The sequence below is a fragment of the Amborella trichopoda genome, chromosome 2, assembly GCF_054954075.1.
Source record: "Amborella trichopoda isolate Santa Cruz 75 chromosome 2, AtrichopodaSantaCruz75HAP2 v2.0, whole genome shotgun sequence".
Taxonomy (NCBI): domain Eukaryota; kingdom Viridiplantae; phylum Streptophyta; class Magnoliopsida; order Amborellales; family Amborellaceae; genus Amborella; species Amborella trichopoda.
In genome coordinates, this window is record NC_142337.1 from 67719744 (window position 1) to 67960292 (window position 240549).

At 35.8% G+C, this 240549-nt stretch overlaps 15 protein-coding genes and 1 long non-coding RNA gene across 52 annotated transcripts in view; 11 read left to right on the plus strand and 5 right to left on the minus strand.

The window, feature by feature from the left end:
• LOC18430122 (HAD-superfamily hydrolase, subfamily IG, 5'-nucleotidase) overlaps positions 1-9608 on the plus strand; it is a 10485-nt gene extending 877 nt beyond the window's left edge. The window contains exons 2-17 of one of the 10 annotated variants that reach the window (XR_016050295.1): positions 138-235; positions 610-729; positions 2196-2285; positions 2546-2661; positions 2829-2928; positions 3185-3256; positions 3399-3446; positions 3546-3742; positions 3860-3979; positions 4079-4184; positions 4729-4892; positions 6533-6667; positions 7389-7519; positions 8768-8830; positions 8914-8992; positions 9267-9608. Coding sequence is in view for 9 of the 10 variants with exons in the window: in XM_088859684.1 (XP_088715810.1) it covers positions 138-235; positions 610-729; positions 2196-2285; positions 2546-2661; positions 2829-2928; positions 3185-3256; positions 3399-3446; positions 3546-3623; positions 3860-3979; positions 4079-4184; positions 4729-4892; positions 6533-6667; positions 7389-7519; positions 8768-8830; positions 8914-8992; positions 9190-9336 (1667 nt within the window). In the remaining variant the exon portion in view is untranslated. Of the gene's footprint in view, positions 1-137; positions 236-609; positions 730-1851; positions 2035-2131; positions 2286-2545; positions 2662-2828; positions 2929-3184; positions 3257-3398; positions 3447-3545; positions 3743-3859; positions 3980-4078; positions 4185-4728; positions 4893-6301; positions 6496-6532; positions 6668-7388; positions 7520-8767; positions 8831-8913; positions 8993-9189 lie in introns of those variants that run through there. The other 9 variants (XM_088859684.1, XM_006840284.4, XM_088859685.1 and 6 more) reach the window with 9 other exon arrangements.
• A 4934-nt stretch (positions 9609-14542) lies between these two features.
• On the minus strand, positions 14543-21799 carry LOC18430121 (acyl transferase 5). Its single transcript, XM_006840283.4, has 3 exons — positions 21164-21799; positions 16925-17222; positions 14543-15392 (listed from the first exon to the last, which is right to left on the minus strand). Exons 1-3 carry the CDS (start codon positions 21635-21637, stop codon positions 14827-14829), a joined length of 1338 nt encoding a protein of 445 aa, XP_006840346.2. The 5' UTR covers positions 21638-21799; the 3' UTR covers positions 14543-14826.
• An 11065-nt stretch (positions 21800-32864) lies between these two features.
• On the minus strand, positions 32865-42582 carry LOC18430120 (acyl transferase 4). Its single transcript, XM_088859699.1, has 3 exons — positions 42480-42582; positions 36978-37416; positions 32865-34205 (listed from the first exon to the last, which is right to left on the minus strand). Exons 2-3 carry the CDS (start codon positions 37386-37388, stop codon positions 33306-33308), a joined length of 1311 nt encoding a protein of 436 aa, XP_088715825.1. The 5' UTR covers positions 37389-37416; positions 42480-42582; the 3' UTR covers positions 32865-33305.
• A 5738-nt stretch (positions 42583-48320) lies between these two features.
• Positions 48321-56673, plus strand: PDE320 (pigment defective 320). Of its 4 annotated transcripts, XR_016050297.1 has the most exons (6): positions 48321-49174; positions 50579-50825; positions 51778-52132; positions 52725-53320; positions 53647-53987; positions 56373-56673. XR_016050297.1 is itself a non-coding variant. In XM_088859701.1 (5 exons), exons 1-5 carry the CDS (start codon positions 49281-49283, stop codon positions 56562-56564), a joined length of 1167 nt encoding a protein of 388 aa, XP_088715827.1. In that variant the 5' UTR covers positions 48321-49280; the 3' UTR covers positions 56565-56673. The 4 variants fall into 4 exon arrangements, 3 of the variants coding, with proteins under 3 accessions (XP_088715827.1, XP_088715826.1, XP_006840343.1); XM_088859701.1 differs by lacking the exon at positions 52725-53320 and having other exon boundaries at positions 48321-49312; XM_088859700.1 differs by lacking the exon at positions 52725-53320 and having other exon boundaries at positions 56362-56673.
• Positions 56674-63121: 6448 nt separating this feature from the next.
• Positions 63122-75731, plus strand: LOC18430117 (two-pore potassium channel 3). 4 transcript variants are annotated; one of them, XR_016050298.1, is made up of 3 exons: positions 63175-64959; positions 73805-74360; positions 74458-74734. XR_016050298.1 is itself a non-coding variant. In XM_006840279.4 (2 exons), the coding sequence occupies exons 1-2, from the start codon at positions 63908-63910 to the stop codon at positions 75470-75472; spliced, it is 1200 nt and encodes a 399-aa protein (XP_006840342.1). In that variant the 5' UTR covers positions 63122-63907; the 3' UTR covers positions 75473-75731. The 4 variants fall into 4 exon arrangements, 3 of the variants coding, with proteins under 3 accessions (XP_006840342.1, XP_088715828.1, XP_020520532.1); XM_006840279.4 differs by lacking the exons at positions 73805-74360; positions 74458-74734 and adding an exon at positions 75325-75731 and having other exon boundaries at positions 63122-64959; XM_088859702.1 differs by lacking the exon at positions 73805-74360 and having other exon boundaries at positions 74458-74802.
• Positions 75732-80001: 4270 nt separating this feature from the next.
• LOC18430116 (calcium/calcium/calmodulin-dependent Serine/Threonine-kinase) lies at positions 80002-85616 on the plus strand. Of its 4 annotated transcripts, none has more exons than XM_006840278.4 (5): positions 80002-80721; positions 81366-81949; positions 82832-83347; positions 85039-85138; positions 85396-85616. In XM_006840278.4, the coding sequence occupies exons 1-5, from the start codon at positions 80451-80453 to the stop codon at positions 85452-85454; spliced, it is 1530 nt and encodes a 509-aa protein (XP_006840341.2). In that variant the 5' UTR covers positions 80002-80450; the 3' UTR covers positions 85455-85616. The 4 variants fall into 4 exon arrangements, with proteins under 4 accessions (XP_006840341.2, XP_088715829.1, XP_088715830.1 ...); XM_088859704.1 differs by having other exon boundaries at positions 80137-80749; XM_088859703.1 differs by having other exon boundaries at positions 80011-80721; positions 82832-83407; positions 85039-85616.
• LOC18430115 (Pseudouridine synthase family protein) lies at positions 84336-91621 on the minus strand. Of its 8 annotated transcripts, none has more exons than XM_088859708.1 (7): positions 91428-91621; positions 91233-91332; positions 89412-89551; positions 88286-88603; positions 87471-87533; positions 86000-86216; positions 84336-84625 (listed from the first exon to the last, which is right to left on the minus strand). In XM_088859708.1, exons 1-7 carry the CDS (start codon positions 91494-91496, stop codon positions 84477-84479), a joined length of 1056 nt encoding a protein of 351 aa, XP_088715834.1. In that variant the 5' UTR covers positions 91497-91621; the 3' UTR covers positions 84336-84476. The 8 variants fall into 8 exon arrangements, 6 of the variants coding, with proteins under 6 accessions (XP_088715834.1, XP_088715833.1, XP_020520543.2 ...); XM_088859707.1 differs by having other exon boundaries at positions 88241-88603; positions 91428-91620; XM_020664884.2 differs by having other exon boundaries at positions 88241-88603; positions 91437-91619.
• A 4899-nt stretch (positions 91622-96520) lies between these two features.
• Positions 96521-132107, plus strand: LOC18426284 (syntaxin-52). 4 transcript variants are annotated; one of them, XM_088859714.1, is made up of 10 exons: positions 96521-96731; positions 97542-97652; positions 98376-98604; positions 112180-112276; positions 130056-130088; positions 130252-130268; positions 130614-130669; positions 130852-130952; positions 131083-131127; positions 131722-132107. In XM_088859714.1, exons 3-10 carry the CDS (start codon positions 98378-98380, stop codon positions 131851-131853), a joined length of 708 nt encoding a protein of 235 aa, XP_088715840.1. In that variant the 5' UTR covers positions 96521-96731; positions 97542-97652; positions 98376-98377; the 3' UTR covers positions 131854-132107. The 4 variants fall into 4 exon arrangements, with proteins under 4 accessions (XP_088715840.1, XP_088715838.1, XP_088715839.1 ...); XM_088859712.1 differs by lacking the exons at positions 98376-98604; positions 130056-130088; positions 130252-130268; ... (2 more) ...; positions 131083-131127; positions 131722-132107 and adding exons at positions 112382-112448; positions 119686-119983; positions 121569-122422 and having other exon boundaries at positions 112180-112272; XM_088859713.1 differs by lacking the exons at positions 96521-96731; positions 97542-97652; positions 98376-98604; ... (4 more) ...; positions 131083-131127; positions 131722-132107 and adding exons at positions 102487-102615; positions 112382-112448; positions 119686-119983; positions 121569-122422 and having other exon boundaries at positions 112180-112272.
• Positions 132108-151615: 19508 nt separating this feature from the next.
• LOC148783447 (acyl transferase 5-like) lies at positions 151616-160503 on the plus strand. 2 transcript variants are annotated; one of them, XM_088859715.1, is made up of 3 exons: positions 151617-152138; positions 157755-158052; positions 159653-160503. In XM_088859715.1, the coding sequence occupies exons 1-3, from the start codon at positions 151665-151667 to the stop codon at positions 160216-160218; spliced, it is 1338 nt and encodes a 445-aa protein (XP_088715841.1). In that variant the 5' UTR covers positions 151617-151664; the 3' UTR covers positions 160219-160503. The 2 variants fall into 2 exon arrangements, with proteins under 2 accessions (XP_088715842.1, XP_088715841.1); XM_088859716.1 differs by lacking the exons at positions 157755-158052; positions 159653-160503 and adding an exon at positions 154242-154567 and having other exon boundaries at positions 151616-152138.
• A 6534-nt stretch (positions 160504-167037) lies between these two features.
• Positions 167038-168553, plus strand: LOC148783448 (uncharacterized). The gene is made up of 2 exons (XM_088859884.1): positions 167038-167623; positions 168408-168553. The coding sequence occupies exons 1-2, from the start codon at positions 167038-167040 to the stop codon at positions 168551-168553; spliced, it is 732 nt and encodes a 243-aa protein (XP_088716010.1).
• LOC148783449 (syntaxin-52-like) lies at positions 167830-171419 on the plus strand. Its single transcript, XM_088859718.1, has 5 exons — positions 167830-169732; positions 169954-170057; positions 170240-170340; positions 170472-170516; positions 171110-171419. Exons 1-5 carry the CDS (start codon positions 169593-169595, stop codon positions 171239-171241), a joined length of 522 nt encoding a protein of 173 aa, XP_088715844.1. The 5' UTR covers positions 167830-169592; the 3' UTR covers positions 171242-171419.
• Positions 171420-184230: 12811 nt separating this feature from the next.
• Positions 184231-189388, plus strand: CIPK1 (CBL-interacting protein kinase 1). Of its 2 annotated transcripts, none has more exons than XM_006840276.4 (13): positions 184231-184541; positions 185129-185191; positions 185703-185774; positions 185927-186034; positions 186483-186563; positions 186648-186701; positions 187047-187172; positions 187569-187775; positions 187874-187978; positions 188114-188230; positions 188410-188469; positions 188602-188676; positions 189142-189388. In XM_006840276.4, the coding sequence occupies exons 1-13, from the start codon at positions 184392-184394 to the stop codon at positions 189208-189210; spliced, it is 1287 nt and encodes a 428-aa protein (XP_006840339.1). In that variant the 5' UTR covers positions 184231-184391; the 3' UTR covers positions 189211-189388. The 2 variants fall into 2 exon arrangements, with proteins under 2 accessions (XP_006840339.1, XP_088715845.1); XM_088859719.1 differs by having other exon boundaries at positions 184426-184541; positions 185104-185191.
• Positions 189389-195240: 5852 nt separating this feature from the next.
• On the plus strand, positions 195241-196605 carry LOC105420326 (uncharacterized). The gene is made up of 2 exons (XR_966531.3): positions 195241-195442; positions 195618-196605. It is a non-coding gene; the product is annotated as an uncharacterized LOC105420326 (long non-coding RNA).
• Positions 196606-202795: 6190 nt separating this feature from the next.
• On the minus strand, positions 202796-205163 carry LOC18430113 (protein RADIALIS-like 3). Of its 2 annotated transcripts, none has more exons than XM_088859720.1 (2): positions 204185-205163; positions 202796-203443 (listed from the first exon to the last, which is right to left on the minus strand). In XM_088859720.1, exons 1-2 carry the CDS (start codon positions 204219-204221, stop codon positions 203139-203141), a joined length of 342 nt encoding a protein of 113 aa, XP_088715846.1. In that variant the 5' UTR covers positions 204222-205163; the 3' UTR covers positions 202796-203138. The 2 variants fall into 2 exon arrangements, 1 of the variants encoding a protein (XP_088715846.1); XR_016050301.1 differs by lacking the exon at positions 204185-205163 and adding an exon at positions 203889-204166 and having other exon boundaries at positions 203249-203443.
• Positions 205164-213849: 8686 nt separating this feature from the next.
• LOC18430112 (putative GTP diphosphokinase CRSH, chloroplastic) lies at positions 213850-220392 on the minus strand. 5 transcript variants are annotated; one of them, XM_088859721.1, is made up of 5 exons: positions 219727-220392; positions 217378-218310; positions 215849-216136; positions 214935-215069; positions 213850-214078 (listed from the first exon to the last, which is right to left on the minus strand). In XM_088859721.1, exons 1-4 carry the CDS (start codon positions 220126-220128, stop codon positions 214971-214973), a joined length of 1722 nt encoding a protein of 573 aa, XP_088715847.1. In that variant the 5' UTR covers positions 220129-220392; the 3' UTR covers positions 213850-214078; positions 214935-214970. The 5 variants fall into 5 exon arrangements, 4 of the variants coding, with proteins under 4 accessions (XP_088715847.1, XP_088715848.1, XP_088715850.1 ...); XM_088859722.1 differs by lacking the exon at positions 214935-215069; XM_088859724.1 differs by lacking the exon at positions 217378-218310 and having other exon boundaries at positions 219727-220343.
• Positions 220393-222527: 2135 nt separating this feature from the next.
• Positions 222528-232827, plus strand: RPL3P (ribosomal protein L3 plastid). Of its 2 annotated transcripts, none has more exons than XM_006840273.4 (5): positions 222528-223277; positions 223721-223930; positions 225561-225665; positions 232101-232214; positions 232369-232827. In XM_006840273.4, exons 1-5 carry the CDS (start codon positions 222945-222947, stop codon positions 232540-232542), a joined length of 936 nt encoding a protein of 311 aa, XP_006840336.1. In that variant the 5' UTR covers positions 222528-222944; the 3' UTR covers positions 232543-232827. The 2 variants fall into 2 exon arrangements, with proteins under 2 accessions (XP_006840336.1, XP_088715852.1); XM_088859726.1 differs by having other exon boundaries at positions 223132-223277; positions 223717-223930.
• Positions 232828-240549: the final 7722 nt, after the last annotated feature.

The window sequence follows — 240549 nt, forward strand, 5'->3', positions numbered from 1 at the left end:
TTGGGCCCTGCTACAAATGGATGTTATTTTGAGAAAATGAGTTACATATGTCACTGTTATAGAGAGTTAACTTAGAATAAATGGGTGTCTTTAATTAACGATGACTGAAGCCATATCCATGTTATGTCATGTTGTAGGCTACAAGAACCTTGCACCGTTTGAAGGTCCAATTGAAGAGATTGCAAGACTTGAGGCTCAAGAGGCTGAAACATTGCTTAATGAGCTGGGGATTCAGGTATCCTTTATGAATCATAAAAGAAATAAAAAAAATTTGTGTGCTTTATGTATGAACTGCTTGAAATTTCCAGTGTCTAGAAACCATCCCAAGTCAGTGGTGTCTTTCAAGGGGATGCCGAAATGCCAAATGCAACCTTTGAGTTGAGTGTTTTGGAGCATCTAAGAAATTCAAACTTACATGCCCAGGGCTGTCTATGGTACTAGAGGAATTGCTTGCTTTATTCCTCGATGACTACTAGATAACTAGAAAATAGAAATCATGCAGTTGCCTTTACCTTTTGACTCAAAGCTAAGTTTAAGAATGCATGTTGAGGTACAGGCTAACAACTGAAGGATAATATCATATGCTTGCACTAATTATTTAACCTGCAGGATCCTTTTTCAACTAGACATTCCCCACGTGGCATCTTCTGTAGTAGAACGTTGAATCTGAGGTCAATCAGTGCTGTTGGCTATGACATGGATTATACCTTAATTCAGTACAACGTAATGGTAATGATCAGTGCTCTGTGTCACTTACACTAGCTGTTCAGGCTACATGATCTGGTTTTTTTGACAATACAAAAATAACTGTATCCAGTTGTTTTAATTTTTTGTTGATGGAGAGTCAAAATTAGCTTAGGAACTTATTGAAAGACAAGATTTTGTACTGATGTCTTCATCGTGTTTAAATAAGGGTGCGGTTTCTATAAGGTTACAACCTTAAACAATCCAATTAAGACGCACCTCTAAAATTTTATTATAAAATGTAATTTTGGTAAAAAGTTCTTTAGATTATCTCAAAATCTATTTTCATATCTAATTATAAAATTTTAAGCTCCAAAAATGGTTAAAATCAAGTAGATCTATAAATATGTGAAAATCTTGAAAATGGATGGTCTAGATAATGTATTGCAAGATGCATTATTTCTGGGACTCAAAATCTTTTTCTTTTCATATTCGTACACTCAATGTCGAAATGATCAATTAAAGGTCTTTTCAACATTAAAACAACCTTTTTTGATGGATTTTAAGGTGCATCTATAATTCTACATTTTGAGGTTGCAACCTTATATAAACTTTCTCCTTTAAATAATTGTTAATTTTGGGTTTCATAGAAAAATATTTTATTTATTTGCTTTTTTGGTGGTGATGGGTCTGTTCTTAGATTTAGTTTCTTTTGCTGAACTTGTTGTATAGGTCTCTGCTGCACACCAAGTTCTTTCACTGACTTCCTGAGTAACATCGAGTCATTGTGGTTCAAAACCAAGTAATGGTCCTCTTTGTATTTTTAAGAGCAACAATATTTTTGCATGGAAATAGTTGGGGTTGTGAGGATTGGAATTTGTTTTCCCCTCTCCCATCAGGAAGGTTTGAGAGAGATTATTTGGTTTAAGGCCAATGGCTTTAAAATTTGACTTTTTGGAATATTTTTTCGTGATTTTAAATGATATGCTAAAGATAATTTCATTTGGCGATGGAATACTGTTGACTCTAATCTCTTAGTAGGGGGCTAATTTCATTGGGGATGGAATACTGTTGACGCTTGGCTTTTTGTGTGTGTGTGGGTGGTGTTGGGGGGGGGGGGGGGTGGTGTGGTTGTTCTGGTGGTTGATTTGTATGTTTTTATCCTAGCTTCAGATGAATAGGAGGCTTGTAAGGTGCTGCTTAGCTGGATTCAAGACGTGACTCTGTCAATGTTGGAATCTAGGATCTTCACACAAGAGCGAACCTTCCACTTTGGAACATAGTTTCCACAGTAGGTAGAGGGAGAATGTGCACGTAATGAATTTAGCAGTGAACCATTCTAGGAGTGAAGTACGTTCATTGGACCATAGTTAGCTTTTGTTTCCACTAATATTCATATTCGTTTAGATAAATTATGACCGTTTAAGTGTGATGTGAACTGTAACAGGAATGAAGATTTTACTCATATAATTTCCCATGAGAGCTTTCTCTAAGAGCTGCTAATATTGCAGGCTTGGGAAGGTCGGGCTTATGACTATGGTATGGCCAATCTCAGGGGCATGGGTTTTCCAGTTGATGGGCTTCAATTTGACCCTGATTTGGTAATCCTTTTATCTGTGAACATCTTGAAGAAGTTATAACCTTCAGCATCAAATAAAAATTTTCTAAAGATTCAGCTTTATTCTGCTTTTCGTTTCTTCTCTCAAATATATCCGACCAAACAATAGAAAGTCTGTTGCAAGTTAATGCCTTCTAATCGTCTCAGATTTCAAAGAAACCCTTCTATGCCTATAAAGTTTGAGGAATAGTAATTAATATTGGATTACCCTCACCTATGAGATGTGAATGGTTCTTTGTTTAGGTTATTAGAGGCCTTATTATGGATAAAGAGAAGGGGAATTTGGTTAAGGCTGATCGATTTGGTTATGTGAAAAGGGCCATGCATGGGACCAAAATGCTTTCTACCAGAGCTGTAAGGTGTGCCTTAACCTTTTGTAATATTTTTTTTTGATAAGTTTATTTTTTTTATTTTATATTTTTAGATAAGTTTACTTTTTTTTTAGATCTTACTTTGTGCGTGAATATTTACAGCTATCTCTAAAGGGTCAACATTTTTCTCATTTTGGCTGTTCTGTGTATGGCAGTGAGATGTATGGGAGGGAACTTGTCGATTTACGAAAGGAGAGTAGATGGGAGTTCCTCAATACATTATTTTCTGTTTCAGAAGCCGTAATGTATATGCAGGTTGTAGAAATCTTTATTTTTTCCATGGATTCATTTCTATGATGTCTATTTTCTTGTTTTGCTTGCCAGTGCCATTTTCTGTTTATATTTCGCTCCATGTTGTTGAAATAATGCTGGTCTGTTTGTTTATCTAATTTTTTGCATTTTCTTATTTAGATATGTTAATCAAAAGTATATCAGATTGTATCCATTGTAATATAGTATGTGTCGTTCCTTATTCTTTTGGTAATTGACTGTGATGATTCTCTCTTTATAGATGGTGGATCGACTGGATGACGGAGTGATACCTTTAGAACTGGGACCTCTTGACTACAAAGGACTTTATAAGGCATGATCTTCTTCTTTTCTTGAACTTATGATGAATACATTGGTCTTATTTGATGCCTTATGGTCTTAAAAGTTGGTTATCTTCTTCTTTTCTTGAACTTATGATGAATACATATGGTCTTAAAAGTTGGTTATTTCTTCAGGCTGTTGCCAAAGCCCTTTTCCGAGCGCATGTAGAAGGTCAACTTAAGGTGTCTCCTTTTTCTTTGAGTGAATCAGCTTCCTGTCATGGTTGAAGTTTATTTTAGTGTTATCTCTTCTTATACCAGCCATTGAATTGGTTCATGTAGAGTGAAATAATGGCTGAACCTGAGCGCTTTGTAATCCCAGACCCAGAGCTTCCTTTAGCTCTTCTGGACCAAAAGGAGGTATCATCTATCATTGAATTTCAACTTAATCTTCTTCTTTTTTACGGAAAGAGCACGTTACATGACCTCAACTGTGGGTACCCTTCTTTCACCGTCACCATCCATCAGTTCATTTGATGGTAATGAGAAAAATTGATTAGGGTTCTCCATAGTCCATTGAATTATAGTATACTTTCCCTTTATCTGTTGTTTATTATTTTGTATTTTTAATGGCTTGATGGCTGCTTTGACTCTAGGCTGGGAAACAGTTGCTGTTGATTACCAACTCAGATTATCATTACACAAATAAAATGATGCAACATGCCTTCAATAGATTTCTTCCAAATGGCATGGATTGGACAGATCTTTTTGAAATGGTGAAGTTGGTCTAACTTAGTCCATTTCTAAACTAAGGGCTAGCACAAAAGGATACATTGGTGGATCAATAGTTTTCATTCTTTTTTGGTACAATCCAGGTTATAGTATCTGCAAGAAAGCCAGAATTCTTTCAAATGTCACACCCAATGTATGAGGTCGTGACAAATGATGGATTGATGCGTCCTTGCTTTAAGGCACATCCTGGTAAGCCTATAATTTATTTTATTTCTTATAGGAATTGGAGGATATTATGTTACTTGTCAATAAAATTGAATATGTTAATGGGTTTCTTTTATGCTTAGTTCATAATTAAATTAATGGATTGGGTTGTCAATTTATTCTATTTCTAATTTTTCGCACTTCACTAGAAAAAGAATTGCACCTCTCATATGCCTTTGTTCTATTTATTCATCAATATCATAGATGATCATTATCTTTCTGTATGTGTACTATATGGTTACCTATTTTTGTACTTGCTTCCTTTATTTAGGAAGGAACTTTTTCTATTAATGGAAAATATGATTAAATGGATCGAGAAGTTAGAAAAGAAAAAAATAGAAAAAAGTAATATTTGAAAAATAATAAGCAAGGAGATAATACTAAAGGAAGGCATGGCATCTTTAGTATTAAGCAATAATGATTTAGGTATGTAATACAACTAACATGTTTGAAGTTCAAAGTATTGGAATTTCTTGTTCTCCAAAATGTGTTCTAGTTTCTCAATCTCATTTTTAACCTTTTTGCTTAGGGGGTTTATATTCTGGAGGGAGTGCTCAATTTGTGGAGAAATCCCTGAATATTCATGGAGATGAGATATTGTATGTTGGTGATCATATTTACACAGATGTTAGTCAATCCAAAGTTCATTTGAGATGGAGAACAGCACTGATTTGTCCTGAATTGGAACAGGAGGTGGGTTTATTTCTTTTGATTTCAGCCGTTATTATCTATCGAAAAGGAAAAAATAACTGTATCCTTTCTATGATTCATTCTGGATGCTCAAGTTTTTCCTCAAAATATTAAAAAAAGGGGGAAAAAAGAAGAAGATGCAGAGTCCTTTCATAAGTGGAACCATGGAACAATTATAATATTGTATGTGTTTGCTCTGCTTCTAATTATGTCACATGAATTCTTCTGTTTGGACATGCATGACATACATATAGATACCAGTTCTTCTTCTTGTTTACTAAAGATCGATTACATCACCTTAAGAGACTTGATCTTCTTGTTTGTTTTGACCTGACATGTGACCTTTTGAAAATATCAATGGAACTTTGAAAATTTTTCTTGCTACTCATTATGAAATGGAATTTTAGTAAAACATTGTTGGATTTTGTTTTCTTTCATAATATGGCCAAGTCGCTGAGTCCTCTTCTTCAATGCAAGAAGAAGTCAACACTCTATACCTGTGGCAAACACTGACATACGTACCTGTGTCCATGCAAAGGCTTCTATTGAGCAGTCAACTTGCACTATACTTTTAACCATTGCGACGTTACATATTCTTAAGTTCTGTTCAAGTCTTTCTAATCATTTAACTCTAAGTTTGTCTTTGATATAATGGATTCCATTATGTTTTGTAATCTGCGTTTGGCAAGTTTTTTACTTTATGCAAGACATGTATGGGTTCTACTGCGGTCATGGGGGAGGCATTTGGCAACATGTTTTTACTCAAATGGAACTTTAAAACTCTGCATGATTCCCTGTTAACACGGTAGAAATGCAGAAGCTTCTTTGATTCTTTTCATCTCTGTTGTGCTACTTGATGCCATGCACATTGCGTTTTTGAAAACTATTGTCAGATGCTGGCAGACTCATCCTAAGTATTATTAATAATATTTTGACTACTGGCAATGATACAAAAATTGAAGAATTTAAAAATGCTCAAAGCATTATGGAAGTCATGTGCTCAATTATGTGAAGTCCTCATTTATGGAATTTCAACTAAAATTTTCTAGCATTAATTCAGGTGCTTGAAACATTCCTATTGCTTGCAGTTTCAAGTTCATTTTATCCTTGTGACTGAAATCTGTATAAGAATGATTGTGGCAACCAGTAAAAAGATAAAAAGAAGGATTATTTCAGGTCAAGGGATAAAAAGAATATATGTCAATGGTAATGGGTCGACCCAACCCATTTACACCCCTGAACTCCGATTAGTACAACAATGATTATGGCCTCAGTAATCTTTGGCGTCTTCATGAATAAAGGCTAAACATTCAGTAGTAATGATTATCTTATAAAAAAAAGTTACTTAATTATTGTCTACTTGTGGAAATTCAGGTAATTTGTTCACTTGCTGACAAAAATTGGAATTGCAGTTTAGGGCTTTGATCTACAGTGGAGGATGGGTTGACCCAAACCAATTTGCACCCCTGAACTCCGTTTAGTGCAATAATGATTATTGCCATCAGTAGTCTATGGCATCTTCATGAATAAAGGCTAAACATTCAGTAGTAAAGATTCTCTTATAAAAAGAAATTATTTAGTTGTGTGTCTACGTCTTGAAATTCAGGTAATTGTTCAATTACTGACAAAATTTGGAATTGCAGTTTAGGGCTTTGATCCACAGTCGACATCACAGAACAGCACTGATAGAGCTCATGAACCAAAAGGAAGTTGTGGGCGATCTTTTCAATCAATTGCGGCTTGCACTTCAAAGGCGTACCAAAGGACGCCCTGCACAGGTGTCTTTATGTACTTCTATTATTTGAACTTTGATTTCTTGGAATTTCTTTCTCATTTTTGGGTTCCATTTTCATTCTTTCATTGGAAGTATGGTTTCCTATGTGTGCAGCTTTGTGACCTTGACTTGATCATTATTACCTCCTTCGTGACATAACTATCCATTTATTATTCTACTACATTAATTCACATTAAGATGAAATAGTAATTCTCAAATGATGAACAATATTGTCATCATCATCATAGCTTTTTTCCCAATTAATTGATAGGCTACACGAGTCCCGGTCCGCTAATCTGAACAATATCATTGAATAAAATGGAGGCATGAACAAATATGAAGCAAAGGAGAGAAAGAAATTGGCATAATAAAAGTGTTAATCTGTTATTATATGGGGGCATAATAAAAGTGTTGATGTGCTATATTATATGTGGTATTCACATACTCTGAATTTGTGCACTTACTCTAGTAGGAATGTGACGAACTTGAGGAAGAGAACTGTGAGCCGCTTCAGTCATGTTTTAAAAGATTGAGTCTTTGGGCTATATCAAGGACGATTAAGGAGATTTAAAGCCCTGCGCCTGGAATTTTCTTTGCATATTGTCTCTTGCTTGGAAATGGCTTCTATTTAGTGAGGCTGTTGCCAACTTAGAGAGTAAAGTGATAATATTTTGCTGGCTTATTCTAGATTGATGTATAACGTGCATCTGGACTCTCTTTTTCAGACTCTTGCTGCCACTAACATGGATGATCAAGAACTTGCAGAGAGCATGCAAAAGCTACTAATTGTTATGCAAAGATTAGACGAAAAAATTGCTCCTATGTTGGAAGCAGATGGAGAGCTTTTCAATAAAAGGTAAGAGGAGAATATGTTTTCCAATGTTATGCTTATGGCCTTATGAGGATGCGATTTTCAAAAAACATCGTCAGGAAATGCTTCTAACATCTCTCACTTTGTAAGTAGCTTCTCCTGAAATGAGATAAACAGATGTTCAAGTATCAAGAGTATATATTATATAACCCTTTCATTATTATTTTTATTTGTTCACTTCTTAGTTATTGCTGCATACTGGTGATTCAATGATTGTGTACTAATTTTTGAATGTTCTAACCAAACCCGATTAGGTGATCTTTTTTTGAAATGAACCTAATTAAGTGATCTTGATATTGATATCTTAATTTTGGAGAAATTCATATTTCCTGATGAGTTATCCAGGCTATTAAAGAAAAGATTTGGATTTGCCTCTGCTTATTAGCTTATAGATATTATTTAAATAGATGTGTATTAGTTCTCTTAGTGTGTACGTATCTTGGGTATGGTATACCATGCAACAATGGCATATGGAAGGTAACCTGGGTTGGCATCCACTGTCCATTCTCGGTGATGGACACTAGCAAGCAACTGTAGTTCCTGTTGACTGACATTCACCAGCGTACATACCATATACCAGTTATGTAGAGCTCCCCAACATCTTTTGACTTATGCATATTTCTAAGCATAATTATGGATTTTTTGTATTTACAAATTAATGTGGAAGGATGTTTTCATGGCGATGGTGTTTGATGTTCATTGGGGTTTACATTTAAGAACTTTATTGTGAAACTGAAGGTCATTCAATCCTTAATAGATCCTGAGAGTAGTGGGCAAACATATTGACTGCTCTGTGGGTCTTAACATCCAAATCATTCTACTTAGTAGCTTGTTGTTTATGGTCAGTGAAGAATCATTAGCTGGAAACTGTACTAGAATATACCAAGGACTACGGGAAAACCATAGCCCTTAGGGACATCACCTTCTGTTAATGTGTGATGGATGATAATGGTGAGACAGTGAGACTCCAGTTTTGGGATCATGCCCTGTTCATATAAGTCCACGGGCTTACCATTACCGTCCATCATTTCATTGGATGATGATGACTTAATTCACTATTATCTTTGCATAGATGATTAAATTATATTACTGTTTCATAATTCATTTGAATGAAGGTTACAAAAAAAGTTATAGTAAAGGTTGTACTTAACTTCTATTGTATATGTTTTTTATTTCCAATAATTATTTGAAAAATATGATTTCTCCATTATTTTCTGGAATTATTTTTGTCAGGTGGGGTTACCTGTCACGCGCTGGTCTGTGGGATAAAAGCCACTTGACAAAACAAATAGAGAAGTTTGTGCTTGCCCATGAATTCACACCATCACTCTTTCTTGAAAGGTTTTTGCTTAAATACACACTGAACTTTCTATTTGCAGATATGCCGACATATATACATCTAGGGTTTCAAACTTCCTACACTATACGCCATTCATGTATTTCCGGGCAGGGGAGCAGGTACTTTCATTACTTTTTAAGCCTTCACTAGTATTACATGTATTACTTCAGCGAAAGAAAAAGGTATTGCATGACTTCTACATCTTTTTGGAAAAATTCTTGCAAAATTTATTGTAGCTTGTCATATTATAATTTATAGAACAATTTTCATTTCTCATGCTTTCTTACCGTCATCTAACCGTTTATGGGAAGTCTAGTATAGTCCGATGGACTATGAAGAGGGTTATCATGGTCCATACTCGACCTACCCATTTTATTTTTCCCCATGTTGCAGACGCTCGCGCATGACTTCGATTCCTATTGTCCACCCTATATCAACAATCATTTTGAAGCCGACAAGATAATGGTGCCACCTTCATGAGCTACAAACTATGATCTATGGTAGGTTGTTCTGAGGCGGAATAGTAAACCATGATGGCTTCCCAATTCATGCAGGATCATATCACCGGGTTCCATGCCATGGGTACTTGTTATATGTATTTCTTGGTGCTTTCAATTGTATAGCTCAAATGTTAGGGACATTTAAGATAATGTATCGTATGATAGCAGAATGTCACCTGATTTATTAGAGAATTCGACAATACCATTGAATGGATATGCAGAATTTATTGTTGAATACCGACTATTTTTCTTTGTTTCTTTCTGATAGTTCTGACCACTGTGACATGCTCAGCCAGATTTAGTTCAGCAACAGGGCTAAATTAATTCTCCAAAGAACCAGAATCACTTTAAAAACTTTAAATGATGGGAAAGTATAGGATGAGACCATTTACCTTTGGGAAAAGTTTATATAAGGTTGCAACCTTAAAATGTAGAACTACGGATGCACCTAAAAAATCCATCAAAAAAGGTTGTTTTAATATTGAAAAATTTTCTAATTGATCATCTTGATGTTGAGATGTATGATTATGAAAAAAGAACGGATTTTGAGTTCAAAAAATGAAGCATCTTACAAAACATTATCTAGATCGTCAATTTTTAAGATTTTCATATGTTTATAGATCTACTTGATTTTAATCATTTTTGGAGTTTAAAATTTTATAATTAGATATAAAAATAGATTTTGAGATAATTATACGATATGATAAAATTTCAATGTGCGCTTTAAATGGATTGTTTAAGGTTGCAACCTTATGGAAACTACACCTTTTACCTTTTATATAAGGTGGGCACAATAATCTTGACCATTAGATGTAAAGTTGGGTGGCTGTAATTATTCCGTTGACCAAGTTCAAATTTCAAAAGAAATTTTTTCAAACTTTGTGACACATCCAAGTTATCAAATTTCAAATCAAATGGTTGTAAGGAATTGTGACTACCTTACATAAAAGATAAATGGTCTCATTATATGCAATCCCTTAAATAATTAAATTCTTTTTTAGTTCATGCAACAGGGCTAAATTAATTCTCCAAAGAACCAGAATCCTAAGATTTATGAAACTCTCTCTCTCATGTGTGGAGGCCGACTGGTGAAACCTTGGCATGGGAATATGTTATTGCTCCTAAATGAACTTGGCAACTTGTGGTATGCCTCCTAGGGGTGCAAATGGGTGACCCCTACTCGTTCCACATGGTGGGGTCCGGACTTGACTTGGACCCGGACCTGGACAGTTACATGTCTGACCCACATGTAATATGTGTGTGCTGATACGCTACCTACTCGCCGTGTCTATCCTTAGAATTCAAACCTAGACTTTGGTCTGCCCGACTCTGAGACCCACCTGGTCCATAACTGGATCAGATTGGGCCGATGAGGGACTCATCGGGTCCAACCCATGCAGATTGCTAGAGATATACGAGGCTCGGCTTTCTCTGTTAAGATGTTCGCATTGAGATGGCTATGACGGCTCTTGTAGCTTTGGTAACCTGCAAGCAAACGAGAATGTTCATCCCTCATTTGGGAATGATTTCAAACGTCGCTTTTGTTGAAGATTTAATCCGGCAGAGTAATTTAAAAATCGTCGAGCCAACTCGGAATACTAGACTTGTACATAGTATTGAGAATCACGCCATATTGTCTGATGTATTCAATTTCCCCCCCCTTTTTTTTTATCTCTAAACAAAGATGCTCTGGAGATCCATTTGTAAAAAAGTCCAGAGTTTGTATAGGCTTAGACTTTTCTATGCTATTGATATGCTATGTTACATAGACATATAGGTGCATGCTAGTATGTAACATAGATATAAGTGTCAAAAACCTCAAATATGAAAATTGACCTTTTAAACATAACACATAAAAACATTATTTAGAAAAAATAGGAGGTTGGGTTTTAGGTGGCATTTAAGTAATTTTCATAATGAGATTTCAGCAAGGAAATGGTAAGTATTTAGGTTACACACAAATTATCACAACTGCATGTATCCATGTTACATTGATGGTATGTTGTGGGTGCAGTTTATAAAAGGTGTTAACTTTAGAAAATTAAAATAAGGTACACATTCAAACCTTGTACAAAGATGTAATTCTAATGCATAAAACTTTAAACAATTAAAATAGGGTGTGGTTTATATAGAGTCGAGGCTCTAAACAATCAAAATAAAATGCACTTTCAAATAGTATCGAGAAATGTGGTTTGAATATTGGAACTGTTTGTGATAGCTTTAAAATATATTTTCATTTTTAATTATAAAATTTAAAATCAAAACAACCTCTTCTAGTGAAATTTTTGAGGTGGGCTATAATGTGTTCGTTTAGAGCCTTGGCTCCATATAAACTTTTCCCATTAAAATAAGTTACACATTCAAAATCTTGATCTTGTTCCAAAGATGCAGTTCTGGTGCTGAAAACTCCAACTATGAGGTGAAAACTATTTCCACCACAAATTATAAAAAGTAAAGTTTAAAAAATAGTATAACACATCTATAAACCAAGGTTTAAAAAAAGCACCGATCCAGATCAGAATCGGCCCATCTCAAGACCAACTTGACCAAGAATCGTTGGGAGCAAAAACAATTGCCTCAAAATACTTGGAACCACCCAGTGAACCAGATGGGACTCCTACCAGCATTTCTTGTGGCTTTTTTATACATGCTTCCTCCTCCTGTAATCTCTCACCGTTTCCCTGTTTTGGGATTTTGTATAGGGACCTAGCTTGCCTTTCCATGAGAACAGATTATTGGCGTGTAGCCATGTTTTGCTCTTTTCTCTAACTTCTCTCTCCCATTTGAAATTCAAATAATAGAGTTCTTAACTTTTCATCCCAATTCAAAAATTAGAGCACCATTTCCTCCCGTAGTCTGTCCATGCTAATTACTATACCTTAATCTATTTATTTGCTAAATACTTTTTGCCATAGCTTTTTTCCCTCTATTAAATCAAGGGTGGCATACGGATGCATCCGTAGCTGTAGAGGTACGGTGCACCTTCAAATTTTATCACGGTATATAATTGTAATGTAAAATGTTTTTAGGATTATCTCAAAATCTATTTTTATATCTAATTATAAAATTTTAAATTTAAAAAATGGTTAAAATTAAGTAGATCTATAAACATATGAAAATCTTGAACATAAATGGTGTAGATAATATGTTGTAAAATGCACTATTTTTTAGACTTAAAATCTTTTTATTTTTCATGGTCATACATCTCGATGTCGAGATGATCAATCAAAGGGGTTTTGCAACATTAAAACTACCTTTTCTGATGGATTTTTGAGGTGCATCCGTAGTTCTACATATAAGGTTGCAACCTTATATGTACTTTTTCCTTAAATCAAAGATCCAAGACTATAACATGCTTTATTCTTTTCATTATAAAAATTTGAGTTAGAGATATCTATTATATTTCAATGTATCTATTATATTTCAATGAGTTATACTTTGAATTTTATTTTGACTATAAATTGCATACAATAGATAACAAACACTCACACATGAGAGATGTTCTCAGTATGTATGTATTTTCAGTAAAATAATGAAAACTATAATGCAATACGACTAGTTTTTATGGAAACATAAAAAAAACTATATTCTTAAGAAAATTAAATGATTTTTTGAGATTTTTTAAAGTCCCGATATGCCTGACTCTCTAATGCGAATTGCAAATCCACCGATCCAAATTGGTTTTCCAGAAAGATGATTTGCGTCACCGATCAGTTTTTTAAACACTTGCTATAAACATTTGAAAATCTTGAAAATGGATGGTCTAGATAATATGTTACAAGAAGCACTATTTTTATGACTTGAAATCCTTTTTTTATTCCTATACTCATACATCTTCGTGGTGAGATGATGACTTCGAGGGTTCTCCAATATTAAAATAACGTTCTCTAGTGAGTTTTTGTGGTGCACTTTACTTTTATAATATAAAATTCAAGCCTCGTAAAAACTCTTTCCTGTCTTTGTATCTCAATATCAGTGAGGATATATATTGTAATGGCATCAAGCCTAGTAAAGCTTAAACCGAATTTTGCATTAGGGCACGACATTGATATCGTTGATTAGCGTTTATTTTCTATAAGACATCTTGTCATATCGAAGGAAAAATCTAACATTTTGTGGAGATGAGAATTGAGCATCTACTTATCGTGGTTTCAGAAAGCCGTGCCTTTTGAGTTTGGAAATCCAAAATTCATTCTTATCTTGGTTATCTTGTCCATATTTGGAGCTCCAAACAAAGCTTAATATTTAAATGAATAATTTCGATGTCAATAAGACCATTTACCTTTAGTATAAGGTAGTCATAATTAATCTAGACCATTAGAAGTGTGGATTATTGCATTTATTCTATTGACCAAACTCAAATTTTAAAAGAAATTTTCTCGAACTTTATAACACACCAAACTATTATATTTCATATTGGATGGTCATAAATAATTGTAACCTCCTTGTATCAAAGGTAAATGGTTTCATTGTATACAATCCTTTGACTATTTGAAAATAAATAAATGTTTGGTTGGAAAAGTTCCAAAATTTTCTTTTAGTTGGAGGAGAGCTTTCTCATTGGCATCATTGATAAGATATCAATTTTGGACCTTTCATTTTCATAGAAATCAGAGACTTATCATGAAAATGTCATCTCCTAGCCCCTATAGAGCAACACTTTTTAAGGAAGCATGGAAGTTAGTCATGAATGGAAGATAACCAAACAAGACATATTTTTAACGTAATTTAGTGGGGAGGATGAGCTCCTACCCATTTTTTGAAATACTTAGTGGTTTTTTAATGCATTAAGTGAGAATGAAAGCCTAGACCATCGCTGGGGCACATGTTGTGCTACCACCATGACCCCAACCCTAAACAAGACATATTAGATTAGTCTATATGCACAAAACAAAAAGAATATGAGCCCCTATTTTCCTAGTGGTGCATGGGAGCATCATCGCCATCATCCAAATCTTATCCGAATTAATTAGAGTCGGCTTGGTGCATATAAACATCAAACTATTAAAAAAAAAGAAAATATTCTATTGCTTATTATGAAATTTAAATCTTGTCATTATATAAAGCAACTATACTTGGAGTTTCTTAGTTTTCATAGATGGGCTATCAACATGAACTTTCGTCCTCCATAAGATTTCTTTTAAGAAAAATAGTAAACAATAGAAATCCTTAAGAAAAACCAATTTAGAACCATCCAATGTAGAACAACAATATTAACAACGAAGTCATACAATGGGAAAAAGAAAATACACAAATACGGGATAGTATATAATAAGAACTTTCTTGTAGAGAAAGCCACAACTACCCTAAAAAAATGAATTCTAAAGATGATTTTATCAAATTTTGAAAGTAATTATTGGTACACCCCAAGCCGTCCAATTTCATATCTGATAGTTAGAGATGATTAAAGTAACTTTCTTGCAGCATACTTTCCTTAATTACACAGAGATTACTTAAGCTGAAGTCAAGCTTTTCATCTCTTCAAGAAAGGCCTCTCCGTGTGCCCTAGTCACACACCAAATCCCCAACCGTGTTCCTTTTTTGGGCTCAGGCGGGGCCACAACCACACCAGCCGGGATCACGTAGGACGCTGGGATGGGCAACACGTGTACAGCTGTGCCCCACCCGAAGTCCACGTGTCTAAATCCAAGCCTATTCCACTCAGTCAAAAACAAATTATTATAAGAAAAAGATAATTGGAAGGGGTCTTCCACGTCTTCACCATTTGTGGGCCCCTCGAGCCACGCCCTAAACTCTCTAGGGAGCCTCTCTTTTGCCTCTTGAATCCACGTCACCACGTCCACGTCAGAGGCTTCAAGCATTTGCTCTCCCGATGCTTTTGCCCTCACCGGAAAGAAACAATTCCCAAAATACCCCTTGGGCAATGGTGGGTCCATGAGGTGGCGGCAGCCGGCTATGAAGACAAGGGTTGTCTCTTGATCAGGTTCTAAGTCGATGGCTTGGCTACGTAACCGCCAAGCCTCGGCTGCTAGGGCCTCAAAGGAAGAGCAAGGCTTGCCTACAAGGTTCAAAAAACAGTAATGACTGGGTAGTAAGTATTTGATGGATGTTTTATGCATGTAGCTTTATTGATTAACATAGTAAATCAAAATTATCTATAACACATGGAACAGACATTTTGTTAAAGAAATGGAAATGGTAAGAATTATATTGGATATGACAGCCATTATTTTGTAGACTTTTAAACCTGACATGATGGTTGTTACATTAAACTTGAGAACTTGAGAGTAAGTATACTTAATAAGGAATTTACATGTTACAAGACTGTTTACATTTGAGATAAGAGAGAATCATCACTGGCAATGAAATGTAAAACATTATTGCATGGATATCTCACAAAATCGAGATTTTTCTTTTGGGGCTTTGAACTCAATCAATATAGTACATACCTATGCGTGATTTCAAATCTAATGACTAGAACGATTGTGACTTCCTTGTATCAAAGATATATGGTTTTATCCTACACTTTATCATTTAATAAACACCATTCGAACATGCTAGGTGGAAGAAATAACTCATTAGACCAAGCCAACTCAAATATTTTTTTTTGTAGATTTGCCCTTTTCCTAGAGGATGCGATTTGTATATGTCCTAGGTTCATATGTAGAAATGAGTTCCATTGTAAAAATCTATTTTTGAGATGGATTTTGGACCTACTTTTTTTAGGAAATGTGAGTGCCCTTTTAAAAATCCATTTTCGGGTGGATTTTGGCTCAACTTTTTAAGAATTATATAATCTTTAAATTGGAGATCATAAATATGTAAAAAACTAACAAAGTTCAAAAACTGAAAATGAAAATTTTACCAATGGAAATTTTTAGACCATTGGTTTTTTACTTTTTTTGGAGGGACCACCAATTTACATCTATCTTTGAGATGGATGCTTTATGTGTGCGTGAGATTACATGTACAAATACATTCCCAAGGATACATATACAACAAATTTCCTTTTCTTTAAAGGATGAAGTTTTTATAGGGCCTAGGCTTTTTGAAAACAAAATAAAGCCGCACCTCAAATCCATCCAAAAAAGCACTTTTGGCAACATAAATCTCTATTACGGCTCTAAAATCAATTTTCAATACCGACAATAAAATTTGAAACTTAATAAATGATACACATCTTGCATATTTATAAACACATACTTCTTACGGCAAAATGGCCTGTGTAGATAATTCATTGCAATATATATTATTTTTAGAGTTCGAAATCCTCATTTGTTCAACAACCATAATGTTCAAACCAAGATGACCGATTTAAAAATTTTTCAATATTTAAATTACTTTTGATGAGTTATGAAATGAGGCTTTACTTATTTTGATGAGGGTGCAGCCCTATAAATCCAGTTTCCTCCCTAAAACCAACGATTATTGTATGTGGGGCCAGCCAATATGCTGTAGTTATAGGGCCCCACACCAAATGCCCCACTATGTAGGCATTGTGCTATCATTGATGCATACACCACCCAAAAACGTCCTTATTTGCCATTTCTTGAACGTTTAATGCGGACAATGGCCCTTCAATAACCATACCTGTTTTTTCAAAGCAAGCTTGTTTTATGCGGCTTATGGCTTGAGCCGAGATGTCAAAGGATACTGGCTCGAGCCGATAGTCAGGGAAAACTAGGGGTGGTCGGCTTGGGTCGATGGGCTCTGCTGGTGGAGCTGAGCCAAGTAAGTGGCGGCTCCAAACTGGCTCTACAGAGGGGGAGTCGGCTCCTTTAACCATTTCGGCTAGAGCCGAGAGGAATTGGACGCCGCCAATTCCATCGACAAGGCAGTGGCTCAGTTGCAGACCGATCACAAAGCCTCCGCATTGGAAATCAGTGACCTGGATAATAAAAGGAAAAAATGTCACTAAGATAGACACAATAATATTTTGGTAATTATTCTCATCTCGAATCCTCCTCTGGAAGATAGAGACAATAATATTTTGGGTATCAAGAATCTCTAATATCTCTAAAATCAACTTTTAATACCCACTATGAAATTTGAAGTTCAAAAATTAAATTTAACTCCTTTCCCATATTTACTTTGGATTTTTTTCCCTTCTTTTTTTTAGGTAAACAAACGCGTTGGGACTCCCACTACAATTTCATTGCCATGTATGCTGAGCCAAGTGCTTTCCCTCTCTTGCTTCATTTCTGGAGTTTTTTAAAATCTGGATCAATGGGCCCAACTAGTCACCTATATATGTTCTTAATGAGTTGGGAGCTGCCCAAGCCAGCTCTAGGGATGGAAACAGGTTGGGTCGGGTTCGAGAGTCCAGCTAAAAATTACAATATCTATATATTTAAATATATTTTATATATGAAAAAATTGTTTTATGTGGGCTGGACCCCATTTTTACATATATTGTCCAGAAAATGTAAAGAAGTTGGTGTTCCATCTACAAACAATGGAAACTAACAGTCCAAATGTTGTCTTATTAGAATTATTATTTTTAGTTTTTAAACTTTATTCAATTTTTCATATTCATAATCTCCATGTTAAAGATTACATGTGCTTAAAAATTAAGTCTTAAAATCCATCTCAAAAATAGATTTATTAAGAAGGTTGCATTTCTACATATACGGGCTTGGCCGCATAGAAACCGGGTCTTTTTATATTGGGATCCCAAAAATATTACTAGACCCGAACTAGGACCCGACCAGAGCTGAACCCAAACCCCAACCTGAACAGTATTTGGGTCCAAGATTTGAACCAAGAACCAACCCGCCAGGTCTAATTTTTGGACTCAGATTCATATCTGAGTCCATTGCCACCCCTAGCTAGCTCACCAATTTTATGAGGTTTTTTTCATTTGAAAGTACAAAGAAAATAAAGGATGAAAGCGAGAACCGGTGAAAACCAAAAGGTCTTAGACCCAGACATATAGCCTACCGGTTTCAAGCCGTTTTGGCTAATTTCTAAGACACTAGCAGTCCGATTACGAAATCAGCGTCAACTTTTCAAACATAATTTAGCCTATGCAAGAACATAAAATCGCTCTCTCAAACCCATCATTCAAGGACTAAAGAAAACTCTCTCTCTGCCGTCCTGTATCTCCGGTTTCTTTAGGGAGTTCAATTTTCTCTTTTGCATAATCATCCCTGAATAAAATATAGCCTTCTCAAATCTTATTTGAACACAAGTATAACCTTCTCTAATTGGAAGAAAACTTTAGTCTTCTTCTTTTCACCATCATCTTTGGTTAAATAATTCTTTCTCCCAACATCATCTCTCTCTGTCTTTTTCTTTTCACCATCATCTGTGGTTAAATAATTCTTTCTCTCTCTCTCTCATGTTTTACTCGTCACGCAACTCCACTACAAGGCATGGTTCTTTTTTTTTTTTATTAATGATCATTACAAATCATACTCTTGCTCGTAAGTAGCAATCGATCTCTCTCTCTCTCTCTGTGTACATATGTGGGACATGCTTGCAAGGGGCCAGGAGTAGGAGATGCCGGCCGGCCATTCAGGCCAAACCCTGGACCAGCTCTTCTACATGTGGTTGGGACATGGAATTCCCGGTCCAAGCCCAACATCATGGACCACATGCATTGGTAAAAGAATGGCCGTTTATGGCCCTGGCTGGCTCATGGGCTTGCAGCCAGGGGCTGGTTTTGGACCCAGTTCGGCCCTTGTGTTAAGGCTTGATGCTGGCCCATCTTACTTGGTAGGCCCGAAATATTTTCAAGCCGAGCAAGACCAGCATTGCTCTACCCGAGCACGTCCCCTAAATCTTTTAAACATATATATTTTTTGGTTTTTTTATAAGAGTTGACCGATTGTGTGGCACCCGAGCACGGCTCGGCCTGGGCCAGACCCAAAGCTAAACTTTGAAACGTTTGCCAAATCTAGCCCATGACTAGACCGGTAACTGCCCTGAGTAAAATTCATAAGCCCGAGGCTGACAGGCCCACCACAAGGCTAATGTATGTACCCCTGTATAATGGTGGGGACTGGCCCGGCCCACTCTTGCCTTTGCTGAGCCCTAGTCCTTACGAGTTGAAGAGGTCATTTTCAGGTCGTCCTTGGTTAGGCCTGAGCCTAACACACTCAAAAGTAAAAAGAAAAAGAAAAAAAAAGCCGAAAAAACAAAAAAAAGGCCACCCTTTGCCTATGGTGGTCGCTAATTTCATCCCATCCCACGCGCATAGGGGACCATATCCTTATGGCTCCCCATGTGCATGGAGGACCACATCCTTATGGCTCATCGATTTCATATTTGTAGATTTAAAAAGAGAAATATATCATACTTTCTTTTACACTCATTCATTTCACATTTATAAATGTAGAGAGAGATAGGAACGATGAACAGGACCATATGCTTATGCTCATCGATTACACATTTTTAGATTTAGAGAGAGAAAGATATCATACTTTCTTTTACATTCATTCGTTTCATATTTATAAATGTAGAGAGAGATAGGAACGAACAAAAGCGTGGAATAATGGAGAGAGAGAGAGAGAGATTAGTTGACTTTAGAGATATATAAGTTAGTAGGAGTGAGGCTAATGGATAACTACCACATGCTCCATATACCGAAAGAAAGGGACTCCACTGCTATGAGGTTCAATCCTATGGAAATATGTAACTTTACTTGGCCAACTACAAGTAACCTGCTTTTTTTATATTAAGTTTTGTAAATTCTCCTGCCGGACCATCTTCTCTCTTAACTCCCTCGGTGAAATCTTATGTTTGATATTTATTATTTTAGCCATGTAACATCCTCGACTGACAACCCACCTCCCAAAAGGTAAATTTTATTCACATTTTTTTGCCCTTAGATTGGACAAAAACAGTTCAATTTTCATTTTTTGTCTCTCATATCTAAGTATTTAGAAACTCAATTTTTCATTTTTTAACTCATAACAATTCTAAAGTGGGTCTCAAAATCATTAAAAAAGAAGAAGGAAATAGTACTTGAATCAATCTTTTACTCAACGGAACAAGTATACAATATGCTCCAGCGGGTTATTTTTTTTTTAAGATTCGATGCGACATTTCGATCTGTATTTCTCTTTTTCTATGGGGCAGATAAGCGGGTCATTGTACAATAAACCTAATGGGATGATGTTGTACTCTAAAAAAAGTCCCTTTTTCTTCTTTTTCTTTTTTTTTTCTTTTTTTACATCATCAATGAAGAACACACAACCCTTTTCTTTTCCATTGCTCTGTCTTTTATTTGCAGTAAAGCAAAAGTTGGTCAACTACTTAAGATTTTAGATTCCTCATTTAGGGAATGAGTACCTCTCTTACTGGCTTGACTACACTCTCTTTCTCTCTATGTACACATTAGGTCCTTTTTCCATGAAAAAATCTCTCTCTCTCTCTCTCTCTCTCTCTCTCTCTCTCACACACACACACACACATTCACACACAAAATGGCTTGTGTTCTTGTTCACTTTCCTGTAATGTAAGAAACATGGCTAGTTTTACCTTTTTATTGGTGTTCTATACCAATATAAACTAGATGGCCCTTTTTCTAATATTACACATTAATATGATAGTTATATCAATGGAAAAAACTCATTAGCTTGAAGAAAAGAAAAAAGAAAACTCATGTATCTTCATTTTGCGTTTATCCATCATATAAAAACCAAAACTTTAAATAGTTTCTTGAAGTTTCAATTTTACCATAGTTATTAAATGATAATTACTAACAGTATATTTATTAACAACTTGAGAAATTTACACTCTTCTTCTACTTTTCTTAAAGAGAATAATGTGTTTAATGAAACCACAAAATTGTAAGAGCCAACTAATATCTATAACAGTGATTACCTGAATGAGAGCAACAGGAGTCATGTCAATTTCCTTTGGGTCACCATAAATGAGATGATATAGCTCATCAGATGCCAATTTATCAAGATAATCGATATCCTCAAGCCGGAAATTTGCAACACCCTCAACAAAACCGGCGCCCTCTCCAGTGCAAAGCAATCTAAGGCGTCCGTCTTCACCGCTCGTGGTCAATCTCCCGGAGAACTGGTAGTACGGCACTAGGAGCTCAGCTAAGGCCTCCCTGATCTTCTTTGCTGCCTCTTCACCATACTTATAAACATGTATGGTTTTCACCAAGAATCGGAAAGCGGGTTGGCTATCAATTCTCGAGAACTCAAGCACACCGGAGGGCGTATCTCGAGCTGGCCGGACCCAAACCGGGTCCGATTTGGTCACTGAGAAGGTGGCCATGGTGGGGGGAAGGCTTGAGCTAGAGAGTTGAGGCATTGTGTTTGATGGTGATATGTTTCCCATGCATTGCAATTACAGGGTCTTATATAGAGATATTTTTAAGTATATAATATTGCATTATGAAACCTAGACAACTTGCCCTCAATTTAATGTGATATTTTTAAGTATATAATATTGCATTACGAAACCTAGACAACTTGCCCTCAATTTAATGTGATATGTTTTGCTTGCCTGATTCAGCTTGAGTTGTTTTATAATACTTGACAAGTTTTTTCTATCTTTCCTCAATTATTTATTTTAAAGGAAGGAGAGATAAGCACTAGACCTTCACAAAGCTATGAAAACAACCCATTACTATTAAAGGTATATCATGAATGTCCTAATGAATGGGTTAAAATTGGATGAGCTAGTAGGTAATGCAATATTTTTTGCCATGAGTTATTGTTTAAAAAAAAATATTTATTGGCATGAGTTCCCAAGCGGTGGCGTAGAACTTGGTGCATTAGAGATGTGGTCCAAACAGGGTCTTCTTGTCTACTTTCTAAATGACATTCCTTTTGTTGGGACATCATTTGTAAAAAAAAGATGGTTGCTAATGGAAGTAATGCTGGAGCCCTCTAGTTTTGGAGCCTCCTTTTCCCCACTCTTCTTAATATTGTCCTCTTCAAAAGGCTTTCTATTAGATATTAGGGATAGTATTATTTAAGGACAAATTTTATTATGAGGTGGTTCGAAAAGATCTCAATTAATTTTTCATTTTTATTTTACTTAGGCACATTGTCAAAAATTATATTTAAAAATACAAAAATTGTCTCTATTCAAGGTGAATCTTGAGCTACTACGGACAATTCAGTAATTTGACCTAATCAAGCAAGGGTGCTCTCATCATTTGAATAGGGCCTCTTCAAATTACTAAATAAAATGCCTTTGCTTGTTCAATGTTCCTAACTATGAAGAATGACTATTTGTTATTTTTTAAGATACTTTTTGAGATGGTACTCGAGTTAAACGAAAATTTAAAAATAACGCATATAGTATTAACGGGGATGTTTAACTCTCAAATGATTTTATAAGGGGTTTCACCACAAAATAGTGACACTAAGTTACACATTTTAGTGTTTAAACCAGTGTTTTAAAAGACCGTGAGTCAAAACGGATTCGCCGAGTCGACACGGGAATCGATCATCCCGTGTCGATTCCACTGTGCGCAGAGTCACCCGGTTCTAGAGAAGAACTGCTGAGTCACTATAGTGAACCACCGAGTCGCTACATTGAATCGTCAAGTTGTAGTCACGGGTCGCCTGACGTCACAGAACGATCTTCCGTAATATTTTGAATGTCAATATAATTAGTTTTATATACATTAAAATTATTTTAAATTATATGGAAGTGTTTTCTAATATTTTTTAATTATTTTGATGTAATATTACAATTCTATATTATAATTAATAGCATACAGATGTCACATCTAAATATTCGCATATTCATCCAAAAAAATGAAAGTTCTTAATGGAGCCTCATCATTTCTTATTGGATTCCTAATAAGAATTTTAATATTTTTTTTGGATTTTTTAAGACTGAATCTGACCGATTCTGTCGATTCCCGATTCGAATCACCGATTCACCGATCAGGATGGGTTTTTGGGGTGCCCGATCCAGGGCACCAATCTGGTTTTTTAACCAATGGTTTAAGCCCTTGATTTTAACATGTGGTCCTTCATCCAAAACATCATGTTTCAAGGATTTATTTAACACAACCATTTGATCTTCTTTATTCCCCTCTAAGATCAGACTAAAGAAGTTGATTTGGAGCTCAAAAAACGCCACATGTCGATTCTAACTCTATGATTGGATTATTGATGAGACAATGAGATCTACAAAAACAAGCTTATGGCAAAAGTAATCAGGGTGGCAGACATAGCATCTTGAGTTCTATTTTTATCACGTCCTGATTTAAAATATTTTTTTTTTTTTTAAAATAATAATATGAGATCTAAGGCTTTCATATCTTAATCTTTCGTTTTTTTTTCTATTTTAGAAGTTGACTGCAAAGTAAATCAAAGATGTTTTCTAAAACTTTTGATCACAACACAAAAATCAAAGATCTTCTCTGAAACTTTCAAGTCATAAAATTCCCCAAACTACATGTTTTGCACTTAAAACCTTATGCACTAGGAGTACCGAATACACGCCCTCTGAAAGAGTATGTTAATTTAGAATGTTTTATTGTTTCTCTTCAAAGTAAAGCCATCTTTCAATAATGATAATATTGATAGTACTAATAATATGGAATAGCCCCTAGGCTTCCCGATCAAGGTAAGAGGAGCCATAACATGATATTGACATCTAGAGATTCATTTCATCAAGCTGGTAAACTGACGATAAAAAATAAAATAATGGAAATTTTTTTTAAAAAAAGGTTAGGTTTGTATGAGGTGTCAACCGTATACTATTGAAGTAAGATATGTCTAAAATTATGTCAAAAATGTAGTTTCGGTACCGCAAAGCTTTGGAATGATATAAAAATCTATTGTTTCCCCCAATTATTAAATTTAAAGTTTTAAAAATGGTGACAATCAAGCCGATCTATAAACACTTGAAAATCTTGATAATGGACAGTCTCGATAATGTCTTAATAGTGAACTATTTTTAGGAGTAGAAATCCCCCTTTTTTCCATATCTATGAATCTCGAGGTCGAGATGACTAAGTTGGGGGTTTTCCAGTATAGAAGCAACCTGGTTCGGTGGGTTTTTTAGGTACATCTTACTTGTACTAAGGTTAACACCTTATATAAATTTTTTGCAATAAAAAAAAGTCCTTCTATAAATAAAAGAAAAGTGAAAAGTGAAAAAGAAAGGCAAGTAAATGGACAAGGACATTTATAGATATTTAGGTGAGAAGGTGGAGGTACTCACATGAATGCGGAGGAGCCACTGCATTGTTTTTTTAGCCTTTTGACAAACTCATTGTTCATTATTGAGCCTTTGATATATAAAACATTAGAGAGGGTTAGGTGATAGGCCCAAACGTGAGACGTGCGGGTGAACCAGTCACAAGATTCAAAAATTCTATGTATCCTCACAATTTTTAAATGCCAGACAGAGTCAACGCCCTAACCAACCCCAGTTGGTGACAGAGTATATCCACCGATATAAATTTTATCCTAAATTTTAAATTACGTGGTATAGGTTTTACGAAAACAAAATTATGGAAAGCACTTTCAGCAATGGAAATATGCATGATGGCTCTAAAATCAAATTTTAACACCGGCAATGAAATTCGAAACTAAAAAATGGGTACTGATCTTGTGGATCTATGAACACTTAAGTTTAAAGTGAAATAGACGGGCTAGAAAATTTGTTTCAATATACACATTTTTAGAGTTTAAAATCAAGCCAAGATGAACAATATAAATGTTTTTCTATGCTTGACTTATAATTTTTGATGGATTATGAGGTGAGACTTTACTGATTTTGATAGGGCTATAGCCATATCAAACCATTTTCCAATTTTAAATACTCTCTCCAAATAATTCTCTCTTGTAAATTCTCTCTCTACCGTCATTCAATCTAATTTGGATTGGAAGGAGTCATTATGTGGATCAGTCTAATTCATTTATGGTTCTAAGGGGCAATGTTATTGCATTGGATATACAACGATGAGGGTTTGGGGTTTGGTTCAGTCAAAATCAGTCTGTTGTTCGTTGAATTGATTCTACTAAATTTTTAAAAATAAAAAAATAAATATAATGACATAAAAATATAAAAATATTAAATATATAGTTGTCAAAATTAAGAGCAAAACTGGTCTTTGCTTTAGATTGGCCAAGTCACTGATCCAATCCGATCTTGGGAGTATATAAAAATGGGAAATTGTTAATAATATTCATTAAATTTTAAAAAATGAAAACCTTTTTTTTTTTCCTTCAAATTTATGTGTACGCCCAATTTTTCCACTTATTTTTAATCTCTTAAACAATATTCACAGGCCTAATAGATCTGCACAAACTTTTTTTTTTCTATCTCCTTTACGGATCTGGTAGGCCCATAACGGTCTTCACAAACCTAATAGGGCTGTAAATACCCCAGCAAGTGTCTACTACAGTTGGGGCCTTTACGGGCTTAGGTAAAAGCCGGGCCTTTGCAGCCCTACTAAGCCCATAAATTTCCTATGTAGAGACCAGAATCAATGTAGTTCTATTGGACTTTGTGCCATGTGCAATCTCGCTTATGACCAAAATATTGGAGGTTGTGCATTATACAACCTCTTCGGTTGTTCAATAAACATTTTAAAGTAGTTAAAATATATTTTTATGAAAAGTAGAAGTTAAAAGAGCAAATATCTACCTTAAAAAGATATTTTTTTTATGAAAAGTAGAAGTTAAAAGAGCAAATATCTACTTTAAAAAGATAATTTTTTTATGAAAGGCAGAAGTTAAAAGAGCAAATAAGAATTGATGAGTAGAAAATGGTCATGCAGAACGGATCATGAAAAATAGAAAGAGGACCTATAAGAAATATCAGGTGCTTTGGGACCTTTATGGACCTAATAAGTTGGTAAGCATTTTAAAGTATGGACACTCAATAAACATTTTAAAGTATAAGAAATGATATATGTTTTCTCTTAGAGCACTCGAAAAACATTTTAAAGTAGTTAAAAGACATCTTTATTAAAAATAGATGTTAAAGGCTTTAAGAAAGCAAATAAGATCTGAAGAGTAGAAAATGGTCTTGCAAAAGACAAAGAACAAACCATGACGAATAGGAATCGGGCTTGGGTCGGGTCGAGGCGGTACATTTGTTTTTTGAAAAACAGGATTTTAGAATCGACGTTTTCCAAAGAAGTGGATATTGTCCACTTTAACGTATCCGTTCTTGTATAGCACTTCCCCATTATCGAACAGGGAAGTGCTACCATTATGGAGGACGAGGTTTTCCAAAACAACAAATGGGTTTTTAGGATTTTTCATTTTAAGAGAGTTGAGTTTTGAAATCTTATTTCTAGTTTAACCTGTGCATGGCCATTTGAGCCTGACTTATACACTTTCTCTTTAATTTTCCAACCATTAGGTTATTTGATTTTCTTCTATGTCAGATCCTTTCCCCTGTCAACCAATCTCTCGATTTATTTATAAATTTTTATTTTTTCTTATTAAAACTATCTGAACCGACTCAAACTCGGTCGAGCCAGAAGAGGGTTACTCAGATTGAGTTCCATGGGAGCCTTAGTCACATTTCTCAGGTTCCTTGAAATGTAAAACATTGGTAGCCACTCTTCTTTCTATATATTTTTTTTTTTTTTTTGTTTTGGGTGAATCAATGGGGATATCAGGCTCTTATCAATTTTATTAAAAAAAAACAATAATATGTTACATGAACAATTCTCATACAACCCTTAGCAAGAGAACACTAGCAACATCATATACAATGAGTGGCGTTACAATAATATTTTATGGGAAAGGTTTCTATACTTCCCCTACAGCATAGAAGATCTATGCTTTCCCTACCATCCAGTCATCCAATTTTGATCAAGAGAGCCACTTACCGTTTGATGACATCTCAAAGTATTTTTTTTTTTTATACAAATGGTAAGAATATGAAATTTGCTACGTGCCATCTTCTCATTGGGGCACACCTATAAAAATTATTAAAAATAATTTTTCGATAAAATATAATGATCAAAATACCCATTAAAACTTTCAGGGATATTTTAATCATTTTATATTATTGAAAATATGTTTTTTATATTTTTCGCTAGTGCGAGTTTAATAAAGGATTGGACGTACAAATTTTTTTGTTAAAATAGTTTGTAGAAAAACAAAAATAAAATAAAATAGCGTAGAGATGTGATATTGTGATTGGGACAATCTTAGCCTTCCGTTCAGAATGGACGGTTGGATAAGAGGAAGTATATAAGTTTTATGTTGTAGTTAGTTGATTAGGTCTTCTTAACCCACCTTACTAATGGAATACTCAGTCAACTCTCTCTCTCTCTTTCTCTTGCAAATGCCCATCACTAAGAGTTATTTTCTATTATTTCTTTTGGTAATCTTCTCTCTCTTGTTCAGCCATGAAAAAATAACCTCTTGCTTTCTCTAATTATGCCCTACTATAATCATTCATTTCCCTACAAAAGCATTTTTTTTATCCAAGTAATTAAAACAATCTCCATGTGGACTTGCTCCAATTTCTTGTCTCGTTTGATTTCCTGTCCCGTGACAAATCAATCTCTATTTTTCCATATCAGCAACTGACTTTAGTTAGTATTTTGCTTATGGGCCAAAATTTAAGGAAGCTACCTATCCATATTCTTGAAATAATATATTTTTTAGCAGTTGGTAAGGTTCTTCGAATGAAACTACACTAGCTCACTAGCCAAATTCTTGAAACAATATATTTTTTAGAAGTTGGTAAGGTTCTTCTTCTTGTAGTAGGAATGGAACTTAAACGTCACAGTGTAACGCTCTGTCACCTTGACTACATAGCCTTGGGCCTATTTCTATTCTTGAAATAATATTAGGGGAAGTCTTCGTGTGTATTTTTAATAATAAAAAAGTAATATTTCAAAAGTTATAAATATTAGGTTAGTTTTAATTTTTCTAATACAATGGGGATTATTTTCCAATTTATAGAATTTTTAACATTTTAATGTACTTATACCAAGTTTTGCATACACCCAACTTTTTCAGTTCTTTTTTGTTTTTAGACATGGGATTAATTCTCCTTGCTTCAGTCCAAGGTGTGAAGCTCAAGAATTCAACACACTTCAACTGAAGCAAAGCGAATCTGATAATATTGATCGAAGCCCTAGTGTAACATCATTCGCTCAAATCATGTGGCTTACAATATTCAATATATTCAACATGAATATCTTGTTCAATACGAATAAATTTGATTGTTTATTAGGGACTTTGGCTCTTACAAGCAAACCAAGGTATCTTGCTAGTTTATTATAACGGAAATTATACCATAAAACTATCACATAAAAATGTCTATTTCACTCTTAATTGTCAAATGTGAATTTAGGTTGTTGGGGCATATACTATTGACCACGCTCAAAGTCTAAAAAAAAATTCATGAGATTTTGTCGGGAAACAATAGAATACGACTATCAACCTTTTCATCTGACGGTTTAAGATAAGTATGACATCATTCTACAAAAAATAACAGTCTCACTGCATAGAATTCAAGTTCAATAATGGATGGGAGCCTTGTTAACGTTTTGGTTGTCGTTTGAAAACAAATAATGATTTAATAAGATTTGGAAGGTATACATATCAATTAATAGAGTTTTTTTTGGTCCTTCCTTGCAAAAACAAAAGCATTAACAATAATAATTGACCTTTGAAGGTTGGATGTTTTAGGCAATATAAAAGTCCAAGCATTTCCATTTTTTTTAATCCATTCAAATATCACAATGGGTTCATACCAAATTTCTCAATTTTCTGTACATTTATTTACTCATTCAATCAACTTCTTAATTATTATCGAGTATGCCTACTATAAGAAAATGAAGTTGGTCCTGCTTTGCAATGCTGGACAATTGCATTCATTGGTAGGTGCGGTAACCTTATTTTATTTGTGTTATTCTATATTATTATCGCTTACGGTGCAAATTTGAGAGATTTTGAGCAAAAATCCCCCAACAAACTAGTCAATTAAAATCGGTATAAAAGTCGTGGAGGCCATTCAAATTATGAGTTAGGGGTTGATCCAGTCTGGATGGGCGGATCTTCCTTTAGATCATCAGCAGAGTCAGCATAGATAATTGTCAAAATAACAGGAAATGCAAATAATTATGCTTAACTAAATAATCAAAAGTAGAGCAAAAGATGGAGAGTTACTTGCCTGGGCCAGTTGCCCAAAACACCTGAAACCCGGAGCTTTGCCCATATCAGGACTGCGGTTGTGTTTACACCACCGTACCTTTTTCTTCTACTCAAGATTAACCAAGACTTAGCACTGGTTGAAATGGTTTTCCTAGATTGTTAAGTTAAGGTTTAGGCTTTTCTTAATTCTATGTCTCTTTTTGTCAACAACCCTCAAGAGGTCGGACTTCGGCCCTTTTATAAAGCTTAAAATGGTTCAACAATGGTTTAGGAAGGTTATCCAGTCAGTTGAAATCAGAATTTAAAATTCTGGTTGTCTACGTAATAGACAACACAAGACAGGTCGCCAGGGTCATCCGAGCCCAAATGGCAAATTACATGTCGTCCAAGCTTATTGCCGCTTAGGCATGCAAGTGTGGCATTAGATAACCTAGACGACACGAGTTATGTCATTTGGATCGGTTTGGACCAAACAACATGTATGGTGTCGTCCAACCCTTGTATTACCAGACACATTGTTTTGCCGGTTTAGACAACACGATTGGTGTCATCTGAGTCATTTTGGCCCCAACAACATGATTCGTGTCATATATGCCTTGTATGATCCATACACTATATTCTTGTGATGGGTGGTCAAGACAACACATATCGTGTCGTTTTGGTCGAATCCACCCAAACGACACGAATTGTGTTGCTTGTGTAAAACAACCAAAATTTCAGGATTTCAATTCTCATGATATTGCACAAGTTTTTGGATGATTCTTATCCCATTTTTAATATAAATGTGATATCTATTCTATATTTCGATCAATTTAAAATTTAAATGAGGTTTTAATGGGATAAAGGACCATGACTTGGGGACTATGGACCATGTTGTTTGCAATTTAAGGTGTGTTAGAATAAGTGTTTCAAGGTCAAGAAAAATAAAGGGAAATTGCCCAATTGAAAAATGAGGGTCTACAATTATATAGGCAAGTAATTTTCTTTGTGTTATTTTATATTATTTATTTTAGTTCAACATTGTAGATTTGATATGTATTTTAATAGAATTTATCTTATTTGTGCAAGTAGGTTGTCGCCATAGTTTTCAGGACGGGAGTGGCCACTGAACTGTTGGGGATCTAGTCCAAGCAGATTTAACAGCCAGTCGAACTGGTTGGACCATATTATTACATAGGGTAGTAACCATATTTTCTTTGTGTTATTCTATATTATATATTTTTATTAGATATTGCAGATTTGATATACATTTTAAGATAATTTGTCTTATTTCTTCAACTAGGTTGTCGCCATAGTTATCAATATGTGACTGGCCATCAAACTAGTGAGCGCTATGTTCCAATTAGGTTTGACCGTCAGGTGAACAGAGTGGACTATATTCTATAAAAATATAAAATAAATAAATAATTTAAGTATATGAAGCATAGTTGAGAACATAAATTCTCAACTTTGTTTAGTTGTTCAAACTAGTCAAAACTAGATCGTCCAACCGGCCAAAGCCGATCAAACACTAACTTTGATCAGTTTTCTATCAAGTCAGATTTTTGCTTTGGACCAAACTAACCAAGGAATCGGTTAATGATCCAACCTATCGGATTGGTTAATGCATTCTAGTCTTGATAACATGGATTGCTACCTCTCACACACACACACACACACACACATATATATATATATATATATATATATATATATATATATATATATATATATATATATATATATATATATATATATATATATATATATATATATAAAAGTATACAAAGAGACTATTTACTTTTGGCATAAGAAGGTCGCAAAGAATGTTATCCTTCATATTTCAATTTGGTGGTTGTAAGAGTGTCATGGTCTAGATTTAAAGTTTAAAAAAGAAGTAACTTTGGGACTAGAAGGCACATCTCTAAGTTATTTTTAAAAGAGCTTTTTTGGTGCCGGAAACTTTGCAATGGCCTAAAAATTTGCTTTCATCCCAACTCATTAAATTTAAAGCTCTAGAGATGATGAAGATCGAGTATTTCTATTAACACTTGAAAACCTTAAAAATGGATAGGTCAGATAATGCGCTACAAGATCACTATTTTCAAGACTTAAATCTTTTTTTTTTTTTTCTTCATATTCATGCATATCAAAGTAAAGATGATCAATTATATTGTTTTACACTATCAAAACAATATGTTTTGGTGGATTTTTGGCTTGCGGTGTTTCATTTCTTTGCCTAACTGATAAGCATTTTTTATAACTTTAAATGCTTAAACATTACCCAGAAAAGGTTTTTGCACCTTGTCTTGAAAATTTGGTAACATATATTGTAATTCACAAGGTTTTAATATTGGATAAATTTTTCATGCGGGCTGGACTGCATTTTTACATATGCGGTCCAAAAAGTGTAAAGCATCCATCTTAAAGATGGATGCAAGTAGGTGTTCCATCTAAAAACAATAGAAACTAACGGTCCAAATGTTTTCTTAGTAGAATTATTATTTCTAGTTTTAAAAATTTATTTATTTATTCATATTCATGATCTCCATGTTAGAGATTAAATGTCCTTAAAAATTAAGTCGTAAAATCCATCTCAAAAATAGATTTATTAAGAGGCCCTCATTTCTACATATACGGGCTTGGCCGCATAGAAACCGGGTCCTTTAACATTAGGAAAATCCCTTCGGCCATTATTGTCTACTGAAATAGTGGACTGGCGACAGGGTGAGGGCATGGCCCACTAAAATAGGACATGACTCCTTTCCTTCTCCATCACTGTCCATCATTGCATCAAACGGTGATGATCAAAAGAAATAAATATGCACATTATGATCCCATGGACCCCTTGCTCAGTTGTACACACAGCAATATCCCAGAGGTGGGTTTGTCATATAACAACATAACAATCGAGCTTTGTTGCTTGTAATGAACGAGGAATTTAGTAATCAATTTATCTATTTTTAAAGGGAAATATTAAATATAGATTTTTTTTTTTTTTTTTTTGTTAAAAAAGAGGCTTTTTTTTCATGATAACGGCTACTTTTTCCACCATGTTGAAAACATGGTCATTTTCATCTTCTTAGATATCGGTTAACTTAATTGAAAACCAATATGGAGGGGGTTTAGCTTTGAAAAAACAGTTGTTGTTTACCATATATCACCGCCTAATGAGGCCAAATAATGTTATGATGCCCCCTTTATATAAAAAGAAAGTATATAATGAGACTATTTACTTTTAGTACAAGGCTGTCAAAATTAATCTTGACCATTAGATGTGAAATTAGGTGGCTGTATTTATTTTATTGACTAAGCTCAAGGATCAAAGAAATTTTCTCGAACTTTGTAATACACCCAAGCTACTAGATTTTACATCGAATGGTTGTATAGAATTGTGATCCCTCTATACCAAAGGTAAATAGTCTCATTGTATACAATCTCTTTTACAAATTGTTGAAAAAAAGTATGTATTACGCAGCATATTTACTTGTCAAAAATTGTTTTAACGATGTGTCAAGTCTACACTTTCATAATAAAACGAATGGTGTCAAAGATCATAGCCTTTACTTCTACAAAGGTTGTCGTAAGACTTAGAAAACACAAATCTTCTTCCATATAACATCCTCTAATTTATAAGTCAAACGGTGGATATGAAAACACAAAAAATATATAGGAATTGTCTACAACATAGGTCATTTATCTTTTATACATGGATATCACAATCATTATCACTCATTAGATATTAAATTAGAGGCCTTGGGTGATTCAGGCGGTCAGAGTTTTTTTTTTTTTGAAATTTTATGTCTATTCAATGACACTCTTATATATATTTATTTAAAAATTTAAAAAACAAAAATAATTGCGAGTACATAAGATAAATGAATCCAATCTCAAACATTGGTTGATTTATTTGCCATTCTCTCTCAATCATTGGCTAAGCTCCTCATCAACTTGGCAAAGGCCTCGTGGTGGTCCCCTCTAACGCACCATGTCATCAACCGTACACCCTTATTGGGGACACGTGGAAAAGCGAAGATGCACGCTGGGATGACATGGGAGTAAGGAACAGGTGCCACGTGGACGGGCGGGCCCCAGCCGAAGTCAATGTTTTCGAACCCCAGCCGGCTCCACTCAACCACAAACAACGTCTGATAAGTAAGATCCTTCGGTATAAGTGCATCCACGTGGCCCTCCATCCACCGTGCCACGTCATCAGGCAGCCTCGCCTTCCCTCCTTTGATCCAGTTCACGGCATCGTCTAGTCCCGCACGTGCGAGTGTCGCCCCATTTACCGACATGTCCACAGGAAAAAAGCAATTTCCATAGAAGCCCTCAGGCAAGGGTGGCTTTATAAAGGGGCGAATGTTGGCAAGGAACACAAGCTCAGCAACTTCATTTTCTTTCATGCCTATCGCACGTGCTCTGTATCTCCACACTTGTGCTGCTATGGCTTCGAACGTGGTGCACGGTACTCCGGTGCTCTGTATGTATTTTTGCTTTAGCCTTTCTATAGTTTCTATCGGAATATCGACACAGACCTCGCGGAGGCCGGAGTCTTGGGGGGGGAGGGGGAGGGGGAGGGGGAGGGGGAGGGGGGGGTCGGGGGGCGGCGGGGGAACGGCTTGTGGGCCTAGGTTGTTGCTTGATGGCCTTTGTTTGGGCCTTAGGGATTCACGGGCCCATACTGGCAGGATACTTGGATGGGGCACACCACGTGCTAGCTCTGCGACTGTGCTTGTGAAGCGTGCCGAGCTGAAGCCATCGCAGATGGTATGGCAGAAATCAAGGCCCATCACGAAGCCACCGCATGTGAACTTGGTCACCTATAAACTCAATTTCTGCATTTAAGCATATATTTTGAAAGAAAATGGAAATTTGGTGATATTAAATAAAGCATGCTGTTATCTCATGACCTTTTATTTAAAAGAAAATTTTTTATATAGAGCCGAGGCTCTAAACAATCAAATTAGAGCCCACCTCAAAAATATCATTAGAAGATGTTGTTTTGATGCCCAAATATCCTCAAATTGATCATCTCGACACCAAGAATCATGGAAATGAGAAAAAAAAAATGGATTTCAAGTTTTGAAAATAATGCATCTTGTAACGCATTTTTAGACCATCAATTTTCTAGATTTTCATGGATTTGCTCGATCTACACTATTTTTTAAGCTTTAAATTTTATAATTAAAGACGAAAAAATATTTTAAGACTATCACAAAGATTTCCAATATCTAAACCATATTTCTCAACACTATTTGAAGGTACCCTTTATTTTGATTGTTTAGAGCCTCAGTTCTATACCAACCGCAACCTTATTTAAATTCTCACTCTACTTTTTTTTTTTCTGATTTTTTTTCAGAGAGTGAAAAATAAATAAGTCTATCTGCAAATCATATTAGGAACAATATCAATGTTAGACAACATAATTCATGTGATATTTTTAAAACATAACAGCCTTTGTCTTCTCTCGAGTGAATCAAATGGTGCCCCTGCAAAGATCTTAACCAGTGCATTTAAAATTTACGTTGGGTGCTTGTCTCAACAGATACTTTGTAGTCTCTATGATTAACAAACCCTAAATCATATCTTTGCTTAGCTCCTGCTTAATTCCAAATAAGGCTGGCAATGGGCTGCCCTGGAATGGAAAAGTGGGGTTTCAGCCCCAAATCTTTGGCCATAGGGCTAGGCAAGGCGGGCTGGGGCCAGAGGCCATGGCTAGCCCAACCATGTTTCTATTTAGTTTCCATTATTAGGCCCGACCATAGATGTCCCAGCCCAAACTAGGCCACCTAGCCAAGGGGCCCAGCCCAAGCTAGGGCCCTTTTGGCTCAAGCCTGGGTCGGGACTCTATGGACCTAGGTCGGCCCCCTGCCCTAGCTCAAAATTATATCGCTAAGAAATCCCTTATCAACACTGGGGAAAGAAAAATAAGCAAGCAATAGAGTAAGTGGCATTTTATCCCTCGAGTAGAATCATTGTTTATGATATGCTCGTTACTATCTAGGGAGCACATCCTAGCATGTTCCCTATGGGCCCATTTGGAACCATAGTAAAAGTCAATCCTCGAATTGAAAGTTTTTAGAATTGAAATCGCGTGGAAATGTCAATTCCATGTTTGGATCGCATCCGGTAGAAATAAAAAAAATGTAAATTCTCTGTTTGGATTGTCTGGAATATCTTTTTTTTAGAAATGTAAATTCTTTCTCTCTCTCTCTCTCTAACTAAATTTTTGAGATGGTTTTTATCTCTAAAATTTTAATACACTCGTTTTCAAAAACTTAAAATTTGAAATAATTTCTCTCTTTAAAAATTTTGAGATAGTTTTTATCTATAAAAACTCTATATATTTTCTCTCTCTAAGCTAACCAAACACGATTGGCCCAACTTTTCTAGGAAAAGTGACTCCTAAAAATTTGAATCCAATGAACCAAATGGGCCCTATGGGAATTTACTATCCACACAATAGTGGAGAATAGAGATCAAATCAGATGTATGCTCATACTAGGGTTTAAAAAAATGTTGATATGGATTAGAATCAACCGATTTCGATCAAAAACTGGATGGGCAAGCCTGCAAAATATCGAGATTCCCTCTAGGAACCAACAAATTGATTCCGCTAGAGAACCAGCCATAACCGGCCCTCCCTTTTATTTTTAGAACTTTTTCAATTTTTTTTTTTTCCTTTTTTTGTTCTCTATTTTTTTTTGTTAATATTTTATTGGCCAAATTATGGATCCAGATTGCCGAAGTAGACTAATTTTCCAGTTGGGTGATCTAGGTCACTAAAAAACCTTGATTCATACTAATGTTATCAATATCAAACTGGCTACCGAATTAGTGAGAAGTTTAGTCCAGTTTAAAGCAGTCTAACCGTTGATCAAATCTGTTTGACCCGATTTTGAAAATATTAACAAGAAATATGAGTAATAGTTTAAAAATATATAATTTAGTATAAAAAGTTGACTACTTTGTTTGGACAGTTGAAGCAGTCGAAATGGGCCGATTCGATCACTTAAAACTAGTCAAACAATTGTTTTGACTAATGTTTTTTACCAAATTTGGCTTTTATTTCATACCAGACTAACCAAAACACCGATTGGTGATTTGACCGGTCGAACAACTAGTCCCGTCCGGCCTTGATAACTATGGTTCATGGTTCATACTCTCTTGAGTCAATCTCTATGATCCATCTAGGGTTCAATGGTAGAAGCTCCAGGTGGACATATTGTATAATGTGCACCCTGAACTCGCGTAGGGTTCATGCAATGGCAGAGTAACTCAGACAAGTCCACTCATGTGCAAAGGCTAAAATTAAATAATAATAATAAAAAATACAACAAAATTGTTAAAAAACAGGAAAAAGCAAACTAAGTTATGGTAAACCATTAAAATTTAAATTGCTAACCACTAAAGCCCAAGCCTAAGGGTGGCGCCTCACCCATTTTGATATTTTTTATATGTCCAAGTTTTTAACCAAGTGCCAAGTCCCACTTTAAAATTTTCAAAATTTTCCTAAAATTAGCTCACCATATATTGCATAAGAAAGCTAGCTCACTATCCTACTATGTGTAAGGCTATGGCTTCTCACTTGCCTGTATCACCAGCAAGGGGTCCTCTTCTCCTACCCGATTCTTAGATCCATACAGCAACTGTTCTTTCGGGATTGCTTGATCGCCGTCGAAGAAATTCAGGTCCTCGAGCCTGCACTCCGCCTCCGCTTCTATAAAACCGATGCCTTCTCCGCTGCAATCAACTAAAAGCTTTCCATCACTAGAATCCTTCAATCTTCCAGCCAGAGGATAATAGTACACAAGGGCCTCCGATAAGGCTTCTTTTATGATCTTGGCGGCCATTTCGCCTCCTTTTTCGTACACATGAATAGTTTTCACCATGTTTCTCAGAGCAGGGCTAGTATCAAGCACTGAGAGCTCAAGAAGACTAAGAGGAGTAGGCTGAGAAGGCCTCACATATGTGACCTCAGACTTGGTGAGAGAGAAACCCATTTCTAAGAGAGAGAAAGAGCTTTGATTCCTGCACTAAAGAGCTTGTGTTATGTCTTTATAGGGTGGTGATGATGTTTCTTTGATATATATTAAGGCCTGTGGCTAATTGATGGATGGCTGAGATAGTATTTCAACATGTTGAGGGGGGTTATGAGCCGTCCAATATGGTGGGGCAATTCTTTGCTTTTGAAAGAGCATGTGTCAGGTAACTCCGCGTATGGTGCACCTCACGTGTGGCCTACCAACTATTTATGGATAATATGGTGTAAGTGTGTGTGTGAGAAAGTGGCAAAAGCCATCAGGGATTTATAAGCCCGTGATATGCATTTGTTTCAAGTTCTTCTTATTTATTATATGATTCATTTACTTTTCATGGTGTTGGATAATTGTAGGGTTGTAAAATAGTGCCTTGTAATATGTTCTATCTCCATTAATGGAAAATGGTTAGGCGGCTTTTTCCCCACTGATTTACCCCCAAAAAAAAAAAAAAACTCATTTTTATAGGAGCACATTGTAAACTTATTCTCTTGAACACACTTACTTCTTCTCATTTTAAGGCTTCCGGATCATACTTTAGAATGACCATTAGAGAACTTACAGAAAAGGAAGAATGGATCTTGAGTTCCTAAGCACTTAGATCTACCCGTTCAATTTTAGGGCTTCTTTTTTTTTTTATTCCTTTTCTGTTTAGGTGCACATAATTTTTTACAATTCCTTCTTCTTCTTCTTCTTCTTTGAGGTTTTTTACATTCAGGAGGTGAAATTTGAGTCCTAAGAGTACTCCTAGATAATAAATATACCATGTGCTCCTACGAGATCGTATAATTTTATGGCTTTGGTTGCTTTTGGTAAGGGATTGTACATTTACCCTATTTTATAAAGAGCTCACAATTTTTTACAATTATCTGATATGAAATTTGATAGTTTGAGCGAGTTACAAAGTTCAAAAAAATCTCTTTTAAATTTTGTGTTTGGTCAATAGAATAAATTGCAACCACCTAATTTCACATCCAAATTTCAAGATTAATGATGACTACTTTGTACAAAAAATAAATGGTTTCACTGTATCCTTTTCTTTTTAGTAATATGTGCAGGGCACTTGAAGAATCACAAGTATATTAGCTTTATGCCCAAATGTGGATTTATTATTAAAATTTATTTATCGTAATTGTCTTTTGCTTTGCTTGAAAGATGAGGAACTCTTAGTCTTCCTTAGAAGTCCGTAATGGCTTTTTTATTTGGTCCCCCCACCTACAATTATAATTGGCTTTCTTTTATTTATTTTATTCATTTTTTTCATGGTGCTCTCTGCCATTGTGAGAATGAAATGAGTGCATGTTAGAAGGATATGGATGAGTGGATAAGTATCTCAGATAATGGGAGTCCATGTCTTTATGTTGGAAAAGGTTCACCTTAAAAATTCACAAAAGAATTACAAAGAAATACCATAACTATTACAAAGAAAAGACTAGGGAACTGGGGTGGGGTTTGTATAAGGCTGAGGCCCTAAACAATCAAATTACGGTTCACTTAAAAAAATTCACTAAAAAAGGTTGTTTCAATGTTGAAAGAATCTAAAATTCAATCATCTTGACCTTAAGATGTATGGACATGAGAATAAACAAATTTCAAGTCTTGAAAATAATACATCTTGTAATGTATTATCTGGACTGTCAGTTTTAAAGATTTTCAAGTATTGATAGATCTACACTATTTTTTTAACTTTAATTTTTTTTAATTAGAAATGAAAATAAATTTTCAGGTCATAATAAAGATTTCTAATACCGAAACAATATATTGCGGTACTATTTGAATGTGCACCTTACTTTAATTGTTGAGGGCGTCAGCCTTATACAAAACCCACCCCCGTTCCCTAGTCTTTTCTTTGTAATAGTTATGGTATTTCGAAAGGTATTATCCATCATTTAGGAGAGAAGCAATTGATTAGAGTCAATAACTTACTTTGGGAAAATGCTAGTCATCTCTCTCTCTCTCACTTAAATAAAACTTTTTGATTGGAGTCAAGAACGTTTTCAGTGCCAATTTTCAACGAACAAGAAGAAAAAAACAAAACAAAACACTTAGCTATGTTTGCCAACAAGAACTTTGGTAGCAAGGCATCCTAAATTTCAACCCATACCCTAAGTTCGAAGTTTAATTAAATTGTTTTTTAAAACGTGGGAAGTACGTCATTCTAAAAAATTAAGATGACGGCCCTTCACCCCACCCCACCCCACCCCACCCCATGGAGAGCGATGCTCTGGAAGCGCAAATAACACGCTGCGGGCAAAAAGGCCTTAATCCTCTTTTTCTCTGTCTTTTATGTCAATAATTTTCTTTCTCCTACGTTCTTTCTCAACTTTGCCCTTTTGGTTCGTGTGAAAACGTTTTTTAAAACATATTTTCACATGAAAATTTTTTCTAAATGTGAAAATATTTTTACATCAATTATTTGTTAATCGGTGTGAAAAGATGCGTTAAGACCAAGTGGTATGAAAATATTCCTACACGTGACCACATGAAAAAAAAATTTCATGTAAAAATAGAAAATATTTTCAAGAGCACCAAACGTGCCATAAACAAGCCACCCTCTATTCGCCCCTCTTATCTCACATAGTGACAAGCCGTGATTGATGATCTTGCATAGTGACAACCAGTCCTTTGAGGTCTGAATCCAAAAGCTAGAGATAGAAAGAGAAAGGGCCTGGTTCTTTCCAATCTCTCTATAGAGAGAGAGTATTTGGATATTCAAGAAAGCAGTTGGGTATACGAAAGCAAGCAAGCCCTAATCTCTTTAGAGAAAGAAAGAAAGTATTTGGATGTTTTAGGAAAGCAGGTAGGTAGAAGGAACCAAGGTCTAGGCCCTCTTTTTATTGACGCCTCTATCTTACCTAACTCTCTAGAGGGAGAGAATGGTCATTTGGATTTCCAAGAAAGCAGCTAGGGATATGGAAGGTTGATGTCTGGTCATTTTCAATTTGTTCTCTCATGATATATGATTGGGGAATTTTTATTGTGTTTTACATGTTAAAATTTCAATGGGTTTTTTTCAATTTTATGACACTGATGAATGAATTATGGTAAATTTTATGATAATGAAATTGAATTTATGGGAAAGCATGACGTTACAGTTGAGTACAATTTGGGTGGCGGTAGTATTAATTTATTGAATGAAAAACTATTTAAATCATTCAGTAAATTAATACTGCCTCCAATACAAATCCTTTATGGATTAAACCAGTTAATTACCTAGTCTCCAAGTTGATAACTTCTAGGTGCTACCAAATACAGGTTTCCCAGCTCCCTAAAAATTCTAAAAAAGTTACCAAATAAGGATTTTCTACTACATGGAGAATGATCATATAGCTTCTCTGGGAGAAGGAACGTCCAGCCAACTTTCACTTGTAAAATATGTCCTCAAGGATCGATCATTTGGTTCATGTGTAAGTTCTCTCCTAAAAAGAAATTACCTAGTGGATTACTACCCTGGTGTGTGGTTCATGGAAAAATGAGTCCACTCATGTGAAAGTGGGTTCTCAACCTTTTTGTGAGAAAGTTCATTGCATGCCTAGAGACTTGTGAACCTATTTTCCCATGGTGGACCATCCAGTTGTGAGAGTTCTCTAGGGGTATGTTTGATAACAGGAATATATATGTTCCTTAGAAATTGGAAGTTCTTCTTTTGCTGTGAAAAAATAAAATCCCCAACGGTAAGTTCTAAGTGTGTGTTTGATAACTTGTTGGAATGTTAAAGAAGTTCTAGGTATCTATGTTTGACAACCTATTGGAATATTAAAAAGTTCTAGGTATCTTTGTTTGATTACCTGTTGGAATGTGGAAGAAATTCTAAGTAGTTGTACTTGATTAACTAGAGAAACCGATAGCAATGCTAATCGTTTTAATAATTTTTAATATTTTCCTTTTTTGGGATAAACTATGAATTGAAACTTAACTTCTTTGCATTCAAATATGCATAGGTAATATCTACATAAGTTTTGATGAAAGAAATTGATGTGCATACAAAAAGCCGATTGTATTTTTTGTGTGAAATTTGATGAATGAACTTCTCCCTCACCCTTTCTCTATTCTCCCTCTTTTCCCAATAAATTCAAGAAGAGAGAATTCTATTGAGAGAGAAATATTTCATGTACGAGAGAAATTATCATAATAAAAAAACAACACCCATATATATAAGAAAAAAAATTAATATGTCATAATTCTGAAACCGTACTAATAAAACAACATTAAAATATAAAAACTAAAAAAAAAAAAAAAAAGAGACCGAGTATAGATGCATTAGAAGCCATGAAATAGAACTAAACTCAGAGAAATGAGTCACTCCAATATTCAATACCAAAAATAAGAGGTTTCAGATATTCATGGACAACACTATAACTATGATTCCTACTAAAACTATGATAAGAGAGTTATGGCGATAGAAAGATATATTTAATAGAGAGAAAGATTTATATACTTTCCCTACAGCACAGAAAAACTATCCTTCCCCTACCATCCAGCCATCCAATTTTGATCAAGAGGGCCACTTACCATTTGATTTTAGATCCGACGTCTCAAAGTATTTTATTTTTAGTTTTTTTTATACAAATTGTATAAATATGAAATTTGGTACGAGCCATCTTCTCATTGTGGCGCACCTATAAAAAATATTAAAAATAATTTTTGATACAATATAATAACCAAAATATCCCTTGAATCTTTTAAGAGTATTTTGGTTATTTTATTTTGCGAGTTTAATAGAAAATTGGACGTCCAAAATTTGATATCAAAATAATTTATATAAAAAAAATAAAAATAAAATAGTGTAGAGACGTGACATTGTGATTGAGGCAATCTTAGCCCCCCATTCAGAATGGACGGTTGGATAAGGGGAAGTACATAAGTTTTATGCTGCAGGGAAAACATAAAAAGCTTATCTTTTATAGGTAGAGAAAGAGAGACTAGAATTGGGATTTTTGTCGGGGTTTTGGACTATAGAGGCATAGTAAGAAAGATAAATATGAAAAAGAGGGGGATGTAGAGAGAGATACTGGAGTTTTGAAGGATATAGGTTTTAGGGAGAGAGAAACTCACCTTGAAGAGGCTTTGGGAAAATGCACAAGGATTGGGGTAGGGTTTTGCGGTGGAAAGATGTAAAAACAAGGTTTTGTTGTAAAGAGAGAATATCGATTTGGGAGAAGCAATGGAGCAGGGGAGAGATATATATATAAAGTAGCTACGAGAGATGAGTGGTGTCTTTGCTATAAAGTACGGATTTGAGGAAGAAGTCATCTTCAAGGGCCAAGTTCCTTGTTTTTTAAGCGTGAGGGCACAAGAAAACCCCCCCCCTACCATAACTTTTTTTTATTGTATAAGTTCCGTACATGAAGCACAAGGGTTATAGAGTAATGAGGAAGTTCCTCTTCCTCCTCCATGCTGCATGTTTTCAAATACGCCTTAAAACAAAGAACTTAAACACTAATCGAACGACCCTTAAGTTCCAGCCTTTTTGGAAAATGTTTGCCCCCTCTCTCTCATTCAATTGATTATGGTGAAAAAATCTCTCTCATTTGATCATTAATTTGATTAGAGTCTATATATATATATATATATATATAACACTCCAAAACACCTATAAGTGAAGTTTTATGGTACTTCACCTATGGTTTTATCACCGTTCAAAGTTTATCACATGATCCAAGATGTCTTATAGTGTTTGAATTTTAATATTTTTTTTTTACAAATCATAATGATCTGAAATTTTGTAGGTATGTACGCCTTAGTTAGATGCACTTGAATAAAATATAAAACAAATATTTTGAATGATAAAAATTATGTAAAATACCCCTATAGAATTTCAGGGGTAGTTTCATCATTTTATTTTATAACTATTATTTTTTTAATATTTTATTTTGGTACGACTTGGTCATATGTACACATGCCCCAAATTGTAGATAAATATGATTAGTAAAAAAATTATAAAAACTCAAATACTATCGAAATTTGTGACCGTGTGATGAACTTTGGACGATGATAAGGTGTAGGTGAAGTATTGTAGAACTTGATCTATAGGCATTTTGATATATATATATATATATATATATATATATGGAAAAAGTTGGGATTAACCCACTAGTTCATATGAACATATGAGCCCAACGGCTCAGATTGAATTTGAGCCAATCTGATGATCACAGATGTCTGGTAGTGTTGAATTTTATTTATTTTTCTAAAAATATAAATCGCTTGAAATTTTAGTTGTATATTCTTCTCATCAAGGCGTACTTAATAAAAATATAAACAAAATTTATTTGTGAAAAATAGAATAACCAAAATACCCCCGAAATATTTCGAGAGTATTTTGGTCAATTTATTTCATGTAAAATATTTTTTTGATATTTTTCAAAGATTCATCGATTTTTTATAAACACACACCTAAAATTTCAAGTAATTTGGATTTTAAAAAAAAAAATTAAAATTCAAATATTACCAAACATCTGTGATCGTCAAATCGACCCAGATTTAATCTGGGCCGTTGGGCTCATATGTTCATATGAGCTAGTGGGTTAATCCCAGATTTTTTCTATATATATATATAAGAAAAGTCTTCCCAACACGTATAGACGTAAATGAACAGTGATTTCGTCTACACTCATCATCGTCCAAATTTCAGCACGTAGTCACGATTGTTTGGTAGTTTTTTATTTTTCATTTTTTATATACAAATCTGAATAATCTAAAATTTGGAACGTATGTACATCTTATCGAGGCGCACCTAATAAAAATATAAAAGAACTTATTTGTGAAAAAACTTGACCAGAATACCCCAGAAAAATTATAGGGGTATTTTGGTCAATTATTTTCATGTAAATTTTTTATATATATTTTTCATAGATTCCCCTATTTTTGATGAACAAATGCTCCAAATTTCGAATCATTCCGATTTATAAAAAAATAAAAAATAAAACAGTATCAGATAATCATGACAGTACGATGAACTTTAGACAATGATAAAGGTAGGAGAAATCAATGTTCATTTTCACCTATAGGCATTGTGTAATATCTTATATATATATATATATATATAGAGAGAGAGAGAGAGACAGAGAGAGAAGTCTTCCCATCGTTTATAGGTGAAAATGAACAGTGATTTCACCAATGTTCATCACGGTCCAAAATTCATCGTATGGTCATGATTGTTCGGTAGTGTTTTATTTTTCAATTTTTTTTATATATTGGAATGATCTAAAATTTGGAGCATGTGTATATCCAAGTGATGCGCATCTAATAAAAATATGAAAAAAATATTTTGTAAAATATAAATTGACCAAAACACCCTTGAAAATTGAGTATTTTGATCAATTTATATTTTACGAATTATTATTTTTTATATTTTTATTAGATTATCCTGTTTTTTATGAACACACGCTCCAAATTTCAGATCATTTTGATTTGTAAATAAAAAATAAAAAATAAAACACTACTAGACAACTGTAACTGTGAGATGAACTTTAGGCGGTGATGAACATAAACAAAACCATTGTTCATTTTCACCGATAAGCATTATATATATATATATATATATATATATATATATATATATATATAGAAACACACATTTTGATTGTAGTGAACTTTCTAAATCCCACCCGATTCAAGAAAACTCTGGCCATCTCCCTCTCTCTCTACCAAATTGGTTGGGCTCTATCTCTCTCAACCAAATTTGTTAGCCTATCTCATCCATTCCCGCTTGTCTCTCAAAAAATCGATACTAATACTATGTGTAGATATCACAATGGAAGTTTCATTGATGTCAAAGGCACGAACGAAAGGCTCGTGTGGAAGGCGTGGAGCAGGGGTCGCAATGGACCCGACCTGACTCGAAACCGAGGCGTATGTCTGATCTGGGTCCGGGTAAGGGTCCAAAAATTAGACCCGAAAGGTTGGGTACGGGTCTAAATCTTGGACCCAAACACTATTTAGGTTCAGGTCTGGTAATATTTTTCAGGTCCCAACATATTTCATATACTTAAATACAATTAAGGAAATTTGATTCATGAGGGCTGGACAGCATGGCTACATATGCGGTCCAAAAAGCATAAAAAAGCATCCATCTTAAAGATGGATGCAGGTAGGTGTTCCATCTAGAAACAATGGAAACTAATGGTCCAAATGTTTTCTTACTAGAATTATTATTTCTAGTTTTTAAGATTTATTTATTTTTAAAATTAAATCTAAAAACCCATCTAAAAAATACATTTATTAATAGGCCCGCATTTCTACATATGCGGTCTTGGCCGTATAGATACCGGGTCATATAGTTAAATACATAGATATTTTTATATGTTTTGGTCGGGTCCAATCGGGTCAGGATATTGTTCAGGATTAATAATGAGGAACAACTAGGGTTATTTTTATTATTTGATACACGTCAACCATTTGGGTGCCAATGATAAAAATACCTCTAGGTATTCCTCATAACTAATCCTGAATAGTATATTTCTTATTTGTTGACATAACAAGCAGAGTAATTTCATTATTAATTAAGACCTCTTCAAGATCAAATTATTGGAATTCGCCTTATTGTTTCTCCATCCCAATTACGAACAAGAAAATTTGTAAATTTTTTATTTTTTGGAGGAACCTAAATGAAATGAAAAAAAAAAAGTAATCCACCAAATATTAATTGAGATTATTTGACCCCTTCAATTATTATAAAGAATTTCAAACCTTAAATTATATCTTCACTAATTTTTTAATATATTTATGATTTTTAATTAACATAAGAATATAAATGGAGTCACTTTTCTTTTTATATTATTTTATTTTATTTTTCTGTAGAGGTAAGTGACGTCCTAACAATCGCATAGGGGCTCAAATTTCAACTGACATCACATGTTGCATAAACATCTTTGGTCCCTCCTTGCTCAAATAATCAATCATTTTATATAGGAATTGTATACTGTAACATCTTTCACTTGTCACAATCAACTCTAGCTTTTAAATGTAAAATCGGATGATTAAAGGTTTATCATTTTTCACAAAAGTTTTGAAAACAAATTTCTGAAATTCCAAGTGTGGTTAACAGCACACTTTCAACTGCATAATATCATATGATGGTGACTGCATGTGATTGTGCCTTTGGATTTTTTTCTTTTTTCTTTGTTTTTTCTTTTGAGGGATAACTTGTCATATTTCATCATAAATTTACAAAGTAGCCATAGCTAAACAAAACCTCAAAACTTGTAGGGATGGGTGAGAGACCCCTTGCTTTGCCAAAGCCAATGTGTTAGCAGCATTACTTTCACAGCAGCAATGAAGAACTTGGAAGTTCCCTGATTTGGTCAAAAATGGGGAGCAATCTCCAATGATAAGTTAAATGTCATCAACATCCAATAACAAAAGGTCTTGCAACAAGGTGAGCTTCACTTGTGCTTCATCAGCTGAGCTGGATAGTGTAAAATTGAACTGTCTATATTTTTTGGGTAATTCGGTGGGGAAGATAGGGATGTGGTAACTGGACATGGGGATGCTTACCACCACGACCCCAGCCTCTTTTATAGAATGAATGGTTTACATTTATTTTACTAAAATTGCTCATCAGACACGTACTTCACAGGATTTCCCCCCTTTTCTCGCAAGTTATCTATGGTCAAAATCTCACAAGCCAAAGTAAGGCCTGAATTACATATAGAATAGGTAGTGTCCAGACCTTGATTGCAGGATGATTGTGACCTTATTGTAAGACAAAACAATCTTATAGCATATATTTGCAATCGTTGTTGGGCTGTTCACAATTGAAATGCAACATCCTAGGTTATAACTCTCCTACACAAAAAAGAATATCAAAATGATATTCAGAAAACAAAGAATATCAAAATATTTCATTGCTACAAAAAATGACAATAATACCACAAATGATACTTTTTATAAGAAATGTTTAAGGGGAATTCACCATCGTCATCGTCAAAGTCTTTTATCATTTAATTGGAGTCGGCTTATATAAAATCAATATTATCAAAACCGAATTAGTCAACATACTAGAAAGGATTCGAGATGGTTCAATTAGTAATTTGACTACTCATTAAACTATTTGAACTTTATGAAAACCATAAAAAACCATAACATATATTAAAAGAATTTGCCAATAGCATTAGAAATCTAATTTTTCAAGATCAAATTTTTGAATGAATTGATCGAGTTTTGGGTCTAACTACTGGTCGAACGAGTCCAAACCAGCTGGTTAAGCTACAGATAACACCCTAAGACCATCCGAGGTACCAGCCAAACATTGTTAGATTGATGCATGCAAGGTGAAGTATGAGACCCACCAAAACCTCATACGACCTAAGTGCATGATATGTCCCAAGTGGTAGATATCACTTCAACCATACATTAGTAGGACATGGTGTTTGAGGGGGAATATATCCTGTGATTGTAAACATACATTCTAATCCCGTGGGTGCATAGTATCTTGGGATAAACCTAAAGCTTAAAGTTTTATTAAAGGAAAAAGTTGATATAAGGTTGCAACCTTAAATGCATAATTGCATGTGCACCTCAAAATTCCATTATAAAGGGTTGTTTTGAGGTTGAAAACTCACGATTTGATAATCTCGACTTCAAGACGTATGAATATGGGAAAAAAAAAAGATTTCAAGTCTGTGAAATAATGTATCTTGTAACACATTATCTGGACCATCCATTTTCAAGATTGTCATGTGTTTATAGATCTACTTGATTTGGACTCTTTTCAGAATTTAAAGTTTTATAATTAAAGATGAAAATAGATTCTCAAACCATCCCAAGAAATTTTGATACCAAAATTACATTTATAATAAAATTTAGAGGTGCGCCTTAATTGGATTGTTTAAGGTTGCAACCTCATTGAAACCACACCCTTTATTAATCTTGTTTGAAATTCGAACTTCAAGGCTGAGAAAGGAAGATGCCTGTCCGTATGGATATGGCGCTCTAGGGTTTGAAGTTGACTCATCAAAATTAAGAGTGTTCGACGGTTAAAAGCTCTGAAGATTCGATATACTTATTGAAAGGGAGGTTTGGGGATCTTTCATTGCTCAAATGCGAGAGTAGTAGGGTTTTATTCCTCATTGATATAGGGTTTCACATGTTTCTTAATCACTGAATCGAGTCGCAGGAGTGAAATGAGCAGGCCTTCATCATCAAGAATGATATTCCAGGGTTCGATTGATCTTCATGAATGCATGGATTTTGGGGTGTGAAGACTCAGAAGGAAAATCGAATGGGGATTCTCTAGTTTCTGGAAACTCTCAGAAATGCGTGGGTTTTAGAGTTTAAAGCATCTAAGTGTACGGTTAGATGATGTGGGTTTTAATTCTCTGTTATTAAGATTTTTATCTCCTTGTTTAAGCTGTACGAGAAGAATCTGGAAGCGTAGATAATGCAGTCTTTTGAACTGAATTCATCATTCAAAGCTTAAAAATACACAACATAAAGATACAGAGCAGAGTGATATATTTGTATATTTAGAGGGAAATGAGGAAGCTTAGATGGGCAATGGATGGTGAATTTTGGGACCTGGACTTGTCTACTCCAGTCACTCTTGATGGAGTGGCAAGAACAGTTCCTGGTGACCCTCTTCCTCTGAGCCTCTCAAGAGGGATTAGGCTTTCTAGACCCAAGCAATTGGATTTCTTTCATCGTTTCATGTCGCTTCCTTTGGTTCCTTCTTATGCTGGAGATCCAAAGGAGGGTGGTGATGGGTTCAATTTGCAGCGCGTTCTCGCCATTTCAATTGGTGAGAGATGGTAAGTGCATTACTTTTTTCTTTTTACTATTAACATTGTTATTGCTGATAAGAAAATGTAAAATTTGGATATCAGGTTCCTACCATTTCTATTTTGTTCAATTGCCATGGTTAGGATCAGTTCAATTGGTGAGAGATGGTAAACACATTGCTTTCTTGTTATTAACATTGTTATTGTGATGAGGAATTCAAATTTGGATAAGCATGTTCTTGCCAATTCTTTTGGTTCAATTTGCATTGTGTTCTTGCCAATTCTTTTGGTTCAATTTGCAATGTGTTCTAGCCATTTATATTGGTAATAAATGGTATGTGCATTAAAAATGAAAATTTTAACATGGTAATTACTTATAAGGAATTGCAAATTTGCATAAGGGTCAAAATATGTACTTATCTTCTCTTAATTGTTGTGACCCATTTATGGACACTTGGGTAGTTGTTCAGGCTGGGATCTGTGTACAGAGCTTTATTCTTGGCCTTCTTGACCCGGTTACTTTTACATGACTTCAGAACTGGAATTCAAGATCCTTTTTTCTTTCTCTGTTATTGTAGATTCATTACTTCTACATGTTCTATCTCTTGGGTGTGTTGTCAATTTTGTTCAGACATTAGTTATAGGAGCATTTGGAAAAATAATATTATTCACAACTTATCAAAAAAAGAAGTAAGAATAGATTGAAGATAGAAATTAGACCAGTCGAAGATTTTACCTGGGCGGGATTTGATGCCCAATACCAAGCATTCATAGCATAGAGGGGTATGACACTTCAGCAGCTACCTTGAGTTCCTCGGTTTATTTTTATTGTTTCAGTACTTTAACTCCTTGAATTGATGTTTCCATGGAGTTAAGTTTATTATCTCACATGAGCCGTTCAAAGTGAATCATTTCAAATGCTCCCGCTTTTTTTTTTTGCACCTCGTGGGTTCTCCCATTTCAGAGGAATAGAAATTCATGTGTTATTTCTTATTGTGTGTATGTGTGATTGTTATAGCCTTTTACTGCATGCGATCTGAAAAGAAATTCGTGTGTTTTCTCTGCTGCTTTTCATTCCTGTATCATTTTATTGTTTTTTATTAAAAACATATTTTTTCACTTGGAGAGAGGAACTGTATGCATATAGTTGTGCCATAGGGTGCAGATAAATGGAGACGCATACAGGGCATTAAAAATAGATTAAAACAGCGAAGAGCGTGCACACACACAAAAACTAACACTAACACTAGCTTCTAGTTAGAATATTCAAGCTCAACAAGTGGGTCAAGAGTCTCCAACAAGGTGATTAATTGCCTCACTACCTTTTAGTTAGATGATCCTTGACATCTCCTTGCTTTAAAAATAATTATTTCTTTAATTCTTTATGACGGTTAATGTTTTATTTACTAGATCTGAGGTGAGAAATATGTGCAGCATGGCTACTATTCTTGGGCAATTCCATCTTCAGAAACTATTGTCTGCCATAAAGGATGGTAAAAGAAAGAGTCCAATTGGTGATTCAGGGATTCAAAAAGTTTGGAGAAACCTCTGTGATAAATCTCTCTATGCTCTTGGTTTCTGCTCTGACTTCATGATCACCTCAAACTCTTCTCTGCTTCTTAGTTCAGAAGTGTATGGTGATGGTCAGAAACGGCGAAATAAAGCAATTTTCCATCACAAGGCAAGTTGTCTCATGTTTGATCCTTTGTTACGATAATATGGTACTTAATACAGGCCATACTCTAATACTTTAGTGTATCTTTTGTTGTTAGTCTGTTACTTGTGTTATGTTCAATTAACTAGGTGTGCGTGCAAATAAATTCTAGAAGCACATCTGTGTTCGAGCAGCATTGGAGAATTTGAAATTCATTAAGTTTTCAGCTAACTGTTTACAAAAGGCCTGCAAAAGGTCCTCTTAAATTGTATGCTGGAAGAATTACTCTGGAGTTAATCCACCTTTTCATACTTGTAATTGATTCCCAGAAATGGTATCTGGTTCTCTTAATTGTCGCTGAGCACCCACATTTGATGCATTTGTAGTTGCTAGGGCATTGTGAATGCGAACTATTTATAGATGGTTTACCACACACTGTAAATTGCTTATACATCTCAACTGTGTTTCTCCCCTGAAACAATGAAATGATAGAGGTTTTCTCTGGGATTCAGACAGAACTGGGAAATATTATATTGAATTGAGAAAATCTAATCCTTTTATTGGCTCCTATATTTTCTTGATTTGTAGCCATTTTATTTGAAGACTGTTTTGAGCAACTTTTATCAATAGTAGAAATGTATGCAATCCACCATGATGTACTATTGATGTTACTGCTAAAGAGTACGTGTGTAGAATAGGGATTACAGTAGTAGGAAATTGTTCCTAGAGTTTCCCACTATCTCTCAGATACTGGATTGATAAAGCTAGGTTTAAGAGGTGTCAAAAGTCATAACTTGTTTGTTAGATTTTCTGATAGGCCTATGCTTTTTTAATTTGATGTTGATGATATTATGTGACAGTAATCTTGAAGGAATTACAATGTAGAATGTAATTTATTTGCTATCGTTACCTTTATTAGCAGAACATTGGTGAATGAACTGTTAAGTCTTCAACAGACCTTTTTCTTTGTAACGTGCAGCTTCCCGAGCACAACTTAACTTTGGAGGCAGCAGCGCCTGGACTTTTTGTTGACAAGAAGGGAAATTACTGGGATGTGCCGCTATCACTAGCAATTGACTTAGCTTCACTCCCTTCTACTTCTGGTTTAGGTTATCATCTTTGCGTTCATCATAACATGGGCGAGCCTAAAAAATTTGGCAGTGGTCATATCATTGGAATTCCTTCAACTCTTTTGCCTGGAACATCTGCTAAAGCAGCCCTGTCCTTTCAGAAGAGTGTTGATATTTGGAGAAGTAAGGAGGGCAAGGTGAAGAATGTTCAACCATATGACATGTTTCTGTCTGATCCTCATGTTTCGGCATCAGGACTTATTGGTAATTTGCGTCACTCGGTGTAGAATCCATCTATTATTGCTTGCACCTTCCGAATTAGTCAGCGGAATTCCATGTATAACCTTTCCTTGCACTTGAGGTTCCATTGCGTCCACATGATATTGTTTTTCCCTATTTTCATGATATCCAAATCCTTTGGTATTTTTACTTCATTTTAAATGTTATATCCGATTTTATGATGACCATGCTTTGTATAGGATCCAGCTTGTTTAGTAATTATAGGATCATTTATCTCTTTGGACAATGTTATGTAATCCATTTGATCATTTAGAGATTGTAGATCTGTCGGGATTATTGTCATGTTCTCTCCGTTTTTATGATGACCATGCTTTGTATAGGATCCAGCTTGTTTAATAATTATAGGATCATTTCTCTCTTTTGACAAAATTAAGTAATCTGTTTGATCATTTAGATATTGTTGATTTGTCGGGATTATTGTCTTGTTCTTCATTGGTCTTTCCACATCTTTTTTTTTTTTCCCTGTGAACTTTGAACTCCTTCTGTCCTTGTGAACATTAAATAGGATGAAGCCATAATGACATGTATTTTTCTTGATTTAATGACACGCATGCAGATGCGCACACACACACACACGGGGAGTAATGCACACAAGTGAGGTGTGTTTAAGAAAGAGAGAAGCAATGTCAGAAGCACCCTTCCAAAATAAACAAACGACAGGACTATCATTTATCAATGATAAAAGAAATGATATTTTCTAAAGTGAAATATGCATGGCTACTCTGCTTTACAAACTGAGGTACTCGTTTATGCAAGAAAAGCTCATAATTGTCGAGCTCAAGAAGGATGCTTGGCAGAACTGCCAATCAATGGTCATTAGAAAGAGCATAATGATGGGGTTTGTTTGGGTGGCACTTCCCCTATAAATGTTTGACAGAATGTGCGTGGTCTGTGTTGCCGCCTGGTTCTGCTCTTCTTTTTTCTTTCTTCTGCTCTTCTTGTTTCTTTCTTTCTTTTCTGTTTTTGACTTTTCCTGTTGAGAGGAATGTTTGCACTTTTATTGTCACAGTAAATGAAAGCTGAAATGGCTCCCTAAAGTCCAGGTTATGGAATTTTGAAGATTATAGAAATAGCCATAGCAATGGTTGTTAGTGATGCTGGTGATTAAAGGATAATCAGCTTTGGGGCTGGATTGATGATGTTGTGCTTTTCGTAAGTAATATGAATTGGAACAAGCTACTTTTTCTTGTTTCCTAGTTGTTAATTATGTAACTTTATGTCATGGAAAACAAAAATCTGGTATAATGCCATTGGTAAGATACCTCCTTTCTTTTTTTTATCTTTTCTCAGGTACTTCAGGCATTATCATTTTCTACTTGGTGTAAACTAAGATCTGTTACTTTGGCTCTTGATCATTTGAAATTTCTTGGAAACTATACGTGCATTCTACACATTTCCTTGAGGGAGACTAGGAAGAATTTATATTTTCTCATTTTCTCTTGTGTATACTCATAGTGTTCTCTTGTGTATATTCATAGGTAGTGCCCTGTGTGCAAGATTTGGAGGAAATTCTGGAGCTGCACCAGCTGAATCCGAATCATCATCAATAGTGAGATCATTGTACTCACAAGCCATTAGGAAGAGGCCTGAGTTTTCATCGGATTTGTTTGCATCTCTTTGTTGTACTGCTCAGTACGGAAACTTTCAGAGACTCTTCTTTGACCTTACCAGGGTGAATGTTCGATTGGATATACCTTCAGCTACAGCATTTGTCACCGGTGCTACTCATTTGACAAATGCAATATACAAATCAAAAAGAGTAGATTTGGAGGCAATCCATGCTGTTTGTCCTGATATCACTCTGTCACTTCAACAACAGGTACTTGGTTTTTTTTTTCCTTCCATGAAAGAATGCATATTTTTATTTTCTCTTTGTTGTTTATTTTCTAGTTCAACTATATATTGCCAAAGAAATAATTATCAAAGAACCTTTCCATATATATATATATATATAGTAATGATCCTATAGGACCCTCCCCCACCCATGTGTGAAGGACCCCAAATGATCACCATTAAAGTTGACACGGATATCTAGAAAAGTTATCACATGGGTATGGGACTTGATTTTTCTATAGATCCGTGCCAAATTTAATGGTGATCCCTTGGGGTCCTACACACATGGGTGGGGGAGGGTCCTATAGGATCATTTCTCATATATATATATATATATAGTTTTAAGACAACTTTCTTAAATGACGAATAATTGAAGAAATTTGACCTAGAACCTACAAAATTTTAGTCTGTAAATAAGTATTGTTTATGTGGGTTGTGACAAATTTTTGTCATGTTGTTTTTGAGCAAATCGTTTTCGACTTCAGAATATTATCAGTATGATACCCCCAGAGGCTAGAACTCACACTATGTACATTGGTTTACAATTCTTAGAAATTTGGTATTTGGTTGGTTACAATGGCCATATTTGATACTTTTGTGGTCTGTTTGACATTATGAATTGCTGGGCTTGTTTGGTCATGGCTCTTATAGGTGGGTAGCTTTTTTGGGGAGAGGTTCTAATGCATTCCTATTGAAATGCGATCCCCTGGCCTTCCAGAAATCTGCCTCACAGATGGGTTTTGGATCTAAGATTTTGTAGGTCCATAATCTCGATCCACACGATCATGATTCATGAATCTATAGAAAATGGAATTTATTTTTTAAAAAAAAAAAAGTATTTTAAAAGAATTAATATGAGCGTCCAAAAAGGGTCTAAAAGCAAAGTTTTATAATTAAGATTTAAAATCATTGTTTCTTTTCAGATTCATGATCATAGTGGTAGAGATTGTCAACCTTTTAAAAATTTGATCCAAAAATCTATTTCTAAGATGGATTGTTTGGAAGGAGATTGCACTTGAATAAGTGCATCGGCTAACGCATAAAACCCCATCCTTCTTCTCTGGTGATTTTTTCAACTATAATCTAATTAGCCTTTTTGACTATGGTTTAGTGGCTAACTTTCTGATTTCCTGCTTGACTAGAGGTTTGCTTCTATTTAGTGCCATATACCATATCCCCAAGTTTGACCTTGGTTTACATCTAAAACATGATTTCCATGGTTATCTTTTTTTAAACTTAAATCAAAATATTGCAAGCCCTTTGTGAATAAATTTAAATGACTAAGCAAATAAGTACTGATAAGATTATATGCTCTGTGGAGCAAAATGTACATTTTCTTCCCTCAGGCAAAGAGTCCTAGCTAGGAAAATTTTTAGGACTTCAAATTTTGGGGATGGGATGTGTCCTGCTCAATCAAGTGACCAACCTTAAAAAAAAATTGAATACACACCTTAGATCTGCTGTAGAAAAATAATGCCCTAGGATTGCATGCTGACCATCCAATTTTTGGATGGTAAGATTGAGGTGTTTAGCTATTCGAAATCCTTTCTCTTTCTTTCTGAAAATATTAAAAAATGGATATTAAAATTTTAGATAAAAATTTCCTCCTAAGGGTATTGTATACAACGAAACCATTTACCATTAATACAAGGATGTCACAATTAGTAGTAACCATCCAATGTGAAATATAATAGATTGGGTGTGTCACACCATTTAATAAAATTTCTTTTGAAGTTTGAGCTTGGGTAATGGAATAAATGTAGCCACCCAATTTCACATTCAGTAGTCAAGATTAATTGTGACCACCTTTGTAAATGGTCTCATTGGATACTCTTCCTAAATATGTTATTTGGAAAATTCATGCTTTCTATGAACTATCAGGTCATGGCTAATTTTGTATTTCACATGACGGTCTAAAAATGTCATCCATGAATTCATCAATCAATTTTGCAGATGTAGTTTCCTTGGTGTAAAACGTTAATTAATCTTCTTTCTCAGTTTTCCATATCGCTGATTTGCCACTTGCTGATCCTCTCTCTCTCTCTCTCTCTCTCTCTTATTATATTAATAATTTTATGTTGGGCCAGTCTCTTTCTGTTCCTATCTGGTCTTCCCCGTCTAATTAAATGTTACATCTCTCTCTCGTACTATATTACTATAATTATATGATGGGCGTTTGTCTCCAGAATGATGTACCTAGTTGTATGTTTGATCTCTCTCTCTAGAATTATATTCTTATTTTTTTGAAATTTCTCTAAAATTATAACGTTAATTATATGTTGGGTTGCAGAATGATGTACCTAGTTATATGTTTGATATCTCTCTCTCTCTCTAGAATTGTAGTGTTAATTATATGTTAGGTTGTATTCAGATTGCTGGGCCTTTCAGTTTCCGAACTGACTTGAAAATCAACCCTGGAAATGGAGAGCAATTGGCTCGTGTGGACGAGGCCATATTCGCAGTTGATTATGCGTTGCAAGTGTTGGGCTCAGCCAGGGCCGTTGCTTGGTACTCAACAAAGCAGAGAGAATGCATACTGGAATTGCGCTTCTTTGAGCACTGAGAACCAACCCTCTCTCTCTCTCTCTCTCTCTCTCTCTCTCATAAATTCTGGATGAAATTTGAATGAAAACTCGAGCTTTTTTATTATCTAAAACTGGGTTACACTTTCAGAATGTCTGAAACAGGGATCCTGACCCACTTATTGCTTGAGGGGTACACGCAACTTCTCATTACAATTCAAATATAGAGAGAGTATTGGGGAGTGCCTTGAAAAGAAGGCATGTATTGAGTTAAAAAGGTCATGAAAACTAAAACGTGAGGTAAGCAGAAGCCCTAAACAAAAGGAGGGTTCCTTATCTCCATGAAAGATGTAGGGCTTTTATTGAGGGAAAAAACTCAGATGTGAGAGAAGCCCTAAAGGGTAAATTGGTTCAGTGTGTATCTAAAAGAAGTCAAGTGATCGTGGAAGGCCAATGTCAAAAATCCAACTTTAAAAGGCGTATTTTGTATAAGGTGTCAGCCATAAACTATCAAAGTAATGTGCACTTTATAAATCTCGCTGAAATATACAATTACAGTGCTAGACACCCTCATTTTCATCATTGAAATTTAAAGCTCGAAAAAGTATGTAGTACGAGTAGATCTTTAAATGTTTGAAAAGTTACTGAAAATCAATAGTCCAGATAAAGCATTGCAAGATGAATGTTATTTAAATTTTGATTATTTCTTTTTGTTCATATTGAGGTTATTAATGGCAAAAATTTTTAAAATTAGATTATTATTTTTATCTTTTTTGCCCTTTTTTAGGAAAAGGGCTGGGTTGCAGTGATAGTATCCCGTTGTTTAGTTATCACTACCTACTGACATCTTAAAAAAAAAAAAAAAACTAACTCCCTGAGTCATGCCTTTTTATTGAATTACCAAAAAAAAAAAAAAATCGACCAGATCAAATTTTGATGTGCATCTTACTTATATAATATTTGACTATGTTTGACACCATTTACAAACGTTTTCCAAACTGCAGGGTTTTATGCAGTCACCGCGATGCGGTGCATGTGAATCATTAGCCAATGTCTTGTTTTTTATTCACGTGTTTGGAAGCTTGTGCATGCACCTGTATATAGTGCACTTAAAACAAGGCGGCCGTCTGAATTGTATTTAATTCTTTGTTGATTGATTCTCTTAGAGACTTATTCATTAATTTCTTCATATAAATTATTTAATTATTTATTAAATTTGTGTTATTGTTTGGTTCTGCACTTTGAACTAGTCACATGAACCTAATTCGTTTATATAAAATTTTGTTCCTCGATTTTGAATCATCTTTATCATTCGAGTCTTGTTTCAATAAATCGGAATCGGTTCTATAAATAATATTCATTCATTTTTCTTTATTAATTGTTATACCTTCAATAAGGTTATAGGTTAAGGATTCATGATAAGATGTGGTAAAATTTTATGTTGGTTACCAACTTAATGCGATTCACCTTCTATATCCACACTTAAAACGGGTTAACGAAAAGATTAAAGTCTTCACTCTTCTTAGACTAAAAATAGTAAAAAACTGCTAGATCTATGAATTATTGAAAGTAAATTATCCAAATAATATATTACAAGATGTACTAAAATTAGGATTGGAAATCTTTTGCTATTTTTCTTTTTTTCTTATCTATGATTGTCAAAATCCAAATCATAAACTTGATTGATCGTTAGCTTACGCCAAAACTACAATTCTTGATGGAGTTTTAAGATGCGACTTTATTTCTTAAAAAATAAAAAATTACACGTGTCAGTCTTACACCTATAATTGTGCATGTTTTGATATCTTAAGCCTCTGATAGAAGTCATCAGTGTTTTAAAACCTAATGATTCCCAATCTTTGTCGCCAATCTAGATGATAATTCATAGAGGCCTTTCCAGTTTCAAGACGGTATGGGTCTCAGCTTAATTCCCCCTAAAAATCCCTTTTTTTTCTTCTTCTTAGCTTATCTAATATTTATATAGAACCCTTATAAATCCCCATCTTATAAACTCTTATTTTAATTTTATTTTTAATACATTTCCATATCACCAATTCATACCAATTGAGTCCAATCCATATCATCAACCCAACAATCTGACATAGATCTTTGGCTGAATAATCTGCTATCTGAGTTTCAAAACACTGGATCTACACCCTCCAATGGAAAGCATGAGACCGCATCCCTTTTGTGTATCTCCTGGCCAATATGAATTCTTCCACTAAGAAAATGAAAAAGTTTATATAATGTGATACTTGACCCTTTAAAATGTAAAATTAAAGTCTACCTCAAAACTCCAATCGAAAAATGCTATTTTGATATTGAAAACCATACAATTAATCATTTCGATAAGAGATATATGGATATATAAAAAAAAAAATTTAAATTTTAAAAATAGTATATCTTGAAACACATTATCTGGACTTTTTATTTTCAAGATTTTATATTTTTATAGATTTGTTTGATTTGAACCATATTTAAGGACATATTGGAGATATAGCAGGAGTGATTGAGGTTGCGACCTTATGCAAACCTCAGCCTTAAGAAAAGCTAATATCTCAATATAATATTGGACATGTTTTTGTCAACAAAAAAAATAAAAAATTGGGCATGTTTCAGTCACGGTCATACCGAAATTGGTTACCCTTGAGAAAAACTATTTTCTCTATATAGTACTGGACATGTTTCAGTCACAGTTAAACCGAAATTCATTGAAGTATGCGCAATTTCCGAGATCTTACCGAAAATCATCGAAAATTTACCAGAGTACCGCCGCAATTCCGTGCAATAATTTATGTGCCCCATGTCCTAGAGTATTACTTGGTCACCGTCTACAGAATGATCAAGTGCCCCTCATTCTATCCTTTTGGAATTTTGCCTAATTGGGGACGTTTAGCCCAAAACTAGAAAGGAAAATGATTCATAGGGCTGCAGCCCTATCAAAAAAATGTAAAGTTTCACCTCATAACTCATTAAAAATTGTAATATAAGTATAGAAAATTTTTATATGAAGTTGTAATTTTAAAATGTAGAATTATGGATGCACCTCAAAAATCCATGGGAAAATGTTGTTTTAATGTTCAAAAACCCTCTAGTTGATCATCTAGACATCAAGATGTATGAACATGAAAGAAAAAAAAATTTTGAGTCCCTAAAATAGTGCATCTTGCAACATATGATCTAGACAGTCTATTTTCAAGATTTTCATATGTTTATAGGTCTATTTGATTTATAATGAGATATGAAAATAGAATTTAAGATAATCTTAATAATTTTTTATACCAAAATTACATGTTGTGATAAATTTTAGAGGTGCACCTTAATTTGATTGCTTAAGGCTGCAACCTTATAGAAACCACACCCTTTAAATATTGAAAAACTTTTAAATCGATCATCAACTAGGAGTGGCAACGGGTCGGGTCCAAAAGTTAGACCCATACCCTTACCCATAGGATATTGGGTCTATCCCATTGAGTCTCAAGTCTGGTCGGGTCTATTTCCAACCTCACTATGATTTTTTTTTTTTTACCATCATATACCTATATTATTGGCAACAAATTCACATTCACCCGCTGTTAGATTTCAAACCGTCTAATTTGTCATTTAATAGTTAAATATAATTATGAGTTCTTCTGGTATACGATCTTTAATACATCCAACTACCAAAGCAAATAGAATGAAGTATTTTATCTCCAACACTTTCCAATCGGACCCAGACCCAAACCCGAATAGTGTTGGGGTCTAGGTTTTGGACCCGGACCCAACCCGTCGGGTCTAACTATTGGACCCATATCTGGACTCGTTTCGGGTATACCCAATGCATCCCAAGTCGGGCCAGGGTTCATTGTCACCCGTAGCTTGAATATTATGATTGTGTAAAAAAGTTAGAATTTAAAAATTTAAAAATAGTGCATATTTCAACAAATCATCTAGATATTCGTAGATCCACAAGATTTGAAGTATTTCTTGAGCTTTAAAAATTATTGACAGTGTTGAAAATTAATTTTAGAGCCATCATCGAGATGTCCGATGCCGAAATGCCTTTGGGATGAGTATTTGAGATTAGGTTTTGTTTTATTTTAATAAGGCCTAGGCCGTATAAAAACTTCATCCAAAGTAGGATGTGACAAATCAAATCAATAATGACTTTATTCTTCACACTTAATTTCAAACACGCTCTCGAATTGCTCCAAGAGGAAATTGGTTCGAACATGAGTCATCAGAGGTGAGAAATCTTGGTTGTCAATTCTATATTTTGGGAGATATGTATCCATGCTTTTGGGTATTTTGGGGATTTGGGTCTCTCTACAGATAACTCTTTGGAGAGATGAAATAGAAGGGGTGGGACCCTGATCATTGCACTTTATGAAGGCCTAAGTCCTAAAAATCAAATCTTACAGGTTTTTTTTCTTAAAAACCATAGGGTTTTTCTTTCTTAAAAAGCCCTAACTTTTTAAAAGGAAAATGTTTATACAAGGCATTAACCTTGTATTGTAAATTGATATTATAAAAAACCTTATATCACGGACTTATATTATGAAAGTATGATGCACGTAAAAAGTTTCAACAAAATTAAATATTGGAAATCGTTCCAATTTATTATTTTAATATCGAGATGTATAGATAAAAGAAAAAAGATTTTAAATCTTAAAAATAATGCATCTTGCAATACATGACATATAAATCATCCACTTTTGGGATTTTTCAAGCGTTTATTGATATGCTTTATCTTCTATTTATTTTGACTTTAAATTTGGTGATTAGGATTGAAATAGATTTTCAAGGCGCACCTCCAAGTTATGTGGGAATATGTTGTGGGAATATGTAGTTCAGATATGATAAAGCCATGAGATGCTCTAAATGTCTATTACACTTTTTTGTATTTTTTTTTTTGGGTAATTCAATGGATAACGCATGTTCTTACCCATTTTTTTCATTTAGAACAGGAGCTAGCTTTTTAAAAGGTATTAATGAGGTGGCGTTAATGGTGAGAATGGAAACATGAGCTAGGTATTAGTGGGGTGGTGTTAATGGTGGGAATAAAGCTATTAGACATGTTCTTGCCTGTTTTTTCAATTAGAACAGGAGCTAGGTATTAGTGGAGTGGTGTTAATAGTGGGAATACAAGTATTAGTGGGGTGGTGTTAATGGTAGGAATGGAAACATGAGCTAGCTTTTTAAAAAGTATTTTAGTAGGGTGGTATTAATAGTGAGAATGGAAACCACAACGTGATAACTAGAGTGTAAGGTACTAGCACTACCACCCAAACCCTTTGTTCATATTTATTCTACCCCTACCAATGAAATTTAGAGCTTTAAAAATGATGTGGATTGAACATATCAATAAACACTTAAAAAAATCTTGAAAATAGACCATCCAAATGGCATATTACTATATTACAAGATGAGCAATTCTAGAATTTGACTATTTAAATTTTCAACCTTGGTGGTGCTTTTAAAAAGCCTATCATCTGGATAAACTAAAAGACAAAAGTTGAAAGAATCGCAATGTTTCAATTTTTTATTTTTTGTGGACATTTAGTGATTTTAAAGAAAACTACTTGTGTGTGGTATTAATATTTTTGGATGTATACGTATTTGTCTAAACACCTTATGAGACATTGTAATAAAAAATAAATATCTTACAAATGATTGGATGCAATGTCAATACTTGACTTGGAATGGAGTGTTTGGCGGTTGAGATCAACAATTCTACATCTCAAGTTAGAGGAAAAAAACAATAGGGTGCAATTTGTATAGAGCCAAGGCTCAATCAAAGTAGAGCACACTTTCAAATAGTATCGAGAAATGTGATTTTAACATTAGAAATTTTTGTGATAGTCTTAAAGTATATTTCCATCTTTAATTAAAAAACAACGTAAATCCAGTAGATCTATAAAAACTTGAAAATCTTAAAAATTGATGATAAAAAAATATGTTACAAGATACACTATTTACAAAACTTGAAATTCATTTTTTTATTATCTACCTGCATCGTGATGTTGAGTGCACTATTTTCAAAACTTGAAATCCATTTTTTTTTCTTATATACCTACATCTTGATGTTGAGATGATCAATTTGAGGATATTTGGACATCAAAACAACTTGTTCTACTTAAATTTTTGAGATAGAATCTAATTTGATTGTTTAGAGCTTGAGACTTTATATGAACTTTTTCCAAAACAATATCACACGGCAAGAGGTATTGTCATTTCGAAATACATAATTACAACGCAAGATGCTATATTGGAAAACAATTATATCTCACATCGTCGTATCTCACTTTTAAACTATGAGGTTGACATTTTATATAAACTCTTTTTTGATTTTTTTTCAAATAGGTAAAATAATAAATAACTAAAACTTTGAGTATATTTTGATAAATACCTTGAGGGGATTTTCTAAAAATAGGTAAACAATAAATGGTTGAAATTTAATCGTTTTTGGATAAATATCTCTAAATATTTATAATTTTAATAAATTTTATTAAATTACCTATGAGAGATGAGAGTTCAACACCTTATCCATAATCTTTGATTTAATTACATAAAAAAAATAAAAAACAAAATAAATTATCCCATTGACAACCCAAGTTCCAGGAATTGTAGAAAGAAAATGGAGTTTTCCACGTCAGACGACGCTTCGTTCAAGCATCATTACACAGAAAGTAGGGGGTAATTTAGTCATTTATTGGGGAGCTATAGGCTGTCTTGTCACTGTCGCCGAGTACAAGATTCAGCACGCAAAAGGCCACGACTAGTGCCCGAATTCCGGCCATATCGTCCCAAATCCCGACGATAATCGCCGGGATTTGGCCTGAAAATTACACAGACATCAATTCCTCGCAATAAATGTGGGCACAGATTCCGTTTCGCAGTTTCCTCTCTCTCAATTTTGCAGCTCTCTCTCTCTCTCTCTAGAATTGGGCCTGCACATCTTCAAGGAGATCACTGGCTGGTAAACCAGGTTCACCCTGAGTCCTCTCTCTCTCTTCTCTCTCTCCCTCTCTCTCTCTCTCTCTCTCTTTCTTAACGTCTTTACGTCTTTTGCACTCTTTCACAATTCTATCTCCTTCTAATCTCTGTATTCCTAAATCTGTGAACGCTAGCATCTTTCTCTCTAAACCTCTCTCCGTGTTTCTAACTATGTGAACCTTATTAGTCGCCTTTCTCTCTCTAACGCTGTCTCTAGCTCTGTGAGCGTTGTTAGCCATCTTTCTCTCCCTAGGCCAATCTCTAAACTCTCTCTGTAAACGCCTTTGGTCTTTCTCTCTCTACAGGCCTTTCTCTCTCTCTTAACCTTTTCAACCATCTCTCTTTGGGGCTTTTATGCATATTTTTTATTCTATCATCTCTCTCCTTGATCAATAACAGTCTGGTTGTGATGGATAATCACCCATTTCTACCTAAAAAACACACCCCTGAAATACAAATAAGAAACCACCTCTCTTCCCTTCCTGAACATGAAGAAATTGGCATCCCTCTCTCTCCTGCTCTCAAAGAAATCTTAATCTTTGGAGATAGAAATAACCCACCTCCTGACTTTTGCTCTGAAGCTTCAGAAGAAGCAGAGGACCTTCTGCATCCTCTCATTGACCACCCTACTGATAAGGCGAACCTCAGCAAGAAACACACTCTTCATCGCTCTAAAACGGCTCCAGCCATGGCAGTAATGAGAGACGGAAAACCCGAAATTCAAAAACCCCATTTTGGGTCCTTTTCTATTGTCAAACAAGCAGTTGTTCTTCTATTCCTCTATCTCTCTCTAGGTGTTCTCATCTATGCTTTTAATAGAGACCATTTTTCAGGTAATGAAACACACCCTGTTATCGATGCTCTCTACTTCTGTATAGTGACTATGTGCACAATTGGTTATGGTGATATAACACCCCAAACCGACTTGACAAAATTGTTTGCTTGCCTTTTTGTTTTGGTGGGTTTTGGGTTTATTGATATTTTGTTGAGTGGAATGGTGAGCTATGTGCTTGATTTGCAAGAGAATTTGCTTCTCAGTAATGTTAGGGGAAGAAGAGAAACTGGGGTAGCTAGAAGTTATATTGTGGATGTAGAGAAAGGAAGAATGAGGATAAGAATGAAGGTTGCTTTGGCGTTGGGTGTGGTGGTTCTGTGTATTGGTGTTGGGACTGGGGTCCTTCACTTAATTGAGCAATTGGGGTGGCTTGATTCCTTCTATCTCTCGGTTATGTCGGTCACGACGGTTGGTTATGGAGATAGGGCTTTCACGACATTGCCTGGTCGACTCTTTGCTTCGGTTTGGCTCTTGGTTTCAACCCTTGCTGTTGCAAGGGCTTTCCTTTATTTGGCGGAGTGGAGGATTGATAAGAGACATCGAAGGGTGGCCAATTGGGTCTTGCATAGGGACATGACAGTAGATGATTTGCTTGCTGCCGATGTTAACCAGCATGGGTTTGTCAGGTTGGACTCTCATGCCCCTTGTTCCTTACTATATTTAAAACCTTGGTTTGCCTTTGTGATTTCTTCTAGTTCTATGAAGCTATGATTTCTTCCCTTGCTAAAGATTATTTGTGTTTTGCTTAGTTTCTTACTAAATATCGAGGCATTTTTTTCATCAAGGTTTTTTTTCTCTCCCTAAAGATTATTGTCATTGGGTTTTGAGTTTTTCTTTTTAATCAAGGTTGTTGCATTCATTGTAGCTTCTTGATCCTTCTTATACAAAGATCTAGTGCCAATCTAATTGAATTGTTGTTTTCAAGTGTATATGTGTCAAGAAAAAGATTATATAGAATGAGTCCTTTTGGTGCTTGCGCCTGGTCAAAGAAATAATATGTAGGAACATTTAAATTGGATAAATGTGAAGATGTTGCTTGATTTGTAGATGTTAACACATGATATCAACTTCTCAAGCTGAACGCATGAATATCTAGTTGTACTCGTGTAAATCAGCTCAAAGATTAGAAAAATGCAACAGTGAGTAGCATCATTTCCTTTAGTGGATGGATCACAAGAACTTAAAATGTCGCATTGAATTGCATCATAGTGCAGTTAAGGAACTCAGACAGAACCTAAAAGGGGATAGGAAAAAGGGAAAAAGAAGGTTTTACCTCTAATATAGAGTAGATAGCAACTTCCTTCGATCCAGGCAACTGCCTGGCAATTAGTTTCTTTAATTTTGATGAGATTGCGGCCTGATTAGGCTTGTTGGGGGCCACATGCTCTGAATTGAAGACTGTTGCTTTGAGTAGAGCGCTCTTTGTATTTTATTTATTGCATTTTATGAAATTTCTATTACTGGTATCTTCTTCTTTGTAGTCCTCAACTTCCTTTTACTACAGTGTTGATTTGACTTCTCTAGATAAAACAGCACAAGGCCACAAAAGTTGTAGGATTCATTTTATGTTTATTTGAGGAAATTGTTTCTTGTGCGAAGGAAATTGGAGTTTCCCATATAAAGAGAAATGATCTACTTATCCAAAACAGAGAAGAGAAATGAACCGCCCATACATATCCCTATGTTTCCCTTTTTTAGTGGATTGCTTCTTACTTGCCTCTACAAGAGGTCACCTATTCAACTTGGAACCCTTGTACATGGATCTTGGCACATGTCAACACGCCAAGTAGATTACAGCACTTAGAAACTCCTCTGTGTCCCATTCTTTTTGCAGTGCGACTATTTTGGTTTTTTACAATGTTGATAATAATAAAGTACTTAAAGTGGCATAAACTTGCTTGTTCCCCCCTCTCTCAATGATTTATGTCAAGTCTGAAAGGCCATTCTTGGGTGTGGTGTTTTTGACGTGTCTTGTTAGACACCAATACCTGTATTGGTGGCTTTATGACATAGTAGAGCATGCATCCTTCATATCTTTCGCAGTAACCATGTAGTCTTGAACCATCGGTCATGTCACCTGCACTTATGGTTGAGTTTGGTGGCAAGAGTCAACCATTGTGGCTTGTAGAGTGCCTAATTACCTTACAAGTTGTCTATACACTCTTCCTATTGTCCTTCCCAATTAGTTTGGTAATTTTCCCAGCTAATGACCATGCTATTTACCTCATCTAAAAGTGACCAGCTAATTCGTGACTAACTGGTCTTTTTTTTTTTAAATTCTAAAAATGTTTGGCAATTGGATAAAGCATTACTCATTTGAGTTTTTAGGTGGAATTTATCAGAATTAGATTCTCCTTCCCGTGTATGACTGTGAACTACTGCTTTTGATCCTTCTCAAGGATCAGAAATCATTGATTGCAGATTGCTTAGCTAAACAAGAATTATATTTACTAGAGTTGTGAGTCCTGGGAGACTGGCTTAAGTAATTTTTGGAAGTGTGTGAAATCACTGACGTATAAACAGTAGAAGCATGGCTATTTTACGGAAGATCGTCTTGGACATTTTTCTTACTTTTTGATCTGTTAAGGGGCCTTTTATTCCACTGCTCTGTTATCTCTTTATGTGCCTATTACATGTCTACTTGTGCGTGCAGAAAGATAGGTAGATCAGAACAGTGGAATAAAAGGCCTCTTAATAGATCAAAAAGTAAGAAACCTTCAGTGTTTGATTTGCTCTTCTCTTTCTTCGAGAGGTAATGAAAGAGATGTAGGGTTTGAACTTTGATGGGTAGGTAGGATCTCCTGCCCTAGGTGTGCTCTAAATGGTGGTCTTTTTTTGTGTGTTGCATATCGAACATGCAATGCTGGGATTTTGCTTTTGACTCACTCTTTGCATCCATGGTGCGAGTGACCATCTTGTATGGTTAAAATCTTCAGCGAGTGAGCTCTTCTTATTTATAAGATTGAATTTCTAATTTTTATGCAAGCCTATCTATTTTAGAGAAAGGTCAAACATGCTTTCTTGTGATGTGTTTTCAGTTGTCGTTGGGTGTTACTTTGTATGAACTCAGTGATGCAATCCAGGAAGAGAGAGGAGCAGAACAGAAGGAATAACATAACCTGTGGGTTTTGGACTTTTTCTAATTCTAAATGCAGATGCTTTTAAAGACTCCAAACTTTGGATCCCATACATTGGAAAAATGAAAATCACCTAGAAACCAGTCAAAGCTTCCACTGAACATAGAATACCGATCTTAAGAACCATAGTTGTTGGGAGCTGGAGCAGGTGTGGGAGTTAGAACTTGGGATTCACCCATGGCTGAGGATCCCTACCAAGGAGCGCCCCTGCTATTTACACTTTATCTATAGGAGCACTTGTGGAAAGCCCTTTATATATATATATGTATATATAATATATAATTATATATGGATAGATAGATATAGGGGGAGTGATTTTATGCAACGATTCTATGGTAATATAATGAAACAATCTTAAAAAACCGTGTTAGGGCCATTAGTTTGACCGCAATTTTGAATCGTAGAGTCTTTTCATTCTAATGAACAATTATAAAAACAAAAAACAAAATTTGAAAACACACCCTAGAATGTGTTTCTTTAGCCCAATTAATATTGGTCATCCATTTTGGTGAAACTCATAGATCTAGGACTTACGAAGTATTTTTTCCCTTTCCAAATTTTTTAGATGGCATTATTATTATTGGATGACGAATGTTAAGAGAAAAAATAATAATTTTGTGTTTGTAAAGGGGTAAATCTTGAAATTCACCAAATGGATGGTCTAGATTTATTGTTAAGAGTGAGATTCATTTTGACCATATCTAGGGTGTAAATTGAATTTTATTTTTTAATAATTGATCATTGGGATAAAGAGAGGGTGTGTACAATTTTTGGGGTCATACAAATTCCACAAACATGGGTTTCTAGAAATGTGGTTTCATTATATTGTAATGACATGGTGACATGAAATCACTTCCCTATGCCTGGGTTAAACTTTCCCTTAACCCGTCCCATACCCGGATAAAGGGGTTGGATTGTGATGGGTAGGCAGCCTACATAAAGTTTTACCAAAATTTACCATGAATCTTGAACCTACAATATTTGCTTATGCTAGGGCGTTCCCTAAAAGCAATGCATCGTAGTGCCGCCCGGTTGCGGTGAAAAATAGGCAAGGGTTCTCGCGACATTCTGGACGAGCGTGGGCAAAGAAGCTAGTCAAAGCGGATAGCATTCGTTTAGCCACATGGAATGTAGGAACGTTTACAAATAATAGTATGGAGTTAGTGGATACAGTGAGACGAAGGAGAATAAACATAGCCTGTTTACAGGAAACCAAATGGAAAGAAGAAAAAGCTAAAGAAATAAATGGGTATAAACTTTGGTATATAGGAAAGAACAATAATAAAAATGACCAAGGCATAATAGTTGATAAAGAATTAAAAGATAAAGTAGTTAATGTTAAAAGAATAGGTGATAGGCTCCTATTAATTAGGCTTGTGTTAGGGGAAGAGATAATTAATGTAACAAGTGCTTATGCCCCATAAGTAGGATTAGAGGATAAAATTAAGAGGTAATTTTGGGAGGACATGGATGGCATAGTCCATGTCATATCAAATGGAGAGAGGACCGTTTTAGGAGGGGACTTAAATGGTTATATAAGGAAGGATTATAGAGGATATGAAGGGTATATGGGGGATATGAGTTTGGGGAAAGAAATGAGATGGGTGAGGCTATTCTAGATGGCCTACGACCTATCAATAGCAAGCACTTACATTAAAAAGTGAGATGAACATTTATTAACCTGTAAAAGTGGATCACATGAAAGCCAGATTGACTTCTTCCTAATTAAGAAGGTAGATCAACCATCTTGTAAAGTCTGCAAGGTTATCCTATAATAGAGTTTGACTACCCATCATAGGCTCGTGGTTATGGACGTTTGCATAAAGACATGGAAGAGAAGGAGTGAACGTAATGGGTGTCTAAGAACTAGGTGGTGGATTTTAAAAAACAAGAAAATAGGCTTATTTAAAGATAAATTAGTTAAAGAAGGAAAATATAACTCTGAACATGAGGTTAATGTTACGTGGAATGAGATGGTTGACTGTATTAAGAAATTAGCAAAAGAAGTTTTTGGAGAATCTAGAGGGAAAAGAAATTCCGATGAGAAAACTTGGTGGTAGAGTGATGATGTTCAGAAGGCCATTAGCGAAAACAATCATATTATAAAACTTGGTGATGTAATAGAAATTATCAAAACTTTAAAGAATAAAAAAATGCTAAGAAAAATGCTAAACAAATAGTAACGCTAAATTTAAGGCATATGATAATTTATACATTAAATTGGGAACAAGAAATGGTGAAAAAGATGGCTTCATATTAGCAAAAATGAGAGAGGAAAAGTGTAGTGATTTAGACCATGTTAAATACATTAAGAGTGAAGATCAAAGGATCTTAGTGAAGGATGAAGAGGTCAACGAAAGGTGGAGAGTTTATTTTCAAAAATTATTAAATGACGAACACAATGGGAATGTAGTAGTAGAAGGAACCGTTGGTATAAATGAGGGCAGAGGTATAGATACATTCGTAGGATTAAGATATCGGAAGTGAAAGTAGCTTTGAAAAGGATGAAGATAGGATTGGCTTTAGGATCAGATGTTATCCCGGTAGAGGTTTGGAAGTGCATGGGGGAGATTTGTATTGACTGACTGACGAAGCTGTTCAACAAGGTGTTGAGAGTAAAGAAAATGTTAGACGAATGGAGGAAAAGTATTGTGGTACCTATTTATAAGAGCAAAAGAGACATACAAAATTGTGCAAACTATCGTAGGATCAAGCTTATGAGCCATACTATGAAGCTCTTGAGAGACTGATTGAGCAATGACTAAGGCATGAAACGAGTGTATCAAAAAACCAAGGCTATTTTCTTACTTAGACAACTGGTTGAGAAAGTTTAGGGCGAAGGGAAAAGGCCTCCACATGGTCTTTATTGATCTAGAGAAAGCTTATGATAGAGTACCTCAAGATTTGATTTGGTGGGTGTTGAATAAGAAAGGAGTCTCCAAACACTATATCGACTTGGTGAGAAATATGTATAATGGAGTGCTAACTAGTGTACGAACAATTAGTAGAGAGACGGATGAGTTTTCAATGACAATAGGTGTACATCAGTGGTTAGCATTAAGCCCATGCCTCTTTGTCTTAGTTAGGAACGACTTAACTAAGCACCTATAGGATGAGGTACCGTGGTGCATGTTGTTCGCAATGACATGGTTTTGATTGATGAGACCCAAAACAACATCAACACAAGGTTAGAACTTTGGAGGGATGCTCTAGAATCTAGAGGTTTTAGAATTAGCCGGACAAAGATGGAGTATATGGAATGCAATTATAGTAATAATAGGAGTAGAGATGATGAATTAGTTCAGATTGAAAGTCAGGAAATACTAAAAAGACCGCACTTTTGATATCTTGAGTCGATAATGTCGAAAAATGGAGAGATTGAGGAAGATGTCGCAGACAAAATTAGTGCTGGGTGGGCGAAGAGGAGATGTGCAACCGGAATTTTATGTGATCGCCGTATATCAATGAAGCTGAAGGGCAAGTTCTATAGGACAATTGACTAACTTTGCTCTATGGGGCAAAATGTTGGGCGGTCAAAAAACAATACACTCATAGAATGAGCGTAATGGAGATGAGGATGTTGAGATAGATGAGTGGCAAGACAAGAAAAGATAGAATTTGAAATGAATCCATTTGAAAAAATTTAGGTGTGGCACCAATAGGCGATAAGATGAGAGAGAGTAGACTTAGGTTGGCTGCCCATGCGTGGCGCAGGTCCAATACAACTCATGTTCGGAGGTGCGAGTTATTTCAAATGGAAGGCTCAAAAAGGGCAAGGGGTGGGCCCAAAAGGACATGGTTGGAAGTAGTTTGAAAAGATATGTGGACTTATGACCTCACACAGGATATGACTCTTAATAGAGCAGAATGACGGGCCAGGATTCATGTAGCCGACCCTAATTAATTGGAAAAAGACTATGATGATGTTGATGATATATATATATATATATATATATATATATATATATATATATATATATATAATGGAAAATGATCTTGTGAGCTAGTGGGCTCACAAGAAAAAATGAACCCAATGGCCCAAATTGAATCTGGGACGATCTGACAACTACGGATGTCCGGTAGTGTTTGAATTTTAATTTTTCATCTACAAATCCAAATCACTTGAAATTTTATGTGTGTGTTCTTCTCATCAAGCCGCACCTAAAAAAAATATCAAAAAAATAATCTGCAAAAAACAATTGGCCAAAATACCCTTGAAATTTACGGGGTTATTTTGGTCAATTTTTTCATGTAAAATAATTTTTTTGATATTTTCAAAGATTCACCTATTTTTTATGAACACACGCCTAAAATTTCAAGTGATTTGGATTTGTAGAAAAAAAAATTAAAATTCAAACACTACCGGGCATCCGTGATTGTCAGATCGGCCCAAATTCAATCTGGGCCATTGGGCTCATTTTTACTTGTGAGCCCACTAGCTCACAGGATCATTTTCTGTATATATATATATATATATATATATATATATATATATATATATATACATACGTGCATAATGAGAACTCTATAACCCGAAAGTCCCTTAAAAATTTGAGAAAAATGGGATTGTAGGATCAAGATAAGAGCCAAACTTAGGAATCACTTGAGTCTGTAAGATGAACTGTGCAAGACAGTGTGATTCACTACAGCAAGAATCGCCTGGTTCTGACAACCTGGGCGACTGAGGACCCCCCAACCCTCCCCCCTCAAACAAAATAAATAAATAAATAAATTTAGCGGCTTAGGTGGTCCCTAATCGACATCAGTTTTCAACCATTGATGCAATCCATGATCGTGGAAACAGAAAATAAAAATTGTCAATAGGTGCTCCTTTGCTAGAAACTTGCAAGAAAAGCAAATAATCAACACAATCAAGACTTCATATTTAAATTCCAAAAACTTTTAGAACTTCCCCTGGGATGGATATCCCTTCAAACCTTGATTGGGCTCCCATTTTCAGTGGGGTATGATTCCGGAACATAGGAATCCCTTTTAGTCAGGGATTGAGAACCCTTGATAGGGGGGAAGTGAGCTCTGCTCGGGCTCTAGCTTAAGGATTCCAGAGCAAGATTCCAAGGGCGGATCATAACCCTGAACCTAGCTCCCTGCATCTATGTTCAGAACACATGGGAACTGAACAATGATAACTGAACCAAAACAAACTGCTACTCTCTTCCTTAGTCATCGTCACTTATATTTTGACAACTTTGCCCACGAAATATCTAGCAAAAAAGGACCTAGACATTAAATTTAAACTCTATAATTCCCCCTGGTTGAAAAGAACTTTTCATGTTTTCGTCCATAACTTCTTGTGGCATCTCTTTCATCAAGATTTCTTAAATCACTTTCCAAAACCCTTGTGTCCTCTCTATTGCTTGCTTTCGTTTACATGAGTGGAGTCCTTTGCTGTAAAATTGTCGCAAGATAAATGGAGGTAAATTACTTGGTCTTTATTGTTTTCTTGTGTGTCAGTTATGCTTTGATTAATTCTAATATGTTCTTCAATAGATATTCTATATTTAAAAGATGCTTTGAGGGGTTCTAGGTAATTTGTGTCTTTCCAATGTATGGGTACTTGGCCAGGGTAACTAGAACAGCAAGATTTAGTGAGATAAATTATGAGGTCTTGTACGTGGGCTGAAAATATAGTGATGAACATTGGAATTTTATCAACAAAGAAGTCTCTCTGTTTGTTGCTTCTTCTTTGCGTTGTTGTCCCCTCTTCTTGGTTCTCGTCACCAAGCCACCTTGCCTGAAGCGCCTAGCGCTTCTAAATAACCTTAGGCCTCTTGTTAACTATATTGGAAAAGCTCACTGTCTGCTAGTTCGTTTTGAAGCCTGCGCTTTAGAGATTATATATCTAAGTTTATATACAATCCCATTTTCTTCGTGAAGATTTTTCTTGTTGATGGTTGTTTCTCCTCTTAATCTTTTGAGCCCTATAATTTGCTAGCTTCACTTTCTCAAAAAAAAAAAAATTTGCTAGCTTCCATTGCAAAATTCGGTGTGCTCTCAAAGATCCTCATCTGGTATTTGATAATAGTAAGATGCATAACCTCATTCTGGTTTACATTGCCTTTGCTATGATTACAATAATGGTAGTTTTCCTGTAATGGCAAACATGGATCTAAAACTCGCCCTGCTCACTAATGACATGTGCAGGTGATTTTCACATACGTTGATCATTCATTAAGGAATACGTTATTATCATTTTCATTTAAATCCATGTTATTTGTGGTGCTTCTTGTATTTAAGATTACCAATCTGTTTAACTTCAACCATATGGGACCAAGCAATTCTCTTAAGACCTTTTATGCATTTGATTTTGCAACAGGAAAAAGATTTCATGAGCCAATGGCCGTATACTATAGCATAAGCCTGTTGGAGCTAGAGGGGTTTTTAGATCCCAAATTTTGCACACATGTTTATCTCAAAAAAAAGAAGGAAAATCCACCATAAAAGTGTTCCAAATTGATTCAGCCTCTAACAGGGAATATAAGCTGTTCATTCGATCTAGGCAGTTAAGAAATTAAAGTCAAACTTTCCCTCTCCCCTTGAAATTGTCCATTTGTCGAGCCAAAGATGCACAGGGTTTCTACCCAAAAGAAAAATGCCTCCAGCTATGTTTTTTGGTCAATGGGCTTATGCCCTATAAATATGAGAGGCTTCTTTTGCTCCTTCGTTTGTTGGCAGGAATGAACTTTAACATCATGTTGTGGCAGCTTTGTCAATTAGTTGGAAAAAGGCTTTGAGGATGATGATATTGTAGCAGCTTGTCACCCTAACCACCTAGGATTAGAGGTCATTCCTAAAAAGTAGGTTTGTCACAATAAGCCCCCAAGTTTGGAACCCATGACTTCTTGACAAGGCTTGGGGAAGTCTACCACTGCGTGAGTAAAAAAGAGGTCTTTTGTTTTATTACTAATTATTTTCTAGTGTATGCTACAGGCAATTAATCTAATGTTCTCACATGGGTTCGGTGTGCAGTGACGCCCCACTTGGAGGATTGTGATTATTATGGATGAGATTGCAGATCTTTGTGAACTCTCTCACAATTCTTTGAGAAACCAATGCTAAGGCTGATTCCCTTGCTTTTACAGTGGGGAGTCAGTAAGAAGGCCTTGATTAGGGGCCTCTCTTTTTTGTCTTATTAATCATATGCTCTTTCATTGGTTGCTTCATAAGCAACTTGATGTATGCATTATTTTAAAGTTTTTACACTATTCACTTATCAAAAGCAAAAATGTCATAGACATTTTGTGTAGTTAGTGGGGGGCTTTATGAATTTTTTAACCTTAGATGTATATGTTTATCTTATAGATAATGTTTAGTAAAGCAAACTGTAAGCAACAAGTTGTATGGGACTCAGAGAGACAATGATGTCCCTAGTTGTATATAGTAATACTTGTACTCTATGTGATGATGCAGGGTTTGACTAAGAGGCCCCGGACTATTATTGATTCATTACCCAAACAAATTCAAAATTAGAATCACGTAGATAGAACAGAAAGTTCTGTGAATGAATGAACGCTGATTATCTTTTGTTGGGAATTTCAACTTAGAAGATAAGATCCTATCAGAGTTGACGTGTTTGTTTAAGGCTATGGGCATAAACCTGTACCATGTATTTTCAGGAGGTCATGGGCTATGAGTTAAGAGACCCATGAATATAATAGGATATTTGCTCTTAGATTGATAGCTAAGCGTTAGCCGGCATCCACTTATGATATTCTGTAAAATGTCAAATCTCTCTCTCTCTCTCTCTCTCTCTCTCTCTCTCCCCCATAGAATCGTTCAATCACCCTCTGCTTTTCAAGTATTTTATGGTTAGTTAGTCTTTCCTATTTTTCGCAGCAAAGCTGAGTATGTAATTTACAAGCTGAAAGAGATGGGGAAAGTTGCAGAGAAGGATATCTTGCAGATATGCAACCAGTTCGACAGGCTCGACACTGAAAATTCAGGGAAGATAACTCTCAATGCTCTCTTGAGAGGTCGGGATTGAGCACCCAAAAGAACCAAATGGTTCAGGCCTCTCATGCTGCTGATGAAGTTATACAATTCGGTTGTACTTGCATCAACCAAGATAAATTAGCAAGATATCTGGCATTGAAAAGAGGGCTTCAAAATTCAAATTTCCGCGAGATGTACATAAAATCTTGATAAAATTTTTGTATACTAGGAAACCATTATGGAGCAAATTTGCTTTGTAAAGCTAGCCCATTGGTTTCAAAGATGAATGAAAAACTTGTTTTTATTTTTAATCATTATATCATGATCATGAAGGTAATTATTTATTGTAGAACAGTAGACTAAAGAAGGTTGAGAAAGAGGGAAATATTTCTCTCTTTTGTTCTGTGTAATCTCTCTCTTTGGCGATCATTATGCCATTGATCTTCTGGAGTCGAAGCGATTATGACCCAGAGTTTTATCATATCATGAAAGTAAGGTGGTCCCTATGTTCATCAAAATTGTATGGTACTATTTTTGGTTCTATACTTTTTAAAGCATTAAAACAAAGTTGAAAATAAAAAGGTGGAGAAATAAATATATGAAGTGGTACATGGAGCTTACAAAGACATGTGAAGGCCTACAATGTTACCTGGCACCAAACATATAATGAAGGCTTGCCATTTTTCCAACATATTTTTTCTTTTAGGTATGAGGGTAATTGGAACATGCAACTAATGGCTCTATATGGGACAGGTTTATTTGAGCTAATTGTCGTACGGGCTTCGAGTCAATGAGAGAGAGAGAGAACCCCTTTCTTATTTCCTATAGAGAGAGAACTAACCCTTTCTTTTTTCTCGTTGGCTTTTGTTTCAATGAGAGAGAGACAGAGAGCAGTGCTGGAAACCACTACTCAGGTGACCACTCAGCCCATGCCCGATCTGAGTACTCGGACCTCCGAGTAACTCAGCTTGAGTGGTACTATAGCAACAAAAAAAAAAAAAAGATTAAACAAACTATAAAAAATACAAGAAATCTAAAAAATAGGAAATGTATGTTTAAAGTAAGATGAAGTAATAGTCAAGGTTAAATAATAGTAAAAAATAGATATTAAAAAATCGACTTGTGGTTGGGGGTATTTTTGAAATAAATCCAAAAAATTGGAAAAATGTAAAAATAAGTATTTATGGCCAAAATATTTTCTAAATTTTTGTTAAAATGGTAGAAAATGAAAATAAATAAATAAATAAACATATCTCAAATAAATTTCTTATCTTTTAGGATTTTTATTTAATTTTTTGAATTTTTTTTAATATCCCCGAGTTGGACACCCAACTCAAAATAACTCGGGCTCAACAAGGCCCCGAGCCCGAGTAACATTGCTGAGTGGTTTACTCGGGAACTTTGCGAACACTGAGTGAGAGAGGGGGTTTGATTTCCAGGAGAGAGAGAGAGAGATAGAGATAGAGAGGGGTAGGTCCAAGAGGAGTAGTTCTTGACTTTAGGGGAGTGGGTATATGAGGAGGGGGCGGGGTTTATGGGGAAGAGAGAGAGAGGTCCAAGAGGAGTGGTTCGTAAGGGGAGTGGGTATATGAGAGAGAGAGAGAGAGAGAGAAGGGGGTTCTTTGTGGGGAAGTTGATGCCAAGGGAGTGGGTATTTGAATTTGTAGAGCATTTAGGTTTGACATCTCATTGTCATTGTCGTAGTTGGTTAGATAGCAATGAACATTATTTACATAAATATTCAGCAGCATGTACTTTGCTGAATCCCTCCAAAATTTGAAGTCAATTTATAGATTGAAGTTGCATATGCTTTAGGCAGTGTTGACAACTCAAATGATCTACGCTCCATTACTAAACAATTGCTCATCTGTTGATCATGCAAACATTAGGTTATGTACATACTAGAGAGAGAGAGAGAGATTGTTTTTCTCCAAAGTTTTAGTAAGAAGGCAAATTTCAATTAGAAAGAGAGAGAACCACTACTATGAAAATAGAGAGCATTTGTTTTTATCCAAAGTTGAATGAGTAGAAAAATTTTGGTTAAAAAGGGTAATATAAATTTGGGTGGCAAAGATGAAACTTGAAGCTAAAGATAGAGAGAGAGAAGCTTGCTTCTTTCTTACTCATACTAACTACTTTTCCAAACATCCCAACAGGAGAAATCATAACCTCAGCACAACTCTACCCCTCCAATGATCGTTACTTGGAAGCCATGAATGGTTTTTGAAAGGCCGAAATTTAGTGAACTGTTGAAATTTTTATGGATGAGGTTTATATAAAGCCTAGGCTTTATAAAAACAAAATAAATCCTCACTTCAAATCCTCTTCTAGAAAGTACTTTCTGCAACGAAAATTTCTATGATGGCTGTAAAATCAATTACCAATGCTGACAATAATGTTGAAACTCAAAAAATAGTATGGATCATGCAAATTTGTGAACACTTATTTTTAAAGCAAAATAGACGCACTAGATAATTTGTTATAATATACACTATTTTTAGAGTTTGAAATCCTAATTTATTTTCACAATCATAATGTTCAAGTCGAGATGATCAATGTTAAGTATTTCCAATGCTTGATTTGCAATTTTTTGCGAGTTATGAGGTGAGAATTTACTCTCTTTTTTTTTTCTTTTTTTTTTTTATAGAGATCAGCCCAATCAAACCATTTTCCAATTTTTTTACTGCTCATACATGCAAACAATAGCTGTCCTAATAAGTGTTAAATCACCATTCTAATAAGTAAAAATATCCTTGCCGTGATTATAACAAGAATAAGTCAAGCTCTTGTGCGGCCAACCCCCCCCCCCCCAATAAGAACCATCGTAATCCTCACATTGGTTTGGTTGGCTAAACTTTCCATATCCTTTCACTTTGCTAGTTGGTTAATGGTGACTTGCCAAACTTTGGTCACATGCGATGCATGCCATTACAAATTCTCTTTTGTTTGTTTTCATTTATTCTTTTTTGTTTTTGGTGTATTTTTGTTTTTCCTTTTTCCATGTTTTTTTTCCTTTCCTTTTCTTCTTCTTCTCTTTTCTTTTCTTTTTCTTTTTCTTTTTCCTTTTTTTTTTTTTTTTTAAGGAAAAAGGGGGGGTAGATAAATGAAATTGCTGGAGTTTCTTTAGGCAAAATTAGTGTCTTAAAACGTGGAACCGAATTTTGGATCGCCCACCCATTATACCAACCAGGTTGGCCGGATTGGAGATTCGAGTAAGTTAGAAAAATTAATTCTCAGTGAATAAATGATAAGGAAAATGTAAATTTGGGGGATTTTTTTTTTTTTGGGGATGTTGAGGGACCCAGATTGCCCACTCACCAAATTCAATCTTGATCGGTGATCCTTGACCTTGATCGCTGGGTTTCTAAACTCTGGGCAAAACAAAAGGGGGAAACCTTTTTACATTCTCAAGATGATTGTATCTTGATCAGAAGGCTATCAATGAGCTAACTACATTGTATCTTGATCAGAAGGCTATCAATGAGCTAACTACAACACCACGTGCAAATGCGGTCTCCATACAATAATGTGTATGGAAATCGAGAGTGAGCTGACGATAATATTACTGACTTGTATTACATATTTTTATCAAAATATAATGAATGTGTTAACCATTCATGAATGCTAGAGAGGTAAATAACCTATCAGATTCGGGGAGGACTAAATAAGTGACTAGCATCAAACCTATACATCACCTCCTCATTTCTTTAAAAAATAAATTAGAAAAGCCCAAACACTCCTCATTTCTTGAATAATAAATAAATGATATCATTTTTTATAAAGCAGAAGGCTTTAAGCTAGGATATCTAGTGAGAAAAGATATCAGTGGACTATAAAATACCTCTTTTCTAATTTACAAAATGGCCCCCAAAAGCATTTCTAGTGAACCATGATTATCGGAAATCTTCAACCGTAGATCACGCCGCAAGGTTTGCCACCGTTTGATGTTACATGTGTCAATCGCACGCGCAAACAACTTGTACCTTTACTCTCTCTTTTTCTTGCTATGGCGTTAATAGTTACGGACATCACGTTGTAATAATGAGATCCACATTTCATTAAATGGAAAAAAAAAAAAAAGGGATAGAAAATTGAAATCTTAAAATTCATTTAAAATTTTAGGCTTTTTTGTGAGATCTGGGCTTCTCAAAAGCTGGAATCCACTTAATAAAAAAGTTAGAAATTTGAGTTAGGGTTTTAAAACTCGGCCAAATTGACTCTGACTCTGTTGAGGAACTCAGCCTCGTAACCCTATCGCGTATAAAATTCGGCAAAAAAAAATATAAAATTATATAGTTTTTACTAAATTACTGGTGAATAATTTATAAGCATGTTTATGAACAATTTTAATGTTTTATATGGTGATTTTTTATTTATTTATCTTGTCATATGCTCTTTTTTTACCTTTTATAAATTGTTTGAAGCTATATATCAAAATTTTCATATTCTATTTTTCTATTATTTTTCTATCATGTATATAATAAATGACTGCAGGCATACAATTGATTATCTTTAGTATTTATTATTATTTTAAATAAATTTTTGTATTTATTATTTAAGGTTCTTTTTGAGGTTCCACATGAATCGGGCAAAGTCCACTCAAACTCGCCCGCCCGCCCGCCCGCCCCAATTACTCGGCGGGAACCGAGCTGCGAGCCTGAGCCAAGTTTTATTACATTGTTTCAGACGAAATAAAGACTTTTAACATGCAAACCAACTTAGCAACAGAGATACTTATCTTGTGAGAGAGGCCATTAAATGTTATTCTTGGATTAAAAAAATTATTATTATTTTTAAAAATCTTTATTTTTCTCTTTTTTGGTTCCACTCATTGAAACATTCATAGCAGGAGAAGATAAATCCCCAGCTCTGTTTCTCTGAATTTAAGTTTAGCTCATTTTTTATACTGATTTCTTCCAAATTAACTACCCTGAAAAAAGCCTACTACCCACCCTCAAAATTCCATTTATATATATCCCCAAAACATCCACTTTCTCTCCCTCAAAAAAACAGAGCTTCAAGACCCAGCCATGAAAAGTTGTGTCATTTTAGTTTTCCTTGTCTTCAAGATAGTGGTTTCTCACTCTAGATGTGATACAGAAACAGCTGTTTTAGGAGGAGAGAGAAAATTGGGTAAGGGTTATGTTTCAGCAGTTGGGGACCCTGGCATGACAAGAGATGGGCTGAGATTGGGTCTTGAGGCATGGAACTTTTGCAATGAAGTGGGTGAAGAAGCACCCAAAATGGGTAGCCCAAGAGCAGCTGATTGCTTTGATATCTCAGCCTCTTCTCTCTCTAAAAGTGAGTCTTACCTCTTCTCTCTCTAAAAGTAAGCCTCACATCTTTTCTCTGTAGCACTATGCTTATTGAAAGATAACAGAAGAGATCACCATTTGCTCTTGGACTTGTTTTTTGCAGGAAATGGACAGAGAGAGAATTGGTTTTTTTGTTTCATTATTTTTATTGTTTTTGCATGATTTTCTACACATTGAATCAGCATTCTTGCTTTTATTTTACATTTATTTGTTAACTAATAAACCCAAATAGAGAAGACACCCAAGCTGCATTTTCTCTGTTCATTTTCGTCTTTCTCTCTCTATCCTTATATTTGAGCTCTGCTACAAAGTTGGTATTTTTGTTCCATTTTCCCATACTACTTTCCCTTGTCATTTCTTACACACCATTGCATACAAATCACAGAAAATACAGAAGAAGCTTGGTTTTTTATTGCCTAACCTCCTTTTGATTTTGGTTTGTTATCTGTTCCTTGGTCCTTTCTCAAGGACAATGAGCAATAATCAAAAGATAAACATTAATATGTTCTGTAAGAGAAAAGCAACATTAATTGAAGGAAAGATATATATAGTTCCCCTTTTTTTCTAAATTTAATTGGTCCCCTGTTTTCTGTCTTTAACTGGTTCATCCCCTATTTCACACAAACCCAGGACCTTCATTGCTTCATAAGGTGACAGAAGCTGATAATAAACTAAGCGTTGGAGGCCCATTTGAGGGCGCAAGTAACAAGGCCATGAACAATACTGACCTCTATGCAGTAGAGAAAGAGCTCTATTTGGGCTCAAAATGTGAAGTTGCAGACACCCCAAATCCATGGCAGTTTTGGATGGTGATGCTAAAAAATGGAAACTTTGACACTAAATCAGGTTTATGCCCGCAAAATGGCAAAAAAGTTGGGCCTTTTGATCAACCAGGAAGGTTCCCCTGCTTTGGCCATGGATGCATGAACCAGCCATTACTGAACCATGAATACACCAGTTTATCAGAGGATATGAGCTTAAGGGGGAGTTTTAATGGGAGTTATGATTTAGATGCAAATCTTGGAGATGGGTTTAAAGGTATTTCATTTTTTGAGGTAATTTGGGAGAAGAAGATTGGAGTTGGGAGTTGGGCTTTTAAGCACAGATTGAAGACTTCAAAGAAATATCCATGGCTGATGCTTTATCTCAGAGCTGATGCTACTAAAGGATTCTCTGGTGGCTACCATTATGAAACCAGAGGGATGCTTAAGACTGTAAGTGTGAGAAACTTCATTTTCTCTCTCATGGTTAGTTATGGACCATGGACAATAATATTGCAGCTGGTTCTTTTGTTTATGTGTAAATGGGCGAGCTTCGCTCAAAACTAGTTTTAGTAAACACTAAACGCAAATGATATTTTATGGTCATGTCCTCAATTCTTAAATACCATTCCAATTATAGGAGTCTCTCTCTCTCTCTCTCATTAGCATATTCTAATTCTAGGACTCTCTCTCTCTCATCACCATAATCTAATTCTAGGACTCTATCTCTCTCTCTCATGACCATATTCTAATTCTAGAACTCTCTTTCTCTCTCATACAGATGCGCCCACATGCACATTCCAGTTGTAGGAGTCTCTCTCTTCCCTTCAAAAATACCATTTGAATTTGACTCTCTCTCCTCCGGAGTTAGTTGCATAATGTGTTTTTTTTTTTTTTTAAAGATTGAAGAAAGTCTAACATGATTGATGTCTGACTTGATAGAATAAAACGGCGACTTTACTTTGAAATCCACCTCTCTCTCTCTCTCTCTCTCTTAGTGGGTTTTTTGGATTCTACTTTTTATTGAATCATTATTGTTAGTGAGACATGATCCTGGATTTTTCTTTTGCAAGAGTATCTCTCTCTCTCTCTCGTGAGACATTGATCCTGGATTTTTCTTTTGGAATCTCTCTCTCTAGTGAAACATGATCGTCGATTTTTCTTTGGAATCTCTCTCTCTCTCTCTCTAGTGAAACATGATCCTCGATTTTTCTATTGGAATCTCTTTCTCTCTCTGAGTTAGTTGGACAATGGTTTTTCTCTACTCATTAATGGAATCAGAGCATTCTCTCTCTCTCTCTCTAGCCAATTCAGATTCGTTCCTTGGTTTTGCAGATACCTGAATCACCCAACTTCAAAGTAAGGCTCACCCTCGACGTGAAGCAAGGGGGTGGCCCAAAGAGCCAATTCTACCTACTCGACATGGGCAGTTGCTGGAAAAACAATGGAGCACCATGTGATGGCGACCCCACGACCGACGTAACTCGGTACTCCGAAATGATACTCAACCCTGAAACACCAGCATGGTGTAGTCCAACTAACCTCGGTGCATGCCCACCATTTCACATACTCCCCAACAACGCCAAAATATTTAGGAATGATACACAACATTTTCCATACTCCGCCTACCACTATTACTGTTCACCGGGAAATGCAGAGCATCTCGAACAACCTTCGAGTACCTGTGATCCTTACAGTAATCCACAGGCTCAAGAGCTTGTTCAAATACTTCCTCACCCTGTTTGGGCAGAGTATGGTTATCCATCAAAGCGAGGAGAAGGGTGGGTTGGTGATTCAAGGACATGGGTGCTTGACGTTGGCGGGCTTTCAAGTAGGCTGTATTTCTATCAGGTTGGTTTTCTCTCTCTAAGAAAATTGTTTGGGCTTTCAAGTAGGCTGTATTTCTATCAGGTTGGTTTTCTCTCTCTAAGAAAATTGTTTGGTTTCCATCTGGTTGGTTCTCTCATAAAAATTTTGATTGGTTTCTGTCTTGGTTCCATCTGGTTGGTTTTTTCTCTCCGTTTCTCTCTCTGTCCGTCTGGTTGGTTTTCTCTCTCCAAAATTTTGATTGCTCTCTCTTTTGGTCCTGTCATTTCTCTCTGTTCTGTGGTTGGGTTTCTCTCCTAGAACTGTTGATTTTTTTTGTTCTCTCTCTAGGTGAGGTTGGCATTTTACATACTGCAAAAAGAGCAGTGGGTCTCCTTTAGTTTCTAAGATTTAGCCTCAGGTTTTACTTTGGGGAAAGTATAACAAACGACTGTTACTTGTGGTAGAGAAAAGGTCAGAGTCACTTCCATACGTAAGATTGTAAGAGTATTGGGCTCAAAATGTATTATTTAATGCGCTCAAAATAAAAAAAACAAGTCAATCTCAAACTGTGTTAAAAGTCCCCTGCCGTATGCTTTCGACTTCGACAAGATGATTGTGACCTTATACACTATTTATGGAGAATATTGAGTACTGGGTTTTCTTGCCTTAAAGATTAAATAAAGAACATTCAATTCTGTACCTTCTAATCTAAACATTCAAGAGTTCAAAATTCAATTATTCTTTCATGTGAGATTCTAGTTGGATCCCAAAACTTCATGTTTTAAGGAAGTACTAGTGGGAACTTTACGAAATACGCCAAACTTTCCAACAATTTAACAGTTTACCCTTTATCATCTGTTCCAAGGTCATATGTATTTTGAGGGGTATTTTGAAATTAAATCAAAAAATATAATAAAATATTACATAATTTATCTCTTATTGTGCATTTTGATAAAATTTCCTGCTCTTATTAGGCCTTTAGTCCAAGGGGGTAAGTGCATATTTGGTTCCCATATGAGCATGTCATAAATTCACCTTTTAAAATTTATTCTTTACTATTTATGTGCAAATTTTGGTCAAAGCAACGTGAGGCTGCAGATCTTGTTCCTGCGAGAGATTTCAATCTGTGCATGACAGCGCCTCTATCTACAATATATAAGTAGCAGCACCCCTACCAATGTAGAGGGGGAGGAGAGAGAGAGAGAGAGCGCTGTACAGAGATTATAAAGTATGGGACTCTGCCATTGCCAGCAGTCTGAGAGGTTGTGAGAGGAGTATTTAGCAATGCCATTAGTTGGGTCAGAGGGGGAATGAGTGTCCCTGTGTGAACCGTACGGTTAACTCTCTGCAGTACCAAAATTAAATGCAAACATGAAAACAGAAGAAAATTCAACTCAAACATATCAGAACATTACAAGGTTGTCAAAGAAGACTAAAAATAAAAACATTGTGCAAAATAAAGCATGGGTAACTTGGGTTTTCTTATGTTGAATCCAATTCTGAGAAAATAAAACAGAGTTTGTTATTTCAGAATGATTATCAAGGTTATAATCATCTTATTTAAAACAAAAATGCATACTCAGATAAATAATGAGTGGATGTTAGATGTATCAGGACTGACACACTCACTTCTTGGTGTTTTTATCATTTGATCCTGGGTTAAGAAACTCTTGCTTTTTTATTCTCCTTTTCCCAATTTTTTTGATAAAATATATTCCTTTTCTTTGTTTCAGGATCCTGGTACTCCACCTGCAAAACGTGAATGGCCATCCATTGATGTAGGAACAGAAATGTTCATTACGGACAATGAACAAGTTGCAGAGTGGACACTAAGTGATTTTGATATATTTATTCCCTCTGATTAATATCTGATTCTTTTTCTTTCATTTCTATCTTCTCTAATTCTCCTTGCAGCTTAAATTTATGTAATTTTTAGCAGAGAATCTGCTAAATTTATAGGATGCCCTGCACCTGGGTTACAGTAACAAGAAGCTGCTAAAGCAGCACTTTGATGAGTCTCTATTATCCTTGATTTGCCAAAATTTTAGCAGAGATATGCTAAATTTAGAAGCAATGTGCTTGTGTAACAGTTAACAAGAAGCCATTGAGGTTCTTCAGGCCAGAAAAGTTTTCTCAACCACATTGGTAGTGTTACAAGAAGAGAAGCTGAATGTATACACATATCATGTATCTGCCATGTTGCTAAACTCAGGGAGCATGCAAAAGTAAGCAAAGCGTTGTTATTTCTGTTACTTTATACCACCTAGCATGGTTGGTTTCATTTAAAAGAATCAAGGTTTTGGTTTGGTAATTTCTTAAGGTGGGAAACAAATGCAAATTTTATTGATCAGAGTAAAAAAGAATAAAGGAAGAGGTATGTGCCCTGTCGACTAGTAACTCCTCAGAGAAAACAAGATGACCCAATGAAACATCTGAAAGATGTGCTTAAATACGATATGAAACATAAGACTTTACAATATCGAAAACTTTGAAATGCAGGATCTGAATAAAAACAAGCCAAGAAGGAATTGCACCCAAAGCATGCACGGGTTCTTATATATGAATCTCAGATTTCGTTAAAGAAGCAGCTACTAATTTGTCATAAAAAAATTTCCATAATAATATTACAGGAAGCCAAAATTTCGTACACATGCAGTACATTATGTCTCTACCCTCAATAGAATGGAAGCTTACATTTACTCACTTGACGAAGCCGACCAAAACTAGTAGGAGGGGCACCTAGTGGAGGTTGGAGAAGTTCTTTATTGTACTTGATAAACATGAGACAGAGTCCATGGGGTGGGGTAATTAAAGTTACTTTTGCAAGTGCTTTACGATCCCTACAGGCTAATATCGCAGGCACAATATCAGCAGGAAGTGCTTCCTTTCCAATTTGAAGCAGCAGTGCGACCTGCAAAAGAACCAGAATACGAGCTTGTTAGTTAATACTAGGAACTAAAGCATTTAGCACAGAAAAACTAGAAGCTCGGCAAAAATAAAATGGAAACCAGCGCTAAAACACCAGCTCACTATGATTTGTAACTCATAGAGTTAGTCAGATCACTTAAACGACTTTGTCACTAAGTTGAGATCTATAAATTTATCATTTTAAAAAAAGTCTCTTATCAATCATATTCAAAAAATTTCTTCTTTTGAAATTTTATTAACATATGTATATTCAATAGTTGATTTGATAGCTTTCTTTAATTGTGTCACAGTTCAGAGCCTAATGCTTATGGGTGCGGTTTGTATAAAGCCGAGGCTATAAACAATCAAAGTAAAAAATAGTGTCGAGAAATGCGGTTTCAATACCGAAAATCTTTGCAATAGCCTTAAAATATATTTTCATCTTTAATTATAAAATTTAAAGCTTCAAAATTAGTGTAGATCGAGCAGATCTGTGAAAACTTGAAAATCTTGAAAATTAACGGTCCAAAATGCATTACAAGATACTATTTCCAAAACTTGAAATCCAATTTTTTCTCATGTCCATGCATCTTGAGATCGAGATGACCAATTTGAGGATATTTGGGCATCAAAACAACCTCTTCTAATAAATTTTGACGTGGGCCCTAAATTGATTGTCTAGAGCCTCGCACTGGCATTAACGTTTTCCAATGCTTATTATCAGTTATGACAGCTTGATCATTTTTCTTTTTCCTATCCATTTCTACATACATGGATATCTTGGTCACGTTATCCCTTGTACGCTCACGAATATTCTAGAGGACATGTATTTATATAGGAGTCAATCTCAATAGTCAGATAAAACATTCATAATTCATATATGGTATTACATGCCAACTCACACTACATACAGATCATATATGAAGAAGGAACATGAAATATGAAGAGTATATGCTGAACTATTTCTTAACTGCTTCTAAGTATGACGTGGAATGGGGCATTTGTTCACTCTGTATGTTTGGATGGTGTATTGTCATGCAAGATTTACAGATCTAGATTAGCATTGTATTCTGTTGAACATCACATAGTTTTCTTTCTTTTTTGGGCCAGTAGACATCCCATAATTTTGCTCTTTTTACCATTGTTTCTGTGTTTTGTATTCGCCTATTGTTTAGTGTGCATATTAAAAAGTAGAAAAATTAATTAACAATAATAATAATGATATAACAGTAATAATAATCATCAGTAAATGCTTTACCATGTTCCTGACTTGTCTGTATAAGAACCCTGAACCCTCAACCTCAAGTTGCAAAAGAGCACCCTGGACAAGTATAACAATAAGTTAACAAACTTTGTCAATGAACCTATATTTTTTATTAGTAAAGCAGTACCGATACTTCCATACATATTCTAGGTTAATCCATCTCTGGAATGGTTTTCCTGGACTTTGGTGGTGGTCTCTTTATGCAATAGTCATGTTGCATTAGAAAACAATTTACTCATTGGTATTGCATTTGCAATGATTTTTAAAATTTATCCTTTTGTGAGTTACGAGGACGAAAATTAGAACTAAATAAATCCCATGCTTCAGCTCATAGACTTGCTAGTATCCTGGATCATCTTTTTTATGAAAAAAAATATTATAAATCACAAATCTCTCTGATTTTATGTGTAAATGAAGCTAACCATGTAAAATTTATGTTATGCAAATGATCTAAAACAATCATTATCTACCACTACGATAGCAACCCTTTATCTGCATTTTTCTCTGTACCTGTGATAATTTTGACAAATTGTTTATCAGGATTTTACTTGTCCAACTTTCTTGATTTTTGAGACATATAACTGCCATTGCTGGTATAGAAAGATTGGTCATCCAAAAGACCCAAAAATGCTAACAACAATAAGTCATTTAAGATGTAGCTACAAAAATAAGCCAAAAACAAGAGCAATGAAGTTCAAGAGAAAGTTACTAACATCAGGGTTTCATCAAATTCAGAAAGAAAAGGTTCAAAACTTCATTCTAACCATCTCTATGACTTTAAATTGGAAAATTTCTTTCACAGGATTCACCACTCTATCACCACGTGAATGATTTGAGAAAGAAGTGAAGTCGTGCTTCCCAACAAAATTCTTTGCAGCTTCTCTCATGACTGTAACATTGAGCCTGTGAGGGACATGGTATGCATAGAGACTCTGGAAAGGGTCCATGACTGGATTGTTGTATATCTTGTAGCAATAAACCTTGCTCTCTGAGGAGAAACGAGCATGAAATTCAGGCCTTGCCGCACTGATCTCCCTCACCCTGATTTCTGATGGAAGCAGACCATTTACTGCTGCATGTAGATTTTCAAGGTTATCATAGGAGAAAGGTGTTACAAACTGTGCCACCTGAAAATACCAAACGGAAAGAAAAGACTCCCATAACCGGTTGCAAAAGGATGTCATCGAAAATCACGTCCCTATATCCATAAGAAGCATAATTTAAAAATGGCACATTAAAATGAATAAATCTTACTAAAAAAGAGCCATACGCAAACAGATAACCTATATGCTTAAGCTTTAACTGGTTTTACAAATTTCCAGCACAAATTCCAGCAATCATGAGAAGTTATTTCGATATTTAAAACCAATTCAACACAAACATTTAATAATATATTTTGCATCTTCTCCATCACATTCTTCTATACATTATATACAAGAACACCAATTTCTTTTCGTATTGTTTTCAAACAAGAGATTGAGATCAAGATGGCTCACAAAATCAAGAATATAGACAAACTTGAAAATAAGAACACGAATGGAGCAGGTAGCGACACTTTTCTAAGTCAATCAAAACAAAGGTATTCTAGGAATAGTGGAGAATTCGTTACAAAAAAACAGCAAATGTGACCCTTGGATTAAGGGATGAAGGACATATAATTCCAACCGAAAACTAAGAAAACCCTTAAAATTTGGAGTTATATAAATTTGCGTGATGGATAGAAGGGTTGGTTTAAAAATAGTATTTCCAGGGATTTCCAAAAGATATCAGAATAAAAGGCCAACCAACCACACATTGATCTCGGGAGAAAACATTTCTAGTCAGAAAAACTTTGGTATAAGTAAAGATATAAAATAATTTATGGAGAAAATGCTGATTCCTCACTCTGGAAAAAGACTATAACAACTATCCTGCTTAGCTTGGTAAAAGGCCAACCTGCCCCCAAGCATGAACACCTGTATCAGTCCGGCTTGCACCCACCAAACAAAGTTCATGCCTTTCTAGCTTTGTGGCCACCATCAGAGCCTTTTCGATGGCACACTGGATAGTTGGTGGCCACCGCTGATATTGCCATCCTAAAATATAAAAACCAATACATGAGAGAGGAAAAAAAGAGAAATATACAAGAAGAATCTATGCAATGAGAGCTCAAAACATTAAGCAACTGTTTTTACTCTGGAGTTAGAAGCAATAGGAAGCACAGCTTGCACATTTGTGTACTATGCATGAGTAAATTAACAAACAGCAATAACATGCCATAAAGAGATAAGATTCAAAAAACATGCCATAAAGAGATACGCGAATTGTTTGGAAACTTCATGAATCCAAAAAAGATTTTTACGAGAGAGAGAGAGAGGTGGGAATCGGTTTTGGGCTTGAACAGTTACAGTTACTAGTTGATGATTGCAGCACTGCACTAGTTCGAATCCTCCTACAACTGAACTACCCACAGAGAGAGAGACCACCTGGGGTGGGGGGGGGGGGGGGGGGAGGGGAGGGAGAGAGTTATGAATGAATTTTACATCTCTCACGACATTGTTCACAGAGTCAAACCAGTACATATGTAGCTGGCTTGACAAAGCCAAAAATATCATTTTTACCAAGGCTACTAAAATTTTTGGCATCACTTTGCTTTTACTAGTTCTTATTAGGATCAAAACTTTTTCATGCTAATTTTGTGGCATCAGAACCATTTGGATCAATTGAAAATCTTCGATCCGAATTTTGTGGCATCAGAGCCACATGGGAGAAATGAAAAATCCAGGTGTGAAAATACCAATCTGATCTTTTTATTATTATGCACGACTACCTTGTTGGACCAAAACCAAGTAGCTACCAGAAATCTGCCCATATTATTAGCTGCTATTATCCAACTCCAAAATTTGGTTAAAATTGGGTTTTACCAGTAAACAATCCGGTGCAAAGGGTGGCCCCTAGTCTAATTTCAATAGCATTTATTCCAATTGACAAAAGGTAGGAAATTCAATAGCATTTATTTCAATTGAGAAAGGTAGGACCTTTTTCCAAGTTCACCTCTTGGTACATTAGTGATTTCCAGACGAGTTCAAGGCCTGCAAAATTAACTGACCAAACCCAATTTCCGTTTTTTAGATAGAAATGGTATTACTTTGCTGAAATTTGAACCCTAATGTAGAAATTGTTTGCATTTTGCAGCACTAGGTGCATATGATAAAACTCGTTTAAAACTGCTCCTTTGTTGAATAGACAGCTTTAAGTGAGCAAATTTTGTTGAATTGGGCGATTTGATCAGGTGGGTCATTCACAGAAATGGAATCATCTGCACCTATTAACAAAATGTATGATTCTAAATATCATTGTAGCAGAATTAGTGATTTCGGGGAGTAGTTGAAATCACATTGATTCATGCTTTCTCCAAGCTCAAATGAAATTCCATGGCATATAGCAATGCGTCGCCCAGCATAATAAACTAAATACATGAATAAGGAATATTCATATCAATTGATACCCATTCCCCTCCAACCTGTGTATTTCCATAACCGAAAATTCCACTTTCATAACTAGGGCAATCATTCCCCTAAAATTATGTGATAAACACTGAAATATCCATTAGTCAATTATAAAACAAACACTGAAATATCCATGGATATAAAAGCAGATAAAGAAAAAGCTGTAACATTGTGTTCAGTAAGAATATCAACTTGTAGATTGGAGTCGACTGAAATCAAATATGGAAAGCAAAAATAAGAGAAAAAACGAGATAGAGAGAGAGAAAACCTGAAAATTTGGTGCCATCGTAAGAAATAAGAAGGCGCCATTTGTGGCAAGGCAAAGGGAGTTTTGCGCTGCTATTAGGCTCCTCTGCACCACCCGGAAGCTGAAAAAAAAAAAAAAAAAACTAATGAGGAAAAGGGGCGTGTTAAGAGAGAGAAAGAGCCCCTGAGCGGGGGGAGAGAATGAGCGTGTAGAGACAGAGATTACGAAGATGCCATTCCCAGAGGAACATCCAAAAATGGTGGAAGGAAACCGAAAGGAGCACATGTCGTGTAAGTTTTCATGCTTTTGCTTAGGATTTTATCCACATATATAGTTTGGGCCTCGCTATCAAAGCCCCATGATCAAATGCATCAATCATAGGGCAAACTGACCTCAAAGTAGAGTTTTGTCAAATTCAGTGTTTTAAAGCCCTGGGATTAATGTTTGTTAGATTCGCTAAGAAGTTTTGTAAGACAAAAAAAAAAAATGAAGCAATTTGGTAAATAATTTAGATTTTTGAATTTAATATAAATAAATTAGATATTTAAATAAAAAATTTGAAAAAAGAAATTCAAAAAAAAAATACCTTTTATAGATATTTCTTTCGGCGGAAACTTCTATCAAATCAGCCCGAATCAGACCTAGATCTAACCGAAATAACGGTACGAGGTTTCACTTCGCTTCGGTCTAGGCCTAAAATCCAAAGGCTTTATAGCAAATTTGACATACTTAGACCGGATGAAGCGGCCTTCAGGAAAATCAATCCATATTGGGGATATTGATTGTCCAAAGAATTTAAAAAAAAGAGAAAAAATAATTAGATATATAAATGGTAGATCGCCCAATTCCCTAATAGAATCTATTGGATCCCTCATGTTTTGATTGGGATTTGGGAATCAGGGTGGTACCCATTGACTCTCGACCCGAATTGCTATTCTTATACACTGGTTAAATCAATTATGAAGTTCTTCTCTTATTTCACCAATGTACTTCTTAGATGATAAAATTGCGTTGATTTTGGATTGGAAAACTCAACAAACAAATGTCAATAGGATCATTTACTGTTGATACAAGGTAGTCCATTGGATGTGAACTTGGATGTTTGCATCTAATCCATTGACCAAGCACAAACTTCAAAATAATTTTTCTCAAACTATGCAACACATCCAAGCTATTAGAATTTATATCGGATGGTTATTTATAATTGTAACCTTCATGGATCAAAGGTATTGATACGGTCGCCACCACCATCTCTTGAGTCTGGTATCGATTCGATCGCCCTTCCACCCCAAGGGGAGAAAGCAGTCGATGCCACGTGTGCTGTTGAAGGGGAGTAGAACCACCGATCCCATCCCTTAGAAGAAAGATGAATAACGTTTGAAGGATTGAGCCTCTCCTGTCGATGCCAGCTTCTATCCGAATGTGTAGGGGTTGGTTCAACAGATCCAAAAGGGGAAGAACAGACAGTTCCGGTCCTGAGGGATGAGGGATGGAAGAGAGAAGTTGTCCAACGGTCTCATTGTATACCATCATTTTTATAACTTATCTGATAAGGAACACAAACCTTAGAGAAGCATGAGAAAATAATAAAATATTTGAATTTTTAATAATAGGGACAAAAATAAAAAAGGTAAGCATAAAATGAGACGATTTACCTTTGGTACAAGGTGGTCTCATTAATCTTGATAATTGGATGTGAAATTGGGTGGCTGCAATTATTCCATTGACCAAGCTCAAACTTCAAAATAAATTTTCTAGACCTTTGGGACATATCCAAGCCATCAAATTTCACATCGAATAGCTGTAAGTAATTGTGACCACTTTGTATAAAAGATAAATTGTCTCATTATATACAATACCCTAAAACAAAACGCGAGTTCCATCTTGTTGATTTTGAATCATATTGATATCTTTACCGATTGGTCCGCTCACACTGAAATACCTCTACTTGTTTGCTGCTGTAAATAATAAGCATGGAAATTTATTAAATTTTTATTATACTTTTAAAAGATATAAAGTGGAATTAGAAAAGGTAACATTTTTTATTTTTAATGAATTTATAAGGCTATTCTACCCTTTAATTGTTATTTTTCCTTTAGGATGAAAATATATCTCAATTCTTTCTTCTGTTTACTCTATCTATTTTTTTTTTAGTTTCATTAATTGCACTATAGTTGATATGCAAGTCATGAATCCAATAGATATTGCAATTTCAATGAAATATACTACAGATATATTAAAAAAAAACTCACATTATTTTTTTAAAATAATGCATTCTATAGTACATTATCTAGACCGTCTATTTCAAGTTTTTCAAGTGTTTGTAAGTATAGTCAATATGCGTAATTTTTTTATATTTAAAAAATTATAATTAAGAATGAAAATATAGTTTCATACCGGTTTCAGACTTTAGAGTCTGAAATCACATCCTCAAGCAGAATTTAAATATAAGTCTTACTTTGATTATTTGAACTTCAAAGTTGGCACCTTGTATATACATATCTAATTTGTGAGAGAACTCTTACCTATAGGTCTCTCAAAACCCTATGTGAAGTTGAGCTCCACATGTGATTCGAAGTGCTCTATTTTTTCATATAATGGCGAATTTGATGGTAGAAGAGGCAAAATGTTGCAAATATGTGTAATTTAACAATGTTTTGAAGTCTACTAGAGTCAATAGATTCTAAATCAGAATCGCATTTATGAATAGCAAATGCAAGAAGTTTCGTGGAGTCTTTGATTTTTGAAAGACAGCTTTGGAAACCGCATCTTCCAGTAATGTAGCACTTATTTGTTTGATAATGAACAAGTGTTACACTAAAGTAGATACTGTGGTATCTACCTGCCTTATATTTACGGTTAAAAAGTGAAAATAAAAGTTGTATGGGGAATCATAGAACTTGAGTTATCTACTTCCATAGAAGACTTAGTTTTCAAAACTGTATCTTCCAGAAATCAAACACGCCCTTACAGTTGTAGAACTGCATCTCCTAGAAGCCTTGTCTTTCATAAAACAAACACGCTCCAAGTAAACACGCATAACTCTTACTTTGGCAACTAAAACTTTCAACGTCCGAGACAAAAAATTATGGAATACTTAAGCTGGAATTCCCGGCATAGTGTCACGGCTTAAACATAGTGTTTCAAACCCCGGATCGGTAGGATGGAGTTGGAGTATCTAACCTACATATCTTGTCGTATTAGCAGATCATTGATCTCGATGAGTCCAAATCACCAATTCAAAAAATATATTTCTAAAATAAAAAATAATTATATAATTATATATATGGGTGTAGTTTCTATAAGGTTGCAACCTTAAACAATCCAATAATGGCGCATTTCCAAATTTTATCATAACATGTAATTTTGGTGTAAAAAATTGTTAAGATCATCTGAAAATCTATTTTCATATCTAATTATAAAATGTTTAACTCCAAATATAATTAAAATCAAGCAGATCTATAAACATATGAGAATGGATGGTCTAAATAACGTGTTGCAAAATGCACTATTTATGGACTCAAAATCTTTAGTGTTTTTCATATTCATACATATCGATTCCGAGATGATCAATTAGAAGGTTTTTCAACAAAAAAAAAAACATTTTCCAATAGATTTTTGAGTCGCATCTTTAATTCTATATTTTAAGGTTGCGACCTTATATAAACATTTTATTTAAATAATTAAAAGATAGATTTATTCAGGGATAAATTAGTTAAAGAAAGAAAATGAAACTCTAAACATGAAGTCAATGTTATGTAGAATGAGATGGCTGGCTGTATTAAAAAAGTGGAAACTGAAGTTTAAGGAGAAACCGTAAAGAAGATAAATTCCAATAAAAAACTTGACGGTGGAGTGATGAAGTTCAGAAGGCCATTAGAAAAAAACGACCATGTCATAAAGCTAGGCAATGTAATAGAAATGATAAAAACTTTTGAGAATATAAAAATGCTAAGAACAATGCTAAATAAATAATAGGGAAAATTACGTATTATAGTTTGCAGTATTACAAAACTACCGAATAGCTTTTGTTATTACATATCTGTCTATTTTTTTCATGTCATAACGAATTTAAAAAAAAAAAAAATTTACCTTTTTTCAGTTGTTAAGCAACAGAAATCAAGCCAATTTCGGTTTTTAAAAAACTAAAAATTCAAAATTTTTGGTCATTGAATAATTGAAAATTTCAGTTCATCTATTCTCTCTCTACAATGACTAATCTACCGTGACGATCATTGATTTGTGACTAGAACAAAGAGAAGAATAGATAAACATAGGGAATAGTTTATAACTTAGAGAGAATGGATAAACATAGGAAGATATCTGGGTTTAAACTCTTATCTATGCTTATCAATTCTCTCTATAATGACTAATCAACTATATGTTTATCCATTCTCTCTCTACAATGTCTAATATACAATGATATCTTTCAATTTGTAAGAGAAACAAACAGAATCGATAAACATGGAATAGAGAGAATCGATAAATATTGGGAAGAGTTTAATGTGATGTATAGAAAAAATAGATAAAGATAGGGAAGAGTTTAAATCATGGATAGAAAGAAAATAGATAAACATAGGGAAAAGGGTAAAGAGAGAATTCCATTGAATTTAAAAAAAATTTAATTAGTGGATAGGGAGAGAGTACGTAGAGGACGTTATTCAAAAGTTGAATTTAAAAAAATTGATTAGCCGATAGAGAGAATACGCAGATGACCTACGAAAGACAAAAATAATTTCCGTCCTTAAAGAATTCAAAATTTTAAATTTTTGGTTCTTCAACAACCGAAAATTTTGAATTTTCCCTTTTCCAAAAACTGAAAGTTTAGTGGTTGAACAACTGAGAATTCATGGAATTCGATTGTTCAACAACCAAAAAAAAGTAAAATTATCTTCTTTTTTTAAATTTTTTCTTTATGACATGAAATAAACGGACTGATAGATAACAACATAAACTACTCGTTAGTTTTGTAATAACACAAATTATAACAAATATGTACGTAATTTTCCCTAAATAACAAGTAGACTAAAGAATAAAAAAAAAAGTGAAAAAAAGAGAGGTTAAAATCATTGATTTAGGCCGATGTAGATCCGACCCAAATTGCTAATCCAGCAATGGAATACGAATTTATGGGTGAGATAATCCATCCCACCAATACGGGTTTCTAAAACGATGGTACCTTGTAAAGAAGTTTGGCAACTTTGAGAGACGAAAAATTATGTCCGAAAATTGCAGTACACTGCGTATACTTTCGCGCGTTTGTTATGGCGAAATCCTACATTATTTGCCCCTGTCAAAGAAGTTTCGGTGGCAGCTCGCTGCAGTGTTCGCCCGTCTGTGAACTCCAAGTCCTCAGTGCTTTTCCCTCTCTCTCCCCTCCTTTTTCTCTCTCTCTCTAGAGCACCTCCACTCTCTAGGGCACCCAGCTCTCTTCCATCCTCTCTCTAGAGCACCCTGCTACAACAAGTGAGATCCATATCGTGCACAACGCAGTTCAATCTTTAGAGGCTCAATCTACATGTATGCAATGTTATTGTTTGAACTTTTTTTTTTGGAGAGCATTAGATCCATATCCGATTTCCTGTATCTGAACTCAGATCTGTGTTGTACTTTCTACTTGTTGTGTTTAATGTGGTATTTCGGGGCGCTTATTGTGGGTTTTTTGGGGACTTTATTTGGTTTGAAGTCTGTTTTTTTTTGGGGGCATCATTTCCTGTATTTTTGTAAGGATTTTTGTTGCGGAATTCTCTGGTGTTTGGGGGATTTTGTCGCTCAGATTTTTGTGGCTTTATTTTGCATCTTTATTTTGCATGAACTTCCTCTATCTATGTGTGCGTTCTTGGGTTTCTAGTATATTGAAAGGGAGATACTGAAGGTTAGGTTGAAAATTTTGTGCAGTTTGGTTCCTGGCTTGATCAAGTGGATGCTTTTTCTTTTATTGGCAAAATTGAATTAAAGAATTCAAAATAATATTCATAGTTATAAGTTTTATATGACTTTCAGTTTCCTGTTAGTTGACTTATTTATTTATATTCCGGCAATTTAAGAAGTAAAATGTGTTCATTTATAATGTGAATTGAGAGCTGATTCTTACAGTGGTGTATTAATGTTTTCATCTACCTTTTTTTATTGTTATTTCCTTTGGTTTCTGAAATTATTTACAAAATGCTGTACATAATTCTTACTGAGATATCAATGGCATTTGCATTTTGTTCACAACCAAAGTGAAATCGTGGTAATCTTTGCCATCAAAAAAAAGAAAAGAAAGAAGAAACTGATAAATAAAAAAGCTGAGTTGGCTAATTCTCTTAACCTATTTTTTGTTATCAGCTGTTCATTAGTCTACTGTGTTGGTGTTTTCGACATCATTATCGTTGAAGCAGCAAGCTGCATTGATCCCTAGGAAGACTCGTGCATTTCATCACTCTCACTAAATAGCAGGTACTTTCTTTCTTCGTGCCTTTATGGTTTTTCTCCCTCTCGATTCATTATGTTGGCTTCTCCTTAATTTCATCTCTATGATTCTAGTTTGATGGCTTGTTTCAGAATTAACTGTTTTGTTGTGACACAACAAGTGTAAAAAACTGGTTTAAAACGCAATTGGTTTGTAAATGTTAGAATATGGATATCTAGGGTTCATATTGATATACATGGATGTATGGGTATATATCTCTTGATAAGATTATGTATCTAGAAGATAAGAAGAGATCAAGTCAAAGTTACTTGGTCAAAAAGGCAATAATTATTTTGATAGACTGTTTACTTCTATTTTATTTTTATTTGTTGACAATAGAAGCAATAATCTTTTGGTCAGTTGCTTGTCATATATTCCTTGATCATTGTATTGTGGTAAATGGTTTAAGCAATAGGATCTAGATTGCACTATGAAGTTTGGTGGACATACCTCGGTGAACTGGAGTTGGACCCAATTCACAAATTGAAGGAAACCCATTAAATATTGATGCTCGAATGATATAGAAACTAGTTGTATTATTCTCCTAATTATTGGGTTTATTTTTAAACATAGAGTCTAGAGAATTAATTCCTTAAACTTCAACTTGTAGTGTAGCAAGTTATGCCATATATCTAGAAAAATTGCTTGCAGTCTTTTATCTTTTATGAAGGTGGGATTGTTTAGTAATCACTAATGGTACATCTCAACAGCAATGGAATCTCCTTCGGATTCGTGGATGAGGGAGTTTAATGAAGCATCAAAGCTTGCAGATGATATTAGTGTCAGGATTGCAGAGAGGAGCTCTTTGCCCCCCTCAGGCCCTGAAACCCAGTGTCATGTCTCAGCTATTCGAAGGAAGATTACGATTCTTGGGACTCGACTTGATAGCGTGGATTCCCTGTTGGCCAAGCTCCCAGTAAACAACCCATGCATGTACATGTACCTAAGTTTCTCCTTTTTATTTCTCTTGATAACATATTGGGTGAGGTTTACATAAGGTTGCCTCCTTATATGCGGTTTTAAATTTTATCGGGAGATGTAGTTTCAGTATCAGTAACCTTATGATGGCTTGAAAATTTATATTTGACCCTGGTTATAAAATTAAAAATTCAAAAAATGGTAGAGATGGAGTAGATCTATAAACACCTGAAAATCTTGGAATAGATGGTCAAGACAAATTGTTAAAAGATGCACTATTTTTTGGACTTGAAATTCTTTGTTTTTTTCTTTATGTCTATACATCTCGAGGTCGAGATGATCGATTAGAAGGTTTTCCAACTTCGGAATGCTCTTTTCTATTTTATTTTTGCGGTGCACCTAACTTCTACAATATAAGGTTGCAACCTTATATAAACTTTTTCCTAACATATATCCATGTTATCTTTCGCATTTTATATTTTGTAATTGTAGCTTTGTTGATGTTTTGTGATAATTTTCTTTTGTTGGAGTGGAGTGAGAATTTGGGCTTGTAATATTTTTATTTTGCTACTGATCATGTAAGGCTTGCTTGGTAAATAGAAGATATACCCCTAAATTGATTTGGTGTTCCGCGTATTGTTCGTTGATCATAAATCTTTTGTGACTTTATGCTTCAGGAACCATGTGGGAAGAACTTTACTCTCACAAGAAATAATGTACCATTTTGAATACCTCATCAAAGATAAAAAGATATGTAGAGCATTGGGCAACAAACAATTCTCCTACTGGGGTTAACATGAAATTGTGGAAACATTGGATCTCAGGAAGCAATCTATACTAAACTGTTGTGGGTAATTATAATGGAAATTGGTTTATCAGTCTGCTAGAGAAAATTTGCCAAACCTATAGTCATTTCAAGAAGTTATCCAATCAGGAAATTATGGGCCTTAATCCCCTTCCATTTATTTTTTTCTCAAAAAATGCCATGGTTTGGTGAATCCGAAGTCCCACTGCTGATGGTTGACGATTTATTGGACTCTTACTGAGAGTGAATAAGCTTCCCACTAGAGCTTTGGTCACTCCTCCCCACCCTGGCTCAACCACAACTCTAGTTAAGCAACTAGAGCACATGAAGGAGAATTGAGTTAAGGAGAGATTTTGTGATACAGCTTAAATCTACTAATGATCCACTGGTTTTCCATGATGGAATTTGTGTTTATTTGGAAAATATAAGGATGCTATGAGGTAGAGTATACTTCTTGTTAGAGTATAAACTTTACACGACTGTTACTTCTAACGGTTGGGTGGGATCTTATGTGGAGGTTCTAGCACATCAGTTGGGATGTAAGGTTGAATTTTTCCTGAAAAAATATAACTTGGGCTTCTTGTTTTGCATAGAAAAGCCTACTAGTAGGTTTTGAGATCCTATGGTAGAGAAATACGAGAACTTTTTGTATGTGTCTAATCTAGATTCTGGATGGGGTGGTGGGGAAACTTGAGAGGATACAAAGGGAGTCCCTGTAATTTTGAGAGGCATAAGTATTCTTACTCTGTATGCTAAAACAGAAAATATACCCAAGCCAATATCAGGGAGGTTTTGCTGTAAGGTGCTGATGATAGTTTAACGTCTCTATTAGGAAAGTTGCATGGGAGATATAAAGAAGATCATCATCACCCTCCTCCTCCTCCATGTCTTATCCCAATTATTTGGGGCCAGCTACATGAATCTTGTTCCTCCATTCTTCTCTATAAAGGGCTATACTCTCAATAAGACCAATAACATAGGTTCAGGATTCATGATAAGATGTGACAATTTTATTCTAGCCGCCTACCTATTTCAACACACCTCCTTTACCTGGGCTTAGGACGGGCCAAGGGAAAGTTTAGGTCCTCACCGTTATTAGACCAGGAGATATAGGGAAGATATTGGGGTTTTAACAACCATGGTGGTGGTTGTACGGGTGTGGTAAGTATGGTTGTAGGATTAGAGGGAGTTTAGGAAGTTTTATAGGGTATTACTTCCTAATGCCACTCTAGCACATATGCACCATGCTTGTTTCCTAGGGCTGCCTATTATTCTCTCTTTTTATTTGGTTACAATGCGTATTTAGATTGTTTGAACCAAATAATAAGTTTGTTTCTTTTTGCAACTTTCTTTAACTGATAAGGCATAATACGTAAAATGTTTCAACATATTGTAAGATATTATTAAGTTCTTTTATTTGACATGACATCAAAACTTGGATCTGGACTTTCTCTGGGATTTGGGATTTAGTGCAAAAATTTCTGAACAAACTTCTACTTGGATCCCATCCTCTTGAAGGATATAAATGAGGTTGCTTCTTTCTATTTCCAGGAAAACCTTATTTGGAAAGAGTTCACATGTGCCGTACATGCAGTCATTGAGAGTACATGTGATGACATGAGCTTGTTTACCTTAACCATATCTCCCTGGATCTGAAATTTGGAGCTGTTCTAAGTCATGATTAAAATCTGCTGTGTTCTTTTCATTAATTGCTCTAAACGTCAATTTCCCACATGTTGGCTCAATAAAAAATTGTGGACTTCTCTGGAACCTATCCACTTGTTCGGGTTCATACAGTTCCAACAATTTTTGCAATTTCTTTCATTGAAAAATCTGCCATATGCTCTAAAGATCTGTAAGTCTCTTATTGGTTTCTTAGCACTTATAATAATAATTGATTCCTTGGTCTTCAAAATGATTTATGTCCACCCATGTTAACTGATGGATCTGCATTTTGATGCAGAGCACTTACAACATGTGGAAGTGATATTGGTATTGTGGATCTCTTGCTAGACTATTGAAGTTATGTTCCGTATTCTCTAGTGGGGAAAACTCGTCTATTCATGGTGACAGAGAATTGTTTGTTCTTCAATATTTACTTAATCCTCGTTTGAGGGGAGAAAATAAATATTTCTGCTTTCCTTTAGGGGAATGAATCTTTCTGGGACATGCATAAGTGTGATGGTTCTTGAATGATTGAATTGGAAATTGGATCATTTCGAACTTTCATGATTGATAATTCGTTCTTCAGATAAGCATATTTTGAAAGTGTGAGTACCGATCTCAAATTTCCAGTGATAGGATGGTGTTAGGGGACATGATGGGGCCAAGACTTGTGGAGGCAGTCCAACTGCCATTTAGGAGCTTGAAGGAGGTGGTCAATGTTGTGTGGGAACTAAGCAAGAGCAGGTTGTGGTTGCTGGGGATGCGAATGCACATAAAAGGAGGAACTCAAATATGTCTTCTGTTAATGTTCTACCTGAGCTTTATATCAGTTGTTTGGATCAGAAAGTGGGTTTAGTGTCATGGAATGCAACAACACTTATAATCTGCTGATCCTTATTGGTGGCTCCATGCTTTTATCTACTCATAAGGGTAAGGTTTTTTGTAATTTAATGCATGGCCCCAAGATGACTGATGAGGCCACCCTCAGCCTCAAGAGGTGGAAAAGCCAACTGGTTTAGCTTAGAAAGTAGCATTCCCTTCCATTGTTGTGTAATAGCTACACCTCTAGGTGATTGGGAAGGTCTGTGAAAGAGTTGAGATAGTTTACTTGCCAGCATGGAGATTGTGGACATGCATTATGACCTTGTATGCATTAAGTGGCTGAAAATTAGTCATGTTTGGTCAGATTCCGCCAAAGCAAATAAGCAAACTTCCATAAAGGATCTCATCCTTAAACCAAGACACAAGGTTGAATAAGTACCCAACATGTTGCAAGATTTTGGAGAACTGCTACAGCTGCACTTTAGGTTGCATCAACAACTTATGCGGCATGCGAAACATATGACAGTATCCCTTTTTAGCTTCTTAGAAGAAGTGGTTAGGGTGAACACTAGGTGTCCATCACTGTTGGAGAACATATAGAGAAGTTCATGGGAAATTTGCGAGGTCTTAGAATGCATGGTGGTGAAGGCATTATTGAAGGCTACTGAAGTAGGTGGCTGAGGAATTTGGGGATACATTTGTAAATTGGAGACTGACAACAACGTTGAGAGAAATCTAAGGTAAAGGCACAAGTTTAGAGGTTTTTTTCTTACTATCGTGAAGCACTCTCAAACAATACATAGCCTTACCTGCAAAGCACTTCTTGTGCTTTGCAACAGGAACTCTCAGAAAAGAGCTTTTGCTACTGTTGGCTTGTTCATATAGGCTAGGCAGAAATCAGTCCTTGTGGTGTCTGCTACGATTGGTTTGCTCAGCGCTGGCTTTGCAACTGCAAACTTTTAAAGTATTGCCTAGAGAGCAAATATCTTATGAGGGTTTTGCCTTTTATTGTTTGAGAGTGCTTTGCAATGCCAGAAAGCACTTGCGATAGAGTGCACTATAACTTTTAAGGGATATGATTATTTTTAAAAATATAAAATAGTGGTCTTTAGGGCGACATTTGGAAAGATTCTTTGAACTCAAGATGGTTTTCGTGTTCCTACCAACGTAGGTATGGAATCCTCGTTATGGAAATTTATTGAGCCACCCTTAAGAGATGCATTATATAACTTTTATTCATCTTTTTATCCTAAATACAAAAGGCCCTCAGCAGATGTGCTATAAGGGGTCAAGAATGGGTAAAATTATTAGTGTAACAGTTCAAATTTACCCCTCAACACGAAAGTACTTTTTAGGACTTTTTAGTGTTTCCAAATACCAATATCTTATTCCAAACACCTTAGGATCTATTGGTATTTTTTAACACAAATATCTCACCAAGTAAATTACCATGATATTGGTATTTTTGAGCCCCAATATCTCATTGAGTCACCTTGTCAGTGATTGGTATTTTCAAATACCAATATCTCACGGGCGACTTAGTGAGATGTTGGTGTTCAAAAACACCAATATCTCATGGGGTGACTTTTATGATTAGATACTGGTGTAAAAAAATACGAATATCACAACATTTCATAAGGTGTTTAGAGTGGGATATTGGTATTTAGATGTACCAATATTTCACATAGGTAGTTTCCCTAAAAATTGTTTTGATATTGATGGATGAGAAAAGTTGAAAACCGCCTCTCCATCAATGCATGACCTTTATAATGTGTACTTGACGTGCACCTTGATTGGTTTTTTGAAAGTAGGGGCAAAGAGAAATGGGCGAAATGTGAAATAGTGAATCTCTTGGGTGTGGTTTGATGAACTTTTCTAAAAATAGAGCATTCCTATGTTCATTCCTTCTATGTTTGACAAGGTGCCCTTTCAGTTGCAGATACAGGCTTCGAAAACTAATCCATATTCCATTTCCTGAACTGCATGTTGACCATGTAACTGTTACCATCAACTCTCTTATGGTACAAATACATGGATGAATGTGTCAGCATCCGACATGGATACATGCTTCAAAACCACCAATATAAAAGTTGTCCTCTCAGTTGCGGCACCTCAGTGCATCATTCAGAGAGGGAGGTGACGTGGGTGTTGAGGGGAAATTGAGTACTTTAGTACTGACATTTTGGAAAATCGGGTCAGCAAAGGTGTCTAACCGACTAAGTGTTGGACATTTATGTTGTGTCCTTGGCATGTCAACATGTGCCAAGAACAGAGGGTACATGCGACCAAGTTAAATAGGACCGAACATGGAATAACCTCACCAGAACCCATTCTACAGCATGATGTCTCCTGCAGATCTGTACATTCCAACTTATAACTCAAATCAACTGAATATGACATTCAAATTGTTGCTTTATTTGGCAATAGCGATCTGTGATTGGTTGATGAACCTACTATTATTTCTGTTTATATTTATCTTTTTTCTTCATCAATGAACTTACTAGTTCTGGGACTACGTGAAAGGTCAATCACAAAGTCTGTAGGCTGAATTTTTTTAAATGCCAAAGCCGGAGCTGATAGCCCTATATATGGTTTGGCTCAACAACATGAACCTTAAGAGAAATAGGATGTGCTGGATATAGTAAATCAATGTGACCAAACACATATCTTGGAGATTGCTATAAAGATGTAATGATATATTGGAGGTATGATGGATATGTACTGTTTGTCTATTGTAACTGGTGTATCATTTCATTTATTGTTCAATGTGAGGAGGTCCTAAAAGCTCAAATACATGGGAATCTAGAATATGGTGCTTGATCTTAGTATGAAAAATCCAGTATCTCCTTGCCGCATTCTTGGGCAGCTGATGCTTGGCAGCTGTTTCCATTGCTCGTTTTACTTGTAATGTTATCGTCATTGATTTTGTCAGATTTTGCAACATTTGAACAATGTATGCAATATTGCCATCTAATGAATGAGGTTCATCCGAAGCCTGGAACTTAGAGATTCTATTCAGTATGCCACAAAACACCTCATCCCACGCCCACCCCCTGGAATCCTCTGTGATTTTTGGTACCCTTAGCCCCTTACCGTCTCAATCTCTTTTGTCCATCCCCATCCCCATCCCCTCCAACAGGTCCGCTAATCTTGCCAAGCTTTTTCGGTCGTCTTTGGTCGGATCCTTCCAACTTCAGAGAAACGACTCCAAATATATCAAATGTTGGGCTAAGGAAGTCTGGAGAGAATCAGGTCTGAAATGCAGGCAGTTGATCGATGGTAACTTCCTTTTCTCCTTCCCCACAACAGATGGAGTGACCTCTGCTCTCAGCAGTTCCTCTAAAGTCTTCTTTAAAGGTGCGACCCTTCACCTAATAAAAGGGGAGGAAACCAGAGGAGCTTTCAGGCGGCAAAAGGTTTGGTTTACAGCCTCAAACATCCCCCTCCATTCCTGGTGCCTCGACACCTTTCAAGCTATTGGAAATGCATGCGGCTCGTTCGTGGCGGTTCACTTGCAATCCATGGAGACCCTTCCTCTAGGTTCCCTTCGTTTGATTGTGGATGTCCCTCACCCTTAGTCCATTCCGTCCCTCCTCTGGCTTGAGGTCGACGGCTTCTTCTATTGATCTATGGCATCACCCCCGTCTCATCGTTTTATCTCTTTGGACAACGGGAACGGGCTCGACCAATCCCATGCTAATAGTGAAGGGTGGAAAACTGTTACCAGGAACAAGAAAGGCGACAAACATCATCGCCCCCCTAGAAACGTCAAAATCTCTGCCCTCGGACCACGCCTTCTGTTGCACCACCAGCACCTTTGCCTCCCCCCCCCCTTTGCCACCGTCGGCTCCCCAGCCTTCCCTTGCTTCTGTTGATCGTACGAACTCTTCTCCTAAGGTCCCTATCGAAGAGCCAAATGGCAATTCTGTCACTTTGGGCACACGACGCCTCTCTGGTGACTTGGTCGGACCCTCTGCAGATTCTACTCTACCCGTTTCGGCCCATTTGATTTCTATTCCCGTGGTTTCCCTCTAGGAAACCGGGTCTCTCTATGTTGACCCGCTTCACCTTGTCGCCGCTGCGTGTCCGGCCATCCCTATAAGATCCACGCATGATTTGGAAACGCTGTCTATGGTTCATGCAGCCTCGGCTTCCATGCTCGTCCCCTCGTACAACCCCCCATCAGCCCCTTCGTCTTCCACATCTTCCCCCCACGGTGTTGACACTTGTATGGTGACTCACCAAACCTCCCCCACCTAGCCCCCTTCTCTCTCGAGGACCAAGCCCCAACCTCATCCCCTATACCCTCTTTTTTTCCTTTTCCATCTTCCACCTACCCCAATTCCCTTCCCAAGGTTCACCACGTCTCCCCCCCTACTTCTCTATTCCCTATCCCTCTTCTTTTCGGTTCTTTACCGGCAGCTTCATCTTCCTTTTCTTGCAGCTTCCATACCGGCCCCAACGTCGCCTCCCATCCAATCAACCTCCGTCATCATTCATACCCCCACTCCTCCATCATGCCTTCCTCCGCCATCAGACCGAGTTTTCTCTACCTCAAACCCTGCCACCTCTTTACCATCCATCGCTTTAAGGTCTGGTCTCTCACCTCTCTGTCCGCCTCCTTTTATCGACTTCAAAACTCCCCTGGAAGAATCCCCGCCTATGCTCGAGGCCTCATTCCACCTACAAGAGACACTGCTATTGCTGCAACCGAAAATTTTGCATCTGTGGAGAGTTCGTCCCAAACTACCACCATGGACCCTTTCTTCGACCTTTTTGCTGTACCCCCCATCGGACCCCTCTAGTGGTGACCCCGTCATCATCTCGGTCCCCTCCTTGCCTATTCCAATACTTGTTCCTCAACCGGCGGTAGCTCTAAATCCATTTATTGACCCCTTCTCGGGCCTGCTACCCCTCTTTTTCTCTTCTTTCTCTACGCCGCTTCACCTCAACCACTTCCCTTACCCCCTACTGACTCTCCCTCATAGACCGTACCGACAACTCAAGGATCTTTTGTCCTTCACCCTCTACTCCAACACCTTCTATCTCGGACTCTGCTCTGCCCCTGCATATCCCCTCTACCACTCACCTTCCGACGACCTTTGTAGGGTGCAGCACAGTGGATTTCAACCCCAACGAGCCAGTCTTGTCTACTCTTGGTGGTGCTGCTAACCCCCTAAACCCAAACCCAGCTTCATTCACACCTCTTCATTCTGTTGCCTCTCCCCGTGTCGCTCAACTCTCTTTGACTACACCCACCCCCTCCTTTCTGAACGACCATTCGGCCTCTCGTCGAGCATTTTCAGGCTTACCTCTGCTGATGGACTGCCTTTCTCGATTCTGCCGGCTTTACTCTTCGCTACTGCCTTCGTAGGGACACTATGGGAGACCTGCTCTTGCCCCCATCCGTGGACTCAGATTATGTTAATGGAGTGGACGCTAGTCAAGGGCAAATCCATGAAGTTTTGAGAGTCATCGGCTTTCCAAACCCACCTAAAGGACCATTCACAGAGTTTTTCAAAGCTGAAGCTCAGTCAAGAGTAAGGGTAAGCAAGAAAAGCTCCCGTGAAATTTCAAATTTGGTCTCCACTATCAATTATGACCGCCCCTCCTCATCCACCCTCTCCTTCTCCTCCACTCACCAACAAACGGCCCCTAATGGGGCTCACTGGTGAGACGTTCCCTTAGAACAGCCCCCTCTCCATAACCGATCGATGCTGATTTTATCCTGGAATATCCGAGGTCTTTGTTTTCCCCACAAGAAGAACGCAGTCAAAGACCTCTACTTTAGACACCGGCCTTCGATTCTAGCCTTGATTGAGACCAAGTTACCTTCCCCCACTCTGCTTCAAGTCTGGCATGTATGGGGGCGTCGTCCATGCCTATGGGCAGCGGTGCCAGCCGAAGGAGCTTTTGGGGGAATCTAGGTTATTTGCGACCCAACGACCCATTCCTTGGTCTCCCAACACTTAGCCAGATTCTCGGTCACTATTCTTCTCTCTAGCATTCCATACGGGTTTCAATGGAAATTTACCGCTGTCTATGGTGCTAACCTAGACACGCTCCGACCTCTCCTTCCGGAGGAACTCAATCTGGTTGTTCAACTACCCCACCCAGTTTGGTGCTTAAGGGGTGACTTCAACGTCACTAGGTGGTCCCATGAAAGAAACTCTTCTACAGAGATATCCCCGGCCATGTCCGCTTTCTCTGACTTCATAGCCCTCAACAACCTCTTGGATCTCCCCACCCAAGGTGCTCAATTTACTTGGTCCAACCATGTATCCAATCCATCTCTTTTGAGATTGGATCGCTTCCTGACTTCTGTTGAATGGGACACCTCTTTCCTAGACCTCATTTCTTGGCTTTACCCAAGCCAACATATGACCGCTGCCCATTCATCCTTAATACCAATCCCTCGTATAGTAGCCCCAAACATTTTAGGTTTGAATTAGCATGGCTGGAAGAACCTACTCTTTCAAACCTTTTACCGGCATGGTGGCAGGAGCTTTCTAATATGGTAGTTGGATGGGCAAGGTTTAAATTTCAATGCAAACTGCAGTTACTCAAGGTCACCTAAATTAATGGAGTCAGAACCTTCTGGGGTTCCTAGGACCCCAGAAAACCTCTACCTTGCTGTCTATTCAGGCCCTAGACAATCTGGAAGAAACTAGGCCTCTCTCGGATCTTGAACTTCAGGAAAGGGGCAACCTTAAGCTACAATTTCAATCCCTCCTCAAAAAAGAGGAAATTTTCTGGTACCGGAGATCCAGAATTAAGTGGTTGAAATTAGGGGATCGAAACACAGGTTTCTTTCACATAACGGCTAACTGCAGGCGCAAAGATAATTCTATATCATAGCTGTTGGTGGAAGGAAACCTTTTAGATCGACTCCCAGACATAGAGCAAGCCATCCTGGCTATTTTGAAACCCTCTTCTTGGCCCCCACGGCCCCTCGAACACAGATGGGTGATTTAGAATTCCTTGCTCTACCTCCAGAGAAGGTACCTTAGCGGGAGAGACCTTTTTGCGAATATGAAATTTTAGCAGCTCTATCGGACTTGGACTTTGATAGGGCCCCTAGATCGGACGGTTTCCCTCTGGCTCCTTTCAAGATCTTTTGGGAATCTTTTCGGTAGCTGACTTTCTCAACTTCTTCGAAGAATTTCACGATAAGGGGATAATCCATCCAGCTATGAATGCGACATTCATAATTCTCTTACCCAAAATTCAAGGTGCTAATCAGCTCAAAGATTTATACCTATAAGCTTGGTTAACTCCATCTACAAAGTCCTCCCTAAGGTGCTAGCCTCTTGCCTCAAAGAGGTCTTACACCTAGTCATCAGTCCCAATCAAAGTGCTTTCATCAAAGACAGACGGATTCTGGACGAAGCCCTTATGGCTCATGAATGCATTCACTCCAAACTTCTAAACAAAGACCCTGGTGTCATAGTTAAGCTTGATTGGGAGAAGCATATGATCATGTCGATTGGGAAATTAAAGAAGAAACTCAAACCAAGATGGGCTTCGGTGTCAAGTGGAGAAATTGGATGAGAGTTTGTTACTCTCACCCTTATTTTTCAATTCTCATCAATGGCACCCCCAAGGGTATTTCCCCTCTACTAGAGGACTCCATCAAGGGGACACCCTCTCCCCCTTCTACTTCGCTATCTCGACAGACGTTTTTGACCATCTTTTGACAGTATGTATGCTGCAGATTTGTTGCATGGCTTCTCTATGGGACTTGGGGCTCCCCCAGTTTTTCACCTCCAATACGCAGAGGACACTCTGGTCTTCAGCCATGCTTCTCCCACGGAAATCCACAATCTCTTCCTCTTCCTTAGATGCTTTGAATTTGCCACCGGGTTCATAGAAAATTACGACAAAACCACTATGATGGGGATCAATGTTGACCCTTCCACACTCAGTTCCTTTGCTGATATGTGGGGTTGTGGTAAGGAAACATTACCATCCAAGTATTTAGGTCTTCCTCTATGCATTGGAAAACCTTACAAAAGCCCGTGGTCCCACATTGTTGACAAAGTAGACCGCAGATTAGTTGGATGGAAAGGAAGGTTTCTATCCCCAGGTGGCAGGTTGACGCTTATCAAAGCAACTTTAGCCAACATTCCAATATACCAGATGTCCATTTTCCACATGCCAGCTGCCATTAGCAAGAGGATCGAGCTACTTATGTGGAGGTTCTTGGGGTTAGGCGCTGATTCTGACCACAAATTCCACTTGATAGCTTGGGATAAACTCTGCCAACCAAAGAAATGGGGGCGCCTGGGTATTAAAAAAATTGGTACTCAGAATTTAGCCCTACTTGGCAAATGGCGTTGGTGCCTGCTAACTCACAGGAACCAACTTTGGATCGACATCCTAGAAACCAAATATTGTCTTCACGATTCTCCTTGGCTACGTGAATTTAGAGCCAATAACGGGTCTTCAGGCATCTGGAGGTCTATTTGCTCAACTTTTCAATTCTTTAAACGCCGAATCAGGTTCCATCCCAGATCACGGGATCGAATCCGCTTTTGACATGATCTTTGGCTGGGCCACACCCCGCTTAGGGATGAACACCCTAATCTCTTTCGACTTGCTAGAGATCATGGGGCAACAGTAGCCCAAGAAATGCTACTGACTAGGACTTCTCGCTCTTGGAACGCAGTTTTCAGGAGAACCTTAAATGACCAAGAACACTCCAGCTTTGCCTCCCTTTCGACAGACTTGCGAGCCTGTTTCCTAGCCCACGTGGGTACATATTGCATCATTTGGAGTCCTGCCCCGGGAGGCTCTTTCACGGTGTCATCTTTTTTACTGCTCTCTGTCACTGCCTCCCACTTTCTCCCTTGCACCAACTTTTATTGTGGCCCAGGCCTGGGATTCCCTAGCCCCCCCAAAAGTCAAGGTGTTCACGTGGTTGGCCCTCTCTAAGAGAGTACTGACTATTGATCAGCTACAAAGACGTGGCATTCAAATTCCCAATCGCTGTGTCTTGTGCTTAGCAAAAGAGGAAACTAATAACCACCTCTTCCTGCATTGTCCCTACGCTTACAACCTTTGGGATGCAGTCCTCAAGTTGTTCAAGGTAGAATGGGTACTACCTGCGGAAGTGACTTCAGTTCACTCTTCAATCAAGCCTTTTGGCCAAAGCAGGGATTATGCTCTGAAAATCAGTGGTGGCCGCGGCCTTGTGGTCCTTATGGATCGAGCATAACCACAGGATTTTCAGCGGGGAATACTCCCCTTGGTTCAAAATTTTCAACAAGCTCAAATCTTCTATCATGTTCTGCGCCACAAATCATGCTCGATTCAAAGGAATCCAGGCATCAGCCTTTCACCAAGATTGGAGCAACGTCCTTCAACATCAATTGCTCTCGTCCCTCCAGGTCTTCTCTCTGGAAACCACCACCACAGGGGATGCTAAAGCTCAATTTCGACGGATGCTCCCTCGGTAACCCGGGACCGTTAGGAATTGGAGCCATCCTTAGAGACCACCTCGGCTCTATCATGGCTTTAGTTTCCAAACACATCGGCCATAAAGATTCTATGGAGGCTGAAGTGGAAGCTTTCCTAGAAGGCTTACTACTCATCCGACATCTCAACTTGCCATCTCTCATTGTAGAGTGTGACTCCAGGAACACCATTACCTTGGCACAAAATCCTGCCTCTTCCCCCCCGGTTTTTGGCTCAATCAGTGGATCGGATTCAGTACCTTTGCAGGCATACATTCGTTGTATGGACGCATACTTGGAGGGAAGGAAACCATGAAGCTGATTCCCTTGCAAAAGCAGTAGCGGAGATGGATGGACTCTAGGAGCTTTTCCTTATTTTTGGGCTTTTTCTCTTTTTGTGCCAAGGATCGGCCTCTTTTCTTAGGTTGCTTCCCTATAACAATAACTTCTCGAAAGAGGCTTTCGATTCCTTTTTCTTTCTTCTCTTTTCCTTGTGGTAAGCCAAGGTTTTGTACTCTTTTTTCTTAATTAAAGGTTAACATTATGAAAAAATATTGCCATCTATTTGGGTGTTTTTGTTGTGGGTTGCAATAGATTGCTATGGTTTGTTTAGCTTTGGGTGTTTTTGTTGTGGGTTGCAATAGATTGCTCTGTTTTGTTTAGCTTAAAGGTTGACACAAGTCTGTCAAGTTAACTGCTTCTCAGTCTTTCTCTACACTTTTTATGTAGTTTTCCATACTATGGCCATTTCTTCGAAATTTGGTGAGATACAGAAAAGTATGCAATATGCGATTTTGCTGAGATGTTCTCTAAGCTGACTACGTCATCTGCATCTTTTGTTGCCCACAGAACGGAGAAAGAACTGCATAGGCGCCAAGACATACTCATAAGTCTCAGATCGAAAGCCAATCAGATGGCTTCCACTTTGAACATGTCCAACAGGTTAGTATTCATGGAATTATGTGGAAACAGACACATCATTATAACAATCATCATATTGTTGTTTTTTGTTAGAGAGACCTAACCCTCTCTAATGTTTTATATATGAAAGGCTCAATAATGAACAATGAGTTTGTCAAAAGGCTAAAAAAACAATGCAGTGGCTCCTCCGCATTCATGTGAGTACCTCCACCTTCTCACCTAAATATCTATAAATGTCCTTGTCCATTTACTTGCCTTTCTTCTTCACTTTTCACTTTTCTTTTATTTATAGGACTTTTTTTTATTGCAAAAAATTTATATAAGGTGTTAACCTTAGTACAAGTAAGATGTACCTAAAAAACCCACTGAACCAGGTTGCTCCTATACTGGAAAACCCCCAACTCAGTCATCTCGACCTCGAGATTCATAGATATGAAAAAAGGGGGGATTTCTACTCATAAAAATAGTTCACTACTAAGACATTATCGAGACTGTCCATTATCAAGATTTTCAAGTGTTTATAGATCGGCTTGATTGTCACCATTTCTAAAACTTTAAATTTAGTAATTGGGGGAAACAATAGATTTTTATATCATTCCAAGGCTTTGCGGTACCGAAACTACATTTTTGACATAATTTTAGACATATCTTACTTCAATAGTATACGGTTGACACCTCATACAAACCTAACCTTTTTTTAAAAAAAATTTCCATTATTTTATTTTTTATCGTCAGTTTACCAGCTTGATAAAATGAATCTCTAGATGTCAATATCATGTTATGGCACCTGTTACCTTGATCGGGAAGCCTAGGGGCTATTCCATATTATTAGTACTATCAATATTATCATTATTGAAAGATGGCTTTACTTTGAAGAGAAACAATAAAACATTCTAAATTAACATACTCTTTCAGAGGGCGTGTATTCGGTACTCCTAGTGCATAAGGTTTTAAGTGCAAAACATGTAGTTTGGGGAATTTTATGACTTGAAAGTTTCAGAGAAGATCTTTGATTTTTGTATTGTGATCAAAAGTTTTACAAAACATCTTTGATTTACTTTGCAGTCAACTTCTAAAATAGAAAAAAAAACGAAAGATTAAGATATGAAAGCCTTAGATCTCATATTATTATTTTTTTTTAAAAAAAATATTTTAAATCAGGACGTGGTAGAAATAGAACTCAAGATGCTATATCTGCCACCGTGATTACTTTTGCCATAAGCTTGTTTTTGTAGATCTCATTGTCTCATCAATAATCCAATCATAGAGTTAGAATCGACATGTGGCTTTTTTTGAGCTCCAAATCAACTTCTTTAGTCTGATCTTAGAGGGGAATAAAGAAGATCAAATAGTTGTGTTAAATAAATCCTTGAAACATGATGTTTTGGATGAAGGACCGCATGTTAAAATCAAGGGTTTAAACCAATGGTTAAAAAAACAGATTGGCGCCCTGGATCGGGCACCCCAAAAACCCATCCTGATCGGTGAATCGGTGATTCGAATCGGGAATTGACAGAATCGGTCAGATTCAGCCTTAAAAAATCCAAAAAAAATATTAAAATTCTTATTAGGAATCCAATAAGAAATGATGAGACTCCATTAAGAACTTTCATTTTTTGGATGAATATGCGAATATTTAGATGTGATATCTGTATGCTATTAATTATAATATAGAATTGTAACATTACATCAAAATAATTAAAAAATGTTAGAAAACACTTCCATATAATTTAAAATAATTTTAATGTATATAAAACTAATTATATTGACATTCAAAATATTACGGAAGATCGTTCTGTGACGTCAGGCAACCCGTGACTACAACTTGACGATTCAATGTAGCGACTCGGTGGTTCACTATAGTGACTCAGCAGTTCTTCTCTAGAACCGGGTGACTCTGCGCACAGTGGAATCGACACGGGATGATCGATTCCCGTGTCGACTCGGCGAGTCCGTTTTGACTCACTGTCTTTTAAAACACTGGTTTAAACACTAAAATGTGTAACTTAGTGTCACTATTTTGTGGTGAAACCCCTTATAAAATCATTTGAGAGTTAAACATCCCCGTTAATACTATATGCGTTATTTTCAAATTTTCGTTTAACTCAAGTGCCATCTCAAAAAGTATCTTAAAAAATAACAAATAGTCATTCTTCATAGTTAGGAACATTGAACAAGCAAAGGCATTTATTTAGTAATTTGAAGAGGCCCTATTCAAATGATGAGAGCACCCTTGCTTGATTAGGTCAAATTACTGAATTGTCCCTAGTAGCTCAAGATTCACCTTGAATAGAGACAATTTTTGTATTTTTAAATATAATTTTTGACAATGTGTCTAAGTAAAATAAAAATGAAAAATTAATTGAGATCTTTTTGAACCACCTCATAATAAAATTTGTCCTTACATAATACTATCCCTAATATCTAATAGAAAGCCTTTTGAAGAGGACAATATTAAGAAGAGTGGGGAAGAGGAAGCTCCAAAACTAGAGGGCTCCACCATTACTTCCATTAGCAACCATCTTTTTTTTACAATGGATGTCCCAACGAAAGGAATGTCATTTAGAAAGTAGACAAGAAGACCCTGTTTGGACCACATCTCTAATGCACCAAGTTCTACGCCACCGCTTGGGAACTCATGCCAATAAATATTTTTTTTTAAACAATAACTCATGGCAAAAAATATTGCATTACCTACTAGCTCATCCAATTTTAACCCATTCATTAGGGCATTCATGATATACCTTTAATAGTAATGGGTTGTTTTCATAGCTTTGTGAACGTCTACTGCTTATCTCTCCTTCCTTTAAAATAAATAATTGAGGAAAGATAGAAAGAACTTGTCAAGTATTATAAAACAACTCAAGCTCAATCAGGCGAGCAAAACATATCACATTAAATTGAGGGCAAGTTGTCTAGGTTTCATAATGCAATATTATATACTTAAAAATATCACATTAAATTGAGGGCAAGTTGTCTAGGTTTCATAATGCAATATTATATACTTAAAAATATCTGTATATAAGACCCTGTAATTGCATGGCATGGGAAACATATCACCATCAAACACAATGCCTCAACTCTCTAGCTCAAGCCTTCCCCCCACCATGGCCACCTTCTCAGTGACCAAATCGGACCCGGTTTGGGTCCGGCCAGCTCGAGATACGCCCTCCGGCGTGCTTGAGTTCTCGAGAATTGATAGCCAACCCGCTTTCCGATTCTTGATGAAAACCATACATGTTTATAAGTATGGTGAAGAGGCAGCAAAGAAGATCAGGGAGGCCTTAGCTGAGCTTCTAGTGCCGTACTACCAGTTCTCCGGGAGATTGACCGCGAGCGGTGAAGACGGACGCCTTAGATTGCTTTGCACTGGAGAGGGTGCCGGTTTTGTTGAGGGTGTTGCAAATTGCCGGCTTGAGGATATCAATTATCTTGATAAATTGGCATTTGAAGAGCTATATCATCTCATTTATGGTGACCCAAAGGAAATTGACATGACTCCTGTTGCTCTCATTCAGGTAATCACTATTATAGATATTAGTTGGCTCTTACAATTTTGTGGTTTCATTAAACACATTGTTCTCTTTAAGAAAAGTAGAAGAAGAGTGTAAATTTCTCAAGTTGTTAATAAATATACTGTTAGTAATTATCATTTAATAACTATGGTAAAATTGAAACTTCAAGAAACTATTTAAAATTCTGGTTTTTATATCATGGATAAACGCAAAATGAAGATATATGAGTTTTCTTTTTTCTTTTCTTCAAGCTAATGAGTTTTTCCATTGATATAACTATCATATTAATGTGTAATATTAGAAAAAGGGCCACCTAGTTTATATTGGTATAGAACACCAATAAAAAGGTAAAACTAGCCATGTTTCTTACATTACAGGAAAGAGAACAAGAACACAAGCCATTTTGTGTGTGAGTGTGTGTGAGAGAGAGAGAGAGTGAGAGAGAGAGAGAGAGAGAGAGAGAGAGATTTTTTCATGGAAAGAGGACCTAATGTGTACAGAGAGAAAGAGAGTGTAGTCAAGCCAGTAAGAGAGGTACTCATTCCCTAAATGAGGGATCTAAAATCTTCAGTGGTTGACCAACTTTTTGCTTTACTGCAAATAAAAGACAGAGCAATGGAAGAGAAAAGGGTTGTGTGTTCTTCATTGATGATGTAACAAAAGAAAAAAAAAGAAAAAGAAGAAAAAGGGACTTTTTTTAGAGTACAACATCATCCCATTAGGTTTATTGTACAATGACCCGCTTATCTGCCCCATAGAAAAAGAGAAATACAGATCGAATGTCGCATCGAATCTTAAAAAAAAATAACCCGCTGGAGCATATTGTATACTTGTTCCGTTGAGTAAAAGACTGATTCAAGTACTATTTCCTTCTTCTTTTTTTAAGATTTTGAGACCCACTTTAGAATTGTTATGAGTTAAAAAATGAAAAATTTGAGTTTCTAAATACTTAGATATGAGAGACAAAAAATGAAAATTGAACAGTTTTTGTCCAATCTAAGGGCAAAAAAATGTGAATAAAATTACCTTTTGGGAGGTGGGTTGTCAGTTGAGGATGTTACATGGCTAAAATAATAAATATCAAACATAAGATTTCACCGAGGGAGTTAAGAGAGAAGATGGTCCGGCAGGAGAATTTACAAAACTTAATATAAAAAAAGCAGGTTACTTGTAGTTGGCCAAGTAAAGTTACATATTTCCATAGGATTGAACCTCATAGCAGTGGAGTCCCTTTCTTTCGCTATATGGAGCATGTGGTAGTTATCCATTAGCCTCACTCCTACTAATTTATATATCTCTAAAGTCAACTAATCTCTCTCTCTCTCTCCATTATTCCACGCTTTTGTTCGTTCCTATCTCTCTCTACATTTATAAATATGAAACGAATGAATGTAAAAGAAAGTATGATATCTTTCTCTCTCTAAATCTAAAAATGTGTAATTGATGAGCATAAGCATATGGTCCTGTTCATCGTTCCTATCTCTCTCTACATCTATAAATGTGAAATGAATGAGTGTAAAAGAAAGTATGATATATTTCTCTCTCTAAATCTACAAATATGAAATCGATGAGCCATAAGGATGTGGTCCTCCATGCGCATGGGGAGCCATAAGGATATGGTCCCTATGCCCGTGGGATGGGATGAAATTAGCGACCACCACAGGCAAAGGGTGGCCTTCTTCTTTTTTTTCGGCTTTTTCTTTCTTTTTCTTTTTACTTTTGAGTGTGTTAGGCTCAGGCCTAGCCCAGTACGACCTGAAAATGACCTCTTCAGCTCGTAGGGACTAGGGCCCAGCGAAGGCAAGAGTGGGCCGGGCCAGTCCCCACCTTTATACAGGGGTACATACATTAGCCTTGTGGTGGGCCTGTCAGCCTCGGGCTTATGAATTTTACTCAGGGCAGTTACCAGTCTGGTCATGGGCTAGCTTTGGCAAACGTTTCAAAGTTTAGCTTTGGGTCTGGCCCAGGCCGAGCCGTGCTCGGGTGCCACACAATCGGTCAACTCGTATAAAAAAACCAAAAAATATATATGTTTAAAAGATTAGGGGACGTGCTCGGGTAGCGCAATGCTGGTCTTGCTCGGCTTGAAAATATTTCGGGCCTACCAAGTAAGATGGGCCAGCATCAAGCCTTAACACAAGGGCCGCACTGGGTCCAAAACCAGCCCCTGGCTGCAAGCCCATGAGCCAGCCAGGGCCATAAACGGCCATTCTTTTACCAATGCATGTGGTCCATGATGTTGGGCTTGGACCGGGAATTCCATGTCCCAACCACATGTAGAAGAGCTGGGCCAGGGTTTGGCCTGAATGGCCGGCCGGCATCTCCTACTCCTGGTCCCTTGCAAGCATGTCCCACATATGTACACAGAGAGAGAGAGAGATCGATTGCTACTTACGAGCAAGAGTATGATTTGTAGTGATCATTAATAAAAAAAAACAGAACCATGCCTTGTAGTGGAGTTGCGTGACGAGTAAAACATGAGAGAGAGAGAAAGAATTATTTAACCACAGATGATGGTGAAAAGAAAAAGACAGAGAGAGATGATGTTGGGAGAGAGAATTATTTAACCAAAGATGATGGTGAAAAGAAGAAGACTTAAGTTTTCTTCCAATTAGAGAAGGTTATACTTATGTTCAAATAAGATTTGAGAAGGTTATATTTTATTCAGGGATGATTATGCAAAAGAGAAAATTAAACTCCCTAAAGAAACCGGAGATACAGGACGGCAGAGAGAGAGAGAGAGAGTTTTCTTTAGTCCTTGAATGATGGGTTTGAGAGAGCGATTTTATGTTCTTGCATAGGCTAAATTATGTTTGAAAAGTTGAAGCTGATTTCGTAATCGGACTGCTAGTGTCTTAGAAATTAGCCAAAACGGCTTGAAACCGGTAGGCTATATGTCTGGGTCTAAGACCTTTTGGTTTTCACCGGTTCTCGCTTTCATCCTTTTTTTTCTTTGTACTTTCAAATGAAAAAAACCTCATAAAATTGGTGAGCTAGCTAGGGGTGGCAATGGACTCAGATATGATCTGAGTCCAAAAATTAGACCTGGCGGGTTGGTTCTTGGTTCAAATCTTGGACCCAAATACTGTTCGGGTTGGGGTTTGGGTTCAGCTAGTTCGGGTCTAGTAATAGTTTTGGGGTCCCAATATAAAAAGATCCGGTTTCTATGCTGCCAAGCCCGCATATAAAGAAATGCAACCTTCTTAATAAATCTATTTTTGAGATGGATTTTAAGACTTAATTTTTAAGCACATGTAATCTTTAACATGGAGATTATGAATATGAAAAATTGAATAAAGTTTAAAAACTAAAAATAATAATTCTAATAAGACAGCATTTGGACCGTTAGTTTCCATTGTTTGTAGATGGAACACCTACTTCTTTACATTTTCTGGACAGTATATGTAAAAATGCGGTCCAGCCCACATAAAACAATTTTTTCATATATAAAATATATTTAAATATATAGATGTAATTTTTAGGCGGACTCCCGAACCCGACCCAACCTGTTTCCATCCCTAGAGCTGGCTTGGGCAGCTCCCAACTCATTAAGAACATATATAGGTGACTAGTTGGGCCCATTGATCCAGATTTTTAAAAACTCCAGAAATGAAGCAAGAGAGGGAAAGCACTTGGCTCAGCATACATGGCAATGAAATTGTAGTGGGAGTCCCAACGCGTTCGTTTACCTAAAAAAAAGAAGGGAAAAAATCCAAAGTAAATATCGGAAAGGAGTTAAATTTAATTTTTGAGCTTCAAATTTCATAGTGGGTATTAAAAGTTGATTTTAGAGATATTAGAGATTCTTGATACCCAAAATATTATTGCCTCTATTTTCCAGACGAGGATTCGAGATGAGAATAATTACTAAAATATTATTGTCTCTATCTTAGTGACATTTTTTCCTTTTATTATCCAGGTCACTGAATTCCAATGCGGAGGCTTTGCGATCGGTCTCCAACTGAGCCACTGCCTTGTCGATGGAATTGGCGGCGTCCAATTCCTCTCGGCTCTAGCCGAAATGGTTAAAGGAGCCGACTCCCCCTCTGTAGAGCCAGTTTGGAGCCGCCACTTACTTGGCTCAGCTCCACCAGCAGAGCCCATCGACCCAAGCCGACCACCCCTAGTTTTCCCTGACTATCTGCTCGAGCCAGTATCCTTTGACATCTCGGCTCAAGCCATAAGCCGCATAAAACAAGCTTTCTTTGAAAAAACAGGTATGGTTATTGTGTCCGCATTAAACATGTAGTATAGTTCAAGAAATGGCAAATAAGGACGCTTTTGGGTGGTGTATGCATCAATGATAGCACAATCATATACTCATGCCTACATAGTGGGGCATTTGGTGTGGGGCCCTATAACTACAGCATATTGGCTGGCCCCACATACAATAATTGTTGGTTTTAGGGAGGAAACTGGATTTATAGGGCTGCACCCTTATCAAAATAAGTAAAGCCTCACTTCATAACTCATCAAAAGTAATTTAAATATTGAAAAAATTTTAAATCGGTCATCTTGGTTTGAACATTACGGTTGTTGAACAAATGAGGATTTCGAACTCTAAAAATAATATATATTGCAATGAATTATCTACACAGGCCATTTTGCCGTAAGAAGTACGTGTTTATAAATATATAAGATGTGTATCATTTATTAAGTTTCAAAGTTTATTGTCGGTGTTGAAAATTGATTTTAGAGCCATAATAGAGATTTATGTTGCCAAAAGTGCTTTTTTGGATGGATTTGAGGTGCGGCTTTATTTTGTTTTCAAAAAGCCTAAGCCCTATAAAAACTTCATCCTTTAAAGAAAAGGAAATTTGTTGTATATGTATCCTTGGGAATGTATTTGTACATGTAATCTCACGCACACATAAAGCATCCATCTCAAAGATAGATGTAAATTGGTGGTCCCTTCAAAAAAAGTAAAAAACCAATGGTCTAAAAATTTCCATTGGTAAAATTTTCATTTTCAGTTTTTGAACTTTATTATTTTTTTACATATTTATGATCTCCAATTAAAGATTATATAATTCTTAAAAAGTAGAGCCAAAATCCACCCAAAAATGGATTTTTAAAAGGGCACTCACATTTCCTAAAAAAAGTAGGTCCAAAATCCATCTCAAAAATAGATTTTTACAATGGAACTCATTTCTACATATGAACCTAGGACATATAGAAATCGCATCCTCTAGGAAAAGGGCAAATCTACAAAAAAAAATATTTGAGTTGACTTGGTCTAATGAGTTATTTTTTCCACCTAGCATGTTCAAATGGTGTTTATTAAATGATAAAGTGTAGGATAAAACCATATATCTTTGATACAAAGAAGTCACAATCGTTCTAGTCATTAGATTTGAAATCACGCATAGGTATGTACTATATTGATTGAGTTCAAAGCCCCAAAAGAAAAATCTTGATTTTGTGAGATATCCATGCAATAATGTTTTACATTTCATTGCCAGTGATGATTCTCTCTTATCTCAAATGTAAACAGTCTTGTAACATGTAAATTCCTAATTAAGTATACTTACTCTCAAGTTCTCAAGTTTAATGCAACAACCATCATGTCAGGTTTAAAAATCTACAAAATAATGGCTGTCATATCCAATATAATTCCTACCATTTCCATTTCTTTAACAAAATGTCTGTTCCATGTGTTATAGATAATTTTGATTTAAACAAAATGTCTGTTCCATGTGTTATAGATAAGTTTGATTTACTATGTTAATCAATAAAGCTACATGCATAAAACATCCATCAAATACTTACTACCCAGTCATTACTATTTTTTGAACCTTGTAGGCAAGCCTTGCTCTTCCTTTGAGGCCCTAGCAGCCGAGGCTTGGCGGTTACGTAACCAAGCCATCGGCTTAGAACTTAATCAAGAGACAACCCTTGTCATCATAGCCGGCTGCCGCCACCTCATGGACCCACCATTGCCCAAGGGGTATTTTGGGAATTGTTTCTTTCCGGTGAGGGCAAAAGCATCGGGAGAGCGAATGCTTGAAGCCTCTGACGTGGACGTGGTGACGTGGATTCAAGAGGCAAAAGAGAGGCTCCCTAGAGAGTTTAGGGCGTGGCTCGAGGGGCCCACAAATGGTGAAGACATGGAAGACCCCTTCCAATTATCTTTCTCTTATAATAATTTGTTTTTGAGTGAGTGGAATAGGCTTGGATTTAGACACGTGGACTTCGGGTGGGGCACAGCTGTACACGTGTTGCCCATCCTAGCCTCCTACGTGATCCCTGCTGGTGTGTTTGTGGCCCCGCCTGAGCCCAAAAAAGGAACACGATTGGAGATTTGGTGTGTGACTAGGGCACACAGAGAGGCCTTTCTTGAAGAGATGAAAAGCTTGACTTCAGCTTAAGTAATCTCATCTCTAACTATCAGATATGAAATTGGACGGCTTGGGGTGTATCAATAATTACTTTCAAAATCTAATAAAATCATCTTTAGAATTCATACAAAAAAATGGAACACCTCAACCATCCACTGTTACATCGGACGATTTGACTTAGGGTAGTTGTGGCTTTCTCTACAAAAAAGTTCTTATTATATACTATCCGGTATTTGTGTATTTTCTTTTTCCCATTGTATGACTTCATTGTTAATATTGTTGTTCTATAATGGATGGTTCTAAACTGGTTTTTCTTTAGGATTTCTATTGTTTACTATTTTTCTTAAAAGAAATCTTATGGAGGACGGAAGTTCATGTTGATAGCCCATCTATGAAAACTAAAAAACTCCAAGTACAGTTGCTTTATACAATGACAAGATTTAAATTTCATAATAAGCAATAGAATATTTTCTTTTTTTTTAATAGTTTGATGTTTATATGCACCAAGCCGACTCTAATTAATTCGGATAAGATTTGGATGATGGCGATGATGCTCCCATGCACCACTAGGAAAATAGGGGCTCATATTCTTTTTGTTTTGTGCCTATAGACTAATCTAATATGTCTTGCTTAGGTTTGGGGTCACGGTGGTAGCACAACATGTGCCCCAGCGATGGTCTAGGCTTCCATTCTCACTTAATGCATTAAAAAACCACTAACTATTTCAAAAAACGGGTAGGAGCTCATCGTCCTCACTGAATTACGTTAAAAATATGTCTTGTTTGGTTATCTTCCATTCATGACTAACTTCCATGCTTCCTTAAAAAGTGTTGCTCTATAGGGGCTAGGAGATGACATTTCCATGATAAGTCTTTGATTTCTATGAAAATGAAAGGTCCAAAATTGATATCTTATCAATGATGCCAATGAGAAAGCTCTCCTCCAACTAAAAGAAAATTTTGGAACTTTTCCAACCAAACATTTATTTATTTTCAAATAGTCAAAGGATTGTATACAATGAGACCTTTTACCTTTGATACAAGGAGGTTACAATTATTTATGACCATCCAATATGAAATATAATAGTTTGGTGTGTTATAAAGTTCGAGAAAATTTCTTTTAAAATTTGAGTTTGGTCAATAGAATAAATGCAATAATCCACACTTCTAATGGTCTAGATTAATTATGACTACCTTATACTAAAGGTAAATGGTCTTATTGACATCGTAATTATTCATTTAAATACTAAGCTTTGTTTGGAGCTCCAAATATGGACAAGATAACCAAGATAAGAATGAATTTTGGATTTCCAAACTCAAAAGGCACGGCTATCTGAAACCACGATAAGTAGATGCTCAATTCTCATCTCCACAAAATGTTAGATTTTTCCTTCGATATGACGAGATGTCTTATAGAAAATAAACGCTAATCAACGATATCAATGTCGTGCCCTAATGCAAAATTCGGTTTAAGCTTTACTAGGCTTGATGCCATTACAATATATATCCTCACTGATATTGAGATACAAAGACAGGAAAGAGTTTTTACGAGGCTTGAATTTTATATTATAAAAGTAAAGTGCACCACAAAAACTCACTAGAGAACGTTATTTTAATATTGGAGAACCCTCCAAGTCATCATCTCACCACGAAGATGTATGAGTATAGGAATAAAAAAAGGATTTCAAGTCATAAAAATAGTGCGTCTTGTAACATATTATCTAGACCATCCATTTTCAAGATTTTCAAATGTTTATAGCAAGTGTTTAAAAAACTGATCAGTGACGCAAATCATCTTTCTGGAAAACCAATTTGGATCGGTGGATTTGCAATTCGCATTAGAGAGTCAGGCATATCGGGACTTTAAAAAATCTCAAAAAATCATTTAATTTTCTTAAGAATATAGTTTTTTTTATGTTTCCATAAAAACTAGTCGTATTGCATTATAGTTTTCATTATTTTACTGAAAATACATACATACTGAGAACATCTCTCATGTGTGAGTGTTTGTTATCTATTGTATGCAATTTATAGTCAAAATAAAATTCAAAGTATAACTCATTGAAATATAATAGATTTCCCTAACTCAAATTTTTATAATGAAAAGAATAAAGCATGTTATAGTCTTGGATCTTTGATTTAAGGAAAAAGTACATATAAGGTTGCAACCTTATATGTAGAACTACGGATGCACCTAAAAAATCCATCAGAAAATGTAGTTTTAATGTTGCAAAACCCCTTTGATTGATCATCTCGACATCGAGATGTATGACCATGAAAAATGAAAAGATTTTAAGTCAAAAAAATAGTGCATTTTACAACATATTATCTACACCATTCATGTTCAAGATTTTCATATGTTTATAGATCTACTTGATTTTAATCATTTTTTAAATTTAAAATTTTATAATTAGATATAAAAATATATTTTGAGATAATCCTAAAAGCATTTTACATTACAATTATATACCGTGATAAAATTTGAAGGTGCACCGTACCTCTACAGCTACGGATGCATCTGTATGCCACCCTTGATTTAATAGAGGGAAACTAGAGGAACTTTCAGGCGGCAAAAGGTCTGGCTTACAGCCTCAAACATCCCCCTCCATTCCTGGTGCCTCGACACCTTTCAATCTATTGGAAATGCATGCGGCTCGTTCGTGGCGGTTCACTTGCAATCCATGGAGACCCTTCCTCTAGGTTCCCTTCGTTTGATTGTGGATGTCTTGAGCCCTCAGTCCATTCTGTCCCTCCTCTGGCTTGAGGTCGACGGCTTCTTCTAGTGGTCTATGGCATCACCCCCGTCTCATCGTTTTATCTCTTTGAACAACGGGAACGGGCTCGACCAATCCCATGCTAATAGTGAAGGGTGGAAAATTGTTACCAAGAACAAGAAAGGCGACAAACATCATCGCCCCCCTAGAAACGTCAAAATCTCCGCCCTCGGACGACGCCTTCTGTTGCACCACCAGCACCTTTGCCTCCCCCCCTGCCACCGTCGGCTCCCCAGCCTTCCCTTGCTTCTGTTGACCGTACGAACTCTTCTCCTAAGGTCCCTATCGAAGAGCCAAATGGCAATTCTGTCACTTTGGGCACACGACGCCTCTCTAGTGACTTGGTCGGACCCTTTGCAGATTCTACTCTACCTGTTTCGGCCCATTTGATTTCTATTCCCATGGTTTCCCTCTAGGAAACCGGGTCTCTCTATGTTGACCCCCTTCACCTTGTCGCCGCTGCGGGTCCGGCCATCCCTATAAGATCCACCCATGATTTGGAAACGCTGTCTATGGCTCATGCAGCCTCGGCTTCCATGCTCGCCCCCTCGTACAACCCGCCATGAGCCCCTTCGTCTTCCACATCTTCCCCCCAAGGTGTTGACACTTGTATGGTGACTCACCAAACCTCCCCCACCTAGCCCCCTTCTCTTCTCGAGGACCAACCCCCAACCTCATCCCCTATACCCTCTTTTTTTCCTTTTCCATCTTCCACCTACCCCAATTCCCTTCCCAAGGTTCACCACGTCTCCCCCCCTACTTCTCTATTCCCTATCCCTCTTCTTTTCGGTTCTTTACCGGCAGCTTCATCTTCCTCTTCTTGCAGCTTCCATACCGGTCCCAATGTCGCCTCCCATCCAATCAACCTCCGTCATCTTTCATACCCCCACTCCTCCATCATGCCTTCCTCCGCCATCAGACCGAGTTTTCTCTACCTCAAACCCTGCCACCTCTTTACCATCCATCGCTTTAAGGTCTGGTCTCTCACCTCTCTGTCCGCCTCCTTTTATCGACGTCAAAACTCCCCTGGAAGAACCCCCGCCTATGCTCGAGGCCTCATTCCACCTACAAGAGACACTGCTATTGCTGCAACCGAAAATTTTGCATCTGTGGAGAGTTCGTCCCAAACTACCACCATGGACCCTTTCTTCGACCTTTTTGCTGCACCCCCCATCGGACCCCTCTAGTGGTGACCCCGTCATCATCTCGGTCCCCTCCTTGCCTATTCCAATACTTGTTCCTCAACCGGCGGTAGCTCTAAATCCATTTATTGACCCCTTCTCGGGCCTGCTACCCCTCTTTTTCTCTTCTTTCTCTACGCCGCTTCACCTCAACCACTTCCCTTACCCCCTACTGACTCTCCCTCATAGACCGTACCGACAACTCAAGGATCTTTTGTCCTTCACCCTCTACTCCAACACCTTCTATCTCGGACTCTGCTCTGCCCCTGCATCTCCCCTCTACCACTCACCTTCCGACGACCTTTGTAGGGTGCAGCACAGTGGATTTCAACCCCAACGAGCCAGTCTTGTCTACTCTTGGTGGTGCTGCTAACCCCCTAAACCCAAACCCAGCTTCATTCACACCTCTTCATTCTGTTACCTCTCCCCGTGTCGCTCAACTCTCTTTGACTACACCCACCCCCTCCTTTGTGAACGACCATTCGGCCTCTCGTCGAGCATTTTCAGGCTTACCTCTGCTGATGGACTGCCTTTCTCGATTCTGCCGGCTTTACTCTCCCCTGCTGCCTTCGTAGGGACACTATGGGAGACCCGCTCTTGCCCCCATCCGTGGACTCAGATTATGTTAATGGAGTGGACGCTAGTCAAGGGCAAATCCATGAAGTTTTGAGAGTCATCGGCTTTCCAAACCCACCTAAAGGACCATTCACAGAGTTTTTCAAAGCTGAAGCTCAGTCAAGAGTAAGGGTAAGCAAGAAAAGCTCCCGTGAAATTTCAAATTTGGTCTCCACTATCAATTATGACCGCCCCTCCTCATCCACCCTCTCCTTCTCCTCCACTCACCAACAAACGGCCCCTAATGGCTAACTAGTGAGACGTTCCCTTAGAAACAACCCCCTCTCCATAACCGATCGATGCTGATTTTATCCTGGAATATCCGAGGTCTTTGTTTTCCCCACAAGAAGAACGCAGTCAAAGACCTCTGCTTTAGACACCGGCCTTCGATTCTAGCCTTGACTGAGACCAAGTTACCTTCCCCCACTCTGCTTCAAGTCTGGCACGTATGGGGGCGTCGTCCATGCCTATGGGCAGCAGTGCCAGCCGAAGGAGCTTTTGGGGGAATCTAGGTTATTTGCGACCCAACGACCCATTCCTTGGTCTCCCAACACTTAGCCAGATTCTCGGTCACTATTCTTCTCTCTAGCATTCCAGACGGGTTTCAATGGAAATTTACCGCTGTCTATGGTGCTAACCTAGACACGCTCTAACCTCTCCTTTGGGAGGAACTCAATCTGGTTGTTCAACTACCCCACCCAGTTTGGTGCTTAAGGGGTGACTTCAACGTCACTAGGTGGTCCCATGAAAGAAACTCTTCTACAGAGATATCCCCGGCCATGTCCGCTTTCTCTGACTTCATAGCCCTCAACAACCTCTTGGATCTCCCCACCCAAGGTGCTCAATTTACTTGGTCCAACCATGTATCCAAAGCATCTCTTTTGAGATTGGATCGCTTCCTGACTTCTGTTGAATGGGACACCTCTTTTCCTAGACCTCATTTCTTGGCTTTACCCAAGCCAACATATGACCGCTGCCCATTCATCCTTAATACCAATCCCTCGTATAGTAGCCCCAAACATTTTAGGTTTGAATTAGCATGGCTGGAAGAACCTACTCTTTCAAACCTTTTACCGGCATGGTGGCAGGAGCTTTCTAATATGGTAGTTGGATGGGCAAGGTTTAAATTTCAATGCAAACTGCAGTTACTCAAGGGTCACCTAAATTAATGGAGTCAGAACCTTCTGGGGTTCCTAGGACCCCAGAAAACCTCTACCTTGCTGTCTATTCAGGCCCTAGACAATCTGGAAGAAACCAGGCCTCTCTCGGATCTTGAACTTCAGGAAAAGGGCAACCTTAAGCTACAATTTCAATCCCTCCTCAAAAAAGAGGAAATTTTCTAATACCGGAGATCCAGAATTAAGTGGTTGAAATTAGGGGATCGTAACACAGGTTTCTTTCACATAACGGCTAACTGCAGGCGCAAAGATAATTCTATATCACAGCTGTTGGTGAAAGGAAACCTTTTAGATCGACTCCCAGACATAGAGCAAGCCATCCTTGCTATTTTGAAACCCTCTTCTTGGCCCCCACGGCCCCTCGAACACAGATGGGTGATTTAGAATTCCTTGCTCTACCTCCAGAGAAGGTACCTTAGCTGGAGAGACCTTTTTGCAAATACGAAATTTTAGCAGCTCTATCGGACTTGGACTTTGATAGGGCCCCTCAATCGGACGGTTTCCCTCTGGCTCCTTTCAAGATCTTTTGGGAATCATTTCGAGCTGACTTTCTCAACTTCTTCGAAGAATTTCACGATAAGGGGATAATCCATCGAGCTATGAATGCGACATTCATAATTCTCTTACCCAAAATTCAAGGTGCTAATCAGCTTAAAGATTTTAGACCTATAAGCTTGGTTAACTCCACCTACAAAGTCCTCGCTAAGGTGCTAGCCTCTTGCCTCAAAGAGGTCTTACAACTAGTCATCAGTCCCAATCAAAGTGCTTTCATCAAAGACCGACAGATTCTGGGAGAAGCATATGATCATGTCGATTGGGAAATTAAAGAAGAAACTCAAACCAAGATGGGCTTCGGTGTCAAGTGGAGAAATTGGATGAGAGTTTGTTACTCTCACCCTTATTTTTCAATTCTCATCAATGGCACCCCCAAGGGTATTTCCCCTCTACTAGAGGACTCCATCAAGGGGAAACCCTCTCCCCCTTCTACTTCGCTATCTCGACAGACGTTTTTAACCAGTCTTTTGACAGTATATATGCTGCAGATTTGTTGCATGGCTTCTCTATGGGACTTGGGGCTCCCCCAGTTTTTCACCTCCAATACGCAGATGACACTCTGGTCTTCAGTCATGCTTCTCCCACGGAAATCCACAATCTCTTCCTCTTCCTTAGATGCTTTGAATTTGCCACCGGGTTCATAGAAAATTACGACAAAACCACTATGATGGGGATCAATGTTGACCCTTCCACACTCAGTTCCTTTGCTGATATGTGGGGTTGTGGTAAGGAAACATTACCATCCAAGTATTTAGGTCTTCCTCTATGCATTGGAAAACCTAACAAAAGCCCGTGGTCCCACATTGTTGACAAAGTAGGCTGCAGATTAGTTGGATGGAAAGGAAGGTTTCTATCCCCAGGTGGCAGGTTGACGCTTATCAAAGCAACTTTAGCCAACATTCCAATATACCAGATGTCCATTTTCCACATGCCAGCTGCCATTAGCAAGAGGATCGAGCAACTTATGTGGAGGTTCTTGGGGTTAGGCGCTGATTCTGACCACAAATTCCACTTGATAGCTTGGGATAAACTCTGCCAACCAAAGAAATGGGGGCGTCTGGGTATTAAAAAAATTGGTACTCAGAATTTAGCCCTACTTGGCAAATGGTGTTGGCGCCTGCTAACTCACAGGAACCAACTTTGGATCGACATCCTTGAAACCAAATATTGTCTTCACGATTCTCCTTGGCTACGTGAATTTAGAGCCAATAACGGGTCTTCAGGCATCTGGAGGTCTATTTGCTCAACTTTTCAATTCTTTAAACGCGGAATCAGGTTCCATCCCAGATCACGGGATCGAATCCTCTTTTGACATGATCTTTGGCTGGGCCACACCCCGCTTAGGGATGAACACCCTGATCTCTTTCGACTTGCTAGAGATCAAGGGGCAACAGTAGCCCAAGAAATGCTACTGACTAGGACTTCTCGCTCTTGGAACGCAGTTTTCAGGAGAACCTTAAATGACCAAGAACTCTCCAGCTTTGCCTCCCTTTCGACAGACTTGCGAGCCTGTTTCCTAGCCCACGTGGGTACATATTGCATCATTTGGAGTCCTGCCCCGGGAGGCTCTTTCACGGTGTCATCTTTTTTACTGCTCTCTGTCACTGCCTCCCACTTTCTCCCTTGCACCAACTTTTATTGTGGCCCAGGCCTGGGATTCCTTAACCCCCCCAAAAGTCAAGGTGTTCACGTGGTTGGCCCTCTCTAAGAGAGTACTGACTATTGATCAGCTACAAAGACGTGGCATTCAAATTCCCAATCGCCGTGTCTTGTGCTTAGCAAAAGAGGAAACTAATAACCACCTCTTCCTGCATTGTCCCTACGCTTACAACCTTTGGGATGCAGTCCTCAAGTTGTTCAAGGTAGAATGGGTACTACCTGCGGAAGTGACTTCAGTTCACTCTTCAATCAAGCCTTTTGGCCAAAGCAGGGATTATGCTCTGAAAATCAGTGGTGGCCGCGGCCCTGTGGTCCTTATGGATCGAGCATAACAACAGGATTTTTAGCGGGGAATACTCCCCTTGGTTTAAAATTTTCAACAAGCTCAAATCTTCTATCATGTTCTGCGCCACAAATCATGCTCGATTCAAAGGAATCCAGGCATCAGCCTTTCACCAAGATTGGAGCAACGTCCTTAAACATCAATTGCTCTCGTCCCTCCAGGTCTTCTCTCTGGAAACCACCACCACCGTTTTTGAGACAAACAGAACCTCTGGCTTGGACAATTACGGTCTTGTTGGATTACAAAGGCAGATTATGAGAGGCATGTATATTATCTAGTTTATTGCAGTTTATGAGTTGAGTGATATTATCTGGTTCACTGCAGATTATGAGTGGCATGTTTTTATCTAGTTCAATGCGGTTAGGATTATGCCTTAATTACCAGATTACAATTTTTTAAGCCAACCTTAAGTCCTTGGTTCTGTATTTGCATCTCGAATGCAGAACAAGATGAAGGCCTCGAAAAATTGGAGGAAACTGTAATCAGCACAAAACATATTGCGTTGGCAGTCAATGAGGAATTAACTCTACATACAAGACTCATTGTAAGATACATCCCTAAACTTTTTGTCAGAGAGTACTGTCTCTCACACATTTTTGGGAAAGTTTTAATTGTAAGATCAGTATGTTCAGTTTGGTCAAAGTTTAATTTTGGAATTGGTATGTCCTGAGCAGGATGGCTTGGATGAGCATGTGGATATGACGAGTTCTCGCTTGCAGGTATTTTTTTTCGTCCCTTCATTTATTACTGCTTAGATTTTTGCACAACTTCCTTTTCAGAGGAAAAGCCCCTTCTATGAGTTTGAAGCTTTTGTTTAGAGGTTTAACGCACCAGTTATCGTGGTGGAGGCCAGGTGGCTGGTCCCCCATAACTCTTGGGCTATGATTTTTGTTGAGATCATGGACTTTGGACCTGTGTGTACACCCTTTCTTTCCACCATGTGCTTAAGGAAGCCAATGCAGACACTGATGCTTTGGCTAATGAGGGCAGCAAGTGCTATGAGCGTTCAGTTGCATCGTTTCTCTCTTGCCATTGAGACGCTATTTTGGCATCTCCTTGATTTTCTAGGGATTGTTACTTTTTGTGTTAGTTCAAGTTAATGAAGCATTCAACCATTGCCAATTGTTTATATATGTGCGTTTGTGTGTGTTACTTCTTAGATGTCTATGGTCCTTGGGTTTTATTTTTTTTGCTTTGGTTATTGGGTTTTGCTAATTATATTTTCTTCCATTTCGTTATTAATATTATGAGTTCTTGTTATAGAATTCTTGTATGCCCTGATTTCTTTCTCTTTATTTGGTTGAGCTCTCCAGAGGGTCCAGAAGAGATTGGCCATCCTGAATAAGAAAACAAAGGGAGGTTGCTCTTGCATGTGTTTGATGTTATCTGTCATTGCTATTGTGGTTCTTGCTGTTGTTGTCTGGGCCCTTATCAAGTACTTGTGATGACAAGGAAACAGGTTTTCATCTCAACTTGCCATTACAGGAGTTCCAGTTGTACTTACAGTCCATACTCTATGGGACAGCTTATTGCTAGCTTGCTTCGGGAATGTTTTCCATTAAGATTCACTTGGTGTTGCTCGTGTAACCAAACCTTGTTTATAATGTGGTAAGATTTGTTGGTTAATAGGGCTTCTGTGCACTTGTCATTTGTGAACTTCTACTATTGATATCTTGTTATAGAATTGAGCTTCATGATTTCCACGGAATGGATATAAGATTATATAAAATAGTGAGTTCATCTTGGTTTAAGTCGGGCTTTGGATCTAGAAATGCCAAAACAGTCATATGAATTATGTTTCTCTCACAAAAAATTATACTTTATATATTATAACCAACACACACATACACGCTGCGGGTTCCTCAGAGCAGGCTCAAAGTGGGATGCGATTTGGATTGAACCAACCCAATTGTCACTCCAATGCCAATACTAGTTTTAGCAAAGTTGGCTAGCGAAATACCCATAATATCAGCAAATTTACAGAACATATATGGCCATTAATATCCTTTGTTTTTTGCCCTTTTTAACTTTCCTTCGGTTTTCTTGCAAAAAGTAAGAAAAGAAAAGTACGAGTACATTTAAAATAGGGAGTGTATATTATGAGACTACCTTTTTTTTTTTAGATGTCAAATTGCATGGCTTGGGGTATAATGAAATTCGAGAATTTTATTTATTTATTTATGGCTTTTAGTTTAGTCATGATATTCTTACAACTATCCGATTTGGAATTTCATAGATGAGATTGTTTGTGACATCCTTGTACTATAATTATATGGTCTCGTTGCATATAACTAAATAAAAAAAATTAACTCATCTATACTTATTTTATCAATCTTTATTCTCCCTATTCCTTGGGAAACCTCGATTTCAAAATAGGTAAAAGTCAATGTCAAATAATTCCTTCAAGTTCTCCATGGCTTGATGCGCAAGACTGAGCCCCGTGTATAAACCACCTTTCCTCCCTCAAAAAAAAAAGCCATGCAGAAATGGAACTTGAGCTTCTAAAGTATTGCAAACTTTCTGATTCATGGATGGAGATGCTGCATATCACAACCGAGGTGGCATTCGAGGTGAGGACAATTTTAACCCCCTTTTTTTTTTTCTAAGCACAATCTTGATCTCTGGGGTCGAAGAATTTTGTGTCCTCAACATAGTTAGTTCGAGGATTGAAACAAGATATAGGGATTTATGATTTCAACGAGGGTATGACCATTAATAAAATAGAATGACGTATCAAGATTCGTGTAGCCGACCTCAATTAATTGAAAAAAGGTTATGATGATGATGAATTATCCCAAATATAGAGAAACGAGGATGAAAGCGTTTCAAACTAGAACAAGGGCTTGACCAATTACTTTTCCTTTAAATGTACGATAAGATTGTTTACCCTTGGTACAAGAAAATTACACCGATCATTAGCCACTAGATGCAAAATCTGCTAGTCAAAGGTGTGTCATAAAGTTCCAGATCAAGTCTAAAAAGACTCCAATTCCCCTGAGCTAGCAGGGTTCATATTTGGCTGTAGCGAGTGATTGTAATCTTATTGTATTAAAACTAAACAATATTATTCTATATTTATTCTGTTTGACAAGAATATATATTTGTTGTTAAATTTAGAGTAGAAAAGAACGAAAAGAGGCCACTTGCAAGGATATTGTATGCAGTAATTAGATTGATCTTGCATCCTAATCCGTTTTTTTATTGTTAAAACCTTTCATCCTAATCCTTCACAACCATTACTATTAATTGTTTTAAGCCTCACATCATATACTTTCCAAGTTGATCTTGATTAATGTGTGTTTTGTTTTTTTTGGAGCTGTTGGGTAATGAGTTTTGATTGATTCCTTGGACATTTGTGCCGTGGCTCAAGGCCCCAACCCTAAGCCAAGAGGCTAGGATCCTTATTCTCTCTCTCTTTAGTGCAAGAGACTGAAATCCCTTATTACGTCTCTCTCTATCTCTCCCTAGACAGAGAGAAACTGAAACCATGTATTGCTTCCCTCTCTCTCTCTCAAAATGTTAATGGTGAGAATGGAGGGTAACACGTTATGTTGAGGCATCTGCCCCCCTAACCACTCATGCCTCAACCCCGTTCCCTTCTTATCTCTCTCACACACGGTGGGTGGGTAATGGGCTGGGCGGCACGGTCCTAAAAACTTAGGGCTTGGGCCACAAATTATGGCCATATTGCAGGCTAGGGCCAGTGTCGTCCTAGTCAGGCCCTCATAAAACTATATATTTTGAGAAGCAAGTGCCAAACCAAAAAACTCGACATTGCATGTGTGGTTTCTTTCATTCCTACCTAAGCCTCTATTTCTCCTTTTTTGTCACATTATGATAAGTTCGATTCCTAGCATAAATCAATCCTCTCTCTCTCTCTCTCAAGTAATAGTGAAATGATTTCTTGCTTCCTTGGGTGCACACTGTCCATTTTCTCCTCCTATAAGAGCCAGAGTGGGAGTACAAATTTTGGGGATGTAATCTCTTGAACCTAGTAGCCAGTTCTATCTCAATAAATAAACAAATTACACAAGGAGAATGGTTTGATAGGGCCGCAACCCTATTAGAATAAATAAAACCTCACTTCATAACTCATTGAAAATTGCAATTCAAGCATAAAAAATGTTTACATCGATCATCTTAGCTTGAACACTATGGTTGTGAAAAAAAAAAAGGATTTCAAACTCCTAGATAGTGTATATTGTAAAAAATTATCTAACTGTCTTTTACGCCCTATGAATAAGTGTTTGCAAATATGCAAGATCTGTATATCTTTTGAGTTTCAAATTTTGTTGTGGGTGTTGGAAATTGATTTTAAAGCCATCAATGAAATTTCCATTAACGAAAGTGCCTTCTGAACGAGGATTTGAGGCAGCCTAGGCCTTATAAAAACTTCATCCATTACACAATCCATAACATCCTAAGATTGAACATGGACCATTCAATTTTTTGAGAACAAGATTGAACTCAACATCCATCTTTTTTTTTTTCCCTTTTTTTCCATATATTTATCTCATGATTCTTAGATAAATAATAATAAGTAATGCCTACATAGATATGCTCTTTGAAGTGATGACACGTATGTATGTTAATTTATGGCATTTTGGGTGTTGATTCTTTTCGTTTAGCGTTTTATTTTAACCTTTTCCTACAATTAAGTTTTTGCAATTTGCATTGTTCACATTTTCCTATTCTGGAAAATATTTATCCAACCCGCCTCCTTCACACATCTTTGTTTCTATTGTAGTTCGAGTTTGTTTTTTTTTTTCACTCGTAGTTATTTATTGTATTTTATGGGTGTGTCCGCATGGATATTCATTTTTTACTGAGAAATATTCAACTCTATTCCAAGAGGACTAATCTAATCTCTATAAATTTCTCAAAGTCTATCTATTCCTTGAAATTTGGGATTTCAATATTAAAAAACAGGGATATGCTATTCCAAATCTATCTTATATTTCTTTGATCTGAAAATTTTGAGATCCATTTTATAGATGAATATTTTTAAAAGAAAAAATAAATTGGATTTTTGACCCTGAACACCTAATTGATTCTTTGAAACTTAAACCGTCTATGTTCAATCTCATGACAATATTTTATTTGGTCTTTGTTTTTGCACGAGGGAATATCCAAGTAATATCCTTAAAGGCTTAAACTATATTTTGTGTTCTTGATAACACTAAACAAAAGCATTAAATTTTGACTTCAGGTTATGGTCGCATATTAAATTTGGTGTGGATTGTTATTAAATGAAATGTATCCTAGAAGAGTAATACAACCAAACCTTCGCAATATTTAATTGCTCGATCCATCATCAACAATTTTATTGAAATTATATCAAGGGGGACCTACACAAAGATTTCAAAACACTTATTAAAGGAAAATGAGAAGGTAAATTTTTCAAATATAACTCCGATACCCAATAAAAAACAATACAACTTTTGGATATCCTTGGTGGTAACACCCTTACACCTTAGTCATTATGTGGTGGTTTCTATTCTCACCACTAGTCACCGCATAAATTCAAGGGCTTGTCTTTGTCAATAAATTATCTAAAAAATAAAAAAAACTTTAAAATATTCCAAATACCCCCTATCCCAATGAGTTATCTAAAAAATAAAAAAAACTTTAGAATATCCCAAATACCCCATAAAGCGTAAGAGCTGGCCCCACTAATAATACTTGTGGACTAACTGGCCCATGTGGAACCCACTAATAATACTTGTGGACTAACTGGCCCATGTGGAAGATAAGGTTAGAAAATCTTGGATGAAATAATAGTGAAGTTTTCACATACAAATTATATAACACTAAAGTTTTCTTGTTTTATGTCTATTGAGAACCATGCGTTTTAGGGGATCACCATAAAAAATAAATAAAAAAAATTAAAAGAAAATAAGTGCATGTGACTTAACAACCCGTTTTAGGTTAGGTGGCTTGAGAATCGCCACAAAAAGGGCATGGGAATTGACAAAACCATGATTTTTTAATTGATAAATTGGGAGCCGAGATTTAAAGTTTCCCTCTCTACTTCCACTACTCTAATATATTAGTATAATAAAAAACTCATTTTCCTCTCTATTGTACCTTATAAATTTCTTTAAACATGAATTTTAACAAAAGGAAAAGTTTTACATGTGAACCCCATTGATTCCTACACTAAGTTATCTCTAAAGTAGAGTTAGCTCTTTAGCATCATGTCTTGATCCAAGAGCTTAAAGTATTTTTTATTTTATTTTTATTCTATAAATTATTTTACAGCAAAGTTTTGGTTGCGCATATATCTAACATGGACCACGTGATAAAAATAAAAATAAAAATACTTCTGGTCACAGAAAATTGCCTTAATCTCCCTAAGACTTTTAGGGCATTTTTTTGGTCATTTTTATTTATTTCATATGGAAATGTTGATATAACTTATTCTATTGGATTTCATCCATTACTGTTGCGATAATTTCTTTTTTCCTTTTTTTCAGGGCTGTAATCTTCCATTTATTCCCCTTTTTGTTTGTTCTTGTACTCGATTTAAGCTTATTTGGCAAACTAAATTCTCTTGTTTGATTACGCTTATTATTATTTTTTAGGATATCTTATTTCAAGCAAGGTTCTAAAAATTCGGCAATTGGGAACCGGTGGTGATCGACCTGGTTCACAATCAAAATGGGGAATCGATATTGTTCCCATGGAACCATCCAGTTCTATCTGGAAACCCCAAGTTTTGTTAGGGGACCAGGCGATCTCGAATTGCATGGTTTCTTTAATTTCTCTCTAAAATTTAAAAAAAGCACTATAATTTTTCAAAACTGTAGTTTTTTTTTAGAAACTTTGAATAAATTAGAAATAGTGTTGTAATATTTGGGTACTCGAGAATTCATATAAGTTTTTTCTTGAGGTTTTGCTTCTAAGGCTTATGGGGAAAAATTGATATCTCTTATGGAAAATGCAAAATACTTTCTAATTCAAATCAAGAAAAATTTAAATCTGTACTCGATTTTTTTTGTCCAATGTACTAAAACTGAAATCCAGTTTGGGTTGCGCACTCACTGTACGGATCCCGATAAGTAGAAAACCTAGATCAGTTGAATCAATGAAGGACCAGTTAAAAGGATAAGAAAATTTTCTAAAAAAAATTTGCCCATTTTTTTTGGTGGGGTAGGGTTGGAGGGTAGGTAAGGGAATTGGATCGCCAACTTGTATCTGATCCAATTTAGCGACCTGCCATCCAGGTTGCAGTTTGAGATCCATGTTTTCTCTAATACCCAAGGGAAGACAACACCGAGATCCCTCGGGAAAGGGGCTGGGGTCGTAGTTATAGCACCTCCACACATTAGCCATGTTGAGGTTTACATTCACACTAATAACACCACTCCAACTAATATTTTCAACAAGCTAACTCTTAGTCTACTTGAAAAAATGAGGAGGGTCTATTTTTTTCTATTGAATTAACCCAAAAAAAAAAAAAAAAAAAAAGAAACTTTCGGATATCCCGGATACCCCAATATAGAGTATAAGCTGGCCTCACTAATAATATTTGTGGACTAACTAGCCCTTGTGGAAGATAAGGTTAGAAAAATTTGGATCAAATAATAGTAAAGTTTTCACATAGAAAAATATATAATACTGAAGTTTTCTTATTTATGTTCATTGAGAATCATGTCTATCTAGGGGATCACCATAAAAGAAAGGAAACAAAAAAAGGTGCATGTACTTCACTTAACGTTAGAGGTGGCTTACGAATCGCCACAAAAAGCGCATGGATCTTGACAATGCTATCATTTTTTTAATGATAAATTGGGGGGCCGAAATTCCGCCGAAATTCCAAGTTTCCCTATCTACTTCTACTATAATTTTAGTCTATCTATAGTCTATACTAGTATAATTAAAAACTCATTTTCCTTTTTCCTCTTTATTTTTTCCTTATAAATTTCGATGCTTCCCTTACAGTTCTATCCTCTCTTTACCATCCAACTGTCTAATTTTGATCAAGAGAGTTACTTACCGTTTGATCTTAGATCCGACATCTCAAAGTATTTTATTTTTAGCTTTTTTATATAACTTATATGAATATGAAATTTTGTATGTGCTATCTTTTCATTGGGAACACCTATAACAAATATTAAAAATGCTTTTTCGATAAAATATAATGATCAAAATACCCCTTGAAACTTTCAGGGGTATTTTGGTCATTTTATTTTATTGAAAATATTTTTTTTGAATTTTTTGCTAGTGCAAGTTTAATAGAAGAATGGATGTCCAAAATTTGGTGTCAAAATAGTTTATAGAAAAAAAATTAAAAATAAAATAATGTAGAGACGTGACATTATGATTGGGACAATCTTAGCCCTCCATTCAGAATGGACGGTTGGGGTTGTAAAAGAATGATATAAAGCTCGCCCATTTCTTTAAATATGAATTTTAACAAAAGGGAATACCAGCATATGTGATCCCCACAAAGTCATTCGATCGAACGTAGAGTTCGCTCTTGAGCATCATTCTTGATTCAAGAGCTTAAAGTTTTTCTATATATATATATTATTTTACAATATATATATATATATATATATATATTATTTTACAGTAAGGTTTGGGATGTGCATACATCTAACATTGTCCATAAAAATAATAATAAATATTTATGGTCAGAGAAAATTGCCTTAATATATCCTTAAAACTTGTAGGTTTTATTGGTCATTTACTATTAGCAAAATATTTTGCTATTGCTAGGTGTGCCCATAGTTAGCAAGTCGCCCATTTAATCACGACTTTTTCTAAAAAGCTGCACTTTTTTTAAAAACGATTTAATGTGCGTCTTTTTCAATAGATCGGTAAAAATACATGATCTTTTCAAGAAGAAGTTTTAAACACAACTTTTTCAAAATTTAAAAAGATCGTTTAAAAAATCTTTCCTATTAATATACTCTCATCTTTTTTTTTGGAAAGTTCAATATCATTTTCCAGTTTTATGAAATTTTTATGTTTATTATCCCGAAACTCTATCTGGTTCTCTGCTATGGATATGGTTTGTATTTTTTCGGGTTCTTATGGGTAGACCATAGTTAGCAAGCATGGGTAGACAATTTCTTTATAGAAAGATGAAAATTGAATTCACCGACCCAATACTTATCTTGACGAATACAATAGATAATCATCTTATGTTAGAGATATATCACATTGAATATTTGAAATTTATATTTATAGAGAGGTCATTTTTATACTGAGTGATATATATAGAGTGAAAGCATTACTCCTCGCTACTATTAATTTTTTCTATACTGAGTGATATATATATTTCGAGTTTTAAAATTTCTAATATTTTAAATATATTCGATTTTTTTACTCCGATTTTTGAGCCTAATCCGATATATTCGCGATCTCTTTACATGAAGTATTTTTGCCGATCCATATTCTTAACCCGATTTTTTTATCTGACTTTTTAAAATAAAAAAGATTAGTTTCCGATTTCATGGTAAGCTGATTTATTGATAATCCCTTACTTGCTAACTATGGGTGTGTCTCAATAATGTGAGGGGATGCCCTAATTTTCACCCAAAATATTTTGTAAAAACTATAATAAAAATGAAACATTATTTTGACATAATATCATAATATGAGCGATCCAAGCCGTCCATTCAAATCAAATGGTTGTAAAGTAATGTAGGGATCACGTACAAAACTTTTCCTTCACAAAAAGTAAAAAATACGAGTCGACACTAAAATGTTAGGTTGTGGTTTCTATAAGGTTGAGGCCCTAAACAATCAAAGTGAGCTGCACCTTGAAATAGTGTCAAAAGATGTTATTTCAGTACTATAAATCTTTGTGATGGCTTGAATTTTTTTAAAAAAAAATTATAAAATTTAAAGCTTAAAAAATAGTGTAGATCAAACAAATCTATAAACAATTGATAATCTTAAAAATTAATGGTCTAGAAAATGCATTACAAGATGCACTATTTCCAATGCCTGAAATCTATTTTTTTCTCATGTTCATATATCTTGAGGTCGAGATGATCGATTTGATGATTTTTGAGCATCAAAACAATCTCTTCTAGTGAGGGCCTCACCCTTATATAAACTAGTCCACGTCAACGCTTTTTTGAGATAATTTGCCATTTTTAAGGTATCCTCCTTTTCTCTCTGGTTTGTAAACATTATCTATTATCTGCCTAACTAATCTAATTGTGATTTATTAGCGGGATCTTGGAAGCTTCATTTTCTTTTTCTTTGTTTCATATGTTATTGTTGAGATAATTTATTATATTGGACCTCATCAATTATTATTGACATAATTTATTTGTTTATTTATTTTTCTCTTGTTTTTAGGGTTGTAATCTTCCATTTTCTTGCCTTTTTGTTTCTGCTCGTATTTATTTCCTCGATCAAGTTATTAGGTTTAGGAGTGACAATGGATTTGGACCCGAGGGGTAGACCTGATTGAGTGTGGGTATAGGTGTTGAGGATTGATGTCTTGTATTATGAAGAAATAGATCTATCAAGGTGGAATAAAAAAGATGACTACGAAGGGCTGAAGGCTCGAAGGAGTCGTCCTGACAGGTTTACTTGATGGACTCAGCTCAAGCAACCCTAGAGGAAAAAATTCGGATATATCCATACATGGGATTCGATATATTTGAGATTTGATATATATCCGTATAAAGATATTTTAGTAATTTATAGCATCTATCTAGGACCGAGGGATTGGGGATTCATCTAAAGTTATGGGTCAAGGGAAAGATGAAGATCTCTTTGTAATTACATAAAAACAGAAACACATGGGATTAGGGGTTCATCTAAAGTTAATGGTCAAGGGAAAGATGCAGATCTCTTTGTAATTGCATTAAAACCTAGACGCGTAAGAAAGAGAGAGTATTGTAACCCTATTCTCCATTGCTAGTAAAGCAGCTCTAATCTCTCCTGGACATATGCACGTTGTCGAATCACGTATGTATATGTTTGCATTGTGGTTGATTGTCTCTTTCTTTTGTGTTTGTTTATTCTTTTTTGTTTTTTGTGGATTGCTTTTCGTTTTTACAATAGGCTCAAAAATTAGACCCGACAGGTCAGGTCTGAGTCCCACGCTATATTTTCGGGTCTAATTCAATGATCGGACCCGAACCTACCCATTGCCACTAATAGTTATAGTTTTAAGTTCACCCAAAAACAAAATTGATTATATTTTTAATGTGAACAGCTGGTAAAGGAACAGTGGAAATAGAGGCTAGACTCTTTACGTTTTTTAACATTTTAATATATGCCTTTAAATGCCATGGTCACCTTTTACTTTCAGGTACAAAACAAGAAGAAGAGTAAGGTGAAAAGGAACTCGTGTTTCATGTTGTTTTTGTTTTTTTCTTAATCGGATGCATTGATACTTGAATCAGAAACAAGGCATATGCTATTTGAGTCAGTAATTTACTGAAAAAACTCCCGGAAAATTTCATCATGTTACTATCTTTGAGATAAATGTTAGATATTTTACCCTCTATTCAATCTTATTAGATAAAATATATTTACTATATATACTAAATTTTTAGCATGTATGTCATCATTGTGCAATAAAGATTCACACCTTTTCTTCTCTCCTGAGAAAGTAGCATGTTCCTTTCACGCAAGCTTTCCATGCAGATACATCTCTCTCCTTGATAGAAAGGTTTATTTGAATTTGTAGGGATTAAAATAAAATTTTAATTTTTAAATTTAATTTTAACATTTGGTTTTTAAATAAAATAGAAGCCACACTTTCTTAATTATTCTAAGCATGAATTTTCATTGGTCAACAAATTGTTGACAATTAAAACAAGGAGTTCAAAAAAATAAATCATTCTTGTACAATAAAGTCTAATGAATGAAATTTATTTCGATGCACAATCTACATCCAAGAGTTGTAAAAAACGCTTTAGATTTTATTTGAAAAAATATATATGGACCAAATTTTGTGGAAAAAATTGTTAGAAGAGGGAGAGATAAAATGGAATTTGTCTGTTTATAGAGAGAAAAAGGTTGTTAGTAGAGGAGGTTGGTGAGAGAGAGTTGGCAATGGGGGTGAGAGAGACGCTAAGGTGGATGGGGAGAGAGAGAAAGAGAGAGAGACCCAAAAGTTTATTTTGGCCTCAAAGTTTGCCTTTTGCGGTGATAAAAAAATGAGACAATTTGTCTCACATCAAAGATTTAATGAATTTAAACTTCTCAAAGATTTAATGAATTTAAAGCCTCACAGTTGTTGTGCACATGTGAGGTTCGTGGGACCCATGTGAAAATAAAATCATTTTTTTAGATAAAAAATATGATGCAAGCGGCTCCTTATTTTAAAAATATTCTAAAAATACACTTACAAAAAAAGTTTAAAAAATGCATTTACTCAAGTTTCGTCATTGAAACCAATTCGGACTAGAATTTGCTGATTTTAGCCTGACAAACAGAATCGAACGGTTTTGTCAGAGATCTGATAAGTGATTAGTTCAAGTAGATCTGATAAGTAATTAGTTCAAAGGGGACCTGGCCGATTCCCAATATATGACGTGAACTAGATCACCATAGACGATTATTGACTGAATCACTAAATCTTCAAACCTTCTTAAATTTCAAAAAAAGAGAAATTTGCCATTTTTTATTGGGAAAAGTTTATATAGTGCCGAGGCTCTAAACAATCAAATTAGAGCCTACTTCAAAATTTTCATTAGACGATGTTGTTTACATATCCAAATATCTTCAAATTGATCATCTCGACATCAAGATGTATGGAAATGAGAAAAAAATGGATTTTAAGTTTGGAAAAGAGTGTATTTTGTATCGTAATTTTAGACCATCAATTTTCAAAATTCTCAAGTCAAGTTTTTATAGATCTGTCGATCGACACTATTTTTGAAACTTTAAAATTTAAAAATAAAGATGAAAATATATTTTAAGACTATTAAAAAGATTTCCAATCTTGAAACCACATATGACACGAATCATGTTGTTGGGGCCACAGTGACTCAGATGACACCAATCGTGTTGTCTAAACCGGCAAAACAATGTGTCTGGTAATACAAGGCTTGGACGACACCATACATGTTGTCTGGTCCAAACCGATCCAAATGACATAACTCGTGTCGTCTAGGTTATCTAATGCCACACTTGCATGCCTAAGCGGCAATAAGCTTGGACGACATGTAATTTGCCATTTGGGCTCTGATGACCCTGGCGACCTGTCTTGTGTTGTCTATTACGTTGACAACCAGAATTTTAAATTCTGATTTCAACTGACTGGATAACCTTCCTAAACCATTTTTGAACCATTTTAAGTTTTATAAAAGGGCCGAAGTCCGACCTCTTGAGGGTTGTTGACAAAAAGAGACATAGAATTAAGAAAAGCCTAAACCTTAACTTAACAATCTAGGAAAACCATTTCAACCAGTGCTAAGTCTTGGTTAATCTTGAGTAGAAAAAAAACGTACGGTGGTGTAAACACAACCGCGGTCCTGATATGGGCAAAGCTCCGGGTTTCAGGTGTTTTGGGCAACTGGCCTAGGCAAGTAACTCTCCATCTTTTGCTCTACTTTTGATTATTTAGTTAAGCATAATTATTTGTATTTCCTGTTATTTTGACAATTATCTATGCTGACTCTGCTGATGATCTAAGGGAAGATCCGCCCATCCAGACTGGATCAACCCCTAACTCATAATTTGAATGGCCTCCACGACTTTTATACCGATTTTAATTAAGTAGTTTGTTGGGGGATTTTTGCTCAAAAATCTCTCAAATTTGCACAGTAAGCGATAATAATGTAGAATAACACAAATAAAATAAGGTTACCGCACCTACCAATGAATGCAATTGTCCAGCATTGCAAAGCAGGACCAACTTCATTTTCTTATAGTAGGCATACTCGATAATAATTAAGAAGTTGATTGAATGAGTAAATAAATGTACAGAAAATTGAGAAATTTGGTATGAACCCATTGTGATATTTGAATGGATTAAAAAAAATGGAAATGCTTGGACTTTAATATTGCCTAAAACACGCTCCAACCTTCAAAGGCCAATTATTATTGTTAACGCTTTTGTTTTTGCAAGGAAGGACCAAAAAAAACTCTATTAATTGATATGTATACCTTCCAAATCTTATTAAATCATTATTTGTTTTCAAACGACAACCAAAACGTTAACAAGGCTCCCATCCATTATTGAACTTGAATTCTATGCAGTGAGACTGTTATTTTTTGTAGAATGATGTCATACTTATCTTAAACCGTTAGATGAAAAGGTTCTATTGTTTCCTGGCAAAATTTCATAAATTTTTTTTTGGACTTTGAGCGTAGTTAATAATATATGCCCCAGCAACCTAAATTCACATTTGACAATTAAGAGTGAAATTGACATTTTTATGTGATAGTTTTATGGTATAATTTCCGTTATAATAAACTTGCAAGATACCTTGGTTTGCTTGTAAGAGCCAAAGTCCCTAATAAACAATCAAATTTATTCGTATTAAACAAGATATTCATGTTGAATATATTGAATATTGTAAGCTACATGATTTGAGCGAATGATGTTACACTAGGGCTTCGATCAATATTATCATATTCGCTTTGCTTCAGTTGAAGTGTGTTGAATTCTTGAGCTTCACACCTTGGACTGAAGCAAGGAGAATTAATCCCATGTCTAAAAACAAAAAAGAAATGAAAAAGTTGGTATAAGTACATTAAAATGTTAAAAATTCTATAAATTGGAAAATAATCCTCATTGTAGTAGAAAAATTAAAACTAACCTAATATTCATAACTTTTGAAATATTACTTTTTTATTATTAAAAATACATACGAAGACTTCCCCTAATATTATTTCAAGAATAAAAATAGGCCCAAGGCTATGTAGTCAAGGTGACAGAGCGTTACACTGTGACGTTTAAGTTTCATTCCTACTACAAGGAGAAGAACCTTACCAACTTCTAAAAAATATATTGTTTCAAGAATTTGGCTAGTGAGCTAGTGTAGTTTCATTCGAAGAACCTTTACCAACTGCTAAAAAATATATTATTTCAAGAATATGGATAGGTAGCTTCCTTAAATTTTGGCCCATAAGCAAAATACTAACTAAAGTCAGTTGCTGATATGGAAAAATAGAGATTGATTTGTCACGGGACAGGAAATCAAACGAGACTAGAAATTGGAGCAAGTCCACATGGAGATTGTTTCAATTACTTGGATAAAAAAAATGCTTTTGTAGGGAAATGAATGTTTATAGTAGGGCATAATTAGAGAAAGCAAGAGGTTATTTTTTCATGGCTAAACAAGAGAGAGAAGATTACCAAAAGAAATAATAGAAAATAACTCTTAGTGATGGGCATTTGCAAGAGAAAGAGAGAGAGAGTTGACCGAGTATTCCATTAGTAAGGTGGGTTAAGAAGACCTAATCAACTAACTACAACATAAAACTTATATACTTCCTCCTATCCAACCGTCCATTCTGAACGGAAGGCTAAGATTGTCTCAATCACAATATCACATCTCTACGCTATTTTATTTTATTTTTGTTTTTCTACAAACTATTTTAACACAAAATTTTGTACGTCCAATCCTTTATTAAACTCGCACTAGCGAAAAATATAAAAAACATATTTTCAATAATATAAAATGATTAAAATATCCCTGAAAGTTTTAATGGGTACTTTGATCATTATATTTTATCGAAAAATTATTTTTAATAATTTTTATAGGTGTGCCCCAATGAGAAGATGACACGTAGCAAATTTCATATTCTTACCATTTGTAAAAAAAAAAAAAAAAAAATACTTTGAGATGTCATCAAACGGTAAGTGGCTCTCTTGATCAAAATTGGATGACTGGATGGTAGGAAAAGCATAGATCTTCTATGTTGTAGAGGAAGTATAGAAACCTCTCCCATAAAATATTATTGTAACGCCACTCATTGTATATGATGTTGCTAGTGTTCTCTTGCTAAGGGTTGTATGAGAATTGTTCATGTAACATATTATTGTTTTTTTTTAATAAAATTGATAAGAGCCTGATATCCCCATTGATTCACCCAAAACAAAAAAAAAATATAGAAATAAGAGTGGCTACCAATGTTTTACATTTCAAGGAACCTGAGAAATGTGACTAAGGCTCCCATGGAACTCAATCTGAGTAACCCTCTTTTGGCTCGACCGAGTTTGAGTTGGTTCAGATAGTTTTAATAAGAAAAAATAAAAATTTATAAATAAATCGAGAGATTGGTTGACGGGGGAAAGGATCTGACATAGAAGAAAATCAAATAACCTAATGGTTGGAAAATTAAAGAGAAAGTGTATAAGTCAGGCTCAAATGGCCATGCACAAGTTAAACTAGAAATAAGATTTCAAAACTCAACTCTCTTAAAATGAAAAATCCTAAAAGCTCATTTGTTGTTTTGGAAAACCTCGTCTTCCAGAATGGTAGCACTTCCCTGTTCGATAATGGGGAAGTGCTATACAAGAACGGATACGTTAAAGTGGACAATATCCACTTCTTTGGAAAACGTCGATTCTAAAATCCTGTTTTTCAAAAAACAAATGTACCGCCTCGACCCGACCCAAGCCCGATTTCTATTCGTCATGGTTTGGTCTTTGTCTTTTGCAAGACGATTTTCTACTCTTCAAATCTTATTTGCTTTCTTAAAGCCTTTAACATCTATTTTTAATAAAGATGTCTTTTAACTACTTTAAAATGTTTTTCGAGTGCTCTAAGAGAAAACATATATCATTTCTTATACTTTAAAATGTTTATTGAGTGTCCATACTTTAAAATGCTTACCAACTTATGAGGTCCATAAAGGTCCCGAAACACCTGATATTTCTTATAGGTCCTCTTTCTATTTTTCATGATCTGTTCTGCATGACCATTTTCTACTCATCAATTCTTATTTGCTCTTTTAACTTCTGCTTTTCATAAAAAAATTATCTTTTTAAAGTAGATATTTGCTCTTTTAACTTCTACTTTTCATAAAAAAAATATCTTTTTAAGGTAGATATTTGCTCTTTTAACTTCTACTTTTCATAAAAATATATTTTAACTACTTTAAAATGTTTTTTGAACAACCGAAGAGGTTGTATAATGCGCAACCTCCAATATTTTGGTCATAAGCGAGATTGCACATGGCACAAAGTCCAATAGAACTACATTGATTCTGGTCTCTACATAGGAACTTTATGGGCTTAGTAGGGCTGCAAAGGCCCGGCTTTTACCTAAGCCCGTAAAGGCCCCAACTGTAGTAGACACTTGCTGGGGTATTTACAGCCCTAGACCTTTATGGGCCTACCAGATCCGTAAAGGAGATAGAAAAAAAAAAGTTTGTGCAGATCTATTAGGCCTGTGAATATTGTTTTAGCGATTAAAAATAAGTGGAAAAATTGGGCGTACACATAAATTTGAAGGAAAAAAAAAAAGGTTTTCATTTTTTAAAATTTAATGAATATTATTAACAACTTCCCATTTTTATATACTCCTAAGATCGGATTGGATCAGTGACTTGGCCAATCTAAAGCAAAGACCAGTTTTGCTCCTAATTTTGACAACTATAAATTTAATATTTTTATATTTTTATGTCATTATATTTATTTTTTTATTTTTAAAAATTTAGTAGAATCGATTCAACGAACAACAGACTGATTTTGACTGAACCAAACCCCAAACCCTCATCGTTGTATATCCAATGCAATTATGATAACATTGCCCCTTAGAACCATAAATGAATTAGACTGATCCACATAATGACTCCTTCCAATCCAAATTAGATTGAATGACGATAGAGAGAGAATTTACAAGAGAGAATTATTTGGAGAGAGTATTTAAAATTGGAAAATGGTTTGATATGGCTGTAGCCCTATCAAAATCAGTAAAGTCTCACCTCATAATCCATCAAAAATTATAATTCAAGCATAGAAAAACATTTATATTGTTCATCTTGGCTTGATTTTAAACTCTAAAAATGTGTATATTGAAACAAATTTTCTAGCCCGTCTATTTCACTCTAAACTTAAGTGTTCATAGATCCACAAGATCAGTACCCATTTTTTAGTTTCGAATTTCATTGCCGGTGTTAAATTTTGATTTTAGAGCCATCATGCAGATTTCCATTGCTAAAAGTGCTTTCCATAATTTTGTTTTCGTAAAACCTATGCCACGTAATTTAAAATTTAGGATAAAATTTATATCGGTGGATATACTCTGTCACCAACTGGGGTTGGTTAGGGCGTTGACTCTGTCTGGCATTTAAAAATTGTGAGGATACATAGAATTTTTGAATCGTGTTACTGGTTCACCCGCACGTCTCACGTTTGGGCCTATCACCTAACCCTCTCTAATGTTTTATATATCAAAGGCTCAATAATGAACAATGAGTTTGTCAAAAGGCTAAAAAAACAATGCAGTGGCTCCTCCGCATTCATGTGAGTACCTCCACCTTCTCACCTAAATATCTATAAATGTCCTTGTCCATTTACTTGCCTTTCTTATTCACTTTTCACTTTTCTTTTATTTATAGAAGGACTTTTTTTTATTGTAAAAAATTTATATAAGGTGTTAACATTAGTACAAGTAAGATGTACCTAAAAAACCCACTGAACCAGGTTGCTCCTATACTGGAAAACCCCCAACTCAGTCATCTCGACCTCGAGATTCATAGATATGAAAAAAAGGGGCATTGCTACTCCTAAAAATAGTTCACTACTAAGACATTATCGAGACTGTCCATTATCAAGATTTTTAAGTGTTTATAGATCGGCTTGATTGTCACCATTTCTAAAACTTTAAATTTAGTAATTGGGAGAAACAATAGATTTTTATATCATTCCAAGGCTTTGCGGTACCGAAACTACATTTTTGACATAATTTTAGATATATCTTACTTCAATAGTATACGGTTGACACCTCATACAAACCTAACCTTTTTTAAAAAAAAATTTCCATTATTTTATTTTTTATCGTCAGTTTACCAGCTTGATAAAATGAATCTCTAGATGTCAATATCATGTTATGGCTCCTCTTACGTTGATCGGGAAGCCTAGGGGCTATTCCATATTATTAGTACTATCAATATTATCATTATTGAAAGATGGCTTTACTTTGAAGAGAAACAATAAAACATTCTAAATTAACATACTCTTTCAGAGGTCGTGTATTCGGTACTCCTAGTGCATAAGGTTTTAAGTGCAAAACATGTAGTTTAGGGAATTTTATGACTTGAAAGTTTCAGAGAAGATCTTTGATTTTTGTGTTGTGATCAAAAGTTTTACAAAACATCTTTGATTTACTTTGCAGTCAACTTCTAAAATAGAAAAAAAAAACGAAAGATTAAGATATGAAAGCCTTAGATCTCATATTATTATTTTTTAAAAAAAAAAATATTTTAAATCAGGACGTGGTAGAAATAGAACTCAAGATGCTATGTCTGCCACCCTGATTACTTTTGCCATAAGCTTGTTTTTGTAGATCTCATTGTCTCATCAATAATCCAATCATAGAGTTAGAATCGACATGTGGCGTTTTTTGAGCTCCAAATCAACTTCTTTAGTCTGATCTTAGAGGGGAATAAAGAAGATCAAATAGTTGTGTTAAATAAATCCTTGAAACATGATGTTTTGGATGAAGGACCACATGTTAAAATCAAGGGTTTAAACCAATGGTTAAAAAAACAGATTGGTGCCCTGGATCGGGCACCCCAAAAACCCATTCTGATCGGTGAATCGGTGATTCGAATCGGGAATCGACAAAATCGGTCAGATTCAGCCTTAAAAAATCCATAAAAAATATTAAAATTCTTATAAGGAATCCAATAAGAAATGATGAGACTCCATTAAGAACTTTCATTTTTTGGATGAATATGCGAATATTTAGATGTGATATTTGTATGCTATTAATTATAATATAGAATTGTAACATTACATCAAAATAATTAAAAAATTTTAGAAAACACTTCCATATAATTTAAAATAATTTTAATGTATATAAAACTAATTATATTGACATTCAAAATATTACGGAAGATCGTTCTGTGACGTCAGGCGACCCGTGACTACAACTTGACGATTCAATGTAGCGACTCGGTGGTTCACTATAGTGACTCAGCAGTTCTTCTCTAGAACCGGGTGACTCTGCGCACAGTGGAATCGACACGGGATGATCGATTCCCGTGTCGACTCGACGAGTCCGTTTTGACTCACTGTCTTTTAAAACACTGGTTTAAACACTAAAATGTGTAACTTAGTGTCACTATTTTGTGGTGCAACCCCTTATAAAATCATTCGAGAGTTAAACATCCCCGTTAATACTATATGAGTTATTTTTAAATTTTCGTTTAACTCAAGTAACATCTCAAAAAGTATCTTAAAAAATAACAAATAGTCATTCTTCATAGTTAGGAACATTGAACAAGCAAAGGCATTTATTTAGTAATTTGAAGAGGCCCTATTCAAATGATGAGAGCACCCTTGCTTGATTAGGTCAAATTACTGAATTGTCCCTAGTAGCTCAAGATTCACCTTGAATAGAGACAATTTTTGTATTTTTAAATATAATTTTTGACAATGTGTCTAAGTAAAATAAAAATGAAAAATTAATTGAGATCTTTTTGAACCACCTCATAATAAAATTTGTCCTTAAATAATACTATCCCTAATATCTAATAGAAAGCCTTTTGAAGAGGACAATATTAAGAAGAGTGGGGAAAAGGAGGCTCCAAAACTAGAGGGCTCCACCATTACTTCCATTAGCAACCATCTTTTTTTTACAAATGATGTCCCAACAAAAGGAATGTCATTTAGAAAGTAGACAAGAAGACCCTGTTTGGACCACATCTCTAATGCACCAAGTTCTACGCCGCCGCGCTTGGGAACTCATGCCAATAAATATTTTTTTTTAAACAATAACTCATGGCAAAAAATATTGCATTACCTACTAGCTCATCCAATTTTAACCCATTCATTAGGGCATTCATGATATACCTTTAATAGTAATGGGTTGTTTTCATAGCTTTGTGAAGGTCTAGTGCTTGTCTCTCCTTCCTTTAAAATAAATAATTGAGGAAAGATAGAAAGAACTTGTCAAGTATTATAAAACAACTCAAGCTCAACCAGGCGAGCAAAACATATCACATTAAATTGAGGGCAAGTTGTCTAGGTTTCATAATGCAATATTATATACTTAAAAATATCACATTAAATTGAGGGCAAGTTGTCTAGGTTTCATACTGCAATATTATATACTTAAAAATATCTCTATATAAGACCCTGTAATTGCATGGCATGGGAAACATATCACCATCAAACACAATGCCTCAACTCTCTAGCTCAAGCCTTCCCCCCACCATGGCCACCTTCTCAGTGACCAAATCGGACCCGGTTTGGGTCCGGCCAGCTCGAGATACGCCCTCCGGCGTGCTTGAGTTCTCGAGAATTGATAGCCAACCCGCTTTCCGATTCTTGGTGAAAACCATACATGTTTATAAGTATGGTGAAGAGGCAGCAAAGAAGATCAGGGAGGCCTTAGCTGAGCTCCTAGTGCCGTACTACCAGTTCTCCGGGAGATTGACCACGAGCGGTGAAGACGGACGCCTTAGATTGCTTTGCACTGGAGAGGGTGCCGGTTTTGTTGAGGGTGTTGCAAATTGCCGGCTTGAGGATATCGATTATCTTGATAAATTGGCATCTGAAGAGCTATATCATCTCATTTATGGTGACCCAAAGGAAATTGACATGACTCCTGTTGCTCTCATTCAGGTAATCACTATTATAGATATTAGTTGGCTCTTACAATTTTGTGGTTTCATTAAACACATTATTCTCTTTAAGAAAAGTAGAAGAAGAGTGTAAATTTCTCAAGTTGTTAATAAATATACTGTTAGTAATTATCATTTAATAACTATGGTAAAATTGAAACTTCAAGAAACTATTTAAAATTTTGGTTTTTATATCATGGATAAACGCAAAATGAAGATACATGAGTTTTCTTTTTTCTTTTCTTCAAGCTAATGAGTTTTTTCCATTGATATAACTATCATATTAATGTGTAATATTAGAAAAAGGGCCATCTAGTTTATATTGGTATAGAACACCAATAAAATGGTAAAACTAGCCATGTTTCTTACATTACAGGAAAGTGAACAAGAACACAAGCCATTTTGTGTGTGTGTGTGTGAGAGAGAGAGAGAGAGAGAGAGAGAGAGAGAGAGAGAGATTTTTTCATGGAAAAAGGACCTAATGTGTACATAGAGAGAAAGAGAGTGTAGTCAAGCCAGTAAGAGAGGTACTCATTCCCTAAATGAGGAATCTAAAATCTCAAGTAGTTGACCAACTTTTGCTTTACTGCAAATAAAAGACAAAGAGCAATGGAAAAGAAAAGGGTTGTGTGTTCTTCATTGATGATGTAAAAAAAGAAAAAAAAAAGAAAAAGAAGAAAAATGGACTTTTTTTAGAGTACAACATCATCCCATTAGGTTTATAGTACAATGACCCGCTTATCTGCCCCATAGAAAAAGAGAAATACAGATCGAATGTCGCATCGAATCTTAAAAAAAAATTAACCCGCTGGAGCATATTGTATACTTGTTCCGTTGAGTAAAAGATTGATTCAAGTACTATTTCCTTCTTCTTTTTTAATGATTTTGAGACCCACTTTAGAATTGTTATGAGTTAAAAAATGAAAAATTGAGTTTCTAAATACTTAGATATGCGAGACAAAAAATGAAAATTGAACAGTTTTTGTCCAATCTAAGGGCAAAAAAATGTGAATAAAATTACCTTTTGGGAGGTGGGTTGTCAGTTGAGGATGTTACATGGCTAAAACCAGTGTTTAAAAAAACGCCGAGGCGAACCGGACTCGCCCGGTTCGACTCACGAATCGCCATGGACGGATCGAATCGGCGAAAAAAACGGGAATCGTCCGGTTCTAGAGAGAACCGGACGATTCTGTACAGTGACTCGCCGATTCACTGTACGGAATCGGCTAGTCCGAACAGTGAATCGGCGAGTCACGTACCTTTTTTTTTTTTTTTTTTTTTGTAATCCATGATAGATTTTTTTGTAATACTTGATCGATTTTTTTGTAATCCATGATCGAATTTTTTTTTTTTTTTTGTAATCCATGATCGAATTTTTTGTTTTTTGTTTTTTTTGTAACCCATGATAGAATTTTTTGTAATCCATGATCGAATTTTTTTTTTTTTTGTAACCCATGATCGAATTTTTTGTAATCCATGATCGAATTTTTTGTAATCCATGATCGAAATGTTTGTTTTTTTTTCTTGTAATCCATGATCGAATTTTTTTTTTTTTTTGTAACTCATGATAGAATTTTTTGTAATCCATGATCGAATGTTTTGTAATACATGATCGAAATGTTTGTTTTTTTTTTTGTAATCCATGATCGAAATGTTTGTTTTTTTTTTTTTAATCCATGATCGAATTTTTTGCTTTTTGCTTTTTTTGTAACCTATGATAGAGTTTTTTGTAATCCATGATTGAATTTTTTCTAACCCATGATCGAATTGTTTTTTTCTTTTTTTGTAATCCACGATTAAATTTTTTATTTTTTTTTGTTTGTTTTTTTTTGTAATCCATGATCGAATTTTTTTTTGTAATCCATGATAGAATTGTTTGAAAATTTGTGATTTTTTTTTTTTAATCCATGATCGATTTTTTTTTTGTAATCCATGATAAAATTTTTTGAAAATTTGTGATATTTTTTTTTTAATCCATGATCGATTTTTTTGAAAATTTGTTTTTTTTTTTTTAATCCATATTATTCAAAGAGAAAATGAGAGAGATGATGATTCTGATGCCACCCTATCCCGGCCATATTATTCACATATCGAGTCCCAACAGCAACAGTGTAGGAATGAGCACGACAGTGCAGGTGAGCATGAAGGATGGACAATCTTCGGGGATTTTAGATTGGAAACACAACAAAACACTAACACTCAGGGATTTGGGAATAGTCAGATGCCTGCTAATATCGATGATTCGTTTTTAGATCGAATCAATGAATTGTTAAACGAATTCAATCAATGGCACCAGCGTGACCAGGAAGAACAATAACGTCGTCTATCATTTTATTTTTAGATCATATGTTACTAATTTTATGCTTTATTGTAGTCCATGTATGTTGATATATTTATCCATGATAATTATATGTTTATCCTTTTGTGTGATGTAAATTAAATGCTGAATGGAGGTTCATGCAGGGAAATAACATATCAATATTCGCATATTCATTCAAAAACATGAAAATTCTTAATGGAGTACCCTCATTTTTTATTGAATTCCTAAAAAACAATATTTATAATGAATTTTAATAATTTTTTCGAATTTTTTTTAAGCTTTATTATGACCGATTCACCCGATTCTCGATCCGAATCGTCGATTAGTCAATCCGGATCGATTTTTTGAAAGCCCAATCCGGATCACCGATCCGTTTTTTAAACCATTGGCTAAAACAATAAATATCAAACATAAGATTTCACCGAGGGAGTTAAGAGAGAAGATGGTCCGGCAGCAGAATTTACAAAACTTAATATAAAAAAAGCAGGTTACTTGTAGTTGGCCAAGTAAAGTTACATATTTCCATAGGATTGAACCTCATAGCAGTGGAGTCCCTTTCTTTCGCTATATGGAGCATGTGGTAGTTATCCATTAGCCTCACTCCTACTAATTTATATATCTCTAAAGTCAACTAATCTCTCTCTCTCTCTCCATTATTCCACGCTTTTGTTCGTTCCTATCTCTCTCTACATTTATAAATATGAAACGAATGAATGTAAAAGAAAGTATGATATCTTTCTCTCTCTAAATCTAAAAATGTGTAATCGATGAGCATAAGGATATGGTCCTGTTCATCGTTCCTATCTCTCTCTACATTAATAAATGTGAAATGAATGAGTGTAAAAGAAAGTATGATATATTTCTCTCTCTAAATCTACAAATATGAAATCGATGAGCCATAAGGATGTGGTCCTCCATGTATGCCCGTGGGATGGGATGAAATTAGCGACCACCATAGGCAAAGGGTGGCCTTCTTTTTTTTTTTCGGCTTTTTCTTTCTTTTTCTTTTAACTTTTGAGTGTGTTAGGCTCAGGCCTAGCCCAGGACGACCTGAAAATGACCTCTTCAGCTCGTAGGGACTAGGGCTCAGCAAAGGCAAGAGTGGGCCGGGCCAGTCCCCACCTTTATACAGGGGTACATACATTAGCCTTGTGGTGGGCCTGTCAGCCTCGGGCTTATGAATTTTACTCAGGGCAGTTACCGGTCTGGTCATGGGCTAGCTTTGGCAAACGTTTCAAAGTTTAGCTTTGGGTCTGGCCCAGGCCGAGCCGTGCTCGGGTGCCACACAATCGGTCAACTCTTATAAAAAAAACCAAAAAATATATATGTTTAAAAGATTTAGGGGACGTGCTCGGGTAGAGCAATGCTGGTCTTGCTCGGCTTGAAAATATTTCGGGCCTACCAAGTAAGATGGGCCAGCATCAAGCCTTAACACAAGGGCCGAACTGGGTCCAAAACCAGCCCCTGGCTGCAAGCCCATGAGCCAGCCAGGGCCATAAACGGCCATTCTTTTACCAATGCATGTGGTCCATGATGTTGGGCTTGGACCGGGAATTCCATGTCCCAACCACATGTAGAAGAGCTGGTCCAGGGTTTGGCCTGAATGGCCGGCCGGCATCTCCTACTCCTGGCCCCTTGCAAGCATGTCCCACATATGTACACAGAGAGAGAGAGAGAGATCGATTGCTACTTACGAGCAAGAGTATGATTTGTAATGATCATTAGTAAAAAAAAAAAGAACCATGCCTTGTAGTGGAGTTGCGTGACGAGTAAAACATGAGAGAGAGAGAGAAAGAATTATTTAACCACAGATGATGGTGAAAAGAAAAAGGCAGAGAGAGAAAGAATTATTTAACCACAGATGATGGTGAAAAGAAAAAGGCAGAGAGAGATGATGTTGGGAGAAAGAATTATTTAACCAAAGATGATGGTGAAAAGAAGAAGACTTAAGTTTTCTTCCAATTAGAGAAGGTTATACTTATGTTCAAATAAGATTTGAGAAGGTTATATTTTATTCAGGAATGATTATGCAAAAGAGAAAATTAAACTCCCCAAAGAAACCGGAGATACAGGACGGCAGAGAGAGAGAGAGAGAGTTTTCTTTAGTCCTTGAATGATGGGTTTGAGAGAGCGATTTTATGTTCTTGCATAGGCTAAATTATGTTTGAAAAGTTGAAGCTGATTTCGTAATCGGACTGCTAGTGTCTTAGAAATTAGCCAAAACGGCTTGAAACCGGTAGGCTATATGTCTGGGTCTAAGACCTTTTGGTTTTCACCGGTTCTCGCTTTCATCCTTTTTTTTTTTTTGTACTTTCAAATGAAAAAAACCTCATAAAATTGGTGAGCTAGCTAGGGGTGGCAATGGACTCAGAGATGATCTGAGTCCAAAAATTAGACCTGGCGGGTTGGTTCTTGGTTCAAATTTTGGACCCAAATACGGTTCGGGTTGGGGTTTGGGTTCAGCTCCGGTCAGGTCCTAGTTCGGGTCTAGTAATATTTTTGGGGTCCCAATATAAAAAGACCCGGTTTCTATGAGGCCAAGCCCGCATATGTAGAAATGCAACCTTCGTAATAAATTTATTTTTGAGATGGATTTTAAGACTTAATTTTTAAGCACATGTAATCTTTAACATGGAGATTATGAACATGAAAAATTGAATAAAGTTTAAAAACTAAAAATAATAATTCTAATGAGACAACATTTGGACTGTTAGTTTCCATTGTTTGTAGATGGAACACCTACTTCTTTATATTTTCTGGACTGCATATGTAAAAATGCGGTCCAACCCACATAAAACAATTTTTTCATATATAAAATATATTTAAATATAATTAAATATATAGATGTTTTAATTTTTAGACGGACTCCCGAACCCGACCCAACCTGTTTCCATCCCTAGAGCTGGCTTGGGCAGCTCCCAACTCATTAAGAACATATATAGGTGACTAGTTGGGCCCATTGATCCAGATTTTAAAAAACTCTAGAAATGAAGCAAGAGAGGGAAAGCACTTGGCTCAGCATACATGGCAATGAAATTGTAGTGGGAGTCCCAACGCGTTTGTTTACCTAAAAAAGAAGGGAAAAAAATCCAAAAGTAAATATCGGAAAGGAGTTAAATTTATTTTTTGAGCTTCAAATTTCATAGTGGGTATTAAAAGTTGATTTTAGAGATATTAGAGATTTTTTATACCCAAAATATTATTGTCTCTATTTTCCAGACGAGGATTCGAGATGAGAATAATTACCAAAATATTATTGTCTCTATCTTAGTGACATTTTTTCCTTTTATTATCCAGGTCACTGATTTCCAATGCGGAGGCTTTGTGATCGGTCTGCAACTGAGCCACTGCCTTGGCGATGGAATTGGCGGCGTCCAATTCCTCTCGGCTCTAGCCGAAATGGTTAAAGGAGCCGACTCCCCCTCTGTAGAGCCAGTTTGGAGCCGCCACTTACTTGGCTCAGCTCCACCGGCAGAGCCCATCGACCCAAGCCGACCACCCCTAGTTTTCCCTGACTATCGGCTCGAACCAGTATCCTTTGACATCTCGGCTCAAGCCATAAGCCGCATAAAACAAGCTTTCTTTGAAAAAACAGGTATGGTTATTGTGTCCGCATTAAACATGTAGTATAGTTCAAGAAATGGCAAATAAGGACGCTTTTGGGTGGTGTATGCATCAATGATAGCACAATCATATACTCATGCCTACATAGTGGGGCATTTGGTGTGGGGCCCTATAACTACAGCATATTGGCTGGCCCCACATACAATAATTGTTGGTTTTTAGGGAGGAAACTGGATTTATAGGGCTGCACCCCTATCAAAATATTGTTGGTTTTAAGGAGGAAACTGGATTTATAGGGCTGCACCCTTATCAAAATAAGTAAAGCCTCACTTCATAACTCATCAAAAGTAATTTAAATATTAAAAAAATTTTAAATCGGTCATCTTGGTTTGAATATTACGGTTGTTGAATAAATGAGGATTTCGAACTCTAAAAATAATATATATTGCAATGAATTATCTACACAGGCCATTTTGCCGTAAGAAGTACGTGTTTATAAATATATAAGATGTGTATCATTTATTAAGTTTCAAATTTTATTGTCGGTGTTGAAAATTGATTTTAGAGCCATAATAGAGATTTATGTTGCCAAAAGTGCTTTTTTGGATGGATTTGAGGTGCGGCTTTATTTTGTTTTCAAAAAGCCTAGGCCCTATAAAAACTTCATCCTTTAAAGAAAAGGAAATTTGTTGTATATGTATCCTTGGGAATGTATTTGTACATGTAATCTCACGCACACATAAAGCATCCATCTCAAAGATAGATGTAAATCGGTGGTCCCTCCAAAAAAAGTAAAAAACCAATGGTCTAAAAATTTCCATTGGTAAAATTTTCATTTTCAGTTTTCGAACTTTATTATTTTTTTACATATTTATGATCTCCAATTTAAAGATTATATAATTCTTAAAAAGTAGAGCCAAAATCCACCCAAAAAATGGATTTTTAAAAGGGCACTCACATTTCCTAAAAAAAGTAGGTCCAAAATCCATCTCAAAAATAGATTTTTACAATGGAACTCATTTCTACATATGAACCTAGGACATATAGAAATCGCATCCTCTAGGAAAAGGGCAAATCTACAAAAAAAAAATTTTGAGTTGGCTTGGTCTAATGAGTTATTTCTTCCACCTAGCATGTTCGAATGGTGTTTATTAAATGATAAAGTGTAGGATAAAACCATATATCTTTGATACAAGGAAGTCACAATCGTTCTAGTCATTAGATTTGAAATCACGCATAGGTATGTACTATATTGATTGAGTTCAAAGCCCCAAGAGAAAAATCTCGATTTTGTGAGATATCCATGCAATAATGTTTTACATTTCATTGCAAGTGATGATTCTCTCTTATCTCAAATGTAAACAGTCTTGTAACATGTAAATTCCTTATTAAGTATACTTACTCTCAAGTTCTCAAGTTTAATGTAACAACCATCATGTCGGGTTTAAAAATCTACAAAATAATGGCTGTCATATCCAATATAATTCCTACCATTTCCATTTTTTTAACAAAATGTCTGTTCCATGTGTTATAGATAATTTTGATTTACTATGTTAATCAATAAAGCTACATGCATAAAACATCCATCAAATACTTACTACCCAGTCATTACTATTTTTTGAACCTTGTAGGCAAGCCTTGCTCTTCCTTTGAGGCCCTAGCAGCCGAGGCTTGGCGGTTACGTAACCAAGCCATCGGCTTAGAACCTGATCAAGAGACAACCCTTGTCTTCATAGCCGGCTGCCGCCACCTCATGGACCCACCATTGCCCAAGGGGTATTTTGGGAATTGTTTCTTTCCGGTGAGGGCAAAAGCATCGGGAGAGCAAATGCTTGAAGCCTCTGACGTGGACGTGGTGACGTGGATTCAAGAGGCAAAAGAGAGGCTCCCTAGAGAGTTTAGGGCGTGGCTCGAGGGGCCCACAAATGGTGAAGACGTGGAAGACCCCTTCCAATTATCTTTTTCTTATAATAATTTGTTTTTGACTGAGTGGAATAGGCTTGGATTTAAACACGTGGACTTCGGGTGGGGCACAGCTGTACACGTGTTGCCCATCCCAGCCTCCTACGTGATCCCGGCTGGTGTGTTTGTGGCTCCGCCTGAGCCCAAAAAAGGAACACGGTTGGGGATTTGGTGTGTGACTAGGGCACACAGAGAGGCCTTTCTTGAAGAGATGAAAAGCTTGACTTCAGCTTAAGTAATCTCATCTCTAACTATCACATATGAAATTGGACGGCTTGGGGTGTATCAATAATTACTTTCAAAATCTAATAAAATCATCTTTAGAATTCATGCAAATAAATGGAACACCTCAACCATCCACTGTTACATCGGACGATTTGACTTAGGGTAGTTGTGGCTTTCTCTACAAGAAATTCTTATTATATACTATTCGGTATTTGTGTATTTTCTTTTTCCCATTGTATGACTTCATTGTTAATATTGTTGTTCTATATTGGATGGTTCTAAATTGGTTTTTCTTAAGGATTTCTATTGTTTACTATTTTTCTTAAAAGAAATCTTATGGAGGACGGAAGTTCATGTTGATAGCCCATCTATGAAAACTAAGAAACTCCAAGTATAGTTGCTTTATACAATGACACGATTTAAATTTCATAATAAGCAATAGAATATTTTCTTTTTTTTTAATAGTTTGATGTTTATATGCACCAAGCCGACTCTAATTAATTCGGATAAGATTTGGATGATGGCGATGATGCTCCCATGCACCACTAGGAAAATAGGGGCTCATATTCTTTTTGTTTTGTGCATATAGACTAATCTAATATGTCTTGTTTAGGGTTGGGGTCACGGTGGTAGCATAACATGTGCCCCAGCGATGGTCTAGGCTTCCATTCTCACTTAATGCATTAAAAAACCACTAACTATTTCAAAAAACAGGTAGGAGCTCATCATCCTCACTGAATTACGTTAAAAATATGTCTTGTTTGATTATCTTCCATTCATGACTAACTTCCATGCTTCCTTAAAAAGTGTTGCTCTTTAAGGGCTAGGAGATGACATTTCCATGATAAGTCTCTGATTTCTATGAAAATGAAAGGTCCAAAATTGATATCTTATCAATGATGCCAATGAGAAAGCTCTCCTCCAACTAAAAGAAAATTTTGGAACTTTTCCAACCAAACATTTATTTATTTTCAAATAGTCAAAGGATTGTATACAATGAGACCTTTTACCTTTGATACAAGGAGGTTACAATTATTTATGACCATCCAATATGAAATATAATAGTTTGGTGTGTTATAAAGTTCGAGAAAATTTCTTTTAAAATTTGAGTTTGGTCAATAGAATAAATGCAATAATCCACACTTCTAATGGTCTAGATTAATTATGACTACCTTATACTAAAGGTAAATGGTCTTATTGACATCGAAATTATTCATTTAAATACTAAGCTTTGTTTGGAGCTCCATATATGGACAAGATAACCAAGATAAGAATGAATTTGGGATTTCCAAACTCAAAAGGCACGGCTTTCTGAAACCACGATAAGTAGATGCTCAATTCTCATCTCCACAAAATGTTAGATTTTTCCTTCGATATGACGAGATGTCTTATAGAAAATAAACGCTAATCAACGATATCAATGTCGTGCCCTAATGCAAAATTCGGTTTAAGCTTTACTAGGCTTAATGCCATTACAATATATATCCTCACTGATATTGAGATACAAAGACAGGAAAGAGTTTTTACGAGGCTTGAATTTTATATTATAAAAGTAAAGTGCACCCCAAAAACTCACTAGAGAACGTTATTTTAATATTGGAGAACCCTCGAAGTCATCATCTGACCACGAAGATGTATGAGTATAGGAATAAAAAAAGGATTTCAAGTCATAAAAATAGTGCGTCTTGTAACATATTATCTAAACCATCCATTTTCAAGATTTTCAAATGTTTACAGTAAGTGTTTAAAAAACTGATCAGTGACGCAAATCATCTTTCTGGAAAACCAATTTGGATCGGTGGATTTGCAATTCGCATTAGAGAGTCAGGCATATCGGGACTTTAAAAAATCTCAAAAAATCATTTAATTTTCTTAAGAATATAGTTTTTTTTATGTTTCCATAAAAACTAGTCGTATTGCATTATAGTTTTCATTATTTTACTGAAAATACATACATACTGAGAACATCTCTCATGTGTGAGTGTTTGTTATCTATTGTATGCAATTTATAGTCAAAATAAAATTCAAAGTATAACTCATTGAAATATAATAGATATCCCTAACTCAAATTTTTATAATGAAAAGAATAAAGCATGTTATAGTCTTGGATCTTTGATTTAAAGAAAAAGTACATATAAGGTTGCAACCTTATATGTAGAACTACGGATGCACCTCAAAAATCCATCAGAAAAGGAAGTTTTAATGTTGCAAAACCCCTTTGATTGATCATCTCGACATCGAGATGTATGACCATGAAAAATAAAAAGATTTTAAGTCAAAAAAATAGTGCACTTTACAACATATTATCTACACCATTCATGTTCAAGATTTTCATATGTTTATAGATCTACTTGATTTTAATCATTTTTTAAATTTAAAATTTTATAATTAGATATAAAAATAGATTTTGAGATAATCCTAAAAATATTTTACATTACAATTATATACCGTGATAAAATTTGAAGGTGCACCGTACCTCTACAGCTACGGATGCATCCGTATGCCACCCTTGATTTAATAGAGGGAAACCAGAGGAACTTTCACCCTTGATTTAATAAGGAAGTCTGGAGAGAACCAAGTTTGAAATGCAGGCAGTTGATCGATGGTAACTTCCTTTTCTCCTTCCCCACAACAGATGGAGTGACCTCTGCTCTCAGCAGTTCCTCTAAAGTCTTCTTTAAAGGTGCGACCCTTCACCTAATAAAAGGGGAGGAAACCAGAGGAGCTTTCAGGCGGCAAAAGGTCTGGCTTACAGCCTCAAACATCCCCCTCCATTCCTGGTGCCTCGACACCTTTCAAGCTATTGGAAATGCATGCGGCTCGTTCGTGGCGGTTCACTTGCAATCCATGGAGACCCTTCCTCTAGGTTCCCTTCGTTTGATTGTGGATGTCTTGAACCCTCAGTCCATTTCGTCCCTCCTCTGGCTTGAGGTCGACGGCTTCTTCTACTGGTCTATGACATCACCCCCGTCTCATCGTTTTATCTCTTTGGACAACGAGAACGGGCTCGACCAATCCCATGCTAATAGTGAAGGGTGGAAAATTGTTACCAGGAACAAGAAAGGCGACAAACATCATCGCCCCCCTAGAAACGTCAAAATCTTCGCCCTCGGACCACGCCTTCTGTTGCACCACCAACACCTTTGCCTCCCCCCCTGCCACCGTCGGCTCCCCAGCCTTCCCTTGCTTCTGTTGACCGTACGAACTCTTCTCCTAAGGTCCCTATCGAAGAGCCAAATGGCAATTCTGTCACTTTGGGCACACGACGCCTCTCTGGTGACTTGGTCGGACCCTCTGCAGATTCTACTCTACCCGTTTCGGCCCAATTGATTTCTATTCCCGTGGTTTCCCTCTAGGAAACCGGGTCTCTCTATGTTGACCCGCTTCACCTTGTCGCCGCTGCGGGTCCGGCCATCCCTATAAGATCCACGCATGATTTGGAAACGCTGTCTATGGTTCATGCAGCCTCGGCTTCCATGCTTGCCCACTCGTACAACCCGCCATGAGCCCCTTCGTCTTCCACATCTTCCCCCCACGGTGTTGACACTTGTATGGTGACTCACCAAACCTCCCCCACCTAGCCCCCTTCTCTTCTCGAGGACCAACCCCCAACCTCATCCCCTATACCCTCTTTTTTTCCTTTTCCATCTTCCACCTACCCCAATTGCCTTCCCAAGGTTCACCACGTCTCCCCCCCCGTACTTCTCTATTCCCTATTCCTCTTCTTTTCGGTTCTTTACCGGCAGCTTCATCTTCCTTTTCATGCAGCTTCCATACCGGCCCCAACGTCGCCTCCCATCCAATCAACCTCTGTCATCATTCATACCCCCACTCCTCCATCATGCCTTCCTCCGCCATCAGACCGAGTTTTCTCTACCTCAAACCCTGCCACCTCTTTACCATCCATCGCTTTAAGGTCTGGTCTCTCACCTCTCTGTCCGCCTCCTTTTATCGACTTCGAAACTCCCCTGGAAGAACCCCCGCCTATGCTCGAGGCCTCTCCTACCCTCATTCCACCTACAAGAGACACTGCTATTGCTGCAACCGAAAATTTTGCATTTGTGGAGAGTTCGTCCCAAACTACCACCATGGACCCTTTCTTCGACCTTTTTGCTGCACCCCCCATCGGACCCCTCTAGTGGTGACCTCGTCATCATCTCGGTCCCCTCCTTGCCTAGTCCAATACTTGTTCCTCAACCGGCGGTAGCTCTAAATCCATTTATTGACGCCTTCTCGGGCCTGCTACCCCTCTTTTTCTCTTCTTTCTCTACGCTGCTTCACCTCAACCACTTCCCTTACCCCCTACTGACTCTCCCTCATAGACCGTACCGACAACTCAAGGATCTTTTGTCCTTCACCCTCTACTCCAACACCTTCTATCTCGGACTCTGCTCTGCCCCTGCATATCCCCTCTACCACTCACCTTTCGACAACCTTTGTAGGGTGCAGCACAGTGGATTTCAACCCCAACGAGCCAGTCTTGTCTACTCTTGGTGGTGCTGCTAACCCCCTAAACCTAAACCCAGCTTCATTCACACCTCTTCATTCTGTTACCTCTCCCCGTGTCGCTCAACTCTCTTTGACTACACCCACCCCCTCCTTTGTGAACGACCATTCGGCCTCTCGTCGAGGATTTTCAGGCTTACCTCTGCTGATGGACTGCCTTTCTCGATTCTGCCGGCTTTACTCTCCCCTGCTGCCTTCATAGGGACACTATGGGAGACCCGCTCTTGCCCCCATCCGTGGACTCAGATTATGCTAATGGAGTGGACGCTAGTCAAGGGCAAATCCATGAAGTTTAGAGAGTCATCGGCTTTCCAAACCCACCTAAAGGACCATTCATAGAGTTTTTCAAAGCTGAAGCTCAGTCAAGAGTAAGGGTAAGCAAGAAAAGCTCCCGTGAAATTTCAAATTTGGTCTCCACTATCAATTATGACCGCCCCTCCTCATCCACCCTCTCCTTCTCCTCCACTCACCAACAAACGGCCCCTAATGGCTCACTGGTGAGACGTTCCCTTAGAAACAGCCCCCTCTCCATAACCGATCGATGCTGATTTTATCCTGGAATATCCGAGGTCTTTGTTTTCCCCAACACTTAGCCAGATTCTCGGTCACTATTCTTCTCTTTAGCATTCCAGACGGGTTTCAATGGAAATTTACCGTTGTCTATGGTGCTAACCTAGACACGCTCCGACCTCTCCTCTGGGAGGAACTCAATCTGGTTGTTCAACTACCCCACCCAGTTTGGTGCTTAAGGGGTGACTTCAACGTCACTAGGTGGTCCCATGAAAGAAACTCTTCTACAGAGATATCCCCGGCCATGTCCGCTTTCTCTGACTTCATAGCCCTCAACAACCTCTTGGATCTCCCCACCCAAGGTGCTCAATTTACTTGGTCCAACCATGTATCCAATCCATCTCTTTTGAGATTGGATCGCTTCCTGACTTCTGTTGAATGGGACACCTCTTTTCCTAGACCTCATTTCTTGGCTTTACCCAAGCCAACATATGACCGCTGCCCATTCATCCTTAATACCAATCCCTCGTATAGTAGCCCCAAACATTTTAGGTTTGAATTAGCATGGCTGGAAGAACCTACTCTTTCAAACCTTTTACCGGCATGGTGGCAGGAGCTTTCTAATATGGTAGTTGGATGGGCAAGGTTTAAATTTCAATGCAAACTGCAGTTACTCAAGGGTCACCTAAATTAATGGAGTCAGAACCTTCTGGGGTTCCTAGGACCCCAGAAAACCTCTACCTTGCTGTCTATTCAGGCCCTAGACAATCTGGAAGAAACCAGGCCTCTCTCGGATCTTGAACTTCAGGAAAGGGGCAACCTTAAGCTACAATTTCAATCCCTCCTCAAAAAAGAGGAAATTTTCTAATACCGGAGATCCAGAATTAAGTGGTTGAAATTAGGGGATCGCAACACAGGTTTCTTTCACGTAACAGCTAACTGCAGGCGCAAAGATAATTCTATATCACAGCTGTTGGTGGAAGGAAACCTTTTAGATCGACTCCCAGACATAGAGCAAGCCATCCTGGCTATTTTAAAACCCTCTTCTTGGCCCCCACGGCCCCTCGAACACAGATGGGTGATTTAGAATTCCTTGCTCCACCTCCAGAGAAGGTACCTTAGCTGGAGAGACCTTTTTGCGAATATGAAATTTTAGCAGCTCTATCGGACTTGGACTTTGATAGGGCCCCTAAATCGGACGGTTTCCCTCTGGCTCCTTTCAAGATCTTTTGGGAATCTTTTCGAGCTGACTTTCTCAACTTCTTCGAAGAATTTCACGATAAGGGGATAATCCATCGAGCTATGAATGCGACATTCATAATTCTCTTACCCAAAATTCAAGGTGCTAATCAGCTTAAAGATTTTAGACCTATAAGCTTGGTTAACTCCACCTACAAAGTCCTCGCTAAGGTGCTAGCCTCTTGCCTCAAAGAGGTCTTACACCTAGTCATCAGTCCCAATCAAAGTGCTTTCATCAAAGACCGACAGATTCTGGACGAAGCCCTTATGGCTCATGAATGCATTCACTCCAAACTTCTAAACAAAGACCCTGGTGTCATAGTTAAGCTTGATTGGGAGAAGCATATGATCATGTCGATTGGGAAATTAAAGAAGAAACTCAAACCAAGATGGGCTTCGGTGTCAAGTGGAGAAATTGGATGAGAGTTTGTTACTCTCACCCTTATTTTTCGATTCTCATCAATGGCACCCCCAAGGGTATTTCCCCTCTACTAGAGGACTCCATCAAGGGGACACCCTCTCCCCCTTCTACTTCGCTATCTCGACAAACGTTTTTAACCAGTCTTTTGACAGTATGTATGCTGCAGATTTGTTGCATGGCTTCTCTATGGGACTTGGGGCTCCCCCAGTTTTTCACCTCCAATACGCAGATGACACTCTGGTCTTCAGCCATGCTTCTCCCACGGAAATCCACAATCTCTTCCTCTTCCTTAGATGCTTTGAATTTGCCACCGGGTTCATAGAAAATTACGACAAAACCACTATGATGGGGATCAATGTTGACCCTTCCACACTCAGTTCCTTTGCTGATATGTGGGGTTGTGGTAAGGAAACATTACCATCCAAGTATTTAGGTCTTCCTCTATGCATTGGAAAACCTAACAAATGCCCGTGGTCCCACATTGTTGACAAAGTAGACTGCAGATTAGTTGGATGGAAAGGAAGGTTTCTATCCCCAGGTGGCAGGTTGACGCTTATCAAAGCAACTTTAGCCAACATTCCAATATACCAGATGTCCATTTTCCACATGCCAGCTGCCATTAGCAAGAGGATCGAGCAACTTATGTGGAGGTTCTTGTGCTTAGGCGCTGATTCTGACCACAAATTCCACTTGATAGCTTGGGATAAACTTTGCCAACCAAAGAAATGGGGGCGCCTGGGTATTAAAAAAATTGGTACTCAGAATTTAGCCCTACTTGGCAAATGGTGTTGGTGCCTGCTAACTCACAGGAACCAACTTTGGATCGACATCCTTGAAACCAAATATCGTCTTCACGATTTTCCTTGGCTAAGTGAATTTAGAGCCAATAACGGGTCTTCAGGCATCTTGAGGTCTATTTGCTCAACTTTTCAGGTCTTTAAACGCCGAATCAGGTTCCATCCCAGATCACGGGATCGAATCCTCTTTTGACATGATCTTTGGCTGGGCCACACCCCGCTTAGGGATGAACACCCTGATCTCTTTCGACTTGCTAGAGATCAAGGGGCAACAGTAGCCAAGAAATGCTACGGACTAGGACTTCTCGCTCTTGGAACGCAGTTTTCAGGAGAACCTTAAATGACCAAGAACTCTCCAGCTTTGCCTCCCTTTCGACAGACTTGCGAGCCTGTTTCCTAGCCCACGTGGGTACATATTGCATCATTTGGAGTCCTGCCCAGGGAGGCTCTTTCACGGTGTCATCTTTTTTACTGCTCTTTGTCACTGCCTCCCACTTTCTCCCTTGCACCAACTTTTATTGTGGCCTAGGCCTGGGATTCCCTAGCCCCCCCCAAAAGTCAAGTTGTTCACGTGGTTGGCCCTCTCAAAAAGAGTACTGACTATTGATCAGCTACAATGACGTGGCATTCAAATTCCCAATCACCGTGTCTTGTGCTTAGCAAAAGAGGAAACTAATAACCACCTCTTCCTGCATTGTCCCTACGCTTACAACCTTTGGGATGCAGTCCTCAAGTTGTTCAAGGTAGAATGGGTACTACCTGCGGAAGTGACTTCAGTTCACTCTTCAATCAAGCCTTTTGGCCAAAGCAGGGATTATGCTCTGAAAATCAGTGGTGGCCACGGCCTTGTGGTCCTTATGGATCGAGCATAACCACAGGATTTTCAGCGGGGAATACTCCCCTTGGTTCAAAATTTTCAACAAGCTCAAATCTTCTATCATGTTCTGCGCCACAAATCATGCTCGATTCAAAGGAATCCAGGCATCAGCCTTTCACCAAGATTGGAGCAACGTCCTTAAACATCAATTGCTCTCGTCCCTCCAAGTCTTCTCTCTGGAAACCACCACCATAGGGGATGCTAAAGCTCAATTTCGACGGATGCTCCCTCGGTAACCCGGGACCGTTAGGAATTGGAGCCATCCTTAGAGACCACCTCGGCTCTATCATGGCTTTAGTTTCCAAACACATCGGCCATAAAGATTCTATGGAGGCTGAAGTGGAAGCTCTCCTAGAAGGCTTACTACTCATCCGACATCTCAACTTGCCCTCTCTCATTGTAGAGTGTGACTCCAGGAACACCATTACCTTGGCACAAAATCCTGCCTCTTCCCCCCCGGTTTTTGGCTCAATCAGTGGATCGGATTCATTACCTTTGCAGGCATACATTTGTTGTATGGACGCATACTTGGAGGGAAGGAAACCATGAAGCTGATTCCCTTGCAAAGCAGTAGCGGAGATGGATGGACTCTAGGAGCTTTTCCTTATTTTTGCTTTTTTTCTCTTTTTGTGCCAAGGATCGGCCTCTTTTCTTAGGTTGCTTCCCTATAACAATAACTTCTCGAAAGAGGCTTTCGATTCCTTTTTCTTTCTTCTCTTTTCCTTGTGGTAAGCCAAGGTTTTGTACTCTTTTTTCTTAATTAAAGGTTAACATTAGGAAAAAATATTGCCATCTATTTGGGTGTTTTTGTTGTGGGTTGCAATAGATTGCTATGGTTTGTTTAGCTTTGGGTGTTTTTGTTGTGGGTTGCAATAGATTGCTCTGTTTTGTTTAGCTTAAAGGTTGACACAAGTCTGTCCAGTTAACTGCTTCTCAGTCTTTCTCTACACTTTTTATGTAGTTTTCCATACTATGGCCATTTCTTCGAAATTTGGTGAGATACAGAAAAGTATGCAATATGCGATTTTGCTAAGATGTTCTCTAAGCTGACTACGTCATCTGCATCTTTTGTTGCCCACAGAACGGAGAAAGAACTGCATAGGCGCCAAGACATACTCATAAGTCTCAGATCGAAAGCCAATCAGATGGCTTCCACTTTGAACATGTCCAACAGGTTAGTATTCATGGAATTATGTGGAAAAGACACATCATTATAACAATCATCATATTGTTGTTTTTTGTTAGTATTAGTATTATGATTTTTATTATTAACATCATTGATTACTGTCTGATTTAACCTGCTAGCGCTTGCCATTTCTAGGTAATTTTGGTTCTTGTAATTGAGTTCTGGATACATGGGAGAGTGAAAGCATTGGCTTATGGTTATAGTTTCAGGAACCACTTGCTTGGGCAGGATAGCAAACCCGTTTCTGAGACAAACAGAACCTCTGGCTTGGACAATTACGGCCTTGTTGGATTAGAAAGGCAGATTATGAGAGGCATGTATATTATCTAGTTTACTGCAGTTTACGAGTTGAGTGATATTATCTGGTTCACTGCAGATTATGAGTGGCATGTTTTTATCTAGTTCAATGCGGTTAGGATTATGCCTTAATTACCAGATTACAATTTTTTAAGCCAACCTTAAGTCCTTGGTTCTGTATTTGCATCTCGAATGCAGAACAAGATGAAGGCCTCGAAAAATTGGAGGAAACTGTAATCAGCACAAAACATATTGCATTGGCAGTCAATGAGGAATTAACTCTACATACAAGACTCATTGTAAGATACATCCCTAAACTTTTTGTCAGAGAGTACTGTCTCTCACACATTTTTGGGAAAGTTTTAATTGTAAGATCAGTATGTTCAGTTTGGTCAAAGTTTTAATTTTGGAATTGGTATGTCCTGAGCAGGATGGCTTGGATGAGCATGTGGATATGACGAGTTCTCGCTTGCAGGTATTTTTTTCGTCCCTTCATTTATTACTGCTTAGATTTTTGCACAACTTCCTTTTCAGAGGAAAAGCCCCTTCTATGAGTTTGAAGCTTTTGTTTAGAGGTTTAACACACCAGTTATCGTGGTGGAGGCCAGGTGGCTGGTCCCCCATAACTCTTGGGCTATGATTTTTGTTGAGATCATGGACTTTGGACCTGTGTATACACCCTTTCTTTCCACCATGTGCTTAGGGAAGCCAATGCAGACACTAATGCTTTGGCTAATGAGGGCAGCAAGTGCTATGACCTTTCAGTTGCATCGTTTCTCCCTTGCCATTGAGACGCTATTTTGGCATCTCCTTGATTTTCTAGGGATTGTTACTTTTTGTGTTAGTTCAAGTTAATGAAGCATTCAACCATTGCCAATTGTTTATATATGTGCGTTTGTGTGTGTTACTTCTTAGATGTCTATGGTCCTTGGGTTTTATTTTTTTTGCTTTGGTTATTGGGTTTTGCTAATTATATTTTCTTCCATTTCGATATTAATATTATGAGTTCTTGTTATAGAATTCTTGTATTCTCTGATTTCTTTCTCTTTATTTGGTTGAGCTCTCCAGAGGGTCCAGAAGAGATTGGCCATCCTGAATAAGAAAACAAAGGGAGGTTGCTCTTGCATGTGTTTGATGCTATCTGTCATTGCTATTGTGGTTCTTGCTGTTGTTGTCTGGGCCCTTATCAAGTACTTGTGATGACAAGGAAACAGGTTTTCATCTCAACTTGCCATTACAGGAGTTCCAGTTGTACTTACAGTCCATACTCTATGGGACAGCTTATTGCTAGCTTGATTCGGGAATGCTTTCCATTAAGATTCACTTGGTGTTGCTCGTGTAACCAAACCTTGTTTATAATGTGGTAAGATTTGTTGGTGAATAGGGCTTCTGTGCACTTGTCATTTGTGAACTTCTACTATTGATATCTTGTTATAGAATTGAGCTTCGTGATTTCCACGGAATGGATATAAGATTATATAAAATAGTGAGTTCATCTTGGTTTAAGTCGGGCTTTGGATCTAGAAATGCCAAAACAGTCATATGAATTATGTTTCTCTTACAAAAAATTATACTTTATATATTATAACCAACACACACATACACGCTGCGGGTTCCTCAGAGCAGGCTCAAAGTGGGATGCGATTTGGATTGAACCAACCCAATTGTCACACCAATGCCAATACTAGTTTTAGCAAAGTTGGCTAGCGAAATACCCATAATATCAGCAAATTTACAGAACATATATGGCCATTAATATCCTTTGTTTTTTGCCCTTTTTAACTTTCCTTCGGTTTTCTTGCAAAAAGTAAGAAAAGAAAAGTACGAGTACATTTAAAATAGGGAGTGTATATTATGAGACTACCTGTTTTTTTTTAGATGTCAAATTGCATGGCTTGGGGTATAATGAAATTCGAGAATTTTATTTATTTATTTATGGCTTTTAGTTTAGTCATGATATTCTTACAACTATCCGATTTGGAATTTCATAGATGAGATTGTTTGTGACATCCTTGTACTATAATTATATGGTCTCGTTGCATATAACTAAATAAAAAAAATTAACTCATCTATACTTATTTTATCAATCTTTATTCTCCCTATTCCTTGGGAAACCTCGATTTCAAAATAGGTAAAAGTCAATGTCAAATAATTCCTTCAAGTTCTCCATGGCTTGATGTGCAAGACTGAGCCCCGTGTATAAACCACCTTTCCTCCCTCAAAAAAAAAAGCCATGCAGAAATGGAACTTGAGCTTCTAAAGTATTGCAAACCTGATTGATTTCTGATTCATGGATGGAGATGCTGCATATCACAACCGAGGTGGCATTCGAGGTGAGGACAATTTTAACCCCCTTTTTTTTTTTTTCTAAGCACAATCTTGATCTCTGGGGTTGAAGAATTTTGTGTCCTCAACATAGCTCGAGGAATGAGAAAATATATGGGGATTTATGATTTCAACGAGGGTATGACCATTAATAAAATAAAATGACGTACCAAGATTCGTGTAGCCGATCTCAATTAATTAAAAAATGGTTATGATGATGATGAATCATCCCAAATATAGAGAAACGAGGATGAAAGCGTTTCAAACTAGAGAAAGGGCTTGACCAATTACTTTTCCTTTAAATGTACGATAAGATTGTTTACCCTTGGTACAAGAGAATTACACCGATCATTAGCCACTAGATGCAAAATCTGCTAGTCAAAGGTGTGTCATAAAGTTCCAGCTCAAGTCTAAAAAGACTCCAATTCCCTTGAGCTAGCAGGGTTCACATTTGGCTGCAGCGAGTGATTGTAATCTTCTTGTACTAAAACTAAACAATATTATTTTATATTTATTCTTTTTGACAAGAATATATATTTGTTGTTAAATTTAGAGTAGAAAAGAACGAAAAGAGGCCACTCGCAAAGATATTGTATGCAGTAATTAGATTGATCTTGCATCCTAATCCGTTTTTTTATTGTTAAAACCTTTCATCCTAATCCTTCACAACCATTACTATTAATTGTTTTAAGCCTCACATCATATACTTTCCAAGTTGATCTTGATTAATGTGTGTTTTGTTTTTTTCGGAGCTGTTGGGTAATGAGTTTTGATTGATTCCTTGGATTTGTGACGTGGCTCAAGGCCCCAACCCTAAGCCAAGAGGCTAGGATCCTTATTCTCTCTCTCTTTAGTGCAAGAGACTGAAATCCCTTATTACGTCTCTCTCTATCTCTCCCTAGACTGAGAGAAACTGAAACCATCTATTGCTTCCCTCTCTCTCTCAATGTGTTAATGGTGAGAATGGAGGGTAACACGTTATGTTGAGGCATCTGCCCCCTTAACCACTAATGCCCCAACCCCGTTCCCCTCTTATCTCTCTCACACACGATGGGTGGGTAGTGGGCTGGGCGGCACGGTCCTAAAAACTTAGGGCTTGGGCCACAAATAATGGCCATATTGCAGGCTAGGGCCAGTGTCGGCCTAGTCACACCCTCTTTTTTTCTTGTTATTTTATTTTACTTTAGCTTCATTTGATTTTGGCCGGGCCGACCCTAAGAGGGTCAGCGTCTGGCTTGTTCCGGTCCAAGGGACAAGGGCCAAGCCAAAGCAAGTTTGGCCCCTGGCCCCTAGCCCGGCCCCAATTGCCATCCTTTCACACACATTGGACTTTAGTGCCATGGACTAAAGCCCCAATGCGAAACCAAGAGACCCAAAACCTCCATTGGTTCTCTCTCCCTTTGTTGCCCCAAAGTTGCTCCTTGAAGCCCTTCGTTGCTAGGAAAGGGCACATGTCTGGAAGAATGCTAATACCCACTCAAAACTCAACAAGACACCATGAATAAGTGGATATGGTTCGGAGAACTCCAGGTTGTAAATAATATTATATTCTTCCATGCAAACGTTTAAAAAACTCAAATCTGGACCACACGGAGTTGGATTTCTCATTTGATAAATGAAAACATGTCCCAAGAGTTCATCTCCAAAGAGATTGACGCCTTTTCTTGGTCATAATATGAAAGGAGGAAAGATGAGACCTAACGGTCTTGTTTAATAAATAACACCAAATAAAGGGACCACTATATATTTTGAGAAGCAAGTGCCAAACCAAAAAACTCGACATTGCATGTGTGGTTTCTTTCATTCCTACCTAAGCCTCTATTTCTCCTTTTTTGTCACATTATGATAAGTTCGATTCCTAGCATAAATCAATCCTCTCTCTCTCTCTCTCTCTCTCTCTCTCTCTCTCTTTAGTAATAGTGAAATGATTTTTTGCTTCCTTGGGTGCACACTGTCCATTTCCTCCTCCTATAAGAGCCAGAGTGGGAGTACAAATTTTGGGGATGTAATCTCTTGAACCTAGTAGCCAGTTCTATCTCAATAAATAAACAAATTACACAAGGAGAATGGTTTGATAGGGCCGCAACCCTATTAGAATAAATAAAATCTCACTTCATAACTCATTGAAAATTGCAATTCAAACATAAAAAATGTTTACATCGATCGTCTTAGCTTGAACACTATGGTTGTGAAAAAAAAATAGGATTTCAAACTCTTAGATAGTGTATATTGTAAGAAATTATCTAACTGTCTTTTACGCCCTATGAATAAGTGTTTGCAAATATGCAAGATCTGTATATCTTTTGAGTTTCAAATTTTGTTGTGGGTGTTGGAAATTGATTTTAAAGCCATCAATGAGATTTTCATTAACGAAAGTGCTTTCCGAACGAGGATTTGAGGCAGCCTAGGCCTTATAGAAACTTCATCCATTACACAATCCATAACATCCTAAGATTGAACATGGACCATTCAATTTTTTGAGAACAAGATTGAACTCAACATCCATCTTTTTTTTTTCCCTTTTTTTCCATATATTTATCTCATGATTCTTAGATAAATAATAATAAGTAATGCCTGCATAGATATGCTCTTTGAAGTGATGACACGTATGTATGTTAATTTATGGCATTTTGGGTGTTGATTCTTTTTGTTTAGCGTTTTATTTAAACCTTTTCCTACAATTAAGTTTTTGCAATTTGCATTGTTCACATTTTCCTATTCTGGAAAATATTTATCCAACCCACCTCCTTCACACATCTTTGTTTCTATTGTAGTTCGAGTTTGTTTTTTTTTTCACTCGTAGTTATTTATTGTATTTTATGGGTGTGTCCGCATGGATTACGTGCATTGCACGTAGGGATATTCATTTTTTACTGAGAAATATTCAACTCTATTCCAAGAGGACTAATCTAATCTCCATAAATTTCTCAAAGTCTATCTATTCCTTGAAATTTGGGATTTCAATATTAAAAAACAGGGATATGCTATTCCAAATCTATCTTATATTTCTTTGATCTGAAAATTTTGAGATCCATTTTATAGATGAATATTTTTAAAAGAAAAAATAAATTGGATTTTTGACCCTGAACACCTAATTGATTCTTTGAAAATTAAACCGTCTATGTTCAATCTCATGACATTATTTTATTTGATCTTTGTTTTTGCACGAGGGAATATCCAAGTAATATCCTTAAAGGCTTAAACTATATTTTGTGTTCTTGATAACACTAAACAAAAGCATTAAATTTTGACTTCAGGTTATGGTCGTATATTAAATTTGGTGTGGATTGTTATTAAATGAAATGTATCCTAGAAGAGTAATACAACCAAACCTTCGCAATATTTAATTGCTCGATCCATCATCAACAATTTTATTGAAATTATATCAAGGGGGACCTACACAAAGATTTCAAAACACTTATTAAAGGAAAATGAGAAGGTAAATTTTTCAAATATAACTCCGATACCCAATAAAAAACAATACAACTTTTGGATATCCTTGGTGGTACCACCCTTACACCTTAGTCATTATGTTGTGGTTTATATTCTCACCACTAATCACCGCATAAATTCAAGGGCTTGTCTTTGTCAATAAATTATCTAAAAAATAAAAAAAACTTTAAAATATCCCAAATACCGCCTATCCCAATGAATTATCTAAAAAATAAAAAAAAATTTAGAATATCCCAAATACCCCATAGAGCGTAAGAGCTGGCCCCACTAACAATACTTGTGGACTAACTGGCCCATGTGGAACCCACTAATAATACTTGTGGACTAACTGGCCCATGTGGAAGATAAGGTTAGAAAATCTTGGATGAAATAATAGTGAAGTTTTCACATACAAATTATATAACACTAAAGTTTTCTTGTTTTATGTCTATTGAGAATCATGCGTTTTAGGGGATCACCATAAAAATAAAAAATAAAAAAAATTAAAAGAAAATAAGTGCATGTGACTTAACAACCCGTTTTAGGTTAGGTGGCTTGAGAATCGCCACAAAAAGGGCATGGGAATTGACAAAACCATGATTTTTTAATTGATAAATTGGGAGCCGAGATTTAAAGTTTCCCTCTCTACTTCCACTACTCTAATATATTAGTATCATAAAAAGTTCATTTTCCTCTCTATTGTACCTTATAAATTTCTTTAAACATGAATTTTAACAAAAGGAAAAGTTTTACATGTGAACCCCATTGATCCCTACACTAAGTTATCTCTAAAGTAGAGTTAGCTCTTTAGCATCATGTCTTGATCCAAGAGCTTAAAGTATTTTTTATTTTATTTTTATTCTATAAATTATTTTACAGCAAAGTTTTGGTTGCGCATATATCTAACATGGACCACGTGATAAAAATAAAAATAAAAATACTTCTGGTCATAGAAAATTGCCTTAATCTCCCTAAGACTTTTAGGGCATTTTTTTGGTCATTTTTATTTATTTCATATGGAAATGTTGATATAACTTATTCTATTGGATTTCATCCATTATTGTTGAGATAATTTCTTTTTCCCTTTTTTTCAGGGCTGTAATCTTCCATTTTTTCCCCTTTTTGTTTGTTCTTGTACTCGATTTAAGCTTATTTGGCAAATTAAATTCTCTTGTTTGTTTACGCTTATTATTATTTTTTTAGGATATTTTATTTCAAGCAAGGTTCTAAAAATTCGGCAATTGGGAACCGGTGGTGATCGACCTGCTTCACAATCAAAATGGGGAATCGATATAGTTCCCATGGAACCATCCAGTTCTATCTGGGAACCCCAAGTTTTGTTAGGGGACCGGGCGATCTCGAATTGCATGGTTTCTTTAATTTCTCTCTAAAATTTAAAAAAAGCACTATAATTTTTCAAAACTGTAGTTTTTTTTAGAAACTTTGAATAAATTAGAAATAGTGTTGTAATATTTGGGTACTTGAGAATTCATACAAGTTTTTTCTTGAGGTTTTGCTTCTAAGGCTTATGGGGAAAAATTGATATCTCTTATGGAATATGCAAAATACTTTCTAATTCAAATCAAGAAAAATTTAAATCTGTACTCGATTTTTTTTGTCCAATGTACTAAAACTGAAATCCAGTTTGGGTTGCGCACTCACTGTACGGATCCCGATAAGTAGAAAACCTAGATCAGTTGAATCAATGAAGGATCAGTTAAAAGGATAAGAAAATTTTCTAAAAAAACTTTGCCTATTTTTTTTGGTGGGGTAGGGTTGGAGGGTAGGTAAGGGAATCGGATCGCCAACTTGTATCTGATCCAATTTAGCGACCTGCCATCCAGGTTGCAGTTTGAGATCCATGTTTTCTCTAATACCCAAGGGAAGACAACACCGACATCCCTCGGGAAAGGGGCTGGGGTCGTAGTTATAGCACCTCCACACATTAGCCATGTTGAGGTTTACATTCTCACTAATAACATCACTCCAACTAATATTTTCAACAAGCTAACTCTTAGTCTACTTGAAAAAATGAGGAGGGTCTATTTTTTTCTATTGAATTAACCCAAAAAAAAAAAAAAAAAGAAAGAAAGTTTGGGATATCCCTGATACCCCAATATAGAGTATAAGCTGGCCCCACTAATAATATTTGTGGACTAACTAGCCCTTGTGGAAGATAAGGTAAGAAAAATTTGGATCAAATAATAGTAAAGTTTTCACATAGAAAAATATATAATACTGAAGTTTTCTTCTTTATGTTCATTGAGAATCATGTCTATCTAGGGGATCACCATAAAAGAAAGGAAACAAAAAAAAGTTGCATGTGACTTCACTTAACGTTAGAGGTGGCTTACGAATCGCCACAAAAAGCGCATGGATCTTGACAATGCTATCATTTTTTTAATGATAAATTGGGGGGCCGAAATTCCGCCGAAATTCAAAGTTTCCCTATCTACTTCTACTATAATTTTAGTCTATCTATAGTCTATACTAGTATAATTAAAAACTCATTTTCCTTTTTCCTCTTTATTTTTTCCCTATAAATTTCTATGCTTCCCTTACAGCATAGAAGTTCTATCCTCTCTTTACCATCCAACTGTCTAATTTTAATCAAGAGAGTTACTTACCGTTTGATCTTAGATCCGACGTCTCAAAGTATTTTATTTTTAGTTTTTTATATAACTTATATGAATATGAAATTTTGTATGTGCTATCTTTTCATTGGGAACACCTATAACAAATATTAAAAATGCTTTTTCGATAAAATATAATGATCAAAATACCCCTTGAAACTTTCAAGGGTATTTTGATCATTTTATTTTATTGAAAATATTTTTTTTGAATTTTTTGCTAGTGCAAGTTTAATAGAAGAATAGATGTCCAAAATTTGGTGTCAAAATAGTTTATAGAAAAAAAATTAAAAATAAAATAATGTAGAGACGTGACATTATGATTGGGACAATCTTAGCCCTCCATTCAGAATGGACGGTTGGGGTTGTAAGAGAAGAATATAAAGCTCGCCCATTTCTTTAAATATGAATTTTAACAAAAGGGCATACCAGCATATGTGATCCCCACAAAGTCATTCGATCTAACGTAGAGTTCGCTCTTGAGCATCATTCTTGATTCAAGAGCTTAAAGTTTTTCTATATATATATATATATATATATATATATATATATATATATATATATTATTTTACAGTAAGGTTTGGGATGTGCATACATCTAACATGGTCCATAAAAATAATAATAAATATTTATGGTCAGAGAAAATTGCCTTAATATATCCTTAAAACTTGTAGGTTTTATTGGTCATTTACTATTAGCAAAATATTTTGCTATTGCTAGGTGTGCCCATAGTTAGCAAGTCGCCCATTTAATCACGGCTTTTTAAAAAAAGCTACACTTTTTTAAAAAACGATTTAATGTGCGTCTTTTTCAATAGATCGGTAAAAATACATGATATTTTCAAGAAGAAGTTTTAAACACAACTTTTTCAAAATTTAAAAAGATCGTTTAAAAAATCTTTCCTATTAATATACTCTCATCTTTTTTTTTGGAAAGTTCAATATCATTTTCCTGTTTTATGAAATTTTTATTTTTATTATCCCGAAACTCTATCTGGTTCTCTGCTATGGATATGGTTTGTATTTTTTCGGGTGGTTATGGGTAGACCATAGTTAGCAAGCATGGGTAGACAATTTCTTTATAGAAAGATGAAAATTGAATTCACCGACCCAATACTTATCTTGACGAATACAATAGATAATCATCTTATGTTAGAGATATATCACATTGAATATTGAAATTTATATTTATAGGGAGGTCATTTTTATACTGAGTGATATATATAGAGTGAAAGCATTACTCCTCGCTACTATTATTTTTTTCTATACTGAGTGATATATATATTTCGAGTTTTAAAATTTCTAATATTTTAAATATATTCAATTTTTTTACTCCGATTTTTTTAGCCTAGTCCGATATATTCGCGATCTCTTTACATGAAGTATTTTTGCCGATCCATATTCTTAACCCGATTTTTTTATCTGACTTTTTAAAATAAAAACGATTAGTTTTCGATTTCATGGTAAGCTGATTTATTGATAATCCCTTACTTGCTAACTATGGGTGTGTCCCAATAATGTGAAGGGATGCCCTAATTTTCACCCAAAATATTTTGTAAAAACTATAATAAAAATGAAACATTATTTTGACATAATATCATAACATGAGCGATCCAAGCCGTCCATTCAATTAAATGGTTCAAATTAAATGGTTGTAAAGTACTGTAGGGATCACGTACAAAACTTTTCCTTCACAAAAAATAAAAAATCCGAGTCGACACTAAAATGTTAGGTTGTGGTTTCTATAAGGTTGAGGCTCTAAAGAATCAAAGTGAGCTACACCTCGAAATAGTGTCAAAAGATGTTATTTCAGTACCATAAATCTTTGTGATGGCTTGAATTTTTTTTTTACCATAAATCTTTGTGATGGCTTGAATTTTTTTAAAAAAAAATTATAAAATTTAAAGCTTAAAAAATAGTGTAGATCAAACAAATCCATGAACAATTGATAATCTTAAAAATTAATAGTCTAGAAAATGCATTACAAGATGCACTATTTCCAATGCTTGAAATCCATTTTTTTCTCATGTTCATATATCTTGAGGTCGAGATGATCGATTTGATGATTTTTTAGCATCAAAACAATCTCTTCTAATGAGGGCCTCACCCTTATATAAACTAGTCCACGTCAACGATTTTTTGAGATAATTTGCCATTTTTAAGGTATCCTCCTTTTCTCTCTGGCTTGTAAACATTATCTATTATCTGCCTAACTAATCTAATTGTGATTTCTTAGCGGGATCTTGGAAGCTTCATTTTCTTTTTGTTTGTTTCATATGTTATTGTTGAGATAATTTATTATATTGGACCTCATCAATTATTATTGAGATAATTTATTTGTTTATTTATTTTTCTCTTGTTTTTAGGGCTGTAATCTTCCATTTTCTTGCCTTTTTGTTTATGCTCGTATTTATTTCCTCGATCAAGTTATTAGGTTTAGGGGTGACAATGGATTTGGACTCGAGGGGTAGACCTGATTGAGTGTGGGTATAGGTGTTGAGGATTGATGTCTTACTATCAAGTTATTAGGTTTAGAGGTGACAATGGATTTGGCCTCGAGGGGTAGACCTGATTGGAATGTAGGTATAGGTGTTGAGGATTGATGTCTTGTATTATGAAGAAATAGATCTATCAAGGTGGAATTAAAAAGATGACTCCGAAGGGCTGAAGGCTCGGAGGAGTCGTCCTGACAGGTTTACTTGATGGACTCAGCTCAAGGAACCTTTGAGGAAAAAATTCGGATATATCCATACATAGAATTCGATATATTTGAGATTTGATATATATCCGTATAAAGATATTTTAGTAATTTATACCATCTATCTAGGACAGAGGGATTGGGGATTCATCTAAAGTTATGGGTCAAGGGAAAGATGAAGATCTCTTTGTAATTACATAAAAACAGAGACACGTGGGATTAGGGGTTCATCTAAAGTTAATGGTCAAGGGAAAGATGCAGATCTCTTTTTAATTGCATTAAAACAGAGACGCGTGAGAAGGAGAGAGTATTGTAACCCTATTCTCCATTGCTAGTAAAGCAGCTCTAATCTCTCCTGGACATATGCACGTTGTCGAATCACGTATGTATATGTTTGCGTTGTGGTTGATTGTCTCTTTCTTTTGTGTTTGTTTATTCTTTTTTGTTTTTTGTTGATTGCTTTTCGTTTTTACAATAGGTTCAAAAATTAGACTTCTTTGTTTTTTGATGATTGCTTTTCGTTTTTACAATAGGTTCAAAAATTAGACCCGACAGGTTAGGTCTGAGTCCCACGCTCTATTTTCGGGTCTAATTCAAGGATCGGACCCGAACCTACCCATTGCCACTAATTGTTATAGTTTTAAGTTCACCCAAAAACAAAATTGATTATATGTTTAATGTGAACAGCTGGTAAAGGATCAGTGGAAATAGAGGCTAGACTCTTTACGTTTTTTAACATTTTAATATATGTCTTTAAATGCCATGGTCACCTTTGACTTTCAGGTACAAAACAAGAAGAAGAGTAAGGTGAAAAGAAACTCGTGTTTCATGTTGTTTTTGTTTTTTTCTTAATCGGATGCATTGATACTTGAATCAGAAACAAGGCATATGCTATTTGAGTCAGTAATTTACTGAAAAAACTCCCGGAAAATTTCATCATGTTACTATCTTTGAGATAAATGTTAGATATTTTACCCTCTATTCAATCTTATTAGATAAAATATATTTACTATATATACTAAATTTTTAGCATGTATGTCATCATTGTGCAATAAAGATTCACACCTTTTCTTCTCTCCTGAGAAAGTAGCATGTTCCTTTCACGCAAGCTTTCCATGCAGATACATCTCTCTCCTTGATAGAAAGGTTTATTTGAATTTGTAGGGATTAAAATAAAATTTTAATTTTTAGATTTAATTTTAACATTTGGTTTTTAAATAAAATAGAAGCCAGACTTTCTTAATTATTCTAAGCATGAATTTTCATTGGTCAACAAATTGTTGACAATTAAAACAAGGAGTTCAAAAAAATAAATCATTCTTGTACAATAAAGTCTAATGAATGAAATTTATTTCGATGCACAATCTACATCCAAGAGTTGTAAAAAACGCTTTAGATTTTATTTGAAAAAATATATATGGACCAAATTTTGTGGAAGAAATTGTTAGAAGAGAGAGATAAAATGGAATTTGATTGTTTATAGAGAGAGAAAGGTTGTTAGTAGAGGAGGCTGGAGAGAGAGAGTTGGCAATGGGGGTGAGAGAGACGCTAAGGTGGATGGGGAGAGAGAGAAAGCGAGAGAGACCCAAAAGTTTATTTTGGCCTCAAAGTTTGCTTTTTGCGGTGATAAAAAAATGAGACAATTTGTCTCACATCAAAGATTTAATGAATTTAAACTTCTCAAAGATTTAATGAATTTAAACCTCCATAAAAGCCTCACAGTTGTTGTGCACATGTGAGGTTGGTGGGACCCATGTGAAAATAAAATCTTTTTTTTAGATAAAAAATATGATGCAAGCGGCTCTTTATTTTAAAAATATTCTAAAAATACACTTACAAAAAAAGTTTAAAAAATGCATTTACTCAAGTTTCGTCATTGAAACCAATTCGGATTAGAATTTGCTGATTTTAGCCTGACCAACAAAATCGAACGGTTTTGTCAAAGATCTGATAAGTGATTAATTCAAGTAGATCTGATAAGTGATTAGTTCAAGGGGGACCTGGCCGATTCCCAATATATGACGTGAACTAGATCACCATAGACGATTATCGACTGAATCACTAAATCTTCAAACCTTCTTAAATTTCAAAAAAAGAGAAATTTGCCATTTTTTATTGGGAAAAGTTTATATAGAGCCGAGGCTCTAAGCCTACCTCAAAATTTTCATTAGAAGATGTTGTTTTCATATCCAAATATCTTCAAATTGATCATCTAGACATCAAGATGTATGGAAATGAGAAAAAAAGGGATTTTAAGTTTGGAAAAGAGTGTATTTTGTATCGTAATTTTAGACCATCAATTTTCAAAATTCTCAAGTCAAGTTTTTATAGATCTGTCGATCAACACTATTTTTGAAACTTTAAAATTTAAAAATAAAGATGAAAATATATTTTAAGAGTATTAAAAAGATTTCCAATCTTGAAACCACATTTCTTGATAGTATTTGAGGGTACGCTCTAATTTGTTAGTTGAGAGCCTAGGCTCTATGCAAGCCGCACCCTTATCTCTTAAGAAACATGTAACTAAATTTGAATTACCACCAAATCCGAAACTCTAAGGAGGAAGCTGCTCAAGTTGGACCGATGGATAAAGAAGAGGAAATTATTTTTGGGTAGTTTCCCAGAAAACAGTAAGGTATGAAAAACGTGACATAAATAGTACAGCTCCTTCACTGAAATTAGCAAAAGTTTTGACAATGATGGATTGAGACTTTAATTGAAAATTGTGTACCACTCCTCGCAAAAAAACCTTTTATTTATGATTTCACCACTCATTTTTTTTTACCCGAAATTGAGAGAACGCGCCACTTCCATGCCGTGGTGTTCAAAGTTTCATGCCCAAACCCATTTGGTATTATTCGCTTTTTTAATTGTAAAAATGGTCATTTGTTGCTTCATTAAACGAAAAGTTGGAGTGACCCATTCTTTTTTCTTGTTTTTTCCTTCACTCATTTAATGAAAAGCAGGAAAAACCCAATAATCAATTGACTGGTTTTTGTGTACCGTGTGGGTAACTTCCATGCAGAGGAGTTGTATGGCCATTTGTTTGGACTTGGTGGTTATAAAATTGATGGATTTTTGAGAGAGAAAATTGTTGGTTTGTTTGTTTTCATTGGGTCTTTGGAGAGGGAGGTATATCTGGTTTCTTGACGGTTACATTTCCTCTCTCCAGCTCTCTCCATTTTCTCTCTCTTGTTTCTTGAGGGGAGGAGGGGTTGGGTTTTCTTCGTTTTCTGTGTTTTTGGGGAGGGAAAGTGTTGAAGGGAATGCGACTTGGGAAGTACGAGTTGGGGAGGATTCTTGGAGAAGGGAATTTTGGGAAGGTGAAGTATGCCAAGGATGTGGACTCAGGGCAAAGTTTTGCGGTGAAGATATTGGAGAAACAGAGGATTCTGCAACTTGATATCAGTGAACAGGTGAGATTCTCTCTCCTTTTTTTCTTTTTTTTTGTTTTTGCGAAGTTTAGGCTACTTTGTGAATAATTGATGGAGGTTGGGTGTTGGGATTTGCTCTGAAAGTTTGATTTTTGATGTTGGTGTACTTGATTTTTCGTTTTTTCCTTTCAATTGGGGGCTAGGGAGAGTTTTCATACTGATTACTTGTGCAAATTCTGGTTTTGGTCTCTCTCTTGGTGGTATAGCTGGAAAATACGGTCTCTCTCTCTCTCTCCCCCTACCTTCTCTCTCTCTGGGTGAAACAGCAGAGTTGCTTTTTCTCTGATCACCCCTGGAAAATTCGGTTTCTTAGTTGATTCTCTCTCCATCTCTCTCTCTCGTTCTCTCTCTAATCTCCATCTCTTGCTTCCCCCTCTATATTGGACACATGGGAGAACCCATTTGATATTGTCCGTTTCAATTTCTGATTTTTGATATCTTCTATTTTCTTTCGCTCCTTCGTCGACGAACAGGTTGGACATTCCTTTTACCTTTATTCTTGGAATTTTGTTTTGTTAATTTTTACTTCCTTCTGCAAAATCAGTGACCGGGTTTTGATGATATTATAGATCAAGCGAGAAATTGGGACATTGAAGCTTATGAAACATCCAAATGTGGTGAGATTATATGAGGTAAGCCTTTTGATTAAACGATATGCGGTTTTCTCTAAAACTGAAAGAAAATTCTTAGCGTTTTTTCCAGTGGATTATTCTTGGAATTTTTTGCTGTCTTTAATTTTTTAACGTATTCCATGCAAAGAAAGATTTGCAGAAGATGGAAGAAAATTAAATTGTTCAAGAAAAATAAGTGTAGATTGTTATAATAAGATTGAAATTTTATCTTTTTTTTATCTCCTGGTTTTATAGTTTTTTGCAGCTTAAAAAAAATAAGTTGTATGCATTTTCTTTCCAAGGGGGTTATAGTGGGTTATAATATTATCACCAGATTTTGACACATAATTTTTCATGATCTTTTTAATTTAAAATCCTGATTTTTTACAGTTTTCCAAGATTTAGCTCTTATATTGGATAATAAAAAAATCATAGCTATGCGCTTTAAGTTATTTTCCTCTGATAAGATACTGATACTATTTGGCTTTATTTGTCCCATTTATAAAGTAGTGTGTTTCTTTGAAATCTGCAGGTCCTAGCCAGCAGAACAAAGATTTATATGGTCCTTGAATATGTAACCGGCGGAGAATTATTTACCAAAATTGTGAGTACTTATTTTTATTGGGTTTATTTTTCCTGGAATAAAAAATTTCAACCTTTTAAATATGCTCGGTAAAATAGAAATCTTTTGTTTGGGATTATTTGTTTCACTGAAACTTTCTTCTGATTTGTATCTTTATAATTGTGTTATCTTAGGAGAGTAATGGGAGACTAAAAGAGAGTGAAGGAAGAAAACTTTTTCAGCAGCTGATTGATGCAGTGAGCTACTGCCATGACAAAGGAGTGTATCACAGGGATTTGAAGGTAGCGAGAAATATAGAATGATCTCTCCATGTTCCTTTTGTGGTTTCCTACCCCAATAAAAAAAAAGGAAAAAAAAATGAAAAAGAAAACAATCGACAGACCGCGTTCTTGTCATATAAAATTCAGGGTTATACTGTTTCATGGATATGATTAGCCTTAACAGGCATGAATTCTCTATTTCACTCATCTGTTAAATAATCACTAGATATATGCTTCCACCTCGATGACTGATTGGGCTTCCAATGAGCGAGACTGAATTTATTTTGCAGTAAAAATAAAATGGACTTTCACTGATATGAAAATGTGGGCTTGTATAATGAATTTGGCATGTGGAGGCAAATCAGGCTCCATAATTTGGGATCTCTGAGATCCCGGACTAGCGCTGCAATCTAATTTTTGGTTTCTTTATTCCAATATGGTTTCTGAGTAACATTTCTTTCCCTTTCAGCCTGAAAATGTTCTACTTGATGCCAACGGAAACATCAAAATCTCGGATTTTGGCCTCAGTGCTTTACCTCAACATTTTAGGGTACTTTATGAGAACCTTTGAAACTGACTATCTTCATATCTAATGAATTCCCTACCTGATCCTGAATTATCTGATTTCTCACAGGAAGATGGATTGTTGCACACAACCTGTGGAAGCCCAAATTATGTTGCACCTGAGGTAAGTGTGAAGCATCATATGATACAAAAATCTACTCTAATTTCAACTTGGCCTGGAAATTCTTCTGTTGTAGTGTGGGTTGTGATTTTAAAATAGAACTTTCAACTATTAATCCCCAGACCATATTTGTAACAAGAATCTACTCTAATTTCAAATAAGCATGGAAATCTTCAGATTTCAGTCTGGATTTCAATTTGGAAAATTTGAAGTTTTAAAATATTAAGTCCTCAAACCTCCCTACTGTTATTTATTCATCTTTAGTTGTCACAAGTCCAAAGTCATCTTTAAGCCTTATATATTGTTATTGGGCTGATGGTTTCTTATTTTTGTATGACATGATAACAGGTTCTTGCTAACAGAGGTTACAAAGGAGCCACTGCTGATCTCTGGTCCTGTGGGGTCATCTTGTTTGTCCTCCTTGTTGGATATCTTCCATTTGATGACAGAAATCTTGCTGTTCTTTATCATAAGGTAAACAACTAGGGCATTATAAAAGTGTTTATAGAAAAGGCTTTCATGGATTTTATTGGATACAAAATTTAAGTTGTAGCTTGCCATGATAATCGGTCCGTTAGTGTGAAAAGAAAAACAAATTATTTTGCAAAACCAAGCTTGGTCACTTAAATCCCCTAGTTTGCTGACATTGATATTCATGTTCAGAAGTGGTTATTCGCAATATAATGAAGTTTGGACAGTCAGCAAGTTTATATTTATACATGTCATTTAAAGTTATAAATGTATATAGCAGCTGCTATTTTTTTGAAATGCTAGTGAATAGCAAAGAGAGGATAAGCACTGGTCAACCAGTGATAGGAATTTCACTCCAGTTGTGAGTTTCTGAGTTCAGTTACTCTGGTTATGATCCAGATCTTCAAGGGTGATGTTCATATTCCCAAATGGTTATCCCCTGGTGCTAGAAACCTGATTCGACAAATTCTTAATCCAAATCCAAAGACAAGAATGACCGTGGCTGAGATCAAAGATGATGACTGGTTCAAGCAAGGATATATACCTGCAGTTCCGGAAGAAGAAGATGACGACATATACATTGATGAGTTAGATGCAGCGTTAGAGGTAGAAGATTTAGCAAACTTAAATACCTGAACTTGTTTTGTTATTGTTCACTTGATTTTATTTGCGATACTAAAACCAGTGAATTTACTCTGATGAAGTTCGCTAATACTGATGGCCATGAAAGCACACATCATCTGACGAATGCTTTTCAGCTGATAGGAATGTCAAGCAGTCTTGATCTATCTGGTTTTTTTGAAAAAGAGGTAAACATCTCTCTCTATCCATCCCTCTCCCTCCCCCCCCCACAAAAAAAAAGAAAAAGTAGTGATTTCATGAAAAGTAAGTATTTCATTCTAACATAGAACTGGATTGGTGCCTGATTTTTAATCTATTTGTAGGATGCATCGGAGAGGAAAATAAGATTTACATCAAATTACTCTGAAAAGGATTTGCTTGAGAGAATAGAGGATATTGTAACCGAAATGGGTTTCAGAGTCCAGAAAAAAAATGGAAAGGTTTGTCATTTGAAAACATTTATATGGTATTGTGGCATGCCTGGAAGTGGTTGTTTGTTTATGTGTGTGTTTGTGTGGATATTTAGACATTAGTAGCCATGTTTGTATGAATAGTTTACATTGGCATGATAGGGAATATATTACAATCAAAATAATCGCATTTTTCACGACATGTACAGTTGAAAGTTGTGCAACAGCATAGTGATACGAGTGCAGACTCACTCTCCATTGCAGCAGAGGTAAAATTTGTGGAAAAGAGATGTTTTTTTATGGTGGTTCAAGTATTAACCATTTGCTCTAATGTAGGAATTTGTTGTAAATTACTTTTAAGGTGTGATTATTTTAATATCCTACTATTGTGTGTTTAACAGGTCTTTGAGTTAAATCCTTCATTATATGTGGTGGAATTGAGAAAGTCACATGGTGATGCCGATCTCTACCGCAAGGTATTTTCCGCAAGGGATTGTATATTATAAAGTCATTCATTTAGGGCATCAAAAGGTCACAATCACCTATAAATATAATATATGAAAATGATAGGTTGAGGTGTGTTATAAGGTTATCCATTTGGAGCACAAACTGTCACAATCACCTATAATTATGAGATATGCAAATGATAGCTTGACCTTCATTACAAAGTTCAAAACTCTTTTTTTGGATTTTGAGCTTCGTCCACCCTTAATCACTTGATTTCACATCTAATGGCCAAAGTTGATTTTGACCTCTTTATGCCAAAATTAAATGTTCCTATTATGAAATTTTCCTTTCCATAATCCTCTTTTGGTTATCTTGTTTGATTATAAAGTAATTGGTTCTCAATTAATTTCTTATTAAAAGAGTTCTTGTGTGCCATATTGAATTTCATTTTTCTTTTATTATTTATTTATTTATATGTTTTAATGAATTTGCAGCTGTGTACAAAGCTATCAGACCATTTAGGTGTTTGCAGCAGCCAACAGCTAGTGACTACTTCGGCTTGAAAAGCTGTATTTTTTTCTTCTTAGAACAATGGAGAGAAAAGAAATATAATTGCTTTATTGTTTATAGAAATATAGTAATTCCCATTAAGTCAAGAGAATGGGAATTTTGTGAGAGAAGTCTCATGAATTCTTGTATTATACTGCTGACTATAGTGAAATAAGATATCTCCATTAGTCCTTTGTCCTTGTCTGTTCTCTTTTCCGTCTATTTACCTTTTTCCTTTTGGGCTACAGATCTCACTAGTTGCCAAGCTAAAGGTGGAATTGCAATCAATATTTAATTAAGGGAGATTATTGCTAAAGCTACGCCTTTATGCAGTCGCACCACAAATCTTGTCAAAGGACATTAAAAAAAAAAAAACCACATACCATTTTTCGCCACCTCAATAATGATTTAAGCCTTTTAAATTGGTCCATCCTGCAATATTTTGGGATATTACTATTCACGTCTTCAAAATACAATATTTCACCCAAGGGAGCAAATATATAATTTGCTCTTATTGTGACCAATAAAATCTTTTAAGTTTTCAAAATTTCTATTCCTCATAAAATTCCACGTGGATTTAAATCTCCCCACAATTACTTCATTAATTATCTATTTTAATGGAAAATTTCCGAATTTTCAATTATCATCATCCAAGTCTTAATCCATCTATTGGGGTCAGCTAAAAAAATCTTATTTCATCATTCCGCTCTATCAAAGGTTGTATCCATAAGTCGTCATATATCTTCTCATTAATTCTATTCATTTTTTTTTTGGCCTAAAAATTTCCATAACAAATAAAAAAGTTATGAAGGAAAATTTTCCGAAATTAAATGGAGGAGAATCCACTTGTAATAAACATATTTCCAATAGTAAATTCAACAAATGGGACTTGGAAAAAGGTAGCAATCAACCAATCACTATAACTTCCTCCAATAAAAAAAGCATGTCCCCTACACGGTTGGCAGCTTATTTAATTTATCGTTTTCTAAATTATTTAATTTGTCCTTTTCAATAATTAAAGCCATTTTATGGTTTTTTTTTCTCATTGATTTGAAGATGGGGATGAAGAGAATTTTTTGTTGGCATGAGTCACATGCGTGTCGTATCAAGCTCACTTTTGGAGTTTTGATTCCATCTTGCCAGCTTTTCTTTATTTCCAAATTTTGACTTTTCATTTAATTTCTCTCCCATGTTTATAAATATGAAAAAAAAAAAAAAAAAACAATTCAAACGTGTAAGTGGGAACTTTTCTCACATGTCCTTGGACCAATTCTCGTTAAGGAGAATCGATCCAATTTACTGATTTGCTCATCTAGATCAGATTTTTGAAGGCCAGTTCACCCAATGATCCAATTTTTGAAACATCAATTTTTTTATATTTTAGATAAAAAACACATAAGGAAACTAAAAAAAATGATATAAAGAGGGGAAATTTTGTAATATAAATATACATAAATATATAATGGGATATATTAGGATATTCATAACATATGAGTATTTAATTAATGCACTCATTGTTTTTAGACACTCTATATCTTTCTTCCATCCTAACATTTTTGCCTAGGGGTATTTTAGATAATTAAATATATGTAAAATTTAAATATGAAAACATTTATTATCTATAATAGAGATATCATCGTGACATCGCCTTCATAGGGCAATTATTGCTTCTCAATACTAATAAACGCCACTATTTATTTATAAAAATATTTATCCTGTACTTAATGAGGAAAAGTGCCCATATTAAAAAAAAACATTGTATTACAAACAAGAGTATACGAGTGTCCAAAAGGTGAGGTCGGTAAGGTGCACCACAAAATCTCATTAAAAGCTGCATTTTTGGTGCTAAAACTCTCATCATGACCTAAACGTCTATTTTCCACCCTTATAATGAAATTGAAAGCTCAAACAATGGTGCAAATCTAATAGATCTGAGCACTCAAAAACCTTGAAAATAGATGGTCTAGATAATGCGCTATAAGATGGACTAATTTTAGGACTTGAAATTCATTTTTTCTTTCACATCCACACATATCAAAATCAAGGTCAAGAGGATCAATTGGAGATTTTTCTAGTGACGAAACAACCCTTCTCAATGGGTTTTTGAGATGTACTTTACTTCTACAGTATAAGGTTGACATCTTGTATAATTTTTTTCCTTGAGGGAAATAATCATATATATGAGTACCCTACGATAATTCTAAATTATATACTTAATGTAGGGCCTCCCTTTAGAGGCTTTGGTGGTTCAAATTTGTTCTATAGTAGAATCCTTCGTGTAAGATTCACTTATTAGCGAAAAAATAAAAGAAAAATAAAACATGCAATAAAGCCAACTATTTGAGATTTGAGATTTATTATACGAATTTCATTTCACCATTCTACTCTATCAAGGATTATCTGTCACCGTCTCTTCTTATAATATTTTTGCATAATTTCGAAGGAAAAAATGAATAGCATTTCAAAAATCTATGTTCCTAGGAGTAATAAGTCCATATGAACATGAACACCTTATGAAAACAATAAAAACCCTACCTACATTGCTTATTGATAGATATTGCATCTAACAACTTAAACATATGAGTGGTCCTTCATGTGTTTGTTGATGGTGAGCTGGATGCCCGCCATTGGTTATAGACCACGAAAATTTGATTATCCCTTCATTATTTTTCGTCAATGTTCAAATAGCCCACTGAATGACCCGTGAAATTTATTAAAATCTACCTGTGGTGAAGTGTTAATGGTTCAAATTTTAAATATATGTTGATAAATTTCGTAAGAAAGAAAATTATGTTTACAACTATGTAGAATAGAGCTATTTTTTATTTTATTTTTATGATTTCCCTCTTTCGATAAAGGAAATATATATACAATGAGACTATTTACTCTTGATATGGGGAGATCAATATCATTGTTGACAGGAAGAATTGAATAGGGTGATTCACGATGTGTCATTGTTTAGGCACGAACTCTGAAGTAAAATTTATTGAATGTCGTGGTATACTTTCATCTATTGCATTTCGCACTAAAAGTGGTAATCTCCTTGCATGAGAAATAAATGATATCATAGTATACGGTCCCTTTGATAAAACCAAAAGTTTTCAAAATCTTTTGAAAAGTTATTTAATCGATATAATTTATAGAGCCGAGGCTCTAAACAATCAAAGTAAAGCGCACCTTAAAGTAGTGTCGAGAAATATAGTTTCAATACTGGAAATCTTTGTGATAGCTTTGAAATATATTTTTATAGTTAATTATAAAATTTAAACCATAAAAAATAGTGTAGATCTAGCATATCTATGAAATTTTAAAAATCTTGAAAATTGACGGTCCAAAAATGCGTTACAAGATGCACTATTTTCAAAACTGGAAATCCATTTTTTTCTCATATTCATCCATCTTGATGTCGAGATAATCAATTTGAGGATATTTGGGCATCAAAACAACGTTTTCTAATAAATTTTTGATGTGGTCTCAAATTTGATTGTTTAGAGCTTCCACTCTATATAAACTTTTTCCAATTTCCAATAATGGTTTAAAGAGAGACGCTATAACGGAAGTAATAACTTTTATAATGCTGGCACCCCCATACAATAAATAACGGTCAAGAGTTAAAAAGCAATGGGCCACACAATAAATAACGGACGTTTTGTAATGGCTTCATGCCTTGGTATCAAGTTTCCAATTTTAGTATATTACAATAATGAATGAAAATGGAAAAAACAGCCATCACTATCAGTCTATGAAAATAACAAAAATCACATCTTATCTTCAAAAAAGGACCCATATTTTACAAAAATAAATAAAATGTATTTGTTAATATTCACCCATTACATTCTCTTTTTTTCCAACTTTTTTCCTTTCATTTTTTTTCAACTTTGTTTTGGTTAGACATCGTATTTTTCGATAGCAAATGTTACTGTTATCTTTCCAAGAACCGGTTAGGGGTGGCAATCGGGTCAGCTTGATACACATTAACACATTTTTATTTTTTGGAAACCAAAATTGAGTATTTTTGACAGAGAAATAAAAATAAGATATTTTTCATTGAGGGAGTTTTGTTAAAATTTGTTAGGATTAGAGAAAATGAAGTTACCCTAAATCCTCTTTCAAGATCTCCCAAACTCTCTCTTGGTAGGCTTTTCCTTATTTCAATGTCACGTGATACAATTAAAGTTTCAATAATGTAAAATAAAATAGCTAAAGTCACTCATGCGTCCCTAGCCCAATCACTAGGCATCGATATAAAATTAACAGAATTAGCTCTCGATTAAAATACTACATAATAATGGGAATTCTCTCATTTTCGTTTGTTATTAATCCGACTAGTGTTCTAAAAAATCGAACTGGAACGGTTAACCGGACATGGGTCTGGAATCAGTTTAACCCGACCTAATTGGTAAATTGATTGATTCAACCGCTCTAACCGGACAAATACTGAGCAGTAAAAAAAGTGTTATAAAAAAAAAAAAAAAAAAAAGAGGATACAAAAAAAAATCTACTAAACTATGAAAAGCATATAAAAGAATGATTAAAACAAAACATATTCAAATGAAGTTAAAAATTTTATTTTTTTAAAAATGGAATTTAACTCATTTTATATTTTCCAAAGCCTAATTTTAAAATTTTCTAAAAAGATGGAAAAACATAAAAGTGAGTATTAATGACCAAAACAAATTTTAATCTTTACTATAATGTAAAGAATATTTAAAAATGCATTACAAATCAAATTCTTTATTTTTGGTAATTTATATATATTTTTTTATTTTTTATTTTTTTAAATACCGGTTGATCACCTTAACTGCCTAAAACCGGAACCGGCCAATGATCGGTTCCGATCTAACCAATCAATTAGCAATTAGATTGAACGATTTTGCGAACAACGAATCCGACCAAATATCCATAATAAGGTTTTAAAATTGGGCGATCCGATTTAGATTGATTAGGCGGGATCTCTCTCCTCCCGCAAAACCCTTCGCTTTTATTTCTTGTTCCTTTTAACCAAGTTTTCATTGTTCAAAGTTTTGAAGCAATCCGGTGCGTGGGCAATCCAAAACGCGGTTTTAGTTCACCAATTGGATTACCGGAGGCAAATAGGTGGTCTATCTAAAAACAATTGAAACTAACTGTTCAAATGTTTTATGAATAGAATTGTTATTTATAATTTTTAAAATTTATTTATTTATTCATATTAATGATCTCCAGGTTAGAGATTACATCTCCTTAAAAATTAGATCCAAGAATCCATCGCAAAAATAGATTTATAAGAGTTGACTCATTTCTACATAGACTCAAAAACCGTGTCCATATATAAAGATAATTTAAAATATCCTCTATATTCTAAAATAAAATATATGAGATTAATATGGTAGCCTAAAAGCACCTCAAGAGTAGGGATGGCAATGGTTCGGGTACGGGTCAAGTCTTGGTTGGACCTAAACCCAGACTCGAAAAAAATTATGGGACCCGAACCCAAAGTTATCGGACCAAGACCCGATTGGACCCGCACCCAAACCCGACAGAACCTGGTTGGACCCTACCCAAAAACAAAAATAAAAATTATATTAATGTTTTGTTAACTATATATATTATTTAAATATTATAACTAAAAATATATAATTATATTTATTTAATATAAATTAAATATTATTATTAAAATATTATATATTAGATATTATTCATATAATAACACTATTCGGTTTCGGTCCATATGGACCCAGACCCGGACCACACCCGACCCGCGAGGTCCAATTCTTGGACCTATACCCGACCCGGATCAAGTCCCAAATCGAGTCGCATGTACATTGCCGCCCAGGATTAAACATACCTGGAATGTAACATATGGCCCTGACCTCCACGTTTTCATGTTTGGTTTGGGTGGAAGTTTCTCATTACCCCAAAGGACAAAAATGAAAATTATACAAACTGGTGTCGGGTACCTTTGTCTTTATTAAAATAATAGTACCAAACCTAGAGAGCATAAAAAGAAAGTACATGATAGCATAAAACCATGCTTCCTAATGTACTCATGTGTACTATGGTAGTATAAAACCAGATATCCATGTACTCACATTTGTACTACCAAAGTGGTACTTGTAGTACAACCAAATGAACACCTCTCACATGTACTTGTAGTATATGAATCCATCCGTGTGTTGTTTGAATTGGAATTCGTAGTTTAGAGACGAGGGAGAAGAATTGGGGTGAAGAATTAGGGCAAATAAGAGTGGGGATCATGCAACAAGGGTAAGAAATTTGAAGAGAGAAGTGTTTGAGAGCAGGCAGGGATGAAGCTGAGCATGGGAGGGTCATGACCAAACTCATCTTGCTGCTCTTGTCCTTCTCATGCACTGCCTCTTCCCTGGCTCTCCTTTATCTCTCTCTCTTTCTCTCATCCTTTATTCTTTTTTTTGTTTTGTAGGTGCATTTTATTTTGTAGTTTTTATACGCAATGTGGTTGAAACTATCTAGCCATCTGATCAAGATTGGACAACTGAAGTGAGCCTGCGGGTAAAAATTATAGTATGGCAAATTCATTGGCATTTTAAATTGTTTTCACCTCATTCTCAATTGTCTGATCCATCAAGGTCAGATGGATGTGAGTCTCACGACTAGTATATCACATGTGTATGATGACAAATAGGAAGGTTTCCCAACCTTGAGTTTTGTTTTTGTTTTCGTTTTTGTTTTTGATTTTCATGGGAAGTAAAGATTTTGTGGTTGGAGGTTATCGGATTTATGTATTGGTCGAGTACTATCTTTTAGTTATGTTTATAGGGAGGCTAATGATGTTGCAGATGGACGGGCAAGGATGTGGGTAGATTTACAATTTTTCACAAGTGGTACTTTAATTGTGTAAATACAAAATGTAAATCCATTTGTCTTGCATCATGTTATTAATGAGTTGTAAAAAAAACAAAAAAAAAAAGAGATGTAAATCCATTTGTATTGCGTTATGTTATTAATGAGTTGAAAAAAAACAAAAACAAAAAAGATTTTCATGGGAATTATCTTTGCACAGAGATTGAATATTGTGCTACATGCAGCATACTGTTTTTATCTATTGTACATGCAGAAGGCTCTTCATATGTTACCCATGTTCTCCACTGTACATCTCACTGACAGACTGTAAAAGAGATGAATCTATGATCGAGGAAGAACAGTGGACCAGTTAATTTCCACCTTCCATCATTGACAATCGACGGTAGAGGCCTACATACCCACAACATTTCAGGATGCTGCATGTAATATAGAAGAATTTCGATTTGGTATTGTGTAACGTGATGCTTGTAATACACTGTTTATATGTATGATATGCAGTCCCAATTGTCCATCACAAAGAACGGACAGTGTAGATGAACCATGTAATGGTGTCATTATTAATTTCATTAAAGGGAAATAAATCACCAGGTATGTGTGTGTGCGACATAGCCTTACTTTTGGGGAAAAAGAAGAAGAAGAGCAGCAGGACCTCTCTAGTCCACAAATAATGGAGCAGGTCATATCATATGCCTACCATTCACACTTGTGCTCCAGTGTTGAAAGATTGCTGCGCCGGGCCAATTTGTATATACCCGAATTGGTCCCACTTAGGAGCAAGGCAATCCGGCTCAAAAAACTATGAAAAAGCTCCAATATGTATTTCATAATTTTATTTTATTTTTTATATTGAAAATTGCTAAATTTTTGGAGAGATTCTCTAGAATTTAAAGGTTTTAAAATTAAGATACGCATGTTTGATCGATAATATATGAAAATAAATAGATTAACGAACATATTGCACAATAAACTTTTCTATAAAAAGTTAATTGTATTTTTGGACAGTTTGGACTTCTTCCATGGCAGATAGGCATCATCATAAAGAAAAGAAAATCTTTTTGTATCAAGTAGTTTTCTCTTTCTTAATGCAATGCTCGCCATTATCATGAAAGAAGGAAGTGATTTAAGTCATTATTCCTCTTTATTTGTTATCCATACTTCTTTTTTTTTTTAAAGAAATCTCTTAAGTGATAACTTACCAGAAATGCTAATAATTAGTCTATGTTTACCATGTATTTTTTAAAGCAAGTTGGTAATTACATTAATCTCAATATTTTTGAAGAAATTAATTATTGGAAGTTCAAAATTATCGTGATATATTAATATTATCGAGATAATATCACAGTGAATATCACTCCTAGAAATTATCAAGAGAAAAATTTGATAAATTGAAATTGTCAGCGTTAATTGTCACCAGGGTAGCGAGGTGGAGGTCAAGTCGGACTTTTAATTAAGGAAAAAGTTTATATAAGGTTGCAACCTTAAAATGTAGAATTACCGATGCATCTAAAATATCAATCGAAAGAGGTCGTTTTGATGTTGAAAAACCTTTTAATTGATCATCTCGACATCGAGATATATAAATATGAAAAAATAATAATAATAAAAAATTGAATCTTAAAAATAATGCATTTGCAACACATTATTTGGACTGTCCATTTTCAAAATTTTCATATGTTTATAGATCTATTTTATTTTAACTACTTTTAGAGTTTAAATTTTTATTATTAAATATGAAAATAGATTTTGAGATAACCTTAAGAATTTTTTATACCAAAATTACATGTTATGATAAAATTTAAAGGTGTGCCTTAATTGTTTATCGTTGCAACTTTATAGAAACCACACCCTTTAATTAATCACCATGTTGTACCTTGAAATTCTAGTGAATCAAGTTAATTGAAGAATAGTATACCATGGACAAAACAATTTACATAATGAAGTTTTTACTCGAATATAACTCAAAGATTGTATATATACGACTATCTACCTTGGTGCAAAGAGGCCACATTTACTATTAGCCGTCAAATGTCAAATCTGACAGCTTGAAGAATGTCACAAAATTTGTGAAATTTCTTTTTGTACTTCAAATCCCGGTCAATATCTCCCCTTCAGCCCTCACTTTAAATCTAAAATCCTAAGGTAATTGGGTAATTGTGACATCCTTGTACTAAAGATAAAGAAGCTTATTGTATAGTTATCATAACTCTATATTTCACAAAGGTTTGGAATTTTTTTATTCATTTATTTTTCAGCTTTTCTTAGGAGTTCACAAGTTTAACGCTAAACCTTGTCATATGAAGGGGAGTTTGAAATAGTGGGAGTCAGTCATTTAATGTTTGCAAAATTATAAATAGATCAGACCACCACAAAAAACAATGTGATGGTTAATTCTGTTGATTTACCAATAAAGAGCCCTTGTTTCAAGTTTGGAACCTTGAATAGGTGAAGACAGTTTCATAATTAGAATGAAAGGATTTTTAAAATGATGCAACTTTGTTGATAAAATTGTTGATTTAACCACTTCATCAATTTTTTAGGTGGTTTTGACCATTTTAATGGCATTACCCCTTTTTTTAGATAACAAGAAACATAATTACATCAATAATCATGATGACATTTAGTTTTAGGTATTAGGTGCCTTCATCATAGGAAGAATAAAAACATGACACTCCCTTGGAGTGATGGAAGGAACAAATAAGCAACCTGCATAACAATAACCAAACCAAAATTAGGCATTTTAACAGAGTTGCAAAATCGAATGGCCATATACCCCATAATATGAAATAAATCACAATATTAAACTAGAAAAGAAAACTAAATGTTTTTGGCTCTATCTCTAACTCCAGCCAATTCCAAGATTATCTCTCTAAAAATTTGTAAAGAAAGTAGGACTCCCTTAAGTCTTCCCTAGAGTTTAAAATTCTACCATTTGAAATCAGCATAAATGACTATTTTTAGAACAAAAGATACTTGTAAATGAAAATCTTAAAATAAATTTCATAAATAGGAAATATTTTATGAATAATTAAAAATTCTAATTGTTTTATCTTGGCAAAAATAGAAATAACTAGAATGGCTAACATATATGAAAGAACAGCATAAATTTTATTAATTAGAGCTTCATGCAAGGCAAATATCATTAGCTAGTGATTACATATGCAAGCATGCATGAACGAAAGAATGCTCAACTATTATCTACAAGAGAAAATGCTTTCAACTCCTCTTTTCTTCCTCTGTGAATATGGAGATTACTGGTTTCCATTCAGTAAGCCCCTCACTACTAAATTTTGGAGTCCTCAACCATCCATTTTGAAAGTCTAGGTCATGGAACATGAAAACTTAAAACTCCATGAATCAAAGATTTATGTGAAATCCAAATAGAGGATCTTCCAGGGCCCTATAGAGTGAAACCATTTATCTTTGGTACAAGGTGGTGACATTAAACTTGAACATTGGATGTGAAATTGGGTGGCTCTAATTATTCCATCGACCAAGCTCAAACTTCAAAAAAAAATTTCTCGAACTTTGTGATAAATCCAAGCTATCAAATTTCCTATCGGATGGTTGTGAGTAATTGTGACCACCTTGTATCAAAGGTAAATGATCTCATTGTATATAATCCCTATCTATATATATATATATATGTGTGTGTGTGTGTGTGTGTGTGTGTGAAAAACTCTTAAAAATGCCTATAGGTGAAATTGAATAGTGTTTTGCCTTGCCATGGACTTGTTATGTCTATCGCGGTTTTACTTTAAAAACCGTTACGGATCTACGGAAGCAATGGCGGTTGCCCGTGTTTTTTTGCATGAAAAATACTCCTTTAATCCATGCCGTCCAAAAAAAATCGGACAACTCCAAGCCTATGTGCAAAAACACTGTTCATTTTCGCCCATAGGCGTTGTATAGTGGCTTCCTATATATATATATATATATATATATATAAGGATCAAGCCGAGACCTGTACCATTCTGGAACCGGTTCAGTCCTAACCGGTTCCCATCCGGATCGAGAACACTAATCGTAATACTGAGCTGAATCGTCCTACCCAAACAGGCCTTTAAGACACAGTTTATTCAGTTACGAGAGTGGAATATACAGAGGGAACTAAATATCATACTAGCAAGCTATTTATACAAGAATGGGAACATGAATGAGAAATCTTTGTGACATTCTCCCCATGCTTGTTCTCATTATAATAATTTGAAGGCAAGAAGTTTAATAAACCAGAGGAAGTCTTGTAAAGGGTTACATTCATGGCAAGATGCAATGTATCTCAGTCACAGGAAACAAGCATGCCATAGGATACCATTTATGGATCTTTAGTCATTTCTACCAAAGTGAATTATACTGGTAATAGAGGAGATTATGAGGTCTTTAGTAGAATTTTCTGGTTTCTTCTTGGACATTAACACAAGGAATAATGCTGCAGGCGTGCCAATAAAGGGCATTTGGCTTCTTCTTTTCAATCTTGTAAAATATAGGCACTGATTAGAGTTTGGGCTTGGGCTTGATCCATTTAGGTTTGATGATAGACACTATGTCCCAAATTCAAATCCTACTGCTGATCTACGGTAATAAGGTGTGCTAATAAGGTTTGATGATAGGCCCTATGAAACATCCATTTGTTGTAAAACAAGCTATGCTCCTCTGTATTCAGTGGGCAGATGAGCTACTTGCTACATTTTCGGCGAGAAATGGAGACCTTGACCTTTTTCTTGCTCTATGTTTCTGGAGTATCTTGAAAGCTTTTAGTTTGTGTGTGACTCCAGAGCATTATTTGATTCTTTCGATGCATGGTGGGGTTCACTGAGTCCAGCTTACTTATGAAGAATAAGTTAGAACATTGTTCTTTCTGTTTCTTTTTTGGGAGTTAGCACTAAAATGTATTCGCTGATTACAAACAGTTGATATCAATGCCGGATTTGTGCTCTATTGTGAATTATGAGTAATGAATGCCATCAATTAAGGTCATACCCCAGCCAGAGACCCTCCCTGATAAAATAACAATACCAACTTAAATAATAATCGATACCAAACGGTGGTTTGGCAGCTTAAGATAAAGAATGAATTTCACAATGGTTCCTTATTCGAACTTTAACCCATGGCAACCTGTAATTAGCGGTGCTCAGGACAATCCCACAACTGACAAATTAGGGTAGTATAATAATAATGTTTCAGATATTTTACTTATCTGCCCAAGATATTGGAAACCAATACACAAGAGCGGGGTTTAAGCATGCGATTGAAGTGATGTTATCCCCTTGAAGTGATGTTATCCACAAAATCCATGGAACCTGTGTTTGTCAACAGTGTGAAATATTTCATGATTGAATTTTTCAAGTGTCTAGAAAATTGTCAATTTAATTTCCGATTTGCCCGAGTCAATTGGACCTGTAGTGTGTTGGGTCTGGATGAATAACTCTAAGACTCAGGTCGAGTCGGTCCCAAGTCACTTCTATCGCACTTTTAATAGAGATACATCCGAGTCAAACAGCCAATCCAAGTCAGCCTCTGGCTCGAGCTTGGGACCCTGGCCAGTCCAGGCATTTAATCACTGGAATTTTCTACAGTTCTCTCTGGATTGTTAAACACTAAACTATGATCTAAATTGACAGTTGCAGATGGATTAGATGTACTTCCTGGCATGAATTGTCCATTAGATATTACAAGTCCAAACTGTAATGATTCTTTTGTCAAAATGATTTAAAGAACATATTCTTTTGACATTTAATAAGAACCTTCCAAAATTCCTTAATTTGCTTTAAACCACTCAAAATATCCAAGGTCTTATTCCAAACCTCATGGTCCCTTTAACAATTGCTCAAATTTCTCGTTCATTTTATTTTTCTGGACAATATCACTGATGTAATCAGCTTTTATCTTGGGTACTTTTTCTTAGCTTTCGTACATTATATGCAAAACCTCTCTGCTATACCTTTTGAAGGTTTATTATTCCTCTCCCCCAGAATAATCTTCTGAGACTTCAGCAAAGATGGCAAGGCTCCAATTGCTTACCGATCAAATCCGTAGTATTAAGAAATTGAGAATTGTTAAATTCCATGGCAAGAAAAGGCCAAGCAAGGAACATCTCTTTGATCAGTCCACACACTCTCTGATTTGTTGGATTTTTTTATCAGTAACAAAAAAAAAACCGGCACTACTATTTTATTTCTCTAGGAATAGGAGGTTTCTTGCAAGCATTCCAAGAATCCTACTGTAAAATTTCTAACAAGCTTATCTATTTTGACTTTGCCCCTTTCTAAAATAACAAAAAAAGTTCTGGACTTAAATTAACATGGATTTTGAAACCTGGTCGCCTATTGAAGATCAGCAGTCTACTAATTTCAATACGAAGTACAGAAAAATAGATAGCAATTCATCTTAAACATATGTTTTGAATTCAGTTATCAAGAAATAACGAATCCAGGTATCACAAAACATTGATGCCCTTTTAGGTTCTAAAACCATTTTACTCCAAGATGATCCAAGGGTTGTAGAGATGCATCTTCAAAGCAGATGTGTCTCTTCAAAGTTCTTGTTATTGAAATGCTTCAACCCATTTCTCCAAAATAAACGATTAAACAAAATCCTTTTTCTTTTTTTTTTAAATTGTTAAGGATAAAAAAAAATCATCATTTGAAACTAAGGCAGAGTAGGATATGTAATTCTGAAGACGAAAATATTTCTTGAGTCTAACAATTGAAAAGACAAAAGCAAGATTGCACAAAACAAGAACATAGAAACAATTAGAAATTTAAAATGAAAAAATAGGTCTCATGGTCAATCCATAATAAGATTTATATATTAAGTTCCACTAGAGGAATTACATCAAGTCATCTTTCATACTGATAAGCATGAGAGAGATCCTTCTAGATCTCTTCATAAGAATGCTCAAATATATTTACTAAAAACCTACAAAATGCAAATCAAGATTTACAAGAAGTAAGATCATAGAATTACTTCCATAACCCGTTTGCAGGAACTACTACAGTAACTAAACCTTTTGGACCCTCCAAATAATCTATTTTTGACCATCAAAAATCAAAAGAAAAAGAAAATTAACGAAGTAGAGGAAAAGCCATGCTACAATAATCCTAGAGTGATAGAGCAAGGAAACTCACGCCTGCTGTTCTTCACCAATACCAAGCAATCCACTGAAATCAACATGACAAAAAATCACTTCTGCATATACAGAATCCTGAGAAAAAGGGATTATGTAATCTGGGATGGGTACTTTATCAGACTCAATACGCTGTATATCCTCAACAAGGAATGCATAGTGTTTCTCGACCTCCTCTGCACTTCTCCGTCCGACTATGGCTGCAATATTACTCCACCTATCCGGGTTTTCTTCATCGACGACGGCCAAAGCTAGCTCGAACAACTTATTCTCTTCTCTGGTCCATTTAGAATATGGCCTCTCTGTTTCATTAACAATTTTAGAACACATTCCTTCAATTCTTGAGGAGATAAATAGACTGAAATAGAAAGACTGCACAAAACCAACTTCTTGTTTTTGGTCTTGCATCAATTATTCAACGAATTGTATGAATTGGAAGCAGAGATTCCACAGAACCCAGCTTCTGATTTTGATCATACACCAATTTATTTTTGTAGAACTGCACAAATTGAATACTTTATATGGTCTTGTCTTCCTCTATCAAATTTTTTATTTTTTTGGTTTTCTTTATAATTTCCTTGACTTGATGATCTTTCAACTCTTACATAGACTATCAATCAATTTGTTTATTCAAAAATTCAGTAGGGCTGTTTACCTAATACTGATTTTATTCTTTTCCTCATAGTTTTTTATATTGCCACATAAACGTCCAAGAACAGAGATATAAACGTCCAAGAACAGAGATACCCTTGTTGGAAAACAACCGCTACCAGAATCCAGGACATCAATGCCAAACAGGGAGCCCTGAGAGATAGTGAGAGGGAAAATAACAGAGAGAGAGAGGGAAAAAAAGAGAGGAAAATAACAGAGAGAGAATGCAAAAACAATAAAACAACAAAAGCATTGCACTTGCCAAACCCCAACAATTTGCAAAATTGAAATTGAAATGATTTTGAGGTCTCAACCAGAAAAGGTAATGATCTAGATGATTAAAAAGCAGGCGAAATAAGCTGAAGTTAACCAAAAAGTACCCCTACACCCACCAAATTGAAGGTGGGTCAATGCAATCATAGAAGTCATTGTTCATTTCGTGGAAACCACGAAGTGTCCTGGTTTTCTTTTCCCTCAACTGACCTGACATTTACTGAATTAATAGGTTATCGCGTATCGTGTACTTCCGCGGGAGCATTACTATACATTTACTCTATCGGGCAAAAGGGCTACATAATTTTCACTTTCTAGAAGGTTTTTCATTATGGAAATTTAGGATCTACATCAGAGAGGAGTATTTTGATAACAAATTTGATTTTTTGGTTCTCGATAACCCTGGAACTCACTGTCAAAAAAATTGGACGTCCTTTATTCAATCTTAGAGCATTATGTGTTGGGATTGTCTATAAAGAGATCATTTATCATTTGTACATGAATGTCACAATTATTCTTGTCCCTTAAATTTCAAAATGGATGGCTTTAATAGTATCATTGAATAGACACAAAGTTTTTTTTAAAAAATGGCCTTCCTGACTCACCCTAAGCCATCTAATTTATGAGTAAAAATGATTGTCACCTTCATGTATAAAAGATAAATGGTCCCTTTGTAAATAATCCCTTATTTTTTTTGCACATGTGTTTTTTTTTTAGGTTGGCCTGTAGGTTGAGGAAGTTACATCTAAAAATCAAGGGCTCCTAACATTCCTATAAAGTATTTTACTTGGGGTTTCAAAAATCATAAAATCGAACAGGGCTAGCAACTACCCGATCCAAGTCTCTCATTTATTCGAGACTTAGGACCTAAGGGTGTACACTCATCCGTATCACTTAGATTTCAAAATGGATAGTTGTAAAAATGTTATTGAATGGACACAAAATTAAAAAAAAATCGGACTTCATGATTCAACCCAAGCCATCCAATTTGATATCTAATGAGTGAGAATAGTTGTGATAAGAAAAAACTACATATACACCCTCAATTTAAAACTTCTTAGGCAACCTCCCCCAATTACTATTTAGATCACTCACTAAACCCCAATACTGTTTTGTATAGCGTATACCCCCAAATCAAAAAAAAAAAAGAGCTCAACTTAAGACCAAAATACCCTTTCTCTTTTGTAAGGTCCATGCCTCCCTCTCTCTCTCTCCAGTCCGGCAAGTAATAAAGCAGTCCAATAATGTTTTTGTTCCGTTCTGGTAGTTCGTAGTTGTGGTCTGACACTTTCTTAGACCGGTCCAACAGTTTGCAACAGCGGTCTGGCAAGAATATATGATGGACCGTCTTTCGTGATTCAGCGGCTGACATGAATGTTATGCGAAGAAATACGGGAAAGGGTATTTTTGACTTTATACTAATGACTTTTTTACATGGGGTGTCTCTACTATAAAAGCTAGTTTTGGAGTAAAAATTGCGATTCAACCCACTATTCCAATATTCAAAACACTAGTTTTTATCCAAGGGAGTGGGGGAATAATATGCTCCCGTGCAAGCATATAGGCTTTTGGCACAATTAGATTTCCAAGCTAGAGAGGGAAAATGAACAAACAGGTGGAGAGAGAAAGTTTGATGTCAAAGGATTTGTTTAGTTGCATGGAAATTGCAGAAACAAGAGGACAAGGAAGCCTTGTCTCCTTTAATCTTGACAGTTTGGTCCAGTCATAGATTATCCAAGATTTGGGATTATCTTACAGCTATTCATGAATATATATGACACCACCTTGTTTGAAAATTACAAAATCAGGCTTCAAAGTTCAAAGTTGGTTGTTTTAGGCCCTCATCTTCCAAAGCTAATAAGAAGCGGATATGATCTCTCTTAGCCAGTTCAAAGTTCTCGAATTTTATGATACACCTAAGTTATCATATTTCATATCGGGTGGTTATAAGTAATTGAGACTTTTTTGTATTAAAGGTAAATAGTCTCATTGTCTACCTTTAATTTAAGGAGGTCATGAGTATCCCTAACCATTAGATATAGAATTTGACAGCTTGAGATATATCACAAAGCTCGGAAATATTTTTGAGATATTGGTCTAGTCAAAGACACACATTTAGTTGTCCAATTTCACATTCAATAGTTAGAGAGTGTGTAGAAACGAAAAGCAATCCACGAAAACTAGAAAGAAGAAACAAACATATAAGAAAAAGACAACCAATCACAACGCAATAATACACGTGATTCGGTAACGCGCCTACGTACACAGGAGATAAAAACTTATTTACTGGCAGTGGAGAATAGGGTTACAAAAGCTCTATTCCTCACGCCTCTCTGATTACAAAGTAATCTGTAATTTTCCCTTAACCCTTGATGAACCCCCAATCGCAACAATATATATCGAGCCTTAGATAGATGGTATAAATTACCGAAATACCCTTATATGGATATATATTAAGTCCCAGATATATCGAATCATATGTACGGATTCGACCTATCGTAATATATCGAATCCCATGTACGGGCTTTCGGCCCTTCGGGCTTTTAACAGCCCTCCGAAGTCGTCTTTTTGACTCCACGTTAGCAGATCTTTTTCCTTAAAATACAAGACATCAATCCTCAACAGAGTGATTGTGACTTTCTTGTACCAAAAATAAATGGTCTTATTGTATATTTTTATTTTCTTTTTAAGCTTCACGAAGAGCAACTAGTTTGGTACCCTCTCTTTTTTTGACAACCTACACTATGTTTTGATGTTTGGCAAAACAGGTAACACTACAAGTGTGAGTCACTATAGTCCTAGGTGGATTACTAATAAAATTAGGTGGTCAGAGAACTAAGCGAATGGAATATTTGGTAAGAGATTTTTTATCTAGGGCAAGCTTTCTATGCCGCTTTACATACACATATAATTGATATATGCTTTGAGATATCAAAACATTTAAATCTTGATTAGACATCTGGAAATGAATCTAACAATAAGTCACAGTAATTATGACCTGGAAATATTGATTCTAGTATATGACATTATTCTCAATTCACTCCCAATCTGGTGAAATGGTATAGGTGTCTAGACATAAAATGTATTTATTTTTTAATATAGGGTGCGCTTTGTATAAGTCGTCAAACTTAAACAATCAAAATAAAGTGCACCTCTTAAATGTGCATAAAGATGCAGTTTTGGTGTTGAAAACCATTGCAATGATCTAAAATCTATTCCATCCCTAATTATGTAATTTAAAGCTCAAAAAATGATACAAATCAACCATATCTATAAACAATTGAAAATATGCAAATAGAGTGTATTTATAAATACTTAAAAATCTTGAAAATGGACGGTCCAAATATATACTAGTTTCAAGATTTGAAATCCTTTTTTTCATTGATGTTAGAAAACAAAAGGCCAAGGGTTCAAACTTGAAACATGTATTTCATAAATTGCCAATCGAAATAGCCGAGTTGGATCAATACATGGAACTAGGCAATTCCAGTTCCTAGAAGCCAGAATCACTCCAATATTCAATTTTTAGCCTTTCCATGTTAGTTTCTTCGTGAAATGTAGCCCGATCTGACCCGGGAATTTCCTGAGCTACACTGGGCAAATCAGAATCAGACGCTTAGCAAGTCAAACACCAATTCGAATTTCCTTGTCCTGTCTTGAAAACCAATGGGTATCTCATTCCAACGAAACAAAGAACAGCGTATGGCATATTATATGCCATAGGTCTATTAGCCAAATGTTTATGATAATGGATGGTGAAAATTAAGGTGAACTTCCATCAGGAATTCAGATTTGAGAGAGAGAGAGAGAGAGAGAGAGAGAGAGAGAGCATTTTTTTAAAAAAGTTTCTCGAACATTTATTTTTAAAAATTTCTTTGCACTAAGACTTTTGGACAGTGAAATCTACTGTCCCATGGCCCACTTAATTATGCACATAATGTGGATAAACAAACCATCTAACCACGTTCTTGGCTTACCATAATCAAGTGGCCCATTTGTAACTTTCACTCACCAACCCCCACTTAATCCCTCATTAAATTAAACCCCATTTTTTATACATGAACTCCCATTATCAATGGCAAGTGATTATGGATGTGGGCCTCAACTGATTTATATACCATTAATAACTTATCATAATCCTTAATCTATGGACAAAACTGGAAGCAAATCAGCAATAAAATCTCGGCACATATCAGAGGGTTTATCGAAGCAACAACTTAGTTTTCAGTAGGGGTGTCAACACGCCAGGTCTTGAAATAAAAATAAATAATTTTTCTTATTTATATTTCGTTTATATATATATATATATATATATATATATATATATATATGGAAAAAAACTGGGATTAGACCCACTAGTTCATTTGAACATATGAGCCCAACGACTCAAATTGAATCTGGGGTGATCTGACTGTCACGACTTCATTTCGTGTTTGAATTTTAATTTTTTTTTCTACAAATCCAAATCAATTGAAATTTTAGAAGTGTGTTCTTCTCATCAAGACGTATCTAATAAAAATATAAAAAAAATTATTCACAAAAAAAACAAAATACCCCAAAAACTTTTTGATGGTATTTTGGTCAATTTATTTCATGAGCTAGTGGGCTAGTCCCAGCTTTTTCATATATATATATATATATATATATATATATATATATATATATATATATATATATATATATATATATATATATAACTTTAAAATTTAGAATGAAAGATGCACATAAAAAATCCATTGAAAAAGGTTGTTTTAATGTTAAAAAACCATCTAATTAATCATCTTGACATCAAGATGTATGAATATAAAAAATAAAATAAAAAATAAAACATAAAAAAATTGATTTTGAATCCTATCAATAGTGCATCTTGCAACTCATTATCTAGACCGTCTATTTTCAAGATTTTCATTTGTTTATAGATCTACTTGATTTTAACTATTTTTGGAATTTAAAATTTTATAGTTAGAGATAAAAATAAATTTGCAAATAATCCTAAGTATTTTTTTTAACAAAAGTACATGTACTTTCCCAAAAAAAAAATTGACCATTCATTTGGTAAATTTCAAGATCTTAGCCTTTACTTACTTAAAATCATTTTATTATTTCTTAATATTGTTCATCTAATGATAATAAATCCATCTAAAAAACTAGAAAAGAAAAAATCCTTATAATGCCTAAATCTAAGCATCTCACCAAAATGGACGGCCTACGTTAATTGGGCTAAAAAAATACTTTCTAGGTTGCCTTTAAAATTTTCCTTTTTTGTGATTGTTCACTAGAATGAAAAGAGTATATATTTTAAAAGTTGGATCAAACAAATGCCCCTAGCATGCCTTTAAAGAGTGTTGCATTATATTACTATACAATAGCATGGTTTTAAAGATTGTTGCATTATATAACTATACAGTCGTTGCATGAAAATCACTATTATATATATATATGGAAGATACTACAAAATGCCTATAGGCAAAAATGAACAGTGATTTCGCCTACCTTCATCACCGTCCAAAGTTTATCGCATGGTCACGAATGTTTGGTAGTGTTTAATTTTTCATTTTTTTTCTACAAATTAGAATGATCTGAAAATTGGAATGTGTGTTCATAAATAATAGGCGAGTCTACGAAAAATATCAAAAACATATTTTACATTAAATAAATTGACCAAATACCCTCGAAAAGTTTCAGGGGTATTTTGGTAAAAAAAATCACGAATTATTCTTTAATATTTTATTAGGTGCGCCTCATTAAGATATACACACGTTTCAAATTTTAGATCATTCAGATATATATATATATATATATATATATATATATATATATATATAGAAAATATGGAATTAACCCCTTAGCTCATATGAATATATGAGCCCAATGGCCCAGATTGAATCTGGGTCGATCGGACGATCACAGATGTCTGGTAGTGCTTGAATTTTATTTACTTTTCTACATATCCAAACCACTTGAAATTTTAGGTGTGTGTTCTTCTCATCAAGACGCACCTAATAAAAATATAAACAAAAATTTATTAGTGAAAAATAAAATGAGCAAAATACCCCCAAAACTTTTTAAGGGTATATTGGACAATTTAATTTATGTAAAATATTTTTTTGATATTTTTCTAAGATTTACTTATTTTTTATGAACACATGCCTAAAATTTCAAATGATTTGGATTTGTTAAAAAAAAACTAAAATTCAAACACTACCGGACATCCGTGATCATCAAATCGGCCCAGATTCAATCTGGACCGTTGGGCTCATATGTTCATATGAGCGAATGGGCTAATCTCATCTTTTCTATATATATATATATATATATATATATATATATATATATATATATATATATATATATATATATATATATATATATACACACACACCAACGCCTATAAGCGAAAATGAACAATGATTTCACCTACCCTTATCAATATCCAAAGTTCATCGCACGGTCACAGTTTTTCAGTAGTGTTTTATTTTTTATTTTATTTTTTTACTAATCAAAAGGATTCTATAATTTTGAACGTGCGCACATCTTAGTGAGATGCACCTAATAAAAATATGAAAAAAATAATTCAAAAAATATAAATTGACCAAAATACCACCATAAAATTCCGGGGGTATTTTGATCAATTGATATTATGCGAATTATTTTTTTTCATATTTTTATTAGGTGTGCCTCACTAAGATGTGCACACGCTCCAAATTTCAAGTAATTTGGATTTGTAAAAAAAATGAAAAATAAAACACTACCGGACAATTGTGATCATACAATGAAGATGGTGATGAGGGTAAACGAAATCACGGTTCATTTTCACCTATAGGCATTCAGAAGAGTTATATATATATATATATATATAGGAGTAACGATCCTATAGGACCCTCATCCACCTTGTGTGTAGGACCGCAAAGCATCCCCATTAAAGTTAGAACGAATCTCTGAAAACGGATCTCTATAAAAGTTATCACATAGGTGTGGGACTTGACTTTTCTATAGATCCATGCCAAATTTAATGGTGATCCCTTGGGGTCTGACACACATGTGTGGGGGAGAGTCATATAGGATTATATACATATTAAACTTGACAACCCTTCAAATTACAAAGGATCAAGATAGAGAGAGTTGTGAAGGGTGGATTTATTAATTTTGTAGTCTATTTTTTTAAAAAAGTTACTTTTGTAGCACAATTTTATAAATATTACTACAAGACAAACAGTAGTTTTGTCATCTCCATAAGGGATAAAATTGAAATTTTAACTAAAAGACAAAGGCATTCTACAAATAAAGTTTCAAGGTACTAACTTCCAAAATGCCATTGTACTTTTGTGAAAATTTTAAATTTACCCTTAATTAATAGTAAAATTACATATTTAAATAATTTTTTAATAAAAAATATTATTGTTTTGATAAATACACCTATCACAACCCCTTCTAACTTGAACCTTTGTATTTTGAAGGGTTGTGAAGTTTACAATATCATATATATATATGGAAAAGTCTTTCCAACGCCTATAGGCGAAAATGAATAGTGATTTCGCCTACCCTTATCACCATCCAAATTTTATCGCGGGTCACAATTATCTGGTAGTGTTTTATTTTTCATTTTTTTTCTACAAATCGGAATGACCTAAAATTTAGAGGGTATGTACATCTTACTAAGGCGCATCTAATAAAAATAAAAACAAAATTATCCGTAAAAAATAAATTGACCAAAATACTTTTTGGGGGTATTTTGGTCAATTTTTTCATGTAAAATATTTTTTTTATAATTTTCAAAGATTCCCCTACTTTTGATGAATACATGCTCCAAATTTCAGGTCATTTTGATTTGTAGAAAAAAAAAAAAAACTAAAACCCTATCGAACAATCGTGACCGCGCGATGAACTTTGGACGGTGATAGGATAGGCGAAATCCCTGTTCATGTTCACCTATAGGGGTTGCGTAATGTATAGGCGAAAATGAATAGTACTTTCATATATATATATATATATATATATATATATATATATATATATATATATATATATATGGCATTGTTTAAAGTTAACAATATATATGGGTTCACCTATATGGGTTTGTCTAGAGTTAACAACCCTTCAAAATACAAAAGTTCAAGTTAAAAAGGGTTATGATGGGTGTATTTATCAAAACAATCATTAATTTTTTATTAAAAAATTATTTAAATAGGTAAATTTACCATTAAGTAAGGGCAAATATGAAATTTTCATAAAAATACAATGGCATTTTAGAAGTTAGTGTCTTAAAACTTTATTTATATAGTACCATTGTCATTTAGTTAAAATTTCAACTTTACCCCTTATAGAGATGGCAAAAAAACCTTTTGTCTTGTAGTAATATTTACAAAATTGCTTCATAAATGTAACTTTTTAAAAAAAATAGACTACAAAATTAATACATCCACCCTTCACAACTCTCTCTATCTTCAACCTTTGTAATTTAGATTATCCCTATATATATATATATATATATATACATATATATATATATATATATATATATATATATATATATATATATATATATATGTGGGAAACATGGGATTAGCCCACTAGCTTATATGAACATATGAGCTCAAAGTCCCAAATTGATTCTGAGCTGATCTAACGATCACGGATGTCCGGTAATGTTTGAATTTTAGTTTTTTGTTCTACAAATCCAAATCACTTGAAATTTTAAACGTGTGTTCATAAAAAATAGGTGAATCTTCAAAAAATACAAAAAAATATTTTACATGAAATAAATTGACCAAAATACCTTTGAAAAGATTTGAGAGGTATTTTGGTTTTTTTTTTTTAGAATATTTTTTTTTATATTTTTATTAATTACGCCTTGATGAGAAGAACACAAGCTTAAAATTTCAAGTGATTTGGATTTATAGAAAAATAAATAAAATTCAAACACTACCAAACATCTGTGATCATCAGATAGGCCCAGTTTCAATCTGGATTGTTGGGCTCATAAGTTCATATGAGCTAGTAGACTAACCCCAGCTTTTTCATATACATATATATCATCCAACCGTTGTATATTAATATGATGCAACAACCTTAAAAAACCATCTTATGGCCATTTGTTTGATCCAAATTTTGAAACATACACTACTTTCATTCTAATGAACAATCACAAACAAATAAAAAATGAAAAACACAATCTAGAAAGTATTTTTTTAGCCCAATTATCATAGGCAGTTCATTTTGGTGAGATGCTTAGATCTAGGCCTTAGAAGGATTTTTTTCATTTTCAATTTTTTTGGATGGCTTTATTATAAGTAGATGAACAATGTTAAAAAAAAAAAAATGATTTTGAGTTTACAAAGGCTAAGATCTTGAAATTCACAAAATGAATGGTCAAGATTCGTTTTTAGAGGGGACTCATTTTGACCACATCTATGGTTCAAATTGATTTTTTTTTTGTTTTTGGGATTGATTATTGAAATGAAGAGAGTGTGTGCGCAAATTTTGAAGTCAAACAAATGCCACAAACATGGTTTCTAGAAGTGTCGTTGTATTATACTATGATACAACTGTTGCATTGGATCATTGCTCATATATATATATATATATATATATATATATATATATATATATATATAAAGTTGTGTCGATCCCAACACACTAGATCCAAAATACAGGTCTGAACTAGGGTTGGGTCGGCTTGACCCATTTGCCACCCCTAGTTTTCAGCATGAGCTAGGTTTTGATAGGATTATGCAAAGGTAGCATGTGCAATGCATGCTTCATTTTTTGTGAACAATCCCTAGGATTAAGTAGAATGAACAAATGAATAATTATAAACAACCATGTCATAATTACAAATTTACAACTAATTATGCCTGGGCACATTGAGTAAAAAATAGCAGGACACCTCTCTTATACCCACACAATCTTCGTTGTGTCTCAAAAGCACAATATGTATGTCTATGAAAAAGATTACATCAGCCAACAAGTTCACTGTCAGGTTGGAAAGTAGAGGTCATTTCAACACCAAAATTCTGCACACACATAGACCTCATATGGATGATCAAAATAACAACAAAAAAGAAAATATATATATATATATATATATATATATATATATATATATATATATAAAAGGAAAAGCTAGGAATAACCCTCAAGCTGACAGCTACAGTACAAGCACGGCCCAAATTGAATCTGAGCTAATCTGATGGTCACAACTTTATTTCGTAATATAATTTTAACATTTTTTTCTACAAATTCAAATCACATGAAATTTTAAGCGATCATTCTTCTCATCAAGGCGCCCTTAATAAAAATATTAAAAAATAATTCGCGATAAATAAATTGACCAAAATACCTACGAAAATTTTAAGGGTATTTTAATCAATTTATTTTTTGCGAATTATTTTTTTTATATTTTTATTAGATTATCCTAGTTTTAAAGAATAAATGCTCAAAATTTCAAGTGATTTGAATTTGTAAAAAAAATTAAAATTAAAATACGAAATGCAATCGTGACCCATTAGATCGGCCTAGATTCAATGGTATATATATATATATATATATATATATATATATACACCACTATTTCAATGAATTATGGTTCCATGCATAACGTCAGTTCAACAGCCAAATAAAATTGACAGTTTATCAGCTGTCATTTGAGTTTCAGTAAGCTTGAGCATCTAAGACATAATATTACCCATACCCAAGTAGAAATGGAAAAACTGGATCACATGAACAGTAAATAACAATAAATAATACACCTTTGTTGAATTAACAAACAAAAATAGAAGAATATATATGTATAAGTAATACAGGGATTCTGTACTTTATGTTTAAAATCAACTTGGAAGTACATAAAATATTATGATACACTTTACATACAAACTCATCAACTAGTTGGTTCCATTATTTGATGCTTTAAGATATGTTTGTGCCATCACCCAAGAATGGAAGCTTTTCGCCCAGGAGGCTCCTGTATTTATCATCTCTGTCCTCCAAATTACGCAAAAGCCGAACCTAAACAATCATGACTGCGATAATCAGAACCAGAAAATTCCTAGATACCAAATGGTACTCTTTCTTGGCTATTCCTAAACCCATGGTGAAGCCTTACCAGTGAAGACTGACCTCAATTGGCCTTGTCCAGATCAAGAAATGGTCGAAAACCATCATTTGAAAGGAAACAAGAGAATCTTTATCATTGAAGTGTCTTTAGGGTTATTACATAGAAAAGAAAATCCATTATGAAATATTTTTTGCAAAACCTAAAAGGCAAGTTTTCTGATTCTCTAGCCAAATACTGGAGAACAAACTAGCAAAAGGGGAAAACAAGAAGAACATATGATAAAATTATTGGGGTCGTGGTGGTAGCATCACTTGTGCCCTAGCTAAGGTCTAGGCTTCCATTCTCACCTAACGTATTAAAAAACTACTAACGATTTCAAAAAAAAGGTAAGGGCTCGTCATCCCCACTGAATTACCCAAAAAAAAAAATGTTACTGGGTGTTAATTTCAATCAACATATTTCCTTTACCAGATTTTGCAATTTCCTGACCAAGCAGAAGAGACAAAGGAGGGAACATTATTTCAGTCAAACGTTAAGAAATCAGTCAAATGTCAATCATGAAGCATACTGGAGGTGCAGCAAAGTTTCGGAAAAGAAAGGTTGATCTCCGAAGCTAAACATGTCGATTATGGGTCCCACCAAAAGAGATACAAGGCACTTACAACCTAAGCTTGAAGCTTGTCCCAAACCCAAACATGAGAGAGAGAGAGAGAGAGACTCAAGGGTGTACCTGTCTCTGAAACCAATCAAATTCATCAGAACTCAATGATCCATCACTGTTAGAATCAACCAGCTGCATCAGCTCAATTGCATCCTCTTGCTCAGCACCCAGCTCTTCCATCACTTCTCTGAGTTCCTCAATGCTTATCCGACCATTTTCGTTCTTATCAAAAAGATTAAATATTTGGTTCCTATGTTCATTCTCAAGTGAACCAATGCCTTGTGAAGTGGGTTGATTGTTGAGATGCAGTGCCGCAAGGTCAGTAGCAGCCATCATTAAGGCCTTGAGACGCTTTACCTAAGCATGAGGGTAGAATGAGAAATCTTCATTTCCAATTTTGATTTTAAACTAGGTTTAGTATGATGCCCAGATTGTTTTTGCAAAAGGAACTGTCGAAAAAAAACTTACATTAGAACTAAAACAATACTGGAAAAAATCAAAATGGGGATATCACAATGCCAGGATGGAAATGATGAATGGAGGAGTGTGGAACTTTTTATCTGAAAATGGTCAGCAGTGTAGTGAACAAAAAAGTGCTTGTTCTAGTGTGCTTCACCCTTAGAGGTAGAATGGGAAGTGTGTCATGAGAGTAATACGCAAAGAGGGGATCGAAACGAGGAATGAAGGCTCATTAAAGCTCAGAATCTTCCTGATGCAGAAGCAAAAAACTTAAGCCAAATGCAAAGGTCCTGACAAATTCCCAATAAGCAGCAGATTTGTAGCTTTTGAAATCTGAGAATGTCAAAAACTCAAAACCAGAACAAGGCATTTCACTTATGGTAATCATCAACTAGCAATATCGATATTCCTATAGAACTTATTTCTTTTAGAAAGACTCAGGTTAAACAATTCAACAGTCAGTCTCAGAAATGGAACTTAAGCAAATAATATCCCTTGCTAATATACATTTAAATAAAATATTTTGGGACTTATCCATCTGAACAAACTAAGAAACAAAGCATAATCTGGAAATAGGGCTCTGTTGTGTTTAAATTTCTATAAAGTAACTGAGTGGTTCATTAGGAATGATGGTAAAAAAAATCTTTTAGGACACATATCATTGGCCTTAGGTTTGATTCACAATAAAGGTTTTCAAGCTCCCATTATAGAACCTTGATTTTCACACAAAATAGAAAGAATTTATACAAGAACGAGAAAAAACAATAAGAATTTTGTGAGAAAGATAAGAAATTGAGATATTTTTTCTCTAAAGAAAAATAGAAGAAATAAAGAGAATATGGATAAAAACAATAATAATAATAACAACAGTAATAACAACAATAAATAGGGGATGCACATGCATTATGGAAAAACTCTAATTCATTCAGTAATCACCATCCAACGAAATTGATAGATGGTTACAGAAACAGACCATTTGGAGTCATGTCTTGTTCTGATATCTCCCACTTTCTCTCCAACCCTGTCTATCATTTCATTGGACGGTCATATGATCCTATGGACAATGTTTCTTTCATTGTCCACTGGATTATACCATACTTTCCCATAAACAGTTAATGGCACAAGAATGAGGAAAGCACCTCTTCAGGATCTGTTAGTCCTCCTTTATATAGAGAATGTGATGCAATTCCACCAGAAGCCATGGCATCCATCTCTCTTGTTCGTATTTGTATCTCCATTGGGGGTCTTCTCTTACTATCATCACTTAGATCAACAGCCATATGCAAACTTTCATAACCATTTGCTTTTGGTTTAGAGATATAATCTTTAGTCCTATTTGGAATTTCTTTCCATAGACCCCGTATCACCTCACATGTCCTGTAACATGCCTTTACACCTCTCTCTGATGCCTCACTTCCAAACCTAGGGTTCAATATAACACGTAGTCCTAAGATATCGTGTACTTCTTCAGGCTTACGGCCATCCTTCAAAAGCTTCTTCATGGTGCTGAAACGGCTCTTATATCGGCCATGAATTGAGATATCATCCACCATGAGCTCTAAAATAGGGTCATCTTTTAGGGTTTGAAGAAGCATCTCCTTGCACTCATCTATCAACTTCTTACCCGCCTCATGACTCCTCAACCATGCATCAAGATATGAATAAGAATGAGGAAACAAGTAGCGGAATGCTAGATCTTCAAGCTCTAAAGATAAGGTCCCAGTGCCTATAGCATGAGCCAAAGGAGAATATATTCTCAAGATATCTAAAGACAACAACTGTTGTTGATATCTTGGAAGGTGGTCTAAATGTCTCATAATATCAAGTCTGCGAGAGAGTTCTAAGATCAATGCTCGGACATCATAGTAGGTCAGACAAAACTTCCTTAGAGTGGCAGCATCTTCATTATCATCCAATAATTTGGCTCTAGAAGGAATTTCTCTCACCCTAAAAAATTCATGTAATAAATGGACAATCCCTCTACCAAGAAGGGTTTTGATTTCATCCATGGTTATAGCATCACCTTCTAGAACCTCTCTCATTATACCAGCCGAAATAACTTCTGCGCCCATCTGCAATCATTCGAAGGTAATATTCATAACTGTGATTAGTGAAAGGATGCAGCATGAAATGGTGGGGAAGTAGGACAGAAATTGAAATTGAAGAAGAAAATTCATGGAGGTGTCTATATAAGCAAATCTCAATTTAATACCAGATACAACAACGAGACAATACATTGATAACAACGTTGGGATTTCAAGAAACAGGTTTTACAGGACTTACCCCAAAAAAAACACACAAAAGTTTTGACAGGCTACAAGATCTCAATTTAGACAATACACTTTTCACATGCCTATTGAAATCTTTATAGAACCAGATAAAGAAAGCACTAATTGGGGCAACTATGATTATGATGTGACCAAGAAAACTCATATGATATTGAGTGTTGAAAATAAATATACTTCTTTTAAGGAGTTCTCAACATCAATGTCACTATGATTTTAGAAAACATAAAATTTCAGACAGAGTCCACTACCCAAGCAAAAATGACAAGCACAAACCATTATGGGTATCTTTTTGAATGCTTGATGAATTCCTACACATTAAACCAAATCCCAATTCCCCAATGAGAAACCAGATTCCAAAAGAAAGTATTTATTTCATGCAAGGAACTAATTTCCACATTCTACAATGACTGCTGTTTTAGTATATGACTGCCACCAAATTATGAGGCAAGTTCCTAAAATAAGAATAAAATTTTGAAAAAAGGGGTTAATTTTCCATTTTCACACTCAGAGAAATAGAGGAAAATCGACATCCAAGCATGGAGTAACTCTCAACAATAATTTACAATTGCATCGCCGTCCATTTCTGACAGTTACCTAAGAGATTGAATATAAATTAGGAATGAGCTCGGAAAATTTCAGTAAAATCAGAGAAAATGTTTAGATGGTTCTGCAATAAAATCTGAATTCAGTCCTAAAGTTGAAGGGCTTACGGAATAAGGAGTATTTTCATAAGAAAGAAATAGTGAATTCTCTGAAGTATTTTCCTTTATAATGACCCTAACTTCATGTCCAGAGGCTATTGTATAAGTGTTCAACATTAATGTAGTTTCACTTTTGAGAAACAATGCAATTTTTACAAAAAAGCATTCAGAACTCTTAAACTAACCAAGATACAGGTGAGAATGTCTGCAAGAAATGCAACAAAGGAAAGCACTTTACCACTTATAATAAACAACTTAAATATTTAAATCCAATGAAAACCTTATGGATGGAATTTGCCCCAAAAACAAACAGGTACCCATGTGGATAATTTCAATAAAAATCAAGAATATCCATAATTTCCACTAATAAGTACCTGGGGATCATTGTTCTCTTAATAATTTCCATGAATAAGGAAATTTTTAAATACCTAACATGTAAATGGAATTACCAGAGAACCTAGAAAAAAAGGCAGGATCATTCAGTTCCATGAAAGGGTACCTCGAGATCAGCTAATATACAGGCAACAGCAAGGGCCTTTGATAGTGGGGATCGATTATCAGAACCAAGAGGTAAAACAAGCAAAAGAGGGATAGAGAGCTTCAGGGTCTTGAAGAGAAGGCAAGAAGAACCGGAAGAGAGAAGAGGCATCCTATCTGTGACATCGTTGAAAGCTCCAACCAATTCAACTACCATTTTTCCACCAGGTTGTTGAAGATCCGAGCTTTTTCCTGCACCCAGAAATGACCGGAAAATGTATATTCCGGGCACTCCGGTAAGTTTCCGGGAAAATGAGGACGAATTCGCGTTTTGTGGGGGAATAAGGGGAGAAAGGCGTCTCCTTTTGGTGTGGAGTTCAACTGGGGAGCTGTAGTAGAAGCCATGGCTATTGGCTAGCTCCATGAGTACAGAATGCTAACACTTGCAGAGCAATACCGGAGGGGAGGGAGGATCGTTTGAGCTTTCAGATACGGAGGGAAGGGACTCCATGGTCCCGCGGGAGCAATGGGTTAGCCTTGGCCCAAACCCATTCCTGAGTAGGCCAAAGGGGTTCTACGCCCAGGCCGGTTGCGCCATAAAAGTGGTGTAGGGGCCGAGTTGAGCCGGTAAGGAATATTATCCGTAGCTGTAGGGGCCGAGTTGAGCCCGTAAGGAATATTATCCGTAGCTGTAGAGGTAAGGTGCACCTCCAAATTTTACCATGGTATATAATTTTGATGTAAAATGTTCTTAAGATTATTTTGATGTAAAATGTTCTTAAGATTATCTCAAGGGTGCGGTTTGTAAAGAACCTAGGCTCTAAACAATCAAATTAGAAACCTACCTTTAAATAGTATCGAAAAATGTGATTCGAATACTGGAAATCTTTTTGATAGCTTTAAAATATATTTTTATATTTATTTACAAAGTTTAAAGCTTCAAAAATAGTGTAGATCGACACATATGTGAAAACTTTAAAAGCTTGAAAATTAACGGTCCAAAAATGTGTTACAAATTACACTATTTTCAAAACTTGAAATCCATTTTTTTCTCATGTCCAAGCTTCTTGATGTCGAGATGATCAATTTGAAGATATTTGGGCATAAAAATAACATCTTCTAATGAAAATTTTGTGGTAGGCTCCAATTTTATTGTTTAGAGCCTCAGCTCTATATAAATTTTCCCTTATCTCAATTTTTATATCTAATAATAAAATTTTAAATTTAAAAAATAGTTAAAATCAAGTAGATATATAAACATATTAAAATCTTGAAAATGGACGGTGTAGATAATATGTTGTAAAATGTACTATTTTTTAGACTTAAAATCTTTTTATTTTTCATGGTTATACATCTCGATGTCGAGATAATCAATCAAAGGGTTTTTCAACATTAAAACTACCTTTTGAGGTGCAACCTTATATAAACTTTTTTCTTAAAAGTTTGGCCAATACCCTTGTCTCGTGCCTAGGCCATTCCGGCCCAGACATCAAGTTTAGATTTCAAGCCATGATCATATTGGGTCGCACTACTAGTGCTTAGTGCTGAGTCTTTATAGTATTTTTTTTCAATTATTTGGGGTTAGTTACACAAGTTCTCTTCGCTATTCCACTCTATCAAGGGCCACAAGTCCCTATGTCTTTTTACAATACTTTTGAGGGTTTTATTGGGCTACATCTCTTGGTGATGTAGACTCTTAAAGTGCACAATATTTTTTAACACTATAATACTTTAGAATTGTAATTACAAATTTTTTAAAGTTGGAGCATTAGAATGGATATTTTTATAATAAAATTGTAATATTTTATTAGTAGTTAAAAACAATTAATGCATCTTGTAGGTGATGTCACACACCATATTGGTGATGTCATTGTCCACTATTGTTAATAAATGTTTTTGTTTCTATTAAGAATTTATAGTTTACTCTTGACTAATTACTTAAAATACCTCTAAACAAAAAGTTACTTTACTATAAGATAAGAGTATCTGAATGTTTAAAAATGTTGAGCACTTTAATGGTCTACACCATGATGATGTAGCCTAACAAAACCTTACTTTTAAATATATGCTCTTTTTGGCCTACTTATTACTCTTTTTAAGCCCTCCACTTGACTTAACTCATACATCTTAACAAGTTCTTATACTGAGTTTACACCGCACATGGTTAACTCATCTAAGTCAATTTTATTATCTTATCGCTTATTACAGACACACTTAAGTTCTCCTGAACGTATTCATTTCAAATTTCATCTCTTAATGTTTTACTATTCATCTATCTCAACATCCTAATGTCAAATATTCATCATTATAAAATAAAGCTAATCTCACAGCTGTCCAATAGAATTTATCTTTCAACTTTATTGGTTTGTGACAATCATTTAAAACTTTGGTCATACATCTCTACTTCGTCCATCCAACTTTAATTCTATATGCGATATCTTTTTCGGTTTCTCAATTTTTCTAGATTATCAACCAAAAATATCGAACATACGTTATTTTTTTGTATTTTTGTACCATAAATCTTAACTACTTCTTTGTCTATGCTCTTATTATTACTAAACTTACATTTTATATATATTATCTTATTTCGACTAATTTTAAAACTTTTAGATTCTATAGCATCATTCTAAAGTTATAACTTTGTGTTGACACCACTTTGGGTCTCATCAATTAAAAATATGTCGTCTACAAACAATATACACAATCATGAATTAAACTATGTCGTCCACGAACAACATACACAATAAAATTCTCATCATGTAGGTGCCTAACTAATTAACACATAACTAAGATAAAGAGATATAATGCAATACTGAGTTGAAATGTAGACATTTTGTCACTTAAGATTCATTCATTCATTCATCCTTCTACTAGCTATTTGCGCACCCTTGTATACATCTCTCACCTAAGTCGATATATTACCGATTCTGTCCTCAATGCCCTAAAGAAGGACCCCTCTCTGTACGAGAAAGGAGTAAAGCCGACTTTGCCTAAAACCCTACCTTAAACCTCTCCCTCTCTCTCTCTCTCTCTCTCTCTCTCTCTCTGTAGAGCAAAGCCATATTGCCTGAAACCCTACCTCAAGTATTTTTTCCTTTCACACCTATTTCCCTCTGTCTTGCCAGTCGAACTCCATCTCCCCTAACCATGCCCATCTACACTAGCACCAGACCAATCTTTCATGGATGGATTTGATCTTCAAAGCAAGCTTCCTCACTTCTCAAAACACCAGCTCAAACTATGTCTTCTCTCTCTAGAGGCATCCTATCTCGCCTGAGGTTTCTCTCTCTGAACCCCATCTCTCAATATGCTATTAGAACGACTTACTTCAGGAATTTTAGTGCTAATTCCCGAAATATAGAGGAACCAGAGGTCCGTGGCCCAATCATTGAGGCGAGTCCAAAGCGTATGAGGCCGAATTCGAGGAGAACAGGGGCCATTGCCATCAAATGTGGGATGACTGCGCTTTGGGATAAATGGGGAGCTAGGGTTCCAATAACAGTTCTATGGTTGGATGATAACCTTGTTTCTCAGGTTAAAACAATGGAAAAAGAAGGCATCACTGCTCTCCAGGTATGAACCTGGAAACCTAATCAATCCTTTGAAGTTTTCTGCTCTTCTTACGTGCAATTTTGTGGGCTTTTTGTTGGGGTCATGTGGTCTTTCTGTTGGGATCCTGTGGTCTTTCTGTTGGGTTTTTGTTGTATTATTATATTAGTAGAAACCTCAATGATATTCTAAAGTTTTGTGCTTCTTCTTTCTGCAATTTATTGGTTTTTGGTGGTTTTTTTGGATTATTCTAGAAACCAGGCAATCCTCTGTGTTATATTGGTGCAATGTTTTGGGGTTTCCCCCTTTTTTCCGGGTTATGAACCTATGAATTTGAGTTTCTGTGCTTTTTTTTTTTTTTGGTTTCGTGTTGGGCCTTTTTAGAGTTATGCTTCTAGAATTGTTTTTCATTTTTTTTTTTTTATGGTGGGTTTTTTGAGTGGTTGTCTGGTTATGGTGTTAGTTAGATTGGGGCCGGGCAGAAGAAAGCAAAGCAATTGACAAAACCAGAAGTGGGCCATTTTAGGGCACAGAATGTCCCTTTGAAGAGGAAGCTGAGAGAATTTCCTGTTACGGAAGATGCACTACTCCCTGCTGGAACTCCAATCAATGTTCGACATTTCATCCCAGGCCAATATGTGGATGTTACGGGTATCACACGCGGGAAAGGGTTTCAGGTGCACATTTATTTACTTTTCACTGTTCATTGTGTTTCGAAAAGAAATGCATTTATTTTGATGATTATGATGTTGGAGGTTATTATCTGTTTCTCACTTTGCATGGCTTCCGCTGTAGAAAATACATCAGTAGTGAACAATTTTGGGTCATATTGATTAATTAGGGAACAATTTTGGGTCATATTGATTATTCAGGGCATGTTGTCAAATGAAATCCTGGAAAACCTTTAGGGCGTGTAAATATTAGCTATTTGAAATCTAGTTTTTGGAGACATGAAGCTGGTAAATACCATGTTTGATAACCTGTTTTGAAGAAGGTAGTCACTCGGAGGAGATTTGATCAATTGGTGAAGGGGGGAGTCATGTAGTGGAGGAGGTGGTCACTCACATAGTTTTGAAGTCCGTAATCAAACGTAGTTTTCCGCAGATTGAGGATAGCCCAGTCCCCCGATCATTGTAGCTAATCCCCGTAATCAAGCCCAGGTTTCCATACAATTTGGAGATCCCAATTATCAAATGTGATTTAATATTAATGTGAAAAGAGTGGGTTTTTTTTTTTGGAACCAAAGGCAACAATTTTGTGGTTTTATGCTGCCATCACTTGCATCATAAACTCTTAGACAATGTTTAGGAACCAGTTCCTTGGGCCTTTTCATATCCTATCTTAAGGGATTTTGTATTATTTGGTGGTGCACTGGTTTTAATTAAGGATTTGGATCTAGATAGTGTGTTTGATGTGGCCAGTTTAACAAAATCAGGTCAAGAAGAGATTTTTTAATTGCGGATCATTAGAAACAAGGATAATCTGCATACCTTTGAATTCTTTTGAGATCTCTTGTGTTTGAGATTGATATGCCTATCACATGTAGCCTTTGTAAATGAATATTTCTCTGTTTTTTGAGTGCTGAACTTTGTCATACACGAAGGAGGAGTCTAATTAAGCATTGAGTGGGTCAGTGAAACTTTGATGAAATTTCTTTAGGCAAACCAGACCTAATTGGGTGGGTGGCTCTTTTTTTTTTAATTGTTGGGATTTTGGCCAATTAAGGAACCTTGCTGAATCTAATAATGATTTTCCAATAAGATCAGATATGTTGATTCCATGGAGGCAGAGGTAGAGCTCTCTCGTAAGTGGAATAAGAAATCCATAATATTCACTCTCCAATTATCTGTAGTGTAAAGAGACTCTTTTGATACGATTCATTGGCATATTTGCTGGATGAAATATCAAAGACTTTAAGGTCTATAGAAATATCATCCATTATAGACAATCACATAAACAAGAAATTCCAAGTGGGTTTTCGGAAGTTGGTTGAGTATGTGGTTTTCCTTCCTTTTTGCTATTTTTTGTTATAAGTTCTATTTTGTACTAGTTTTCCTATTATCAGTAAAAATTAACTTCAGAAAAAGGAAAAGTTTGTAGCCAACTTGTCTGCTTTTTTTTTATTTTTTAATAATTTCTGATGCATTGGTTTTGAAAACAGACAATACACACACAAATATGAATTACATCTGACTTCAAATATTCTGGAACTCGAGGTTCATAGGCTCTAGAGTTTACTGGCTAACATTTATCCAAGAATGAGATTAAATATCACCATCTCTAAAACTTGTTTTCCTTGTTCGATAGGGTGGTATGAAGAGGTGGGGTTTTAGCGGAATGCCTGCATCCCATGGTGCATCATTGTCGCATCGAAGTATTGGATCTACTGGTCAAAGAGATGCTGCTGGAAAGGTATTCATTAAAGCAAACGGTAAAGTTTTTTTTTTTTAGAAACTGTTGACTGTAAGCAGACAGTAAAGTTTCATCCACAAAATAAGAACACACGATAGCAACATTTTTGAAGACCTTCTGGACTTAATTCACTATAATTAAATATTTTGAAAGACAATTACATAGCTCTGACACATGTTAATTATGACTTCAAAGTGCTGCTTGACTAAATTATTTACAGTGAAATAGAATTAGAAGGTAGAAAGTCATCCATAGTTTTATATGCAATTCACCCATAGGTTTCATCCCTCATGCAACTTGACATAAGCATCCTTTTCTTCTGTAAATTAGGCAAAGAGTGGTAAACTAGACAAAGAGTGCTTACCTGTCCGCTGTTGCAATAAATAATCCATTGTGAAATTTTTAATATAAAAAGTGATCCTCCGTTGTGTGTTTCTGTTATGGCACTAAATTATTGCTGTAGAACTATATAAATTGCATTGTTCTTTTCCTCATTTAAAGTTTCAAAGGTAGCGTACATGTGACATGAGGCCAATTATTTTGGAATCTATTTTCTCATGGTTGCTGGAAGTTTGTGCAGGAGTTGAAGCTTTTGGATGGTTCAATAAAAATATATTCACATGAATGATTCTTAATGTGCTAATTATGGACATTGTACGGTTGCTTCTGGTCCTTAGCTTTTTTTGAACTTATTCGGCTCTTCATATTGAACTGCAGAAGGCCAAGCAGAGTTTTTGGAGGCGAACTTTCTAATTTCTGAGATTTGAATCGACTATTAACTGTTGACAAAACAATGAAGCTATTCTTGCAGGAGAAACCATTATCAGACTACTAAATCTTTTTTTTGAGAATGATTATCAGACTACTAAATCTTTGATGTAAGAGTTGATGTTAATGCCATCCAAATTCTTGACCTTCTTATTATTTAACCTGCATAACTATGCTAGCTGAATTGGTAAATGTTCCACATACTTATTATATTTGGATATCAGAAGTGTATTTGCTGGTAAACAACTTTCCTTATTGTTAACACGATTACCTTATACCATGGTTCTTCTCTGGTTGGGAAGCAGTGGAAGATGGTGGAGGATGTTAGTTTGTGGTTATTGGAATTCAAGGAACAATGGAGGGGCTTACAATGGAAATACAAACTTGGATGGAGGCAAAATTGTGCAATTCAGGAATCTGGTAAACTCTAATGTGTTAGTGGATGGATGACGAAAGTTTTTAACGTATGGGCCTCCTTGACATGGGTTTACCCAGAAGGGGATTCTATATCGATGGAGGATATTTTGTGATGAAGCTAGCCATAATTTAGAGCGGTGGTAACTGATGGTGGGAATGCTTCTAAGAAATGGATCTGTTTGAGTTATCATTGGTATGATGGAAGTCTGGAAAGCAAATTGAAGGGTGCTAAGAGGTATAGTCCATATTCTAAGGTGAGGAAAGGATAGGGGCTCGTTTCTATGACCATTGTAGTGGGTGGGGATGTTAAAACTTTGGAAGAAAGATCCATCCTTTGTCTAAGTTTATAGCTTGGGTTGATCAAAGGCGAGGGACAATACTTGTCTGGCAGTGAGAACTTTTGAAGGTTTATGCCTTTTGTTCTCCCTTGAGAGGGGAAGCTTTCACGGTTGTAAGCCTCTGATGTGTCCCCTTGGAGTTTGCTGCGGTTGGTTTTATGGCTGAAAAATATGTATCTATTTCGAGGCTGAAAATGAGTGGGTAGTTAGTTACTTCAGGAGTCTTGCACACAAATGGTATTTCTTGATCTTTGAGAAATTGAACCTGGATATGGAACATAGTTACCGGGATCGCCCCCGGGGGACATGGGTCCGGCTTCGGAATCCAGATCTTGCACTTTGAAGTTGGGATCTTGACCATAATTTTTTTTTTTTTTTTTTTGAGGGATCTCACCCCTTTTCATGGAATCTCAATTCCTTATTCGTAGGGACCTCGATCCCACCTAATCACGGTGCTTGATCCTCTATTTGTGGATCTTGATCCCCATCATGTTCGGATTGCAATCCCTCGATTCAAGGATGTCAATCCCATTATTTATTGATCTCCATACTTATTGGAATCTCGATCCCTGTATTTGTGGATCTCCATCCTTATCGTGTATTAATCCCAAACGTCAAGAATTAAATTTCCTAGATTGCTACTAGAGTTGTAAATGTATAAATCATATCATGAATTAAAATAATTAAATCATTTAATACAACAAAGAGGAAGCCCCATTTGTTGCATAATGGGATCTAGTTTCCGTGAGCATTGACACTGCGATCCTTTATATTTATAAAAGGACCCCAATTTATACGGAACTCAATCCTTGGGTATTTGGTGTCAAGATAGAGAAGTGAGAACGACGGTACTTGGCAAATGGGATCTCGCTCCTATGAGCATTGGAAGCTCCGTAATAGATGCGTTGTACGGAGCGCTCTCCTTGAATGCTGAATCTTCTGTCACCCTTCAATGCACTGTTCTCGCTCCCGATCCTGAAGCCGTTCCCCATCCGGCTCCCAATAACTATGATATGGAATCTTCATGATGGCTGCTATACCCTAGCTATTGTCAAGAAATCCTCAAGAGGCTCTCAATCTCGTAGTTTCATTTTGGCGTAGTGGGATTATCATGAACGGCAGTTTTGAGATAATTGTGGAGGGGTTTAATTCCATGTTGAAGCAAAGGAGAAATCAATGAAGAGCATATGCTACTGGAGAAAGCATATGGTTGAGAGAGCCAAAAGGCTAGGGAAGAGATTACAAAGAAGATTGGTGTACAAAGGAGCATGGCTAGGGAAAAGGAAGAGGGACGAGAGGACCGATTCCTATTAGGTGATTTGGAACGAGGTGGCCGGAAAGGTAACTTGGGCTATTTGGAAGCAAAAGGAGAATACCAGTTAGGCTGGAGAAATTATGATTAAAGGGAAATCATCGGTGTAGCCCCTCCCAAATATCATGATTTTACATTAAACCCCCTGATTTTTTTCATTTCAAGTGGCCTGGCAATTTGATTATAGATTTCACAGACCCCATCCCCTTTGCTCATGTGTTTCTATTGAAATTTATCCTTTTAAAGTACCTATTTCCACTCAGTTCCAAGTCCCTAACCCATGAATTCCCCACCCCCCTGGCCCGCCCCCTTGCTCCCACCCCTCTAGTTTTACCTAGACACTTCAAATTTGTTTGGTGTGGGTCGACACATTTCTACACTTGACCGTACATGTCTGATGACCATCAATTTTTTGGTACATATCGACGCATTATATACAAGTGTCTGCCCTTTTTAAAACCTTATGCTTAATGGTTTTGGTGGTGGAGCAACAGTTGAACAAATGAGGTCACAGTTTCATTCCTCTCAATGAAACTTTTTCAACAATTGAACAAGAGAAGGCTCAAAAGGACATGGATGGCAGTAGTAAAAAGAGATATGGTGACCTATGGTCTGACTAAGGGACCCTTGATAGATTGGAACAATAGACTAGGATTCGTGTAGCTGACCCCAAATAGTTGGGATAAGACCCAGATGATGATGATGATGATTTCTTTGTGAGATATTTTGCCTACTTGTAGTGAATCAGGATTTATGAAATAAATGTGGCAAAAGTTATACACTGGCTGCCAACCTAACACAACCCTCCTTTCTCTAGGCTCGGGATCGACATGGCCGACCTGGGACTGGTAAATAATGTGTCGATACAATAAGATAAGCGAAAGTAGACTTAGGTGGTCTGGTCATGTGCAACATCGACCTAGAGGAACATCAGTTTGGAGGTTTAGGTGGAAGGCTCTACACTGGCAAGGGGAAAAAGGACATGGATGGAACTAGCGAGAGATATAAGTGACTTATGGTATAATTGAGGGTATGGACCTTGATAGAGTGGAATGACGGAACAAGATTTAATAGCAGACCTCAAATAGTTGGGAAAAGCCTGGGATGATGATGATGATTTCTTTGTAAGCTTTTTTATATTATAAACATACGAAAACATCACCGCTGACTTGTGCATGGTTTGAACTTGGGATGACTTGATCATGAAACCAACATGCTACCACAAAACCACTTTGATGTTATTGCATTGAATCGACATCATTTCACATATAAGCTAAACTTATCTAAAATACAAAAATAAAACATCGGGCGGTCTGTGGGGTTTGATCATGCAATATCTGAGGCCTCTTAGGCAAGGTTGTTCATATATTTATATTATTGAAAATAATGGGTGCACAAGTCCAGTACAACACCTATTAAGAGGTGCGAGTTGGTTCAAGTGGAAGTCTAAAAAAGGGCCAGGGATAAGCCCAAAAGGACATGGTTGGCAGTAGTGAGAAAAGATATGGGGACTTATGACTTCATTGAGGGTATGACTCTTGATAGAGTAGAATGGCAGACCAAGATTTGTGTAGCCGACCCAAATAGTTAGGAAGAGGTTCTGATGATGATGATGATGATGATGATTTAAGTACAGATGCTTCGGGAAGTATTGGCATTCTAGCCTCCTGTATTAGACACTCTAACATGTAATAAATACCGACACAAGGGTCGGTATCCATGTAACACTGCTTCTCTCATTCTCTCAAGAATCTCTCTCTAAAACTTAAAGCTTTTATTTCTTCTCCCTCTCATTCTCTTCTTTGTCTCCCCTCTCCCCTCCCCCCTCGCCCCTCCCTAAATAAATCAAGCTGTAACAGACACTATGACTAAAAACTGCTCAAGAATCTGGCTGTTCTTAATTAGATTGTTGGTGTAGTTTAATTATTAGATCAAGCTTTTTTGGCTTGATGAGAAGAGAGGAAATCGATTCCAGTCCTCTGTGCACTTTACTCCGTTTTTCCATCTCCTCTATGAAATTGAATCAAAACTTCTACAACCTAAAAAAGTTATTGGGTCAAAATTGGGTTTTGGAATCAGAAGTCTGAAGAAAGGGTCTAAAATGTTGGGAGATTTGAGAGAGGACGAGTTTTTCATTGAAGACCAAGAAGTTTAGGGAGAGAAACAATTGAAGAATTTGTATTTTGGGCTTTCTGTTTTAGAAACCTATTCGTCTCTCTCTGTACCCTGGCTCTGAGCCATTATTCCTATTTTTGTTCTCTCCTATTCTCCTATGTGTTTCAGGATTTTTGTTTCAGAGGTAGACAAGATAGAGAGAGGACTTTGCCTGAAATTTGTAATCGTGAGATTTATAGAAAGTTGTTGAATTGATCGAGGGGAAAAAAGCTTTTATTCTTGGCCTGGTGTAGAGGGGCTGAGGATGATTGTTGATGTGTTTTGTATAGAAGGGGTTGAAAGAGTTGATTGAAAAGGAGTGATATATTTGAAGTCCAATGGCTTAGGGCATGGTGGACGTGTCCTGTATCAGAAGGTGAGAAGGAATGGTAATCTCGTATTGAGGCAAGACATTGGATGTTGTCAGATGGAGCTGGGGTTGTTACCTTGGGCTGTAGATGGGACTTGAGAATCTATTAGGCACGACGACTGCTGGGTGGGTGTTGCCACATGGAGGTGGGACTGTTACCCTGGGATTTGGGAATCTATTAGGCACGATGACTGCTGGGAGGCATGGGAGATTGCATTTGGGGTAACCATGGGAAGAGGCAAGAACGTGATTGGGGGTAGGAGGTGGACAGTTTTTTTTTATTAAATGGGCAAGATAATGAAATGGATGGATGAATTACTTCTTGGTCATCTCATAGATCTACCAATAAGTATGATAGTCTGAGAAACTCTTTATTCCGTTGATATAAAATGAGTTCAGATCCTACTGTACTCCATTAAACTAAAGGACCTGGTTTCTATGCGGCCAAGCCGGCATATGTAGAAATGCAGGCCTATTAATAAATCTATTTTTGATATGGATTTTTCAACTTAATTTTTAAAGACATGTAATCTCTGACATGGAGATCATGAATATTAAAAAATAAGTAAATTTTAAAAACTAGAAATAATAATTCTAGTAAAAAAACATTTAGACCGTTAGTTTCCATTGTTTTTAGATGGAACGCCTACTTGCATCCATCTTTAAGATGGATGCTTTACACTTTTTGGACTTCGTACGTAGTCATGCAGTCCAGCCCGTATGAAACAATTTTCCTTGGACTAAATGTTCATATTGTGCTTGTGGTTACTGCATCTCTTATATATCACAAGGTTGATTTAGTATTTTGTGCTGGAGTGCTCCCTGTTGATGGTTTGACCACTTTTTTGCGCATTTCAGTTTTCTACATGAATGGCCAACGAGTTCTTAGAGCAAGATATACCGAACCTCAATCTGTTCAAATCATCTGAATATTTATTTTATTGCTTTTCACATGCACTAGGCCGTACTAAATTTTTGGATTTGAGTGGTGCAGAGTAGAAAGATTAGTGACATTATCTGATGCAGTGGTTTGCCCTAGTGGGAAAATGTATTAAAACTGATGTGGCTTTGATCAGGTTTTCAAAGGCAAGAAAATGCCTGGCCGAATGGGTGCGGTCCAGTGCACAGTTAAAAATGTTTTCGTCTACAAAATAGACCCAGCGAGGAACCTGATGTGGGTCAGAGGCCAGGTAAATTTCTTTTCACATATATATTTCATTTCTCGGGGGGAATTAAAGGATAACTAACCCTCATTTCTGCAAGAGAAAAATAGAGAACTTAACTTTTTCTCAGATCATGTTTTTAGTTACCGTCTCCTTTAATGAATGTCAATTGGTCTCACAGGTTCCAGGTGCAGAAGGGAACTTTGTGTTCATAAGGGATGCATTTTGCAAGAAACCTGATATCTCGGCACTGCCATTCCCTACTTTTTTCATTCCTCCAGATGAGGATACATCACTGTTGGAACCTTCGGTTGCAGACCTTGGGGATATTGATCCTTTTATGGCGGCTGATTAAATCAACACCATGCAGGTCTCCATTTTCTGCTTGATCTGTGTTTTTTTTGTTCTCTACTATTTAGGGCACAAAAAATGTATTACTTAGTGACAATCTCGGCTAATCTGAAGATTGTCCATGTTTTTTTTTTTTTTCTTCTTTTTTTTCAATATTTAGATCACAGCTGAGGATGAGTGCTGTGTATTTGAGTCAATGATTCGGATTATTTCATATTCCTGTTAGAATACTCACATGAGACATCCTACAAAATAATTGCAATTTTGACAGTTGTGGTTGTTTGTGTAATTTTTTGGGCGACTATTTGCTGTTGTTACTTGTAAGATTAGATGCTTTGTTACGATTGGTGACATCATAATTATGAGCATGAATGAAGTTTTGGGGAATTTCAGGTAATCTGCAGTTGCAGAATTTTAAAGCGCATTCTTACACATTTTTATGTTTGGAATTTGAAAATCGTAGGTAAATTTTGTTTGCATATTCAGATTCTAAGCCCCTTAAGAGGGGACACTATATTAGCTGCCCCTCAGGCGCATCTATCGTGCACAATAAGCTTTTGGCTCGATTTTGGCTCTGTTTTTTTTTCAAGGGAAATTTTTGAGGTAATTTGTTTTATGTGGGCTAGCCCGCATAAAAGGTCCACTGTCTAGGGAGCCCGCATAAAAACCATATCCTTTGTCAAAGTACCTAGAAAGTATTTGTCCTTGTGGAAGTTCTCCAATGTTATTTTATGGGTATTTTGAAATTAAAGTTATTTAAGTGTTAGAAGTGTTATAATACGACCATGATATAGGCATATTATTACTAAAATTCATTTGTCTCTCTACCATGTCAATGCATCCATCAGATATTCTTTTCTTGTTCTACAACGACCAAATTAATTTTCTCTAGGTGAAGGTCTTTTTTCTGTTTCTGAACTTCTCAATCAATTGCTTAAATATAAAAATAGCGTCAATTATTTACCTCTTTGGTATTAAAGAGGATTTACTTTTTGAAATGCTCATTTCATATCATTGTTGTTATTCAATCACTCTCTTCTATAGCGTCATAGTGTGGTTCACCAATTTAATCTCCTAATAGGTTGTATAATTTAAATATTTTTGTTTTGTTATTGTAAGTAGGTACGACATTTCTTTTTCTTCATTCGACTTATATTTCCTTTGTTATTAACTTTTGAAACAGCTTGGTCAGCTAAAATATATCTATCTTTCTCATGTACTTCCAAACCTTTTTAACGATGCCATCTTATCCTAAAGCTTTTTTATCATCTTTTTCAATCTTCTTTTACCTCTAATATCCTAATCCAGTAAATGTATATTGAGCTGGCCTGCATTACACGCTTACTATTATAGGTATAGCGCTTACTATTATAGGTATAGCAGGGAACAGTTTAATAGCATTTGTTGTTCACCTCGAGAAACACCTATTTGGAGGAATGTGATATGAAAATTTAAGGTTCACCCGAGAATTGAAAACGAACAATTCAAAGAAGATTCAACAAGAAATTGTTGGTTCTCATTAAAAATTTAAAGGAAATTTAAAGGAAAATCAATCGCAATATTCCTAAGAAATAAAGTATTTAATATCGGAAAACGTTTATTTAAAGCCGAGGCTCTAAACAATCAAATTGGAGCCCACCTCAAAAATTTCACTAAAAAATGTTGTTTTGATGCCCAAATGTCCTCAAATTGATCATCGCGATATCAAGATGCATGAACATGAGAAAAAAAAAGATTTTTAGTTTTCAAAATAGTGTGTTTTGTAATGTATTTTGGACCGCCAATTTTCAAGATTTTCAAGTTTTTATAGATATGTCGATCTACACTATTTTTTAATATTTAAACTTTATAAATAAAGATGAAAATATATTTTAAGGCTATCACAAATATTTCCAATATTGAAACTACATTTCTAAATACTATTTGAAGGTAGGGTCTAATTTGATTGTTTAGAGCCTAGGCTCTATACAAACTGCACTCTTTAATATTATGTCCATTTCGTGCTATTCCTATTTAAGCCTATATGTGCTTGTATGGGTGTCTTGAAAATCAAAACATGTGAAACATTTGTTAAAATGCTTCATCTCTTATCAATAATATAATGAGACTATTTACCTATGGTACAAAGTAGTCACAATTAACCTTGACAACTAAATGCGAAATTTGGTGTTGTATTTATTTCACTGACCAAGCTCAAAATTCAAAAAAAAATTTATCGAATTTTATGACACACTAAGCTATCAAATTTCAAATCGGATGGTTATAAGTGATTGTGACCTCCCTATACCAAAGGTAAATAGTCACATTGTATATACAATCCCAATAAAAAAAAGTATATAACGAGATCATTTACCTTTGATACAAAGTTGATCACAATTAACCTTGACCACTGGATGTAAAATTTAGTGTTTGCATTTATTTCATTAACCAAGCTCAAAGTTCAAAAGAAATTTTATCAAATTTTGTGATACATCCAAGTTATCAAATTTCACATCGGATCGTTATAAGTGATTGTGACCTCCTTATACTAAAGGTAAATGATCACATTGTATACAATCCCAATAAGGAAAAATATACAACGAGACCATTTACTTTTAGTATAAGGTGGTCATAATTAACTTTGACAGCTGGATGTAAAATTTGGTGGTTGCATTTATTTCATTGAGCAAGCTCAAAGTTCAAAAGAAATTTTATCGAACTTTGTGACACACCAAGCTATCAAATTTCACATCGGATGGTTATAAGTGATTGTGACCTCCCTATACCTAAGGTAAATAGTCTCATTGTATACAATCCCGATAAAAAAAATATATAAAGAGACTATTTACCTTTGGTACAAAGTGATCACAATTAATCTTGACCATTGGATGTGAAATTTGATGGCTACATTTATTTCATTGATCAAGCTCAAAGTTCAAAATAAATTTTATTGAACTTTATAACACACTTAAGCTATCAAATTTCACATCAAATGGTTATAAGTGATTGTAATCTCTTTATACCAATGGTAAATGGTCTCATTATGTACAATTAATGAGACCATTTATCTTTAGTACAAGATGATCACAATTAACCTTGACCATTGAATATGAAATTTCGTGGCTGCATTTATTTCATTGACCAAGCTCCAATGGCTAAATATTCAACTATTTCCCTTCAAAATACACAATTGCTGATCTTAAAAATCTCAAATTTCACATCGAGAAAATCTTCCTAAGTATGTATTTTGTCTAAGGGAGCAAGTATACAATAAACTCATACAGGAGTGCTCCGTATGCGATTTAACAAATGTATTGCCTACAAAGAAACCATTTATCTTTTGTACATAGAGCTCACAACGTTCTTGTTCCTTAAATTTCAAAATAAGTGGTTGTAAGAGTATTATTGAATAGACACAAGTCCAAGAAAATTCTCGAACTCTATGACTCACTCTAAGGCATCTAATGAGTGCGAATTGTAACCTCCATGTACAAAAGATAAATAGGAAAAAAATTCCATATTAAGTGTGAGCCATATGCCCTTTGAAATAGAATCCGCAAATTAATTTTGCTACAACACCTTTCCAAATAATGAGGAAAAGAATAGCATACTGTTATTTCTTTCACGAACATTTTATTTTTGAAACAGTATTGGTTTCTCTAATAGTAAAGGTTTCCTATATTTTTATTAAACCAACTAGAAAAAATAAGCTCTAAAGAGTAAAAGTAGTCTAGAGGGTTAGATGATATAATAGATAAGATCTGTACAATCAAATATATTTTGAAACCCTAAATCTATTGAGAAATGAAACTTAAAAAAAAGTGTATGAAGATATTTTCCCTAAAAATTAATCCAATTTTGAAAATACAGTCTATTTATTTATTTGGTATTTAATGAGATGTCAAGTGTGTCCCATGGATGGCTCGTTAGTCTTAAGCATGCAAAGAAAATTTGAAGCAATATTTACCAGCTGAATTTCACAATTCCGCAGTTAAAATCAAGTATTATAGAAGGTACCTTGGAATTTAGCCCAAAACATTTGGTCACAAAACAAAATTTTGCAAGGAAATCCAGAGAACTTGTTAGTGCATGGTCCTTTTCCATTTGGGTAGGTTACCTACCTAGGTTCAAATCCACAGCACTAAGGTAAACCTTGGCTTGAACCCATTTTAAACGTAACGGAGAAAAGCCTAGAGAGAGAGAACCCATTTTAAACGTAGGCCTTAACGGAGAGAGGCACAGAGAGAGAGAGAGAGAGAGAGAGAGACTTCCTGATCGTAATAAGCCAATGGATGATCTCTCAGTTTCAAAGATCTTGTACTTAGCCAGATGACCTTCTATCTTTTCACCAACCGTAGAACACCCACATGTCCATGTGCATAAGACTTGGAAATGGTTCTTAAAGCCCTACGATCAGCCCCATGCACCCACGTAGTGCGTAGAGAATGCTCCGAGGCCACAAAATAATAGAAATAACCTCAATATTAGAATATCATTTTGGCATTCTACTTCTCCGTGATCCTGATCTTAACCATTAACCACAAACAACAATCAATAACCAAGGCCACAACAACAAAATGCATAGAGAAAGCCCATGGAACTCAAAATCTCACATCTATACAGTTGTCCATGCAGTGACTAAAAAACACAGTGCATAGGCCATTGGCAGAGGGCATGAGCATTCTATCTCAACAGGCCAAAAGAAGAAATATGTATTCTACATATGTGAAGCAACAGTGAATGGCAGGGACACAGTGGCATTCAACTAGAATAGGACCACAAGGAAAGAGAAACTTTAGGGTATGGTACCTATCAACGAGGGCCCTGCAAAGTGGGAGTTTAGGGTGGCTTACCTCTAGATCCAATTCAATCTCTTATCTCTTCCTATAATTAATACCTTCATTGGCAATTTAGTTGGTAACATATAATGATAAATCTTTTGATGAAAAAAATTCCCCCCCATATCATCATCTTCATCTGGGCCTTATCTCAACATACTTAGGATTGGCTATACAAATCTTGTTCCACCAATTCCCCCTTTTGATAAATACATTAGAAAAAATTACTATCCAAATTAAGGAGTAAATAGTCTAGAAGTTGGTATACATAAAGAGATAGCTATCCTCTTTTGAAGTTTATTAACTTCACTATAAGCCTATTCCTGTTTTTCTGAAACAGGTTAATTTCAATAGAAACCTATTCCCTAATCCCCAAATTATTGGATTTTTTTTGGAGGAAAAACATGTATGCATTTTTACCATCTTGAGATTCTAATCAAGATAATAAAAATGTCCATAGCGTCATTTACCCCTTGCTAGTGTATCCAAATTCTTAGATTTTTTGGCAAGAGAGCACAGCATTGTATCAATGTCAGACTTCATTCTTTATTTCTTCATTCTTTTTTTCTTTAAAAAGCAAAAAAATGAAGTCATAGTTCATGCCTTCAGATCGATAATAGGAGAACTGAACTCCAAGAGTCGCCAAAGTTATATAGTAAAATATATGTTACATAGTCCTTGTATCCCACAAAGCCAGATTCATGGCAGAGAGGGAGCACAAACACAGGCAGGCAAATTTTGAATGAAAATTATCTGGTACATTTCAGAGAATTGATAGACATTGGAGATAAAGTGCCACTGCCTAAATACTAGTCTGGTTTCAAATTTCAGTTTCATAAATTTGTCAAAGGTGGTGAAGCCAAAAGCTAATAAATCAGAATGGCTTATTGAATTAACAAATAACTAAATAATAATTTAAAAATAGATTCATAGATGCTATCCTTTTTCATGATAGTGCATCTCATATATTAGTAGAAGAAACAATAAATCAAGTGTGTAACATAGTGTATAAGAGTTGTGCACATATCAGGAGAAACAAAAAAATGCACATTGGAAGTTTGTTGATAGACGATATCCCCAATAGTCAAATTCCTTATCAACCCACTCTGCAGCCAATGAGATATCAATACCCGTGGGATACTTGAGCATTCGGATACATACCAAAGAATTACTGACCTACCAGATATCAGATTAGAACTTCACAACATGCTCACTTGCTCATATTCAACATATAGCTCCATTCTGATAATAGGGGTCCAGAAAAGGGCTCAAAGGACAATGTCAGCCCCATATGGAGCACTCTCATTTGAATGTTTTTTAGGGAACTCTTATTTGAGTATTTCCAAGTACAAAACAAGAAAACTCTTATTTGCGTACTTCTTCTGACTTCCAAAGAATTAATGCCTCCCATTACCATATCTGCCACCTGATGAAATCCTTGGCAACCTCTGAACCGTGTCCTAGAAACATTAACACGAAATACATGCTAGGGTGGTCTTGATGAGATTGAGCTTCACAACATATTAACTTTTCCATGGCACTGATCTCCATTTACACAAAAAAGGGTACAAACCTCCTCATATTGTTGCACATAGGGTTTTAAAATCATAAAACAGGGCTGAATCGCCTGGTTTGAACCGCGACTGTTTTTTTTTGGTTTGGGGGAGTGATCCGGTCAAGGGAAGCCTGTTTTCGCGGGATTCCGCGGTTCTTAAATTTATTTTATCCATCGAATCTATACACCAATCTGAATTGGAATAACCGATTTAGAACGATTGAAACAGTATACGATACCCCAATAATTTTGGGCTGTAGGTTCAAAAAAATGGATTCGGGCGCCTAGGGTGCCTGGCCGCCTAGGCGGTCAGGCGCCCAGGGACAGGGAGCCCTCAACAATATCAAACACCCCCACCCCCCCCCCCCGGCCCACCCCAAAAAAAATAAAATAGGGGAGTACTTAGGGATGGTTTATAGCTTTAGGGAGTTTTTAAGGCAATTTTAAAAGCCCAAAACTCCTCGTGATCATGAAATAGATGAAAAAAATCAATAAAAGAATACAATATATGCTCAATTCATCGTCCAAGTAAGGAAAAAATCAATAAATCACCAAAAACATCAATCTTTTAACTACAAACATGTAAATATATCGTTAAAAAAAAAAAAAGTAAAAGCAAAAACACATGATTCATAACATAATGTATTGTAGCAAAATAAAATCAAATCAGTGTCGGTGCAAACCTCATATTGGGCTGCTAAAAGTTCTCAAAATCAACTATTAGAAGCTCCAAATCCACCCATGAACTATTGTTTTCATTTTGGCAAGAAATCGAAAAAATATAAAATTTATTGATCTTTCGATAAATCACAAAATAGTAGTTTTTAAGGTTTTTTCTGACCCTAAGGTTTTTTCTCCCCCTAAAACCCTTTTTCCCCCTTTTTAGGGTGGAAAAATTATGTATTTTACCCTCACCCGAGGGTTTTTTTTTCTGCCGTCCAAAAATTGTCACAGGGTGGCACCTAGGCCGCCCAAACAATAGCGCCTAGAAGCAAAACGCCTTATGCACCTGCCCAAACTGCGCCTAGGCGTTTTTGAAAATTTTTTCCGCCTAGGCGGTCAGGCTGCCGAATTTTCAAACTATGTCAGGCATCAATCCGATTTTTAAAACCCTGGCTCCACCAATGATTCCCCAAAGCTCCTTTTAGGATTACAAACAAATAAGGAGCCCAAGTAAAACATCTCAAGGACCAACAGCTCAACCTGCTAGCTGTCACCTTTAAATGACTCCTCCAAACGAAATCTCCAAAGGGCTCTCATGCAAAATAACCTTTGACCAAAAACTGACTCAAACCATTTCAAAATTACGCATATAATATGAGGCAACCCAAAAGATTTGGCTAGTCATTAGCAAACTAAGGTTGAAAGACTACTCTTCATATAGTAGTGAATCCTCCACTCAGGCCTATAGTAGTTGACCTATTGATAATGTAGCTTAAACATCTTACAATGCTGCTTCAGCATAAAAAATAAAAATAAAAAAACATTTTACAATGCTAGTTGACCTATGTAAATGAAACATTTTGCAATGGGAATTAACAAGAATGGAGACAGGCCATCCCATTTCTTCAATACCAAGGAGCTTCCATAAGAACTAGAGGATCGAGTCTCTATCCTCCATCAAGCACCAAACCCCATA

Excerpts from the sequence above, each read along its gene's own strand:
- LOC18430121 (XM_006840283.4), bottom strand. The coding sequence starts at position 21,637 with ATGGGAAACATATCACCATCAAACACAATGCCTCAACTCTCTAGCTCA. Across the intron at positions 17,223-21,163 it reads CTCCTGTTGCTCTCATTCAG|GTCACTGATTTCCAATGCGG; the intron begins GTAATCACTGTT and ends TTTATTATCCAG. Across the intron at positions 15,393-16,924 it reads AGCTTGCTTTGAAAAAACAG|GCAAGCCTTGCTCTTCCTTT; the intron begins GTATGGTTATTG and ends TGAACCTTGTAG.
- LOC18430120 (XM_088859699.1), bottom strand. The coding sequence starts at position 37,388 with ATGGGTTTCTCTCTCACCAAGTCTGAGGTCACATATGTGAGGCCTTCT. Across the intron at positions 34,206-36,977 it reads ACCCCTTGCTGGTGATACAG|GTGACCAAGTTCACATGCGG; the intron begins GCAAGTGAGAAG and ends TTGAGTTTATAG.
- PDE320 (XM_006840280.4), top strand. The coding sequence starts at position 48,903 with ATGAGGAAGCTTAGATGGGCAATGGATGGTGAATTTTGGGACCTGGAC. Across the intron at positions 50,826-51,777 it reads AAGCAATTTTCCATCACAAG|CTTCCCGAGCACAACTTAAC; the intron begins GCAAGTTGTCTC and ends TGTAACGTGCAG. Across the intron at positions 52,133-53,646 it reads TTCGGCATCAGGACTTATTG|GTAGTGCCCTGTGTGCAAGA; the intron begins GTAATTTGCGTC and ends GTATATTCATAG.
- LOC18430117 (XM_006840279.4), top strand. The coding sequence starts at position 63,908 with ATGGATAATCACCCATTTCTACCTAAAAAACACACCCCTGAAATACAA. Across the intron at positions 64,960-75,324 it reads AACCAGCATGGGTTTGTCAG|CAAAGCTGAGTATGTAATTT; the intron begins GTTGGACTCTCA and ends TATTTTTCGCAG.
- LOC18430116 (XM_088859703.1), top strand. The coding sequence starts at position 80,451 with ATGAAAAGTTGTGTCATTTTAGTTTTCCTTGTCTTCAAGATAGTGGTT. Across the intron at positions 80,722-81,365 it reads AGCCTCTTCTCTCTCTAAAA|GACCTTCATTGCTTCATAAG; the intron begins GTGAGTCTTACC and ends ACACAAACCCAG. Across the intron at positions 83,408-85,038 it reads GTAGGCTGTATTTCTATCAG|GATCCTGGTACTCCACCTGC; the intron begins GTTGGTTTTCTC and ends TCTTTGTTTCAG.
- LOC18430115 (XM_088859707.1), bottom strand. The coding sequence starts at position 91,496 with ATGTGCTCCTTTCGGTTTCCTTCCACCATTTTTGGATGTTCCTCTGGG. Across the intron at positions 89,552-91,232 it reads CGATGGCACCAAATTTTCAG|GATGGCAATATCAGCGGTGG; the intron begins GTTTTCTCTCTC and ends TTTATATTTTAG. Across the intron at positions 86,217-87,470 it reads ACAGACAAGTCAGGAACATG|GTCGCACTGCTGCTTCAAAT; the intron begins GTAAAGCATTTA and ends GTTCTTTTGCAG.
- LOC18426284 (XM_088859711.1), top strand. The coding sequence starts at position 115,296 with ATGGGAAACATATCACCATCAAACACAATGCCTCAACTCTCTAGCTCA. Across the intron at positions 115,770-119,685 it reads CTCCTGTTGCTCTCATTCAG|GTCACTGAATTCCAATGCGG; the intron begins GTAATCACTATT and ends TTTATTATCCAG. Across the intron at positions 119,984-121,568 it reads AGCTTTCTTTGAAAAAACAG|GCAAGCCTTGCTCTTCCTTT; the intron begins GTATGGTTATTG and ends TGAACCTTGTAG.
- LOC148783447 (XM_088859715.1), top strand. The coding sequence starts at position 151,665 with ATGGGAAACATATCACCATCAAACACAATGCCTCAACTCTCTAGCTCA. Across the intron at positions 152,139-157,754 it reads CTCCTGTTGCTCTCATTCAG|GTCACTGATTTCCAATGCGG; the intron begins GTAATCACTATT and ends TTTATTATCCAG. Across the intron at positions 158,053-159,652 it reads AGCTTTCTTTGAAAAAACAG|GCAAGCCTTGCTCTTCCTTT; the intron begins GTATGGTTATTG and ends TGAACCTTGTAG.
- LOC148783448 (XM_088859884.1), top strand. The coding sequence starts at position 167,038 with ATGTATGCTGCAGATTTGTTGCATGGCTTCTCTATGGGACTTGGGGCT. Across the intron at positions 167,624-168,407 it reads AAAGAAATGGGGGCGCCTGG|TCCTCAAGTTGTTCAAGGTA; the intron begins GTATTAAAAAAA and ends TTTGGGATGCAG.
- LOC148783449 (XM_088859718.1), top strand. The coding sequence starts at position 169,593 with ATGTTCTCTAAGCTGACTACGTCATCTGCATCTTTTGTTGCCCACAGA. Across the intron at positions 170,058-170,239 it reads AGAAAGGCAGATTATGAGAG|AACAAGATGAAGGCCTCGAA; the intron begins GCATGTATATTA and ends TCTCGAATGCAG. Across the intron at positions 170,517-171,109 it reads TGACGAGTTCTCGCTTGCAG|AGGGTCCAGAAGAGATTGGC; the intron begins GTATTTTTTTCG and ends TGAGCTCTCCAG.
- CIPK1 (XM_006840276.4), top strand. The coding sequence starts at position 184,392 with ATGCGACTTGGGAAGTACGAGTTGGGGAGGATTCTTGGAGAAGGGAAT. Across the intron at positions 187,776-187,873 it reads AGTTAGATGCAGCGTTAGAG|TTCGCTAATACTGATGGCCA; the intron begins GTAGAAGATTTA and ends ACTCTGATGAAG. Across the intron at positions 187,979-188,113 it reads CTGGTTTTTTTGAAAAAGAG|GATGCATCGGAGAGGAAAAT; the intron begins GTAAACATCTCT and ends ATCTATTTGTAG.
- LOC18430113 (XM_088859720.1), bottom strand. The coding sequence starts at position 204,221 with ATGACTTCTATGATTGCATTGACCCACCTTCAATTTG. Across the intron at positions 203,444-204,184 it reads ATTGACCCACCTTCAATTTG|AGAGGCCATATTCTAAATGG; the intron begins GTGGGTGTAGGG and ends TTAATGAAACAG.
- LOC18430112 (XM_088859721.1), bottom strand. The coding sequence starts at position 220,128 with ATGGAGCTAGCCAATAGCCATGGCTTCTACTACAGCTCCCCAGTTGAA. Across the intron at positions 218,311-219,726 it reads GTATATTAGCTGATCTCGAG|ATGGGCGCAGAAGTTATTTC; the intron begins GTACCCTTTCAT and ends GAATGATTGCAG. Across the intron at positions 216,137-217,377 it reads GACTAACAGATCCTGAAGAG|GTAAAGCGTCTCAAGGCCTT; the intron begins GTGCTTTCCTCA and ends CCTCATGCTTAG.
- RPL3P (XM_006840273.4), top strand. The coding sequence starts at position 222,945 with ATGTCTTCTCTCTCTAGAGGCATCCTATCTCGCCTGAGGTTTCTCTCT. Across the intron at positions 223,278-223,720 it reads AAGGCATCACTGCTCTCCAG|ATTGGGGCCGGGCAGAAGAA; the intron begins GTATGAACCTGG and ends GGTGTTAGTTAG. Across the intron at positions 232,215-232,368 it reads TGATGTGGGTCAGAGGCCAG|GTTCCAGGTGCAGAAGGGAA; the intron begins GTAAATTTCTTT and ends TTGGTCTCACAG.